The sequence below is a fragment of the Malania oleifera genome, chromosome 3, assembly GCF_029873635.1.
Source record: "Malania oleifera isolate guangnan ecotype guangnan chromosome 3, ASM2987363v1, whole genome shotgun sequence".
Lineage (NCBI taxonomy): Eukaryota > Viridiplantae > Streptophyta > Magnoliopsida > Santalales > Ximeniaceae > Malania > Malania oleifera.
In genome coordinates this window covers 106680000-106966510 of record NC_080419.1, presented here as the reverse complement: position 1 = coordinate 106966510, position 286511 = coordinate 106680000, and the positions used below count along the sequence as shown (strand labels likewise).

Here is a 286511-nt window from a genome sequence, read left to right as displayed (position 1 = left end):
TGCATAGTTTTGAGCTTGTGATAACTCCTTACATACGGTTTCGGAACTCATGTGGGCCCCACACAGTCTGTGGGGCCCACATAGGATACCTATATTATTATTATTTTATCATATATCTCTACAAATTATATCAGTTAAAACATTATTTTATGTACTTATTTACGTATATAAACAGTGTCTTGTGGCTCCGGGACTCATGTGGACCCCACATAGTATTGTGGGCCTCACATATGATACCTATATTATTATTATCTTATTATGTATTTCGACAAATTATGTCTGTCAAAACACTATTTTATGTATATATACTTATTTACGTGTACAAATAGTGTCTATCCTGTTTATCCTATGAAATTCCATTTTGACCAGGCCGACCTCCAGGGAGCGACTGAGCCGCAATGGTCTCTGAGCACTCGCTAAGACAAGGTCTTTCTTAGGCATCAAATATGGAATCAAGGATCCTACAGAAAAATACTTATATATTGATATTAACTAAATGACCATTTTTATTATTTTATTATTATTGTACTTTAATCATATATATATATATATATATTTTGGGTCATCACAATTCTTTCAAGGAATGAATCATACTAGATCAGAGAGCAAGAGAGATTGAACACTTGTGATGATAAACAAAGATGCAAAGTGCCTAGGTTTTATATTCAAAGATATTTTTCCCTATGAACTTGTAAAATCACCAAAATCATGTTTAGTCAAGTCTATGGACTTGTATTTATAGGAAAATGGGGCGAACTCGACGTTATATGGTTGTTGGATGGGTTTCAGTAAAAAAATATTTTGAAAATTAACTAACCATTTTTCGCCCGTTGGTGTTCTGTCACTGTACCAAACCATTGACGATTTTCTGAAACCGTCGACTTTTTTTTCTCTAACAGTCTTCAACATGAAAGTTGTGAGTTTTTTTTTCTTCTTAACTCTCCATAAACACCAAGCTCACCCTTTTTGGAGTTTTCTACCAAAAGTTATGCCCCAAATACCGAAAGATGTTCAAGAAATTTGAGAGGTGCATAACTGAGGTTTTAAACCCAACCAAGACCAAGTTTGTAAAAGATTATAACACTAATATGATTTAAAACTTGTCCTTATGAAATTTATTTTGAATATAAGATATCTTATGTATGAAAACACATTTCAAAATTTATTTTGATATCTTATATGCTAGTATGTCCTCTATAAAAATATACTTGACTTTCTTGAGTTTTTAGGACATAAAACCTATTTTGTCAAAACTGGAACAAAGTATGTAAAAGTTTGAAATACCAAGATGTTGAAAACTTGTCCCTTATGAAAACATATTTTGAGTATAAGATTCTTTTTGTCAACTTCTTTGTTTTTATCATTGAAAACCATGAGAGTTGAATTTATGAATTGTGTGAAATCTTATAAACTCATGTGTTCTAGTATGCATGTGCAATTGCTCAACTCTTGCTCAGAAATAATGCATGAAACAAAAACGCAAGAGTTACAAAATGTTCCTACCTCACACAACCCCTAGTACATATAATTCAACAATTAAGCTTTTTTTGGTTGCGCTTGGGTCTTTCCAAGTGAGTGTTCTTTTGATCTTTCCTACTTGACGTCTACTCAGTTCGATCTTTGCCTTTGATCGAGTACCTTCATGTATATGTTACTTGAACTTGTACTTAACATGATATGCAAAGATGAAATGCACTAGGAACAATAAATATGTTAATATCTTCAAAATATATTAAACATGATTATGTAGCCCCCATGGCTAACAATCTTCTCATTTTTGATGATGTCTAACCTATTACTATTTTACTTAATCTTTGCATTTGTGTTTATACTTACCATACGTAAACATGCAAAGATTTGTTCACCCAGAACTACTAATGGGTTGTTATCATCAAAACATGACAATAAAGCTCATGTAGCCACTAAGGCATTTTCACAATTTATTTCCCAAATCTTCTATTTTTACTTGCTCTTTTTGAGAATTTGAAATAAGCTCCTCATTCTTTCTCAACATTTTTGTTCTTCCTTTTTACTAAAATTAATTCATCAAATAATTTTACACAATTATTTACAACTTCATCGTATAAAGGAGTATAATCATCATCATCATCCGAACTAATGTCCTCTTGTTCATTCGCTACGAAGCAAGAGTGTGCTTCTCCTAATGTGTCTTGGTGAGTAGTGCTAGATGAATCAAACGTGAGGTATATTTATTTCTTAGGCTCTTCATGGGTGCTTTGAAGCATATCCCACATTTCCTTTACGGTTTCACATCCACAAACACGACTATATTCAACATCATTTAAAGCTCAATAAATAAAATGTTTTGCTTTAAAATTCATTTCTACTAACCTCTTTTCGCTTGTTGATAGCTCCATTATTTCTTTCGGTTCCCCTTCTTCATTTTTGAAGATGTAGTCTCCCTTTGTAATGACCCGCCACATATTCAAATTGCACACTTGAATGAATATGACCATACAATTTTTCCATGCCTGGTAGTTGGAACCATTGAACATCGGTGGTTGATATACGAATTGTCCTTGGGAAGAGGTGTCCACCAAATACTCCATTTGATCTTTACGCTCTGAATTTTATTCCAAAAATTCAAGCGCCTCGCTCTAATGCCAATTAAAAGTGCGGTATGCTCAGATACCACTTGTCAGCCCGAGAGTATATAGAGTCAGAGGGGGGTGTGAATGGACTCTTTTCGCGTATTTTGATTTTCTCTACAAAATAAAAGTCTTATTAAGATACAAGCAATTATATCACAATATATCAAATGTAAATCAAGCACAAGACACAAATTAAAGAGTATAGGGAGAGAGAGTTTAACAACAGTATTTTAACATGTTACCAAGCCTACATCCACGCCTTGTGACCAACACAAGGATTCCACAATCCACTAAGGAACTCCTTCACCAGTGGAGAAGCCTTACAACTCGGGAACAAATCCCTACACTCAGGAACAGATCCCTACCTGCTCACCAAGAGCCACAAGGATCACCAAGATGTCTTGCAAGTCGGTTCACCAAGAACCTTCACCAAACGGTTCACAAAGAACCTTACAACTTTGGTTCACCAAAAACCTTTTGCAACAAGAGGATGATTACAATAAAATGCTCTTTATTAAGTTGATATCAAATATAAAGCAAACCTCACACTTTTCTCTCAAGGAATGAATCACACTAGATTAGAGAGCAAGAGAGATTGAGCACTTGTGATGATAAACAAAGATGCAAAGTGCCTAGGTTTTGTATTCAAAGATATTTTTCACTATGAAATTGTAAAATCACCAAAACCATGTATAATCAAATCTATGGACTTGTATTTATAGGCAAAGGGGCAAACTAGCTATCATATGGCCGTTGGGAGGTTTAATTAAAAAACTATTTTCAAAACTAACCATTTTTCGCCCGTTGGTGTTCTATCACCATACCAAACCTTTGATAGTTTTTTGAAACAGTCAACTGGTTTTTTCTAACAATATTCAACATGAAAGTTGTGAATTTTTTTCTTGGCTTTCCATAAACACAAAGCTTGCCCTTTTTGGAGTTTTCTACCAAAAGTTATGCCCCCAAATACCGAAAGGTGTTCAAGAAATTTGAGAAGTACATAACTGAGATTTTAAACCCAACCTGGACCAAGTTTATAAAATGTTATAACACTAATGTGATTTAAAACTTGTCCTTATGAATTTTATTTTAAATATAAGATATTTTATGTATGAAAACACATTTTAAAGCTTATTTTGATATCTTATATGCTGGTATGTCCTTTATAAAAATATACTTGACTTTTTTGAGTCTTTAGAACATAAAACCTCTTTTGTCAAAACTGGGACAAAGTATGTAAAAGTTTGTAATACCAAGATGTTGAAAACTTGTCCCTTATGAAAACATATTTTGAGTATAAGATTCTTTTTGTCAACTTCTTTGTTTTTATCCTTGAAAACCATGAGAGTTGAATTTATGACTTAGTGAAATCTTATAAACTCATGTGTCCTAGTATGCATGTGCAATTGCTCAACTCTTGGTCAGAAATCGCGCATGAAACAAAACTGCAAGAGTTACAAATTGTTCCTACCTCACACAACCCCCATTACATATAATTCAACAATTAAGCTTCCTTTGGTTGTGTTTGGGTCCTTCTGAGTGAGTGTCATTTTGATCTTTCCTACTTGACGTCTACTCGGTGTGATCTTTGCCTTTGATCGAGTACCTTCATGTATATGTTACTTGAAACTATACTAAACATGATCTGCAAAGATGGAATGCACTAGGAACTATAAATAGGTTGATATCGTCAAAACATATTAATTATGATTATGTAACCCCCAAGGCTAACAATCTCCCCTTTTTTGATGATGTCTAACCTATTACTATTTTACTTAATCTTTGCATTTGTGTTTATATATACCATAGGTTAACATGCAAATATTTGTTCACCCAGAACCACTAATGGGTTGTTATCATCAAAACATGATAATAAAACTCATGTAGCCACTAAGGCTAGAAGTGTCAACATAGTCCACATTTTTCTTTTATGTGTAAACTTTAGCTAGTAAGCCTACTTTACATTTATCAATAAACTCATTATGTTCATATTTCTTTTTAAATATTATCCACTTACATTTGCCTATAGGTTTTGTACTTAGAGGCAAGTCCACTAATTCCCAAGTATGATTAGACAAAATTGATTCTATTTCATTAATGGCTTCTATCCAAAATGGAGCATGAGGAGAAAATATCATTTCACTATAAATATGAGGATCATTATCAAGCAAGAAATTATAATATTTATATCTAAATTTATTTATTTTTTCAAGATCTCTTGCTTCTCCTTAATTCTATTTCATAATCTTCAATACCATGTTCTACATTAGGTCTATGGATTAGGTAACGTTCTCTTGATTATCTTCTAGGGAGAAAAGTTAAAAAAAAAAAAATTAATATCATTAATTTTTATTATTGTGTTATGATCCAATACATTACTTTCAAGAACCAAATCACACAAGCTTAGTGACTTTCTTTTATTTTGTATTATTTTAATATTTTTGATCAATTTTATTTTTCACATTTTTCACTATTGTCAATAAATAGGCTTGCAAGTATTTCACATGCTCTCCAATAGTTTTGTGTGACACTATCAAACAAATCTTCATCACTCTTATCAACACTAGCATCATAAAATGATTTATCCAATGGACTGTGTGCCCACCATCTAATGGGACTTAATCCAGATTAATGAGCCTATGGGATATGGTCACATTCAACTACCCAGCTATGAGCCTCTAGGCCCATGCCCCAAATCCACCCATATAACTAAGTTTAACAATGATGTACAATGTGCCACCAGCCAGCCTTGAAAATTAAAAGGAAGAACTGCTTAGTGGAAAACAAGTGAGTTAAGCTTAGATTTTTAACCATAAGCTTTCACATTATGAGCACAAGTTAAAATTAATAATTATGTTGTTCACCTAGTGGGAATTAATCCCTTAACCAAATCCATTGAATAAAAAAAAAAACACGAACATGACTACTACTTCAACCTAATTTTAATAGAGTTAGAAATGTAGTATGCGTGCTTTCACCTTAATCAAATTAATGGTACCAACCTATTTGACTACTTTGAGTTTTATTTTTTGAAGATTGATAGGGAATTAGAGACATTTCTTTTCTTAGTCGATCATAAGCCTATAGTGGGTCCTAATTTTATATTCTTGTTCATCCCCTTACAAGAATCAAATTCGAGACATCCAACATGTATATGTTGTGAAAAATAAGGGCGGCCTCTCCCAACAATGTGCAGCGGAATGAACATTGTATAAAGGATCACATATATCTACTTGTAACAAACAAAATGGTCATAAACAGAAAACATTCCACAACCATAGCAATATAAAGAGAGTAATAATAAAGGTAACGACACCAGGAATTACGTGGTTCGGCAAAGGTTACATCCATGGGAGCAATCGGCAAGAGATTTCACTATGAAAATCAAAGTCTCACAATACAATGATCTTCTCTCCTTCTCTCACCCTCTCTTACTCTCTTACATGTTGAAATATGCCCAGAATGACTATATAACAACCCTCGGAGGTTTCCCTCTGAACACCCAACCACTCCAACGTTCAAATTCAAAATTTAAATTCTTTCTCATAGCCTAGCGACCACTCGTCAATGAGAATAGGGCACTCATCGACGAGCCGGAGAAGGCCACTCGTCGACGATTCTTTGCTGCTACCCTACACTAACCACATCCATATATTTTTCCCTTTGTTTATGAACTCTCGAAGTATAAGAGCCACACCATAAACAACAATCTCCACCTTGGCAATTATATGCCCCTTAGGAGAACCCGAAAAACATATCTGACTGCTTTACCTTGAATTCTAAACGTTCGGTTGGGACTGTCTCCCTTCTAGCACTTGGAGACATGCACCAAGTCCAAGCAATGCTGCTTGAACTTGTCGATGACAGCTTCAATTTCTACCATCAATCCCGATACAGTTGTAGATACAACACCGAAAGACTTCACCCTAGGCTTCCAATAAGACCATCTCACAATAGTAAACACAAAAGCTGTTGCAAGCCTTATATTACCAAAGTCCCTCTGCAAAGTCTTCAACAAAACTAACAACTGACGGTCCACTCTGTTACCTACTAAAACACCTCATTGTACAATCATAAAGGACCTTTGACATATCCCATACATCACAACCCGTCCTTGGGTACCGAGTGGTAGAAATTCCATATAGATTCTCCACACAACTCCCCTGAGATAGCAAATAAAAGTCTCCCTACAATTCCATCTATAAAGCCACCCTGAAATAACACCAATCTCCCTGTAGCCCTGTCTACCAAACCACCCTGAGATAACGTCAATCTCCCTGCAATTTTGTTCAAGCGAATTAGCAAACCAAGACCCATCTTGGTTGTACCCAACACATTCATGTCAAAACTTTCCAACAAAGTATCCAACTAATTAGCCTCAGTCAAAACCTTTCTCGCCAATAACATGTCATTCACACACAACAGATACATCACTCCATGACATCCTATCATTATATTCCACACTAGAAGTCTCACCAACTCACACACCTGAGTAGTGGTCTAATAGTACACATGTGTAACGCCCCGAACCCCTAAACCTGGGTCCGGTGCATTATGCCTAATAATATCCTGATAAATCATAATTCATAAAATACATACACAGTGAAAAACATAAACATAATCTCCATACAACGTAAACCATAATATCGTTATACCAGAGTTTTCTATTTTCTACCTATAAATCCATAAAAACCAAGCATCACTTGCATTTCCATAGATACATACTCCATAACATTCTAGTATGTTCACAAACATTCTTGTCTCCATAAACTTAAAACATAAAGATATAAAACATAAACATTTATATATTTACATCTAGTATCTACATATACCCTTTCTTTTATAGTCCTAAAAAATGCTAAATACCCTTGAGCTCCCTAAGCCCGATCTCGAGGATGTCTTGAAAAAGAAACATTCATATTCGGGTGAGACACATCTCAGTAAGGGAAGAAGTATACATATTAAAACAAAGTGTGGCTAACATGAGGTACATAGACAACATTTTAAAATACATTTGCAAATCATTAACATAACTCTGAAATCATTTTCTGAACCTAAACAACCACATACAGAAATTTAACCCACGAGATTACTTAAGGATAGGGGTGATTACCCGCCCATATAAGTAGCACCCCTCTGTTCTGATACATAGGTAACCCTAAGGTTACAACTAAAGCATACCAGGACACTTACCTAACTCAGTAAGCCCTCAATTGTTAGATTAATCTCGTACTCACGCATTCAACAATAGTTTATCGGCAAAGGCCCTAAGGATAGGGAAATCTACCTGCTCATACAAATAGGTTCCCTCTGCCCTAGTACGTTATGTAGCTACTGCCACATCTGAAGCTATTAGTGCACTCGCCTTTGTCGGCAAACCCTCAGGCGAAGAGTTCTCCTTACCCAATCATAACATGTTCTACGTACATACATACATACTTTTAATATCATAATACATCATTCTTTTTTGTCATTATACATTCATACACATTCATTCCTATTCATAACTTAACTTTGCATTGCGTTTCACTTTAAGTGACTCTTTCCCATTCGTATCGTTCATGTTTCACATTTCATTTCATTGCATTGTCATTCCATTGTCATTTCGTTGCATAACATTTTCATTTCATTCCTTCGTACTATAGTTGGTCTTTAGCCATCATCAGTTAGTCTACAGCTCCTTTTAACTATCATCAGTTAGTCCACACAGAAGTGTTCTAGATCTGCTAACATGACTGTCTTTCAACTGTCTTACATTTACATGGTTGCATTTAACATACACAAGCATCATTGTCCATATCATATTTTATTCATAAGCTTTACTTACTTAACCTGCATCTCATATATCTAACATATATTTGCACAAAATCTCATGCTACACAATTTTACTCTTACAAAATAAGCCAACTCATAATTAACATTTATATACCAAAGATACATTTCATTCCTTAATTCCTTAGAAAAATACCTTTCACTTTCATTCATTTATTTTCACATATACATAACTATATAAACAATCCTAAGTTCAGAAAACATAAATTTCATGGCTAGCATTTTAAACCCACATATAAACATATATACTTAAATAACATATAATCCATTTTAAATTCATGAAAAACCTGATTTAATATATAAATTTCCCCCTTACCTGACTTTCAACTACGCCTCTAGGATCCTCGAACTGATACCCACACGACGATCACCTGGATCCTGAATCCAAAAATCATAACTTAATTAAAATAAATTCCAATTAACTTAAATCTTAAAGAAAGTACTTATTTACTACTTCCTAGGCTCCAAATAACAACATTCCTTAAGAAAATCCCAAAATAAATTACTTACCCTAAATTTGGGATGTTTCCCAAACCTCACAACCCAACGATCAGCTCTTACAGCCTTGAAGAGAATGATCCCACGAACCTCTTGGCGGTTCCGGATTGTCAAACTGGGTCAAATCTGGCCCAAAATCGAAGAGAGAAGGCTGGGAGGTCATTTTTAGAGAGAGAGAGAGAGAGGAGAAATTGCCGAGTTTTCATGTTGAAAAATGAAGAACAACCTATTTATAGACAGGACTTCATCAACGAGACATGTCGATTCGTCGACGAGGCGCTATAGAGACTTTGTCGACGAGAAGATACCTTTGTCAATGAAATTCAAGGTTCCAAATATACTCTCTCGGGATTCCTTCGTCGACGAGCTTAGAAGGACACTCATTGACGAATACAGGACATTCGTCAACGAGGCCTGCTTTTCCTTCTAATTTCTTTCCTTTTTCCCTCATTATCCATTAATCCATTTCATTTATCATATTTTCTACTTATTTAAATTCCCAGGTCATTACAACATGAGCCCACCATGATCCTACTGGTCTCCTGAAATGAAAAATCCCTGCAATATGAACAACGTCATCTTTGCCCTGAGTTTGTTGCTCCACCTGCATCATATGCCCATTCAAACCGTGACACTGTTGACCCGAGATAGAACTCCCCGCATTTCTGCCCTGAGTTCCTAACTCCACCTAAATAACATGATTGCTGCTACTGTAGTTTTCTGGCATTTGTTTCTTTTCCTTTACCTGAGTACGTTGCACCATGACTTCATCAACAAAAGTCATGTCCTCGATCACCCCTTTGTTTGCCATAGGACCACCTAGCTTGCACCCACCTTTCTTATAATCCAAAAAGATATACTGTCCGGACACAACACCAAGCCTAGATCCTCCATCACTAGAATAGTGCACCAGTGGACATCTACTCACAATCGAGTAGTCTACTGCAAAACCTGCCCACCATCCACTTGCAACTTTCCTATCTAGCGAAACCTTTGGCGATCGATTACATGAGAAATGCGTCATACTCACTGACTTCACGAAGAAGTACCCTACAAGCCTTGCATATAACTTGTCCTGCACAAAACTTCTTGAACAAAACCATCATACTCAGTCCCAATGTTTGACTTGAGAATCTCTCTCCCAGTCTGATTCTCCACCTCAGCCACTACATGAAGTACACCAAGACCTTTCGTGATAATCCCACGAAAAACATCATTGGTTCCCAAACATCTAAATACATGTAGTAAGCTATATGCTCTAACCGTATATACAACAAGAAACTCGACTCAGACTCAACAGTTGCAACTCCACCTACAACTATAACATCTCGTAGTGCAAAGATGTTTCCCACTACTTTATCCCCTTTCATCACTATCAAGTTACCACACATTTTCATTTCTTTGCATTCAGACTCGTAACAATATCCATTACAGTCTAAAATTTGCAATGAAAATACCATTCTTCCTTAGACCTGATTCATGCTTTACATCACATATGACTTTACAACACCATCATACGCTTTGATTTTGACATTTCTAATAACAAGTATTTTACATGAAATATCATTTTCCATCAAAATACAATTAGTATAAACTGATCTGTCGGTGTCAAACCATTTTCTAGGATAAAAGTATCCGATGACTAAGACTCAAGAATCACCCATGAGGCACTCCAAACCCGATGAAACACGTAGCATATCTCCAACACTACATTTTGAGTCTTTCTCCACTACACTTGCAGATTTTGACGAATCCTTAGACATATATTGACATTCCCATTTTCACCAAACTAATGTCGGAGAATTCTTATCTATGATGTGATACAACACGTCATTAGCCAAACAAAGACGAATGATTGCTCCCAATTCATTCCAAGTCTTTGCATCCATGCTATCCGGTTGAAATTCTGTATAAACCTTGACCATGCCTTGTTACAACACGAGATCCTTAAATTCAGAGGCCATACAACACGCTCTGATACCAATTGTTGTGAAAAATAAGGGTGGCCTCTCCCAACAATGCGCAGTGGAATGAACATTGTATAAATGATCACACATAGATACTTGCAACAAATAAAATGGTCATAAATAGAAAACATTTGGTCACACCCAGTTTTGATTACGACAAATACTCTTGGTACTGATGGTTATACTAAGACTTGCATGCAGGTTCACTGTGCATGTGTATTTGGACTAAAAGACATACTATAATGGCGTGTAGTGTTCGTACCAATGAATGAAGAATTTTGTGCCGTATTTGTATTTATTATTCAGTTTCTTCATTCTGGGATGTAATTTTATTATAGACTGTACACTCATATGACTTGTAATAATTTGCATCATGCAAGATAGGTAGGTATGCTCAAATCAACCTTAGTTGGACTTTAGGTACCTACACAGACCATTGAAAGACCTTAGGGAACATCCTTCGGTCGACTGACACCAGATTTTTTCGGTGCACTCAAAAAGGCTTAGAAATGACCCTAGGACACTCACCATTGCATTTATATGTGTTAGGCACTTGAATAGGGTGATTGTGAATTAAAATAGGACCAAAGTGCACATTTTATGTACTTTCAGTTGACCAGCACATGCAGTTCATTCTGCTGCGGGTCGACCGAATCCGGTCTGGGTCAACCAGTTGACCACAGTTCGATCGACCGAGCCATGACAGTTCATTTGACTCTGGTTGACTGAAACACCTTGAAGTCAACAGTTTGACTTCCTAATCAATCGAGACCTTTTTGAACTATACCAACTTGGTCGATCGAGTTTCCACGTGTGGGAACCCAACAATCTAGTCGACTGACCAGATAGTTCATTTTCACCTGGGTCAACCGAATCGCGCCATTATGGAAAAATTGCCCTTCTTGGTCGACCGACCTTGAAGTTCAAAATTGGTCCAGTTGACCGAGCCATATGAACTTCGGTCGACCGAAAGTCTTCTGATCAACCGGTGCTCTCGGGTTGCCCTGCATTTTTACCGTGGTTAACTTATTTTTAACAGGGTTAAAAATTACTAAATGTTATTAAAACTTTTCTAATAATCCCGGCTCTCTCCCCAACAGTTATATTTCATGGGGTGTCTATAAATACCCCTTCTTTTGGGAAAATTAGCAAGCATTAGTATCTTGATTAAGGCAAAAATTCTCTCAACTTCCAAAACCTTATTTTAGCCTATACTACTCACATACACTCAAAAGCTTCATTCTCCTTGATTATCCAAGAGTTGTGAGTGTATTTAGATTGCTTGTGCTTCATTCTCTATTTGCTTAAATACTCTCATTTGCTTGATTGTTGATTGATTTTAACATCGAGAGTAAAGCTTAAGTTCTCCCACTGATTTTATTTAATAGATCTCTTGTGGGAAAACTTAGAGGCCAGAGGTTCTTGCATTGTCATTGCAAGTTACCTTAACCCTTATTTTTTGGTGTGCAAAAATCCTTTTCAAAGAACTTGTTTTCAAACAACTCCTTTGTGCTTTGTATATTAAAATATCCTACTGAATTTGTTTGATTTAACTTGCTTAGCATATTTTGAAACCCTGATATGATTTTGTGTTATTCACATAGTGTGTTTCATATATTGCTTGGATATACACTCTAGATCTAGACTGGAAATCTGTACTTGATTGAGTGTTTAACACACATTAGAGCACTAAGCATATTTACATATCATTCGTGCTTGCAATATTGATTGAGTTATATTGGTGCACACATTTGCTTATCTAGAAGCGTATTTCCATGTAAACGTTTTATACACATTGGTTGTATTCCAGACGCGGGCCTGAAGAGGGACACTAACCCTTTGGAATAGTCTCAGATTGGCTTAGACCCGATTAGGAAAGTTAAGTGCACCATCCTGTTAAGGCGTGTCGGTTGAGGTTAGCCCCTTGAATTGACCTGGTTTGTATAGGTGCCGCTTCACCCATTTAAGTGAGCATTATAGTGGTAATCCTTATTCTGGTGTGGCCAAGGCGGAGACGTAGGCACAGTTGGTCGAACCCCAATAACATATAATGCGTGTTCTTTACATTTCCGCACTTTACCTTTACTGCACGTATATGTTTATTTGTTGATTGCGTAGACTGACCCTAGGCTGTATTACACTGTTGATAAAACTAGTTAACCTAGGCGATAAATTTTAAATACCCAATTCACCCCCAATCTTGGGGTTGCACCAAAGCTAACACATTCAACAACCATAGCAATATAAAGAGAGTAATAATAAAGGCAATGACATCAGGGATTAAGTGGTTTGGCAAAGCCTACATCCACAGGAGCAATCAACAAGAGATTCACTATGAAAATCAAAGCCTCACAATACAATGATCTTCTCTCCTTCTCTTACCCTCTCTTACTCTCTTACATGTTGAAATATGGCTAGAGTGACATATATAACAACCCCTCAGAGATTTCCTTCTGAATACCCAACCACTCCAACGTTCAAATTCAAAATTTAAATTCTTTCTCACAGCCCAACGACCACTCGTTGACGAGAACAGGACACTCGTCAACGAGCCAAAGAAGGCCACTTGTCGACGATTCTGTCCACTCGTCGATGAGTCTTTGCTACTACCTTGCACCAAGACCACATCCATATGTTTTTCCCTTTGTTTATAAACTCCCAAAGTAAAAGAGCTATGCCATAAACAACAGTCCGAAACTTTAACCATTGGTATGTCCTCAACATGGGCTTCAAACAACATATTACTCAATTCTTTATAATTTAATAATAAAACAAACTAATATGCACCTGATATGAAATGAAATGGGAGTTGAATAGAGTGAAAAATAATACGATATGATGAATATGTAAAATTATAAAGATCAAATTTATTTTATTTTATTTCATTTCATTTTTTATTTTTCTTATGTATCAAATAAATCATTAGTGTTTAATTTAGGAATGAAGAACAATCACTTTGCTTAATATCCATAGCACCAAAGAGAACTCAAATGCAAAGAGTGTATGAAGAAGACCACGATCAAGTGCAAATCCAAAAAGTGTAATTCCACCATTGTTGTGTTGCAAGTATGTCACTGCAATGAACCGCAAAACAAAAACAATATCATTATTGTAATGCTCATTTCAAATATCACAACAAAAATGAAACTATTAGCATAAAAATTGGGAATGAATTGTCGTACAATATGTGAAAATGGGAAAAAAAAAATGTAGATTAAGTTGTATATCAGTTGAAATTTCAACGAAAAAATTTGAACTACTGGATAGAGACCATTTAATTAGGTAGTACATATATCCATATGATAATTAGTTCAACTTTTATCTATGTGCTTTTCAGTAAATAGTTGAATACTTGATTAATTATGGCATGTACATGTTAAAATTTTTAAATTTAAACATAAAAAAGGAGTTAGTCCTACATTTTAAACCATATAATGTGCAATAATTGATCACTCTATAACTTAATTATGGGGTATCCATATATATATATTGAAAGTCATCCTAGTTTTAAACATCGGGAACATTGAGGAGATGATGGAACCCATACTCAATGGATGACCTAACAATTGTTGTGGTTGAGTAGTAATGTAAATTAAAGATCAATAACAATAGAACATGCACATGCAAGACAATAATTTTATGTGATTTGGAAAATACACTTATATGATATCCAATATTCAAGCCTATGTTAGAATTTTATGAACATGAATTGTCCTTTTATATAAATCCCAACTTAAAAGTCCCATTGTAGTAATTGTTAGATGTGCTAAGCAGTGCATCTTGGGATTTGCATGTCTTGAACAAACACAAGAGCATGTATTTGTTCAAGCATGACACATCTCGAAACAAACACATACAATATTTATCATTAGTATGTATAATAATATGAAATTTGAACTAACATAACCTAAAAGAGACATTGACATTAAACTCGACATTAATTTATGCAAGACTAAAAAATGAAGACAAAAAAATCAAGGGATTAATGGAAAAGAGGTAACGTTGATTAATTAAAATAGGGAGTCAACACACCAATCTTTACTCCCTAGTAACATATCCAAAATGTAACCCCTGCAATACATTAGTAGGGAAATCAATAAGGAGGTATCCTAAATACATATATATAAAAAGGACCCTCTAAAGAAGATAAGACATCTCATTTCATTCTCACTCACTCCTTTACTATTGTGATCATATAAATTCCTTCCAAATTCCCCAACTTAGACATTAGAGTGATCCCCTGGATTATACGATGGGTCCTCCAAGCTATTTTTCTCTCATACATAGCAGGTGATCGAAGTCATAATTGATGCAAATTCTCCTAGACAAATTTTGACTGCAATAGTTGACGTTGCCTATGGGGAAACTTGGAAAGATTTCTTTCTCTCAATCATGGTTGCATTACGCATTTTTGAATCCAAACTCATTGCTTGGGATCAATTGCCTCAGTCAATTCACCCCACAACGAGACAATTCGCCACAAATTGTGACTTTAGATCAATTTCTAGCCTACCAAAGAAGGGTGGAAGACATGTTTAGCATGATTTCACCAAAAAAAAAAAAAAAAAAGATCCTGTAGGACATATCCCAGGGTTTGTTTAAGTCGAAAAAACACTTAAGGATAAGGTAGTGGTACCACATGAAGCTGCCTTGAAAATTTCAGATTCGACAAAGAAAGTAGAAGGAGCCAATAGTTTGGGCATTAACGAGCAACGGTACTAGAAATTGGAAGAAAATACTCAAAAATAAAAAATAAAAAATGAGCAACTAGAAAGGTTGGTAAAATAAGTTCGCAGCCAACCTTCAATAGGGGAAACGTCAGTTAGATCTTCTGATCCCCTCTTTACTAAGGAAATAATGGAGATCCCTCTACCCAATAAATTCAAGACGCCTAGCATAGAAGGATATGATGAGTTTTCAGATACCCTAGACCACCTCGACACCTTTAGAATGTTGATGCAATTGTAAGGTGGACCTGATGTCATTATGTGCCGAGCACTTGTGACAACCTTGAAGGAAAATGCCAAACCATGGTACATGATACCGAACATTGATGCCCAACTCAGTTGGGTCTTTCTCTAAGATGGACCACAGAGTAACAGTAGTTGCCTTGACAACAACTCTTCAACCCTACGACTTCCTAGATTCCATAGGGAAGAAACCCCCAACTGATATAGGAGAGCTAATGACGCAAGTCCAGAAATATATTTACCTAGTGGAGGTTATCACAACGAAAGAAGTAGATCAAATTTGAAGAAAAAACATACTAGAGACGCTGATGAAATCATCGAGCAAGGAGCTAGGAAACATACCTCTAGTAAAGCTTTCCTTCCAGGTTTGGTGAATAAGAAAAGGGGATAGGGACTATTTATAGGCGAAAAAAGTGGTGGCATGAACTACGAGACTTCGTGAGATGCAAATCATGATAGGGAAATCTGCTTAGAAAATGGGCACTGCTTGGCAAAAAAAAATTGACCCATCTGATGAGTACCACTCATGAGACCCAAAAATATCCATATTATGAACACTACTCATAATGCAATAGGAGACGAATATTGCTCAGCAAAAAAAAAAAATTGGTCGATTTGATGAGTGCCACTTATAAGAACCAAAAATGCCCATATGATAAGTATTGCTCATGAGGCAATAAGATGTGCATTGATTGGCCAAAAATTGCCCCGTTTGATAAGCATTGCTCATGAGGTTAAAAAATGTCCATTTGATAAACACTACTCATGCATGAGATAACAAGAAACATACACTATTCAACAAAGTATTGACCCCTTTGATAAGCACCATTCATGAGACCCAAATATGTCCATTTGATGATTTAATCTAAATCCCATCATAATAAAAAGACTTGTAGTAAATGCAATATACTCTCCAGCCAAAAAAGTAACTCTAAGACTCGAGGGTAGAGTGGACAACTAATACAACTTAAAAGAGACTTTGACATTAAACTTGATATTAATTTATGTAAGATCAACAAATGAAAAGACACTGAGGGATTAATGGAAAAGAGATAATGTTTGTTAATTAAAGTAGGGGGTTAGCACACCAATCTTTACTCTTTAATAACATATCCTAAATGTATCCCCTGCAATCCATTAGTAGTGAAATCAATATGGAGGTATCTCGAATGCCCATAGAAAGGATTCCGTGAAGAAGGAAAAATTATTAGATGGATTGGCTCTACCACATCATCTATAGACTAATCCAATAAAATGGTGACAACACATGAATTTTTTTGATTAGTTTTAAAAAAGAAAATAAGTTATGATTTACTCATTGATATAGTGTGCGGGTTGTCACTCCTTTATTAGGCTAGTTTATGAATGATGTGGCAGACCTGATCTACTTAACAATTTCTCTTAAGGAAGGTCAGACATCTTATTTCATTCTCACATGCTCTTTTACTGTTGCGATTATATAATCCTTTCAAATTCTCTGACTTAGGCATTTAAATGATCCCTAGAGTACACCTTGGGGCCTCCAAGTGGTTTTTCTCTCATTATTGACAGGTAATTGAAGTCATGATATATATAAATTTTTTCAGAACAAATTTTGGTTGCAGCATGAATATTAAATTTGAATTAATTAGTTTATCTATATTGGTTTGGATAAAATATATGGTATAAAACTATATTAATTTTCTTCAGATTCACATATATCCAAATCAAAATCTAGGAATTAATTTTAATTACTACCAAACCATATCATAATATTATTTTCCCCATTAGATTGTCCCCTGAATATTGTATGAATGGGAGAGGATATATATGATATTATCATTCAAGGTGCAGAAAGGAAATTTTTTTGAGCTTACCTAAAGCTTGCCTGGCTTGGAAAGAGGAAGGGTCTTCTGATGATAAAGCAGTAGTGATGAAAGTTTCCGGAGAGTGGGAGCGGGAGTCGCCGCCGCATATGGGAGCCGGAGGTTTACTTGCAGCGGCGGCACAGATGATGTGCAGATGCCATTTGGCTGCAACTGAGACGATACCTTGAGCTCTGTGAGTGATTCTTGCAGCCCCCATTAAACACAAGAAGAACCCGCTTAGTTGTACTACTGAACATATCTGCATATGCATGCATGCATTTATTAATCTCCCAACTTCAATTATTATTATTATTATTACAAGAAAAAAGACAGCATATTAATGCTAATGCGATCTTAGAATAAGCACTCGATTACAAATTAAATCATAATCAACCTCATTAGTGAAAAAATAGGGATGGATTATAGAGCTTTTTCTATTTAATTTTATCATCAGGATTCAGGAAAAGCTTAAGATTATTATTCCCTTGTGAAAGATTATTTTATATTTTATTTTTAATTCTTAAGATAATTTTATAAGTTTATATTGCTTTTAATTGCAAAGGTTTTTAGGATTAATTTTTATCTAAAGTTTATAAAATATATATTTTTATTTTTGGAATTCTCTATACAAATGTCAGAAAAGAAGGTAGCATTTTATAATTTATAAAAAGCTAAAACTAAAAAATAAAGTGTTTTTTCCACTAGGCCTTAGGCCTGGTTCCCATATGAAAAGTAATTTTATTTTATTTTTTAATTTTTAAAATCAATACAATAATATTACATTATTTTTGAGTTTTTTTATATTAACAGGAGAAAATTAAAAAAAAAATTATTATTATTATTATTGATCACCCAAAATCTAGCTTAAACAAGGTCTTTGAATGTCCTTAAGCGGCATAGAAATTAGGTAACAACCACTTTACATCTCTCTCTTGATTAATTAAGAATTGATGCAAAATCCATTCGAATATATTTTATTATTAGAAAACTTTGAACCCACCTATATCTACTTGAGCCAATTTTGAGAGTATCATCATTTTTTAATGACTCAGGGCTCCTATCTAAATAGACCCTTCAAACCTATTTAGGCTACACAAAATGGGTGGATGAAATCATTGTGCTCCACCATTGATTTGCTCTTGGCAATTCACTAAAAAAACCATAATTAGAGAATTGAGCCTATGACTTTCCGATTTTCAAGGCCTAATTTCATCCTTACTACTTTGAGCAAACCTAGTTAAGAAGATGATGATGATGATGATTATTATTATTATTATTATTTCTAGATTTTTTATAAATAATTTTTAAAAAATTTGGAAAAGAAGATGATACTTTTATAAAATCTTTTTTAAAAAAATTTTAAAAAATAAAAGCTATTCTCTACAAACCAAAAATTGCATGAATTCAATTTTCTACAAAAAGAAAAGTTAAAAAAAAAAAAAAAAAGATATCTTACCACAAGATCACCAGAGTTGAAGAAATTCTTGTGGGATTTGGAAGCCAAAACCAGTAACAGAGCACCCAGCTGACTCACAGTCATGGTTACCAAGCACCCAATAATGAAGAACCTGTACCCGTGGCTTGTCTCCCCCAACTCCTCCCTTATCCTCTTGTGCTCCTCAAACACCTCCGCCACCGCCACCGCCGCCCCCTCCCTCAGCTTCCTCCCTAACCCTTCCAACCTCTGCAACTCTGCCTCGCACCTCAGCCGGAAAACCACGCACACCAGCAAGAACACCCCCGTCCTGTACACCCACGACCCCAACACCAACCCAAACACCACCCATTTCCCCGGGAAAAAATTCACAGTCACGGCGGAGAAGACGGCCACCTTGTGCACCACCTGCACAACGAACGACGGCAGCAGAATGCAGCCCAGGTACTGGAAAGCCTTGTCCAGCTCCTTCGTGTAGCCACCGCGGACGGCGGAAATGTCGCCATTGTGATTGCTGTTAATGACGATTTGTTTTTTAATATGAATTTTAATTTCTAAAGACACTGATTTCCTTTACAAGACCTGCTGATGTTTCAAAAATCTGACTTCTTTTGTCTTGATATTTAATTGTGGGATACTTATAAGCTAAAAAATTTATTCATTTTGTATAAAATATAAAGAAAATTTACGCTTTTTTTTTTTTTTAATAAACTTCAATTTATGAAAATTTTAAAGTTTGAGAAGAGACCCTCATATTTTTTAAATCTGAAAAAAAATCGTATTTTTTTTTATCAATTAAGTCAATGCCTTTTACCGAATTTGAAATAAGTGGAAGAAGTAATGTAATATTCATTTTGTATAAAGTATAAAGAAAATTTACGCTTTTTATTTTTATTTTTAATAAACTTCAATTTATGAAAATTTTAAAGTTTGAGAAGAGACCCTCATATTTTTTAAATCTTAAAAAAAAAATCGTATTTTTTTTATCAATTAAGTCAATGCCTTTTACTGAATTTGAAATAAGTGGAAGAAGTAATGTAAGCTGATGTGGCCCGAGGCCGTACCGCTCGAAGAACCGGGACAGGGTGAGGAAGGCGATCGCGGCCAGGGTGGATTCCGGGAGCTGTACAAGTTTGTTGAAGGAGGTGGGATCGCCGGAGGGAGCAGTGGCGGGGACGCCGACGGAGAGGGACGCGGCGGCGGGGATGAGGAGGGCGAAGAACAGGAAGACGACGTAAGAGATGATCTTGGCGGCGGGGGAGGAGTGGTCGAGGGCGCACCATTTGAGGCTCGGCTGGAGGCTGCGGAAGTCGTCGGAGACGGAGGGTTTAGGCGAGGGGAGGAGAGGTGTGGTTGATTGGTCGCGATGATCGAGGTGGATGGTGCGATGAGTGGGGATGCCGGAGAAATGAACGACGATACGGGTGTCGTCGGAGGTGGTGGAGGGTATATTCATGGTTTGATATGTACTGGGGAGATGATGAATCGATGCAAAGCATTTTGAAGCGGGAGCCCTTCTAGCTTTATTCACTCACCTCCCTCCCACAAAGCGATCCAACAGCATGGGAATTGCCAATTGGCAATTTAATTTGCCCCTTCAAATTTCATATTGCAATAAATAAAAATATTTTATTTTACTTTAAAAATAATTTTATTTAACTTATTTTAACTTTTTAGGGGCTACTATTTATTAAATTTTTTTATTTAATTTTAATAAATTTAATATTTAACCGGTATTTATACAAAGGACTATGTAGAAATAATGTATCATAATTATTACTAACTAATATTAATTTGGGCTCACCTACTTGAATCTTTTAATACTTGATAGTGATTCCAATGGAAATAAGATGTCCATATTTAAGGGTTTTTTCTTTTTTTTTTTTAGACAGTGAAAATAAGGCATGAGGTGCAGAAAGTTGATTTTTTCTTTTTTCTTTTTGATAACCCAAAAACTTCAGCTACCATCGCGCTACTTTGGATGTTATGATACGACACCAAATCCGAAGGAATGAAAGATGTCTGTCCATTAACATATTTTTGATAATTTATCAGAATAAACTTTCAAGAAGAAATCAAACTCGTGACTTTCTGATCACCAAATCGCAAGTTGCCGAAAGTATGTGGTATATATCAATGTACGTTGAAGAAAGTTCAAAAGCAGTGTAGGAAAACAATGCAAAGAGAGGAGCATGCTTGTCTCGTGAGTTCGCACTAGAGGTTTCAAGAAGCAAAGAATAATTAAAGAGCAGCAGTACATCATTGGCTTTTCCTTTTGCCCAAACAACATCAAATTCGTTTCTTGAGGTGCTAACAAAGAAGAAAAAACACTAAAATACGAGTAAATAAAGAAATAAATAAAATAAAAGGTCTGCACTGCAACATTTTGCAGAGGAGTGGGAGAATTTTGAAGATTGAGATTCCATTTACAACTTAAAAAATATTCATCTATGTTTGGAAAGACTTTGGATTTATAGTTGTAATAGATTTGGATAAAATGTAATATAAAATTATATTAAAATTTATTCAAATCTAACTAAATCCAAATCCGAGTTCTGAAATTCATATTCTGATTCAAAAAGAAGAAGTAAGAAATTTATTTTTTTACATTTGATTATTAAGAAAAGTGAGAAAAAAAATAGAAAAAATATATACCCAGTTCATAAACAAAATCTTAATTCTTCACATTAATATTTTATTTATTTATTTCTAATTTTAATCATATTAAAACAAACTTTTATTTTTAATATTATTTAATATAGAAAAAATACAATAAAAAATAAATTTCCTCCTTATTTCTTTTTTTCCTCCAAACAAAATTCTTGTCCCAAATGGACTTAAATTACATACATATAAAGAAATAAATAGAATAAAATGTTAGAGATGTAGCATTTTGTTATTAGCAATCTACCTACTATATATATACCCTTTCAATTTACAAAATATTTACAAAACTAGTTTCTCCGTATAAAATCTGAAATATAACAATACAAAAAGTTATATTAATGTTTGCACTGATTAAAATGATGCGAGATCCACATTATTGAGATTTAGACTTAAATACCTTTCAATTTTGTGAGTCGAAAGCTTACTTGGTATATATCCTATAATTAATAAGTTCGAAATCTTAAATGGAAAAATCGTCCCTTGTTTGTCACCATTAGTGATTTTAAGATAGAGTCATATATATGCTACCAAAATTCACATAGGAAAGAATGTTATCCTGCAAGTTTCTCATGTGATATGTGGATAGAGATTAGCTATCTCCCGCTATGTAGTCAATCCTAACATGAGCTTCTAATCGATTTTTAAAAAAATAAAAAAAATTAAAAAGATGACTGGTAACTTATGCACACCTATGTTACAAACTTATCAGGCCAAGATGTGTTGTACACTATTCTTAGGTAAGTTTTGTCCCTCATTTGTGTAGAAGATTGATAACCAACTATCCTAGCATACAGTAAGCTTTTTCATTATATGTACATATTGAACTTAGAGACAAGGAAATAGGAACAACTTTAAAATTGATCAATCTAGAGTCGAAGAACTCACACAATTTTTTTGAGAAATTAGAGTTACAACATATTTTTTATCCAAAAAAGTAACAGTTTATGGTATAATTATAAAAGATAAAATAAAAAATGAACTAGTATAGCACTTTGTAGAAGGTAGAGAGAAGCGAGGTTGAAATGGTTTTGACACCTGCAATGTAGGCAAAAAAAAATGTAACAATAACGAGTGAATCAGTTCACGTTAACGGCAGTCGAAATAGCAAGGTTAAACCTAGAATAACTTGAAATGAGATAGTGGATAGGGATTGACAGCTTTCCTTTTGTTAGATCATATTGCCTAAGATCATGCACTTGACTGAAAAGGACTCCTGTAGCTCACCCCTCATAGTTGGTGTTGCTATTGTTGTCATAGCATCAACATATCTATAGAGTGGAACTAAAAAACAATTGTGAACCATAAAATTGTATTGAAACTTGTAGGAAGATGTGGAAATTGAAATGAGAAGGCTAAAGCTGGAGCTGGAGCAGAAGCAGACAATGGGCATGTACAGCAGAGACTGCAAAGAAGCACTCTAGGCAAAACTAAAGGTATGGAAAATTGCAACTGCTTCTACTCCCATTGGGCAGTAAAATTAGGAATAGCTTCCCAAGAGGAAGGTGAATTAGATTCTTTTTTATTCTAATAATTTTTGACCTTTTGCTTATGACACCAAGAAAAATACAATAAATAACTGATAATTACACTTGAAAATTCTGAAATTTAAATTCACAAGCCAATTGATGAAACCAAAGCAATTCAACCACTCAACCAAAAATATTAGTACTTTTGTCAATTTCCCTGTGAATGTTTACCACCTTCTTTGAGTAACCTCTTCGTATGCACTTCTCTTGATCAAGATTTCCACAGATTAACCAACATACTCCCTTTTGATTTCTGCAAACGGTTAATCAAAACGTTCTTTCTAATTATCAAGAGTCTTTGTTTATGTCTAATTTTAAAACCTGCAACCTGCACTTTAAATCACACAATAACTAGTACAGAAAATAAAAAGTAAAGAAGAGAGAAGACACAAGGTTTTTACGAGGTTCGGCTTCAACACAGCCTACGTCCTCGCCCTTGGCAAAAACACCAAAGGGTTCCACTATAGCAGTCCCGTTACCAGGTGGAACAACGCCTGTTTACAATCACTCATTGGCCAAGGCTAGAGCCCGCCTTCTCCAAACAATATACCCTAGTTTGGTCAACGATCCAACAGCCTGGAATCGTCCAAAATCTACAAAAGAAATATCAAAAAGCTAGTGTACAAGAGATGCTCACACAAAGAGTAGATTAGTACAAATTGAAACTATGTACTTCAAAAGATAAATATCAAGAAAGAAATACACTTTTGAAACTTAACAAAGATTTCACCAAATTCCTTTTCTTCAGATGAGAAATCAGTAATCTTTCTTCAGGAATTGATGAGCAAGAATATCAGAACCACAATACTTTCAGCTTGCAAGAGATTGATCAAGGTGAGAGTTTGAGAGATTTTCAATGCTTGGTGTGTTTTTGATTTACAAAAACCATGTATTTATAGACTTCTAAACAAGTTTCCTTGTTGCAAGAGTTTCCTTAGAGAGTTTCCCAAGTTGTTAGAAAATTTGGGGCTCAAACGGCTATAGTTTAAAAAATTTTACCGTTGAACAGTGTTCAGATGTCTGAGGATTCGAGTTCATACGTCTAAAGTTCCTGAAACCCTTTAAAAATTGAACTGGACACAGGGTCAAATGTCAGAAGAGAGGGTTCTAACGTCTGAGGTGCCAGGTTCAGATGTCTAAAGTCTCGAGTTCAGACGCCTGAACTGCTACTGTCAGTTTATGTTTTGATTCATAAAATCTTCAGACATCTACACTTAATCTTCAAACGTCTGAAGTAATTCTTCAGATGTCTGAACATGAAGTTCAGCTATCTGAAGTTGCCACTTCAGACATCTGAACTGAAAAGTTCAGTCATCTGATCTGTCAAGAACCTGTTTTAGAAAATATTTTTCTTTAAAAACTGATTTGCTCTCTTATAATTTTTACAAGACTTATTTCAGAAATCTCAAATATGTCTTTAAGTCCTCATAATCTCTTGGAAAAGTTTCAAAACATATTTCAAACGATATTTTAGCTTTTGAAATACTTACAAATTGTTTCCTAAGCCTTTATATGCCATGCTTGAATTCTTTCTCATTCACTGCTCTTGAAGTTCTTTGAAAATTTGCTTGAGCTAGCTTTATCTGCAAATGCCTTAGTTTCTCCTTGGATCATTGATTAGTTGACCCACACTTGATTCATACTTGATCTTTACTTGAATCTCACTTGATCTTTACTTGAACTATACTTGATCTTTACTTGAACCATACTTGATCCATATTTCCTGAAACACAAAAACTCAACCTTTCCAAGTTACATAGTCCTTTGTTTGTTATCACAAAAACCGATTGAAAAACCTTGTTACGCCAACAGGCAGCTTCTGAATTAATTATTTACTACTGGCAACGGGGCTTCAGGGATGGAAAATTGACGAAGAACAGAGGATACAAGAGGCATGGCTGGCATCGTAAGCTGCATTAGCAATCCCAAAGAGGAAGAAAGCCAAGTCCAGGACTGGGAAGCAGCTAAGCAGACTGCAGAAGTAGAATCACAAAGGAGAATACTGCAGAAATGAAAGCACTCCAAGAGCAGAAAAGAAGAAATCCTGGATGCTCTGGCATTTATAGTCATCACATTCTCAGTCAAGTATTACTTTCTCCCACAAATGATTAGACGCTTCTAAGCTTAAAAGTTCATCATTTCTTTCATAGTTATGTTTTTCTTTTCTGCAATAAATTAAATTCATGTGAGCAAGGAAGTGTAATTTCATACATGTTGTTCCTTCTTTTTTGCTTTGTTTTTTTTTTTTTCGAATGGACTGTGGCATCCTACAAATGGGCTCCCATAGGGACCACCACAGAATCTACCCAAGACCCCCCCCCCCCTCGCAAAACCCCCCAACCCGCCCCTCCAAAACTCGGGGAAAACCCTCCCATTGGGAGGAATCGAACCCTGGTCTCACCAGTGGGGAGCCAGGAGGTGAACCACACGACCCCAAAACCACACGACCTCAAGGCCAGGTTCATTTTCACATATTTTATTTAGAGATACATATTCTTACTCTCTTCCTCTATTAGATCTAAGTTCTTTAATTAATTTTTTTAGTTGGTTCTCAACTTTCATTTTTATATTTCATGGAACATTTCAAGTTCCTCATGTTTGTTTCTCAAAAGAGCATATACGGGATTGTCGTCAATAAATGTTACACAATATCACTTTCCTCCTCAAGTTGTTGTTTGTTCTATCCCACCTAAATCTGTATTAGATTCAACAATTTAAATCTATTGATTTACTACATGCCAGCAAAAATTTCACATTTATGCACATTGGAACCAAAAAAAAAATCAAATAAATTTACTTCATTTTCTTGACATTTGATAAGCTAAACATGCCCTGATCTGCTACACAATAAATCAATATAATCATTCCAATAAAAAGAAAAGAAGATACATTTTTATTCATAATTTCAAGTGCACTCAAAATGAAAGGACTTTGACTGCAACTATCGCTTTTCCTATTGTCTAGATTATTTAAAGCTCCCCAAGTATTTTCAAATACCTACAAGAGAAATGTACCTTTCACCACCAATGACATATAATAAGCACACGTCTTCTAAAAAACTATAGTTTGATTACACAAGCAATTTGAACTCCAAACGTTTCGGATTTGTCACGCATGTAGTCAATACTTTGTAATCAATACTCTTTCCATCTTCCAAAATATAAGCAAGCTGCAAAACACAAAAATATCAATTCAGTTGCAATTTCTACCATGAGCTTTGGCTTCACATCAACTATACTTGTTAGTATGCTGTGACATTTAGATGGCACAAAAGGATCATGATCTAAGATATGCTTGACGTGGTTAGCATGCATCCTCGAGGGAGGATGCATTCTTACTTGGATAATACAAACCACTGGAGAAAAAGCAACATCTTCAATTAGGAATAAAAAACAAAAATGGAAAAACACAAACAAAATACAAAAAAATTAAGAAAAGAACATAAACATAAATTATATACACAGAAAAATATTTCAAGGAACAAGCTTGGAATTAGTTCAATTTAAGTAACTCTTATTGTATTCTCATTACGAGATTGAATGATGATGCAAGTCAATCAGAGAATAAAATATGTTACAAGAACTCCAGGAAAAAGTTGTCCTGCACCCTTTGATCAGTGGAATTTGCTAGGTCGCACTATTGACCACCGTGGCAAATGGCAACATAATGACGTGTGTAGTTTGCGCAGAGTAACTAGACATGTGAGATGCCTGCTTGAATGTATTCATTGTTTCTTCAGTTTTCTGTTCTCAATCATTCACTCACCTTCTGCACAACCAGCAAAATTGCCTTAGAAATACACGTCACAATCTAATTGAAACCCTAATCCAACCATATGAATAATTTGACAATGGCATGATCCAACTCACCTCCATTAACACCACTCTTCATGATAAATCCGTCTCCCATTTCATTTGCTCTCCACACCTAAACGCAACACAAAGGGGAAGCTTCAATTGAATTTCTCTCTCAATTCTATACTGAGATATCATCCTATTCAAGATAGATTCTCAAAATAGAATGTCATGGCTTCATTTTGGACACACCGCATTATTCAAGATAGATTCTCAAAATAGAATGTCATGGTTTCATTTTGGATACACCGCATTTATTCATTGTCATTTGGGAGAACTCTCATATATGTGTTACTTTGCAATGACTAGGATCTCAGTCTTGAGTGAAAAGAAACCCAGGTTCAACAACAGGAATTTGGATTTAAATATAAAAAGATTTCTGTTTGTTTATTGGAATTCTAGGACCGTGATCACATATCAAAGAGCTGCAATGCAGGTATGTGTTCCACAAGGATAGACTGGACAGACAGATGTTAAAGAATAATTTGGCAATATGTTAGCTTGAGATGAATTTGGTTTTGCACAATGAGACCATTGAACACCAATAGGTTAAAACCAAAAATAATATTGCAGCAGTAAAAGAAAGTTCCATCATTATTAGGACATATCGTCATTTGAATTTTTTTTTTTAATGACTTTGAGTTCCTGTAAAGAGAAGCTTCTAGTCTAAACAACACATTGTTTCCTTTTTTTTTTTTTTTTTTTTCAACCAAAGAAAAACTGTAGTGGAAAATCTTGAAATCCCATCAATCTGTAAGCTGAAGATTAAAAATAGTGACCAAAGAGAATAAAAGCACAACAATTTAACTTTTCCATCGTGCTGGTGTAAAGTCAAAAGACTGCATTATAGTGGCTAGCAATAATTGTGATTCAGGGAGCATATGTTACCATAACTAAGGAGCACCAAAATAGAGCAAAAATTTGTCAAGTCATCCAAAGCAGTAGAACTGGCTGATGTTTGACATAGCATCCATCTGAAGGCAAGGAAAATCTGTAGAGAATAAAAGCACATGATTTAGCAATAAGTTAGGAAGTGATATATCATTATTAAGAATAAATTATAGTCCCTTAGACAACAGCCCAGTGGTTGGTTATGGGATATCCAAGCTGGAATATTATGTTCAAACCTTGGGAAGAGGTGGAGAGGGCTTTGGGATGGGGAATAGGCTACCCTCAACTGAGTAGCCTATACCCAATGAGCCTCACAAAAAAAAACTAAAATAAACTAAAATAGAGAATGAAGCTGCAAGAGAAATGACCACCTCTTTAGTAGATGACTTTTTCATTTTTGCAGATGATACACTGGAATGGTAGATTAGTCACAATATTCCCATGTTCCTCAAGTCATTCATGGTGTTTAGAATTCTCCAAAGCTTGTAACCTCCACAATCACCAAAATAGATGAGGCATCTACCTTGATTAATAAGGTGGGCTAAGCTGAACCATTTTATTTTTTTCTTCTATCTCTTGAGAAGAAGAGAGACTCAAGGCACTCAGATTCTCATAACCTTTCATCTTTGAACGCCGTTGTCCTAAATATTTGTACTGTACTAATGCAATCGGTGATTTACAGCTTTGCTTTAGCAGCCATCCACACTTTCATTTACGGTTTCAGATTTCAAACTCCAAACATAAATTCTGATTGTGCACGAGGTCAACAAGAAGGCAAGCAATGATAGGATGATAAATCCATCGTCGTACTGACGTCTCCACATGCAGCAAGAACTGTTGAAAGGATGTAATCCTCCACCTTGAAACCTTCTGCCTGCATTTGATAAATGAGTCTTAAAGCCTCCTGAAAGAGCCCATTCCTTATATAACCAGAAATCATAGCATTCCACGTTACCACATCTCGCTCTAGCATGTGGTCAAAAACTTGTATTGCCTCTGAAACATATCCACATTTTCCATACATGCTTATGAGGGCACTGCCAACAAAAACATTAGATGAGGCAGCAGTCTTGTTCACAGAGGAATGTATCGATTTCCCTTGCAGAATATCTTCTAGCTTAGCACATGCTTTCAAAGATGATGAGTAAGTAAAATCATTTGGCTCCACACCTTCATCCAACATTTCCCTTAAGAACTCAAGAGCCTCAGCCTCATGCCCAAGATGAGTACATCCAGAAATTATAGCAGTCCATGAGACAACATCTCTGAGAGGCATTGTTTGGAGGACTTTGGAGGCAACATGACGTTCCTCACACTTGCAATAGAACCATACAAGAGTGGTACCTATGTATATGTTGCTTTGGTTAGACTTTTTAACAATCTGTGCATGAATTTCCTTTCCCATCAGTAAGGCTCCAGTCAAGCCACATGCCTTGAGAATGCTTACAATTGTTAAGCTGTTAGCACATATTTTTTGTCTTTTCATTACACGAAAAAGACTTATGGCCTCCTCACCAAGCCCATTGCGAGCATATCCTGCAATAATGGAGGTCCATGTCACCATGTTTCTCCATTTCATTGCATCAAATACTACCCTAGAATCTATGATTTCCCCACATTTAGCATACATGTCCACGAGGGACGACCCTACAAAGACATCATCCTGAAGTATCTTCTTAAATATTACAGCATGTAACTGTCTCCCAAAGTTTAGTGCCTTCTCCTCTCCACAGGACTTCAGAACACTACAAACAGTAAATTCGTTAGGAAAAAATCCGTCAGAGAGCATCTGCAAAAACATTGAAAAAGCACCTTCTCCATCTCCTTGTTGGGAGCAAGCAGCAATCAGGGTGGTCCAAGTAACAAGATCCCGCTGTGGCATCTGATGAAATACGCGAAATGCATCCAACAGCTCACCACATTCTGCATAAAAGTAAACAGTGGCACTATCTACAATCAAGTTTCTCCAATTACCTTTAATAACACACGCATGAACTTGCTTCCCAAGCTCCAAATCCAACCTCTTACTACATAAATTCAGGACGCATACAAATGTCTTAAAATTTGCTCGATAACCCTTCTCAATAAAATTACGAAACAACTTTACAGCTTCATCATCGTACCCGAAATTCAAATACCCATTAAGAATGGCAGTCCAGCTCACAACATTTGATTTCGGCATTTGATCAAACACCTTACGAGCCTCATGTAACTGGCCCAATCTCAAATAAGCAGAAATCAAATTATTGCAAACAAACACCAGAGAAACCCCCAAACACTTCATAACAACTGCGTGTATTCTTCTAACGTCCTGGATACAATAACATGATTGAAGCCAAAATGCAAGCTCGTTCGGATGATCCAACAGGTTCGTTGAAAGAGAATTGATGCTTTTGGCATCTGGGTTTCTTTCGGGTATAGAAAAATTGCAAAAATTCGAGAACCTCGTTTTGAAAAATAGATTCTTGCTAGAGAAAGAAGGGAACTTTTTGGGGTTTGGGCTGTAATTATGGCTTCTTTTTTTCAAGCGGTTCATGGGTTTACATGACAGAGCAGGTTGCGTGGAGAAGAGGAAAGCTGGGCGAGAGAGCATGGTGTGGGGTGAGGGGGGTGCTCGGGAGAGCATGGCAGCCAAAGCTTCGGATTTCCCGCCAAATTTCAGCTTGGGAAGCTCAGGGTTCCTTGCTCCCTCTACCTGGGCAGAAGATATGCTTTCCCGTAATCCTGTCGAAGGTTCAAACTCTTCTAACTACGACGCCGTTTTCAAGCTCAGCCACCTCTTTTTTTGATTTTTTATTTTTTTCCCAGTTGTGAAAAAAGAAAAAAAATAAAAATAAAGAGGGGACTGGAGAAGGGGCAAGCCAGTCACATGGAAGGCTACCCTTTCAAAAAAGAATAAAAAGAAAAAAAAAAGAAATTGTATTCATCGGTCTAAATATCATGAGTCGAGTTTAAGTCAAGTAATCATGGTCTTTAATTTTCACAAAATTATCAAAATTTTTGATTTTCGTCACTCTCAAAATCAAAATGGCAATGGATTTCTGTATTGCATAATTTTCGTCAAAATCTTAACGAATCATCCAAAAATTATTGAAATCTCAAAATTTTAGTAAAACTTGTTGAATTTTTAACTATACAATGAAATTTCGTAAGAATTCAAATGAGAGATTTAAGAGTGAAGTAAAATTTCTCTCTTAATTAATTTATCAAAACAGAAGATTATTACAAGTGCTTTTAAAATTATATAAAAAAATAAACTTACAGACATTTTATTTAACCGTTCATGTCTAAATTATCATTATTTGTATAATAAATAATATTTAAATGATTTATGAATTTCATTTGTATTAACTTAATATGTTTAATGTACATTATCTTATAAATATGTTTGATAAACATACTACTATTTTTCAACTTTTCCATCTTATACAAAACATAGATGTATTTAATTTATAATATATTAGGTTTAAAACTTATATTATTATGTTTGTTAACCATTTCTAAAGTTTCAGAAAGAATTTCATATTTTACTACTAATTTATGTTATTTTTTCAAATTGAAATTGAAATTTACATCGAAATCAAAATTTGTGTTCTTTTGGAGCGTTGAAATTTGAGTCGAAATCGAAAATTAAGACCTTGCATGTAATTACTTATTTTATAGATAAAATGGGATGAATGGATAATCGTTGTGTAAGTAAATAATGTAATTTTTTTTTCGAATAAGAATCTAATGCAAAATGGGAATATAACATGATAGTTTGATGTTTCTTTGCATTGAACTAAAATAATGCAAAAAGCTCTTTAAGGAAGGACGATAGTTCATTAATCTTTTTAAAATTCATTACTTTTTGCAAACATATTTGATTTATTTATCTGCTTTACTAAGAATATCTTGTCAGCAGAGGTATTAACAATTAATTACATTACTTTGTAATTTACTGTTGTAGACACCCCATTGTGTTTGGGGTTTATATAACACAAATTTTACCAATTTATTAATTTCATAAATTGAGAAAATTTAGAAAAACTTATAAAATACAGGGAAAATGAATTTTTACAATGAAAATTAAAAAAATAGAAAAGGAAAAATGAAATAAAAATGGTGGGCCAAATTCTTCATGCTTGCACCGACACACAGACACAGAAGAATATCGGTTAGGAAATTAGAATAAAAGCTAATTGATTTTTTTAAATGTGATTGAACAATTTAAAATTGATTAATCAATTTGATTAACCAATTAGTTTTAAGTTTGATTGATCAATTTAAAATTGATTGATTAACAAATAGAGGATTTTAGAAAAGAAGAAGGACACATACAGATAGACACTGAGATTGGAATACAAAGATTGAAATTGAGACACAGAGAGAATTAGAAATGGGTTTTGTAAAACCCCCAAATATGCACAACGGAATATGTAATTGTATGTCAAAAATCAAACACACAATGCAACACTTTAATGGTGAAAATACATAACAATCCACAACCACTGTGAGTAAATAAAAGTAAGAACGATCACAATGACACAAGGAATTACGTGGTTCGACAATACCTACATCCACGGGTGCAAAGAGTAAGGATTCACTATCTTCTTGTGTAAATTACAAGATCAATACAAGAACCCTTTCAATTCTCTTAGCAACTATCAACCAACACACTAAATATATCAGATATGACATATATATATATATATATATATATAGAAAGAGAGAGAGAGAGAGAGAGAGAGAGAGAGAGAGAGAGAGAGAGGTTTACCCTCCAAACCCCAACCAAATTAACGTTTGTGATGCCCCGATTTTTCCTACCATTTTTTTCTTATATAAATAATAAACAAACATATTAATCAACATCGGTTACATCAACACCTCTGATACCATTTATACATAACCCGACCCAAAGTGGGTATCGGGTACACAGCCATTCTCATTTACACAAACCTAACAGCGGTAGTCATTATATTTATATATACCATAGTGAATACACATACTAGAATGCTAAACCATCCATACATACATGTCTAACAGATTTCCAAAAAGAAATACAAAATACTCTAGGGGAATCCTCCATCCCTAGCTCAAAATACTCACCCTGTCTACTCAAGGTATCAGCTCTCCTCTATCTCGGAGCTCTTTCACCTAGTTTATCTCTGTTTCCTAAAATATTTAGAAGTTTGGGTGAGACACATCTCAGTAAGATGGAATAAATTATCTAGAGTGTGTGGCAGTATGAGTTTCATTATATCATAACGTATATTCATTTTAGTAATAATATCTTCCGAGAAAATATATCATTTCTACTCATAAACATATAAATATAAAACACAAGCTTTCATAAGCTTTTAATTCCATTTCCAAATTCATTCCCATGCTACCCATCTTTACCAGTGAAGTTTCCAAGAATAGGGGAGAATACGCGCCCATACATATAGCTCCCCTATGCTCTGATATCGTTTGTATCCTTGCCCAAATAACTTGGGTTCGGCTACAACTGTTACTCATCAGGGCACTCACCTTACTCAGTATGCCCTCAGGCGGAGTGTTTTATTTCGCTTTAATTATTTATATGATTAACTCATGCTATATTATTTCTCATTTCCATTTCCATTTCATTTCCATTTCACATCTATCTTATGATTGTCCTCAGTAACCAATACATCCGCGTTTGTAACTCATGGCTGCGTTGAGGTTATTTTCCACGCCATGCTTCACCTTATGGTCGAGGTCACTCTCCATATTCCACGCCATGCTTTCCCCCATGATTAGGGTTGTACGACCTAAAGGCTAGACCTAACCGCGGTTGGCCTACTCGGTTAGATCAAAATAATCATATCATATGCTCATTTGTAGTACAAATGGCCAGCCATATACCCTAATCCGGACTCAAAGGGCAAAACTATTCTTCTCACTGGCTCATGTGAACTCTCATGCCACACGCTCCACGAGTTCATGTGGTTGCACTTAATCACCACTAACAACGATACTGTGCTCATTACAATAATACATCCATCCATTATGGTTCCCATTTTCACATTTAAATATTTCACAATTGCAGTATTTCACAATGCAATTTTTCACATTTCCAATATTCTCATTTCACATTCATATTATAGTATTCACGTTGCAATATTCACATTCTCATATTCACATTTCAATATCCATATTGCAGTATTCACATTGCAATATTCACATTCTCATATTCACATATCAGTATTCACAACTCATTTCATCATTTCAATGATATTTTTATCAGTTCAGTACACACTTTATTCTCATAATAACGTATACATATCTCATTTTACATTATTCAACATTTCTTAATAAAACATTTTTCATATTTCATATTTTATCATTTCTTAGAAGCTACTTTTCAGTACATATCACTTTTCATCATTTTCCACATTTCAAATCTTATATTTCAATTCACATTTCATAGCCTCATTATTCTCAATGTAAACCACTAAACTCAATTTCAAATACATTTCAGTATAAATCATATGCCACAATTTTCATTTGATACTCATATCATAATAATTTCAGGAAAAATATCATATTTCCATTTCTCATATGTCTCAACCAATAATTTTCAGAAAATACTCTTATAATTTATTCCCCTTACCTGACTTACTAAGAGGTCCACTAACACCCCAAAATATACGCTCCTCGGCGTTCATAGCTCAAAACCCTAAAAATCACAATTTTCCTAGGTTAAACAAACTCATTTCCCAAAATAACTTTCATTTAATACTTCCTAGGTTTCAAATACTCCAAACAACCTATTAAACCTAAAATATCTTACTTACCCTGATTTTGGGATGATGCCCCAAAACCCCAAACTGAAAATCTATTCTACCTAAGTTGCATAAAATCTTCCTAGGAACCTCGTGATGGTTCCTGATCGTCAATCCAGGCTTTAACGAAGCCAGAATCGAAGAGAGAGGGAGAGAGAGAGAGAAAGTCGTAGGTTTAAAGAGAGAGAGAGAGAGAGAGAATCACACACTGAAAATAAGGGTTTCAATATTTATTGTCCGGCATTCGTCGACTAGTTCAAGTGATTCGTCGACGAACCCATGAAGGCACTTTGTAGACAAGAAGGCTAGTTCGCCGACGAACTTGAAATTTCTTGAAATTTCTCAATGAACTATAGGGACATTCGTCGACGAAGACTTAGGGTTCGTCGACGAACCCCTACCGATGCTCTCTTTCCCTTTTTCATTCTCTTTCATTTCATTTCTTTTCCTCTCTTTTTTCTTTTATTACTTGTATTAATTTAATTTTTCGGGTCTCTACAACGTTACCCTTTCAAAATTTGAAATCTGTGCTGGGTGTCCTGAGCCAAACCATCAACGGTTTCAGACAGAATACAATTTGTCTGAAATTCTGCTCCAAACCGTCAACGGTTAGAGCCTTAACGTCGACAATTTCCCCTGTTCCTACTTGATTCCCTTCATGTTTTCCCTTTGTGTATGCTATCTACTCATTATGTGAGCCACAATTCACAGTAATCTCCACCTTGGCGAACATACGCCCTATAAGAGAAACCGAAAATATGAACCTGTTGCACCACCTTGAAATTGGGACCTTAGGTTGCGACCGTCTCCCATTTAGCAATTGGAAACAAACACCAAGTCCAAGCAATGTTGCTTGAACTTGCCAATGGTAGCTTCGGCTTCTACCATCAATCCCGATTAAGTTGTAGACGCAACAACTTGAGACTGCGCCCTCAGCTTCCAACAAGGCCTTCCTCATAATAGTAAACACAAAAGCTATTGAAAGTCTTATATCACCAAAGCCCCCTACATAGTCTTCAACAAATCTCACAACCAATGGTCCACTCTGGTGCCTGTCGAAACACCCCATTGCACCATCATAGGGGACCTTTGACATATCCCAGACATCATAGCCCGTCCTTGGATACCGAGCGGTAGACATTTCACATCGATTCTCCATTGAACCCCCCCTGAGACGGCAAACAAAGTTTCCCTGCAATTTCATTTACAAAGCCACCCTGAGATAACACCAATCTCCGTGCAACCCTATCCATACAAATCTTCAAACCAAGACCCTTCTTAGTCATATCTAACACATTTATGTCAAAACCTTTCAACAGAGTTTCTAACTAATTAACATCAGTCAAAGCCTTCCCAGCCAATAACATGTCATTCCCAAAAATCAGATATATCACTCCCTTGCATCATATCACCCTCTTCCCCACAAAAAGCCTCACCAACCCCCACATCTGGTACAATGACTTCATTTCCTCCACTATAGCACTTATCCATCTATTTTTCCCTTTGTCGTGCACTACAACTTGAAAAGTAGTAGGAACCTTGCTGTTGGTAGTAATGAATGCATAAAACACTAGAATGCCAAATTTATACCTGAGTGGTGGTCTGATAGTGCACTTGGGCTTACCATGATTCTACTGGTCTCTTGAGGTGAAACTCCTTGCAATATGAACAATGTCATATCTACCCCGAGTTTATAGCTCCACTTGCATCACATGCCCATTTAAACTATGATACTATTGACCTTAGATAGAACTCCTCACATTTCTTCCCTGAGGTTTTTATCCGTACTGCCGTAGTTTTCTAGCATTTGTTTCCCTTCCTTTACCTGAGTACACTGCCCCATGGATTTCTCACTAGAAGCCATGTCCTCGATCACCCCTTTGTTTGTCATAGGATCACCCAATTTGCACCCACCTTTCTTATACCCCAGAAAGATGTACTATTTAGACATAACACCAAGCTTAGGTCCTCCATCACTAGAATAGTGCACCAATGGACATCCACTCATGCCCGAGTAGTTTACCGCAAAACCTGCCCACAATTCACTTCAACTCTCCCATCTAGTGATACCTTTGGTGATCGGTCAAACGAAAAATGCGCCATACTCACTGACTTCACAAAGAAGTTCCCTAGAAGCCCTGCATATAACATGCTCTGCTCACAAAACTCCTTGAACGAAACCAATGTACTCAGTCCTAATGTATGACCTGAGGATCTCTTTCCTGATATGGTTCTCCACCTCAACCACAAGTTAAACCTAGGAAACACATCAGGTTTGTGTCACATGAGATAAACCAAGACCTTTTGTGATACACCCATGAAAAACATACATGTCTACCCCGTGATGCTATCTACACTGGTCCCCAAACATATAAATACATGTAGTCACCCATATGCCCTAACCGCATATGCCACAGAACATTTAACTTGGATTCTAGAGCTGTAGGTCCACCTACAAAAAGTGGCTAATGAAATTACATTCTTCCTTAGACTCGGTACATGCCTTATATCACATATGGTTCTTATAACACCATTATAAATTTTAAATTTGACATTTCCAATACTAAATATTTTGCATGAAATATCATTTCGCATCAAAACACAACCAATATTAATTGACCTGTAGGTGTCGAACCATTTTCTATTTATTGTCGTGTGATAAGAGCATTCGGTATCTAGAATCCAAGAATCATCCACGAGGCACTCCGAACCTGATGAACCACATAGCATATCACCATCACTGTTCCATGAGTCTCCTTCCACTACATTTATAGATTTTGACGGAACCTGCAGATTTTCAACATTCCCTTTCTTTCATTCTAGACATTCCAGTTTTAAGTGCCCAATTTTTTCGCACCTAAAACACTTCACGTCCTTCCTCTTCCCAGACTGCAACCGAGATCCGCTCCTGAACTTACCTCTTCCATGTTCTTGGTTACTTTTCACCACAAGCCTTTCACCATGTGAAACTTAATCGCTGGCCATTTTTCTTCGATGAAAATAGAGCAATGCACTTGTCACCTCTTCCAAATTCAGACTTTCTTTGCCCAGTGTAAGAGTGGTTACCAAGTTCTTATAAGTGTGAGATGCGGGTAGAGAATTTAATAGCATCGGCGCCTTGTCTTCCTCCTCTAACTTTACATCAACACGCATCAAATCAGTCACAATTTGATTGAATGTGTTGATATGCTGGTTCAAATCTAAACCATCCACCATCTTAAGCCAATATAGACTTTGCATAAGAAAGAGTTTGTTCGATAAAGACTTAGACATACATTGGCTTTCTAGTTTACTCCAAATTGCTGCCAGAGAATCCACATCTATGATGTGATACAACACTTCATCAGCCGAACACAGACGGATGGTTGATACTGTAGTAACCCAGATAATTATAGAAATTAATAAAAAGGAAGTAGAGAAAAATAAATTTTCAAAAGGATGCAGCAGGGTCTCTGCATTCATCAACGAATTTCCTACTTGGGCATGTCGACGAGGATATGTGTCTTGCCGACGAAAAGAAACCAAGAGGCGTGATTTCAAGGCCTGGAATTCATCGATGAGGGTATTAGTTTGTCGAAGAACTCCCTTCTTGCCTTCGTCGACGAGATGATGTGGCTCGTCGATGAGACCATGTGGCCAAAGGTCTATAAATAGTAGAAAATCAGGATTCAACGAGAAAAATTTATTTTTTCTCTGTTTTTCTCTCTCCTGCTCGATTTCTCTCCCCTTCTCTCTAGATTTATCGCCCTGTTTCTCTCTGTTTCGATGATCAGAAGCCGCCAAGTTGATCCTGAAGAGATTCTCTATAAGTATTGTAACGACCTGCTTAATTTACTATATAATCAACCATATTAATTATCATTAACTTAAGGTATAACAAAGTCAACCCGAACTCGTGGGTAACAGGGACACACCTATCATACATAGCGGAAACCTAAGCAACAGTAAACATAGATTTCATTCATCCAACCGTAGAATACAATATACCAGAGTTACCCACATTCAACCATATACTATAAATATATATACAATCCTCAAAATATCAAAAGATAAAACTAGAATCTAACACCAAAAACCAGCCGATCCTAACTCAAAACTCACCCTCCTAGCGGGATAGTAAAAACTGTAGCACCCCAGAAAATGGTAGGCTTGGGAATAATAATAATAATAATAATAATAATAATAATAATAATAATAATAATAATAATAATAAAAATAAAAATTTAATTAATTATTAATTAAATAATTATTATCATTAATTAAATAATAATACTATAATATACATTAGATATATATGTATATGTATATATATGTAAAAGTTATAATATTAATATATATATATATATATGTATATAAAAAACAAAATAAAACAAAATAAAACAAAAGAACACAACCAAAGCTTCTTGAAGCTTTTAAGCTTCAGGAAGCATCTCAAATATCTAGAGACGCCCCCTATAACGACCCGAAGAATAATATTATTTAAATAATAAAAAGAAAGGGGAATGGAAACCGGAAACAGAAGGAGGGTATAGGGTTAAACGACGTTGCATTTTGGAAAGGATAATCCCGAGGAATTTTTTAGCTCCTTGTCGATGAATACAGGGGACTCGTCGACGAGGGTATAAGAGGAGCTCGTCGACGAGGACAGGATTTGTCGACGAGAAGATACCGAGAGAAGATTTTAGGAATCCTGAAATTCGTTGACGAGGGTTCAAGTTCGTCGACGAACTTTCTACAGGACTCGTCGATGAGGTAACGTGGCTCGTCGACGAATCTCGCAGGATAAATATGGTTAAACGTGATTTTTTAGTCATTTTCCTGTGCAGAACTTCTCTCTCTCTGACCCTTCGATTCCTCCTCCTTCTCTCTTCGATTTCGGGCCGAATTTCCGTCTGTTCGAGGATCTGAAGCCACCACGACGCTCCTAGGAAAGTTCTCTGCAAATCTACCCGAGCGGATCGTCGGTGGGGTTGAAGTGGAAACCATTTCAAATTCAGGGTAAGCCTTTCTACTCAATATTTGAATTCTCGATAGTTGTAGAAAGTGTAGTACACGTAAAAATACTGAACTTTGGTTCTGGGGAATGTTTTTTTCAGGATATTGAGTAGGGACCCCTGCGGGTGCAGGACAGATTTTCTTAGGAGTTTTTTAAGAATTAGGTAAGGGGATAAACTAAGCTAATTTTTATGAAAAATATGTATATTGTTATAACATTTGATTTCAGGAAAATAAATATATTTATATATGATTTATATTCTGGAAAATGCTGTTGAAAGTAATGATATGTTAAATATATGAAAAACCTGTTTAGTGTGGCATGAGTATAAATTAATATGAAATACTGTTTCTGGGAATGTGTTAATGATATGAATTTTTATAATGGAAAATTGGCGTATGGGCCGAGATTTTTATATGATTTGCCAGCGTACGGGATGTGCTATGTGTATGATTTGTCAGCGTACGGGCTGAGCTATGGATATATTTTACTGGCGTACAAGCCGAACTATGGATGTGATTTGCCAGCATACGGGCTGTGCTATGATTTGTCGGTGTACGGGCCGAGCTATGAATGTGATTTGCCAGCGTACGGGTCGAGCTATGATAAAATGTAAAATACCGGTGTATGGGCCAATGATTTTCTTGATATTAATATATGTATATGCAAAATGATATGATTGATTTGATAAATAATGATATGAAATATTCATGTATCACAGTTTTAGTATATGTTATATGGTATCAAAACCTAGTTGACTTGGTCTAAGCTAGCACTTGCACGATACCGTTGCTATGTGTCCATGGTCATCATGATCATGATATTTGTGTTGACGCCGCTGTACGGAGTGGTGTGAGATTAGATGGTCGATGTGGTTTTTAAGAAGTGTGTGTGCCCCTAGTGTACGGACCAAGTTAGGCAGACCCATTAGACTGACAGACTGTACTTTTGACTTGACAGTGGTCGGCCAACCATTGTCAAGTCCCGTCTTCCAGCCACACAACCCAGTCATGTGGGGGTAGTACATGACAACAGCCAACTAACCTACGAGGAATGTTTTTGTATTATTATTATATAAGATGATATATGTTTATGAAAATGCAGTATGTTCTGCCATGTTTTGATGATATATATGTTTTCCAAGATTTGACATAACAGTTTACTGAATATGTTTTGTATGGTATATGTATAACACGAAATACTCATGTTACCATACACTAGTATTAGCTTATTTCCCTTACTGAGAGGTGTCTCATCCCGAATTTCATAAATATTTCAACAGCCCCTAATAGGAGAGCGGGTAAAGCCCCGCTGATCTAGTACGGTAGATCTGCCCTTCCAGAAGGGTAAGTATTTTGATAGGGTCAGATGTATTTTGTGGAAATGACCCTAAGACATTTTTTTGGGTTGAGTGTTGTGTACATGTATACAGTGATTGTAGTAACTCCGGTATTGTGATGTATGGTATAATGAGATGTATATGATTGTATGTTTCCTACTGCTTAGGCTTCTGCTATATGTTCTAATATATCCCTAGTACCCGCGGGTCCAGGTGGGCTATGATCCGTAGAGCTTTGTGATATTGTATTTATTTAAAAAAAATGTGGAAATTAAGTAGGTCGACACACCCCCTTTTTCCTTGTTCTTCTTTTCTTCTTCTTTTTTTCTTCTACGCAAGACACAATCTCTCTCTCTTCTTGTTCTCTCTCCCTCTCTCCTTAGTTCCGTGACGGATTCTCGCCCGATCAAAAATCAGAAGATACCGTTGGACTCTATTCTTCACTGCCATCATTTTTACCGGAGCATATCGGTGGTAGGAGCGGCGTATGCGTATCTCCTGGGGTAAACCAAATTCTGCTTTTTTTTTTTTTCTCAATTTCTTACAAATTATAAGCCCGATTGACAATCAGATCGCACCACGAGAATCTAGGGATGATTCTCTACAAGTCTAACGGGACAAATTTCTCGTGAGGTTGTCGTGGGCAAAACCCCAAATTTGGGATATGGGGGTTATTAAAGGGTTTATTTTTAATAAATTAGTATTAATTTAGAAATGCTAAAATATTGAGCATTTGGGGTTGAGGTAGGATTTCTGAAATTTAGGGACCGGGTGAGTGTCACAGGTATAATTTTGGGACCCGCAAGCATAATTCAGAAAATTAAGTGGGGGTGTTAAATGTTAGTTTAAATGTTAATTTGGGGTATATGGAGCCTAGGAAAGGTTAGATGGGTATAATTTTAGGGAAATAAGTTAATTAATTTGAGGAAAATGCAAATTGCAGGAGTTGAGTTTCGAGCGCCAATGGCATAGGATATGGGTGTTAACGAGACTCTCAGTAAGTCAGGTAAGGGGAATAAATTATAACAGCATTTTTAGAATTACTGTTTAAATTAATATGTGAAAATGAGCATTTGGTATTTTGTCTGAAAATTATTATGATATAAATATTAGATAAACTGTGTGGCATTTGAGTAATTTTAAATGATGATATTTTGGAGTGTGAAATTAATATTTTATGAATAATAGATGAAAATTGTGTGGCATACGATGTATGTTGAAAAATGTGAAATATAATGATGAGTACTTTCTGAGAAAATGTTGAAATGAGAATTATTTATGTGATTAGTGAAAAATAATGATATATGATATTTATATGTGAGTAGAAATGTTTTGTCTGAAAAATGATATTTTGTGAATTACTGATATGAGTATTTTGAGAAATGTTGAAATACGTTAAACACGATATATATTATTACGAGATGATGAAATGTGCACAAAAAGTGATGAGAACATTTATGTTGAAATGAATTGAGATATATTGATATGAGATTAATGATGTATATTGATATGGAAATATTGAAATATGAAAATGAGAACGTGAATTCTGAAACGTATATACTGATATATGATTGATGATATGCTAATACCGCACAATAATTGCGGGTGGGTGGTATTTCTTTTCCTACTGATGCCGTTGGGGAGGTATGCTCAGTATGGAGATTGTGTGTGTGTGAAGTTCCTACTGATACCGTTGGGGAGGTATACTCAGTAGGGAGATTGTGTGTATAAAGTTCCTATTAATGCCATTGGGGAGGTATGCTCAGTATTGAAATTGTGTGGTGAAGTACCTACTGATGCCGTTGGGGAGGTATGCTCAATATGGAAATTGTGTTATGAGGTTCCTACTGATGCCGTTAGGGGAGGTATGCTCAGTATGGAAATTGTGAATGTGTTGAGAATCGGAATTATGTGATCTATTGTATTATGTAAAGTACATACATGTAAATTTATGTATACATAGATATGTAATGAGTTACAATGGGAAATGATTATAAGAAATGAAAGAGTGTTTGTTTTATAAAATAAATAATTGAGTCGAAGTGAAACTCTCTATCTGAGGGCTTACTGAGTAAGGTGAGTGCCCTAATAGGTATTAGATATAGCAATTCTTGGCAGCATAACGTGTTAGGGCAGAGGAAAGCTACTTGTATGGGCGAGCAATCTTCCATATTCTCAAGAACTTCACAGGTAATTATGTGTGTTGGAAATGAATAAACTTTAGGAATGGTTTTAAATCTTATAAAAGCTTGTGTTGTATATCTATATGATTATGAAAATATGTTTATCAGTGTATTTTTCTCAGATGAAATGTTGATTTGATAAGTGTGTTATGACTGAACTCATATGACCACACACTGTAAATAATTTATTCCTTCTTACTGAGATGTGTCTCACCTAAAATTATCTAAATTTTTTAGGGAACAGGGATAGGCCAGGTGATAGAGCTCCGTGACCATAGGGAGCTGGGACCTTGACATACAGGGTGAGTTTTGGACTAGGAGAGGGGTAATTCTCGTAGAGTTGAGTTGTTTTTGAGTATGGGGTGGTAATGTTTACACATATGTATGTTGATACTCTGGGTATTATATTTTGACTGTTATGTATATACCGTCTTCCGCTGTTAGGTTGTATGAATGAAATAACTCTTTACCCGGTACCCAATGCGGGTCGGGTCAAATGAATGGTAATAGGATTGTTGACGTGGTCTGATGTGACACTGAGTTACAACCGTAGATACAACTGTAGGTCCTGACTTCCAACTCAACACATCAGCCACCACATTTGCCTTCCTTGGGTGATAACTGATCATGCAATCGTAGTCCTTAATCAACTCTAGCCATCATCTCTGCCTCATATTTAACTCCTTCTGCGTTAAGAAATACCTGAGGCTCTTATGGTCAGTGAAGATCTCACACTGCACCCTGTACAAATAGTGTCGCCAGATCTTCAGTGTATAAACAACAGCAGCCAACTCCAGATCATGCATAGGGTAATTCTTCTCATACTCCTTCAGTTGCCGAGAAGCATACGCCACAACTTTATCATACTACATAAGCACATATCCTAAGCCCTTCAGAGATGCGTTGCTATAAATCACAAATCCACCATCCCCCGAAGGAATGGTCAACATTGGAGCAGTAACTAGTCGGTGCTTCAACTCCTGAAAACACTGCTCGCAATAATTGGTCCACTCAAACTGGACTCTCTTCTTGGTCAATCGAGTCAGAGGTCCAGACAGTTTAGAGAAACCCTCTACGAACCGACGATAATATCCCGCCAGTCCTAGAAAACTCCGAACCTTCTACACATTCTTCGGCCTTACCCAGTCGACCACAGCTTCAATCTTGCTAGGGTCAACTGATATTCCATCCCTAGTAACCACATGGCCTAAGAACGCAATCTGACTCAACCAGAATTCACATTTCTTCAACTTAGCATACAACTTCTTCTCTCGTAGAATCTGTAACACTAACCTCAAATGTTCCACGTGTTCTTCCGTACTCCTTGAGTATACCAGAATGTCATCAATGAATACCACTACGAACCGATCTAGTTACTTATGGAAAACCCTGTTCATCAGATCCATAAACACCGCCTGTAAAAATACTATTCATGCCACACAATGCTGAATAAAATCATACATTTCATTCTAAAATCGTAATTCCTATATACAACAGTATTTTTCCAATAAATATTTACTCAATAATATTCAGATATAATACATGTTTTTATAAAAATTAATTTGCTGATAAATAATAGTAATTTACATGAAAATTAACTGCTTTAGTTTATTCCCTTACCTGACTGCTGAGTAAAGCCCCTATAAATCCTGGTCTCACACCCGTAGGTTTTCCTATTCAATTCCCTGAAATCGACAAATCCCAGTACTAAACTTCAGTATTTTCACGTGAATATCATTTCCTATAACTACGGTAAGACCAAATTTAGCATAAAAAGCCTTACCTGAAACTAGAGACGGATTTCAACTCTACCCCACCAACGATCCACTCCAGCAGATTTGGAGAGAACTTCCCTAAGAGCGTCGTGGTAGCCTCAGATCGTCGATCTGGCGAATAATGGAGCTAAAATCAAGGAGAGAGGAGAGAGAAACCGTAAGAGGAGAGAGGAGAGAGAATTTTCTGATTTTTCTACATTTAAACTCGGATTTTACACTATTTATACTAGTGGCCTCGTCGACGAGCCACATCACCTCATCGACGAGGTCAATAGTAATTTCGTCAACGAGCTCTTCCCTACGTCGACGAAATTCAGAGTTGCCCCAAAACCTCTCGGTATTTTCTCGTCGACGAAGACAAGTTTCGTCGACGAGGCCCTCTTGTACCCTCGTCGACGAATCCCCTGTGTTCGTCGATGACAACCTGATAAATTTTCTTGGTTCATTATATCTCAAAATGCAATGTCGTCGACGAAGTCGGCTGCCTCCTTATGTTACTGTTTCCATTTCTCTCCCTCTTTATTATTTAAATACCATACTTTCTCCGGGTCATTACATTCCGTACCTGGTTATGCGTTCCTACCAATCCTGAGGTTAAGAAAGTTATTCTGGAGGAAGCACATCGATCTCTATATACTGTACATTTTCTGGGTAGTACTAAAATGTACAGGGATCTTCGAGAGTCCTTATGGTGGAGCAACATGAAGAGGGAGATAGCCTAGTATGTGGATCAGTGTTTGACGTGTCAGTAAGTGAAGGCTGAGCATTAGAGACAGGCGGGATCATTGCAGTCACTCCACATTCCTGAGTGGAGGTGGGAGCATATATCGATGGATTTCGTCACGGGATTGCCGCCGGAATTGCATGGACAGGATGCTATTTGGGTAATGGTGGATCAACTGACGAAGATTGCCTACTTTTTACCAATCAGAGTTAGCTACTCCATGGACAGATTGACTGATTTATATATCCAGGAGATAGTTAGGCTCCATGGCGTCTTAGTCATAGTTTTAGATAGAGACCCACAGTTCACTTCTCGTTTTTGGAAGAGTCTGCAAGGGGCCATGGGTTCTCAATTGTCGTTTAGCATAGTTTTTCATCCTTAGACATATAGGCAGACAGAGAGGACGATACAGATTCTGGAGGATATGCTGCAAGCATATGTGCTAGAATTTGGAGGTCGTTGGATGCAGTATTTGTCATTGGTCGAGTTTGCGTATAATAACAGCTACCAGGCCAACATTGGGATGGCATCGTATGAGGCGTTGTATGGCAGGAGGTGTCGATCCCTGTTGTACAGGGATGAGATTAGGGAGAGATAGATATTGGGGCTAGAGCTGATACAGCAGACTCACGATAAAGTCAGACTCATCAGGGATAGGATCAGAATAGTGCAGAGTTAGCATAAGAGTTATGCAGATACTCGCCGACGAGAATTGGAGTTTAACACAAGATATCACGTGTTCTTGAAGGTGGCACCGATGAAAGGTGTTATGAGGTTCAAGAGAAAGGGTAAGTTGAGCCTTATGTATATTGGACCATTCGAGATTCTTGAAAGAGTGAGTCCAATTGCCTATCGTTTGGCGTTACCACCAGTCTTGTCTAGGATCCATGACGTATTCCATGTTTCTATGCTAAGGAAATACGTCCCAGACCCCTCCCATGTGATTAGCTATGAAGAACTGGAGTTGGGAGACACTTTAGCTTATAAGGAAGTGCCAGTGTGGATCCTTGACTGGAAGGAACGTGAGCTATGCATGAAGAAGATTCCACTAGTAAAAGTTTTGTAGCGCAATCATGTCATTGAGGAGGCTTCCTGGGAACTCGAGGTTCAGATGCGTCAGGGATATCCACACTTATTTAGTGGAATTTAGAGTTGAGCCAATCAGATTAAAGGGAGTAAGACTGCGTACTTTTATTTGTATAGTGTAACGTAGGATAGATAGAGTTTCTAGTTTTGGAACGTGAATGGTTTTGGGAAAATTTTAAATAGTTGTAATCTCCCGAAACCCTCTTTGTAATCACCGTATTCCTCCGCCATAGGTGAGAGTAATTAATAAAATTGAAAGTGTTTTCTCTAAGGATGAGAAGCAGACAAACAGTAAATTTTGAGGACGAAATTTTTATAAGGATGGGAGAATGTAACACCCAGAAAATGATAGGCTTGAGAATGAAAATAATAATAATAATAATAATAATAATAATAAATAAATAAATAAATAAATAATTAATTAATTAATTAAATTAATTAAATAATTATTATCAGTAATTAAATAATAATACTATAATATACATTAGATATATATATATATATATATATATATATAATATTTTTCAATCTTTTTCTTAATTTCCTATGTTTATTCCTTTAATTCACGAAATGGAACTTCTATTGAACCCCCATATAAATTCACAATAGTAGGCCAAATTAGATATTCATATTGTCCCTTTGTTAGCAGTGTTCCAAAAATATCTGCAATCGAGTAAATAACTCTACGAACGAATGGATCGGTACGAATTGAAAAATGGAAAGATATGTACAAGTTATACGTTTCGTCACCACTTTTGTGGAAAATTATATATATATATATATATATATATATATATATATATATATATATATATATCATATGATCTACGTATACAAAGAAACTTATTACGACAAAGTATGTATTTTATAGATATATAGTTGTGAGTACAGTTTTACATGATTTCTTAAAATAAAGTTAATTATTTAATAGATGTGTTTTTTATACACTAAAACTCATGTTGTCATACACTGATAATAATCTATTCCGTCTTACTGAAAAATATCTCACCCCATCATTATCAAATATTTTTTAAATGTTATGAGGAGCATAACAGTAATTAGAGTAGTGCAGTGGAAACGTGGGTGGAATAGAAGACTTTATTTAGAATAAATATTTAATTAAATCATGTTTTTTATGTATTCAAACCATTCTTCTAGGGATATGTAAATTATGATGTTGGAAATGATATTATTGTTGTATTGAGATAGCTTAGTACTCTGATAATTACTATTTGAGGACTTCCGCTGTCTTTATCAGTAATTATTGTAATATGAAATATTTAGGTTTTTACAAGTGATATCAGAGAAATTTTAGCGAAATTTTTGGGTATGTTGCACCAATAATATATATTTAAAGAAAGGTAAGAGTCAATAATATAGATCATTGACTCTTTATTGTCAATTAAGAAATAAATCAAATGAATAGGGAAAAACATTGTAATCTCAATTCGGTTTTCGTTTGTATTTCCCTTTAAAAACATCCCCACCCTTACCTTTCTTTGTTTCAAACTTCAAAATCAACTATATTTTCAACTAATATTTTCAAATCATTTGATCCTCATTGTGTATAAAGATACAAATGGTTTCTATATGTCGGTTAATAATAATCAGTAGAAGTTTTACATTTAAAGTTTTAACAAACGCATGAGATCATCTTCTGGTGAGAAATTGATATATGTATTAAATTGAACCTTTGATCTTCCATTTTTCTATCCTTTGCAGGCAGAAATTAAATATCAGTCAGCCACAATTCACAGCCGTAGAAGAGGATTTTTCATACAATGAAGGTATTGGCAGTCAAATGGCAGGCTGCCCGAAAATTATGGGGCCTCTCTCATGCAACTTAGAGAGAGAGAGAGAGAGAGAGAGAGAGAGAGAGAGAGAGAGAGAATAGTGTTTGAAAGAATCAAAATGACTAAATTAGGATAGAGCAGGGGGAAGACACGTAAAATTGAAGCCCTTCTTGCCCAAGTAGACCAAATAATAGAAAAGAAGAAAAAGAAAAACACAGAACAGGTTGGAAGGGGGAGCTTCTTGTCTCTCCTGGCTCTTGGGTGGCGTGGGGAGAACATATGAACAAAAAGCATTTTTTGATTTGTTAACCCAGTTGTGGTTCTTCTGCACAGACTCATTTGCGAGGAAGGTGGTTCTCATCAAGAACTTCGGGGGATAGGCGAAAATCGAGGTTAAAAATTTGTGGGTTATGTTTAATTTGATCTTTATTTTGGAAAGAAAAGAAGTGGGTGTGTTTCTGCTGTTTGAAATTGTACACACGCAGACATATATAGGAGGAGATTGATTTAGAGGAAGAAGGAAAGAGATGTGGCATCCAAAAGGAAATGTAGAGAAGGAAGGAGCAAATGGGTTGGTAGCGGTGGCCATAGATAAGGACAAAGGCAGCCAAAGTGCTTTGATATGGGCTACTGATAATCTTCTTGGCAGAGGCCAAACTGTCATACTCATCCATGTCAAACCCAAAGGCCTACTTGCTTCATCGCCTTCTCTTTCTGGTCAAAGTAATCTTTCTCTCTCTCTCACATATGCTTGTATATATTCAAATCCTCTACTGCATAATATATATTTTTCGGTGATTTGCTAAGACATTGACTAATTTTATAGGCCTTTTTCTTTGGGTATAACAAATTGTACAATTTGTGTTCTCCATTTTCTGAGCCACTTGAAAATTATGAATGTCAAACTATTCAACTTTTTCTAGAATATTTTCTATCAGTTCATAGGAAAATAAATGAAACTTCAATGGGGGAAAAGATCAATCCAAGAGTGCTATGGTAGGCACGATCTGTTCTCTAGCAGCAGAAATGAGAGTACACATTTTGCATATGGTATTTTGATTATAACAAAAGTTAGGGGCTAAAATCTTAATAAATGAAGAGTATAAGCTGCATCAATCTGTACTAATTAGCCTGTTATATTTAAGAGAGGAGAGATTGAGTGAAGTGAAGATAGTAATAATCAATTACCCTTAGTCGGTCCTTACCACCTTTCAACAGCTGCTAAGTATGTCTCTGTCTTCTGCTTGACAATATCACGTGCATCCAACTATTGTCAAACCTGGCTCCACTTTTCCTTCTTGAAGATGGCTGCAACAACTACTACTTCAATAACAATGTTGATGATGAGGAGGAAAGGACGAGAGATTAAATTGCGAGGGGAAGGAATTATACATATAAATGCAAAGATCTGTGCGGATTACTCCCTCTCATTCCTAGGTTCAGAAAACTAGATATGAGTACTCTGTTTCCCTCATTATACATGCGGCATTCATGCTCAATGCATGTTCTAATTCGGGAAAACAAAGAAAGAAAGTTAATATGTGGAAATATGGGCAAATGAGCTTCTTTTTTTTTTTTTAGCTTGCAAAACAGTATAACAAGGGAAAAAAAGAAAGAGATAAAATGAAAGAACATGCTTGGAGGACTTGTTATAATTTTTTTTAATGAAGAAAATAATGTTTAATTTTCTTGGTGCAGAAATACACCACATCTCTGAAGTCCATGGTGAACTTGATCAAAATACCAAGGAATTGTTCCTTCCATTCCGTTGTTTCTGTACACGAAAAGATGTAAGTGCCAAGAACTAATTTTGTCTATTTTCCTATGGGAATAAGAATGGTAAGGGAAAAGTCGCAAGTGCCATCTGGAAGGCATCAGAACTATGCCATTGATAGACATCTACAAATGCATCAGCTCAAATGCTCAATTCACTTTTTTTTTTTATTTTTATGAAAATCTCAATTTTATTAATAACCCTCACTTATGGCGGAGGAATACCGTGATTACAAGCAAGACACATGAGATTTACAAATAAACTAACAAAATCATCCCAGACATCAAAACCAATACTAAAAAAATCAGAACCATTATCCAACTAAAACAATATAAACATGTCTTTATTTAATCAAAACCAACCAAAAACAAACATAAACAATTTTTTCTGTAAAATGATTTCAATTACCTACAAACATAAACTAGAGGAAAACAAAGGAAAAATCAAATGATAACAATTAAAGACGAAGGTTTGGAATGCTCATCTTATCCATACAAATGAGACCTCTCATTTTACTTGGCAGCACATCGCCTACAAAATATCTCCTTGTGTTGTCTCCCTCTCCTTGACGAGTCAAGAAATTCGCCACCTGATTACCTTCTCTAAATTAGTACTTAATAGATAACTGAAGACCTTATAGCTCATCCTCTAATAATTCTCAAAAGTTCCATAAGTAGAGGAGAAACAAATTCCAGTTGTGAGATATCCCACCACCAAAGTTCCATGCTCAATTCACTTTTGTGTGTATGCATGTGCATTTTAATGTTTCTGATTACATGCAACTTTGACATCAGATACATTGCAAGGATGTTATACTAGAAGATACAGATGTAGCGAGAGCATTAATTGAGTATGTAACTCAAGCAGCAATTGAGAATTTGGTTCTTGGTGCAGCCTCAAAAAATCGCTTTCTCAGGTATGTACAAATTATTGAACTTTAGCCAAATTATTCTTCATTTCATTTTCCTGATATCACAACTACAAGTTGAAGACATGGGTATGATCCTTCATTTCCATTTCAAACAATCAGACAGTGAATGCAGATAAATGTAGTTATACTTGCCAACTCCCACAGTGCCAAAAAGAAAAGAAGGAAGTCCAAATATTGGAAAAATTAGATGCTCATATGCTGCACCATCTGACTACCCTTATCAGCCTGCAACAGTTGGTATATAGTATTGGGAAAATTAAGATGCATACACTTGGAAAAGAGAACATGCGAAGATGGTTTTAAATAATGGCCGCGATCGTTATGTAATGCCATTATGTAACGATTTTTTGAGTTACCAATATCGTTACACACCGCGAAATCGGTGGGAATAAAAATCACGACCGTTACGTAAAGGCCTGCTACAGCTGTTACGTAATTGCTATAGAACTGTTACACCAAAAAATTTATTTTATTTTTAACTTTTTCTTCTCACTTTTTCTCTCTCTTTCATAAATCATATACCATGTGGTGAGAGGGGGAAAAGATTATAACGAGAATGACAATGATACAAAATTTACTATTTCTTTAAATACTCATAATAGATGCATTAATTAACAATTTGAAAGTATGTGTTAGAAAAATATTTTATTTTGATAATATTAGTAATGTGATATTTATATTATAAATTTTTCAACTTCAACTTTATTTCTTTTCTAACTATTTTATATTTGTATTATTCGTATGTCTTATGTGTCTAATAGATTAATGGAGTGTATAATGTATTTTATTTTATTAATTAATTTAGAACACATAAGAATTTATCACAGATAAAAACAATGAGAAGTATAAATACCCACACACACGTAATTTTTCTATCAATGGCAGTTTAAAATAAATGTAAACTTATTATCCTTATCAAATAATTTAGTTAGTCGAACTAAAGGATCCAAAATATACTAAAACTCTTTCTAAAAAGGGCTAAAAGTTTAAAACATGCAAGTATGCTAATATGCACAAGGTTGTGTGTGCTTCAAAAAAATTCACGGCGCTTCCCTTATGTAACATCTGCTACTCCCGCTTCCCGTTACACCCATTATCATTACATTACACTACCCGCTGCCACAATTTAAAACCATGCATGCCAGGATGAAAAACAAATTTGAAGTTTTCCCTGATGCTGCAATAAACATCTATTTATAAATCCCCATTGACTATGATGGAATAACCCTGCAACAAGACCTTCTTGATTGCCCACTTCTCTATATTTTTGTGCCTCATAAAGTTTATTCATAGAAGAAAACATAATCTAAGCAAGCAGAAAAAGATTTGTGAAGAAAGAACCAACTAATGTAACACTAAAATTGAACTATTTGAACTTGAGAACTGATCTGAGAGCAAGAGTCTCTTCTTATAACATATTTTGCTCTACATGAGATTTCAATCCATAAATCCATCCTTACAACTAAGTACATTAAACTTTGGGATACACTTTGCGCTTTTGCAGTAAATGAAATAAATTTCTTGATAGAAATTTCTCGAATTCAAGGGCGGGCCTTGGATCAGTGGTAAGGTTACTCCTTTGTGACTCATGAGTTCGAGTCAAAGGAAACAGCCTATCTGCATAAAAGCAGGGGTAAGGCTGTGTACAGTGTGACGACCCACAACCTATTGCAAAGCAGAGAGCTTTATGGCCCAGGGATGCCCTTAAATTTATTGAATCTCATAAATATGCCATATATGTGATATGGAATGGGTGCTTACTATGAAAGGAGTAAGAAAAGCAATTCATATGATCAATGACCAACTTTAGTATATAAACAGGACTTTAAGAGAGCTGGTAGAATAGAATTCATGTCTCTGTAATGATAAATGCAATCTTGTCCATAATTCGCAACTCCAGAGATTTTAAAAAAAATTTTGACAGAAGATTCAAGACGACGGATATTGTTGGAAATGTATCGAAAGGTGCACCAGATTTTTGCAATGTATATGTAATCTCTAAAGGAAAAGTCGCAATCACACGCTCTGCCTCCCGTCAAGCTCCACAAATCTCCTCATTCCACGACCAAATTCTTAATCAAACTATCAAACCAGATCCATATGAGACATATTCCCACAGTGCTACAATTTCAAAAGGTCAGTTACGTACTTCAATTATAATTCTTTCATTTATTACTTCATTTACCATTTATGTCTACCAGTTCTTATTCTAAAGTAACTTGTATTAATCCTCCACAGTACCAGAAAGGACATCATTTGAGCCTCCACCTAACTTGCATCATGAGATGGATTCTATCAAGTACGTCACAATATACTTTTGTACTGCCCAAAGGATGATATAGATAGTATCATAGGTAATCTATTTGTTTAAGGATATACCTGTTGTTCACTGGAAGGAATGACATGAGCTTGATCATCCTTGGAATCAGGTCACCATTTACAAGAGGAAGAGGCACAAATGGAAAATCATATGGAGAACTCTCAGTGCCAGATACGGACATATCCTTTGTCAGTTCTGGCAGACCCAGCACTGACCGCATGTTTCCTTCATTCTATGACACCATAGAAACAGGGCGGACTCCCCCACGGCTGTCAAGCAGCTCAGAGATGGACAACCCAAGCTTTGAGTCAATACAATGGGGACGGAAGTCATTAGAATTTGGTGGTCCATTTGAATTTTCATCAGCTTCACATGAGAGCGAAAGACTTTCATGGTCATCGCAGACAGTGGTAAGGCCTTGAAGTCATTTTGACTGGGGCAGAAATACAAATGCCATATACAAATACCATCATGCGGGCATGTCTGCATACATTCAGAAATAAATTTATGCATTTGACATTTGAGTTAGATATAACATCACTAGGTACATGCAGATATGCTATCGAAGTTCTTGACATTATTCGTTTTTAATTGGTTGCATCATTTTCTCCATACAGTCGAGATTTGGAAGGCTATCCAAGTATCTACATTCTTAAAAGAAACATTACATCTTTGTGATTTATGCAATTCCACTAGCCAGAGAATAAATTCTTCAAAAACACCCACTTACATTCAAATAATTTTTTTAAATGATCCACTCACACTCAAGATGTTTTTATGTACAAAGCGACATTTATGTTAAGAGTGAAACGAAACAAATAAAAAAAAAAAGTCATGGCAGATACTTATGTATTGAAACTTGCAGGATGATGTGGAGGCTGAAATGAGAAGGCTAAAGCTGGAGCTGAAACAGACAATGGACATGTACAGCACAGCCTGCAAAGAAGCACTCACGGCAAAACAGAAGGTATGGAAAAATTGCATCTGCTTTATGCTCCCAGCACGTGGGCAGCTTCTGAGTTGATTCTTCACTACAGGCAATGGAGCTCCAGCAGTGGAAAATTGAAGAAGAGCAGAGGTTTGAAGAGGCGCGACTGGCAGAGGAAGCTGCATTGGCAATCGCAGAGAGGGAAAAGGCGAAGTCCAGGGCAGCATTAGAGCATGCGGAAGCAGCTAAGCGGATCGCAGAACTAGAATCACAAAAGAGAATTAATGCAGAAATGAAAGCACTTCGAGAAGCGGAAGAGAAGAACAAGGTCCTGAATGCTCTGGCACATTCAGATGTCAGGTACAGGAAATACACGATTGACGAGATCGAAACAGCAACAGAGTTCTTTGCAGAATCTCGTAAAATTGGAGAAGGGGGTTATGGACCTGTATATAAGTGCTATCTTGACCACACACCGGTTGCAATTAAGGTTCTCCGCCCAGATGCAGCTCAAGGAAGATCGCAGTTTCAGCAAGAGGTATGCAATACAATGAGATAAAGATATGCTTCTATATTGGCATCATGGTATTCAAGTAAATTAAAAAAACTATACGGTTTTCTACATTATTCTGCCATTCTCAGGTTGAAGTACTGAGTTGCATTCGGCATCCCAACATGGTTCTCCTGCTTGGAGCCTGCCCAGAGTATGGCTGCTTAGTCTATGAATACATGGCTAATGGGAGCTTAGATGATCGTCTCTTCCAGAGAGGAAACACTCCTCCTCTCTCTTGGCAGCTTCGTTTTAGAATTGCAGCTGAAATTGGCACCGCCCTACTCTTTCTCCACCAGACCAAACCAGAGCCGCTAGTGCACCGTGATCTTAAACCAGGCAACATCTTGCTTGACCGCAACTATGTCAGCAAGATTAGCGATGTTGGTTTGGCCAGGCTAGTCCCTCCATCAGTTGCCGACAGTGTGACACAGTATCGCATGACGTCAACAGCCGGCACTTTCTGCTATATAGATCCGGAGTATCAACAAACTGGCATGCTGGGTATAAAATCTGACATATACTCCCTTGGCATTATGCTTCTTCAGATGGTAACAGCCAAGCCACCAATGGGGTTGACTCACCATGTTGAGCGGGCTATTGAAAAGGGGACTTTTGTTGAGATGTTGGATCCAGCCGTGCCTGATTGGCCAGTTGAAGAAGTGTTGGGCTTTGCCAAGATTGCGCTCAGCTGTGCAGAGTTGAGGCGGAAAGACAGACCGGATCTTGGAAAGGTAGTCTTGCCAGAACTGAACAGATTGAGAGCTCTGGCCGAGGAAAATATGCACCCTTCAATGTTGGGAGGCAGCTGTGGAGGCTACTCGCCCGACCACAGCCAAATCTTTTCCTCGCACCAAGTAAGTTGAGGTAGTAAAAATACGGTGTGTTCTTCCTCCAAAAACTGCAAGTGGATCTATCCCAAAAGGCAATTCAAGTAGGTCGTGACACTGTAAACATCAACCCACATTAAAACTAATTTGGGTGATTCTTTGCAGGATGTATTGAGTGACACACAGCATGCACCACCTTCTTATAACAGCTCCAGAAGCCGCTCAAGCACGTAGCGTGGAATGGTACAGGAAACAAAAGTAGATTAAAAGAATAGTTTGCGTCCGAGGACTGTAAAAACAAAGAGAGGGGAAGGAAGAATGGACTCGACCAGGTTCTTCACAAATCCAGGAGACAGAATTCCATCCCAGACTGTACAGAAAATCATCAAGTAGAGGAAATTCCCAAGGAGACCTGCTTCTTCTTCATTCACATCGATTTTTGGGTATGGTTAGCAAGCAGGCAGCTGGCTTGGATGTTTATCAACAAAGGGCTCCTTATTGTTTTGCACAAATTATCCCCCAAAAAATGTAGCGCAAAAAATAATTTATAAAATAACTAAAACTAATAGCACATAATTTTTATGAATCTTTTAGAGTTGTACCATGATAAATTTTTATGAATGCTAGTAAGCCATTTGAATACAAATTTCTCAGCTTTTTGACAAAAAGAACAGAGGAAAGTAAATGAAAACAAAACATTGAAAGTGGGAGATGCAAGTCCCAATTTCGAAATGTGGGAGCCTTCTGGTCTAGAACAATACTCATAAGATGGAAACTCTCGTACCATTGTTGTGGAGAGGAGTTGTATATATAGATATAGTGGCTTACAGATGTTATAAAAATTACAAAACTTGTGTCTTAAGGTAATTACAGGAATTGGTGAAAATATATGAAAGATTAGCATATAGCTATAATAATAATCTTTACATCAATAAAATAACTATAATTACAATCTTTACAGAAATTGAAAGAAATGAATGAATACAATTCCTCAGATCATTGAATAGAATCGAGCTTGCTGTCATCTATTGACTTAATCTTACTGTCATCTCTTTTGGAAAGTGTTTCCTTAATACGCCCCTGCAAGCTCATCGGGGAAGGCTACATGTTGAGCTTGGACCGAAGATGGGAAAACCTTGTAAACACTAATGCTTTTGTGAGGCCATCGGCTAATTGGTCCTTACTTGATATAAAGTGAACTTCCAATGATTTCTGCTGAACTCTTTCACGAACAAAGTGGTAGTCGCTTTCCACATGTTTTGTACGTGCCTAAAACACTAGGTTTGCTGTGTGATAGGTCGCCCCTATGTTGTCACACTAGAGAACGAGGCGCTGGGAAAGGAAAATACCGAACTCACGTAGTAGAGATTGGAGCCAGATAGAAACAGTCATGGCATAGCAATTGCTTAGTACTCAACCTCGGTGCTTGAGCAAGCCATAGTCAATTGCTTTTTAGAACTCCTTGAGATTAAATTGTCACCAAAAAATATGATAAAGCTTGAGGTTTATTTCTGATGATTTACGTATATATATATATTTGATGATTTATGTATATATACATATATATCAGATGATTTACGTATATATATACATATACATATATATATATATATATAATGATTTACGCAAATATATATTTTGGATATATATATATATATATCTCAGATGATTTACATATATATACATATATATCAGATGATTTACGCATATATATATATATATATATATCGGATGTATATATATATATATATATATACACGTAAATATATATATATATATATATATATATATTTAGTCATTTAATTTGCATGAAAATCGTATAAATAACAAAAAATTTGGAATATTATAATTATCTAATTTTTTCTTTATCAATATTATTTATTTATTTATTTCATATATTTTAATTTAAAAAAAATAATATAATTATATATTAGTATACTATGTCGACTTGAAACACTTGAACTATATACTTGGGTCCGGTTAACTTGAGAACCGATTGAGTTTTTGATTTGCTTAATAGTTTGATTTTAAAATATTATATTTAACTAATTAATTTTCCTAATTCAATTTTTTTTCTTAAGTTATTTTATCACAGCTAAACGAACGAGTTAAAATGATGAAATTCATTTTGTTTTTCATACCTCCTTAACATTTAATTAGCGTCTGTCCATAAATTTTAGTATTTTTCGTTCATATGTTAATAGATATTTTAAAATATATTCTGTAGAAATTCAAGAAATGTAATGTTATATTTAAAACCAATTATGTGGTGTGCAATCATATTTGCATGCATGTTGGTTTGGCACGTGTAGAGTAGTTAGTTTTTCACGCGCTTTGTTAAAACCTAACTGCTCTATGTGCTAATATGCAATTGGACAACACATAATTGGTTTTACTTTCTCTCCTCTCATTCATCTGCTGCACAATTTCTCTATACCTTAATTCATTCATTCACTCATTCCTTCGTCCTCGATTATGAAATGGGTTCTTCATTCACGAATTACCAATCAATAAGCTTACCCCGATCGACAGCGTACCTCTTGAAGATGGATGATCAAACGCTGGGGGTCACCGACGCCGGATCCCCGCTTGAAACCCTAGAAGAGGTTGAGGTCGCGGCCACGGACGCTTCCGCCAAATCCAAACGCTCAAAGCTGCGCGTCGCCTTATGCATCGCCAAATACGCTGTGTGCGGCGTCTGCGCATTCCTCGGCATTCAATTCCTCGTCATGGCTGTCTACATCGCTGTAATCGTGATGTTCTTCCCAATGTCCCCGTCCCTGCGCCTCCACTCCCTCTCCGTCTCCCATTTCAAGATCTCTCGCCAGGACGTCGCCTCCGCTTGGGCCGCCTCCTTCTCCATCCAAAACCCTAACGATTTTCGAGCCTTCAACTTGAACATTGTGGAGGCTCCGATAACTTACAAGAAGGATATGGTATCCGCGGGATCCGCGGTCCAAGTCGACGCGGTTCCGAACAAGGAAGTGAGGTTCGCGGTGACGTTCGGTTTCGCACGGTGGAAAGTGGACGAGGGGGTGCAGGAGGCGATGCAGCGGGATCGGGATCGGGAGCAGGGAAGAATGAAATTCGATCTGTCAATGGCGATGCAGGGAGAGCTGGTGGTGGCTAAGTACTTCAGGAAGCCTATAATCATGAACGCGGTTTGTATGCGCTTGAATGTCACGGTTAACTTTTCCACAGGTGCAGGACTCTGGATTGATTCCGCCCCTAAGGACTGCATTGTTCTCATGTAAATACGTAGAGCAAACACAATATCTTCTTCTTCTTCTCATGTTTTGATGCATAGGGTTATGGTTGAGATCTTAGAAATTAGTATTAGTGTAGATAGATAAGGATGGTGAAATGTGTGAACCCTTTTCAAATGTGGTCACACAATATTTTCAAATTTCATGAAACTAAGATTTGTAAAGTAAACTAAACATGTAAGTATCAAGAAATCGCAATTCACAAAATCTTTAATCAAGCAGGTGGACAAAAATTTTCTTGTTAGCATAGGCGATCTATCTTATATCATTCGGTACACTTAAATAAAATAAATGGAGAATAAAATAAAGCAAAAAATGTATGTAATGATTTTATAAACTTACAAAAATCAATTTCCTTCCATTTCATTTTATTCTTCTGTTCTAAGCAAATTACTAGAGAAACAAGTCTTTCAAATGTTAGGGCACATAGAAACTCTTATCAACTTGACTAGTGAATTTTAATATTTAAAAGCAATAACATTTAGAAGATAGGAGATTTTTTTGTCTAACGTTTAAGTTGATCCATTCATTGACTTGCCATTATTACACAATTATTAGAACATAAGTGCAAAATTTTACTTTCGAAAGTTATCCAACATAAAAAAACCTAAATAGAGGATAAGTAAACTTATATATGCACTTGGATTCAATGCCTAATAACTTTATATATATATATATATATATATATACATAAATCATCTAATGTGTGTATATATATATATATGTATATACATCAAATTATTTACGTATATATACATATATATGAGATGATTTACGTATATATATATATCGGATTATTTACGTGTATATACATATATATCAGATGATTTACATATATCGGATGATTAACGTGTGTATATATATATATATATATATATATATATATATGCATACGTAAATAATCCGATATATATATATTTATATACGTAAATCATCCATATATATATATCAGATGATTTACGTATGTATATAGATATTTACGTATATATACATATATATCAGATGATTTATGTATATATATATATATATATATATATATATATATATATATACATAAGATGATTTACATATATATATATATATATTTATATCGGATGTAAATAACTAATAAGACAATTTGAATAAATAACTAATTAGACAAAAAAGATCCACAAATTCTTGAGGGAAAATAGAAAGAAGACTTGCAAATTGGAATGGTAAAGAAATACCTAATCAAGATTCAAACAAAATTTGGAAAATGTCCAAATTCGAAAGTCAAATTATCAAACAGACGGGGTCAATTGAAAATAATGAAGAATACTTTATCAAAGTTATCAATAAGTCAATCTCTCTAACCACAAATGAAGCAAGACAACAAAAAAGACTTCTAGAAGTCGAAGATCTAGAGTCTTTAGGTTCGAAATATGATCGGATTCATATCGAAATGGTCCAAGTATGACTATTTCCTCTTACTAGAGCAGGATTGAACAAACCAGTTTGCGTCATCCTTCGTGATGCTAGAAATCATGAATTCAATGATTTCCTACTCGGAATGTTAGAATCAAACATTGCTAAAGGTCCAATCTATTTTGAGTGTTACCTAAACATAAGAACAAACCTTCAAGACAAATCCTTATACAAACTTTTAACTCTTGACATTCAAACTAAGGGATATGACATTGACTCAAGAAGTTCAAATTTAGAAATGATCTATAGAGTTTACTACAAAGCAACAACTTCAACAATCCTTCCAAATTCTCTTCAAACTAGTGAAAAGGGAGAAACAATCATGCTTCAAGCCAACTTTAATAACAATCACTTGTATCTCATCCCAAGAAACTTCTATGGCATGAGATTCAAGCCGGGGGAGATTAGGAATTCCACAACTTAAATGAAACTGATCATAAAATTGTTCCAAATATTCAAAAAACAGTTGCCACTAAAATCATCCAAGATGAAAGTGGAAACATGAAAATCAATTTTCAATCATTATTAACAAGAAGTAGAAGCGTTGGTCAATCTTCAAAACAATCAATTGACTCAGGAAGAAAAAGTATTTCAAGCCTTTACACTTATACAGAACCTACAAAGAATCTCAAACTTAAAGGAGTTGATTTTGGTCCAAAAATCCCTCAGTGATACTACCAAGAAGTATCTGAACCAACCTCTCCAACTGAATCTCAAATTCTAACAAAAGATCAAAGAGAAATCCTAAAGGAAGAACATCAAAGGAAAAATCTTATGCTAATAGACAAAGCTTTCGAATCAGATATGGAAAAAATTAGAAAAGATTACAAACACGAACTCAACAAAGATAATAGAGAAATTTTTTTTAAAGATTACAATGAAAAAGAAAGAGAAAAAATCAAAGTTGCATGGTTCAAAGAAATGCATAGATTAAAAAGAGACATTTGATTTTTCAGCTATGTCAAACAAAGGCAAGAAGTAAATGTCATAAATGATAAAATAAAAAATTGGAAACTAATAGATAACAATCATGTAACAACAATTCATCCTCCTGAAAACTCATTCAAAATTCAATATAAAGGATCAGAGGTAATTGCCTCACCTTTCAAAGAAACCAAAGGAAACTCAGAAGTTGATTAGTTAGTTAGTCAAAATAATTATACAAATCAAATACTTAGAACAATAGCAAATCAATCATCAAGAATTGAAAATCATTTAGATTACCTTTCTAAAATCAAAGAAAACAACACTTATGAAGAAGGAGAGTCTAGTAAGACAAAACCTAAATTATAAAATCCAATACCAATTAATACTTTAGATAAGAGTTTAAAGGATTTCAAATTTCAAAAGCAAAATGAATTACTTACTCAAAAAATTGATGAACTGATCAATAAAACTACCAACTTAAAAATCAATATGTTATCAAAGGATGAAGCTATTAATGCTTTAGAATCCAACTTCCAAGATAATGAAGATTTTGAAATCAATAAAATTAAAAGTTGGAAAAATCAAAGTCAAAGAACTTATTACAAAAAAACCAACACCTCCAAGTCTTTTATTTGAAGAATCAAATAACATATTACTACAAAAGATATTTCAAGGAAATGAAATTCATGAATGGTGTTGACCTTATAGGTCATGCTCAGTTTTGATAATGACAAATACTCTTGTATTTGATGAATATCTAGTTCTTATGCAGGTCTATATTAGTAGATACATTGACAGGCACGAAGAGAAAGTGAAGTTGAAGACCAAATCTCCTTTTGTAATGCATTTCATATCTATTTGGTCTGTAATAGTAATTAGGACATTTGGTTTATAATAAGCTCACACACATCACATGTATGATTTATTTTGTAAGCTCAAACCAGATGCAAACTAAAAATGACCTTAGAAAGATCTTAGGGTTTTCCCTTCGATTGACCGAAGGTCGACCGACACCGGACTTTTTTAGTGTCTTCAAATTGGACCCCAAGTGACCCTAGGACACACACATTTATACATATATTTGTTAGGCACTTGAATAGGGTTTGTATATCTCGAAACGGGACCGAAATGCACACTTGGTGCACTTTCGGTCGACTGAACCAGACAATTCATTCTGCCTTGGTCGACGGAACCAGGCCTGGGTTAACAGTTGACCAATGCCCTAGTCGATCGAACCAGGTAGTTCAAAGAGCCCTGGTCAACCGAAACCCCCTAGGGTCAAAAGTTTGACCATCTGGTCGATCGAGACAAAAATGAACTCTAACTACCTAGTCAACCGAGGGTCCTTAAGAAAATTCCCAGTGGTCTAGTTAACCAAACCAGCTAGTTCAAAATGGCCTGGTCGATCGAACCTCAAAAAATTAAGAAATCGCCCTCTCCTGGTCAACCGAACCCTCAATTCAAAAGTCCCCTAGTCGACCGAACCATATGAGACTTGGTCGATCGAACCTATTTTGGTTGATCGGACCTCTTGGGTTGCCCTGATTTTTACCACAGTTAAATATTTTTCAAATAGGGTTAAAATATTTGAAACATCATTAAACTTTCTTAATAATGCCCAATAGGTCCCCAACTGTTATATTTTCTCCTATGCCTATATATATGAGATCATTTGAGAAAATTAGTAATGATTAATTGCTTTAGTTAGGGGAGAATCCTCTGAAAACCTAAAATCCTATACTACTCATTTTTTAGCCTCATTCACTCAAGCTTACCCTCTATTAGTGTCTAAATCATTTGTAAGTGGATTGAGTGTCTGTTTACAAATGTTTGCTCTTCTTTTTCTATTTGATAGATATGATTTTATTTGAGAGCAAAACCTGAGGATTCTTAGGGAACTTTATTGATAAGTCTATCCTAAGAAGACTTTGATAGATCTTCTAAGCTTGCACCTTCATTGCAAGATCTTGAGAAGATTGTATTTGTTTTTTGTTTCAAAATATTTTCAAAATACCTTCAAATATCTAGTCTGCTTTATCTTGATAAATATTTTAAAGAGATATTTGATTGTGTGAGAAAAATCTTTGTTACAATATTCATTGATTCATATCTCTAGTTGAATACAAAGATTACACATCTTTTGCAAACCAAGCATATACTTTATTTGATACTTGCATGCTTGAAACATCCTACTGATTTAAATGCTTGAGACTTGACATCTTTGTGTGAACTTATTGGCTGAATGATACAAAGATTGCCTGTTTGACACTCTCACGTATGTATTACACTGATAGAAAATACTTTTGAGAGTTGAACCATCTAGACCATATTGAGCTTACATATTGAATCATATTGTGGTATATGTTATTGCGCGTATTTGGGTACATATCTGCTTTACACGAAAGTACAATCACTGTACCATTTGATAGTAATACACATCTGTTGTATTTCCAGGAACGGGCCTAAAGAGGGAGACTAGCCCTGGAATAGTCCCGAATTGGCTTAGACCTGGTTAGGAAAGCTAGGTGCGCCATCCTGTTAAGACGTGTAGGTTGAGGTCAGCCCCGCTAATTGACTTGGTTAAGGTCGAGGTCAGCCCTGTGTTAATTTGACTTGGTTGTAAACGGTGCCGCTCCACCCTTAAGTGAGCTATTAGTGGAATCCTCGGGCTTGCGAGCTAGAGGCGGGGATGTAGGCATAGTTGGCCGAACCCTGATAACATATCGTGTGTTTGTGTATATTGTCGCACTTTATATTTACCGCACGTGTATGTTATTATGTGAATGATGCGCTTGATTTAAATTTTCGCATATCATATTTATCGGCGTATTTGGAACTGGATAGAAAGACCCTAGGTTGTTATACTTAACTGACATCTAGTTCAACCTAGGAAAAAAGTTTAAAATTCCAATTCACCCCCCCTCTTGGGAATACACCAATTCTAACAATTGGTATCAGAGACTCGTTGCACTTGACTTAAACCTTTTTGCAAAAAGATCGCAATGACTCACTTTGGCGTATCCCCATTCGATGAGGGACAATCACTTTCCAGTCTTCCAGTATTTTGTAGTGTCGACTACACCATGTGGAAAGTTAGAATGACTACATTTTTGAAATCCATGGACTGGAGGGTCTGGCTTGTGACTTCTAAAGGAAGATGTGCACAAATAAATGAAAATTATTTTAATATGATCAACTCTAATGCCATGGACATGTTATATCTTGCGTTAGATTCTGATGCTTTTGTTGAATTTATGGCATGTCATAGTGCACAGGAAATCTGGGATGAACTAGAAAACAAGCATGGAGAATCCCAGGAGAAGGAGATCATAACTCCTCTGAATGCTCCAAGCTCAAATGATCAGGAGGAGGTAAACCTTGAGCTAGAAATCAACAAGGAGGTATATGATTCTCACTCTAGCTTGTCTGATGGCTCTTGTGATGAACGCTGTGATATGTCATATACTGGATCATCTGTTGATAATGCTGAAAATGGTTCATACGATGTTTACTATGGAAAATCTTGTGATGAATCATCTATATGCTCATGTGATGTATCAAATGCTGGATCATCTATTGAATATCATAATAATTCCAATAATGATGTATGTGATGATTCATATATTAAGTGTTGCAGTATATTATGGAATGAATCATCCTCTGCACTTTATGATAAAACTGTTGAACATGCATGCAATGATTCATATGATAATTCTTGTGTTGAACTGTGTGGTGAATCATGTACTAAATTGAATATTAAATGCATGTTAGCGTATGAAAAGACTTTATTGAAAATGCACAAGCTTTCAGTTAGGGCATCTAAGCATGAAATATTATTGAAGAATGAAAACAAAGAATAGCAAGAGAACTAAAGGGGTTAGAAAATTATCACGCTATTCTTGAAAAGAAAAAGATTGAGAAAATATTGAAAATTGCATGCTTAGATGAAGAATCAGATGATTATTCAAAAGTTGCTCTTAAGTTTAAAAGTGAAAGGAATAAGCATCACAAACCCTTTGGAGTTAAAAGAAGCAAATCGTTTAAAAAGGGTTCTTTTTATAAATCCCATTGTCATCAAAAGTTTCATGCCTCTTTGAGTAAAAACAGAATAAATAAGCATATCCCTTCACGAAAATTCAATACCTGCTTATTGTGCAAAACTATGGGGCACGTATGGCTTAAATTTCTATTTAGAAGCGCCACAGGCTTGAGTAAAGAAATGATATGGGTCATCATGGTATCAAACCCAACTGGAGATGAGGAAGGATGGTTTTAGTAAATATTACTTAAATCATTTAATTTTTTCTTAGTTCCTAGGCTTAGGTTTAGGGGGTTGTGATGTTTACAGGTTTAGGAAGTGGTTGTTGCTTAAAATGAAAACCTTAGTATAATCACTATCTTGTTATACTAAGAACCTTTATCCACTTCCAAATGGACATGGCATGTATGCCTGGTATTTAATTCTAATTGCTTAAACCATACTATCATGAAAATCACAAGTTTAAACACATATTTGTCCAATGTACAGAGTTGAGCTTTAGGGACCTTGTCTTGCATCATATCTTTTTATCCTAATCTAATGAATAAAGACTTGGTCACCACTCTAGGTATTAGCAATGACAATAAATTCCATATCTATCTTATGCTAATAAATAAGACATCCCTCACACAATCAAAATTAGAGGCATCCACTTGGGAATTCCTATTTTATTGTTAAATCAAAATTATTCCTTTTGAGCTTAATATTTAAATCTTCTAATCTTGATTCACCTATCCTCTTCATAGGAAGTCCTCACCAAACTAGGATCATACACGATGAGTTTTTGTAATGACCTCAAAATTCTTATCTTTTTTTAAAAAATATATATATAATAAACATTCCTACGTAGTAGAAACACAAATCATAAAATCATTTATATATAAACTGTACAATACCAGAATCCAGAATATACAGACCCTACAAAAATATCCCTCCAGTGTCATCTACTAAAAAGAAAAGATATACAACTCTGACAAAAACTCACCCTATAATCAGGGTGATCTAACTACTTTCTATCCGCGAGCCTGATCTGCTTGCCTAGCTGGCTCACCTGAAAAATGGTAAAATAATAGGGTGAGTTGACGCTCAGTAAGTGGAAATATGTTATCACTAGTGTGTGACAACTAAGTTAAGGATACTTTTTTATAAATAATAACTGAAGTGCAATGTAATAAATCATCTGTAAAACATATCTTTCTTTCACAATTTAAAACATATTGTATCGTCTTTTTTTCTACTTTTCATACTGGTAATATCATACTATACTCATCATATATTGTAACAGTGTAAACATATATATATATATATATATATATATATATATAATTGTGCTTTTATCCTTGGGACTCTGTACGTCATGATTTGACCCCTCATGACAAGGTTGTGCGGCCCGTAGGCAGGACTCTATCTGGTCGGCCCTCCAGATAAGTCATCATACTCTACACTACCTCAGCCCGGCCAAACTGCATCCTCTCCTAAGCTCAGGACTAGCTACTACCTCATCAAACCGGCCCCCTCAACCTAGTGTACTGGGGAGCTGCATACTCTTCGACCACGGCTGATGGTACCCACATACTATCTGAGGTATGTGGTTGCACTCTATCTGTATCTAGCAACGGTACCGTGCTCTGTAATCTGTATCTGTCTGTGTATCTTTCCTCAGGGATCTGATACTATATACATATATACATATATACTCTTTTACTGTTTTCATCATGTTTCCAAAATTACCGTAACTCCTTCTTTCTGTACTGTAACTGCTGTAATCTCTGTATATATAACATTCTGTATAAAACTGTGATACACATACAGATCTGAATAAATATGCATACATGTATATGTATATATATATATAAATATCTATTCATGAAACTACTTGTATAATAACTGTATATGCATGTAAATTTCTCTGTATATATGTATATCCTTATCTGTATAATCCGTATAATCTCTCACTAAGATTGAGGCATTACGTATCGCCGTCCCTCAATTCAGTATAGTATGATATATTATAATAATTGTATAAATTTCTTCATCTCATAAAAATCTACTCAGGCCACACAAGCATTTAAACCCATATTCTAAAACAAATACTATTTCAAACTCATATTCTGAAATTTCTGTATAGTAAAATGGTGTAAAATCTCTAATATCATTACAAAAACTCCTAGCATAGCATATTTCCCTTACCTCAACTTTGAAAAGCCCCTATAAAAACTCGTAGGATTCCTAACTCAACATCCTGAAAATACAATGTCCCAGAACAAAACATCAGTATTTCTTAGTCTACATCATTTCCTATAACTGCCAGAAAGTCAAAAACTCAATAAAAGACCTTACCCTGAATTTGGGATGAAATCCAATTTCGTTTTCTCGACGATCCGCTCCGGAAAACTTGTAGAGAATTCCACCAGGAGCGTCGTGGTAGCTTCGGATTGTCGATCCGACGACTGGTGGGGCCAAAAACGAAGAAAGAAGGGAGAGAGAGTCATAGGAGAGAGAGAGGCGCGGTGAAAATGAGAAGTATCCCGTCATTCCACTATTTATAGGGCCAGGTTCGTCGACGAGACACGTTACCTCGTCGACGAGCCCTTCACAAAATTCGTCGACGAGACCCTGTGTTCGTCGACAAAATTCAAAATAGCCCAAACTGTCTCTTGGTATTTTCTCATTGACGAAACCCTGTGTTTGTCGACGAAGCTTGGAAATTTTCTAAAATTATGATTATTTAATATTATCTCCAAAATGCAATGTCGTCTACAGCCTCCTTCTGTTTCTGTATCTATTTTCTCTCCCTCTTATTATTAAAATGTTATTATTCTTTAGGTCACTACAGTTTTTCACTCATCTCTTGGTTCGTATCCTTACTTCTCTATGTCATCATCTCTGTAGGATACTCTCTAATCACCACAAAGTATAGGTCTAGGAAAAGTCTCATACTCCTTTGTGCTCGGTGCCAAAATAGGTCAATAAGTCAATCCTTGGTATGCACTTCATTTGAGCAATATCTCCTTACCGAGATCCCCTAAGAATTATATCTATACTGAAATATATCAAATCTGGACCTTAGGGAGAACTTTGGATAAAAAATGAAGCAAAATTCAGAAAATCCACTATGCTTGGTCAACCAAGCATTGCAGTTATATAGCGCCCCGGTCGACCAGAATTGGGTTGACTTTGACCCTTACGATCGACCAAACCCCAGTGAATGTATATCCCACGGTCGACCGAACCCTTCGGTTTTCACTTGGTCGACCGAAAATGGAACAGTATACCCTTTCGGTCAACCGACCATCGTAGTTCATTTTCTCCTTGGTCGACCAAATTGTGTTGGTGCCTGGGGACTTTCAAGCGTCAATTGACCGTATCAGCTTCTAGTCGACCGAGCTGTGGTATATATATTTGATTTCTTTATTTTCAGCTTATTTGCGTGAGAAATCTTGAGAGATCCTTCGCCCTTTCCTAGTAAAACCAATTTCCAAGCCTCATATCTGCACTACCATGGCTCACATTGAAGCCCACGATCTTGCACACGCGGAGGATGAGTATTTTCTCTCAGAGAGGTGTAAATTCTGGTATATATGGGAGTTCAGTCCCAAGGAAGCTATACTAGGTAAGATACTCGATTTAGAATTGATGAATCAACATTTTAGAAACATTTTGGATATGTTTGAGTATGAGGGGTGGAGAGCCTTTATCTCCTACCAGCCTGGGGGTCATTACCTGACTTTTGTTAGGATGTTCTATGCCAACCTGGGCAATGACGAGAACAGGTACTTCTCCCGTGTTCTAAGGACAGATGTGCATTTTGACGCACAATATATCTCTGATGTCCTCGACATTGGCTGTGGAGACTTTGAGTGCCCCGATGTAGTAAACTCCTGGATCTTTGAGCAGGAATTTACAGTAGCCTCATTCGCAAACCTGACTCTGTCTGACCCTGGAACAGCTAGCCAGAACCACCCTCCACAGTACAGACAGTTCACCCTAGAGGCGAAGGTCATGCACCACCTGATCACATACAATATCCTGCCCAAGGCGGGATCTAGAGTGCACGTGTCATTTCTGGATTACTTCATTATGTGGTGTCTTTTCGCTCAGAAGAAGTTGGATCTGCCCAGTCTTGTAATCTGTTGGATGATGGCCAAGACAATTGGCCACCGAGTGATAATGCCATATGGTGGCATTTTGAACAAGCTATTTAGAAACATTGGAGTCACAAGGACAAATGTGGCTTCACAAAAGAGGAGACGACCTGCTGACATCTTCTCCAGCGTGACCCTATGACTGATGGGGTATGAGCTTATTGGGAAAATTTGGGTGCCCTCTAGAGCAGCAGCAGCACAGGTAAAGGCCCCACAGGAGCCACTACAACCTTCGTAGCCATTAAACTTGGATCTTATGGCTGCCATCACTAGCTTGTCTGCCATATTCACATAGTTTCGGGGATCAGTCTAGTCAAACTTACAGGACTTGGCATCGTCATATGCTGCACTTCGGGAGGAGTTCTAGCAGCACTCCATCTCCACTGCCAACCGCTTTATAGATTTGGAGCGGTCTATGACAACTGGCTTCAGTGAGCTGAGTGACCGCATTCAGGAGATGCAGGATGAGAGAGATTAGATGACTATGGACTTCGACTTTGATGCCGCTGACGGTGGTGATGGAGGAGAGGATGGAGGAGATGATGGAGGGGAATTCTAGACTCCAGGATGGTCTACAGATCAGATTATATGACTTTGATTCATTTTATTTTATTTAATCTGGTCTGTACTAAAAACAGGTTTTATGTTATTTCATTTTATTTCTCTTTGTATTCTTTGGATTCTCATGGTACATTACTCTACTTGATTATGACATATATTGATAGTACCTTGATTTGCTTATGCTAGTGTTTGCATGTTTATCTTATTGAAATGCATAAGTTGTATAAAATGCCTACTGCATGATGGATGCAGTTGTTGAGTATTGCCTGCTGGTAGATGATAGGTTCTTGCATGCCTTGCTCCTATGATACTATAAGTTTGAGAACGGTTTTTGTGCAGGTGAAATTTTTGGGAAATGTCATGTTTACAGTTGACATGCTACCAAAATTTCTGCAGATATTTGCCCAAAATATTTGGAACATTTCTGTGTGTGCAATATGTCACAATTGACTGTGAATAGTGCAAATATATATATATATACATACATATATATATATACATACATATATATATGTTTGAAGTGATTGTTTCATAACTTGCATATTGTTAAGGGGAGCTCTCTCATAGAAACTTTCCAAGTCTTAGCAAATAATTCCATTGTTGACTTATCCTCGTGCTTTAGACTTTGTGAAAGTTGATTATTGACTATGTGCACGGTTCATATTTCTATTGTTTGCTTACATTGCCTCTCATTTGAGCTACACAATTTGTTCAATTCATGTTCATATTGATATTTTATTTGATGTAATTGGACCATACTGAACTGTTTGAGTAGTTGTGGATAAATTGCTAGGAAATTTTAAACTCAAACAGGTTATGTTTATACAGGATGTCTTTTGGAAAGTCCGATTTACAAACGGCACTCTGCCAAAATTTTTCAAAAAATCTTTCCAAAATTTATCATGCATAATTATAGTAATCGCCCATTGCTTAGGATTTTAATTCAAATAGCCCTTTTTGCTATTGCCAAAAGGGGGAGATGGAAAGAGGAAAAAATAATGGGTAGAACTTTTATTTAAAAATATATTGGATGCATATTGTGAGGGGGAGACTTTTTGGGCTTAACCCAATATTTTGCCAATCGTATTTGTCATCATCAAAGAGGGGGAGAATGTTGACTTTATAGGTCACGCCCGATTTTGATAATGACAAATACTCTTGTATTTGATGAATATCTAGTTCTTGTGCAGGTCTATATTAGCAGATACATTGACAGGCATGAAGAGAAAGTGAAGTTGAAGACCAAATCTCCTTTTGTAATGCATTTCATATCTATTTGGTCTGTAATAGTAACTAGGACATTTGGTTTGTAATAAGCTCACACACATCACATGTATGATTTATTTTGTAAGTTCAAACCAAATGCGAACTAAAAGTGGCCTTAGAAAGACCTTAGGATTTTCCCTTTGGTTGACCGAAGGTCGACCGACACTGGACTTTTTCAGTGTCTTGAAATTAGACCCTAAGTGATCCTAGGACACACACATTTACACATATATTTGTTAGGCACTTGAATAGGGTTTGTATGTCTCGAAACGGGACCGAAATGCACACTTGGTGCACTTTCGGTCGACCGAACTAGGCAGTTCATTCTACCATGGTCGATCGAACTAGGCGTGGGTTAACAGTTGACTAATGCCCTAGTCGATCGAACCAGGTAGTTCAAAGAGCCCTGGTCTACCAAAACCCCCTAGGGTCAAAAGTTTGACCATCTGGTCGACCGAGACAAAAATGAAGTCCAACTACCTGTCAATCAAGGGTCCTCGAGAAAATTCCCAGCGATCTGGTCGACCGAACCAGCAAGTTCAAAATGGCCTGGTCGACTGAACCTCAAAAAATTGACAAATCGCCCTCTCCTGGTCGACCGAACCATATGAGATTTGGTCGATCGAACCTATTTTGGTTGATCAGACCTCTTAAGTTGCCCTGATTTTTACCACAGTTAAATATTTTTTAAATAGGGTTAAAATATTTGAAACATCATTAAACTTTCTTAATACTGCCCAATAGGTCCCCAACTGTTATATTTTCTCCTATGCCTATATATATGAGATCATTTGAGAAAATTAGTAATGATTAACTGCTTTAGTTAGGGGAGAATCCTCTGAAAACCTAAAATCCTATACTACTCATTTTTTAGCCTCATTCACTCAAGCTTACCCTCTATTAGTGTCTAAATCATTTGTAAGTGGATTGAGTGTCTGTTTGCAAATGTTTGCTCTTCTTTTTCTATTTGATAGATACGATTTTATTTGAGAGCAAAACCTAAGGATTCTTAGGAAACTTTATTGATAAGTCTATCCTAAGAAGACTTTGATAGATCTTCTAAGCTTGCACCTTCATTGCAAGATCTTGAGAAGATTGTATTTGTTTTTGGTTGCAAAATATTTTCAAAATACCTTCAAATATCTAGTCTGCTTTATCTTGATAAATATTTTAAAGAGATATTTGATTGTGTGAGAAAAATCTTTGTTACAATATTCATTGATTCATATCTCTAGTTGAATACAAAGATTACACATCTTTTGCAAACCAAGCATATACTTTATTTGATACTTGCATGCTTGAAACATCCTACTGATTGAAATACTAATAACTTGACATCTTTGTGTGAACTTATTGGCTGAATATCTTGTGATACAAAGATTGCCTGTTTGACACTCTCACGTATGTATTACACTGATAGAAAATACTTTTAAGAGTTGAACCATCTAGACCACATTGAGCTTACATATTGAATCATATTGTGGTGTATGTTATTGCGCGTATTTGGGTACATATCTGCTTTATACGAAAGCACAATCACTGTACCATTTGATAGTAATACACATCTGTTGTATTTCCAAGCACGGGCCTGAAGAGGGAGACTAGCCTTGGAATAGTCCCGAATTGGCTTAGACCCGGTTAGGAAAGTTAGGTGCGCTATCCTGTTAAGACGTGTAGGTTGAGGTCAGCCCCGCTAATTGACCTGGTTAAGGTTGAGGTCAACTCTGTGTTAATTTGACCTGGTTGTAAACGGTGCCACTCCACCCTTAAGTGAATTTAAGATTCAATCTCAAATGAAAAGCGAGTTCAAAAGAAATGAAGGAGAACTTGGTGATTTTTGTGTTCAATGCGGTTATGAAAGAATTAAAGCACCTTCTAAAAAACATCATAAAAAACATGTGCATAAGAAATATAAACCATCAAAAGGATATTATAAAAAATATTATCAGAATTATTACAAAAAGAAAAGAAGGTCTGAAAAACCTTCAAAATCTCAAAATAAATATCAAACTAAAGAAAAAAAAATCAAAAAACCTGTTTCAAATGTGGAAAGAAAGGTCATTATGCAAGAGATTGTAGAGTCAAGCAAGAAATCAGAGAATTAAATATTGGAGAAAAGCTCAAAAAGCAAATGCTGAATCTGATAATAAGTAGTGAATCAGAAAATTTTGAAGAAACTTCATTATCAGAAACAGAAAATGGATTGATCAATGAAATTCAAACCAGCTCAAGTTCTGAAAATCAAAGTACCTCTAAGGAATCCTATTGAGAAGATATTGGATTCTGTTCATGCAATAAATGTTCCAAATCAATAAATGTAATTTCAAAGAAAATGAGACCATCCTTGAAATGATCGAACACATCAATGATCCAGAAGTCAAAAATAAATATTTACATCAATTAAAAAAGAATTTAGAGAAAGACAAAACTTCAAAGATTGATAAAGGATTTGACATTAACGAAATTATTAATAGATACAAGGACAAAGAATTCAAAACAAGTACTGAACCAAACATCCAAGACTTGCAAAAAGAAATAAATCAAACTAAAGTAGAAATTAGATTATTAAAGGAACAAAATGAAAAGTTTGAATATAACATGCATCAATTACAAACAAGAATTGATAAAATTGATACAAAAGGAAAATCAAAAATTGAAGAAATGATTGATCCAAATGGAGAAAAATTTCAATATCAAGTTAAACCAAAAGAGGAAATATTTCTTGGATTTTTACCAAGAATCAATATTCACAAATGGTATTCAAACATAAAAATTATAATCATTAAATCATTTGTTCTTGAAGCTTGTGCCCTTTTAGATATAGGCGTAGATATGAATTGTATTCAATAAGGTCTTATACCTACTTACTACTATGAAAAGACAAAGATGCAATTATACAGTGCAACAAATTTGACTTCAAAAATTCAATACAAAATTTCAGATGTCCATATTTGTAATCAAGACATTTGCCTCAAAACTACATTTGTACTTGTCAAAAATATGCAACAAGAAATCAAATTAGGAACTCCATTTTTTACGATGATTTATCCCTTTAAGGTTGATGAAACCAGAATTCACACTTCAATTGGTGGACAAAATATTTCATTTGAATTCATGGATAGAATGCAAGAAAAGGAGGTCAACATGCTAAAAGACTTGGCCATTAGTAAAATCAATCTTATTCAAAACAAAAGAAAACATATAAAATCCTTAACAAAGAAATTCATAATAAAAGAATAGAGGAACAAATCCAAAATCTAGAAATTAAAGCACAAATTGATTTATTCAAAGAAAAACTTGAAAAAGAAGTTTATTCAAATCTCCCAAATGCTTTTTGGAATAGAAATAAACATTCTGTCAAATTACCTTATACAAAAGACTTCATAGAAGACAAAATACCTACTAAAGCTAGGCCTATTCAAATGAACAAAGAATTACTTGAAATTGTAAAAAAGAAATTCAAGAATTACTTAACAAAAAATTAATTCGAAAAAGCAAATCTCCTTGGAGTTGTGTAGTCTTCTATGTTCAAAATCAAGCTGAAATAGAAAGAGGCGCACTCGGACTTGTCATTCATTACAAACCACTAAATAAAGCCTTACAATGGATTAGGTATCTGATACCTAACAAGAGAGATTTACTCAATAGACTAAATACAACATCAATATACTCAAAATTTGACATGAAATCAGGATTTTGGCAAATACAAATTGCAAAAGAAGACAAATATAAAATAGTATTTACTATACCATTCGGACACTATGAATGGAACGTTATGTCATTTGGTCTTAAAAATGCGCCTTCAGAATTTCAAAATATTATGAATGAAATTTTCAATGATTATACAAAAATTCACTATTGTATATATCGACGATGTCCTTGTCTACTCTGAATCAATAAGCCAACATTTCAAACATCTCAACATTTTTTACAATATTGTAAAAAGAAATGGTTTGGTTGTCTCTCAACCAAAAATCAAATTGTTCCAAACCAATATTAGATTTCTTGGTCATCAATCTATCAAAATAAAATCACTCCAATCCAAAGATTTTTAGAATTCGCAGATAAATTTCCAAATGAAATTAGAAATAAAAATCAACTGCAAAGATTTTTAGGATGTCTCAATTATGTAGCTGATTTTATTCCAAATATTAGAATATTAATCAAACCATTATTCAAAAGACTTAGAAAAAACCCTCCAAACTGGACAGACGAGTGTACTCAAATAGTCATCAAAGTCAAAACCTTAGTCAAGACCCTTCCCTGCCTTAGCCTCCCCTGACCCTAAGGCTTTTATGGTTGTTGAAACAAATGCTTCTGATGTTGGATTTGGAGGTATTCTCAAACAAAGAATAGATTTCACAAAGACCCTAGTCAGATTCCATTTAGGAGCCTGGTCAGGAACCCAAGTCAATTATTGAACCATTAAGAAAGAAATTTTATCAATCGTTTTGTGCATTCAAAAATTTCAAGACGATTTATTCAACAAAGAATTTTTACTCAAAATTGATTGTGCAAGCGCTAAAAATATTATTGAAAAAGATGTCAAAATTTTGGTTTCAAAACAAATATTTGCAAGATGACAAGCCATTTTATCAGTCTTTGATTTCCAAATCGAATTTATCAAAGGAACTTCAAATTCAATCCCAGATTTTTTAACAAGAGATTTTTTAACAGGTCAAAATGCCAAGAATAACAGCTAAAGACCTTTATTCAAAACCTCAAGATTCAAAGGCTCAGGCCCAACCATCCAGTTCAAAAGCCCAAAGAGAAATTCCTATTCATAATAGATTCAACCCTCTTTCAAGGCCACCTCAAAATATTCAAACCCCTTCATTCAAAGAAGTTATGGAAAGCTAGGCCCAGTCTTCCGATGCCCAAACTCAAAAGGTTCCTGTTACTAAAGGTTACTATTCAAAAGACTTCGAAGATCTCTTCCCTATTGAACCCGAATGGGAAGAATCCACTCCCTTCGATGTCATAAAAAATATTTCTTTTCTGGGTGCCATTTTAATACTCCAGACCCATTAAAGAATAGAAAGTTTTATGAATTAATTCTTGTTGAATCTAATTCGGTTGTAATAGATCATAATTACGACCTTCAAGATTCTTCAAAAATTAATTTTTCAAAATTTAAAATTTTCAAAATCATTTCTCCCTCTGAATGGGGAACCCATCCAAGAAATTCAAAAAGATTTAAAGGAAATTTTATTCCTCAAACCTATGACTACAAAGATTACATTGAAGCTTGGTCCAATGTTCTCTTCCTTCGAAATTACTCACATTATTGGTTCATGCGCTTCGACCCTAAGATTTGCAAAACCTTTCCAAATTGGTTTTTAAAATGGTTCAAAATTTTTGGTCCTGAAAAAGAGATTTTTCCAGAAATAATTCAAAATTATCTTGAATTATTTCAAAAGAATTTTATTCTTCCTCAGGATCAATCTTATTCGTCTTTCAAGCTTCTACAATTTTGTTCAAACTTCGGCATTACTTGGATTTTTTGCTGGGACTATCTGGTGGTCTCTCCAGATGAAAGTTCTCTGTGTTATTCAAAAACAATGAGAAGAATTTTTAAAGTTCGTTGGTGGGAAAATTTCACCTTGCCAGAAGGACAAGTCCGTTCATGGCTGGTTCAACAAGTTCTTCCACCTTCAAGTTCTCAAGGATCGCATTTAAATTCAAAAGACAAATTCTATGAAGACGATACTGTTTCAATTTCTTCAAGAAAGTCAAAATCGTCAAAATCAAGAAAGATGAAAGCCCACTTGATCAAGCTCATCAAACAGTTGGAGGAATCAGACAAGTCAGATTCTGCCGACAGCTCTAATTCAAGTAGAACCATTGATCTTGATCTCGATTCAAAATTTTATCAATTTATTCAAGAAGATCCTTTGCCCCCCTCTGCAAAAGACAAGGCAAAGAAAAAGAAGTAATTTCTTGCAAGATTCAAAAATATATATATATATATATATATAATAAACATTCCTACGTAGTAGAAACACAAATCATAAAATCATTTATATATAAACTGTACAATACCAGAATCCAGAATATACAGACCATACAAAAATATCCCTCCAGTGTCATCTACTAAAAAGAAAAGATATACACCTCTGACAAAAACTCACCCTATAACCAGGGTGATCTAACTACTTTCTATCCGCGAGCCTGATCTGCTCGCCTAGCTGGCTCACCTGAAAAATGGTAAAATAATGGGGTGAGTTGACGCTCAGTAAGTGGAAATATGTTATCACTAGTGTGTGACAACTAAGTTAAGGATACTTTTTTATAAATAATAACTGAACTGCAATGTAATAAATCATCTGTAAAACATATCTTTTTTTCACAATTTAAAACATATTGTATCGTCTGTTTTTCTACTTTTCATACTGGTAATATCATACTATACTCATCATATACTGTAACACTGTAAACATATATATATATATATATATATATATAATTATGCTTTTATCCTTGGGACTCTGTACGTCATGATTTGACCCCTCATGACAAGTATATATATATATATATATATATATATATATATATATATATATGCTTTTATCCTTGGGACTCTCTACGACATGATTTGACCCCTCTTGACAAGGTTGTGCGGCCCGTAGACAGGACTCTATCTGGTCGGCCCTCCAGATAAGTCATCATACTCTACACTATCTCAGCCTGGCCAAATTGCATCCTCTCCTAAGCTCAGGACTGGCTACTACCTCATCAAACCGGCCCCCTCAACCCAGTGTACTGGGGAGCTGCATACTCTCCGAGCACGGCTGATGGTACCCACATACTATCTGAGGTATGTGGTTGCACTCTATCTGTATCTAGCAACGGTACCGTGCTCTGTAATCTGTATCTGTCTGTGTATCTTTCCTCAGGGATCTGATACTATATACATACTCTTTTACTGTTTTCATCATGTTTCCAAAATTACCGTAACTCCTTCTTTCTGTACTGTAAGTGCTGTAATCTCTGTATATATAACATTCTGTATAAAACTGTGATACACATACAGATCTGAATAAATATGCATACATGTATATGTATATATATATAAATATCTATTCATGAAACTACTTGTATAATAACTGTATATGCATGTAAATTTCTCTGTATATATGTATATCCTTATCTGTATAATCTGTATAATCTCTCACTGAGATTGAGGCATTACGTATCGCCGTCCCTCAATTCAGTATAGTATGATATATTATAATAACTGTATAAATTTCTTCATCTCATAAAAATCTACTCAGGCCACACAAGCATTTAAACCCATATTCTAAAACAAATACTGTTTCAAACTCATATTCTGAAATTTTTGTATAGTAAAATGGTGTAAAATCTCTAATATCATTACAAAAACTCCTAGCATAGCATATTTCCCTTACCTCAACTTTGAAAAGCCCCTATAAAAACTCGTAGGATTCCTAACTCAACATCCTAAAAACACAATGTCCCAGAACAAAACATTAGTATTTCTTAGTCTACATCATTTCCTATAACTGCCAGAAAGTCAAAAACTCAATAAAAGACCTTACCCTGAATTTGGGATGAAATCCAACTTCGTTTTCTCGACGATCCGCTCCGGCAAACTTGTAGAGAATTCCACCAGGAGCGTCGTGGTAGCTTCGGATCGTCGATCCGGCGACTGGTGGGGCACGTGTCATTTCTGGATTGCTTCATTATGTGGTGTCTTTTCGATCAAAAGAAGTTGGATCTGCCCAGTCTTGTAATCTGTTGGATGATGGCCAAGACAATTGGCCACCGAGTGATAATGCCATATGGTGGCATTTTGAACAAGATGTTCAGAAACATTGGAGTCACAAGGACAAATGTGGCTTCACTAAAGAGGAGACGACCTGCTGACATCTTCTCCGACATGACCCTATGATTGATGGGGTACGAGCTTATTGGGAAAATCTAGGCGCCCTCTAGAGCAGCAGCAGCACAGGTAAAGGCCCCATAGGAGCCACCACAGCCTTCGTAGCCATTAAACTTGGATCTTATGGCTTCCATCACTAGCTTGTCTGCCATATTCACATAGTTTCGGGGATTAGTCCAGTCAGACTTACAGGACTTGGCATCGTCATATGCTACACTTCGGGAGGAGTTCTAGTAGCACTCCATCTCCACTGCCATTCGCTTTATAGATTTGGAGCGGTCTATGACAACTGGCTTCAGTGAGCTGAGTGACCACATTCAGGAGATGCAGGATGAGAGAGATTGGATGACTATGGACTTCGACTTTGATGCCGCCGACGGTGGTGATGGAGGAGAGGATGGAGGAGATGATGGAGGGGAGTTCTAGACTCCAGGATGGTCTGCAGATCAGATTATATGACTTTGATTCATTTTATTTTATTTAATCTGGTCTGTACTAAAACAGGTTTTATGTTATTTCATTTTATTTCTCTTTGTATTCTTTGGATTCTCATGGTACATTACTCTACTTGATTATGACATATATTGACAGTACCTTGATTTGCTTATGCTAGTGTTTGCATGTTTATCTTATTGAAATGCATAAGTAGTATAGAATGCCTACTGCATGACGGATGCAGTTGTTGAGTATTGCCTGCTGGTAGATGATAGGTTCTCGCATGCCTTGCTCCTATGATACTGTATGTTTGAGAACGGTTTTTGTGCAGGTGAAATTTTTGGGAAATGTCATGTTTACAGCCGGCATGCTGCCGAAATTTCTGCAGATATTTGCCCAAAATATTTGGAACATTTCTGTGTGTGCTGTCACAATTGACTCATTTACATTGAAATGTTACATCCCTTGGAGTTAATTGTGCAAATATATATATATATATATATATATATACATACATACATACATACATACATACATATATATATATATACATATATATATATATATATATATATATACATACATATATATATGTTTGAAGTGATTGTTTCATAACTTGCATACTGTTAGGGGGAGCTCTCTCATAGAAACTTTCTAAGTCTTAGCAAATAATTCCATTGTTGACTTATCCTCGTGCTTTAGATTTTGTAAAAGTTGATTATTGACTATGTACACAGTTAATATTTCTATTGTTTGCTTACATTGCCTCTCATTTGAGCTACACAATTTGTCCAATTCATGTTCATATTGATATTTTATTTGCTGTAATTGGACCATACTGAACTGTTTGAGTAGTTGTGGATAAATTGCTAGGAAATTTTAAACTCAAATAGGTTATGTTTATACAGGATGTCTTTTGAAAAGTCCGATTTGCAAACGGCACTCTGCCGAAATTTTTCAAAAAATCTTTCCAAAATTTATCATGCATAAATATATTAATCGCCCATTGCCTAGGATTTTAATTCAAATAGTCCTTTTTACTGTTGCCAAAAGGGGGAGATGGAAAGAGGAAAAAATAATGGGTAGAACTTTATTTAAAAATATATTGGATGCATATTGTGAGGGGGAGCCTTTTTGGGCTTAACCCAATATTTTGCCAATCGTATCTGTCATCATCAAAGAGGGGGAGAATGTTGACTTTATAGGTCACGCCCGGTTTTGATAATGACAAATACTCTTGTATTTGATGAATATCTAGTTCTTGTGCAGGTCTACATTAGCAAATACATTGACAGGCACGAAGAGAAAGTGAAGTTGAAGACCAAATCTCCTTTTGTAATGCATTTTATATCTATTTGGTCTGTAATAGTAATTAGGACATTTGGTTTGTAATAAGCTCACACACATCACATGTATGATTTATTTTGTAAGCTCAAACCAAATGCGAACTAAAAGTGGCCTTAGAAAGACCTTAGGGTTTTCCCTTTGGTTGACCAAAGGTTGACCGACACCGGACTTTTTCAGTGTCTTGAAATTGGACCCTAAGTGACCCTAGGACACACACATTTGCACATATATTTGTTAGGCACTTGAATAGGGTTTGTATGTCTCGAAACGGGACCAAAATGCACACTTGGTGCACTTTCGGTCGACCGAACTAGGTAGTTCATTCTACCATGGTCGACCGAACCAGGCATGGGTTAACAGTTGACCAATGCCCTGGTCGATCGAACCAGATAGTTCAAAGAGCCCTGGTCGACCGAAACCCCCTAGGGTCAAAAGTTTGACCATCTGGTCTACCGAGACAAAAATGAACTCCAACTACCTATCAATCGAGGGTCCTCGAGAAAATTTCCAGCAGTCTAGTCAACCGAAACAGTAAGTTCAAAATGGTCTAATCGACCGAACCTCAAAAAATTAAGAAATCACCCTCTCCTGGTCGACCGAACCATATGAGACTTGGTCGATCGAACCTATTTTGGTTGATCGGACCTCTTGGGTTGCCCTGATTTTTACCACAGTTAAATATTTTTTAAATAGGGTTAAAATATTTGAAACATCATTAAACTTTCTTAATAATGCCTAATAGGTCCCCAACTGTCATATTTTCTCCTATGCCTATATATATGAGATCATTTGAGAAAATTAGTAATGATTAACTGCTTTAGTTAGGGGAGAATCCTCTGAAAACCTAAAATCCTATACTACTCATTTTTTAGCCTCATTCACTCAAGCTTACCCTCTATTAGTGTCTAAATCATTTGTAAGTGGATTGAGTGTCTGTTTGCAAATGTTTGCTCTTATTTTTCTATTTGATAGATACGATTTTATTTGAGAGCAAAACCTAAGGATTCTTAGGGAACTTTATTGATAAGTCTATCCTAAGAAGACTTTGATAGATCTTCTAAGCTTGCACCTTCATTGCAAGATCTTGAGAAGATTGCATTTGTTTTTAGTTGCAAAATATTTTCAAAATACCTTCAAATATCTAGTCTGCTTTATCTTGATAAATATTTTAAAGAGATATTTGATTGTGTGAGAAAAATCTTTGTTGCAATATTCATTGATTCATATCTCTAGTTGAATACAAAGATTACACATCTTTTGCAAACCAAGCATATACTTCATTTGATACTTGCATGCTTGAAACATCCCGCTGATTGAAATACTTGAGACTTGACACCTTTGTGTGAACTTATTGGCTGAATATCTTGTGATACAAAGATTGCTTGTTTGACACTTTCACGTATGTATTACACTGATAGAAAATACTTTTGAGAGTTGAACCATCTAGACCACATTGAGCTTACATATTGAATCATATTGTGGTGTATGTTATTGCGCGTATTTGGGTACATATCTGCTTTACACGAAAGCACAATCACTGTACCATTTGATAGTAATACACATCTGTTGTATTTCCAGGAACGGGCCTGAAGAGGGAGACTAGCCCTGGAATAGTCCCGAATTGGCTTAGACCCGGTTAGAAAAGTTAGGTGCGTCATCCTGTTAAGGCGTGTAGGTTGAGGTCAGTCCCGCTAATTGACCTGGTTAAGGTTGAGGTCAGCTCTGTGTTAATTTGACCTGGTTGTAAAAGGTGCTGCTCCACCCTTAAGTGAGCTATTAGTGGAATCCTCGGGCTAGCGAGCTAGAGGCGATGACGTAGGCACAGTTGGTCGAACCCCGATAACATATCGTGTGTTTGTGTATATTGTCGCACTTTATATTTACCGCACGTGTATGTTATTATGTGAACGATGCGCTTGATTTAAATTTTCACATATCATATTTATCGGCGTATTTGGAACTGGATAGAAAGACCCTGAGTTGTTATACTCAATTGACATCTAGTTCAACCTAGGAGAAAAGTTTAAAATTCCAATTCACCCCCTGTCTTAGGAATGCACCAATTCTAACAAATGGAGAATCGATGGATTAACAAAACATCAAATTCATGCTTTATTACATCAAATGTCAGTCGCAGCAACAGCCTTTAGGCTACATTCTCCAAGAGTTAGTGAAAATCAAATTATTGCTTTAATAACTCATGGTTTTGTTGGAACTCTCAAAGAATGGTGGGATCATTACGTTACTCCTTATGAAAAGGATCAAATAGTGGAAGCAAAAAAGGTTAAAGAAGAAAACGGGGTTCAAACTCAAGAAAGTGATGCTGTCGCAGCACTTATCTGGTCAATCTTTAGACAATTTATAGGGGATTCAACAAGTCAACACGAAAAGAGTAGTGTCATACTTTTAAATCTTACATATCCAAAATTATCAGATTTCAAATGGTACAAAGATATTTTTATTGCAAAGATAATGAGTAGACCAGATGGAAGATCTGGTTTCTGGAAATAAAAATTCATTAATGGATTACCAAAATTATTTGCTCAAAGAGTAAGAACTGTGTAATGAATTTGCGTAATTAATTTGAGAAAATTAAAGGCATTAGTCACTTTGATTAAGAGAAAATTCTCTGAAAATCCAAAAGCCTATATTACTCATTTTTTAGCCTCATTCACTTATGCTTATTGTTTATTAGTGCCTACATCATTTGTAAGTGGATTGAGTGCGTGTTTGGAAAGGTTTGCTCTCCTTATTTTATTTGTTTGACACGATTTTATTTAAGAGCAAAACCTAAGGATTCTTAGGGGACTTTGTTGATAAGTCTATCCTAAGAAAACTTTGTTAGATCTTCTAAGCTTGCACCTTCGTTGCAATATCCAGAGAAGATCGTATAGTATTTTGTTTGCAAAATCTTTTCAAAATCATTTTCAAATATCTATTGTACTTTTATCTTGAAAAACATTTGAAGAAGATATTTGTTTTTGTGATAAAATCTTTGTTGCAATATTCATCAACTCACATATCCTTTGCTGAATACAAAGATTGAATATCTTTTGCAAACCGAACATATATATATTATTGGAGCATCATATGATTGAGAAAACTTGCTCATTGAAATATACATATTGTCTTGCAAGTATCTTTGTGTGAACTATTATATTGAACATATCTTGTGATACAAAGATTGTTTGTTTGACACTCTCACGTACGCATTACACTGATAGAAAATACTTTGAGAGTTGAACCATCTAGACCACATTAAGCTTACATATTGAATCATATTATGGTGTATGTTATTGTGCGTATTTAGGGACATATCGTGTGTTTATTTACATTTTCGCACTCTATATTTACCTCACGCTTATGTTATTGTGTGAATGATGCACTTGATTTAAATTTATACGTATCTTATACACTCGTGCATTTGGAATTGTATAGACCGACCCTAGGTTGTTTTATACGGGTATATTGTTTAACCTAGGCGATAAATTTGAAAATTCCAATTCACCCCCCCCCTCTTGGGAATACACCAAAGCTAACAATTGGTATTGGAGCCTCGTTGCACTAGACTTAAACGTTTTTGCAAAAAGATCGCAATGGCTCAAATTGGTGTATCCCCATTTGGAGAGGGACAATCACCTACTAGTCCTCCATTGTTTTGTGGTGTCGATTACACCACCTGGAAAATTAGAATGAGCATATTTATAAAATCTATGAGTTGGAGGGCTTGGTAGGTGATTGTCAAAGGAATTTGTATGCCTGTAAATGAAAATGATAATATCTTGATGCATGCAAATTCATATGCTATGGAACTATTATATTGTGCTTAGGACTCTAACATCCTTCTTGAGATCATGGCATGTCGTTGTGCACAGGAAATTTGGGATGAACTAGAAAAGAAATATGGAGAATCCCAAGAGATGGAGATCGTAACTCTTCCGAATGCTCCAAGCTCAAATGATCAGGAGGAGGTAAATCATGAGCTAGAAATGAACGAGGAGGTATATGATTCTCACTCTAGCTTGTTTGATGACTCTTGTGATGAATGTTGTGATATTTCAAATGCTGAATCATCTGTTGAATTTTATGATAATTCTGTAAATAATTCATGTGATGATTCTTATGTTGAAGCTTTTGAAATATCATATGTTGAATCATCTATTAAATATTGTGATAATCTTGTTATTGATGCTCGTGATGATTCTTGTGAAAAATATTGCAGTATATTGTATGATGAATCATCTGGTATTCCTTGTAAAAATACCGTTGTTGTTGCATGCAATGATTCATGTGAAAATTATTGTGTTAATTCTTTTGGTGAATCATGTGCTGAATTGATAAATGAAAGCATGCCTTCATGTGAAAAACTGGAAAATGCCTTATAGAAAATGAATAAGTTTCTAGTTTGGGTGAACAAGAAGAAGGTATCTTTTAAAAATGAAAATGAAAGGATAACTCAACAATTAGAAAAATTGAAGGAATATCATACTATCCTTGAGAAGAAAAAGATTAAAAAGGTCTTGAAAATCATCTGCTTAGAGAGAAAAATTGACAATCATTCTGAAATGATTTTCAAATCTAAGAAGTACAGTTCAAATAAACCCTTAGGAGCTGAAAGAAATAAATCTTTTGAAAAGGGTTCATATTATAAATCCCACAATCATGATTCTTCGTGCAAACATAAAATCAGAAAGCATACTCTGTCACGCACATACATAACTTGCTTACACTGCAAAAGAAATGGGCACACTAAACATAATTATTCATCTGGAGATGCCCATGGCTTGGATAAGAAAATTATATGGCTTATCATGAAAGCAAACCCCGTAGTCCCAAGGAAAAATGGATTTAAATTAATACTATTTAATATTTCCTTAGTTCCTAGACTTAAGTTTAGGGGGTTGTGATGACTGTAGGTTTGGGAAGTGATTGTTGCTTAAAATGAAAATCTTAGTATACACACTAACTAAATTATCTTATTATACTAAGATTCTTTATTCACTTCCAAATGGACATAGCATCTATGCCTTGTACTTAATTCAAAATGCTTAACCCATGCTAACATGAAAATCACCAAGTCAAGCAACTATTGTCCATTACACAAAATTGAGTCTTAGGGTTCAATCTTTTATCATATATCACTATACCCTAAACTCACTTTTAAATGTGAAAAGCCTAAATCAAAATCAAGTCATCACTTTGGGCTTAAAGCACTACTGATCTTAAATGGCTAATATATATATATTAAGTGCTTCTCATAGCTATAACCAAATTAAAGGTATCCACTAGGAATTTGGTACCTTTGAGTTTAAATTGCAAGACCTTTAATTTTGGTTTAATCCCTCCATAGGAAATCTGTACCAAACGACAATCATATCAGGTATAGATTCATCCTTTCTCTGGTTTGTATCCTTGTTCCAAATTGTGATAATATCTAAAGGACACTTTCCAATCACCAAAGAGCATTGTTCACAACATTCACAAATCCTATATGCTCTTTGCCCAAGCATGGACATGATTACTAAGCACGAAAATATTTTTGACAAATGTCCTACTTTTGAATACTCTCTTGAACTTAAATAAAATGTTTAATCTTTAAGAGTATTCATTCTTTACTTCTCACACATAAGCTCTCAAAACGTTAAGTCATATTTTTTAGAACTTTATATGCTTAGAAATGAGTTAAATGGAAAAATTATTTGCACTAGGTTTCAGATCTAGATTATGAAATGAAGTTTGAAAGAAACCTATGCATGATCAGTTAAATTTAATAGTCATTCTAACTCATGCCTCTCACACATGCATTAGATTCATAAGAAAAGAGACAGACATAGGCTTAATACACTTAAAGAAATATCTATTGTGACTGTTTGGTCCTCTAAGCTTATTCATCCAAAGCCAAGATATAATAATTGAAAATATTAAAACACTTGGCTAAAGAATTTGAAAAATAGAAAAGGCATGATTTGGTTGTGTATATAACTCAGGGGGAGCATTTCTTTTTTATGACTATTTATATTAAATGCTCTTACGATCATAGCTTATATGCCTTAATGAGTTGCAACACAAAACTCATAACTATCCACTGTTATTTATTGTTTATACTATTTATTGATGGATAGTGATTTGTGATTATCTAGTATTGTGAACTGTTATTGAATATGTTGTTTGACAATACTGGATTGCATAGAACGCCAACTACATGGCTGATGCAGTATGTTGTGTATTGCATGCTGGTAGCATATATAGGTTATCGCATTATTAAACTAAGATATTTTGAATTGATTGCTTGAATCTATCAGGTTTTGGTACTTGAAAATTTGGGAAATGTCCGATTTACATACGGCATGCTACCGAAATTTTGACAGGATTTTTCCCAAACCAAAACCTTGTGTTAAGGATGATTATGATAATAAAAATGTTAAAATGTTTTTGAAAGGATGAGTGAAAACTTAAATAGAAATATCACATTTTCATCCTTGCATAATCATCACATACTTAGGGGAGCTCAGCTCCATCCCTATATGAAGCACATAAATGACTTATATGTGTCACTTTCGTCTATTGAAATATTAAGGCTCTTCTAAAATCCCTGAACATTATATCTTGTGCTTAAAGACTTATATTTTGATATGGAATGTTCGTGGGTCTTTAACTATATTGCATGCCTTAATATATATTCTTTGATGCATCTATGGTCTATAGGGACAACTATACTAATCAAGTGAAAAATGCAATTGACAAATACTCAGTATAGTTGATTTTAAAGATGTGGATTGATGGCTTATACTACTGAGCATAATGAAATTAAACTTTGGTTAGTATAAGTAGTTAAAGAATCTAAACACATATTCAAATTGATAGGGGGAGCATCTAGAATTAAATTACTATCCTGTTTTTCTTACCCATATGTTTAGCTTAGATCTTGAATGAACTCATTGTGGCATGCACTTGAATGAAACGATTTTATTGAAAATCATAATTTGAAGCATGTTTTTATTGCCACAACTGTTTGCACTTGCCATATGATCTTGCATGTGATTGTTGAACTCTTAGGATCATTATGGTTTTGGTTTTCTAGTTATCTTTAGTATGTGCTTTATTGACAAACCAGAAAATTTGTTACTTGCTTGCATGATCTTTAAATTTGTTTTTGGCAAGCACCCCTAGTACCTTTTGCAAATATCAAGGGGGGATATATGTTTATAGTTAAATACATATGTATTTATTTTAGTACTTATGGCAAGAACCCTTCTCAAAACTCAAATTTTTATCTTTTGCCTCATTATTATTATATACATACATGTATTTCAAAATCGCATAACCTTGAGTATAGTCTTAATTGACTATCATGCTTTTAAAATAAAATACAATATGTCATGCAAATGCTTTGAATGATCAATATTTGTTGTATGCTGAATTTATTTGATAGGATGAGTATATAAGAAATGCACTTAAGAGAACATCATCCTTGAGCTTAATTCAAGTAAGCATGCATGCAAATATACATGGGAATTTAGGTCCTAATCTTAGAATAAATCAGTAAGAACTTAATGCCTAAAATCTCTTGCATGCTAAGTAATACTAAGAAGAATGAACATATAATGGATGTACTTAAATGAAATTCATTCTTGAGCATAAACGTGCTTATGTATGCCTGAGACTATATTTGGGAGTTTAAGCCCCATCCTTGAGAAGAGAATTATGACTCACCAAGCTCATTGGGCTCACACTATTAATTGGCTTTAACTTTTTGAGTCTGATTTGTTTCATTACTTATACTGTATTAGAAACTTAATGAACTCTCATAATTAATGTCAATATAAGTAGATGCTTCCTAGATATTTCATAGTGTACATAAATTTAGGGGGAGCTCTCAAGTAAAATTTACAAGTCTAAGAAACAAATTTTACAGTTGATATGTTTTATTACCTTAGAGTTGTGTATATTGATTGTTGCTTGTGTGCATAATTCGTATGTCTACTCCATGATGGCCTTGGACTTTACATTTTATTGCATAATCATATTGGGCTTAATGAGTATTGATTATGACTTGTAGTGGCCACTTCCTTTGTCCACTTTATGATGATATTGAAATTTATATTTGATTGATGGACCATACTGAACCGTTTGAGTAGTTGTGGATAACTTGCTAGGTTTATAAAGCTCAAACAGGTTCCATCTTATACAGGATTTATTTTGGAAAGTTCGATTTACAAACAGCACTCTGCCGAAATTTTCAAAAAATCTTTCCAAAATTTCTTCTTATATAAAATGTAATAATCACCAATTGCCTAGAATTTTTAAATTCAAATGGCCCTTTTTGCTGTTGCCAAAAGGGGGAGAAGTAGGTAAGTATTTGTCATCATCAAAAAGGGGGAGATTGTTGACCCTATAGGTCATACCCTTTTTGATTATGACAAATACTCTGATATTTAATGATTGCCGAGTTGATGTGCAAGTTTATCTTGGTAGTATCATATGATGGCACTCGGAGACCCTTTGAGGAAAATGAAGACCTTAGTTATAATTTAATTGTTGTATTTCTTTGATGTAAATGGTTTTTAATAGTAATTAGGGCTTATGGCTTGTAATAATTGCATGCATCAACTGCATGATTTAATAGGTAAGCTCAAAATGAAAATGACCTTAGAAAGGCCTTAGGGATTCCCTTCGGCCGACCGACACCAGACTTTTTCGGTGTCTTCAAATTGGACCTCAAGTGACCCTAAGACACACATTTTCACACATATTTGTTAGGCACTTCATTAGGGTTTGTATGCTTCAATATTGGACCGAAATGCACACATGGTACACTTTCGGTCAACCAACACAGCCAGTTCATTTTGGCCTGATCGACAGAAACCGGCCTGGGTCAACAGTTGACCAAGGGCTTGGTCGATCGAACCATATAGTTCATTTAAGCCCGGTTGACCGAACCCCAGGACCAAGTCAACGTTTGATCACGTCCCGGTCGAACGAACCAGGTAGTTCAAAAAGGCGTGGTCGACCGAAACCCTTTCTAGTCAACATTTTGACCATCTGGTCGACCGAGTACTTTTGTTCTCCAACTACCTGGTCGACCGGAGGGTCCTCAGGAGAATTCCCAACGGTCTGGTCGACCGAACCAGCCAGTTCAAAATGGCCTGGTCGATCGAACCTCGGAAAACTGAGAAATCGCCCTCTCCTGGTCGACCAAGCCCTTAGTTCAATATTCCCCTGGTCGACCGAACCATATGAGACTTGGTCGACCGAAACATTTCTGGTCGACCGGACCTCTCGGGTTGCCCTGATTTTTTACCGCAGTTAATATATTTTAAATAGGGTTAAAATGTTCCAAATGTCATTAAACTTTCTTAATAATACCCAATAGGTCCCCAACGATCATATTTTCTCTCATGTCTATATATATATGAGTTCATTTGAGAAAATTAAAGGCATTAGCCACTTTGATTAAGGGAAAATTCTCTAAAAATCCAAAAGCCTATATTACTCATTTTTTAGCCTCATTCACTCATGCTTATTGTTTATTAGTGCCTACATCATTTGTAAGTGGATTGAGTGTGTGTTTGGAAAGGTTTGCTCTCCTTGTTTTATTTGTTTGACACAATTTTATTTGAGAGCAAAACCTAAGGATTCTTAGGGGACTTTGTTGATAAGTCTATCCTAAGAAGACTTTGTTAGATCTTCTAAGCTTGCACCTTCGTTGCAATATCCAGAGAAGATCGTATAGTATTTTGTTTGTAAAATATTTTCAAAATCATTTTCAAATATCTATTGTGCTTTTATCTTGAAAAACATTTGAAGGAGATATTTGTTTGTGTGATAAAATCTTTGTTGCAATATTCATCAACTCACATATCCTTTACTGAATACAAAGATTGAATATCTTTTGCAAACCGAACATATATATATTACTAGAGCATCATATGATTGAGAAAACTTGCTCATTGAAATATACATATTGTCTGGCTAGTATCTTTTTGTGAACTATTATATTGAACATATCTTGTGATACAAAGATTGTTTGTTTGACACTCTCACGTACACATTACACTGATAGAAAATACTTTGAGAGTTGAACCATCTAGACGACATTGAGCTTACATATTGAATCATATTGTGGTGTATGTTATTGTGCGTATTTGGGTACATATCTACTTTACATGAAAGCACAATCATTGTACCATTTGATTGTAATACATATCTGTTGTATTTCCAGGCATGGGCCTAAAGAGGGAGACTAGCCCTGGAATAGTCCCGGATTGGCTTAGACCCAGTTAGGAAAGTTAGGTGCGTCGTCTTGTTAAGGCGTGTAAGTTGAGGTCAGCCCTGCTAATTGACCTGGTTAAGGTTGAGGTCAGCCCTGTTTTAATTTGACCTGGTTGTAAACGATGCCGCTCCACCCTTAAGTGAGCTATTAGTGGAATCCTCAGACTTTCGAGCTAGAGGCGGGGACATAGGCACAGTTGGCCGAACATCGACAACATATCATGTGTTTATTTAAATTTTCGCACTCTATATTTACCTCACGCTTATGTTATTGTGTGAATGATGCACTTGATTTAAATTTATACATATCTTATACACTCGTGCATTTGGAATTATATAGACCAACCCTAGGTTGTTTTATACGGGTATATTGTTTAACCTAGGCGATAAACTTGAAAATTCCAATTCACCCCCACCTCTTGGGAATACACCAAAGCTAACACCCTCTATTTGCGAGTCTGATCTGCTCTTCTACCTAGATCACCTGAAAAATGTTTCAACACTGGGGTGAGCCAACGCTCAGTAAAAAGAAATATGTTATTACTAGTGTGTGGCAAATGAGCTACTATATATCATGAAATCTGTTTTCATATAAACATGAATAACAGAGTACAAAAGTACAGTACAAATAATAAAGTACACCACCCCTTTTCCCTATTGCTTAACATAACAATATTATGGTTATAATTCAAAGTACTTCTAGTGTACATAAGTATGATTTCTGTTTCTGTAAATCCGTACGTATGTAATAGTAACTGAAACTGTTCCCTGTGGTTATCTGTGTGTCATGACTTACCCCCTCATGACAAGGTTGTGCGGCCTGTAGGCTGGATTTACCATGGCTGGCCAACCAGGAATAAATCACTGAACTCCATCAGTCGACCTACCCACCTCAACCCATATCTGGATGGGGAGCCTAACCTCTTCAAGAGCCTAGGTGGTCAACCTTATCACGTATTATCTGAATAGGTGGTTGCACTCATAAAGTAACATAATATCTGTAACAACGTAGCTGCAAGTCCAACAGGGTCTGATATCATATAATATATATTTTTATACATATCTAACTGATATACATGATTCTGAAGTAATCGTAATAACCATGATGCTGCATAACTATACTGTAATTCATATGTCGTAATACTGAGAATTGCATAATCATAACACTGAACTGCATAATCATAATACTGGAATTCATATAATCATGGTATTGAGATCCGTATAATTATGGTACTAAAATCCATAAAATCATGGTACTGAAATTCGCATAATCATAATACTGAAATTCGTAAAAATCATGAAACTAGCATTCGTAAAACACATATCCGCACCATAATCATAATCACAAGCCACACCATACATAAATACATAATTTTCATAATTAAATAAGTTGTATAGTATTTTAAGAAATACCTAGCATAGCATATTTCCCTTACCTTAACTTTGAAAAGCCCCTATGAGATACTAGCCTAACACCCACAGGGTCTCCGATAAAACACCCTGAAACCAACATATGCCAAAACATAATATCAGTATTTTTCTGCCTACATTATTTCCTATAACTGCCATAAGGCCAAAAAATAGGTTAAAATGTCTTACCCTGAATTTAGGATGAATTCCAACTCTGTTTTCCCGACGATCTGCTTCGACAAATTTGTAGAGATCTCTGCCAGGAGCGTCGTGGTAGCTTTGGATCGTCGATCTGGGGACTGGTGGGGTCGGAATCGAAGAGAGAAGGGAGAGGAAGACATAGAGAGAGAGAGGTGTGGTGAAAATGATAAAAATCCCGATTTTCCACTATTTATAGGGCCAGGTTCGTCGACGAGACACGTCACTTCATCGACGAATCCTTCAGTAAATTCATCGATGAAGCTCTGTATTCGTCGACTAAATTCAGAGAAGCCTGAACCGTCTCTCGGTATTTTCTTGTCGACGAAGCCCTGTGTTCGTCGATGAAATCCTTTATACCTTCGTCGACGAAGCCCTGGAAATTTTTGAAATTTTTATTTCCTCAAAATACAATGTCGTCGACGAAGTCTACGACCTCCTTCTGCTTCTGTATCTATTTTCTCTCCCTCTTATTATTATTAAAATGTTATTATTTTTCGAGTCACTACATATATATATATTTACGTATATATACATATATATCAGATGATTTACGTATATATATATATATATATATCAGATGTATATATATATATATATATATATATATCAAATGATTTACATATATATTAGGCCTGACAAAACGGGTCATAACCCGTCGGGTCATCCGAACCCACCCATTTAAAACGGGTTCGGATTTAAAGAAGTCGATCCGTTTAATAATTGGGCGGGTGACGGGTTGACCCGTTTATAAATGGGTTCAACCGGGTTCGAGCGGGTCACCCGCCGAGTGACCCGTTAATTTTAATCCTTTATATTATATGTATCCGTTGTCACTCACCCTGTCCACCCTAACCAAAAAATCATAATCTCTTCTCGCCTTCAGGCTTCGCTCGCTTTCCTCTGGCTCTTCTTGGCCTTTGGCACTTCACTCTCCTCTGACTTTCAACCTTCGGTGCTTCACTCTCCTCTGGCTCTCAGCCTCTCGAATCTCAGTCTCTCACTCTCTCAGCCTCTTATCTCGATTCTAGTAGCCCAGCCGCACGTCATCGCCCACATCGCATGCCATCGCCGTCACCTACGCCACACGCCGTTGCCGTTGCACACACCGCACGACGTCACTGTCACCTACGCCGCACGTCGTCGCCCACGCTGCACGTTTTCTACCTGTCCAGCCCGTCCCCCTCCCTCTCACTCTCAATCTTCCTGGTTCCTAAGTCCCTCTCAGCTAAGTGAGCTCATGATCTTGACTGTCCCTCTCACTCTCAGTTTGGCGTGACGGCATCAACGGTCAAACTCCCTCTCTCGATTCTCTTAGGCAATCAAACCCCAACGATCTGCGATTCTACATCTTTCTTTTCACATTCCACATTTCTTTTTAGATTCAATAAAAAAATTAAGTATTTTTAAAAATAAAAAATAAATTTAAAAATTAAAATATATAATTATTTATTAAACGATTGACGTGTGACCCGCCCGTTTCTTAAACGGGCGGGTTAGGGTTTGCATGTGTTTGACCCATTTAACATTAACCCATTTATGACCTAGCCCATTTATGACCCGGCCCGTTGACGACCCGCCCAAACCCAGCCTGCCCGCCGGTTTTGCCACCCCTAGTATATATACATATATATCCAAATGATTTACGTATATATATATATATATATATATATATATATATATCAGTATATATAATTTTTTGATTTTTTTCTTAATTTGCTCTGTTTATTCCTTTAATTCACGAAATGGAAGGACTTCTATTGAACTCCCCACATAAATTCACTGTAGTAGGCCAAATTAGATATTCATATTGTCCCTCCGTTAGTGGTGTTCTAGAAATGTCTGCAATCGAGTAAATAACTCTATAAACGAATGGATCGGTATGAATTGAAAAATGGAAAGATATGTACAAGTTATACATTTCGTCACCACTTTGCGGAAAATTATATATATATCAGATGATTTACGTATACAAAGAAACTTATTACGACAAAGTATGTATTTTATAGATATATAGTTATGAGTACAGTTTTACATGATTTCTCAAGTTAAAGTTAATTATTTAATGGATGTGTGTTTGATACACTAAAACTCATGTTGTCATACACTGATAATAATTTATTTCATTTTACTGAGAGGTATCTCACCTTATCATTATCAAATATTTTTTAGATGTCATGAGGAGCATAACAGTAATCAGAGTAGTGCAGTGGAAGCGTGGGTGGGATAGAAGACTTTATTTAGAATAAATATTTAATTAAATCATGTTTTTTATGTATTCAAACTATTCTTCTAGGGATATGTAAACTATGATGTTGGAAATGATATTGTTGTTGTATTGAGATGGTTTTGTACTCTGATAATTAGTATTTGAGGACTTCCGTGGTCTTTATCAGTAATTATTATAATATGAAATATTTAGGTTATTACAAGTGATATCAGAGAAATTTTAGCGAATTTTTTCGGATATGTTGCATCAATAATATATATTTAAAAGATTCATTATTGTTGTTGTTGTTATGATTTTTTTTGGGGGGGGGGGGGGGGGGGGCTCTAAAATATAGAAAACCCTAGATCATTGACTCTTAATTGTCAATTAAGAAATAAATCAAATGAATAGGGAAAAACATTGTAATCTCAATTCGGTTTTCGTTTGTATTTCCCTTTAAAAACATCCCCACCCATACCTTTCTTTATTTCAAACTTCAAAATCAACTATATTTTCAAATCATTTTATCCTCATTGTGTATAAACATACAAATGGTTTCTATATGTTGGTTAATAATAATCAGTAAAATTTTTACCTTTAAAGTTTTAACAAACGCATGAGATCATCTTCTAGTGAGAAATTGATATATGTATTAAATTGAACCTTTGCTCTTCCATTTTTCTATCCTTTGCAGGAAGAAATTAAATATCAGTCAGTCACAATTCACAGCCGTAGAAGAGGATTTTTCATACAATGAAGGTATTGGCAGTCAAATGGCAGGCTGCCCAAAAATTATAGGGCCTCTCTCATGCAACTTAGAGAGAGAGAGAGAGAGAGAGAGAGAGAGAGAGAGAGAGAGAGAGAGAGAGAGAGAGGAGAGAGAGAGAGAGAGAGATAATAGTGCTTGAAAGAATCAAAATGACTAAATTAGGATAGAGCAGGGGGAAGGCACGTAAAATTGAAGCCCTTCTTGCCCAAGTTGACCAAATAATAGAAAAGAAGAAAAAGGAAAACGCAGAACGGGTTGGAAAGGGGAGCTTCTTGTCTCTCCTAACTCTTGGGGTGGCGTGGGGAGAACATTGTTGAATCAGGTGTAATCCCAAGAAGGGGGGGGGGGGTGTGTGAATTGGGTATTTAAAAAATTCTTTGACACTTATTTACCGCTTAAACCCTTCTTATTTATTTACCAATGAATTCTTGTTACTCAATTACTTATGTGTAAGGCTATCCAACCAATACATGCAATATACACAATTTAAATGCAGTTCTGAAAATAAAGAGTAAAGGGAAGAGAGAAGACAAACACGGTTTTTACGAGGTTCAGTCGACTTGGCCTACGTCCTCACCTTGAGCAACCACTCAAGGATCACTAAATCCCTGCTCCTTAAATTGAGACGGAGCTTCCCTTACAATCCGCTGCTTACAAGAGGCACAACTCCCTCCTACTCCGCCGCTTATAACAGATACAGCTCTCTCCTCACACACCGGTCCACACACCGAACTGTGTATACAATAGAATTTGAAAAATAACACTCAAAAATGCTTCTAACAAAAGCGTGTGAGTACAAATCAAATTTCTAACACATTAACATATGATTAAACTTGAAGCTCATGAATGTATGAAAACGATACAATCGTTTTATGCATGATATGCTTCAACACACAAACCCTCTTTAACCAGAACTCCCACGTAATGATATATTTAAAATGCTTTGGAGTATATTAGGGTTCTAGTTCACTTTGTTAAGAAGCACAAATATGTCTAATGTGAACTTGTTAAAAAAAAAAACTTATCTTGAATATTTTATCAATATATATCAAAAGGCTTTCTTTCAAAATATTTAATCACAACCCGATCTTTGTAATATGTTAATATATATATGATATGTAATTCAAAAATCAAAATACTGAGTATAAGATTTTCCAAACAAGATATCCCATAATAAAATAGATATTTATGAATACAAAGGATATATTCTCAAGTGTTTTAATATATATAAAATATGAATCCTATAACTAAATGCACACTTGAATCAAACCATTAAATCAATAACACAACCTTAATCAAGTAACGATCTTGTTTAAAATAAATATGTATATGTATAAGCAATTTCAAGATCCACCTTTTAATACCTAATCAAAAATAGATTTTTCAATAATATGCTCTATGAAAACTATATATATATACTCTTGAATAAAAAACAATCAATTAATAGCTAAACAACTTTTTCAAGTAATGATCTTTTCAAAAACAATTTTTATATGTATGAACACACACAAGATCAAACTTTGTTAAAGATAATCAAGAACAAGTAATGAGATGAGAAGTTCTTGAAGATAATAACTAAATGATCAAACCTCAATACTAGAATGAGAATTCAGATGAGTAAACAAGTTCCCTTTGAGATTCTGAATTGATTTGCCCAAGCTTGATGGTTAGAGATTGAAGTATAGGCAAACGTATAGCAATAGGAGCAAATTTTCAATATTCTTTCAACAAGATTTGTTCTTCTCTTTCTTGAGTGCATTAGCTTGGTTCTAGGGTTTAGAATTTAGTATTTATAGTGTCTTGCCCTTAGGATTGATCCGAACCATTGGATCAAACAAATAGCTCGCGAGTTCGTTTAATAAAAATCCGATTTTTAAACTTTATTGCGACTTTAGGCTACTAATGTTGAAGTTCAGGATCCTAAAGTGACTTCAGGCGACTGAAGTTCTAGGATCAGGCAACCGAAGTACTCGGCCTTCTTGCTGTGTTTTCCCATTAATTCTTCAGGCTACCGAACTTAATCTTCAGGCTCTTGAAGAAATTCTTCGGGCTATTGAGGGTGAGTTCAGTGTACTGAAGTCCCTTTTTTCTAAATTTTCCTTTTTTTTTTTTAATTTAAAAATCTATTTTACTTTCTTTCTTGACTCTTTTATAAAGGTACTTTCCAAGGTTTTAAGAATATTTCTAAGTCCATGAAAGTCCCCTAATGATATACATGAAATGCATGAATCCTAAAATCATTCTAAGTTATGTTGAGCCTCAAATTAAATCATATGAAAATGTAAGTATATGAGTTCTAAATACCCATTCCCAAGATGTTCTTAAACTTTACCGCTTGCATCTTAATTCTCGTACTCTTTGAGTTCCATGGATCTTGCCAAGATGTGTCAGCTTTACTTTATGGCTTCCATGACTCGTTATCTTTCCGTGCATGCTTAATATGGTTCTTGTTCACAAACTCAATGCACAGATCAAATACCAAGTGATTTGTCATTAGCAAAATAGGTTTGGACTCATAGAGTCAACAATCTTCCTCCTTTTGATGATAACAAATGCACGAGCAAAAAAATATATAATGGGTTACGCCTAACAAGGCTCCCCCTCAATTAATGAATTAAATATTCAATGAATAACAATATGCTCATGTTCATACACAAATTTCCTGAATATGATCATAATGAATATGCTCATTATGTTTCAATCCATGACATCAACAACTGTTTCTCCCCCTTTGCATATCTCCCTCTTTGCCTAATTCCATTCTATTATTTTTGCTTCCAATTTTCTCCCACTTTTGACATCAACAAAAAGGTGTAAACTATTAAAACATGAGTAGACGTACCCTTATGTTCTTCTCCCCTTAGACATCTTAAGGTTTTAAACGTGTCCAATTGTTGATTAATGCAATACCAAGTGATTATATCGTAAGTGATGTTGCTCCCCCTGAATTATATCATCTAACATAATTCTAAGCAACCTCTCGACTATGCATGAGACCTAATTCACGCCTAATTTAAATAAACCTATCCTCCGCAAGTGGTTTCGTGAATATATCTGCCCATTGTTCATTCGTGCATACAAACTCTAGTGTTACATCCCCTTTTTGTACATGATCACAAAGAAAGTGATGTCGTATGTCTATGTGCTTAGTTCGTACGTGAATGTAATATGGGATTCTTTGAGATATTTATTGCACTCGTATTATTGCATCTTATAGGGATTGTTTCATAACTTAATCCAAAATCTTTCAGTTGTTGCTTCATGTAAAGCATTTGAGCACAACAACTACCTGCCGCTATGTATTCAGCCTCAGTTGTGGAAAGAGCAAATGAATTTTGTTTCTTGGAAAACCAAGAGACCAAGGAGTGTCCTAAAAAATGACAAATACCACTAGTGCTCTTCCTATCCACTTTACTACCCGCAAAACCAGCATCTGAATAACTAAGAATCTCAAAGGATATGTACTTAGGATACCATAACCCAATGTCCACGGTTCCTATTAGATATCTAAATATCCGTTTAACAGCTAGAAAATGAGACTCTTTTAGTGCAGACTGAAATTTTGCGCACAAACATACGCTAAACATTATATCTGGTCTACTGGCAGTCAGTTATAACAAGCTACCTATCATTCCACGATATAGCTTGACGTCTACTGGTATACCTTGTTCATCTTTGTCTAATTTCAATAAACCGCTCATAGGTGTACTTAGTATTTTTCCGTCTTCCATATTAAACTTTTTGAGTAAGTCTCTAATATACTTTGATTGATTTATGAATATTCCATGATTTTCTTGTTTGATATGAAGTCTTAGGAAGAAATTTAGTTCACCCATCATGCTCATTTCAAATTCATTTTGCATGGTATTGGCAAATTCATTATACAATTCTTTATCTATAGCGCCAAATATGATGTCATCTACATATACTTGTACTAGGAGAATATCATCTTTCTTAGACTCTATGAACAGGGTAGTATCTATCTTTCCTCTTAGAAATCCATTTTGTAATAGAAAACCGCTTAGCCTTTCATACCAAGCTCTAGGAGCTTGTTTTAAATCGTACAAGACTTTCGTCAGTCAATACACGTGATCTAGATTCTTATGGTTTTCAAAGCCTGGGGGTTGTTCTACATACACTTCTTCATTTATGTAGCCATTTAAAAATGCGCTTTTGATGTCCATTTGATATAGTTTGAAATCCTTAAAAGCCGCATATGCTAAAAGCATTTGTATGGCTTCCATCCTAGCTACAGTGGCAAATGTTTCTTCAAAATCTATACCTTCTTCTTGATTATATCCCTGAGTTACTAATCTAGCCTTATTTCCCACAACTACTCCATGTTAATCTTTCTTATTCTTATATATCCATTTGGTCCCTATGATTGACTTATCCTCAGGTCTGGGAACTAATGTCCATACTTTGTTTCTCTTAAATTGATTTAATTCTTCTTGCATGGACAGCACCCAAGATTCATCCTTTATAGCTTCACTCACATTCTTAGGTTCTTCTTAAGATAGAAATGCAAAATGACTAACCATGTTCCTAAGAGAGGAGCGAGTGGCTACTCCACGTAATGGTTCACCTATTATTTGATCTATGGGATGATTATTTATGTAATTCCATTCTCTAGGTGGTTCATTAAACTCATTTGTAGTTTGATCAATTTCAATGGATGGTTTTTTAAGTTCATTTTTCTTTTCTGAATTATTCTCAATTGATAGTTCTTCTAGTTCCTTGTTTAATTCAATTTCATCTTCATCAGTTCTTTTGGAGAAGGGATTTGACTCATCGAACACTACATGAATAGATTCTATGACCGTCAGTGTTCGTTTGTTATATACTCTGTAGGCTTTACTATCTAAGGCATACCCTAGGAAGATACCTTCATCTAATTTCACATCAAACTTTCCTAAATTCTCATTGTCTCTAAGCACAAAACACTTATAACCAAAGACATGAAAATATGATATGTTTGGTCTATGATCATTCCATAATTCGTAAGGATTCTTATTAAGTGATGGTCTAATCAAAACTCTATTTAGCACATAGCAGGCGGTATTCACTACCTCGGCCCAGAAGTATTTAGGTAATTTATGTTCTTTAAGCATAGTTCTGGCCATTTCCTGTATAGACCTATTCTTCCTTTCAACTACACCATTCTGTTGCCATGTTCTAGGTGCTAAAAAATTATGGGCAATTCTTAATGAATTACAATAGTCTTTCATGCCTTGATTTTTAAATTCTCTACCCCTATCACTTCGAATTTTAGTAATTGTATATCCTTTTTCATTTTGGACTTTCTTACACAGATTTATAAATTGTTCACATGCTTCATCTTTGTGACCTAAGAATAGTACCCATGTGTATCTTGAAAATCATCAACAATGACAAAGGCGTATGATTTCCTCCTAAACTCTGAATTGGGTCTAGTCCAAATAAGTCTAAGTGTAGCATTTGGAGTGGCCTAGTAGTGGAGATCTCTTTCTTCTTCTTAAAGCTTGTTTTTGCTTGTTTTCCTAGTTGACATGCATCATAGATATTATCTCTCACAAATTTAGTCTTAGGCAGTCCCTTAACTAGTTTTAAGATTAAATCCATGTTTGGGTGTCCTAGTCTCCTATGCCAAATCCAGCTTATTTCATTCATAGCAGATAAGCATGTCACACTCTATGAAGTTAAGTTATCAAAGCTTGTGGTATATACGTTTTCATGACGCTTAGCAATGAACAGTATCTTATTATCAGATTTGTGTTCAACTATGCACTTGTCATGTTCAAATGATACTTTGCAACCTTTATTACATAGCTGACTTATGCTCAATAAATTGTGCTTTAAACCTTCAACTAATAAAACATCATCTATAATGAGTGAGGAATCATTACTGACTTTACCGACACCTGTGATCCTTCCCTTAGCATTATTTCCAAAAGTAACAAACCCTTCATCCTTGGGTATGATGAATGTGAACTTTGCTTTATCCCCGGTCATGTGACGTGAGCATTCGCTATCCATATACCATATATCTTTTGAGGATGCTGATCTTAAGTAAATCTGCAAGACACAATCAAACAACTAGCTTTCATACCCAAATTGTCTTGGGTCCAGGGGGGTTAGTGCTAGATTGATCTTTGACCTTCCATACTTTCTTTATTTTTATATTTTTATTTTTGCAAGGACAGTTGAATTGTATGTGACCCAACCTTCTACATTTAAAGCATGTAGTATTTCTATATATTTCTTAGTTGGAACATATGACTTTGATTCTTTTGTAAAATAACTCATGTAAAGATGTCTTTTCTTTAGATTTTCCTTACCATTAAAACCGAGTCCTTCCTTTTCTAGGGAATTTCTTTGAGATCCTAGGAGCTTTTCAAAATTGTTTTGTCCTTTATTAAATCTATAAATAATTTCATATTTATCTTTCAAATCCTTTTCTAACTCCTCAATTTTCAAATCTTTATTTCTTATGAAAGATGCATGAGATTCATTTTGACGTTCAAGTAAGCTTGAAAGTTCTTTGACTTTACTTCTCAACTCAGAAATTTTCTTTGTTTTCTTCTCAGGCATTTTAATAGTGTACAAGTATTCTTGTTTCAGTTCATCATATGAAATCATATCATTTTCATTTTCAGAATCACTAGAATAATATGAAGATGATGAAAATGATGATTGTACCTCAAGGTCATCATGTGCCATTAGACACAGATTGGTCACCTAGTCGTTACTGGATTCAGATTCTGAATCGCTAGTGTTGTGTGTATCCCAGCCGACTTTTAGCGCCTTCTTCTTTTTCTTTGAAGCTTTTACGAGCTTGGGGCACTCAGGCTTGGTGTCCAACTTCTCGGCAGTTGTAGCATGTTGGTGGATTCTCCTTCTTTTTCTTTATTCTTTGCTTTCTTCTTTCCGATTTAAAGTTTCGCAATTTTCTGTTGAACTTCTTGTTCTTCTTCAAAAACTTCTGGAAATTCTTTGTTAGCAAGGCCATGTCATCATCCGTTTCAGAATCACTTCCTTCACTTGAATAGGTTGATGATGCCTTAAGTGCAGTGACCTTTTTTGCTTTGCTTTGCTCATTTTTCCTCTCGTTTATTGCCAGCTCATAGGTGATGAGCGATCCAATGAGTTCGTCCACCGACATCTCCTTGAGATTTCTCCCTTCTGCTATTGCCGTAGCTTTCACTTCCCACACCGGAGGTAATCCCCTGAGTATTTTCCTGATCAACTCATAAGTAGGGTAAGTTTTTCCAAGAGCATTTAAAGAGTTAATGATGTGTGTGAATCTAGTGTACATGGATTGTATGGATTCATCAGTCGTCATTTTAAATGCTTTATATTCACTAGTGAGCATGTCTATCCTACTATCCTTGACTTCCTTAGTACCTTCTTATGTAACTTCTAATTTTTCCCAAATTTATTTAGTTGAGTTACATGTCATTACCCTATTAAATTCATTGACATCTAATGCACAGAAAAGTAAGTTCATGGCACTGGCATTGATTTGTATTGACTTCCAATCCTCTTCAGTATACTCATCTTCTGTTTTAGGTACGTTAATCTTATCAATTACTTTCACGGGAATGTGTTTTCCCTTAGTCACTATCTTCCAAACCTTCCAATCTATGTTCAGTAAATATATGTTCATCCTACATTTCCAATAGGTGTAATTTACACCACAGAAGATGGGTAGTCTAGTGGATGAGTGTCCCTCACCGAATGGAGTTACACCAATGTGTGCCATGTGATCGTTTTACAAATTAACTACCAAGTCTATGTAAACCCGCTTTTATACCAAATGTTGAATCAGGTGCAATCCCAAAAGGGGGGGGGGGTGAATTGGGTATTTAAAAAATTCTTTGACACTTATTTACCGCTTAAACCCTTCTTATATATTTACCAATTAATTCTTGTTACTCAATTACTTATGTGTAAAGTTATCCAACCTATACATGCAATATACACAATTTAAATACAGTGTTAAAAATAAAGAGTAAAGGGAAGAGAGAAGACAAACACGGTTTTTATGAGATTCAGCCAACTTGGTCTACGTCCTCGCCTTGAGCAACCACTCAAGGATTTCACTAAATCCCTGCTCCTTAAATTGGGACAGAGCTTCCCTTACAATCCGCTGCTTACAAGAGGCACAGCTCCCTCCTACTCCGTTGCTTATAAGAGATACAACTCTCTCCCCACACACCTGTTCACACACCGAACCGTGTGCACAATAGAATATGAAAAATAACATTCAAAAATGCTTCTAAAAAAAGTGTGTGAATACAAATCAAATTCCTAACACATTAACATATGATTAAACTTGAAGCTCATGAATGTATGAAAACGATACAATCGTTTTATGCATGATATGCTTCAACACACAAACCCTTTTTAACCAAAACTCCCACGTAATGATATATTTAAAATGCTTTGGAGTATATTAGGGTTCTAGTTCACTTTGTAAAGAAGCACAAATATGTCTAATGTGAACTTGTTAAAAAAAAAACTTATCTTGAATATTTTATCAATATATATCAAAAGGCTTTCTTTCAAAATATTTAATCACAACCCGATCTTTGTAATATGTTAATATATATATATGATATGTAATTCAAAGATCAAAATACTGAGTATATGATTTTTAAAACAAGATATCCCTTAATAAAATAGATATTTATGAATACAAAGGATATATTCTCAAGTGTTTTAATATATATAAAATATGAATCCTATAACTGAATGCACACTTGAATCAAACCATTAAATCAATAACACAACCTTAATCAAGTAACAATCTTGTTTGAAATAAATATGTATATGTATAAGCAATTTCAAGATCCACCTTTTAATACCTAATCAAAAATAGATTTTTCAATAATATGCTCTATGAAAACTATATATATGTACTCTTGAATAAAAAATAATCAATTAATAGCTAAACAACTTTCTCAAGTAATGATCTTTTCAAAAACAATTTTTATATGTATGAACACACACAAAATCAAACTTTTCTAAAGATAATTAAGAACAAGTAATGAGATGAGAAGTTCTTGAAGATAATAACTTGAATGATCAAACCTCAATACTAGAATGAGAATTCAGACGAGTAAACAAGTTCCCTTTGAGATTCTGAATTGATTTGCTCAAGCTTGATGGTTAGAGATTGAAGTGTAGGCAAACATAAAGCAATAGGAGCAAATTTTCAATATTCTTTCAACAAGATGTGTTCTTCTCTTTCTTGAGTGTCTTAACTTAGTTCTAGGGTTTAGATATTTAGTATTTATAGTGTCTTGCCCTTAGGATTGATCCGAACCATTGGATCAAACAAATAACTCGCGAGTTCGTTTAATAAAAATCTGATTTTTAAACTTTATTGCGACTTCAGGCTACTAATGTTGAAGTTCAGGATCCTAAAGTGACTTCAGGCGACTGAAGTTCCAGGATCAGGCAACCGAAGTACTCGGCCTTCCTGCTGTGTTTTCCCATTAATTCTTTAGGCTACCGAACTTAATCTTCAGGCTCTTGAAGAAATTCTTCGGGCTATTGAGGGTGAGTTCAGTGTACTGAAGTCCCTTTTTTCTAAATTTTCCTTTTTTTTTTTAATTTAAAAATCTATTTTACTTTCTTTCTTGATTCTTTTATAAAGGTACTTTCCAAGGTTTTAAGAATATTTCTAAGTCCATGAAAGTCCCCTAATGATATACATGAAATGCATGAATCCTAAAATCATTCTAAGTTATGTTGAGCCTCAAATTAAATCATATGAAAATGTAAGTATATGAGTTCTAAATACCCATTCCCAAGATGTTCTTAAACTTTGCCGCTTGTATCTTAATTCTCGTACTCTTTGAGTTCCATGGATCTTGCCAAGATGTGTCAGCTTTACTTTATGGCTTCCATGACTCGTTATCTTTCCGTGCATGCTTAATATGGTTCCTGTTCACAAACTCAATGCACAGATCAAATACCAAGTGATTTGTCATTATCAAAACAGGATTGGACTCGTAGAGTCAACACACATGAACAGAAAGCATTTTTTGATTTGTTATTCCAGTTGTGGTTCTTCTGCATAGACTCATTTGCGAGGAAGGTGGTTCTCATCAAGAACTTCCGGGGGATAGACGAAAATCGAGGTTAAAAGTTTGTGGGTTATGTTTAATTTGATCTGATTTTGGAAAGAAAAGAAGTGGGTGTGTTTCTTCTGTTTGAAATTGTACACACGCAGACATATATAGGAGGAGATTGATTTAGAGGAAGAAGGAAAGAGAAGTGGCATCCAAAAGGAAATGTAGAGAAGGAAGGAGCAAATGGGTTGGTAGCGGTGGCCATAGATAAGGACAAAGGCAGCCAAAGTGCTTTGATATGGGCGATTGATAATCTTCTTAGCAGAGGCCAAACTGTCATACTCATCCATGTCAAACCCAAAGGCCTACTTGCTTCATCGCCTTCTCTTTTTGGTCAAAGTAATCTCTCTCTCTCTCTCTCATATGCTTGTATATATTCAAATCCGCTACTACATAATATATAGTTTTCGGTGATTTTCTAAGACATTGACTGATTTTATAGGCCTTTTTCTTTGGGTATAACAAATTGTACAATTTGTGTTCTCCATTTTCTGAGCCACTTGAAAATTATGAATGTCAAACTATTCAACTTTTTCTAGAATATTTTCTATCAGTTCATAGGAAAATAAATGAAACTTCAATGGGGAAAAGATCAATCCAAGAAACCTATGGTAGGCACGATCTGTTCTCTAGCAGCAGAAATGAGAGTAGACATTTTGCATATGGTATTTTGATTATAACAAAAGTTAGGGGCTAAAATCTTGATAAATGAAGAGTATAAGCTGCATCAATCTGTACTAATTAGCCTGTTATATTTAAGGGAGGAGAGATTGAGTGAAGTGAAGATAGTGATAATCAATTGCCCTTAGTCGGTCCTTACCACCTTTCAACAGCTACTAAGTATGTCTCTGTCTTCTACTTGACCATATCACGTGCATCCAACTATTGTCAAACCTGGCTCCACTTTTCCTTCTTGAAGATGGTTGCAGCAACTACTACTTCAATAACAATGATGATGAGGACTAGGAAAGGAGGAGAGATTAAATTGCGAGGGGAAGGAATTATACATATAAATGCAAAGATCTGTGCGGATTACTCCCTCTCATTCCTAGGTTCAGAAAACTAGATATAAGTACTCTGTTTCCCTCATTATACATGCAACATTCATGCTCAATGCATATGCTAATTCGGAAAAAAAAAAAGTTAATATGTGGAAATATGGGCAAATGTGTAACGACCTGACCCTTTATGCGGGCCTCGGTGGCTACTAATCATACAAATATATTTGTACCTGTTCAAGGTACATAAACAAACCGCCCTAAATAGGGACATACAGGTGTAAATCATACATAATTACGATGTAAATGTTCGAAAAAACATAAACATCCATTGGGATTTCTACTAGACTTATACCAGAGTTTACTATTATATCCTCAATATACAATCATCCAGATTCAAAACGAAAACTGCTTATCCAACCCCCAAAAGAAAAATGTTCCGATTACATTTAATCCACATATTCTACTTACGTATACAATAATCCAAACACGATCTTCCAAGTCCCTCTAGCTACTAGGATCGACGTTCTGATGGACCTGAAAATAAGGGTTATATAACGGGGTAAGACACATCTCAATACGGAAGAAAGTGTTACAACAGTGTGTGACTGCATATATGCACATGTTAATAGCAACTCATACGTTTGAAACATTTGTTTATAATACTGTAAGGTATAACATTTATCTACAAAAAAATTATTTAAATCATGCATATGATTATTAGAACACCCCCAGCTTGATATGACAAAATGCCTATTTTACCCCGTGGCACGGGTTGTGTACTGATTGCCTCCGACAGTGCCCTGTTCGTGCAGACAAAGTGGGGCATCTTATGGTCCGAACGCCCCCTGGTTTATTTTTATTAGCAACTTACTAACTCCTCGCAGGACGACCATCTAATGTACCCATCTCATGTATGGTTGCACTTGTACTATCCATACCGATTTTCTTGTGCATGGTTGCACCGTAGTGCCGACATCGGTACTTAACCCTAGGAGTTTATTTCAACCCCCGTACTGGAGTATTTTCAACCCCTTTTTCAACTGAAGTTTCTTTCAACTTCTTTTTGGTCACAAGTTGTGGTTCCAGGATCATATATACAATTTATAGTAAAATATAGTAACCTGTGCAATTCCAGTATTTTCACAATTTCAGATAATCATATTGGGTTCAAACCGGTGCCTATCCACTCAGTTTACCCCTCTTTACTGATTCTGCTCGGTGTAACACCGGCCTCTATTTTTCACATAATCATTATATCAATGTTGGAACTCCGTTCTCATAATCTATATCAATAGTATAAAAAATTCATACATTTCCATTTCAACATATATCACACGAGTTTAATCCAAAAATCCGCTAAATGATATAAATCCAGTAAACATCATTTAAAAGGAAAAGTGAAGAATTCAAGCATCTCCTATTACAATATAACTGCAAATAAGTGTTTTTCGTAAAATTTGGAGATCATAAGCCAAAATCCTCATTTTTACCAAAAACCAAAAAATTATAAAATCAGCATTTCTACTCAGTAGAATTTAGTAAATAAATAGTTGAATCATACATATAAGTATAAACTAGCTTTTTAACGGTTCAGTTTTCCAAATATACTATTGCAATCAAATCCCTCGTACCTCAAACCCGAAAGTAGAAACACGAATGGTTTGGTCCAAAACTACGGCCTTGTATCCTTGAAACCTAACAATCACAGTACGCAACCTTGTTAAAATTACGATCACTATCTAACTGTATAATCAGAAGCGAGATCAGATCCTTACCTCGGTTTTTGGGAAAAAAACCCGAAAATCCTCGAAGTAACGATCCAATCCTCTATAATTGTAGAACTCCTCCTTCTGATTCACGCAGGCACCTCCGATCGTTGAATCGGATGACGAATGGCGAAGAATCTTAGAGAGAGAGAGAGAGAGAGAGAAATTTTACGAATTCTTAACCTCTAAGCAACCTCAAGAACACCTTTAAAGCATCGTTGACTGAGTCAACTTCGTCGACGAGGCTGCCGACATCCTCGTCGACGAGGTTCTAAATTTTGTCAACAAGGATTTCCCGATAACCTCCCAAAAGCCTCGGTATTCCCTCATCTATGAGGCTTTGAATTTCGTTGACGAGGAACTATAGGGATCTCGTCGACGAAGGTGACCTTCGTCAACAAACCCTGCTTATTTGAAGGTTCGAGTTTCTACAAAATGAGCTTCTTCTTTTTTTCTTTTTTTTTTTCTGGAGCTTGCAAAACAGTATAACAAGGGAAAAAAATAAAGAGAAAAAATGAAAGAACATGCTTGGAGGACTTGTTATAATTTTTTTTAATGATGAAAATAATGTTTTATTTTCTTGGTGCAGAAATACACCACTTCTTTGAAGTCCATGGTGAACTTGATCAAAATACCAAGGAATTGTTCATTCCATTCCGTTGTTTCTGTACACGAAAAGATGTAAGTGCCAAGAACTAATTTTGTCTATTTTCCTATGGGAATAAGAATGGTAAGGGAAAAGTCGCAAGTGCCATCTGGAAGGCATCAGAACTATGCCATTGATAGACATCTACAAATGCATCAGCTCAAATGCTCAATTCACTTTTTCTTTTTCTTTTTTTTATGAAAATCTTAATTTTATTAATAGCCCTCACTTATGGTGGAAAAATACCGTAGTTACAAGCAAGATACATGAGATTTACAAATAAACTAACAAAATCATCCCAGACATCAAAACAAATACTAAAAAAATCAAAACCATTATCCAACTAAAACAATATAAACATGTCTTTATTTAATCAAAACCAACCAAAAACAAACATAAACAATTTTTTCTATAAAATGATTTCAATTACCTACAAACATAAACTAGAGGAAAACAAAGGAAAAATCAAATGATAACAATTAAAGACGAAAACTTGGAATACTCATCTTATCCATACGAATGAAACCTCTCATTTTACTTGATAGCACATCACCTATAAAATATCTCCTTGTGTTGCCTCTCTCTCTTTGACGAGTCAAGAAATTCGCCACCTGATTACCTTCTCTAAATTAGTACTTTATAGATAATTGAAGACCTTGTAATTCATCCTCTAATAATCCTCAAAAGTTCCATAAGTAGAGGAGAAACAAATTCCAGTTGTGAGATATCCCACCACCAAAGTTCCATGCTCAATTCACTTTTGTGTGTATGTATGTGCATTTTAATGTTTCCGATTACATGCAACTTTGACATCAGATACATTGCAAGGATGTTATACTAGAAGATGCAGATGTAGCGTGAGCATTAATTGAGTATGTAACTCAAGCAGCAAATGAGAATTTGGTTCTTGGTGCAGCCTCAAAAAATCGCTTTCTTAGGAATGTAGTTATACTTGCCAACTCCCATAGTGCCAAAAAAAATAAAGAAGTCAGTCCAAATATTGGAAAAATTAGATGCTCATATGCTGCACCATCTGACTACCCTTATCAGCCTGCGATAGTTGGTATATGGTATTGGGAAAATCAAGATGCATGAGAGAACATGTGAAGATGGTTTTAAATAACGGCCGCGATCGTTATGTAATGCCGTTATGTAACGATTTTTTGAGTTACCAATACCGTTACACACCGCGAAATCAGTGGGAATAAAAATTACGGCTATAGCGGCCATTACAGACTACCACCGTTACGTAAAGGCCACTGCGGCCGTTATGTAGTCATACCAAAAAATTTATTTTATTTTTTACTTTTTATTCTCACTTTTTCTCTCTCTTTCATAAATCATATACCATATGGCTAGTGGGAGAAAAGATTATAATGAGAATGACAATGATACAAAATTTACTATTTTTTTAAATACTCATAATAGATGCATTAATTAACAATTTGAAAGTACCAACGTGTTAGAAAAATATTTTATATTATTTTGATAATTACAAAATTTACTATTTCTTGACATCATTCGTTTTTAATTGGTTGCATCATTTTGATAATTTGCAAAATGAGAAGGCTAAAGCTGGAGCTGAAGCAGACAATGGACATGTACAGCACAGCCTGCAAAGAAGCACTCACGGCAAAACAGAAGGTATGGAAAAATTGCTTTTATGCTCCCAGCACTTGGGCAGCTTCTGAGTTGATTCTTCACTAGAGGCAATGGAGCTCCAGCAGTGGAAAATTGAAGAAGAGCAGAGGTTTGAAGAGGCGCGACTGGCAGAGGAAGCTGCATTAGCAATCGCAGAGAGGGAAAAGGCGAAGTCCAGTGCAGCATTAGAGCATGCGGAAGCAGCTAAGCGGATCGCAGAACTAGAATCACAAAAGAGAATTAATGCAGAAATGAAAGCACTTCGAGAAGCAGAAGAGAAGAACAAGGTCCAGGATGCTTTGGCATATTCAGATGTCAGGTATAGGAAATACACGATTGACGAGATCGAAACAGCAACGGAGTTCTTTGCAGAATCTTGTAAAATTGGAGAAGGGGGTTATGGACCTGTATATAAGTGCTATCTTGACCACACACCGGTTGCAATTAAGGTTCTCCGCCCAGATGCAGCTCAAGGAAGATCGCGGTTTCAGCAAGAGGTATGCAATGCAATGAGATAAAGATATGCTTCTATATTAGCATCATGGTATTCAAGTAAATTAAAAATACTATACGGTTATCTACATTATTCTGCCATTCTCAGGTTGAAGTACTGAGTTGCATTCGGCATCCCAACATGGTTCTCCTTCTTGGAGCCTGCCCAGAGTATGGCTGCTTAGTCTATGAATACATGGCTAATGGGAGCTTAGATGATCGTCTCTTCCAGAGAGGAAACACTCCTCCTCTCTCTTGGCAGCTTCGTTTTAGAATTGCAGCTGAAATTGGCACCGCCCTACTGTTTCTCCACCAGACCAAACCAGAGCCGCTAGCGCACCGTGATCTTAAACCAGGCAACATCTTGCTCGACCACAACTATGTCAGCAAGATTAGCGATGTTGGTTTGGCCAGGCTAGTCCCTCCATCAGTTGCCGACACTGTGACACAGTATCGCATGACGTCAACAGCCGGCACTTTCTGCTATATAGATCCGGAGTATCAACAAACTGGCATGCTGGGTATAAAATCTGACATATACTCCCTTGGCATGATGCTTCTACAGATGGTAACAGCCAAGCCACCAATGGGGTTGACTCACCATGTTGAGCGGGCTATTGAAAAGGGGACTTTTGTTGAGATGTTGGATCCAGCCGTGCCTGATTGGCCAGTTGAAGAAGCGTTGGGCTTTGCCAAGATTGAGCTCAGTTGTGCAGAGTTGAGGCGAAAAGACAGACCGGATCTTGGAAAGGTAGTCTTGCCAGAACTGAACAGATTGAGAGCTCTGGCCGAGGAAAATATGCACCCTTCAATGTTGGGAGGCAGCTGTGGAGGCTACTCGCCCGACCACAGCCAAATCTTTTCCTCGCACCAAGTAAGTTGAGGTAGTAAAAACACGGTGTGTTCTTCCTCCAAAAACTGCAAGTGGATCTATCCCAAAAGGCAATTCAAGTATCAAGGTCGTGACACTGTAAACATCAACCCACATTAAAACTAATTTGGGTGATTCTTTGCAGGATGTATTGAGTGACACACAGCATGCACCACCTTCTTATAACAGCTCCAGAAGCCGCTCAAGCACGTAGCGTGGAATGGTACAGGAAACAAAAGTAGATTAAAAGAATAGTTTGCGTCTGAGGACTGTAAACAAAGAAAGGGGAAGGAAGAATGGACCCGACCAGGTTCTTCACAAATCCAGGAGACAGAATTCCATCCCAGACTGTACAGAAAATCATCAAGTAGAGGAAATTCCCAAGGAGACCTGCTTCTTCTTCATTCACATCGATTTTTGGGTATGGTTAGCAAGCAGGCAGCTGGCTTGGATGTTTATCAACAAAGGGCTCCTTATTGTTTTGCACAAATTATCCCCCAAAAAATGTAGCGCAAAAAATAATTTATAAAATAACTAAAACTAATAGCACATAATTTTTATGAATCTTTTAGAGGTGTACCATGATAAATTTTTATGAATGCTAGGAAGCCATTTGAATCCAAATTTCTCAGCTTTTTAAAAAAAAGAACAGAGGAAGGTAAATGAAAACAAAACATTGAAAGTGGAAGATGCAAGTCCCAATTTCGAAACGTTATGAATCTTTTAGAGGTGTACCATGATAAATTTTTATGAATGCTAGTAAGCCATTTGAATCCAAATTTCTCAGCTTTTTGATAAAAAGAACAGAGGAAGGTAAATGAAAACAAAACATTGAAAGTGGAAGATGCAAGTCCCAATTTCGAAATGTGGGAGCCATCTGGTCTAGAACAATACTCATAAGATGGAAACTCTCGTACCATTGTTGTCGATGTGAATGAACAAAACTTGTGTCCTAAAGTAATTACAAGAATTGGCGAAATTATATGAAAGAATAGCGTATAGCTATAATAACAATCTTTACATAAATGGAATAATCATAATTACAATCTTTACATAAATGGAAAGAAATGAATGAATACAATTCCCCAGATCATGGAATAGAATCGCGCTTGCTGTCATCTGTTAACTTAATCTTACTGTCATCTCTTTCGGAAAGCGTTTCCGTAATATAAAGTGAACTTCCAATGATTTCTGCTGAACTCTTTCACGAACAAAGTGGTAGTCGCTTTCCACATGTTTTGTACATGCACGAAACATTGGGTTTGTTGTGAGATAGGTCGCCCCTATGTTGTCACACTAGAGAACGGGGTTCTGGGAAAGGAAAATACCGAACTCACGTAGTAGAGATTGGAGCCAGATAGAATTAGTCATGGCATGGCAATTGCTTGGTACTCAACTTCGGTGCTTGAGCGAGCCATAGTCGGTTGCTTTTTAGAACTCCTTGAGATTAAATTGTCACCAAAAAATATGCAAAAACTTGAGGTTGATTTCCGATCGTCGGGGGTAGCCGGCCTAGTTGGCATCGGAATAAATTGAGAGCTATGTAGAAATGCTAGGCTGAATGAGTAATCCAAAATTAATGGAAAACTTGAGATAACATAGTATCCTTTTCACTGCTGTCCAATGTTCATCAATGGGTTTGTGCATGAATTGGCACACTTTATTTATAGCGAAGGAAATATTGGGCCGTGTCAAAGATAGATACTGCAAGGTTCCAACTATGCTACGGTAGGTAAAGGGATTAGAGTATGGAGCACTCGAAAACAATGATAGCTTCTGTGAAGAAGACATAGGTGAAGATACAGGCTTGGCATCGAGCATTTTCGTGCGACTGAGTAGATTATATATGTACTGACTTTGAGATAAGAATAGCCTCTCTTTCACGTGATGAGCTGCAACGCCCAAAAAGAAACTTAGAACATCCAGGTCTTTGACAGCGAATTCACTAGCGAGAGCAAAGATTAGTTTAGATATAGCTTGCGAGGTGGAGCTAGTGATGATTATATCATCAACGTATACCAACACAAAGAGAGTCACTGAAGCTTGCCTAAATGTGAAGAGAGAAGTATCAGAGCTTGAGTTAACAAAGCCAAGTGATTGAAGGTGCTCATGCAGGCAGTGGTACCAGGCCTATGGGGCTTGTTTCAAGCCATATAGTGCTTTGTGCAGTCAACATACATGATTTGGAAAATTCAGGTTAACATATCCAAGAGGTTGATGCATATATACCTCCTCCGATAGATTCCCGTGAAGAAATGCATTTTGTATGTCAATTTGATGGATTGGCCAGCGTTTGGAGACTACAATGCTTAGAACAAGCTGGATGATTGTGGGCTTGACCACTGGACCGAATGTGTCGTCGAAGTCAATTCCGAGCTATTGGTGGTAGCCCTTGGCTACCAGTCATGCTTTATGGCGTTCGAGAGTGCTATTGGCTTTGTGTTTGGATTTGAAAATCCACTTGGAGCCAACGATGTTTATGTTCAGTTTTGATGGCACTAGAGCCCAGGTGCCATTCTTTATAAAAGCCGTGAATTCCCCATCCATTGCATTGCTCCACTCATTGTATTTGCTTGCTTTTGTATAATTCATGGGGGAGTCAAGAACACCACTTGCAACAAAGAAAGACTATGGAAGTGGGTAGCGGACTGTTGCATCAATGAAGATCTTTGGCTTCACGATGTGGTTTTGGGACCGTGTGGTCATTTGGTGGGAACGTAGTACAGGAGGTTCTACAACAGCGACGAGCTCTAATGACGGTTGGATGGTGGATGTGTTTAAGGGAAGAGCAGGGGAAGGTGGCGACGAACGAGAAGTAGGGAGTCATTTGAGGTGGGCAACGACATGTGATTGGATGGATTGGAGTGGGACAACGTCGTTGCATTAAGATGTGACTATGTTAGGCAATGGGGGACATGTCATTGGCATAAGGAAATGACTCGTGGGAGGATGAGTGGGTGTCGTTGATGTGGGCTTGTGTCATGTGCTAGCAAATGGGAAGATGATCTCATCGAATAGCTATAATTACAATTTTTATATAAATGGAAAAATTATAATTACCATGTTTACATAAATGGAAAGAGGTGAATGAATACAATTCCTCAGATCATGGAATTGAATCGAGTTTGCTGACTTAATCTTACTGTCATCTGTTTTGTAAAGTGTTTCCTTAATATGGTCTTGTTTTTTTTTATTTTTTCAATTTAATTTTTCAAAGTTAATGCAAAGGATAATAAATGAAGAATAAACGCCTTGGCTACGTACACGCGTAGAGTTTTTATTTTTATTTTTTCCCCTACCCCATTGTACATGTTCATCCAAGGGCTTTTCCAAAAAGAACGAGAATAATTGACAAAAGTAGGGGCAGTAAGCGAGCATGTTTCCCTTTACTGATGAGCTAAATAGGTTAGGTGGTCCAAGACCACATTAGTTGTGCTGGTTTAGGGTTGAAATTCAGAATCCAGAGTTGTCTAAATGCACCTGAAAATTATCACTATCAACTCTTCTTGCATCTTTTGATCAATCTTAATTAATCATTTTAAGTCACAAATGGAGGAATAGACTTTTCATAAAGTGTTGAAATTCAATGAATAAGGATATTTTTTATCCTCTTTTTTAAATGTTTTCTTCCCCCCTTTGTAGATGATACCTATATACCTCGCTTGTATATATACAGGTGAAGGGGGGAAAAATATACCTATTGGGCAGTTCATCCACATTTACAAAGCTCCAAAGGCTTCAGCAGCACCGAGACAGCACATTCTCATCCAATTTTTGCCTGTGTTATTTTTTAGCAGTAAATGAAATTTTCATAACTCGGCAAAGATGCATATATTACTACATTTGTTAATACTTTTCTCGTGCAGGGGGAAGAGATAAATACAACATGCCTCATGAGTTGGGAATAAGAGAAAAAAATAGAATAACAAAATGGAAATTTTACAACAAAATTTATCATGGTACACCTCTTCCTGCTGCCTCAAAAAATAAACAAATGTCTATTTTAAATTGAATGCCTTCTTCCCTCAACCGATGATTCATTGAGCTCGAAATGGATCAAGACTTCAGTATTTTCAGGAGTCTGCCACCAAATGCCAAAAGGCTACATGGCTTCAACTACTTCTTCATGCTTGGGTTTATGTTTCTGCTTGGGACGACCAAATCTCCTTACATCTTTACTCAGCAAAAGCTCCAATGCCTTTTCCATAGTGATATCATTTGGCTTCAGATTCTGCACTCATTTACAAAACCCGATATATAAAAGGTAAGCATCACAATAGTTTCTGGGAACGAGAAATCCCGGCTGCATGAGTGAACTTCTATGCAATACTGAAAATAGTCAGAAGTGAATGCAATGTTGCACGGAATAGAAGACGTGCTTGGACAACATTTATACTATATAAGGCATGTGACAGTTAATCCCGTTCTAATTTTTAGCACAATTTGATCCTGCTTCAGTTTTTTTTATTCATTTTATTGAAAAAATCGAGATCTTTTGTTTCCTGACAGGCAAAGGGATGAAAATGCTCAATATTTTTAAAAAGAAAAGAATAAAAAATTAAAACGCGAGTTCATGGTACCATAAGAACAGATTAAAATCTCCCAAAAATTATACCAAGCAGACAAGGGTAAGTTATGCTTACCAATAAGAGGCATGATGCGCAACTGCCTTATATCTAGATATTCAAACCAAATCAGCAGGGGGTTTTTAAAGAAAACAATAAAAAAGCCAATTCAACTGACATTCAATAGCAATCACTTTTATTTTCTTTCTTTTAAATGTCTACGCATGTCATACTTGACTAAAATTTTGAAAATGAAGGTTCATGAAAGACAATAAACTGATCTCCTATAAATCATTTTTACAAAATGTTTGCTTTTCCTAAGTTGAAAAGTTATTGATGGATGCTACAAGTACAAACACACAAAACAACATAAAATCAACCCTAAAAAAAAGCACCAAAACATCTTCTATATAATTGTAGGAAACAGAACTAATTGCTGCAGAAACAGATGAGTAAAAAAAGAGAAATGCAAGATAATCTAAGTAGAAGATTTTGACCAAAATAAATATATAAATAAAGAACAAAAAAATAAAGAGAGGACCCTAATTTAAGTGGTAAGATACAAGTATTCTAGCCTTAAAACCTGCACTGCATAGTAAAATATAAATTTAATATAATTAAATAGCAGAGTACAAAATAATGCTTTATCAAAAAATGGAAGCTAATAATAAAACAAATATGTCATGCCTTAAGTGTTGATTTATAAAATAATAATAATTAAAAAAACAATATATTGATTTGTTAAGATGTAGAGACATGCATTGCAAATTACTTGCGTATGTGCGCATGTGTTTGCACATACAATGAATTCAAATTTTACACAATGATCCAAGTTTATTTCAATTTTTATGGACATTTTCAATACATGTACCCATAAATATTATTACAAATAAATATCATACTCTATTTTCTTAATTATACCTAAAATATTAGTGACACACACATATATATAAATAAAGTTGACATGTATTTATTTATATTCATATATTCATATATGGAATTTTTTATGGTAAATTATTTTTATGAGTTCACCACCCTATTATAGAGTATGATACGCTGATGCCGACATATATAATGCTATTTTTATTTATTTCAGTATTTTTTATTTCACACAAAATGACCTTCAGGTGAAATACTGTTATTTCAAAAATAAAAATGATTGCAAAGATGACTCATGCAATTAAAATATATTCAACAAATCATAATGCATATACTATAAACTCTTAAACCAGTTCTATAATTTTTAGTTTGGAAAGATGTTTTACACAATTAAGCAATGTTAGATGTCTTGCATAATGACACCAACTCACTCAGACCAATAAATAAGATCAGAAGGCAGCACCATATTAGTTTTAAAAATACAAAAAAATTGAAAACCCATTTTAGAAAAAAAGAAAGATGCTTGGCAAAAATTGAATAGCCAAATTCAATTAATTAAAGAAAACACTGAAAAAATAGGGGAAGCCAAGCTGGATTAAAAAAAAAGAGATGCGGTACAAAAGAAGGAAAGAAGACGTATGGTAAAACAATGACTTGCGGGAGTATTTTAGTCCAATCAATTTTTTTGCGCCACTCGCACTTCAATTTATAATATAGACAATTAGAAAGACTATTAAGCTTATAAGTTCTATCCCTTTGTTTCCCGTATGATATCCTAACCAGCATAGCAATTATGATGCTATGAGCTATTTATTGGAGAGCAGTAACCTGCTATATTTCTGTAGAAATGCATGAACCATTTACTGGAGATTGGAGAACATTAACCACAAGGGTTTAAAGCTAAACTTTAGTATGATTTCTGTAGAAATGCTTGTAAAGAGAAAAACAAAAAAATCAGAGTCAATAGAAACACAATATAAAACAGCAACTGTACCTTAGGTACAGGAGCAATTGCATGTCGATGTCTTATGGAAAATCCATTCTTTGCAAGCTTTAACACCACTGGTTGGTTATCCTCAGGATGGTTTCCCTGATAGGAAATCAAGATAAATGAATAAAAGGGCAATATAAAGTACAAAAGATGGACCTAGTTCAAAGACAGAAATACCAATGTCACAGGATAGCGTAGCAGCTCAAGGGCATCTTCAAGGGTAATAGAGTCCACATCCTTCATCTGAAAAGGATAAAAAATATCCATTCAAACTTATATGCATTAGATAGTATAACTCAAAAGCATGGAATATAGCATGCTAGACAGCAGAGAAATAAGCACAATAGAAGTGTCTCCCCACATGTGCACACGCAATGCAACACTGTAGCAGTGTCACTCCACGTGTGCAACACAACACATGCACATGAAGTTTTGAAACTTTCAACCTTCCATTTGCCAAATGTATCCTGTAAATTGACAAATCCCATTGAAGGTTAAACAAATATTGATTATGCAGCTGCAAGAGCAGGTAGCATGACCATGAAAAAAAAAAAAAGCTTATATTGATGTTCAAGTTTTCATGTTCTTGCAAATTAAACTCCCTCAACATACCACCTATCTGGGCTCACTTGAGAAATGGTGGGTGTCCAGTGAATGACAAGGCACTGTTGGACATCAACAGTGGGGCAGAATTACCAACTTCTGACAGATACAGATGCAATGACAGTGACAGTGACAGTGATAAGTGTATCATGTGTCTAACTGGGTTCTCTGGAAGCTTAAGATGGTGAGCAAGGTGATTGGAGTCTCTTTTGATGCTTCGAGGAAAAAGCTATGAGCTTATTTGAGATGAATGGGGCAAAAAGGAGAGAGGAAAGCAAACAAAAGATAAAAAAGAAATGCTACTAAAAGAAAAATAAATAAATAAATATTTTAAAAAAAAAAAAAAACCAGAATCATAAGTGCAAGAAATTGAAGATTGGAATTTTATGTTAATTATGACAGTGATGGGAGTTTTTCAGGTCCTGAGGTAAGTAGCTGGCTCCAGCAGGGATTATTCACTGGACTAATGAATTTAAGGTTTGTGATTAGGGGTCTTAATGATAAAGCTAAAAGGCCTGCAATGAAGTGTTTCTTGAATGACTGGAACCTATCAGCAGGTAAGTTACAAGCCTCATTACCAGTATCTGGGAACACAACAGCAGCAGCTGCATTCACCTTAAGGCTGTGAGCAGTGCTGAGTTCATCTTGGTCATTTGGAAGGAAAACACAATGCTAGAGCACACAATTGGAGCCTTCTAAGTGTCCCATCTCTTCAGGAAGTTGGAAAACAATTTCTCCTGGCTTTTTAAAGCCATGTCAAGACAGGAAGATCCATATAGGGCGTGTGTGGGCTGTAGCCCCCACTCAATTGACAAAAAACCCCTTATAGTGTGTGCGCTTATATATGCACACACACACACTAGGATTACAGCAGCACAGCTTTTTCCATAATTGCACCCAGTCTACTTCTGATTGGGGTCTTACGTTCAAATAAACAAACTTCGGGGGCTATTCCAAAATCCAAAGAGAGAGAGGGGGGGAGAGAGAGGAATCAAGGGAAGCTGAACCTGAATAGTCGCTCTCGCTCATGAATTGCGGCATCACCATCTTCCTCATCATTGCAATTCTGCCTTAGACCCTCCATCTGGCTGTTTAGACATATGGGATCTGGCAATCCTCTATGCAGCCACAATTGATGCAGCATGGCTGCGTCAGGTGGTCATTGGTCAGGCTGCCTTCCTCACAGCCTCATCCCATCCCTCCAGCTCTGTCTGCCTCAATCTGGCCATCCCTCTCCCGCTCTCTTCCCTGCCCAAACCTGATGCTGCATGGCAGCCTCAATCAGTCAGACCATCTGGCTCATCTCCTTCAAGGTCTCACCTGCATGGGCCCATGGCTGGGCTCAGATTTCCCCACTCCCACAAAGCTTAAATCTGATTTCATCATTTCAATCTCTTAAATTTCCGGCTCAGCACCTAGGTACTGCCATTTTTTAAAAATATTTTACGAAAATCATATAAATTTTCAGAGCCTTGAGTAGGTCAGTGATTTTATTAAGAGCTCTAATTTGAGGTGAACCCTAAATTGCTACTTTTGTCACATTAATTTGCTATTAATATCGGTAAATACCTTGTAGTTCTTTCAATTTTCTTTAAACAATATCATAAATTTTTTAGAGTCTTAAGTTATTTTATTTAGAGCCTAAATTTCCAAAGAATCAAAGCTTGATTTGTTGTTTGAGCTACATCCTCAATTTCTTATTAACATCTCGGCAACTTCCCATTTCCAACTCCATTGTAGAACAAATTTGTTTACCAAAGAATAAATGCATTTGGGCTTAGATGAACAACCAGCACATCCCTTTTCTTTTAATGTGCGATTTTTTCGTAGTTTGTTCTTGTTGATATTTTGTTGTTATTGACAATGTTGCTAACATATGAACTATTAGGAACTTAGGATAGTGTGTTATATTTGTTGATGATAATTTTGAACATTTAGCATTATTAGCAAGTGCTAGTGTCATGTTAGTTAAGTGTGAGTTAGTTAGGATATTTTGGTCATTGTAATGCACTTTACATATATTTACAGAGAGACCTATCATTGTGATTACGTCTTCCATTGTACTCAATAGTTCAACACAGCATTAGAGCAAGATCCGACCTAAAGCCTAATTGCATAACTGCTGCTAAACCAAACCCTAAACATCAAAATCCCATGCAAACCTGCTGCAGTAGAAGGATCATCTGCATCACCAAAGTCCAGGAGAAGGTTCAGGAGTTGCAGGAAAAAACTGCAGTCGCTGGAAAAAAACCTGGCAGCTGCTATCCTCTTCCAAAGCGCAAGAAATACATCATCTTCTGCAAAACCAATCACATAGCAAGCCACAGAGCCTTCTGATCTGCTAGCTTGCAAAATTTCACAGCCAGAAGAGCCTTATGCATCACCAAACACCAGCCGAAGCCAACAGTGACAATCCCACGCACCAGCACATAGGAGTGTTTTAAGTGGCCTTTTTGCTCCAATTTCCTCCCGAATGTCTTGAATCCTCCCCTACACCTTAATACCAAGTTGTTTGTCATGTTTTTTGTCCAAAGATATCATCTGTTTTTAGTGGCTCATGTGCAGCATACCGGGAATGATTGTTTGCTAATGCCTGAAGCTGTTGGTAAACGTTTATTGAGTTGACTGAGGCCTGAAACAGTGCTATTGCTATCTATGTGATTTGTTTTCATCGCGTGTTTGTGTTTTGCTCCAATTGTCAAACATTGTGTTGGGATGGAGTCCATGAATTCCTGGAGGATGTTGTTCACTGTGTATTTCTAATTAGCTATTTTATTGAGGCTGTGTGTGTTCTAGGATGGAGTTTCCATATCCCAAAAATATGTTTCCCCCATGAGGCACTTGTTTGAGCAAACAATGTACTACAAGTCTCAAAGGAGGAGTATTCAAGGTTTTTGTAGTATCAAGTATCCCAACAAGCATCTCATCATATTGCATTGTCTACTCAAAAAGGTCATCCTATAGTCTATATGTGATCTTGTATCTCTCCCACTAGTTCTTGGGTCATTGACTCTGCCACCACTGACTACATGACTAGCGTATCCAGATTCTTCTCTGCCCTCCAATATTCTAAAAATCTACCTCATGCTCATGGCTCCACCACTACAGCTAAAGGATAGGATCAGTAAATCCTACTCCCACCATCTCCATTTCTTCTATTTTATACATTCCTAAATCTCCTTTCAATCCCATGTCTGTTAGTGAGCTTACAAAGTCACTAAATTGTTCTGTAACCTTCTTTCTTGATTCTATGGTTATTCATTTTTATTTTTACTTTTTGGATACGCCAGGTATCCTGGGTTTACGCACCAGACTAATCTCATGCCTATGCCAGTCGAGCCCACAGCCAACACGTAGGAGGTAAATCCGGATGTGCGCTGCAAGCGGCAGGGTTTGAACTGTTGTAAGCGGCCTTCTGGGGAACCTCCTTACCACCTGAGCTTATGCCCTGAGGCTTGATTCTATGGTTATTCATGATTGAAGGTGAGGAAGACAACCAGCACAAGACATGAGGCTCGTCAATTTCACTACTTTGAGTCTCTCTATCCTCCTAATTGCCTTCGACCCGCTGCTAAACCAACACAAATCCATCGTCACGTTGGTCATCCGTCCTTGGACAAGTTGAATAGCTAGCTCCTGCTTTGAATTCTATGTCCAATCTTTTGTCTGAGTCTTATCATTTCGGAGAACATCATCATGTTCCCTTAGCTTCCCAAGTCAATAAACGAGCAGTTAGGCCTTTCATGTTAGCCCATTTTGATGTCTAGGGTCTTACTCGTGTCACATCAAAGTTGGGGTTTTGATACTTTGTTACATTTGTTGATTACTACTCCAGGATGACTTGTTAGTATTTAATGAAAGATTATTTTGAGTTTTCTAATATCTTTTGTGCCTTTTGTTCTCAAATAAGGACTTAGTTTGATATGTAAGCTAAAATACTTCATAATGATAATGCTAAGGAGTACTTTAGTACCCAATTCACTACCTATATGACTAACTCTGGTACGATCCATCAGCTATCTTGTGCCTACACTCCACAACAAGATGGAGTTGCCGAGCCAAAAAATAAACATATTTTCAAAGTCTTTGTGTCAAATGGATGTCCCCAAAGTTTTTTGGAGTGATGCTATGCTCACTGCTTGCTCTCTCATCAATAAAATGTCATCCTCTATTCTGGGTGGTAAAATCCCATATTTAGTTATCTACCATAATGCTCCTTTGTTCCCACCTCCTCCTTGTATATTTGGCAATTTGTACATTGTCCATCAACTAAGTTCATAAACGGACAAGTTAGGGATGTCAATGTTATAGACCTATCTTGCATTGATTCTTTGTCTTTGCTGATATCATCTTTTGAGTCTGACCTTACTATTCTAAGTCCTTGAGTTCTATTGACCTTGATAAATCTCTTCCCTTGCCCAACCTTCTAGATCCTAACCTATTAATTATGCCCAACCCTCTTACATCTTCATCTAGTTTTGAGTCCTTCTTGTGCCTTGGATCATCCTAATTTGAAGGTATACACATGGTGACTCAAGGGAGGAGAGCCTCTTCTAGCTTTTACTTTTGCGCCTCAAGTTCCCTCATTACATGATCCTATTGCCCATGACATTAATTCTCCTATAGTTGTTTGGAAAGGTAAATGCACTTGTATCCAACATCCAATCTCCAACTTTGTTTGCTATGATTTGTTGTCGCCCTCGTATTACTATTTTGATATTACTTAGCCTTTTATTGCTCTTCCAAAAACTGTTTCTAAAGCTTATCCCATTCTAGGTGGAGAATTGGAATGGTTGGAGAGATGCATGTGTTACATAATAATATAGTTGGGATAAGGTAGCTCTTCCTCTTGATAAGTCTACGGTTGGTTGGTCACTAAGTGTAAAATGTCAAAGTCAATCCAAACATTTTCATGGATCATTTGAAGCATTGTTGCTAAGGGATATACCCAAATGCACAGTTTGGATTATTCACACACATTCTCTTCGGCCACTAAACCTACCACAATACATTTTTTCATCTCCTTACCTATCACTTGTCACTAGCCTCTACATTAGTTAGATGTGAAGAATGCTTTTTTACATGATGATCTTGAGGAGAAGGCCCATATGGAGTAACTACCTGGGTTTTACACTCAACAGAAGTCAGGCTAAGTATGTTAGCTCAAGAAATCATTATATAATTTAAAATAGTCTCTTAGAGCATGGTTTGGTCACTTTAGTGTTGTAGCACTTGATTGAGAACTCCAACAATGTGCAATATATCACTCTGTGTTCTATCGTCATACTCCATCTAGTAGAATTCTCCTTAATGTGGATGCAAATGATATTGTGATTACCGGTGATGATAACCGAGGTTTCCAGAGCTTAAAGCACTTCCAACAGACCAAGTTTCAAACCAAAGATTTGGGGCCATTGAAGTAGTTGTGTATAGAAGTATCAAGATATCGTATAGGAACAGTCTTGTCACAATGGAAGTATGTTTTTGGTCTTCTACATAAGACAAGGTTGTTGCAATCCAAACCTTTTGATACACCCATGGATCCTAAGTGAACGCCAAATATGGGTGATTCTATTTTTGTGTTACATCCACAATGAATCCTATGGATCCTTTAGGATGTCTTTTTTATATCCCATAGTTGCGGACTATGGATTGAGCCAAAGAACTCTTTCTACCTATCCTAGATAGAGTAAGAGCGGCAATTCCTCCATCAATGGTTACATTAACATCCAATTCTATAATAGCACCAGCAGCAAATCAAGCTATGCCTAACCTAGGACGGTATCGGAGACTTGTTTGAAAGTTGCATTATCTCACAAGCACTCGACCAAATATATCTTTCATAACAAGTGTCGTGAATCAATTTCTTGATTCTCAAAAACCAAGTCATTGGGATGTAGTTATTCGCATCTTGAGATATTTCAAAGGTGCACTTACGAGAGATCTCTTTATTCAAGGTAGAGTTCAAATATTTAGGGATGCACAAATGCAAATTGGACATGCTCACCTTCCAATACAAGATCTACAAGTGGATATTGTATCTTTATTGGAGGTAATTTGGTTACTTGGAAGAGTAAGCAACAAATTGTGGTGGCTAGGTCAAGTCTTGAATTAGAGTATAAGACCTAGGGGTGTACAAAAATTACAGAAAAATTGAAAATTGGATAGAAACCGAACTATTTAACATTTCGGTACGATTTTTCAATTCTGTGTTCGGTTTTGGTTTTCCAATTTTAAAAAACCGATTTTCGGTTTCGGTTTCGGTAATATAGGAAAATCGAACCGAAAAATTGAAAAACCGAAGTATATATTTATCTAAAAAATTTTACAAATTTAATTTTACAATCCTTAATTATTTATTAAATTATAATTTATGATAAGACACACATATTTAACTAAGGAGATTTAAGGATTTTATATATTAGGGTGAGAGCTTTTGTCTCATGTATTACCATCGTGCGACAAGGATGTCCTTCATCTTGGTAAGCATGATGGAAGAAATCTCCTCGGCGGCGAAATTCTTCTCCTTGCCTTTGTAAGAAAACTCACAGAGGTTCCACAGCCTCATCCCCTTGGTCGAGCACGTCCTCGTCCATGTTAACTGCGTCGTATCCAACGGTGTCGCGGCCTCTGCTGCATCTGCCTCGGACAAGAACTGTGTCATCCCTTTTTTGAAAATTTTCGTCTCATTTTAGGAGGCATCATTAAACCCCTATAGGCACTCGACCAATTCTTAGGTCCCAAGTGCTCGGGCTCCTCATCATCGGCACTCGCCGTGGGTGGAGGTGCTCATGGTGGTGACAATGAAGAACTAGATCAAGGCGCGGTGACCCACCATTCACCCACCCAGGTTTTGAAGAACTTCAACAAAATCTGCTTCCTCTGAATTGAGCTTCCGAGCGGTGAATTGGGCATTAACGATGGGGTTTTTTTGAAATGGAGGGCTGAATTTGGATCAACTCTTGTTAATTGTGTGATTCAAGGCGCGTCATCGGTGATCAACACCGCAGCCATGAAGGTATCGAATGTTCAAGAAAATGGGGCTAATGGATTTTGCGGAAATCGTAGTGGGATGATAATGGGAGTGTACCTGAATCATTTTACACGAATAGCGGTCCTAAACTGCAAGTTGTGTGGACTATAAGCTCGCTGATTGCTGCCTCCATGAGGCATTACTTGCTACAGCCTATAACTGCAGCCTATAATTTCCCTGAGATTTGACGCCATTGATGGAGTTTCTGCAAGAAACTTCAAAGAACTTGAAAACAGAGCAGAGAATTGAGTGAAGTTTCTTTTGCCAATGGCTTGATGCCCACGTCCCACATTGGTTGGCATGTACTTTAGGGAAGTCTTCTCCACTTATAAAAGCATGTCTTTCTTGGCTCTTTTTAATAAAAGCCCATTCAATGATTTAAAGTGGGCCTTGAGTAGTAGTATTATTGTGGAGAGATCCAGTTTGGTTAAAAACATACAACCAGATCAAAGAACCGGTTTTTTTTTTTTTTTAACTGAACGATTGGTTTATGGTTCGGCAATGATTTTCAATTTTAAGAACCATTATGTTTCGGTCCAGTGTTCAGTTTTGAGTAAAATCGTACTGAAAAAAACCAATTACACCCCTTATAAGGCCATAGCACACACTACATGTGAACTTGTTTAGTTCGAGAACATGTTGGAAGAACTTGGTTTTCCACATTGTTGCCCAATGGAATTGACGTGTGATAAACAAGCTGCTATTTAAATTACCTCCAACCTGGTCTTCCATGAGTGGACAAAACACATTGAAGTCAGTCTTCCATAATTTCTCCACATAGCTGTCCTTTCATTTGCATGAGCATAAGTGTTTCAGGGTAAGGACATTTTTTCTTCTTTGTTTAGGGGAGAAAGAAGAAAGGGAAGGCTGCCTCAAAACTTGGTCACTAAAGAGACGAAACATCTAGAGATATATATCTAGAGAATTCACTTGAGAAAATTAACAGAAGATCATATGCGGTTCCAAGATGTGTAGAGTTGCATTATGAGATCACAAATATACCTGGGAGACAGATGCTCTTTTGGGCACATATCCTTTCTTGTCTTCACCAAGTTGAACATAGAAGCCATAAGGACCATTCTTCAAAAGAATCTGAGAACAATTCAAAAGATGAATAAAATAAATTGCCAACTTACACTCCAAAACAGGAATGGATTATATGTGGAATAAGACATCATTTTTAATTGGTCAACTGCACCAAAACTGAACATGAAATGCACAGAAAATTAAATGCACACCTTTTCACTGGTACCAGGATGGAGGCCTATCATTTTTGGCTCCTCCACACTGTTATTTTGAGGAGGAACATCTTCATCATCATCACCAAAAAATGTCCTAGCTATATATCTGTACCACAATTGAAATGAATATGTTATGCATGCTCTACTAAGGAGAAGAAAAATTATAACATTAAAAGGAAAAGCTACCTTCCAACAGAAAACGAATAACTACAAAACAGATGCCCTTCAATACCTCTCATCCAAGAAAAAACATGAAAAAAATCCAAAGAGAAGCAAGAAAAACCACCCTACTCCATGAGAAATAAGAAGCCTTAACTTGGTCCTAAAATATTCTAGCACTCGATTACTTCCACAGAATCCAAAGAATAGCAAACTAGGCATACAGCCACAGAAACTTCCCTTTCTCACTGTTGAAGAAGCCCAAAAATTTTACCGTGAAACACTCGCCCATATGACATGGAACACTCACACATTCCCTGTTAGTGGTTGCATCACATGCTGCCACGTATTATTATCTAATTGTTTCAGAATTCAGAGGTATCTCTGTCAACAGGATTTCACATATAAAATATCTGGCCCATCCATGAGAATAGTTCTCTTCATAGATCATCTCTCTTAATTTCTTCTCTCTTTGTTCTCCTTTCTTACCCTAACATAACTAACATGCTCTCTAGATAATCAAATAAAACATCTTGTGTTTAATAAATGGTATCAGAGCAGGCTATAATCCTTCATGCTTGAGCCTCCCTTTTGTTCAATTTTCACAATTACTGTTCATCATCTCCATTCAATCCTTCAGTTCATGGCACTATACATTGCTACTGTTCATGTCAGCATCCACTGTATCTACTTCCTTTTCCTTGTTGACCCTAATTGATTCTAGATAATTTAAATAAAACTTTTTAAAAAAAAAAAAAAAAAACATGAGTCATTTAGGGCCTCCTTGTTGCCTGTTGGGTTCAGTTTTGCGGTCAGCATCTCTTGATGGTAGTGTCTATTCATGAATTGTGAGTGCAGAAGACCCTTCGGCTAGAGTGACATTAAGAAGTGAATTTGACTATTGGTGGTCGGAAAAAAATTAAAAAGTACCTGACATATAATCACTAGCAGCTAACCCTACAAGCCAGAAGGAGAACTCAAGATGGCCAACCAATCAAATATCAACAATGATCACGGATATGATTTTCTAACCCACAATGAGTACACTTATGAGGTGGACCTGTACCACGTCCAGCATGAAGCCTCTGCCACCACCAGATTGCTCAACTCCATCAGATGACTCATTTGAGCAAACTTCTCTACATTAGATAACACAAATGACTGTCTCTTAATGAACTATACCAGGGGGAAGCACAAAACACCTGAAAACAAAATTTTGCGAGCGAGGAAGTTAAGCTCCTAAGATCTGACATTACACTTCATTAGACTTGTGTTATAGACCAGCTAAGAATTACTTGAATACTGCAATACGTTTCCCTTGTTTCTGCATTGCTCAAACACTAGAAGTAACAAGGTTGAAGCAAATTCAATTTCTTATAGACCAGTTACCCCCCAAAAAAGATTCCTTAACTTATTTAGCTTCTTGAAACAACTCATGCAAGTCTAAAGAGAGATCATACATCCTCATTAAATTATTGCTAAATAATTTCAATAATCCCATCTGTCCCTACACAACCAAATGTGTACACAAATCAGCAATATGTGGCTCCATAGATGACACTGATTCCCTTGACCAGTGACATAGATTTTAACAGCCTTCAACCACTGTAAATAATTCCTCTGAAACAGTAAGTGACTTGTCGAGGGAGGAAGGTAACCAAAGTATTTTACATGGGGTTCTTGGAATCCAAAAGAGAGCCTAAATAAGCAGGAGAAATAGGAGAAAATCACACCAAACAAGAGGCTAAGACATCAATATAGCACCAATAATAGACGACTGTCACACAAGCATGGTCTTAAATTTCCACGAAATTGTCGAAATTTCTGTTGAAATTTTTGGTTTCCGTCACCCTTGAAATCAAAATGGTATTCGATTTCCATCTTGCATAATTTCCATCGAAATCTCAACGAACCATCCAAAATTTATTGAAATCTCAAAAATTTTATAGAAACTCGTTGAAATTTTAACTATACAATGAAATTTCCTTGGAATTCAATGAGAGATTTAGGAGTGAAGTGAAATTTCTCTCTCAATTTATTCTTTTTTTTATTGAAACAAAAGATTACTACAAGTTCTTTTGAAATTATATGAAAAAATAAACTTACTTTTACAACATTTTATTCAACCATTCATGTCGAAGACTCTAAATTATCATTATTTGTATTACAAATAATATTCAAACAATTTATAAATTTCACTTGTTACTAAATATGTTAATGCACATTATCTTACAAATACATTTGATACACATACTAAATTACAACTTCTCCATCCTCATACGCAACATAGATGTACTTAACTTGTAATATATTAGTCCTAAAACTTACATTATTATGTATGTTAACCATTTCTAAAGTTTAACAAAGACTTCCATGTTTTACTACTGATTTCTGTTATTTTTTCAAATCTAAATAGAAATCGACATGGAAACTGAAATTTCTATCAAAATTTCCGTACTTTTGGGGCTTCGAAATTTGATTCGAAATAGAAATTTAAGACCTTGCGCACAAGTACTGCTGGAACAAGTTCCAGAACCTGATAAAAATGGAAACAGACAAACCAGTCTGATCAGAGCAAATCAGTTGGCCTAGATTTGCATCTTTGATTGATTTAAGACGAACACTGCTAGGGATTCATACAAAGATTCCACAAAAAGAAATCAGCAAATAGACATCTAACTGCTTCAGATTTGAATTGGGTCAAGAAACCTGACACAAAGCCACAGCCCAGAAAAACTCGAAATTGGCAACCCTAGCTATGTATTGAAAAAAATTGACAAACAAAAACCTTTATGTTGCAACCCAATTCAGTACATGTATATGTATTCATATGTTAAATATAAAATGTGATCTTAATTAGTCAAACTCTTTCCAACAATTGAGCCTGTATCAAACAACAAATCTAAAAAAAAAACATCGCCAAACAAACAACAAAATAGAGAATTGAAACCCACCTACTAGTGGACACTAGGCAAACATTTTTATTTTTTATTTTTTAAAAGCAAGGGCTAACTACAGCGACTTTATATGCCCTACCAAAATAAGTGGATGCTCTTACCAACATACTCACAATATACTACGCTTGGACAAATTTGTAGCTAACTAGGGTATTGCCATTTTCTAGTGATTCAGATCCAAATATATCAACTAACAAATTACAGTTCCTGTCATTTGCACTTTCTTATGAGAGAAGCACACTATAATACCGAGTAAAACCTTAAATAACATGGGTGCAAGCAAACCAGAGTGATGGGGGTGAGATTTTCAAAGGTTTACATCAATATAAAATAATGCAAACTGGCAAAGAAAAAGAACATCTGAAATGTGACCATATCATACTCACTTGCACTTTGGGTGTTGATCACATCCTATAAAATAACCTTCACCAAACCTACTTACTTTGAAAATCAGAGTGCCATCCATACAGCTGCAACAAGTTTACATGATGATTATACAGAGACAGATTAAAGAGTAATAATGATTAAAATATAATAAATAGATCAGCAGAATCAAAATATGCCATTAAAGGGAGCATTTTAGAATCGCTATAACGTACATTAGAAAAACTACTCAGATGGTGAAGTAGAAATAGTAAGACATGACATCTCATTTTTCGCTTTGATATAATAAAATCAAGCAACTAATAAATGGCCATGGAATTGTATATTCTTTCATAAAATTCAACTAAATGAATTACATGAATCTTTAATTTATTACTCCAAAGACTTCAGAATGCTGGCTTACAATATTATATGATTCAATTTCACTTTTTTGAAGGAAAACATATACAGAAAGAAGAAAATGAACCAAACATCAAGATGTCTTTGTTGCATATGTGTGATATATATGTGGATGCATATGTATGTGTGTGTGTGTGTGCACACATATGTATGTCTTCCAAAACTTACTTAAGGACTCCAAAATAATCCGAAAGAAAAATAGATGTTGAGATGGAGCTCTTGTTTCTAAAAATGGAGGTGAGATAAAAAAGAGGAATCAAGTTGAGATAGATTCAATATTACAGAAATGATATGAGCTAGCTGATGCATGGATGGGACATAAAACTTCCAAAGACAACCTAGACAGCTGTATAGGACTATAAAACTCTTTTTGAATTGAATTCCACAAGTATAATGCAAGGAAATCATCAGACTCATCCCAATAAATGAATGAAAACAGAAAATAGCTCGATGTGGCAAAGCCCTTGGAACCAAGCTGTAATTAAGAACGAAAAGTGATGGAAGTGCTTAAAAAATAGAGTTAAAAGCATGAGAAAACACAAGAAAATAGAAGAAATGGAGATACAAGATCAAGAAGAGCAAACAGAAACCACAGACAACAAAAACACCAGCAGAGAGAGAGAGAGAGAGAGAGAGAGAGAGAGAGATCGGGTAGCTCATCAAGCCCTAAGATTTCCAAGGAGAATAACTATAGAGAATGAGAATGAATCAATTGTCTATTCAATTGTATATTCTTTACATACTCGGGTCCCTATTTAACATGTACATAGAATATAAAATATGGACAAACAGAAGAGGACACAACTTGTAGTTGAGATGTATTGTTTAGCTTCGGTGGGCGGTCTTAATTTATAACCTCTGGCTTGTGGCAAGATCTCATGGTAGGTGGCCATCATTCACAAATTGTGGTCGTCGTTCACACTACTGACTGACATTCACCAACCATGGCCGTCATTCACACTACTAGCCGTCATTCCACACTCCCCCTCAAGTTGGATCATAAATATTAATCATGTCCAACTTGCAAATAAACTCTTCAAAGCTAGATCTCTGTAATCCCTTAGTGAAAATATCTGCTAATTGTTCTCTTGTAGGGATATAGGTCATGCAAATTTACCCCTTCTCAATTTTCTCCTTTATAAAATGCCTATCCACTTCTATATGTTGAGTCCTGTCGTGCTGAATAGGATTATGAGAAATACTAATGGCGGCTTTGTTGTCGCAATAAAGTTTGATGGGGAGCTCTATTGTGATGTGTAATTCTTCCAAAAGTTTTTGTAACCATAGCCCTCCACACATCCCTTGTGGAATAGCTCTGAATTCAGCCTCAACATTGCTTCTGGCTACCACACTCTGCTACTTACTCCTCCATGTTACTAGATTTCCCTAAACAAAGGTATAGTAGCCGGTAGTAGGCCTTCTGTCTTCTGCCAATCCTGGCCAATCCGCATCGGTGTAGATCTCTACTTTCTTACTGTCACCTTTCTTGAAGAATAGTCCTCGCCCTAGAGAGCCTTTCAGAAATCTGAGAATCTTATATACTGCTTCTAGGTGACTCTCCTTTGGCGAGTGCATGTGTTGACTGACCACACTTACAGCGAAAGCAATGTCAAGTCTAGTGTAAGAGAGGTAGATCAATCTACCTATTAGTCTATGTTATCTCTCTCTATCCACAGGCTTTCCTACGTCTTCTATTCTTTTTCCTACGTCGATAGGAGTATCGCTTGGTTTACAACCAAGCATGCCAGTCTCGGTCAAAAGGTCAAGTACGAACTTTCTCTAGGAGACAGTAGTTCCCTTCCTTGATCTGCCGACCCCCATTCCTAGGAAATGTCGCATTTGACCAAGGTCTTTTACCTCAAACTCTATGGCTAAGAACTTCTTCAATCTCTCTACCTCTCCTGTGTCATCTCCGGTGAGAATGATATCATCAACGTACACAATCAGGATGGTCCTTCTTCCCTCATTGGACTGTTTAAAGAACACAGTGTGATCTGACTGCCCCTGTCGGTATCCTTGATTCTTTATCACCTTTGCAAATCTATCAAACCACGCCCTCAGTGATGGCTCGAGTCCATAGAAGGACTTCTTCAATTTACACACTCTGGTTTCTTCTCCCTCCTTGCAAAATCCTAGCGATAGCGTCACTAGTGAAAATATTTGCTAATTGTTCTCTTGTAGGGATATAGGTCATGCATGTTGTCCCCTTCTCAATTTTCTCCTTTATAAAATGCATGTCCGCTTCTATATGTTTAGTCCTGTCCTGATGAACAGGATTACGAGAAATACTAATGGCGGCTTTGTTGTCACAATAGAATTTGATGGGGAGCCCTACTGTGATGTGTAGTTCTTCCAAAAGTTTTTGTAGCCATAGCCCTTCACACATCAGTTGCGCAACAGCTCTGAATTCAGCCACGGCACTACTTCTTCCAACCACACTCTACTTCTTACTCCTCCATATTACTAGATTACCCCAAACATAGCTACAGTAGCCGGTAGTAGACTTTCTGTCTTTTGCAGATCCTGCCCAATCCGCATCTGTGTAGATCTCTAACTTCTTACTGTCACCTTTCTTGAAGAATAGTCCTCGCCCTAGAGAGCCTTTCAAATATTTGAGAATCTTATATACTGATTCTACGTAACTCACCTTTGGTGAGTGCATGTGTTGACTGACCACACTTATAGCGAAAGCAATGCCAAGTCTAGTGTGAGAGAGGTAGATCAATCTACCTACTAGTCTCTGATATCTCTCTCTATCCACAGGTTTTCCGACGTCTTCCGTTCTTTTTCCTGCCTCGATAGGAGTATCGCTTGGTTTACAACCAAGCATGCCAGTCTCGGTCAAAAGGTCAAGTACATACTTTCTCTGGGAGACTAATTCCCTACCTTGATCTGGCGAGCTTCATTCCCAAGAAATGTCGCATTTGACCCAAGTCTTTTACCTCAATCTCTGTGGCTAAGATCTTCTTCAATCTCTCCACCTCTCTTTGTGTCATCTCCAGTGAGAATGATGTCATCGACGTAAACAATCAGGATGGTCCTCTTTCCCTCATTGGACTGTTTGAAGAACATAGTGTGATCTGACTGCCCCTGTCGGTATCCTTGATTCTTTATCACCTTTGCAAATCTATCAAACCAAGCCCTCGGTGATTGCTTGAGTCCATATTGAGATTTCTTCAATTTACACACTTTGGTTTCTTCTCCCTTCTTGCAAAATCCTGGTGGTAGCATCACGAACACTTCTTCTTCTAGCTCACCATTCAGAAAAGCATTCTTGATGTCAAACTTATGGAGTGGCCAGTCCAAGTCTGCTGCCAAGGACAAGAGAACTCGTACAGTGTTCAGCTTTGCTACTAGTGCAAAAGTCTCGGTGTAGTCAATACCGTATGTCTGAGTGAACCCCTTTGCCACAAGGCGGGCTTTGTATCGTTCTACTGTGCCATCAGCTTTGTACTTTACTATGAACACCCACTTACAATCCACTGATTTCTTCCCCCTTGGCAAAGTCATCACCTCCCAAGTTCCATTCTTTTCTAGTGCCCTTATCTCTTCCATCACTGCCTCTCTCCACTCTGGAATCTCCAAGGCTTCTCGAATGTTTTTAGGAATCTAGATTATGTCAAGGTTAGAAGTAAAAGCACGACACTTGGCAGAAAGAGCATTGTAGGATACAAATTTTGAGATAGGGTGGAGAGTAAATGAACGACGTTGTTTTCCAAGAGCAATGGGTAAGCCATGTTTTACCTAGTCAGGATTGGAGTCGGACTCATGAGGAGTTGGAACTATCACCGATTCGGACTCTTTTGGTGCTTCGGAAGTGAGTGTCTCATTGGACTTCGATTTTGGCCTCCTTGAGTAGACAAGTGTTTCCCTATTTGTTTGTATTTCCGCATCTCCCCCTGAGCTCAAGTTTCCTTCTGTACTAGGTGGAGGAGCGGATATAAGGTATGGAGTGGTCTCGAAAAAAGCAATACAGAAGTAGCCTGAGTTTGAGGGCCGAGCTTTACTCGAGGACTCCCCCTGAAGCTAGTAGTAGAGGGTATGTTGGAAGAAGGTGACATCCAAGCTAAAATAGAGTTTCTGGGATATCGGGTCATAGCATTTGTAACCCTTCGATAAGGGAGAGTAACCAAGAAAGATACATTTAAGTGCTCTGGGATCCAATTTGTTTCTCTTGGGTGCGTGAATGTGGACAAATACAGTGGACCCAAAGACACGAAGCGGAAGACATGAGCCGAGCCTAGAATTGGGAAAAGTCTCTTGGAGTTTTTGGAGGGGAATTGCAAGGGATAGGACTCTACTAGGCATTCAGTTAATGAGGTATATGGCTGTCAAAATTGAGTCACCCCAAAATTTTGTTGGCATGTGAGAGGTGAACAACAGGGCACGAGCAACTTCAAGGATATGCTGAATTTTCCGTTCAGCAACCCCATTTTGTTGAGGGGTGTCAACGCAAAAGCTTTGATGGATAATACCATTCTCTTGAAGATACGTGCCCAAGTGTCACGATCCGACTATTTTCACACAGTTGTGAAAGGGTCGAGCAACGCTAGCTAAAGCACTCTTGTTTAACTAGCTAGCCTATCGTTTACTAACATTCATCCACGAAACACTTTCATTAGCATTCAATCAAATGGCAGCAGAAACAGTAAGCATTCATGAAAGCAGTGGCAAGCAAGCTGTAAACATGGAATCTACGCAATTCATTAGCAACACCTCCATTGACATCGTGTGTTTAGCAAGGGAGGCAAGTAGGCTAAACACGTTGACAATAGCTAGTGAGTTTTACGATGACTGATGAACACTCATTCTCCCCTAAAGAGGTTTTTATGTAATTATCATCCTGGCACTAAGAAACATCAAAGTGACCGAGGAGTCATACTGCCTTATTTAGCATATAAAGACACTACTAGCAGAAAATAACCCTACACTAGTATTTACGTAATGGAAACTCATCCCAAGCACACGAGACAAGCGGTCACAAGCAAGCATAATGCCCTGAACAAGCTTAACTCGTGACATTCTCCCCCATTTGTGCGGTCAACGTCCTTGTAGACTTTGGCGATAGGTACACTTCAAGTTTGTCCACGAACGGTTGAATATCTTCCGCTGAAATCCAACCGATTTCTCTGTCATCAAGGCATTTTCACTTTACTAGGAACTTCTGCCGCTTCTTCCTTGAGGATATGAACTCTCTGTCTGCAAGGATCTCTTCAACTTTACGTCTGTTAGGTTGCACTGTTTCAACTCTGCTCTGTTGGACTAACTTCTGTTCAGGTCATTGGTGTCGGTGTTGAACGGCTTGAGGCAGCTGACATGAAATTGTGGTCTTCTCCCCTGATCTACCCACTTCTTCATCTGCTTAGAAGCTTTCTCCAAATAGGCTTGGGCAAACTCTCCATTCAGTTTCCATTCTCTGGTGAAGATGTACGCCCTGGGACTCTTGTTGGTTGTTGAGCTCCTTTGGGCATTGCCACAAAAAGGAGCCACATCAAGTAGTTGCACGCCATTTTTCTGGTTGTTGTTGACAAAATGGCACAAATACTCTTCTAGTAGCTCTCTAAATCTCTCCATATGTCCGTCTGTCTGTCTGTGATAACTTAAAGAGATGTCAAGATGTGACTTAATCATCCTAAAAAATTCTATCAAGAAGTTGTCAGTGAACATTAAGTCTCGGTCACAAACAATAACTTGGGGAACACCCCATTGTTTCACAACGGTCAAAAGGAACAATTCTATCATCTCCTTTTCCAAACAGTACTTTGGTGCAGTCATGAAAGTACCATACTTCTTCGGCTCTCCCTTGTCTTGTTGGCAAGTCAGACAAGTTCTGGTATAATCAACCACATCATCCCGCGTGTGCAGCCAACAATACCTTCCCAGTAGTCCTATCATTGGAGTCATTATCCACGAATACCCCTCAACAAACTTCCTGCAATATCTAGTAAGGTTAAAAAAGGAACGCAACTCCTTCACTATCGTGGGGATCTTCTGTTCTTGAATCATCTTTACCTTCTCCATACCCCTCCGGATATGACCTTGTTCAACCACATGACCAAGGAATTTGTTGCTCCACTAAGCGAAAGAGCAATTCTCTTTCTTCACATCCAGATTGTTTCCCCTCAGCCTATTGAACACCTTCCGTAGATGCTCTTCATGTTCCCTCTGAAACAACACCGATGCTCCCAACGGTGCTTTGGAAGGGCAAACACATCCCGCTTTCAATTCATCAAGTTGTTTCCCCAACTCTACTATCTCTAGAGGTGCCATCCGACATGGCCCTTTAGCGGGTGGTTTCACTCCTGATAATAACTCGATCTCAGCTCCACAATCCGTCATGAAGGCAAATTATGAGGCAGCTTATCCGGTAACACCTCCTTGTACTCATCCAACACCGCTTGGATGGTCGTAGGCTCCAACTCTTGGCCTACTTCTTTGTCTACAACCACCTTGGCTAGACGTGTCTGCTCACCCTGACCCAATCCCTCATTGAGTTGTATGGCTGAAAGGGACTTCCCATCGTCTCCTTTCATTGCAACGACTTGCCACATGCATGAGTGATCTCCCATTAGCCACAGAAAACTAGCCGAAGGCATCAGCACTGCCCTCGTCCCCCTTAGGAACTCCATTCCTAGAATGACTGGAAAATCATCCAATGGCACCACTGTGAAATTCGCATGACCTTCCCATTGTCCAAGCTTTATAGCCACTTGCTTGGCTACTCCCAGAGTAGGCTGGGCTGCAGAGTTAACTGCTTTCATGCGTCTTGTATCCTTCTCTAAGGATAAGTTGAATCTCCATGCTTCCAACTACGAAACAAAATTATGAGAAGCCCCCGTATCCACCATAGCGTGGGTACTCTTCCCATTTATCCTCAAGTCCACAAACATTAACCCTTTTTCTAGTGTAACTTTCAGTACTTTTGCTTACCTTTCCAATGCGCTCACCAGCCGCACTGAACCTACCCTCGGGGCATGATCCTCTTCCTCCTCGCTTCCCACCACTTTTCCCGAAGTGGAAGCTTGTAAGGCATTGAGTAATCCCTTGTGTTGACACTCACTCACTCTGTGAGATCCACCACACAAGTAGCACGAAATTTTACGCTTTCCCTTTCCATTGTGTGTGTTGAACCCTTGAGACGACGAAGCTTCCATTAAGGTTGATGATTTAGAGTCGGCTCCCCCACTCTTGGGTTTGCCTTTCTTGAAAAACTTTTCACTGTTTCCCTCTCCGCCAAACCGTTTGGATGAAGCGGTATCATCACCAAAGTAGTCAGTCAAGCGTTCTACAGCAGCTTGTGCAGTTGACAAGTCTTGAACCCTTTGCCTATGAAGTTCTGTTCTTGCCCACGGCTTCATCCCCTCTAGAAAATAGAACAACTTGTCCTTCTCCAACATATCCCGAATATCCAATATCAAAGCAAAAAATTGTTTCACATATTCCCTGATTGACCCTGTATGCTTGAGATCTCTTAGTTTTCTCCTTGCATTATACTCAACATTCTCAGAAAGAATTGGGCCTTAAGCTCTCTCTTCAAATCTGCCCAACTATCGATTACACAGCTTCCATTTTCAATCTCTTGTTACTTGGTACGCCACCACAGTTTGGCATCACCAACCAAGTACATGGTCGCAGTATCCACCTTTGCCTGTTTTGAGGTCATCCTCACAGCGTGAAAGTACTGCTCCACATCAAACAAGAAGTTCTCTAACTTCTTGGCATCTCGGGCAGCCCCATTAGTCCTGGATTCTAGTACCTTGGTCTTGCTAACTCTTGGAGTGTTGGAGTTCCTCATAGCAAGAACCATCAGATTCACATTTGCATCCAGATCAGCCATCCGCGACTGTAAAGTTTCAACTGTATGGTGAAAGTCCTATGACATCTCACCTAGCAAACTTGTTTGATGCTTTTATGATCCCATCACTTCATCAACGGGTTCTCTCATCTGGATCACCTCCGCGGCCACAGTGTTGGTTGTTGCCTCAACCCGTGCATCCAGCATGCTGATCCTCTCAGCATTGTTTGGTGCCATGGTCACTTACTAAAGCTTTCCAAATCCCACAATGAAGGTAACTGAATTCTCGTAGCAAATCAACCTTGGCTCTAATACCAAGTGTCACGGTCCGACTATTTTCACACAATTGTGAAAGGGATATGTGGCGATAGTTAAAGCACTTTTGTTTAACTAGCCAACCTATCGTTCACCAACATTCATCCACGAAACACTTTCATTAGCATTCAATCAAATGGCAGCAGAAACAATAAACATTCATGAAAGCAGTGGCAAGCAAGCAGTAAACATTGAATCTACGCAATTCATTAAAAACACCTCCATTGACATCGTGTGTTTAGTGAGGGAGGCAAGTAGGCTAAACACGTTGACAATAGCTAATGAGTTTTACAATGACTGATGAACACTCACCCTCCCCTAAAGAGGTTTTTATGTAATTATGATCCTGGCACTAGGAAACATCAAAGTGACCAAGGAGTCATACTACCTTATTTGGCATACAAAGACACTACTAGCAGAAAATAACCCTACACTAGTATTTACATGATGGAAACTCATCCCAAACACACGAGACAAGTGGTCACAGGCAAGCATAATGCCCTGAACAAGCTTAGCTCGTGACACCCAAGAAGTGATTGAAATACTCAGTACCATTGTCAATACGAAGGATTTGGAATTTTCTATGAAATTGGGTTTGTATCATAAAGTGAAAATTCATGAAGATTGATCGAACCTCAATTTTATTAGTCAATGAATATACCCAACACAGATGAGTGTAATCATCAATAAAAGTAATAAACCATTTTCTATAGGTCCCATTAGGAGTACGAGAAGGTCCCCATAAATCACTGTGAATCAGACTAAATGGCATGGATGGTTTATACTGAGATCTAGGAAAAGTAGTACAATGGTGTTTGGCAAGTTCACACACTTCACACTAAAAATCCAAGGCATATTTATTCAAACATATTGAAGGAAATAAGTGCTGCAAATATTGAAAACTAGGATGTCCCATCCTTTTGTGCCATAACAAAAGTTCACTTTCCCTAGGACTAGATACAAAATTACAAACAGTAGGAGGACATGGTCCATTCACAGTAGGAGGACATGGTCCATTCACATTAGCTTTGTTGAAGTAGTAGAGCCGGTCACATTCCTTAGCACTGCCAATTGTCTTCCCCGATGATAAGTCCTGAAAGACATAATGAGAGGGTAGGAATTTAGCTGAGCAATTAGATTGTTTGGTTAACTGACTAATAGACAGCAAATTGCACGATAAATTAGGAACATGGAGGACAGATTCAAGAGTAATAGATTCAGAAATACGAATACTCCCTTTTCCAGCGACAGGAGATGGAGTCCCATCTGCAATTTTGACTTTTAAATTACCGGCACAAGGTGAGTATGTTGAAAATAAATGATGAGCATCGGTCATATGGTCAGATGCAACAGAGTAGTAATCTAAGGGGTAAAATGAGTGGTACTAAAGGCTGTCAAAAAAGTACCTTTGTGGGCTAAATAGCCAAATGACATAGTATTAGCGGACTGACCCAAGGCTTGGAAATATAAAAATAGCTCATATATTTTCGCAATTTGGTAGGAAATAAATCCCCCACTAGAAGCTGTCGGGACATAGGCTTCTAGGGGTATTTTTTTTGCCTAGGTTTCGGTGGAGGACTGATGACCATGGGCTTTATTGGGCTGTCTAGGCTTCCAATCCGCAGGCTTGCCATGTAAGGTCCAGCACGTGCCTTTAGTATGGCCCCTTTTTTTGCAATGCTCACAATAGGGCCTTCTTGACTGTTATGGGTTGGATCCAGTATGAGGCCAACGGGTTATAAGAGCTAATGCCTCGGGCCCAAACTTGTTTTGCTCCTTCAACATCACATTCCTACTACTTTCCTCACACCGAACCTCAAAGAAGACTTCTTGGATGGGGGTAGCGGCCGGTAACCTAGAATCTTGCTCCTCACATTGTCAAGCTCTTGGTTCAGCCCTGCCAGAAACTCAAATGCTCTCTCATTCTCCATCTTCTTCTTGAAACGTACACTGTCACCCGAGCATTCCCATTCCTCTTCACAGTTGAGATTGAGTTCTTGCCAAAGTCCAAGCATGTCGGTGTAGTATTCTGTGACTTCCCGATCTCCTTGCTTCGTCTACCATAGCCGCGTCTTCAACTCGAAAATCTGAGAAGCATTTTCAGCATCGGAGCATGTCTCATGCACCGCATCCCGCACGTCCTTTTCCGTCGGGAGAAACAGGTACGTTTTGCCAATGGCTGGTTTCATAGAGATTATCAAGCATGACATTATCAAGGAGTTCTCGAACCACCATTTCTGGGATGCCACTGCATCAGTAGGAGGTGGTCACCGAGTCTCGCCGGTAAGAAATCCGAGCTTTCCTTTACCGTCAATAACAAGCTTGATTGACTGTGCCCATTCTCTGTAATTCTTACCATTGAATTTTTCAACAGTAAGATGGAAGTGGGGAAATCTCGAATACATCAACCGAGCCCATGGAGGAGGTTATCTATGACTCTCCTTCCTCGGTTGCCAACTGGCTGGACTCATGGCTGTCTCCTTTTTGGGCATCCATGGATTGCTTAGGGTTTTAGAGTAACCCGAGCTCTGATACCATGTAGAGAATGAGAATGAATCAATTGTATATTCAATTGTGTATTCTCTACATACTTGGGTCCCTGTTTAACATGTACATAGAGAATAAAATATGGAAAAACAAAAGAGGACACAACTTGCAGTTGAGATGTGTGTTTTAGCTTTGGTGGGGCGTCTCAATTTATAGCCTCTGCTTGCGGCAAGATCTCATGGTAGGTGGCTGTCATCCACCCTCCGTGACCATCGTTCACACTACTGGCCATCATTCCACAATAACTAATAAAATCAATGTTTATTATAACTATATTCACAATCAGACAAAAATAACTACCCAACAAGTATGACCATAAATATAAGTTTCTGTTTTTATGTGTATAAATAGTAATCTAGAACTAAACACAAAAAACAAAGAGACCTAGACTTTTGGACAATATTAATCTCTGTCATCCATTAAAACTTAATTAAAATAATCTCAAAATGAAAACGCACCCTTCCACCTCCCCCAACAGGCCGCACCAACCCAAAAAAATTCCTACATATTCATAGCCACATCAACACAAACAGAAATAATATGTAGAGTACCTTGCTTATGGTATTATTGAACTATACCTCATGTCATGATGCCATAATAGATACTCCCACAAATAAAATTTAAAGATTAGACAACTAAGTATTTTAGGATAATGTAGAGACACTAATTAAAACTAGAAAAATTATTGTGAATTATGAGTAACATAGGTTTGTTTATGGTGTAAGGCATCATCATTGAAAACAAATGTTTTCAAAGGCAAAGGCATAAGGCAAGGCATTTTAACCCTTAAGAAGCAAGGCATAATCCTTAAAGCATTAGGGCGTAAGCCTTCTAAGAATTTTATTTAGATAAAAAAATGTAAATAAATTACAAATATTTTTAAATAAATAAAAACTTTAAAAAATTATAAATATAATGTTAAAAAAAAATCAATTATAATTTGCAAACTACTTGTCAGCCATTCAAAAATTGTGAACCCAAATCCATTAAATAAATCATGACAAGAGATACCTATAATGTTACTTAAAATTAGTTTCAAGATTTAAGATACAACTCTCAATTATTTTGTGAAGATCAATTTCCAAGAGTTTTAGAATAAACTCCAATTGTGACATTTGAGTAAAAATTTTCTAGCAAATCTAACTTGAGAATCACGCACCCAATATGTGTAAGTCTCAATTAAAAATGTGCAAAAGGCGTGCCTTTTGTACAAATGTGTAAGCCTCAGAATGTAATGTAATAGCCTTTTTGAGATTTGGTATTTTAGATTGAGTTTTAATGCGTTTTAGGCAAGCCATGCCTAGAGGCGAGCCTCAATTGAACCTTTTAAAATATTGTTTGAAAAAAATATAAGAGAAGGAGGGGGGATCTACATATACAAGAAAAGGCACAGAAAGCCTCCTCTAGATGCTAATTCTATTTTTTGATAATCTTTTTGTTTAATCCATGTGGCCCAATCAAACATCGTATTTGACTGATACTAGAATTTTCCTTAAAAAAAAAGGATTTTGGCCAGTCATTTATACTTAATTTAATTTGGTAACATTTTTTTAAATAAAAAAGAAAATTTATTTTGATTTAGTAAAAATTTTTCAAAGAAAAAGAAATATATATTATGACTTTATAAAAAATAAAGTCAACAATCCATTTCAAAATATCGATAAACAAAACAAGAATACATTACACATACTATTTGCAAAGAAAAAATTTAGAAAAGAAAAATTAACGAAAGATACCCACAATCTGGGACAGTTTCAAGAACACAAATGTAAACCCTTGAAAAGACAATTTAAGCACAAAATTTGAATCAACATCCCCTAATAAAAACACCCATGTCGAGAAGAAATTCTCTGTTCATTGAAAATGAAACATATATGTAAATTATTGTTCCTGTAAATTTTTACCTACCTTTTGTTTTTTAGCATATATATTGAATGTGATCATGCCTAAAAACCAATTTTGGCACTGGTATTGCCTGATAGACTGGAAAAGGGACTAATCACTCCTATCTTCTCTTCCTACTAAAGTTCTTGGAGAAAGATATTTGGAAGTTTATGTGGCACTAACTTGATTTTTTTTTAACTTTTCACGCCCTAAACTGATGAGCAAACAAAGGTTGTTATAGGAGAAATACAAGGCATGTGTGACTTGGTATTGCCCTCTGTCAAGCTCCCTATGAACAATTCAACAAATGGGTTTGCAAGCAAGAGTCCATTTGAGAGTGCCCAAATTGATCTTGTTCCTTTAGCACTCAATGCATGCACATCTAAGTCGAGTCTTCAACACACAGGCATGTGTATTCTTCAATGACTTCTTGGGATAGTGTTCAATACAAACATAGACCATGACACTATGACCTACATTAAAATCTCTAGCTTTATGATGTTCATTGCAAGCTTATAATCTTAAGACCTGATGTACAACCATCACATAATGAAAAATGTGCATAGATTAGAATTAGTAACCATGGATTTTCTTTTAAAATGTGTATATTAGACAACAACGCCAGTGCTAAGCTTGTAAAAACTATCAAGGATAGCTTCACTATTTCCATGCATCTCTTTAAGAGCAAAGTGAAAAAGCAATATTAATTTAACCAGTAGAAATTTTCTTCTAACTATTTTTACCAATGAAAATTTCAATGTACCTTTAGTGTCAAATATATTGTGAATGGCCGAATGAATTGACCTTGAGTTTTGTATATTATATATAGACTTAACAAGAATGCTATACATGGAAAGTAAATAAGGTCTAGCATGATTCTAGCCCTACACAAGTAAACTGTAATCTGTCAAGCCCTATACATGTAAACTAAATATATGCTAACTGAATAAAATAATGAATTGAAATATAAGGAAATAAATGTGGGCTGAAGTAAGGAAAGAAATCTTTTGCTTTGCTGTTTGTTGTTCTGTTGACAGCTCCCCTCAAATTGATGCGGGTTGATCAACAAGCATCAATTTGCTACTTAGGAAGCAATGTTGATGAGGAGTGAGAGCCTTGGTGAACATATCCGCAATTTGTAATTCAGTGGAAATGTGCGGAAGAGTGATAACATAAGCTTCAAATGCTTCACAAATAGAGTGACAATCGACTTCAATATGCTTCGTGCGCTCATGATAGATAGGATTGGCCGTGATCTGGATAGCACTCGTATTATCGGCATGTAGAGGTGTACAATCAGTCTCAGAAAAATCTAGCTCAACAAGCAAGCCACAAAGCCAAATAATTTCAGAACAAGCAAGAGACATCACTCGGTATTTAGATTCCGTCAATGACTTAGAAACTCTGTCTTGCTGCTTACTCTTCCAAGAGATCAATGCATCACCTAAGAACACATGCCAACCAGTGATGGAGCAACTTGTATCTACACAACCAGCCCAATCTGCATCGGTACAAGCAGCAAGGCGAGTAGAATTGCCTACAGGGAAGAATAAACCACGAGCAAAAGTGCCTTGAACATAGCGTATGATCCTACGGACAGCAGCCAAATGAAGATGATGAGGAGTATGAAGAAACTGGCTGACTTGCCATACAACAAAAGAAATGTCTGGTCAGGTAATGGTGATATAGACAAGACTACCTACCAACTTCCGGTATAAACTGGGATCAGCAAGTAAATCGCTCTCCATTTTGCGAAGCTTGACATTTAATTCCATGGGAGTATCAACAGAAGTACCCTTCTGAAGGCCAGTTGTGGCCACCAAGTCACTAGCATACTTATGTTGATTGAGTGAAATACCTAAGGGACTACGATTCACCTCAAGACCAAGAAAATATGTGAGAGACCTAAGATCTTTCATATGAAAGGACTCTGAGAGATGAGTCTTGAGTTGAGCAAGTAAAGCAGAATCGGAACTAGTAATCACAATATCATCAACATAAACCAAAAGAACAACAATACCCTTGTCTGATTTCCGAAGAAACAATGAAGTGCCATACTTGCTCTACTTGAATGAAAATTTTAATAAAGTGGTGCAGAATTTATCAAACCAGACCCTCAAAGCTTGTTTGAGACCATAAAGAGAACGACGAAGCTTACACACATGTGAAGTCGGAGAGGGAAACAAGCTCGGGGGTGGCTTCATATAAATACACTCTTTAAGATCCCCGTGAAGAAAAGCATTCTTGACATCCATTTGATGTAGTGGCCACTCACTAGAAGCAACAATAGCCAAAATCGTACGAACAATAGTCATATTAGCCACAAGAGCAAAGGTCTCTTCATAATTGACACCATATTCCTGATTATTCCCAAATGCAACAAGGCGAGCTTTGTAACGATCCAGACTTCCATCAGATCGGACCTGGACTAAGTAAACCCATTTACAACCCAGAGGAACAATGGTGGGAGGACAAGGCTCAATGTCCCAAGTGTGATTGGCCTCTAGAGCGGCAATTACTTCCTGTATAGCTTGTCGCCAACAATCATGCTTGGCAGCGTGCGAGTAAGAAGTGGGAATATCTAAATTGGACAATGCAGCAGTAAGAAATGAAATAGAGTTACCAAAACTTGAAGAGGGAAACCCATACCTGTCTAGGGGTACAGACATTCGAGAATAGCGACGTAACAAAGGCTCTAGAGGTGCTGCAACTGACTGAATCTGGAGCATGGTAGGATCAGATATCATATGAGCTACCAGAAAATACTGTGGGCGGGGGCTCCGCGTATACACAATACCTAGTTAAAAACGAGAACTGACTAAATGAGGATTCGAGAACTGCTCTTCAAAGGAGGGGAGAATCATAGTAGGAGAGGAGGGTACAAAGGACATATGAAAGAAATGTTGACTTTCAAAGAAAATAACTTTCCTACAAATGTGTGTACAATGTAATGTAGGATCATAGCAAACAATTCCCTTTTGACACACATTGTATCCCAAGAATGCACATCGAACAGATTGAGTAGATAATTTATGTCGCATATGAGGAGGTAAATGAACAAAACATACATAACCGAAGGTACGAAGGTTATCGTAACTAGTTTGCTTAGCAAATACACGAAAATAAGGAGACTCCATGAGTAGGACTAGAGAAGGTAAACGATTAATCAAGTAGCAATTTCCAGAGCCTCAACCCAGAATAAGGGTGGAACAGAGGATTCTAGCAAGAGAGTACGGACCACATCTAGGAGATGACGATTTTTCCGTTCGGTTACTCCATTCTGTTGGGGAGTAGTAGGACAGGAACGTTGATGAATAATGCCTTTAGAAGCCAAAAATGCCTGAAACTCAGTAGACACATATTCACCACCAAGGTCTGTGCGTAATGTCTTAATAGAAGCAAAAAATACATTGTCAACATATGCCAAAAACTCAGTGAAAGTACGAAAAATCTCAAATTTAGAGTGAAGAAAGTAGACCCAAGTAAATCTTCTATGATCATCAATGAAAGTCGCATAGTATTTAAATTTTTCATGTGAACTAACCGAGGAAGGTCCCCAAACATCACTATGGATAAGCTCAAAACACTAAGAAGCTCTACTAGCATGCAAAGGGAAAGGAAGAGTTTTCCTTTTACCAAGTTTGCAAGAGGCACACTGAATAGATAAAGAACAACGTTCTTTCTTACCAAGTAAACCAGAGTTCAATACATGAGATAAGATCTAAGTATTGGGATGGCCTAAACGACGATGCCATACGATACTAAGATCTGAAACATTATTACAAGCAAAAGACTTAATAGAAGAAACCAGAGAACGTGTTGGAATAGACAAAAGTAGTGGAAATAAGAGCCCCACTTTAGGTCCCTTCGCGATCAACTCCCCCGTTACCTGGTCCTGCACAACACAACCACTACCAAAAAAATTAAGAGCACAATTGTTATCAACTAATTGACCAATAGAAATAAGATTTGTGGAAAGCCGAGCAGCAAGAAACACATTAGTGAACTTAGAAGAGGCATCTCCGACAACAGCTATTGGCAAAGAACTATCATTGGCAATCTGAATAGCAGACTGACCATTGTAGAGCCGAACATGACACAAGGTAGTGGGATTATTCGTTATGTGATTCGAGGCACCTGAGTCCACATACCAAAGATTAGTAGAATTGTTACCTTGGAGCCCCATTGCTGATAATGCCGATATTAGCATCTATTGCACCATTTCGAGTGTGCAGTAATTCGCTGGAGGAGGTGCAAGAATAGAGAAGTCGCCTAAAGAAGAGCCAAGAGCCGCAATGTCACCGTGGGGGGTACACTAAAAGAAGTCTGGAATGCCTAGGCCTAACAATTCTGCGGGCGGATGCGACATTCTTTGATAATGTGACCCTTCTTATTGCAATAAGAGCAGAATTTCTTGGAACAATTAGCAACATTATGTCCAAATTCTTTGTAACAAAAACACTACAAAGAGCTAGAATGGGCAAGCGGTCCTCATCGTAGAGCAGCATAAGCCATAGGGATAGACCCGAAACTACCATAAGATTGTGCCAGAGTAACTTGAGTACTAAGCCGTTGTTCTTCACGAAATAACTAACCAAAACAAACATCTAGAGAAGGAACCGGAGAGCGATTTAGCAAAGACAAGCGAAATGATTCATACTCGCGGCGGAGTTTCATAAGAAACTGATCACGACGACCAGTCTCGTGAAGACGTTGAATAATAGAAAGAGAAGCCACGGGAATATCCGTAGTAACCAGATTAGAATATTCATTCCAAAGAGTCAAAAACCCCGAATAATAGTATTAGATGGAACGATTGTCATGTTGAAACATGGCAATCACATGCTCTAACTGAAAACGACGGGCACCATTATTTTGATGCTATACTGTTTTTAAATAAGTCCACATGGACTGAGTGGTGCGATAAGGATGCAAGTTGGGGACAATATGAGGCTCAACCGAGCCAAGAAGCCAAGACATAATTTGAGCATCAAGCACAGCCCATGAAGGACAAGCTGCGGACTCTTTGGATTTCTCAGGATTGGGTCCACAATCCATTTCATCAATATGACCCCAAAGATCTTTTCCCTTCAGGAAAAGTTCAAACTGAAGAAGCCCACGTAGAATAATTATTACCCATAAATTTGGCACACACAGGTGCGGAGTCCATGCTAAATAATGGAGAAAATCAAGACGCCCCAAACAAACAGACTCTGCCAAAAGAAACAGACCACCAGAAAATCTAGAAGCCCAAAATAAACAATGCAGGTACAAAGAAAAACCAAGAACAACCTCCCTGCACAATAAAATTAAATCTTGAACCAAAAAACTGCACTAAAAATTAAATCTTGAATAAAAAACCTGCTGTGCCAAGAAGATAAGTGTCAGAAACAGCAACAGAAAGCTGTTGCATGCTGCTTGCTGAGAGTCACAAACATCAACAGAAACTGGAGAAATAAGTGGCAAACCAGAAACCTGCTGTGCCTGCTTGCCGAAAGTCACAAGCCTACTTGTTGAGAGTTACAAACAGCAACAGAAACTGGAGAAATAAGTGGCAAACAAGAAACCTACTGTGCCTGCTTGCCGAAAGTCACAAACAGCAACAGAAAACTGTTGCCTGCTTGCCGAGAATCATAAGGGCATAAACTGGAGGAATAAATGGCAACCAAGAAACCTGCTGTGCCGACAGCCATGCAGCCACAGAAGTACTGAAAGAACAGAGAAAAAATTCCAGAAGAGAAACCCCAACAGCCACAAAACCGAGAAGATAAAAAATCGAAGGGGGAAAAAACCTAGTAGTTGGCTGGCTCTAATACCATGTCAAATATTTTGTGAATGGCCGAATGAATTGGCGTTGAGTTCTGTATATTATATATAGACTTTACAAGAATGCTATACATGGAAAGTTAATAAGTTCTAGCATGATTCTAGCCCTATACAAGTAAACTATAATCTGTCAAGCCCTATACATGTAAACTAAATATATGCTAACTGTACAAAATAATGAATTGAAATATAAGGAAATAAATGTGGGCTGAAGTAAGGAAAGAAATCTTTTTCTTTGCTGTTTGCTGTTCTGTTGACATTTAGCAGCATAGACATAACAAAATATAATTACCTTGGGCAAGTCCTACTTCCATTGAGAAGAGAAGAAAACAAAAAATCTCCAAATTTTTTCTCCAACATTTTCTCCACCTACAAACAGAAGTACATGACAACCAAGTATGAAAAATTAAAACTTGTATGAAAGTATAATCTATAATATATTTAGAAGTAAACCTGTTTCAAAGGTGTAAAGCATTGCCTTGACTAAAGTACCCTTCTTTAGTCAAAAATACCCTTATATGGGCCAACCTCAAGTACCACATTGTCCTTAGCAAAGATATCAAAAAATTTTGAGTTTGTAATACTTAAATATACCTACAACTTATTCCAAGTAAAATATTATATTTAACGAAGATATCCTTATTACTGTATACTACAACCTCTCATATAAAATAAATTTATATCCTGCATGATAGTATAGCTTCCTGGAATCAGAAACTATCAAACTAAAAAGTTTCCAATTTTAAAAATGAAGATTTGATAAAATGATGCAAGGGTATAAATTTTTTAAAAAAACAAGTACAAAGAAAGATTTTTCTATCAAATTTTTTTCCAATTCAAAAACATTAATTCAAGCTATTAAAATTGTAATGGAGACAAAGCACCCAGTCCATATGGTTTTACCTTGGCTTTCTTTGAGGCTAGCTAGAGCCCTCTCAAGCATGTCATTATAAATGTGTTCGCAGAGTTTCATATATTAGGACGATTTTTCAATTGCATCAATACTGCCTCTGTCACTCTTGTTCAAAACAAAAGTTGGGCTTATTAACATCAAGAATTTCTGCCCTATTAGCTTGGTGGGGAGCATTTATAAAATCATTGCCAAAGTCCTAACCAAGAGGATTAAAAAATAAATACCGGAAGGTTAGTATCAACATGCCTTTGTGGTAAGAAGATTGATTATGGATGCTTCTCTTACCGCTAATGATGTGGTGAGCGCCTATTTGAATGAGGGAAAAGGGAGTAGTGTGAAAATTGAATATGGAGAAAGCATTTGATCATTTCAACTGGAATTTCCTTCTTTATCTTCTCAAGAAAAAGGCTTTGTGAAGCTTTGGTTTAGTAGAATTGCACAATCCATCAAAACTCCAAGCTTCTCAATGCTTATAAATATCTGTCCTTCTAATTTCTTTTGCACCTTGAGAGGCTTGAGACAAAGGGATCCCTTGTCCCCATTTTCGTTTATTTTGGTGATGGAAATGCCAAGCCTCATGATACAGAAAGTTGTAGAAGGAAGGATCTTTAGGTGTCTCAAGGTGGGCAAAAATGGAAGGCTTACAAAAGTTTCTCATCTTCTTCTCCTAGATGATACAATCATCTTTTGAGAAGACGATCCCCTTCATATCCTCAACTTCTGATGCATTTTGTTAGGGTTTGAGGCTGTCTCAGGCTAGAAAAGAAATTTCTTATCACCCTTATAAGGGAGTACTTGAAAAATATTCTAGTCTATTTCACATCCCTCCATCCCTTAACGGCCTCATGTCCGAGGAGATTTGAGGGAATACAGAGAAGATTTCTTTGGGGAAGCTTAGGGGAGGAGTTTAAATATAACCTAGTCAAATGGGGATTGGTAAATAACCCATATGTTTGGGAACTTTGGGGATGAAATCCATCCTCACTTTTAATAAAGCCCTCGGGAAATTGTTGCGGAGTTTCATGAAGGGGAAAGACCACTTTTGGTGGGAAATCACAGCTTCTAAATATAGGCTTGAGCATAACGGTTGGATATAACACAACAGTAGGGAAAAATATTCCTCAGGAAAGGATTAAATATTTTTTCCAACATTTGAGATTTCAAGGGGGGAATGGGGCCAACATTTACTTCTGGCATGATGTATGGCATGACAACAATAATCTTAGAGCTGTCTTTTCTTCCATCTACAGTTTGTCTTGTGACAAAGATGTCCTCATCAGTCATCATCAACAAATCACTGATTAGGGGATTTATGGAATATTCCTTTTACTAGGACTATGGCAGATTGGGAACTTCATGCACTTCCTAACTTTTACAGCAATCTCTATAATTTTTGTACCAAAAAATCCCCAACAAACCAAAACGGGCTTTGGATAGAAATAGTGTTTTCATTTTTAAATCTTTCCACAAGGAGCTCTCTCTTATGAGAATAAATCACAACAACTCCCCTTAATTCATTATTTGGAGGACAGAAACCCCTTCAAAGGTTTCCTTTTTTTTTTTTTTTTGAGATGGAAATATTGTAACCCTAGATAGAAAAGGGGCTTCTTCTCCATTGCCCCTGAATAAGAAATTTGTGGAAGATGGCTTTGTCCTCGACTGGCTATCAGTGGGTTACAGCTGATGATGGTTGTCTTAGTCATTTAGCATTGTTAGTGTGAGTGTTATGTAAACAAGTGAGAGTTAGTAAGGGCATTATGATCATTAGTATGTGCTTTGACATATATTATAAATAAAGGGAGAGCCTTATCATTGTGATTAGGTCTTGCATTTTACCCAATTATTTGACATGCTATTACAGCAAGCTGAGACCTAAACCCTAATTGTCACAGCCACCATCAAAATCGAAACCCAAAACCCTAAATCCGCTGCATGTCTACCGTCGCAGAAGGATTTCCAGCAACACTATAACACTAAAAAAATAGCCAGCAGCTGCCAGAAGCCAGGCACTTACCGGAAAATTCTTGAGTGACACTGCCAGTTCAGGAACACAGAATCCACAATAGATTTTGCGCCAGGGGGGAGGGGGAGAACACCATATTCATCCACATGCGGCTGATCTGCCCCCCCACTGAAATCTCATCTCCAGCAGCTTCCCATGCACCCATATGCGCGGTCTAAAGCTGCTAGGGCTGACCTCACACGCCAGCACGTGAAGCCAATTTCAGGCATGTTTCTGGCCTGAATTCTTCCAGCAGGGCTCAAATCCCTCAGTAAACATATTATTGAAGTTTGTCACAATGCATTTTATCCAAAGATCTCACTTTTTTTAGTTGCTCATTTATGACATCTGAGAAATGGTTGCTTGATGTTTCTCAAAGCTGTTTGTCAATGAGCATGAAAGTGGTATTTTCTGTGTTTTTTATCTGTACATTGTGGGCCTGTGGTTTGCATTAGTCGTTGAAGGTTGTGTATGTTGGCATTGGGATCGAGTTGGTGAATTCAAAAATATGTTGCCTGCTGTGTATTTTTTATGTGCTACTCTATCAAGGTTGTATTTGTGTCGGGATGGAGTTCGAAATCCCAAAAGTGTCTCCCTTGTCAGTCACTTGTTTGAATGAACAGTGTACCATAGCTATTTCAGAGGAAGAGTATTTTAAGCTCCTGCAGTATCAGGTATCCCAACAAGCATCTCATCACATTGCCTCTTTTGCTCAGAAAAGTTGCTGATGGGTCCACAACTGCTGCTAAGAGAACAGGACAGTGAAACCTACTCCCTCCATCTCTCTTTCTTTTGTTCTCTACATTCCTAAATCCGCTTTAACCTCATGTCAGTAAAATTACAAAATCACTAAACTGCTCTGTAACGTTGTTTCTTGATTCTGTTCTTATTCAGGATCTGAAAATAAGGAAGACGATTGGCACAGGACATGAGGCTAGTGAACTTTACTACTAGAAGTCACTCTCTTTCTCCTATTGCCTGTACTGCTGCTGCCAAACTACATCAAATCCATTGTTGCCTTGGCCATCCATTCTTGGACAAGTTAAAACAGCTAGATCCTACTTTAAGTTCCGTGTCTAACCTCGACTGTGAATCTTGTCGATTAGGAAAGCATCATCATGTTCCCTTTGCCTCCCAAGTCAATAAAAGAGTCGTTAGCATTTTTATGTTAGCCCATTCTGATGTTTGGGGTCCTAGTTGTGTCATGTTGAAGTTTGGGTTTCGATACTTTGTCGCTTTTGTTGATGACTACTCCAAAATAACTTCGTTTTATTTAATGAAAGATCGTTCTGAGTTGTTTAGTGTCTTTTGTGTCTTCTATTCTCATAAAATGACTCAGTTTGATATGCAAATCCAAATACTTCGTCGTAATAATGCTAAAGATTACTTAAGTACTCAATTCATTACCTATATGACAAACTTTGGCATGATCCATCAATCATCTTGTGCCCACACTCCACAACAAAATGAAGTTGCAGAGCAGAAAAATAGGCATATTCTTGAAGTCACTCGAAGCCTTTTGTATCAAATGAATGTCCCCAAAATTTTTTGGTGCTTGCTCTCTCATCAATAAAATGTCATCTTCTGTACTTGGTGGTAAAATCCCATATCAACTATCTTCCCTAAGGCTCCTTTGTTCCCCCTTCCTCCTCATATATTTGGTTGTGTCCTTTCATCAATTAAATCCAAGAAGGGATAAATTGGATCCTTATGCTATCACATTTATTTTTCTAGGTTATTCCTATATTCAAAAAGGATATCGATGTTATAGCCCCACTTTACATCAATTCTTTGTCTCTGCTGATATCACTTTTTTGAGTCTATACCATACTAATCTAATTCCTTGAGTTCTGTTGACCTTGATGAGTCTCTTCCTCTACCTAACCTTCCCAAACCTAACTTATTTCCTTCATCCAATCTTCCTGCATCTTTATCCAATTTGAGTCCTTCTCGTCGCTTGGATCATCCCAATATTCAAGTGTACACGCGATGAATCAAGGGAGGAGAGCCTCCTCCAACTTCCACTTCTACTCCTCCAGTTCCCTCGACAGATGATCCTCTTCCCCAAGTGGTTGATCCTCTTATTGCTATTCGAAAAGGCAAACACACGTGTACCCAACATCCAATCTCTAATTTTGTTTGCTATAATTTCTTGTCACCCTCATACTACTGTTTTGTTAGTAACATGTCGTCTATTGCTCTTCCCAAGTCTATTTCTGAAGTTCTATCCTTTTCTAAGCGAAGGAATGCAATGATAGAAGAAATGCATGCCCTATAGGTTAATGATACTTGGGACTTGGTATGTCTTCCTCTTCATAAGTATGTGGTTAGTTGTTGTTGGGTGTACATTGTGAAAAAAATCCAAATGGTTCTCTAGCTCGATTAAAGGTTTACCTTGTTACGAAGGGATATACTCAAGTGTATGGCTTAGACTATTCAAACACATTATCCCTTGTAGCCGAACTTGCCTCAATACATTTGTTCATCTCCTTAGCCACCACCTATCACTTGCATTTACACTAGTTACACATGAAGAATGCTTTTCCTACATGGTGATTTTAGGAGGAGGTTTATATAGAGCAACCACTTGAGTTTGTTGCTCAGGGGGAGTCGGGCTTAGTGGGTCGGCACAAGAAGTCACTATATGATTTAAAAAGACTCTAAGCGCATGGTTTCGTTACTTCAGTGAAGTAGTACTTGAGTTTGTTCTTCAATGGTGTGAGCAGATCATTCTATATTTTATCATCATACTCCATTCGAACAGATTCTACTTATCGTGTATGTGGATGATATTGTGATTTTTGGTGATGATGAAGGTGTTTAGAGCCTAAAGCGTTTCCTCAAACTAAGTTTCAAGCAAAGGATTTGGAACCATTGAAGTACTTATTGGGCATAGAAGTATAGAGATCGCATACCAAAACCATCTTGCATAGATAAGTATGTTCTTGATCTTTTAGATGAGACTAGACTGTCGGGATCCAAGCCCGTTGACACACCTATGGATCCTAACAATAAGCTAGTGCCAGACATGGGTGACTTGTTGCCGAACCTAATACGAAATCGGAGACTCATTGGAAATCTAATTATCTCACAGTCACTCGGCCAAATATATATTTCCCAACAAGTGTTGTGAGTCAGTTTCTCGATTCTCTGAGAAAAAGTCACTATGATGCAATAATGTTGCATCTTGAGATATCTCACAGGTGCACCTAGGAGAGGTCTCTTATATCAAGATCAACGTCACACTCATATTCAGGGATATACTCAAGGTCTTAAATTTCAATTTCAACTCAAATTTTGAAGCTCCAAAAGTACAGAAATTTCAACAAAAATTTCAATTTTGATGTCAATTTCGATTTAGATTTGAAAAAATAACGGAAATCAATAGTAAAGAATGGAATTCTTAATGAAACATTATAAATGGTTAACAAACATAATAATGTAAGTTTTAGGACTAATATATTATACGTTAAATACATCTATGTTGTGTATGAGGATGGAGAAGTTGTAATATTGTATGTGTAATAAAGATATTTGTAAGATAATGTGCATTAACATATTTAGCTAATACAAATGAAATTCATAAATTGTTTGAATGTTATTTATTATACAAATAATGATAGTTTAGACATGAATGGTTAAATAAAATATTGTTGTAAGTTTATTTTTTCATATAATTTCAAAGGCACTTGTAATCTTTTGTTTCGATAAAAATAAATAAAATAAATTAGGAGAGAAATTTCACTTCACCCCTAAATCTCTCATTTGAATTCTGAGGAAATTTCATTGCATAGTTAAAATTTCGACAAGTTATGCAAGATGGAAATTGAATGCCATTTTGATTTCGAGGGTGACGGAAACCAAAAATTTCGACGGAAATTTAAGACCATGGATATACTGATGCAGATTGGGCTAGTTACCTTCCAATAGAAGATCCACAATCGAGTGCTTTATCCTTGTTGATGGAACTTTGGTTTCTTGGAGGAATAAGAAGCAAACTGTTGTGGCCAAGTCACATGTTGAGTTAAGTATAGGGCCATGACTCACACTACATGTCAACTTGTTTGGCTGAAGAACACATTGGAAGAACTAGGTTTTCCACATTTTCAGTCTATGGAGCTTATGTGTGATAATCAAGCTGCCATTCATATTGCCTCCAACCCGATCTTCCATGAGCCACTTTGTTTGGGAGAAACTTGTGCAGAAGCTCATTACCACCACTAATGTGAAGTCTAATTTGCAGCTTGTTGATTTATTTACAAAAGCCTTAAGGGGTGCTCATGTTAAATTCATTTGCAACAAGCTAGGTATTTAGCATTGTTAATGTACAAGTGTTATGTCACTGTGATTAAGTTTTCCATTTTACCCAATTATTCAACAATTGCAAATTCTGTAGAGGGTAGATTTGGGCTTGGAAAGGCATTAGAGCCACCAAGGAGAAGCAAAAGGCTTTGAATTTCATCCCTCTCCAACTTTTGGTGTGCTTGGAAAGAAAGTAATAAAAAAACCTTCAAATATTCAGTTACTTCGCTTCAGATTTGCAAAGAACAGTGGATTGTTGTTGTTTCCACTAGGCATAGTGGGCAAATTGTGAATGATCGTCATGTTATTCTTGATGTTTGTGACACTCAAATTAGTTGACTTTTTGTACCACACAGTGGCTTCCCCTTGATGCTAAGCTAATAAAAGTTTCTCTTTTTACCCATCAAATATATACATACATATATATATATATTCAACAAAAAATAATATAATATTTTCAATATTACTAAATAAAAAATATTTTTAATTAATATTTATAACTAAAATTTCAATTATTTTCTAACTAAGTTACTTCGTATTTATGTTTATTAAAATTTTTAATTAAATTATTCATTAATTTTAGTTAATAAATGAATATTCAGAAAAGGGAAGAGAAGGAGACATGTGGAGAAGCCTCTACTTGTGCAATTTCTGACCACCACCGCAGGAATACTAGAGATGATGATCTCTACGGAAGAGGAGGAGGCAAAGGCTAGCTTTTGGCGCGAGAGAGAGAGAGAGAGAGAGAGAGAGAGAGAGAGAAATGACCTCTTTACCCATAAGTTCTTAAAATTTTTAAGTTTGTCATCGCTTATGAACAGTGACTACTTATAAGTAGCCAAAAACTAATCTCATGTTATTTTCAAAAAGTACTTATTTTTCTCTTTTTGGAAAAGTACTCCTTCTAATAAGTACTTATTTTGTGGAAGGCAAACGCTGCGTTTTGGACAAGTATTTATTTTAAGTATTTTTTACAACTACTTTTTTTAGTGGTTCCAAACTGAGGTTAATTTTAAATTATTTTCATATTTCAATGTTGAAATAAAACTGTTATGTTTAATGCATTCTTAGACTGACGAATTATATAAACTTAATGTTTCTAACACTGACTACTTTTTAATTAAATAAAAATATGATTTTTCCTTCATGAAAATGGGAGATAATTTTACGAGCCATTGAAATTTTATTCCTAATATATTTAAAAATATATTTTTTTCAATTAATTAAAAATTAATGTATACATGAACTAGAATTAAATTCCAATAGTCAAATGAAAGGAGCATGAAATTAAGAGAAATAACAAGGTATGCACAAAACGGGGTAAAAAAGAAAAAATTCATCTAAAAGAAATGTGTGTGTGTGTGTGTGTGTGAAAGTTACTAGTAATGAAAAGAAGTCATGTTACAGAACAGTCATCGTCTTACTCCAGGAAAAAGAATTACAACATACCTGATGAATATGAACACTACTAGCATGCTCACAATAAAAGCTAAAGCGTGTCCAATAATCCTTGAGTAGACCTTTCCATTCAGTCAAACCAGCAGAAACATTATCAAGCTTGAGGAACAGATAAGGAAAAAGTCAGTGAGAGATAGCAAGGCCAGTGATATGTCGCAGCACACTAGGTATTAGGCCATAGTGAAATTACCTCAGTCTCCATATCAGCAGTGAAACTATAGTTTGTGACCTCAGAAAAATGGTGAGAGAGAAATGCTGAAACCTAAATATCAACCAACCCCCCCCCCCCAAAACAACCCCAAAACCCAACCAAAAAAAAAAATTGTTAGAGGTCACAACAAACCTGCCAAGATAACATGCATCAATAGCAATATGTAAATAAAGTGACATTGATTTCGGATGGCAAGCTGTCTAGAACTTATTCAAGCAGCAGGGTATGGTTTTAGAAGTTGTAGCATTTTAGATTTTTAACTGGTAAAAAATAAGATTCAGTAGTTATAGCTCAGATTGGGCTCAAAAAGGTTAAACTTTGATTGCAAAAAAGTGCTAGAAGTTGAATATTATGTTGCTTTGATTGCAAACAAGTGCTAGGAACATTATGTCGCTGGAATTGCAGGGCAGCAAGTACTTTTAGGATCTGAACTATTACAATGAAGTCTTATGCAGAAGTTAATAAAACAAGTTGGGGTCAAAAGTGAGATGATTGATTAAACAATTTGAGAACAAGGGTTCTCAAGGATTTAGAACAAATTAAAATAGTTCTAGGAATTTAACAACATACAAGCAACAAGGGGAAGTAAAAGAAAAAGAAAAAGAAAAGTATTCCAGCCGCTGCACAAAGAATTATCTAAACATCACAGGTGAACATGCGGTTGCATCACAGCCATCCTATATATGAAAAGGGAGAGTGCCACTGCACATAGAATTGTCTAAACATCACAGGAGGACATGGAGTTGCATCCAATCCTCAATATGAAAAAGAGAGTTTCTACCACAATTTTCATACAATTTTTTGGACAATTGATTAGCTAATTTAGGTGACTTCTTTTTTTCAAGGTAGAACGGATGAGCTAACGAGCCTGATCATACAAGATCTAGATGGCCCTTGAAGTTGAAGGTATGGTCACGTTAAATGCATATGATCTGATTTCTGTTTATATTTTTACAACAGTAGTTTTTTTTTTTTTCATTTTAAATTTGTGTTCCATGCTGTTTTTTATGAACATACTTAGACAAATATAAACATCTTGCGGCATTAATGGCGCTTTATATGAAATTTGATTGATTACTGAATTTAATTACTCAAAAATTTCCCACAGTAAGCATGGGAATATTGCCCTTTGACTATGCTCCCCACAAGGTTTTGGTCGTTAGTCCATGTGCTGCTTAGTAGCATGGTTTTAAAAAAGCAGCTACAACCATTTGATAAGTTACATAAGAGACTTTTGGGGTCCTGACTCCATCACACACTGCTATAGCAATGGGAATAAAAAATGCAGCATGATACCAGTGCGCTCACTCTTCCTCACTTGCATAACAGTGAGCACATTAGAAAAACACCGCATCATCATATAAAATTAAAATAAACTCATTAGCAAACTGTAAATGAGACACAACATCCTCATATCCCACTCTAACACACATATCTAGACCATGACTAATCATCCTACTCAAAATGCCCACCACCATCGTGACAAAGAGACAAGGGATCACCTTTGCAAACACCTCTCAACACTTTAAACCAAGAGCTTAGGCTCACGATTGAGCACAACTGCAAAAATGGCCAAGGATGGACAGCCCCTTATCCAGTCTCACTAGCAACACCCTAAACCCTTCATTTCCAACACCATATCAAGAAACTGCCAGCTAACCCAATCATAGGCCTTGCAAAAATCCAGTTTAAGAAGAAATACTTTTCTATAAGTTCTATCAACATCATCCACAACCTCATGCACTAAAGAAAGAATTAAAAAATTTGAAGCCCCAATAAAACCACTATGAGAATACGCAATAGTTTCATCTAAGACTCCACTTAATATGGTATCCAACACTTTATCTTAGGTTCTTATGAGCACTGGTCACCAAACTAATGGGTCTGAAATCTCTCACCTTGATAGATAAAAGTAATAAACATAGAATTCACACTATTGCCAACTGCATCTAGTCAAATCATCCTTAATAGTATCCTAACAATTAAACAAAAAAATAAAAATAAAAATAAAAAAATAAAAGAGGACGGGTGCTTTCCCCTTATCCAACTCAAAAGACAATCTTCCTCGCCTCTTCCTCCTCAAAAGGTCTCTCTAGCCACTTAGTCTTCCCCAAGAAATAGAAGACCAATCCAACTGTCATAGCATAGCATGTCAATAGAAGGCCATAAATTATGCCTTGTTAATAGCTATTAATCTAGGTTGTATATATTTTCATAAATAGGAGAGGAGATTTAGCTTACCATGTATAGCTTCCTAAAATCACTCTTATGTAAATTAGCTAGCTTACCATATATAGCTTCCTAAGATCACCCAGTGTAATTAGTATGTACAGAGTTAAGTTTCCCTGTATAACTGGAAGTCTTGCCCATATAATGGAAGACCTTCTCAAAAGAGAGGACAATTCGAACCATTCTGTTATGGTATCAGAGCCATTCTCTAAGAAATCTCAGTCCTAGTTTTTTTCTCAGTCATAGCCTCAGTATTTATGGAGAAGTCAGATAATGTTTGTGTCGGATTCACTAGCAAAAATTATGCCGCTTGGGAGTTTCAATTGGAGACCTTTCTCAAGGATAAAAAACTGTGGGGACATATAGAAGGCAGCAGCAAAGGGGGATCTACTACGGAAAGGTATGTGGCTGACAAGGCAGCTTGGGATGCCAAAGATAATGAAATCATGTCCAGGATTCTTGGTTCTATGGAGCCACTCTAATTCTGATCGATTCGTAATCTCACCACTGTTCAAGACTCTTGCAGCCATCACAGTCGTCGTCTTCGTCTTCTTCAACAGATCTTCATCTTCTTCTACAGTTCTTCTTCTGGTTCTCTCTAATTCTGATCAAGTCATAACCTTCATTTACAATGAAGCCTCTCACACGACAACGGCATAATTTTTTTACAAACAAATTGATGCTTAGGGATAACCCGCATCAATTTGAGGGGGGATGTCAATAGAAGGCCATAAATTATGCCTTGTTAATAGTTATTAACCTAGGTTGTATATATTTTCATAAATAGGAGAGGAGATTTAGCTTACCATGTATAACTTCGTAAAATCACTCTATGTAAATTAGCTGGCTTACCATTTATAGCTTCCTAAGATCACTCTATGTAATTAGTATGTACAGATTTAAGTTTCCTTGTATATCTGGCAGTCTTGAAGACCTTCTCAAAAGAGAGGACAATTCGAACCATTTTGTTACGACTGTCATCCTCTCTGCATACAACTACACAAAAAACCAAGTAACCCCTTAAAAATCACTCTTATGTAAATAAGTTGGCTTACCATATATGCTTCATTTACCAGTGTAGAAAACAAACTTGCATTAAATTCCATTTTTGCACCCCCCCTTTCAACCTTGAGTTTTTCCTCCAACTAGTTTCCTCCTTTAACAAAATACGTCATCAAATTTATTCAACAACAACACTGTCTTAAGAGCCTGTTCCGACAAAGGCCCCTCTTCCTACAACCTAACAAGAATCCCAAACTCCTAGAAAAAAGAATTTTTCCTAGGACTTGCATCTTTCAAAACCTCATCATTCCTCACTTTTAACTTGCCTTCGAAAAACATATACGTTTTCATTAAACATACTCCCAACCCACCACCACACAATCTCACCACAACTCCCTCACCAAAGTTAAAAAATCAAGGTGACTCGACTACACATTCTCAAAAATAAAAGTGATGGACCCACATTTCATTGAACAAGACTCAAGAACATAGGACAATGATCAGAATGACCCTAAGTAACACCTCTAGAAGTAAGCTAGGAAAAATATCCTCTCAAAGATTTGTAAACAGAAACTTATTTATGTGCATAACAAAAGACTAGTCACCTGGAGTAAACCAAGTAAATGAAGCACTATTTAAAGCAATATCATGCAAAGAACACCTAACAAACCATCTAAGCCCATCATGCAATAAGTAATCCTGGACACTCATAGCTTCTAGGAAAATATATTAAGATCAAAATCCCTTCAATCAACCCCCAAAAAGAATATAACATTAATAAAGTCTTTCCTACATCACCAAGACCCGTAAGATTACAACTTAGCATCCTCGTTCTAAAAATTGATTACCCCCAGCTCTACTCCCCTTTCTTCCCCCATAATTAATAAAGCTAGCCAAATTCAGCAATCCCATCCCCACCTTCTTCTTCTTATACTCTTTCAACTCGGAGTACCCAACGACACTCACATCTTGCCCAAAATAGGACTCATCAATCTTAAACTGAACCTATCTAGAAAAACTGGATTCCTGGGATGATACCTCGCACTACCCAATGGGTCAATGCTCAGGAAACACTCTTTAAAGTCTCCATCTGCAAGGCAAGAAATGGATCTGCTTCCTTATGAGGACCCACATGAGCAAAAAGAATACCAACATTAGGATCAATATGGTCCAATAAAGCACCTGCAATTTTTTCTACAAAGTTCTTACAGAACGAGAAAAGGATCCGACCAAGATCAATATTAGCTAGACTAGCACCATAGTTCTAAAAGTCAGTACATAACAGACCTTAGAGACATTGCATAACGGTATTGGTGGCATTAAAGACCATTACAGGGCAATATCTCAGAGGTACTTCGGTTCACAATGAGGAAGGGGGAAGCTTCGCTTCTGGTAGCTTGCTGTAACATCCATTACGGGCTGTTACAGTTAGCCGTGAATGACTAAAACAGGTTTTTGAGTCCTTTTTTTGCATTTTCCCCTTCATTCAAGCTTAAAAACCCAATTTTAAGTCACTTTAACTAGTTAGATTTTTTTAATAAAAAAATTGCATTTCAGGTTTATTTCCCTTGAAATTTATTATGCATTTTTTAAATAATTACCATTCAAATAAATCCAACTTTTCCTCATTAAATTAAATATGCCTGTATTCTATGTTCTTTCAATTTTATTTGTTTTTTTCTTAGTTTCCTTACAACTAGTTTGGAGACTAAAATATGTTCTAATGTATGCATTTTTGTCCTTTTAACATACGAACTTCCTATATTTTATTTTTTGGATATCGAAAATTCCATTGAAGGGTATAGGAGTATGGAATACAGCATTCTATATTTTATATTTTAATATATTTATGATTTTCGCATAAATTGGCGGAAAAGGATTCATATAGCTAACCCCACCTAGTGGGACTAAAGCTTGGTTTTGTTGTTGTTGTAATATATTTATGATTTCTTAGTTTGAATTTCAATAAAGTAGTGAAAAGTAGCAAATCCATGGTTCTTCTCTGCCAGTAGCAACTAAAGCAACCAAGATGACATCCAATACTACCAGTATATGTCATATGTAAAAATATTAAAATTTACTAAAAATCATTTAAAGCATTAGTGTATAGGATTTTAAGATCAAAACATGTGAATCTATATGTTTTTAAGAAGTTTACTAATGCGAAAAGTGAATTCACAGACAGAGTCTGTTACCCACTCCATAATGTCCGCGACGGCTGTGACTGTTATGCGGACCGTCACAGTTTATAAAATCATGACTAGCACTGGCTTTGACCACCTGATCTGCAATTTTCAACCAAGACCATGAGATTAAGAAGACCCATTTAAATACTTGACTCATCCAAAAGATAATTACCACCATCATCAGAAAAAAAAAATGTCAAATCTTGACAGCAGCAAAGCATCCTAACATTCCAAACTTTATTCTGAATAATCCATCAAGCTACAAAGAGTGTTTTGACATCTAGTCATGCCCAAAGCCTTTCTTGGATCTGCAAAAAATGTTCTTCACTGCAACTTCTCATCCAGACAGTACAACCTTTCCCACAGTCCCAATTTTCAATGCCTCTTCTTGAATCATTCCTGATTGATAAAAACACAAAAACTGTCTAAAGCAAGTAGACAATCCCCTTCATCTGCTTGTCAAGCTTCAGATATGAGGATGCCACTAATTAGCCTTCTGTTTTTCAATAGATGAGTTGAATCATTGACCACAGTAGTTGCTTCTCGAACAACAAGCCCTGTTTGCAGATCAGAACCCTTTTTTTATAGAAAGATCAGAACCTTGCTAGGCTCAATAGTTAAGACATTAACCCATGTCACCCAAAAGATGTTAAAACACGGTTTCCCCAAAACGATTAGTATTATTAAAAACAAGCCGATCCTCCTCTAAGCCGACCAACTAATATTTCCCATATTTATCTCAACAAATCATCTTCTTTACATTTGAAATTAGACTGTAAGCCTGATTCAAGCCAAAAACTACAGCCAGAGTATTTCCCTTTACCCCGAATGAAACTGATATCTAACCCATGGTGACGACTGGCCATTGAAAAAGCTCGCCATTGATTAGGACTGCCTTCATTTTTTCTTTCTTTCTTTTTTTTTTTTTTTTTTGAAAATGCCTTGCTTGAGATGAAGATAACCTCTGGAATATTTAAACCACTCCCTTTACCAACTCCACATAATTACCTTGTTTAACTTAACTATCTCAGTGGTACCACAGTCAATCCCAGAAGCAGCATCATCCTCGTAACCCTGTGCTATTCTCTTCAAAGTAACACCCTCATCACCATTCACCAAAGAAACGAATATAAAGACTGATTCCTCCCTGTTCCATAAAATTTATCCCCCGAAATAAATTTTCCCAGACCATTCATGACAAATTTTAGAAGAATGAAATAACCAAAAAGAATAAGGTAATCGCCCAAGGGTACTCCCTTTTAGCAGATCAAGTCACCCTTGAATGCTCAACAAACCAGCAATAATCGCTATCAACAGAATGAAATAAGCTTTTTAGTGGGCATATTCTGTGATATCAATCAATAAATTTACAATACTAAAATCTCAAACTCGAAAACTTGTCTATTAGCCTGAACCCTCCAATAAAAAGAATTTATTGCTATTGGTCTCTACAACCATTAGGTGAAACACAAATCCAGATTGCATTCATTGGTCAGACAATCAAGAGAGGATATAGTCCTGCCATTGTCTGTTCCATAATTTAAATTTTTAGCATAGTTTATCTGACATTCTGGTGATTCTAATCCATGTAGCAGAGTCTTAACTCTGGTCCATTTATCCGTCCAAAACAATGCACCCAAAGCACTTCTCCACTTTACCTAACCAGCTCTAATTATATTTATTACATTTTAATTTCTCCTTCACGTTGGATAAGAGAACAAGATACTTAATATTATTTATGTACATATATGTATATACACACACACATACATACAAATATATATATATATATATATATATATATTTCTCCATTACTCCTACAATGACTGAAATTGCATTTCATGTAATCTGTCTTGCTTCTAATTTTCTTGAAACCTCTAGATTCTAAAACTTCTCTCATGATTCCAACTTAGATTCTACTCCACCTCTAGTATCATTAATTAAAAATAATATAAGTTGCAAGCAACATACACCATGGAACCTCACTTTGGATATTTATAGTAAGTTTATCCATAACTAAACAAAAAAAATGTAAAACCACAATAACAAATCCATACAGGGAAAAATTTTCTTCGTTAGTGTATGGACAAGATTTTTTCATTTGGTATCCATAAGAAGAAAGTTTAGGACACAGAAACTATCAACCTCATACATATATCTTAACAAAAGCAAGCTAACATACTGCCAAGCTAATATACTGCCAACAAACTATGAAACCAAGGGCAGAACAAAAGCAAATCAGTGATAAAACAGGAACATACCATGCGACCGCGAAATTCTGGATGCAACACCCGATTTTTCTCTATCACATAGTTTCTATCCTGATAGTGCAAGTAAGTCAGGTGTCAAAATTCACTATATCAGTATAAATACAAAATACAAATAAGACAACTTTTCTAAAATTGAAGACTGTAGGTACATTTATCAAAATTAATGCATCCATCCTCACCTTATTTCTCTAATTCCAAATAAATTATGAATGTAAGCACAGTTCTCTCACATAGCCTATCAATTTTTTAAAATAAAAAAAAAACGAAAAAGTACAAAAAAAAAAACAAAACAAAATCAAAAACACAAAAAGAAATTTACTACACATACATCTTTCAAATAAAAAACATCCATCCTCACAATCATTCATATACGTTTTGAAATAAATGAATTACTAGGGAAGCATGGTTGTCTTAGTGGCCTACTAATCTGAGGCATCGCAGAGAAGTAGAACTAACTGCCCAGCAACTGAATAAAAGATTCCCAGCAGCAACTAGAAACAAAACAGCTAAAGAACACTAAGTTATTGAAGAGGGAATGAGGATTATTGAGTTTTTGGGCTTTGCAAGCTTAATAAAACTCAAATATGAAATTTTATTGAAATAAATATGAGAAAAATGAAACTATAGCCTCCACTAGAGGGTTCTATACCAAGTTCAAGACAACCCTAGAATCAATCTCCATTAAGAGAATTTAAATTTAGCCCTCAATTTATTTAAAGATCACGTGCCAATCATGTGATTACTCAAAGAGCAGGACTAAATCAATCAAATAAAAGACCTGCTAAGGCCTGATACACATTGTTGGCTCACAACCTAGAGCTTGAGCTTTTGTATAAAGTGGTATCTAACATGGTATATTCAATTGTGCATTATTTACATACTCGGGTCCCTATTTAACATGTACATAGACAATAAAATATGGAAAAAACGAAGGGGACACTACTTGCAGTGGAGATGTACTGTTTAGCTTCAGTGGGAGGTCTCAATCTATAGCCTCTGGCTTGTGGCAAGATCTCAGGGTAGGTGGTGGTGGCTCACCCACCATGGTAGGTGGCGTGGCTCACCTACAATGGTAGGTGGCCGTCATTCACCAACCGTGACCATCGTTCACACAACTAGCCGTCATTCACAAATTGTGGCCGTCGTTCACAATGCTGGCGGTCATTCCACACACCCCCTCAAGCTGGATCATAGATATTGATCATGTCCAACTTGCGAATAAAATCTTCCAAGCTAGACTTCGGTAATCCCTTAGTGAAAATATCTGCTAATTGTTCTCTTGTAGGGATATAGGTCATGCAAATTGTCCCCTTCCCAATTTTCTCCTTCATAAAACGCATGTCCGCTTCTAAATGTTTCGTCTTGTCGTGATGAACAAGATTATGAGAAATACTAATGGCGGCTTTGTCGTCGCAATAAAGTTTGATGGGGAGCCCTACTGTGATGTGTAGTTCTTCCAAAAGTTTTTGTAACCATAGCCCTTCACACATCACTTGCGCAACAGCTCTGAATTCAGCCACAGCACTACTTCTTCCAACCACACTCTACTTCTTACTCCTCCATATTACTAGATTACCCCAAACATAGCTACAGTAGCTGGTAGTAGACCTTCTGTCTTTTGCAGATCCTACCCAATCCGCATTTGTGTAGATCTCTACCTTCTTACCGTCACCTTTCTTTAAAAATAGTCCTCGCCCTGGAGAGCCTTTCAGATATCTAAGAATCTTATAGACTGCTTCTAGGTGACTCTCCCTTGGTGAGTGCATGTGTTGACTAACCACATTTATTGCGAAAGCAATGTCAGGTCTAGTGTGAGAGAGGTAGATCAATCTGCTAACTAGTCTCTGGTATCTCTCTCTATCCACAAGCCTTCCTACATCTTCCGTTCTTTTTCCTGCCTCGATAGGAGTATCGATTGCTTTACAACCAAGCATGCCAATCTCGGTCAAAAGGTCAAGTACATACTTTCTCTGGGAGACACTAATTTCGTACCTTGATCTGGCGAGCTTCATTCCCAGGAAATGTCGCATTTGACCCAGGCCTTTTACCTCAATCTCTGTGGCTAAGATCTTCTTCAATCTCTCCACCTCTCTTTGTGTCATCTCTAGTGCAAATGATGTCATTGACGTAAACAATCAGGATGGTCCTCTTTCCCTCATTGGACTGTTTGAAGAACATAGTGTGATCTGACTGCCCCTGTCGGTATCCTTGATTCTTTATCACCTTTGCAAATCTATCAAACCAAGCCCTCGGTGATTGCTTGAGTCCATATCCGGATTTCTTCAATTTACACACTCTGGTTTCTTCTCCCTCCTTGCAAAATCCTAGTGGTAGTGTCACGAACACTTCTTCTTCTAGCTCACCATTCAAAAAAGCATTCTTGATGTCAAACTTATGGAGTGGCCAGTCCAGGTCTGCTGCCAAGGACAAGAGAACCTGTACAGTGTTCAGCTTTGCTACTAGTGCAAAAGTCTCGGTGTAGTCAATACCGTATGTATGAGTGAACCCCTTTGCCACAAGGCGGGCTTTGTATCGTTCTACTGCACCATTAGCCTTGTACTTTACTGTGAACACCCACTTATAGCCAACTGGTTTCTTCCCCCTTGGCAAAGTCATCACCTGCCAAGTTCCATTCTTTTCTAGTGCTCTTATCTCTTCCATCACTGCCTCTCTCCACTCTGGAATCTCCAAGGCTTCTTGAATGCTTTTAGAAATCTGGATTCTGTCAAGGTTAGAAGCAAAAGCACGACACTCGGCAAAAAGAGCATTGTAGGATACAAATTTTGAGATAGGGCGGAGAGCAAACGAACGACGTTGCTTTCAAAGAGCAATGTGTAAGTCATGATTTACCTGGCCGGGCTTGGAGTTAGACTCATGAGGAGTTGGAACTATCACCGATTCTGACTCTTTTCGTGCTTCGGAAGTGAGTGTCTCATTGGACTTCGATTTTGGCCTCCTTGAGTAGACAAGTGTTTCCCTATTTATTTGTATTTCCGCATCTCTCCCTGAGCTCAAGTTTCCTTCTATGCTAGGTGGAGGAGCGGATATAGGGTATGGAGTGGTCTCGAAAAAAGCAATATAGAAGTAGCCTGAGTTTGAGGGCCGAACTTTACTCGAGGACTCCCCTTGAAGCTAGTAGTAGGGGGTATGTTTGAAGAAGGTGACATCCAGGCTAACATAGAGTTTCTGGGAGATTGGGTCATAGCATTTATAACCCTTCTATAAGGGAGAGTAACCAAGAAAGATACATTTAAGTGCTTTAGTGCTTTAAGATCCAATTTGTTTCTCTTGGGCGCGTGAATGTGGACAAATACAATGGACCCAAAGACACGAAGCGGAAGACATGAGCCGAGCCTAGAATTGGGAAAAGTCTCTTGGAGTTTTTGGAGGGGAGTTGCAAGGTATAGGACTCTACTAGGCATTCAGTTAATGAGGTATGTGGCTGTCAAAATTGAGTCACCTCAAAATTTTGTTGGCATGTGAGAGGTGAACAACAGGGCACGAGCAACTTCAAGGATATGCCGAATTTTCCGTTCAGCAACCCCATTTTGTTAAGAGGTGTCAACGCAAGAACTTTGATGGATAATACCATTCTCTTGAAGATACGTGCCCAAGGAGTGACTGAAATACTCAGTACCATTGTCAGTACGAAAAAATATGGAATTTTGTGTGAAACTGGGTTTGTATCATAGTGTGAAAATTCATGAAGACTGATCAAACCTCAGTTTTATCAGTCAATAAATATACCCAACACAGATGAGTGTGATCATCAATAAAAGTAATAAATCATTTTGTATGGGTCCGGTTAGGAGTACTAGAAGTCCTCATAGATCACTGTGAATCAGAGTAAATGGCGTGGATGGTTTATACTGAGATCTAGGAAAAGTAGTACGATGGTGTTTGGCAAGTTCACACTTCACACTGAAAATCCAAGGCAATTTTATTCAAACATATTTAAGGAAATAAGTGCTGCAAATACTAAAAACTAGGATGTCCCATCCTTTTGTGCCATAACAAAAGTTTACTTTCCCTAGGACTAGATGCAGAATTTCAAACAGTAGGAGGACACAGTCCATTCACAATAGCTTTGTCGAAGTAGTAGAGCCTGTCACATTCCTTAGCACTGCCAATCGTCTTCCCCGATGATAGGTCCTGAAGGACACAATGAGAGGGTAGGAATTTAGATGAGCAATTAGATTGTTTGGTTAACTAACTAATAGACAGCAAATTGCACGATAAATTAGGAACATGGAGGACAGATTCAAGAGTAATAGATTCAAAAATATGAATACTCCCTTCGCCAGCGACAGAGGATAGGGTCCCATCTGCAATTTTGACTTTTAAATTACTGGCACAAGGTGAGTATGTTGAAAATAAATGATGAGCATCGGTCATATGGTCAGATGCACCAAATCAATAATCCGAGGGGTAAAATGAGGAGGGTACTAAGGGCTGTCAAAAATGTACCGTTTTGTGCTAAATAGCCAAATGACATAGTATTAGTGGACTGACCCGAGGCTCGGAAATAGGAAAATAGCTCATCTATTTTCGCAATTTGGTCTGAAATAAATCCCCCACTAGAAGTTGTCGAACCATGGGCTTTTGTGGGTATTTTTTTTGCCTGGATTTCGGTGGAGGACTGATGACCATGGGCTTTATTGGGCTGTCTAGGCTTCCAATCCGCGGGCTTGCCATGTAAGGTCCAGCACGTGTCTTTAGTAAGGCAGTTTTTTTTGCAATGCTCACAATAGGGCCTTCTTGACTATTTTGGGTGGTTGGATCCAGTAATGAGGCTCACGGGTTATAAGAGCTGATGCCTCAGGCCCAGACTTGTCTTGCTCCTTCAACATCACATTCCTCCTACTTTCCTCACGCCGAACCTCAAAGAAGACTTCTCAGATGGAGGGCAGCGGCCGGCGACCTAGAATCATGCTCGTTACGTCGTCAAGCTCTTGGTTCAGCCCTCCCAGAAACTCGAATACTCTCCCATTCTCCATCTTCTTCTTGAAACCTACACTGTCACCCATGCATTCCCATTCCTCTTTGAAGTTTAGATCGAGTTCTTGCCAAAGTCCGAGCATCTCAATGTAGTATTTCCATGACTTCCCGATCTCCTTGCTTCGTCTGCCATAGCCGCGTCTTCAAATCGAAAATCTGGGTCGCCGACTGGCTAGACTCATGACTGTCTCCTTTTTGGGCAGCCATGAATTGCTTAGGGTTTTAGAGTAACCCGAGCTCTAATACCATGTAGAGAATGAGAATGAATCAATTGTATATTCAATTGTATATTCTTTACATACTCGAGTCCCTATTTAACATGTACACAAAGAATAAAATATGAAAAAACAGAAGAGGACACAACTTGCAATTGAGATGTATTATTTAGCTTCCATGGGGGTTCTCAATTTATAACCTCTAGCTTGTGGCAAGATCTCATGGTAGGTGGTGGTGGCTCACCCACCATGGTAGGTGGCCGTCATTCACCAACCGTGGTCGTCGTTCACACTGTTGGACATCATTCACCAACCGTGGCCGTCATTCACGCAGCCGGCCGTCATTCCACAACATTGTTGGCTCACAACCTAGCAGCTAGAGCTTTTGAATAAACTAGTATCTAACATGGTATCAAAGCCAGGTCGCCAGCAGGTCCTAGGTTCTAGCCTTGTTGCTCATGTTTATCGTTTGTTAATAACTATCTATTCCCTATAATGGGTGTTGTTTATCATTTGTCAGGCTTCTCTCCACGTGCTGTCAGGCTGCACGTGTGAGCGGGGAGGGGGTGTTAAGGCCTGTTATGCATTGTTGGTTCACAACCAAACAGCTTAAGCTTTTCGGTAAAGTGGTATCCTAACAAGACAAAACATAAAAGCCCCTAAATAAATAACAGCTATGGTAGCATGACCAGTACTCCCCCTACAGTAACATCAACAATAAATAGTGTGCTATTTGGCCTTTATTTAGACCTCCTGCACTACTATCATAAATGTGGAAATACCTGATCCCTTATTTTCAGGGATACCGCTGCAGCAATTCTGATTTTATTCTTAGTTGACTGTGTTAATTTAGTAATAAAGAGATTCTGGAAAATTCCTGATATCTCTATTAGTTTGTTTCCTATTTTAGTTTACTATATTTGGCTAGTTTCCTGATTTTGTGGTAATTAGTATCTTGTTACCGATAGTGAAAGGAACTTTTCTTCCTTCCATTATATACGGGTTGTACATTTATCACTAGAATAGTAAGATAATTATTTTCTTCTCTAAAAACAACATGGTATCAGAGCCTCCTCTGAACCGTAGATAGATGACAAAATACGGGATGACAATGGCTCAGTAAAGTCAATCCTTCTCCGAAGTCACCTCCCATCTTAAAACCACAGCCACAGGCAGCAATGGAGGATCAAATGGAAATCTTCTGCCCATTACAGGGCACAAACTCAATGGACAGAATTATCTTCAATGGTCCCAATCAGCAATGATGTTCATTTGCGGAAAGGGAAGAGACAACTACCTCACCGAAGTAGCAGCCCCACCAAGCAAACAAGAATCGAGGTACAGAACATGGAAGTCAGATAACAACATGTTGAGGTCCTGGCTTATCAACTCAATGACAAATGAAATAGGATAAATTTTCCTATTGTATGTGACCACAAAGGACATCTGCGACGCAGCCAAAGAAACATTTCTAGCTTTGATAACTCATCTGAACTGTTCGTTGTTGAAAGTATTCTTCACGGTCTACGCCAAAGAGATCACATGGTCACTCAATACTTCAACACTCTCACATGGAATTGGCAGCAACTAAAATTTCTTTTTCTGTTTCTCGTTTCAATAATGATAGTGCAGTTATGTTATGGCACTATAGACTAACTAGGTCATCCAAATTTCATGTACCTTCAAAAACTTGTTCCCTCATTATTCAGCGATAAAAATCCGAAAGATTTTCACTGTGAAGTTTGTCAATTCGCTCAACAAGCCTATAACCCTTATTCAATTCAACAATATTAAAAATCCCGTCCATTCTCAATGATCCATAGTGACATCTCTGGGACCTTTATGTATCAAAACTATTACTGGGACTCCCTCGTTTATTTTATTCGTAGATGAACACACTAGGATCACTTGGGTGTTTCTCATGAAAGAAAAATCAGAGGTTGGGCAAATCTTCAAAAACTTCAACACTATGATTCAAACCCAATTCCACACCAAAATACAAATCCTTAGGACTAATAATGCAAAGGAATACTTCAAACACATTCTCGAAGATTACCTACAAAGTCAAAGCATTATACACCAAAGTTCATGCGTCGATACTACTAAAAAACAATGTAGCGAAAAGGAAAAATAGACACTTTCTAGAGGTTGCTAGATCAGTTATGTTTTCCACTCATGTACCAAAACACTTCTGGGTGGGAAGCCATACTCACAACAACTTATCTCATAAACTGAATGCCTTCTCGTGTCTTAAACTTCCAAACACCTTGTCAACTCCACCTTCACTCTTATCCCAACACCCGAATTGTTTCAACAATACCACTCAAAGTATTTGGGTGCTCCGGGTTTGTCCATGTCCACCAACAACACAGAAGTAAACTCGACCCCAAAGCACTCAAGTGTATATTCCTTGGTTACTCTCCAAACCAAAAAGGGTACAAATGCTATTCCCTGGTAACAAAAAGAGTAGACACTTCCATGGATGTTTCTTTCTTTGAACATCAACCTTACTACCCCAAATCTAATATTCAGGGGGAGAATCTCATACAAGAATACCAGCTTTGGGATATTGATGCCACAACAGCCAACAACCACCCAAGTCCACAAGTCACCATCCCTCCTATCTCAAGTACTCCTACTCCTACTCCAAACCACAGACACCAAACAAAAACAAAACATGAAAATCTTCCACATCCTTCAACTCCTGTCCAACGTCCGAAACCTGCAACCAATGGTGAGTTCATCGTATATTCTCAGAAGGAGAAGATTCAAGAAGATTTAGAGCAACAAGCACCTCCTGAGCAAAGTCAAGAATCAGACCCGAATGCAAGAACACATGAAACTTCACCAAGTAACACTAGCTCTGAATTAATCACTAATGAGTCTACTGTGCTAATGACCTTGATTGTCCCATTGCTTTAAGGAAAGGTAGGAGGTCATGAACAAGTCATCCAATCCACAACTTTATCTCTTATAAAGGGTTGTCACCAAGCTTCCAAACATTTGTGGCAAATTTGAACAAAGTGCAGGTTCCTAACTCCATTCAAGAAGCCATTTCAATTTTGGAATGGAAGACTACAGTATGGGAAGAAATGCAAGCACTAAAGAAAACTGGAACTTGGGATATTTCAGACCCACCGAGTGGGAAACATCCAACAGCACGTAAATGGATATTCACCATCAAATACAAGGATGATGGAAGCGAGGACAAATTTAAAGTGCGACTAGTTGCAAAAGGGATCACTAAATCCTATGGCATCGACTACCAAGAGACGTTTGCTCCAGTAGCCAAATTAAACACTATTTGGGTATTACTATCATTGGCTGCCAATCTTGACTGGCCTCTTCACAAACTTGATGTTATGAATGCCCTTCTCAATGGAGACCTTACAAAAGAAGTCTACATGGACATTCCTCCTAGCTTTGAAACACAGGAAACTATAACTAAGGTATGTAAGCTCGAGAAATCCCTTTATAGACGGAAGCAATCATCAAGAGCTTGGTTTGACAGGTTCAACAAAACAGTGAAGAAGTATGAGTATTCTCAGTGTCAAGCAGATCACACTTTGTTTATCAAACACTAAACGGAAGAAAAATTGGTGATTCTGATTGTGTATGTAGACGACATCATCCTAACAAGTGATTATGAATACAAACTAATCAAGCTCAAAACCTTACTCGCCAAAGAATTCAAAACCAAGGATCTTGGGAGCCTAAAATACTTCCTTGGAATGGAAGTAACTCGGTCAAGAAAGGGAATTTCAGTGTCACAGCGGAAGTATGTACTAGATCTTAAAGAGATAGGAATTCCTCAGTGCAAATTGGTTGAAACACCCATCGATTCAAGTACTAAACTTGGAGCTAATAAGGACAGTGTTCCAGTGGACAAAGACAAATATCAAAGACTTGTTGGGAAGCTGATTTATCTCTCGCACACGAGACCTGATATTGGGTTCTCAGTTAGTGTAGTCAGTCAATTCATGAATGATCCAACTGAAGAACATATGGAAGCTATCAACCAGATACGGTGGTACCTTAAAATGACACCAAGTAAAGGCTTGTACATTAGAAAAAACACAAGGAAAGATATTGAAGTGTTCGCTGATGCTGACTGGGCCAGATCAATAACTGACTGAAGGTCAACATCTGGTTATTGTAAGTATGTGTGGGGAAACCTAGTAACATGGCGAAGTAAGAAACAAGCAGTAGTTTCTCGTAGTAGTGCAGAAGCAGAGTTCAGAGCTATGGCACTCAGAATTTGTGAGGGAATATGGCTGGAAAGACTGTGAGGGAACTAGGAATCATCACTTCTAAACCAATGAATGTATTTTGTGACAATCAGTTAGCTATTAACATTGCAAAGAATCTGGTGCATCACGACAAGATAAAACATGTGGAGATAGATCGCCACTTCATAAAGGAGAAGATAGAAAATGGGATAGTTAGTCTACTATACATGCCGACAAGTCAGCAAATAGCATATATCCTCACTAAAGCTCTAGCAAGGAAGAATTTTGAAGATTTAAGTACCAAGCTTGGCTTGATTAACATCTATACCTAGCTTGAGGGGGAGTGTGGAAATACCCGATCCCTGATTTTCAGGGATACCGCTGCAGCAATTCTGATTTTATTATTAGTTGACTACGTTAATTTAGGAATAAAGAGATTCTGGAAAATTCCTGATATCTCTATTAGTTTGTTTCCTATTATGTAGTTTCCTATATTTGGGTATTTTCCTGATTTTGTGGTAATTAATATCTTGTTACCAAATATAGTGAAAGGATTTTTTCTTCCTTCCATTACATACAGGCTGAACATTTATCATTAAAATAATAAGAGAATTATTTTATTCTATAAAAACAACAATAAATAAATAAACAAATGAACAAATTAAGAAATAAAGAAATTAGGGAACTATTCTGCAGTTTGCCCTGAATTAAGAGAACGGGGCAATTTGTATTCTGCATTATTCATTGTGCCACAGCCATCAACCCACAGTGGATCTGTAATGAGATTGTACCCAGAAAGTGGAATGCAAGAAACAAGAGTGAATCAATAAAAGCAACCCTTCGCTAAGAACATGAATCACACAAAACTCAACTTTTTTACTCAGGAAGCGTCATTACTTGAGTGTTCAAAAACTGCTTGTTGGGATTGGAATTTGATGTGTGATAAAACTGAAATAATGAGCTGTGAGAATATTGTAATTGTTCTTAAGTCACAAAGCAAATTTGAATATATGAGAATGCAATGCACGAAGCATTGTTGTTCGTATACAGATGCTACAGGTGTATATACAGAGGCATATACAAATGCAATCACGGAAATAGACTGAAGCATTACTGATGCAGACAGATGCATAAACAGATGCATGTACAGATGCAAATACAAATGCAGTAACAGAAATGGATATTCAGGCACTCTTAGCTAATCAGCTATATCTGAATTTAGTTTCTTTAAGAAGCCATTAATCTCAATGAAAATTGGGATTACATTTCATATTAAACTAAGGTTGTTGAAAATTCAATCATTCAAAAATGCCAGATCATGGTCAAATCAAAATTTTGAATTCTCTTGGACGCATTTGAAACGTCTTAAAAATCAGCTAATTCCACTTTTCATAGCCCGAGCTTTTCTTGTCAAGTCATCCAGTTTGTACCACTCCACCAGCAAATACAACCCTTGATCATTTAATGGTTATCTATACGCCATTGGGCGCTCAGAAAGAGGTCTATATATATATTGAGAGAGAGAGTTTCATTTGAAGAATGAAGGCAATCGAAATACATACATTTTGAAGAGAACAAACTCTACTAGCTTATCAATCTTCATTTGTCAACATTGTATTTATGATTCGTGAGCTTATATTGTTTTATCTTCAGTAAAATTTCCTCTAGCTTGTCTTATTCAAACTAATGTTCTATGAGGGCTAGAGGTTATCTTTCTCTTTTTCTTCTATAGACGGGAGATTATCTCCAAAGTGGACTCCAGTAAAAGGTGTAGTTGCACAAAGCCTTGGCTTGGTGTCAATAGAGTACGTCTGGTCGGCTTGTGAAAGACAGTTGTCCTAAGAGGTGTACCTTGACAAGGTTGCCAACAGGGTGAGCTTGGTCGGCTAGAGCGGGACAGTTATCCTGACGAGTGATTCTCTTGTGTAAAGAAAGTCAGAACATAGTGGAAAGCTCAAGTTAATTGGCTTGAAGAGTATATGTAATTCAAGAGACCAAACCACTATAAATTAGGTGTCACACTTCTCTCTCTATCTATCTTTATTTATGCTTTATTGGTTTGTGAGAGATAACAAAGCAAGTGTGCGGGTGACTTGCAAAAATTTAAATAGTAGTTGTGAGTGATTGGACTGAGTTTTCTACCAACAGGATAATTGTTAGCTTTATATCGTCTGTATCAAAATCTTGGCAAAACAACTAGGATTTTTTTAATCACACAATTCACCTCCCCCCCCCCCCCCTTTTTCCTTGGATGCCTACCAAGACCAACGCTACTACCTAGCACCTACTGACTACCACCTTCTCAAGTTAAACTTCGAACAATTTGCCTAATCAAAATAGTCTATTTAACTCCATTTACCTTGTCTTTGGATTTAATCATCAGATTAATGATTTTCTTGATGTTAAGAGAACAGATTGTAAGCACCATTAAGCCAATCAACATATAGACACTTGATGAGCCATCTTTGACTATACATAGCCAAAGATACCGATAACATTAGTAATATCAATTAAATAGCAACAACAAGAGACATAAAAACAAAAGTTGGACACATGGAAGTTATCATGTTACTCTCATAGAGTTCTAGAGATTCAATAATTAATAAACTATGAAAATGATTTAGATCAAGATAACACCATAACAATGTTAGTACCCGTAAAACTTTCAATGTGGATGCATATGTAGAAGGTCTTCCAATTCCAAGCTCCTCAAGCTTCTTAACCTAACATACAACATCTCAAACTAAGAAACACAATAAAAAGTTCAATAATAATAAACATACACCATTAATATAAAATTGCATGAGCTCTCACATACACCACTTTCACTTACTCATGCGCGCATACAACCATGCATGCCTCAAAATGCATATGTTAGCCATGCCTATCACCAAGCACATTACCAAGGGTAGCGTTGAAATAAGAGTGAGAAAGAAATATGTACAAAACTATTCACTTTTTTTCTTTTTCTTTTTTATCACATCAATCCTTAAAAATAAGTAAGATTATCTAATAGGGCACAATATAGGTTAACACTTCATTTCAATACAGAACATTGGAAAATTCAAGGAAAGAAAATAAAATATTTACATACTTGGCAATCCATTCATGCCAATATTAACATATTACATTAGAAGTTAGACAAATCTGACACATGGAGACATACTCATGCCAGACAATTATGTTCTAGAGTGACATGTACTCGTTGGTTCTTTAACCCATTTCCCAAGTCAACTAAAGTAGGAAAGAATCTTAGTTCAATAGATACGAAGATCATTGTTTTTAGGCAACTGGATGAACTCAGGGAGCTTTTATGGAGCAATCCATTTGCTTGGGTTTCATAGCCAGATGAACAATGAAGAGGTTTAAGGATAATGCCACATGTGAGACACTTCACTCTGTATGAAGGGCATGTGGCAGTTGTTGTAATATGCAAGCTTAACTAGTCAACTGAAAATTGCAGATTTGCCACATGAACAAGTTCCCAAGCACATTACGTGAAACCAATAATCATGCATGAAAGTAAATACAGGTCAAGCATTAAAATATAAAGCAAGGCAATTCATATTATTACACCTCCACAAGCAACATGTGTTTAGAGAAAGAGCAATAGTTTAAACATGTTTGCTTAGTGGGTTATAAAACATTGATGAACACCCGCTTTCTATCAAGAGCTTTCTATGCAATTCCTACTCTAGCATAAGAGGCTATCAATATGACTAAGGGATCATACACCCATTTTCCTCTAAGGCATTACTCTACCCAAATAATAACCTTAAACCGATATTCACATCATGGTTACCCACCCAACGTGCACAAGACAAGTGATCCCAGGCAAGCATAATGCTCAAACAAGCTTGGCTCATGAAACTTTCCCTCATTTATGTGGCCAACGTCCTCATAAACTTTGACGTTGAGTACTCTTCAACTTTGTCCATGAACGATTGTCATCTCTGAAGCCCTTCCACTTCACTAAGAATTTATGTTGTTGTTTCCTTGATGATGTGAATTCTCTATCCACAAGGATCTCTTCAACTTTTCGTCTACCATGTTGCACGGTCTTTAGTGATGTTATGTTTGACTTCGGTTGACTAGCTTCTAGCTAGATCTTTGTTCTCAGTGTTGCATGGATAAGGATAGCTAGCATAAAACATAGTGTGCACCTTCATCCAAGTCAAAGATCAACCTTGTAACAAGCATAGTAGTTAGAGGCGCAAGGCAAACCGAGGCGCAAAGGACATTTGAAGTCGGTGCGAGGAACGAGGCGAAGGCGCATGCCTCACGAAAGTGAGGCACACAATTATTAAAATGGTTTAAAATGCCTATTTGGGGTAATTGAAATATGAACATATGAATATCTAGTAATATTAAAATTTAAAATGCCAAAACATTCAATACCAAAATTGGAAATTTAATGAAATTTCCAGGACGAAGACCAAAAGCATCAACAATTCAACATAGTTCAACATCAAAAGAAAAAGAATACAATAAAAGATTTCAAAGTACAAAATCTAAAAATCTTCGTCAATCGTCAATCATCACTCATCATCAACTAAGTCTACGAAAACATCATCATCTTCCTCTTCAACATCAGAAATTTTTTCTCCAACATCTTTTTCCTCTTCTGTCTCCTCCGCACCATCCACTTGGATCTCATCCTCATCTACAAGTTCCAAAATTGTGGTATGGCCCCTAGCACAGCTAGATGAACCTCTTCCTCTAGAAGATGATGACATATTTGCATTATTCTTAATCTAGTGTGATGCAAGGGCTTATTTACTCCAGCCGCTCTAGCAACAGAACACCAAGCCAAAAGATCATCTTTGAACACAAGTTCATCATCCTCATCAGAATCGCCATGCATCCTACAATCAACCACTCATTACTATCATCAATGTCCCTTAGAAGGATGGGATTAATGGTGTCACGCTTGTTGTATCGACGCCTTAAAGGTCAGTTATATTTCACAAATACCAAATCATTCAAGCATTGCTGGGATAGCCTATTTCTCCTTTTGCTATGAAGCTGCAAAAAGTTTAAGTAATATAGTAAATAATGATTCTAAAAGTAGTAGACTGGTAGTTCATGTTCTTTAATCCACGATATACTAATGACTTACTTGTTGGAATATGCTCCAATTTCTTTCACAACTGGTAGCATTACACGTGAGGCTAAGGATTTTCACAACAAATTTTTGCAAGTTTAGAGTCAATGATCCAAATAACATCCACCATTGCATTGTTATAAAATAAATTTTAAATGAATACCTACTAGCTAAATAGAAAAAATAATTTTAAAAAGAAAGAGGCAGTAAAAATGCCACTTTACCTGGTGCTTTTATCTTCCTTTGTCTCACTACCAAACTATTTCCAAAGAGGCCACTAGTTCTAGTGTAATTTCCCACATCAGTTATAACTTTATCTTGCATTTCAAAGGTTGGCACTAACCTTGCAATACATTCGTACAAACCCATCATAATTTCTTCATCTTGGAAAATGTGGCGGTTTGAATAGAAAATTTTCGTGTTCAAGTAGTTTGCAGCTGCATAAAAAGGTTGATGGAGCTGGCATCCCCACCTCGTATCAATGATTTCAAACGCCTCCTTGAATTTATCCTCTCTCTCACCGAAAGCCTTAGCTATGGTTTCCTTAGCCCTATCCATTGCTTCATAAATGTATCCCATTGCAGGTTTCTTTTCCCCATCAAACAAACAGAGTACACGGACAAGTGGGTCTGTCAACTTAAGAGCATAGACGATGGTAGTCCAAAAGGTAGGCATCAAAACAATACTAGCTGCCCTTTTGCTAGCTATCTCCTTTGCCCATTTTGTAGTATTCCAATCTTCAAAAGTAAACATCTTCCTCAAGTTGTTCGTTTGAAGGTAGATTGAACGAAGAGTGATGAAAGCAGTTGCAAATAATGTAGCTACAGGCCTTAGTAAGTCCTTTCCTCTAGTGAACTGTCTCATCAAGTTCACCACACCAACACGGTTATAAATATAACCATTCAAAAATATTGCACTTTTCAAAGGTATATGAATTGAAGGCATCTTCCCAATATCCTCTAATATTAAATCGAGGCAATGGGCAGCACATGGTGTCCAATATAAATGTGACCTCTTTGCTTCCAACAATCTCCCTGTTCAAAAATCGAGTCAAACCCTTAAAATATTAAACTAAACAATATAAACAGTAAACACTATAGAATGTAGTTCTAGAAATACATCCTTACCTGCTGCAACATAGTTTGAAGCATGATCAATTACTACTTGAATCACATTTGATTCTCCAATTTGCTCCACCATCTCATCAAGTAATTTGTACATTCTATCTACAATCTTGACAATATTAGAAGCATCAATAGACTTAATGAACAGTTTGGAGGACTCGGGGCGTACTCCGATGGAATCACTCCGACGAATAAGTAAGGGATTTACTTGAGAGGTTTTATGCAACAGTTAATAATAGGTTGGAATGAGATGCCCCTACCTCCTCTCCGCATCCACTTTAATAGCGATGGAGTTTGACCCAAGGGTGATGTGCCATTTATGAGCGTATTATGGTGCAAGCGTAGATCGCTTTAATCATTATGGACATTATAGTGCAGGTGTAAACCGCTCTGTCCTTTAAGAGCATTGACCCGGGATAAATGCCCCATCAATGGACATCTTGGTCTTCTCGCATATTTATAGGAACCGTTATAATGAGTGAGTCAACTCAGGGTCTCTCTATTAATGAGGATATTTTTCTAGGGTATATCAGTTGCCCCCCCAAATTTTAGAATTTTGAAATTGGTTTTCAAAGCTCAAAGTCTTGGCGTTTGAAAAATATCTACCTTTTGCTTTGGCTTTGTCTACGTTTTTTTGGAAGGCTGACAAGCCATTTTTGCTTCATCTGAGCTATTTAGGGCTGGTCCATGGCTCCACTCATCTATCCGAGCCAATCGTAAAGCTGACGAGCCGTTTTGCTTCATCTAAGTCGTTTAAGACTGGTCCACAGCTCCACTGATCTATCCGAGCCGATCGCATTGTTGACGAATCGATTTTCTTCATCCGAGCCGTTTAGGGCTGGTCCGCAGCTCCACTGATCTATCCGAGCCGAGAAGCCCTTTTAGGCACTTTTTGTGCCGAGCAGCTTTCTTTGAAATGCTCTTTTTGAGACGCTCTTCATGCCGACCAGCTCTCTTTGTGATGCTCTTCATGCCGACCAGCTCCTCATGCCGATCAGCTCTTCATGCTAACCAGCTCTTTGAGCCAGCCAGCTCTTCGTGCTGACAAGCTCTTCGTGTCGTTCAGTCTTCATGCTGACTAGGTCTTTGTGCCAACCAGGTCTTCGTGCCAACTAGCTCTTCGTGGCAACCAGCTCTTCATGGCAACCAGCACTTCGTGTCGACCAGCTCTCTTTGAGATGCTCTTCGAGCTGACCAACTTTTCGTGTCGACCAGCTCTTCATGCCGACCAGCTCTCTTTGAGATTCTCTTCGTGCCAACCAGCTCTTCATGCCTACTAGCTCTTCGTGAAGATCAGCTTTGTGTGTCAAGCAGCAATTTGAGATCCTCTTTGTGTCGATCTAAGATGCTTTTTGTGCCGAGCAACTCTTTAAAATGTGTTGACTTTATAGGGGCCAGCAGTCAACCCTGTCGCATTCTAGCAGGGGCCCAAGGATCGCATTGGCTTGGCGGACCAAGCTTGTGGCACCCCTGCGTGGATTGGTGCAGCATGTCCACCTGACACTTAGTGTGGGGCTCTGTGCTGCCGTTTAAGGAAATAAGTCGCACCCCTTCTAGCACCAATTGGTTTTAGAAGAATTGGTAGCGCTTGATCCTGACAATATGCTCTTTATGCTGACTAGCTCTTCGTGCCAACCAGCTCTTTGAGCCGACTAGTTTTTCCTGCTGACCAGCTCTTCGTGCCAACCAACCCTTTATGCTGACCAGCTCTTCGTGCCGATCAACTCTCCGTGCCGACCAGCTCTTCGAGATGTTCTTTGTGTCGAGCAGCTCTTTGAGATGCTCTTTGTGCCGACCAACTCTATGAGAAGCTCTTTGTGCCGACCAGCTCTTTGTGACGATTTTATTTTGCCTCATGAGTTGTGCTCATCAATTGGGCTATCTTCAGGCCTCATGAGCTTTGCTCATCAGCTAGGCCGGTTTTCTTTCGCCTCATGAGTTGTGCTCATCATTTGAGTTGTCTTCAGGCCTCATGAGCTTTGCTCATCAGTTGGACCGGTTTTCTTTCGCCTCATGAGTTGCGCTCATCAATTGGGTTGTCTTCTTTCGCCTCATGAGCTGTGCTCATTAGTTGGGCCGATTTTCTTTTGTCTCATGAGTCGTGCTTATCAGTTGGGCCGTCTTCTTTCGCCTTATGAGTCGTGTTCATCAGTTGGGTTGTCTTCAAGCCTCATGAACTCTACTCATCATTTGGGTCGTATTTCCAGGGTTCCAAGATATTCCTCGGGGCTTGTAGTTGTTTAAGGGGTAGGCGCCTATTTTGGATGCACATCTATTTGGCTTATATGTCTGTTTAGGAAGCGTGCTTGTTCGAGATACATACCTTTCTTAGGATGTGTGGCTGCTCGGGAAGCGTGTCCGTAGGCGCCTGTCCGATATCTGAACTTGTTTGGGAAGTGTGTCCACTGACACCTGTTTGATATTCGTACCTGTCTGGGATGCACATCCTTCCTAGAATGCATGCTTGTACAGGACTTGTATATTGTGTTTCAGGATTCAAGCCTTTTTGTGATTCCCGCCTTCTTGTGATGTGTGCTTTTTGAGATTCATGCCAACTTTGTTATATAAAAGGCGTTTGCTGGTTCATTCTTTCCTTGTCTCCAACGAAAGTGTCTCTTGCGCCTACTAGGTACGCCCTCCTCTTTTAATGTTTCTTTTTTGTTTGTTCTTCTCGGTTTCAAGGGAGCTGAATTTTCATGGGCCTCACGTCTAGTCAACCCCTCTTGATGGTCATGTCTATCATCATATCCTCCCCCTAATAGAATGTAGTTCTAGAAATACGTCCTTACCTGCTGCAACATAGTTTGAATCATGATCAATTACTACTTGAATCACATTTGATTCTCCAATTTCCTCCACCATCTCATCAAGTAATTTGCACATTCTATCTGCAATCTTGACAATATTAGAAGCATCAATAGACTTGATGAACACTGATCCCCTTAGAGAGTTCACTACGAAGTTTATTATGTCCTTATTAGCAACCAAATCTCTCCAACCATCAGACATAATCGAGCATCCATATTTTGCCCATTCCTCCTTATGGACCTTCATCAACTCTTTCATTTGACTAACTTCCTACTTTAGGAAAGGAACTCTCACTTCATGATACCTAAGTGGCTTTATTCCAGGACCATATTGCCCAATCGATTCAAGTGCCACTACAAAGCTGTCTAAACCTGCAACATTAAATGGTATTACAACATCATACATCCGCTTAGCAAAATCTGTCATTGCCTTTTGTCTTAATTCTTTCTTGCATGCCTCATTTATTGATGTTTGTTTCATCTTCCCTTCATTCCTAGCTTGAATCGCTTTCTTTGGATTAGGAATAGAAAACAAATCTATCAGCCCCTTCTGTTTTGGTTTCTTCAAAGTGGATTGGTATGAACTTTGACTTCGCCTTCCACTTCCGCTTCCACCACTAAGCACTCTCTTGCCACGAGTGTCAATTTCCTGAACTTCATCCTCTTCATCTTCACCATAACAATCTACATCATCAAAGTCGGGCAATAACTCATTTTCCTCGTTCTTCGTATCTGTATTCAACATATACTCCCTAATCTCCTCACATACATGAGCAGGGCACTTAGAGCATTCTTTTACATTTCAAAATCCTCCAACAATATGTTGTTTTGCCCGAAAAATTCCTCCCTTTGTGACTTTGCCACAAAAATTGCAAGTCAAATAATTTCTATTTTTCTAATCATCCAAATGTGCATACTTCCATCCAGGATCTTTCTTTGCAGAGGCAGAGTTTCCACTTCCAGAATCTTTTCAAGATTTAAGACCTAGTATCCTAAATGCCAAAGTAATGTATAATATATTTCAAAAAAATGTATAGTTTCATTAGTTTGTATACTGCATTTCCAACAAATTACAAAAGCAGTAGCTAAATTCAGAAAAAAAAAAATGTCATATATAAGTTATAAACTTGCATTAAACTACATAATTAATTACATGTACTATTATAAGAAGAAGCAGCCGCAACAGAACCGCTGAAGAACTGAAAAAGAAGAAGAAAATCTGAGCTTATTGCATGTTGTTTTTAAGAAAAAGATATTTGAGAATATAAAACAAATTGAGCAATGTTGTAGAACAATGCAAATGATAATGATATGCTCCCAGCTTACATGATATGCTGATATGCTTCTATGCCGAAATGCTAAAAATATCAAAACATGTGTATGATCATGACTTGACTTATATTGATGATTTGTGGCTCACTATATATTGAAAAATTGAGCATGAAATAATTAAGCATGATTTTGAAGCATGAAATTTTGATATGATATCCATGAGCTATACATGATACAATATTAGCTTTGGTATTTATAAAGTATATTTGTATCCATGAATACTTTAATTGGTATCACAATTTAAAAGCTCAATTGATTTCACATTTTAAAAAGTTAAATTGGAATTTGAGCATGACTAGCATAGTTGTATTCATGAGTATGTAGATATTGATGATATTGACATGGTAATTGATATTAGTTACCATGACTACATACATGATATAAATCAATATTTGAAGCATAAGATGATAAACTTAAAAGCATAATTAATATCAAATCTGAATGTGTTAAATTCAGGGGGAGTGTTATGACTTATTGCTTATATTATAATTGTTTCCCTATTTTCAAATTGATATCATGAATTAATAAAATTTTAAATTGGTAACATAATTTTCAAATTTCAATTGGTATTATTCTTTAATGTCTTACTTGGTATCACAATTCAAAAGTTCAATTGGTATCATGAAATCAACAATTAGTATCTTGAATAATGTCAAAAGGGAAAATGTTGTTAGTAAAGATGTTACAACACATATGCATGACTATTAAAACACACTATACATGCTATATTGAAAAATAATAAATTGAGTGTGTACATATGTTTGATATGCATGTTTGATGATATGCTCAAAATGTGATTTTATTTGAACTTAATCATTTTTTTTTACTCTTTTTGATTGATGCCAAAAGGGGGAGTATGTGTATAAGCAAAAGATAGTTATGGTACGTATGTTTTGGAATATATTGGAATATGTTTATGTCAAAAGGGGGTATATGCATGATGATTATGAAATGATGAATTTATAAGAATGATGACCTCTGAAGATTAAAATTGTGCTTTAATGTTATATTAACTTTGAAGATTTATGCTTATTGTAAGGGGGAGACTTTTAATGTTCACCTATATTTTCTCCTTATTTATCATCATCAAAAAAGGGGGAGATTGTTGGCCTAAACAAGGCTTACAACTCTTGATTTTAATGATAACAAAGTAAGGTTATTTAATGTTCTTCAAAGTTGTGATATTTTAGATATTGAAACAAAAGCATACTTCATGAGGACAAGTGATCAATTCTGAAAGCTCAAAAGACCAACATGGAAAGACTCAAAGATCACAAGAACATTGAAAGCTCATATCAACTCAAGTGCTCACAAAGCTTGTATTCCAAAGAAAGAAAATCAAATGAAGCTTAGCACATGGATTACTTAAAGTATGAATTCAAAGATAAAGCTTGAAGATCATAAGAGCATTGATATTAAAGAAAAAGCTTCAAGAATGAAAGCTCAAAGGATCATTGAAGCTCAACAACAAAGAGAAATCAAAGAGAAATGAAGAGAGTGAATAGGAGATGTTTTGTAAGTACTTCGAGTATTTTCAAATTATGAAATTTCATTTTGAAGCTCATTAGGAATGACGAGACCTAAAGACTCTAATTTTTAAAATCTTGGAACATATTTTTCAAAGAAAACAAATTAATACTCCATGAATAGATAAGAAGAGAGAGAGAGAGAGAGAGAGAGAGAGAGAGAGAGAATAACAATATTTGAAAAGCCAAAATTTTCACTTGACAGGCACCTGACTGAACATGGTCAGTAGGCTGCCACTTTAAAATTTTTAAAATATACAGCAGAAGGTCATCAGGCTACTGTCTAGGTCTTGACAGGCGCCTGACGGTGCAAAATGAGAAGCCTGACGAGGTTTCATCAGGCTACTGTCACCCTTCTACCTCTTTTTTAAGACTGAGTTATTCAGTGACAGGCACCTAACCCCAAGTTGACAGGCGACTGCCACCCTACTGCCTGTGTATTTTAGCTATGTAATTCATTGACAGACGACTAACAAGAACCCCTCAGGCTATTGCCAGGCGGCAGAATTTAAAATTTATAATGGACATATTTTTGAAAAGTCAATTACTTGGGGCTCAAACTTGTTCAAAACTTGGATCCTCCTTCAAGTAAACTTGGGGATCAAGTTAAATGTTTTTCTAACTCTATAAATACACCCAAGATCAATTAATTCATATACCAAAAATCAAATTCAGCATTCAAACTCTCCCAATTGCTCTCAACACTCAAAGGCTCTCTCACTCTCATCTTGTGCACGAAATTTACTGAGATTTTGCCGATTCTAAATCACCAATCTTGTGCTACAATTTTGAATTCTTTCATTCATTGAAAGAATCATTCGGTAATATACTCTTTGAGCTTCAATCTAATTTTCATATTTGAATTGCTTTGAAGTATATAGTTCTGAATTTGTACTAATCTACTCTTTAAGAGAGTGTTCTTGTATGCAGCTATCATTTTGCATTCTTGTAGTGTTTTTGACGATTCGAGGATTGTTGGGGGATCGCTTAGAGAGGTGCTCCTCTAGCCTAATTGAAGGAGTGACCGAGTGAGGGGATATCACTTGGAGAGGTGGGCTCTAGCCTACTAAAGGAGTGTGTAACGGTGTTGTTCCGCTCGGAAAGGAACTGATATAGTGGAATCCTTTGGTAGTTTGCCAAAGGCGAGGACGTAAGCTGAGGATAAGCCGAACCTCGTAAAAATCCCGATGTTACTCTCTTTCCCTTACTCTCTTTATTTTCAGCACATATAAACTGTGTGGATGTTTTAAATTCATTAATCTTAAAAACTTCATGGATTGGATTTCAAATAAAGTTGAAGTATAATTTGTTTTTGGGCTTGCGAAAACTGAAAGGAAGTACGTTGGTTAATCAATATTTTGCGGAAACCGTAAGGGAGTACGTCGATTGGTTAAACACCCCAAGACCTATTAACTAAAGGTTTATTTGAATTCTGAATTTTGGGAAGAGTGTGGATGTTTTGTTGAATATCAAATTGAGAAACAAATTTCATAAATACAAGGCTTGATACAAAATTTCATTCACTACAAGGCTGCAAACAAACGAAACATCTTGATTGAATATTGTGTAGTTAATTGATTGGTTACTTACTTTGTGATTAATTGGTTTGAGTGGTTGATTGAATGTTTATTTGTGTTGTGGTTGTGGATTGAATAAAAGACTTAAGCTATTGTTGAACAAATCAATCAAATGTTAAGAATTCATTAAAAATAAAAAGAATTTAAAAGAAATTTTAAAACCGAATTCACCCCCCCTCTTGGGACTACACCTAAGTTTTCAGAAGAGCTAAAGAAGAAGAAGAAGAAGAAGAAGAAGACTTACTGCATTTCCAACAAATTACAAAAAAGTAGCTAAATTCGGAAGAGCTGATGAAGAACTAAAAAAGAAGAAGAAGCAGTTTCAACTTCGAAGCAGATGAAATGACAACTCACGAAGGCTTGAAGACGAGCTCGCGAAGGGCTCTTGGTGGTTCAAAGGCTGAAGAAAGAGTTGGCAAAGGGCTCCTACGGGTTCACAGGCTCGAAGATGAGCTCGTGAAGAGCTCCTGCTGGTTCAAAATGTTGAAGACGAACTCACGAAGCTCCTTCTGGTTCAAAGGCTCGCAAACGAACTCGCAAGGGCTCCTGCTGGTTCGAAGTGTGGAATACAAACTCACGAAGGGCTCATGGACGAGAAGAAGATTTACTAGTTTCAACTTCGAAGCAAATGAGTTGACAACTCACGAAGGCTCGAAGACAAGCTCGCAAAGGGTTCCTACGGGTTCAAAGGCTCAAGGACGAGCTAGCAAAGGGCTCCTGCGGGTTCACAGGCTCAAAGACGAGTTTGTGAAGAGCTCCTACTGGTTCAAAATGTTGAAGACGAACTCATGAAGCTCCTTCTAGTTCGAAGGCTCGTATACGAACTCACAAAGGGCTCCTGCTGGTTCGAAGTGTTGAAGACAAACTCACGAAGGGCTCACGGACGAACTCGCGAAGAGCTCCTACTGGCTCGTGGGGCTTCGAAGGGTTGAAGAAGAAGGGTTTTGTGCTGGCTTCTATTGGTTCGAGTCGAATAAGGGCGAGGGCTCGTTCTGCTCTGGCTTTTTTTTTATTTAACAAGTTCAAAAAGTTCAAGGCGCGACTCACGTTGCCTGGCGCATCAGTGCACCTCAAAGCACCTCCCTACGACTTTTACAGGTCACCTCGCCTCGCCTGCAATGAGGCACTAGACTCCTCACCTCTCTGCGCCTCACGCCTAGGAGGCGTGCTTTTAACTACTATGGTAACAAGCCTTCCTAGCATTATCCAAGATGGGATGTCATTTATATTTGCAAAATAGTCTCCTATCTTGACCTCATAGCAACCTAATCTATTTTGGATGGAGCTTAACAATCACCATGTCTTCCACATTCACGGGCAACAATTTTTTCCCTTGATCCACCTACTTCTCCATTCACTTGTTAGTTTTCTCTAAGCAGGCTTGGGCAATCTCCGCATTTTGTTTCTATTCTTTGGTGAAGATGTACGCTCTTGGATCTTTTAATTTTTAAGCTCTTGTAAGCATTGCTCAAAATAAAAAAGGACAAGTAAGCCACATCAAGTAGTTGTAAGCAATTTTTCTAGCTAGCGATGACAAAATGGTGCAAGAATACTCCTCTACTAAAGCATTAAACTCTATCTTGCCAAGGTGATAGTGATGTCAAAATGAGAAGTCAAGACTATAAAAAGTTGTAAAGCAAAGTTTCATGTGTCCTAATCTCTAATGAAATTATGAAAGCACTATGCTTCAAAAACATGTTTGCAATCACAAGTATAAACCCCATGTCCCTAACTCTATGCAATCTGGTAATGAAGTGCAATGTTCTAACATGGTCTTATAGGGTACTTGAAGAAGCTCTAAGTGCCTTGTACTCTTATGACCTTATACTCAATCACCTGGTCTCATATGCATAACCAATAGCACCTTTGCTTCAACAGCGTCCAATGCAATCCTAATGCCCTACCCAAATGGTGTCATAACACTCCTACAACAACCTTTTCCTTAAGTCATCATCTCAAGGAACAAAGAGTTAGTTACATGTGTCAATGTCAATGTCAATGTCAATGTCAACATCAAGCCATTTTTAACTAAAATTGGCAAGCTTCCCCCCTTCCACCAACTTAAGGAGGTTTTGGACAATTGGGACATTGACAAGGTTCTCTTTAATGCATCCTCGCATTGTCATGGAAACTTTATTTACGGTCAAGTGTGTTACTAGTTAGGGGCTGCAAGCTCGGTCTTCCTCCTTATTGCATCTAATGACTTGATTCATTTGCCCCACCTTTTGCTCGAAAAAGGCAAACTCTACAACAAGACTCCTTGGGGGATAACTTAGGGTTACTTTTAGCATTTGAATTCCTTTGGCCAATGCTATGTTCACTTGGTTGAATGTTTTGGGGTCCGCGAGTCGTTTTAGGGCTAGTTATTCAGACAGATCTCTACGTTGTAGCGAGTAGAAGTATGCTTTTTTCAATATTTTCGAGGTGATTATATTTTACCCAAAATCTAATCTTTTCCTCTTATTCTGGGATCTTCAAAAATTAAGTGGGGTCCACTACATTTCGAATTTAAAATATCCAGCTTACACATCCCTTTTTTTTAGACACACACACACACAAAGAGTCCAAGCACTGGTTGAGAGGCTTAAGGCTTATGAAGAAGCATCAATATCTTAAGGTAGGTTGGAAGAATTAGAAAGTGGATATGTTAGGATCACGAAGGCTAATATTTGAAGTGAGATTGAGGACATTGATCATCTAGAGAATCGAGGTCAGCTTTTGGCAAACTTGGGGACGAGGTGATTGCCCTTGAGAATGATTTGGAGGACTCGGGGCTAAAGAATGACATTAGATAGTAGCCGAGAAAGAGAGTGATTACAGAGTTGGAAACTGGTGGTGGATTGGTTGTTACAAATCCCAAGTGTTATTGAACAAGAGATCATTAGTTTCTTAAGGAACCTTTATTTGGAGGATGTCAGTTGTAGGCCTATGATTGAGGAGTTGGATTGAAGTCCTACGTTTAGGGACAACGGAATGTCCTTGGAGAGGCTTTTTGAGGAGGAGGAGATTAGGGAGGCAATCTTCAATATGTGGCTGCAGGCCTTGATGTCTTTAATATGGCTTTTTCTTTTCCAGAAGTGTTGGGATGTGGTCAAACATAATTCGTTGAAAGTTTTGCAGGAATTTCTTGGCAGTGCAATAATTCCTAAAAACAAGAATACCATTTTTATCACATTAATTCCCAAAAAAGGATCGCTCTTCCATGAAGTCTATCATTTTGTTTGAAATGTCTTAAAAAATAAGTACTTATTATGAGAAGTATTCAAATTAAGTACTCGTGTCAATAAAAGTAGTGCTTGGCTTACACTTAAATAAGTATTTATTTCAAAACGTACTTTTCCTAACTACTTTATTCTTAAGAAAATAAGCATTTTTTGAAGAGGTATTTTTTTTGGAAATTAATATCTAAAAAAGTACTTATAATAAGTAATCCAAGAATACTTTTAGATAATTACTTTTCCAGATAAGTACTCTACTTTTTCAGGAAAAACTACTTTTCCATAAATGGTTCCAAACAATCTCTTAGACCTATCAATTTTACCAGGACTGTTCATAAGATTATTGCGGTCTAGCTGGTAGATTGAAGGAGGTTTTGGAAATAACTATTAGTATTTCTCAGTCAGCACTTTAGGCAAGAGACAAATTTCAGATATCATTCTCATTAGGCATGCTAATGAGGCTGTTGAAGATGTTAAGAGGAGCAAGAAGAGAGGTCTAGTTTTTAAGTTGGATTTTGAGAAGGCAATAGGGGAATTGGCCTTTTTTGCATAGAGTTTTAGAAACTAAGGATTTCAGGTCGAGATGGAGAGATCGACAAACATTGTCATTCATCTGCCTTTTCAGTGCTTGTTAATGGATCCACAGCCACTAGGAGTTAGCTTTCAGCTTCTAGGGAAGGAAGCAAGAGGATCTGCTGTCCCCTTCTCTCTTGTTCTTGTGGCTGATGTTTTGAGCAGGATAAGGGTGGTAGGTCTTTCTATGGAGAATGATGGAGAGACTGTTTCTGATGATACCTTCTTTTTTTGTGTCAGATAAAGGGTCTTCTTTTTGTAACATTCTTACCATTTTCAGGTTTTTTAGCTCTGGATGCTACTCAAGTCTCAACATGGTTTCTGCTTTTGCTTCTCTTGTGAGCTATAGTATTTTGCAGTGGGCTTTGATGTACTTGGAGTTCCTTCGGGTGGGAAATCCTTGTTCAATTTGGTTTCAAAATCCAAATTGAGGGAGGAAGGGGGTTTGAAGGGTGATTTTTTCTCTTTGAGGGGGACGGGGCTATTACTTTAATCCAGGCTTGTCTGTTCTATTCCTCCTAATTCTTTGTCTGTGTTTTAAGGACACTGTAGGCATAGCAGCTAGGTTGGAATGGATTTTGAGGGATTTCCTTTCACATGCGGGTTGGTTTTTTGATTACGTATTAATCAATATTTGATTGATTGGTCCGCGGTTATCAACGAAAAAGATCTGTCGAAGTCACTTCATTTCTTGTTTGTAGGAGTAGGATTGTCTTGGGAATTTGGTGTCTAAAAGCATTTCCCTTGTGATAAGGAAATTATTCTCTTTAGCATGGATTAATTAAAAGTAAATTTGGTTTGCCTGCAAATGGTAGGGATACTAATATTGGAAATGGAATTCTCCACACAAGTCTTTGGAATTTTATCACGCAGATTTTACCTTTTCTCTCCCTTTATTTGATAAAAAATAGAGGATTTTCAATTCTGTTTTTGGGAGGATCTTTGGGTCCAAGATCATTGCTTTTCTGTTGTATTTCCTTTTCTGTTTCATATTACTTTTTGACTCCACAAGCTCCAATTTTTCATTTCATGATCACGATTTTCACTTTTGTAGGAACATTTTACTCTTGTTTGGTTCATTCCTCAGATTCATTTCCTCCTGCTAATATTTGGAGGAAAGCTGAAGTCCCTCTTAAGGATAAAGCTTTTATGTGGATGGATGGCCATTCTTAATAGAGTTAACAACGACAATCTGTTGCAAACAAGAAGGTCCTCACAAAGCGTTGTCTCCTCATATGTCAATTTAATATGCTTTCCTATAAGTGTTAATCATGTTCATATATTTCTTCACAGGGCTGATGCTTGGAATCTATGAAACAAGCTTTTTGGTTTATGTGGTTAAGTGTGTTGGGTTTGTCCTAACTGAAGGCTTTTCTGATGACTGCTTTGAGAAGTTCTGGAGGAAAAGGAAGCAAGGAGATTGTGGAGATGTACAGTTTTGGCTACCCAGTGGGTGACTTGGCTTGAGATATATGCTCGTATTTTCAATGATCATTTTATATACGTATCGATTTGACGAGGGATAGGATTCCTTTTTGCATCTTTATGGGTCTTCTCATGTGGATGATTTGGGTGCTTTGGTTTCTCCAATCTTCAGCAATTGGATGGCGATGTTAGATTGATATCTTGTATTTGTTTTGCTTTCATCTGCTTTGTTTATTTGTAATTTTTAAGAGGATTTTTTATCCTCCTACTCTAAACCTAAACCCCTCTCCTCTATTAATAAAGTTCTCTTTCTATCAAAAAAACCACTAAGCTTAACAAGAACATGACTTTGTTCAACAAAATAAATTTCAAAAAGGCATTAGATTGGGAAAGGCTTTTTAACACAGAATATTATATTAAAACAAGAATTGATTCATTCTATTTATTATACAAACTTTTGGAAGCACATAATAATAATGCTAAATAGTTGAAAATGAAAAATAATAAATGTATTCAATGTTATGCATATTCATTGAGAATTTATTCTGCTTTAAATACTGATATTAAAATGACAAAGGAGGTACCAGTGATGCTTCAGAGTAGCGTGCAGGGGGCTGAGTGTGGTGCTGCTTGAGTTCCACTTTGGCAAGATACAATGGATCCCCCGTCTACCACATTCAACAGCACGCATGAGCAATTAAGAACAATCAACTCCCAAAGCAAGGTAAATATAAGAATCCATATAAAAATCAAAGTAGAATATACTGTTTTAAAGCTAGCAACAAAAATAATTCATTACTATCACATTAGAAAGCAAATTTAAGGCCATGTTTTTCAATCAGTCCCCCCCACCCCCAAAAAAAAACCCCCAAAAAAATCCAGAAAAAGAACCAAACTAACTAACAAAACCACAAAAGGTCACAGAAATAAATTAACAAAATTAAATAGCAATAGCCTAGATTATGCCTATAAAACAGCGACAGTAGGAAAAAGTGGTGTAGCTCAAACCAAAATAAAAATCACTATTCATCTTAGTCATCATTTGCACTCTAGCCCAGTGCTGACCACATTAACAGAACTACATTTTCAGCAGTGATTATGTATTAAATGAGATTAGACATGGGGACTGCAGCCAGGCCAAAGGCTAAGCCAAGGAAAATATTAAAAAAAAAATGTTAAAAAGAGAAAATACATAACTAAATTAGATGAGCCATAATTTATGAAAAAGCATGCTTCTGAGAAAATAAACATTCACAAAAAAGAGAAGGCATACACATAATATCACCTTAAACGATTGAAGAACCTCAAAAGCGGCATCACCATCATTCCCTTCCTTTTCCTTGGGCCTGATCACTCCAGATTCCACATCCTATAAAATCGAAAAATATCTAAATTGACAACCAGCATTGGTAGATTGTAAATAAGTATTGCACAATTGACGTGCAAACGAGTTGATCATAAATGCTTAAACTATTCCCCTTTCCATATCAGAAAGATCACAGATTTTCTTATAAGGAAAACATCATAATTATGTAAAGTTGGTAACAAGGTCTGAAAGGTCAACTGAAAAATAGGCAATATAAATACGAAGTTTGACTTTTGCCTATGTGCGTGCTCGCACAGCACAACATCAAATGTCAGGCAAGCAGTTAAACCCTCTGCTATACCAAAATCACAAAACTAGTGTAGACATTACGTATAATTAATTAATTAAGTAGATTAGGAAAAATGATCACCTCAATTTTTAATCAGTAACACATATTGGATATGAGAATACATATGATTAAATAACTGTCATAATTAGGTCTTCGAATTTTTATAGATTGACTGAACAAATTGCATCAAAAATTCAACATGTGTTTATTGCACTACATTAATAAGCAAGCAAAGAATGCATGATCATTCCAGAGAAAAGCTGGATCCAATGTAAAACTTCCACTAAATTTTTCTTGCTTCTAGGTTTTAAACATTCAATAAGACTGAAAGCATCAATGAAGAACCAGAAACCAAGAAATGACTTTCTAAAAATACAAGCACAAAACGCCAACACACGCATACAACCATGATCTGACTTGTCAATAAATTGTCAAAATCTCCATTAAAATTCCCACCTTCCACTACCATCGAAATTGAAATCATAAGTCAATTTCAATCTTATTTCTGTTGAAATCTCCAAGAATTAAAAAAAAATTACATAAATCTCAAATTTTCAATGATTTTTTTTGAAAATTTGACTGCAGAGCAAAATTTCCTTGAAAATGAAATTTCACATTCAAAACTCAGAACAAAATTTTTGTCTCAACAAATCTTATTTTTATTAATGAAAGCAAGGATTATTACATGAAGGATGCGAATGATAGCTTTCAGATTTTGGAATTTTACGCAAATTTGAACTTAGTTATTAGCTACAACATTTAGGATGCGAATGATAGCTCTCATATTTTGGAATTTTACGTAAATTTGAACTTAGTTATTAGCTACAACATTTTATTCAAGTTTTTATGTATACATTAGATGTATTTCCATAATAACTAATATTAACTGATTCATGAATTTCATTTATATTAGTTAATTATGAATATGTTTAATGTGCTTTTTTTAAATTTATAGACCAATAAATTTATTAGAGAGAGAAAAAAATAGAATAAAAGAAAAAAGGAAGAAAAGAGGAGGATAGGATATCCTCCAAGGAAAAAAAAATACGAAATAAAATAAATAATTAATTACAAAACAGCTCTAAATCTTCCAAACCATGTGTAAAGCAACCCAATTGCATCATAAATCTGCCAAAGGTAAATGCCAATAGAATACATTTGCCTAAACCCACAAAGATGAAAGGAACACCACTCCATTCCAAAGACAATAGACGTATCCATATCCATGAATATTCTGGCACTTCTTTCCATCCATATACACCAAAAGAAATCCACAAACAAACACCACCATAAAGCCTTTCTCTCTTTCTCCTTCCCAAACCCCCTAAACAACATAGCACAAAGCGCCCCCAAAAAGCAAGAGCACACCTAATTCTCTCTGAAAATACCAAATAACTTACTCCAAAGAGTAAAATGCAAGTGCAACCAAGTCTCCCCACTCTTGAACCAAACAACACATTAGGTGACAAAAACTTATTAGGTCTTCATTTCTGAAGCAAGTCATTTGTATCAAACTTTTTCAAGATCTTTATCCACATAATGACGTTAATCTTATAAGGAGCAGTAGCTTTCCAAATCAAAGAGTAGGGGACAAAATGAGTGGCATTAGAAACATGAATTAAGTGAGAAAATAAAGATTTACAATAAAACACCCCAAATGAATCTAAACCCTAAACTCTTTTTTCACTCCTCAAATGGAACTAAAGAGAACGAAGCATATTTCAAAGGGGTAAGCTCGCCGGTCTCTCTTTTTTTATTTTTTTGAAAATAAAAGAAGAATTCATTAAAAGAATAAAGAAAATACAGCTAGGAGAATAAGAATGGAGTAGGCATTATAAGTCAGGACTTATACTTTGGTACACTAGAAAAGAAAAATATAACAATGGAGTAGGCATTATTATAGACAAAAATTTAAAAGGTAGCGTTGTGGATGTAAATAGAGTATGGGATAGAATTATAAAAATCAAGATGGTATTAGGATAAGAGATAATAAATATCATTGGTGCTTGTGCTCCTCAAGTCGGCTTAGCAGAAAATTTTAAGAGACAATTTTGGGAAGATATGGATAGTATTATACAAGGCACACCAGGGATTGAGAAAATATTTATAAGAGGAGATCTAAATGGACACGTTGGAAGGGATAATAAAAATTATGAGAGGATACATAGAGGATATGAATATGGAGACAAAAATGAGCCCAGAAGATGATCTTAGACTTCGCTATGTCATATGATTTTAGTATAATGAATACTTGCTTTAAGAGGAGAGAAAAACACTTAATAACCTTTAAAAGTGGACAAAATAGAAGTCAAATAGAATTTTTTTTAACTAGGAGGGTAGATCGTTTATCATGCAAGGATTGTAAAGTTATTCCAAGTGAAAGTCTAAACACAAAACTTAAGAGTCCTAGTGTTAGATATATGTATTAAAAAATGGAAGAAAAAAGATAAAATAAACCAGCATAAGAGAGCTAGATGGTAGAACCTAAAATGAGAAAATATAATAAAATTTAAAGATAAAATGTTCAAAGATGGGGATTGGACTATAGAGGATGGAATAGATACAAATACTCTTTGAAGTAGATTAGCTAGCTCTATTAAAAAGAAGATAGCAAAATAGATTTTGGGTGAATCAAGGGGAAGATTCTCGAATAGCAAAGAAAGTTGATGGTGGGATAAAGATGTACAAAAAACCATAAAAACAAAAAGAATTTGGTATAAAACTTGGCAAAAATGTAGAAATAGGGATAACTTTGATAAGTATAAGGAGGCAAGAAAAGATGCAAACAAGGTCGTTAGTGAAGCTAAATATAGATCATTTAATAGTTTGTATGACAGATTAGATACAAAAGAAGGGGAAAGAGATATTTTTAAACTTGCTAAAGCAAGAAAAAGGAGGAGTAAAGACTTAAGAAATGTAAAATGTATAAAAAATGCGGATGATATTGTCTTGGTTAAGGACGAAGACATTAAAGAAAGATGGTGAAGTTACTTTAGTAAGTTGTTTAATGAAAACCAAATAGAAGGCTTAAACTTAGAATTGTCAAATGAGAAAAAAAAACTAAAAATATGAGATTTATTCGCAAAATTAGAGTTAACGAAGTTAAGTTTGCACTAAAAAAATGAAAAATGGGAAAGCTATGGGACCAAATAACATCCCAATAGAAGTTTGGAAATGTTTAGGTGATAACAAAATTATATAGTTAACTAATTTATTTAATACAATTATAAAAACTAAGAAAATACCAGATGAATGGAGGAAAAGCACTTTAATACCTATATACAAAAATAAAGGAGATATTTAAAATTGTAATAACTATCGTGGAATTAAACTTATGAGTCATACAATGAAACTATGGGAAAGGGTAGTTGAACAAAGATTAAGGTTAGAAACAAAGGTCACAGAAAATCAATTTGGTTTTATGCCTAGGAGATCTACCATTGAAGCTATTTATCTTTTCAGAAGATTAAGGGAAAAGTTTAGGGAAAAGAAGAGGGACTTGCATATGATATTTATTGACCTTGAGAAAGCATATGATAGGATACCTAGGGAAGTTCTATGGTGGATTTTAGAAAAAAAAGGTGTACGTAGTAGGTATAATGATGTCATTAAGGATATGTACGATGGAGTAATGACTAGTGTAAGGACTATAAATCGCGAATCTAGAGAATTTCCAATCACCATAGGTGTACATCAAGGATCTACTTTGAGTCCATATATTTTTGCTTTAGTAATGGACCAATTGACTAAGAGTATTCAAAAGGAGGTTCCATGGTGTATGTTGTTTGCAGATGATATTGTATTAATTGACAAAATTAGAGACTGAGTAGAGGCTAAATTAGAATTATGGAGAGAAGCTTTGGAATCTAGAGGCCTTAAGATAAGTAGAAATAAGACAAAATATATGAAATATAATTTTTAGTAATGATAGGAGGAATATTGGAGACAAAGTTAAACTTGATGATGAAGAAATAAATAGCACTTGTAGATTTCGATACCTTGGATCTATTATGCAAGTTGAAGGAGAAATTGAAGATGATGTAATGCATAGAGTTAAAGCAAGTTAGGTAAAATGGAGAAGTACTTCAAGTGTGCTCTATGATCGTAGAATACGCTTAAAATTGAAAGTAAAGTTTTATAGGATAGCTATAAGACCATCTATGCTATATGGATCAGAATGTTGGGCGATGAAGAACCATAATATCCAAAAAGTAAAAGTTTCCGAGATGAGAATGCTTACATGGATGAGTGGTATAAGATTGAAAGATATATTAAGGAATGAACATATTCGCCGTAAGTTAGGTATAGCTCTTATAGAAGATCAAGGACGGTCAACTCAAATGGTATGGACACTTGCAACGTATGCACCAATGAGGAAGAGTGAGTTAGTTACTGTGTGGGACAATAGAAGGGGTAGGGGTGGAACTAAAATAACTTGGAGGAGATAGTGAGTAAGGAGTTAATATCCCTAAATCTATCAAAAGAAATGGTCCATGATCACATAAATTGGCGGAAAAATATTCACATAGCCGACCCCACCCAGTGGGACTAAGGCTTGGTTTTGTTGTTATTGTTGTAGAATAAGGCATCTCCTTAACTAACACTCCGAATCCAACAGATAATGCCAATCAAGATGAATATCAGAAAAGCACATCCCCTTAAAATTCCCTTGTCCCACACACCAAAAAGAAGCCAAATAATGTATCTTCTCCCAAACCAGTAACTAAGCCGACTTCTTCCATAGGAAAATGCACGCATTACGCTCAATACACAGCCCTAGAAACTGCACCCAAAAAAAAAAAACACACACACACACATATCCAAAGTGCTGCCATTTCCTTTTTCCTGCCGAATCCAGCAATGCCAAAAATCCTCCACTATCTTTGAGCTCACCCAACATTCTCCTAAAATACCAAATAACTTATTACAAACACTCCAAGCATAGTCACAATGAATGAACAAAAGCGATAATGATATTGAATGATTAAAGCAGAGAACATAAATGTCTGGAGATATAGCCTTCAAAGGTTTCCTAACCTGCAGCAAGTGATTGGTGTTGATTCTATCAAGCGCAACCAAGCAGATAAAAGCCTTAATTTCAAAGGACACTTTGGCCTTCCAAATGGAACTATAGAGAGGAAAAGAAAAATTCGACCTATTCAAAAAATACTAAAAAAATTTGCACAAAATGAAAATCCAAGAATACCCACACTTTTTTGAGAGGAATTAAACAGAAATAGGTATCATGAAGAGATGATAAGTGAAAGAGGTGAGAATACGTGATAGCTAAATGAACATCCCCGATCCAATGATCCTCCTAAAAACGGATTCTCTCCCCATTATCAACACTAAACCAAATGTGAGGGGAAAAGGATTAATAAATCTGAAAAATACAAATTACCAAGGGCTCAAAATAAGTGATATCAGCTCCAACTATAGCATCCCAACCATCTTGAAGAAGAGAAACGGAAGAAAGGGTGGAAGTGAGAAAGAAACAGATGTAGAAATAGAACCAATTTATGAAACTAAGGAGACTAAAGATTCCAAATTTACAAGGGTTAACTTGAGCTGAAGGGAGTTAGGTTCTATAGAAAGCACCACAACCACTAGGAAATGTTTTTGGCCACCAAATTACCAAGACCCAATCCTCCCTCGCTTTTGGACCTACGCATAGTCACCAAAGATGATATCTATCACACTCACCTACTCCTAACCAAAAGAAATCCCACATCAATTTTACTAATCTTCAAGCCACTCTCGCAAGAATTTTGAGAAGGGGACGCATGTTACAAGGAATAAAAGACAGGCATGCATGAATAAGAGTAATAGGAGGCCCCAAGAGTGAAAAAGCACAGACCTCCCCTAAGGCATCAAAAAATCCACAAACCTCGCCAGAGGTGCAGCAAAAAGATATTCAGAAATCTCATGAACTTCCATTGCGGTTTGGCAAAATGGCAAAGACCTCTCCTGATATTTGGCAAAAAGCCAAGCCAAGGGAGGAGTACATGTGCCCCAAAAATCAAATGTCAAGGAGGTCTATGGGATTTTCGAAACCTTAGTGGAGATGTATATCTTTTTGTGGGAGGTCATGGGATTTTTGAAATATCATATCCTTGACTATTAACTCCCATGATTTCAAAATTCAAAACTGAAATCAAATTCAACATTGAAATTTTCATGAATCTTTTTTTACTTTGAAGCCTCAATTTTTCAAAATCGAAAATTAAAACTTTGCATACAAAGGAAAGTGCATGTAATTATGCATATCCACTATCCCAACTTCTGCAGAGACAATCTACTTTTATGAAGTCTCCATTTTTGGTAAGTGTATCCAAGGTCATAAATTTCGATTTCGATTCCAATTTCGAAGCTCCAAAAGTACTGAAATTTCGACGAAAATTCTGATTTCGATGTCAATTTCGATTTCAATTTGAAAAATAACGAAAATTAGTAGTAAAGCATGGAATTCTTTGTGAAACTTTAGAAATGGTTAACAAACATAATAATATAAGTTTTAGGACTAATATAATTCAAATTAAATACATCTATGTTTTGTATGAGGTAGAAAAGTTGTAAAATATTATGTGTATCAAACATATTTGTAAGATAAGGTACATTAAACATATTCAATTAATACAAATGAATTTCATAATTCATTTAAATATTATTTTTTATACAAATAATGATAATTTAGACATGAATGGTTAAATAAAATGTTACTGTATGTTTATTTTTTCATATAATTTCAAAAGCACTTGTAATAATCTTTTTTTTCGATAAAATAAATTAAAAGTGAAATTTCACTTCACTCCTAAATCTCTCATTTGAATTCCGACGAAATTTCATTGTATAGTTAAAATTTCGACAAGTTTTGCTAAAATTTCTAAATTTCAATAAACTTCGGATGATTCGTTGAGATTTCGATGGAAATTATGCAAGACGGAAATTGATTGCCATTTCGATTTCGAGGGTGATAGAAATTTCGACAATTTCGTGGAAATTTAAGACCATGAGTGTATCATCAATTACAGTGGAAAAAGAGTGCACAACACCACATAGAGAAAGTATGAAAAAGAAAATAATAATTAACAAAAAGCAAAACAAAAATCCATCCAGTAAATTAATACGACCCATCACCTTCATGGTATAAAATAAAAAATAATTATCAACTACCAAAAATATGAACTATACAAACTACAGAAAATCACACAAATATTGGCGTACGCCACAAATATGCATTTTGAAAAGGTATATTCCCCAGGAAAAAAATGCAAGTTAAAAAGGGAGACGAAAAAGGGAGACGAACAATCACCCCAACTCCACATGCGAGAAAACACGCACACACTCACGAACACATTTATGCACACATCACACAAAGAAATCCTAAAATACACATTAGCAAATAAGGATGCAAACTTGCTGGTTGATTGAAGTCATTCAACCACCATTTTGTTAGGGACAACTTGGGGTATTATGCTCTCCTCATGATATCACTGACATAATATGTACTCTCATTGTATAGCACCTTCTTTTACTTCAAATGCTCTTACAATTTGTACCATTTTTAGATTTGTTTCCCCTTGTAAGGAAATCTCAACTAACACATACATTCTAATTCTTCACCTCTACAAAGCTCCTTTTCTTTCACAAAAAAAAAAAAAGGAAATAAAAAAGGAAAGGCTTAAAGGGTGCAATGTTTAATAAATAAACAACTAAACCAAATAGATTGTCCAAAAAGGAGCACACATAACATCACAAAATGCCTGTGCAAATAAAAAACTTTTAAAAATTGAGATAGCATGACACGAGATATTATGAGCAGTGGAAACCACAAAATACCTTAAAAGGATCAATTAACATTTGCTTGTGCTTAAATTTTAATATCTATAGAAGTGTAAATTGACACTACTTGATTGGACAACAGAATTCTGCAAATAGAATATACCTCATAGACTGCCTGATAACCACGAAATTCAACTCTTGAGCAGGCAGATCGAAAAGTAATGGACTCATCAGCAGTCCCAATATTAAGTTGAACCTAATTGATCAAGAAAAAGTCAGGCAAAACAGGAATGCATTTGTACTACAATAAAAGAATTTATATATATGTCAGGCATCTCAAGCAAAAAAGAAACAGAAAAGAGAAATTTGGGCTATAAAAGAAATTCTTAGCAAAGAAAATTTTGCACATGTCAATGTGAACTGTCAGGCACACCATACTGATAATGTACAATAATATCCTACCTGATCAATGGAAGCAGGTTTCATTTGACATGACATCATTCGAGACCAAATAAGGGTATATAACTTCAAGGCATCTTCATCAAGTATTCCTATCAGCATTGCTAAAAACCAACCAGGTAAATACTGCTACAATTAGTTTACTAAAGGTGTCCATTGGAAGGTGAATGCAAATGTCAAAATTGCACTTTGAACTTGATTTTAAATGTATCATAAAGAATGTCACTCAGCCAGTGAAATTGGCATTACAAGGCAAACATCGAATATCTGTGGGCCTAATTGCTTCATGGGCCTCTTGGGCATTCTTCACCTTCTTAAAATATTTGCGAACATCCTCAGATGTAAAATCCTGTCCATACCTACATAAATGGAGTTTGTGTCTCGTGAGCAACAAATAATATATATTAGAGAACAATAACAAAAACATGCTAAATGAATTACAGATTACAAGTATGAGTCGTATGACGTAAAGAACTAATTTCAAATATATAAATGTACTGCAATCAAGAAAATAGATGTGATTAAAGCCTTTCCCTCTGTTATTTTTCTTGGTTACCCTATAAACTAGCTGAATGTGAAAAATCAGTTTCTAAGACCATTTTTACATTTTAGCACTATTTTTTTCACGTTAAAACTTAACTTTAGTTTACTTCAGATTTCAGTGCATACATTCTCTTGCATATGAAGAATGTCTTAACAGCTATCTAAACGGGTACAACAGGAAGAAGACAAAAAACCCTCCAAAGTACAAGAGTAGACAAAGAAAATAAAAACAAGAACAAAGAATTACATTAATGCTGCCTTCCAATCCCTAACCAAGTCAGGCAGCAGTACTCCCAAAGAAATTCAAAGGAATGGGCCCAGAACGAGGCCATACACAGCTCTATTCCAAAAAATCAAGGAGAAGTATTTCAATCGTTGAAAATTCCCACATCCCTCCCTAGCCACAAGGTCTACATAAGAGAAAAACTGTGTTACGCAGCTCATGCCAAAGAACTCGTCCCTTCCTACACTTGCCTGAACCCCAATATCTCACCAAAGGCAAATGGCTCACCCCAAGTTGAAACCCCCAAGCTTCACCAGAAACAGAAAACCAAAGCATTCAAGAGATGAGATGCCACCTTGCAATGAAGAATGATGAGAGCATTCATTTCACCAGATGACACATCACACACATGTCAAGGTTGAGGGCCTTGAAGCGCCTTCTGGCCTGTAAACAAATCATGTTGTGTTAATCTCATTCAGCATCATTGTCCATTAAAGTTCGAACCTTGAGAGGAACATTAGCCTGCCAAATGAAGTGGCTCCCAGGAAAAAGGCTAGGAGAAAGAGATTTTAAAAGAAAGGTTTAGGGGAAAAGAGCCCTGAAGAATCAACCTTCAAAACCCTCTAAATTTCCCCTATTGATCAGAACAAAGTGATCTGAAGAGGTAAGCAAGATGGAAAGCTCATTTACATCTTTTCCATTGAGATGCCTGAAAAAATATAAGTCCTTGGAAAGAGAACCCCCTTGGGAAGAGAAAAAAAGCGCTGAATAGATGCATTATGATGTGTGGAAAGTCTGAACAAATAAGGCTCCTCCAATGAACTCTCACCCACCCACACATCCTTCCAGAATCAAACCCTGCTGCTATTTCCCAACTATAAAACAAGTAAGAGGAAGAAAAAAAGACAAGCAACTTGGGACACAAACTTCCATGCGCTTGAATGAGAAACATTACCACTTCCTTAAGAGTCCCAACCATTCCAATGAGCCCCATACTTACTTTTGATCACTTCATGCGATAAGGAGTTAACCTCTAAGGGGAACCTCCAAAACCGTCTTCAAAATTCGAATCAGAGAGATGTTCTTGGAAAGCACATTACCAAACCCTATCCTCCTTACGATTTCCGCCTACTCACGATCTCCCAACTAACAAGATGATCTTTCTTATCTCCTGGAAGCCAGATGCATCATCCACTCTAGGGTCCTCGGGCCTCCTAGCAACATACATGAGCACTCTAAAGAGGGATAGAAAGAAAAAAGGAACATTAGAAAGGGCTGCACTAATGAGGGCAGTACGACCACTTAAAGGTACCCACTCAATCACAGCATCCCAAATGTTACCATATTAGGGTTGCCATCAAGCGGAAGACCAAGATAGGAGAGTAGCAATACCAAAGTAGCACAACCTACCAGCGAGTAAACCTCTCTGAAACCCTGTCATCCACATAAATATCTGCCACCCCACTCTTGGTCAAGTTTATCTTAATCCCAAAATCTTTCCAAAAAATTTCAGCATAATAATTGCCTTTCAGAATTTCACAATGTTATCCCCTAGGAACAGCATATCATCATCTGTGAACTGGAGATGTCAGAGGAAGAGGCCTCCACCTCGTCCTTGTCAATAGAATGAGCCTTTATCACCCCTAATTCCTAAACATGCAAACACATCCTCCTCAGAATATCAGCTACCAAGGCAAACAAGAATGGAGAAAAAGGATCCCCTTGGTTAAGACCCCTAGAGGCCCTAAACCACTCCCTTGACTGAAAATTGACAATAACCAAAATATTGGTTGAAATCATGAATCCTCTAATCTACTTTCACCACACAGCCCCCAAGCGTTTTCTACTCATCACTATATCCAAAAAAACCCCCCAACTCACCCTGTCATAAGCCTTCTCAAAATACAGCTTGAAGACAAGCCCCTTCCTGCCCCTCCTCAAATCCTATACCACCTCATTGGCCACTTTAATGAAAGCAGATTGAACCATGGTCACTGTGTCAGTGTGTCCCCACAACCTCCCTCAACCTTTTAGATAAGACCTTAGAAAGGATCTTGTACAGGGTAGTAACAAGGCTATGGGCCTGAAATCCCTTACCCTCATAGATCTCTCTTTCTTGCTGGTAAGGGTGAAGAAGGTAGAGTCACACTGTTACCCAACACCCCATCTCTATGGAATTCTTCAAAAACCTCACAATGTCCTCATACAAGATCTCCCAATTCTCCAAACAAAAGGTCATCATGAAACCATCAGGCCAGTGGCTTTCTCCTACATATCTCTATCACTATTTTGCTAACTTATTCAAAAGGCCTCTATAAGCAGACTCGCCTCAATGGGAATCCAATTGGGGCCCCCCAACATTTAAACAAATGCTTATATAACTTCCTAATCTCCACTCCAACATGAGTATGATTCCTAATCCTAATTCCTGAATGTAATTTCAACTCCTTAATGACATTTTCCCTCCTACTATACCAATGATAACTAGACTTTAGAGAAACTCAATTTTTTTTTTTCTCATTAAAATAACATAGCTATTTATAATTGTGATTTCTATTTTTCCAGCCAATGTAGGTTACTAGACTCACTTATTCCTTGTGTTTATGTGCTTGCACGCAAGTATTAGGGCCCATTTAGTTGTGGAAAATGTTTTCCATTTTCCAAATTTTAGTTTTCCAAAGAATTATAAAAATTTTAGCTTACTTTTAAAATTTTCAAAATTTGTATTAAAAAGGTAGAAAATAAAGAGTTTGTTTAAATCTGCAAAACAATTTTTCATTTTTTATTTCTAGATTTCAAAATAATAACAAAAAATTTCAATTCTCCAAAATTTATATAAGGTAATATTTAGAATCATGGATTTTGGAACTTGAATTTGGATTTGTGTGGATTTAGAAGAAACTCTACACAAAATCCACACAAATTAAAGCCCAAAATCTGAATTCCATGCTCCCATACGCAAAGCAAGAGTTGGAAATTTAAAAAACAATGAAAGATGTTTAACAACTTTTCTATATAAATTCATAATATTGGAAAACAAGGTGGCATTTTTGTATTTATTTGAAAAATTAGAAATGAAAAATAAAACTATTTTCTCAAGCAAATAGTGTTAAAACTGTTTATTGTTATTCATTTATTTCATACAAATGTCATAAATGAAAAATTAGATAACTCTTTTTATAAATTTATGAAAAATTAAAATGGAAAATAAAAATTGCTTTCCAAAACTAAATGGACCCTTTATATTTTGTCAAAATAAATTTCCTAGTTTAAAATTACACCAAGATGTTCTCCATGGGAAAGTAAAAAAATACATGAAAGCCTCCTCCATTTTCTTTGCAAATCCTTCAAAGAAATACTCACCTAAAAATACAAGGCTAAAGCCTAAAGAAGATACAAAAACCACGACAATATCCCAAAAAACAGTAACTAACTTGGTACTTCAAAATTCTACATTCCTTTCCCTCGACAGAACCCAAAGATACCAAATCAATTATGCTACCACAGAACCTTCCATTGCTTACTCTCAAAAAAACGAACCTTCAAAACTTCAAACCCGTAAAATCACCCCAAAAATTATAGGCTCACGCATATCTTCAATTCATAAGATTCATATCAATTCCACACCAAATTGATTCGAATCTTACTAGCAAATCTAAAACAATTGAATCATTGCCGAATCTATCAATTCACCTCATGAATCTAACAAGTCGATTTGGATCCATTGATTCACACAATTCTAGACAGATTGTAACCTAACAAATCGTTTGGTTTAAAATCTACTTTCTTTTTTTTTATTGCTTTTTCTACACAATTACCTTCCATCCCTTGTCTATGTCAATTTTGCGTTAAAAAAGAGATCTTATGTTGCCTACACAAAATCATTCTTCACTCTTAGAGGAGTACAGTGTTTTGTCATTAAGAAGAAAGGGCAAAACAATCATGGACCAAGGTGGTACCCATGTCTCATTATGTTGTTGAGACTCAAAAGTTGGTTTTTTACTCGTTTCTTCAATTATTATCATTTTTTAAAAATTAATTGTTTTTTTATTTTTAATTTGAAAAAGAATATGCATGAATTTTTTTTTTAACTGTTTACAAACACCAAAAGTTCATTTTTTTTTCATTATTTTTTCTTGATTTCTTCCCTTAAACAGCATAAAATTATTTTTTTTTATTAATATTTCTTGATTCATTCCCTTACATTTCATTTGTTTAAGGAAAGCATACACATGAAATATGGTCTTCTTATTTTCAAAGTTTAAATGTATCATACTTGTTCTTCATATATCAATATATGCATGTCATTTAGAATTGATTCTAGAAACTTGTATTGAATCTTATGATTCAATATGATTATTGATTCCCGAAATTGAAACTTCGATTAACGATTCGAATCTCGATTTGACAACTGAGTGCAACTTTAAACAAAGAAGGGGGCATCAAAGAAGATATTTTTTTATCACAAAAATATACATTGTAAGAAAGAGATATGTTAAAATTTGATTAAAAATGAATGAACTAACTTGAAGATACTATAATACAAATTTAAATGCATTCTAATGAAAATAATACCCTAACTAACTCTCACCAATTAACACACTAACCCACTAAATAATAATAATACTGTAAGACATGTATAACCTCTAACACTCCCTCTTAAGCCGGAACATAAATGTCATGAGCTCCTAACTTGTTACACCCCCCAACGCTTTAGTAAACAAATCAGCAAGCTACATGTCCGACTTCACATAAGTGATTGTAATAAGCTTCTACACAAGTTTCTCCCAAACAAAGTTGCAATCAACTTCAATGTGCTTCGTCGACTCATGAAATACTGAGTTGGAGGCAATATGAAGAGCAGCTTGATTATCACACACCAACTTCATAGGCTGAGAATGCAAAAAACCCAATTCTTCCAACATAATCTTCAATCAGACAAGTTCACAGGTAGTGTGAGCCATAGCTTTATATTCTGATTCAGCACTTGACCTAGCCACCATAGCTTGTTCCTTACTTTTCCAAGAAATCAAATTACCACCAACCAAGATACAATACCCGGTGGTGGATCACCGATCGGAAGGCGATCGAGCCCAATCTGCATCTGTATATCCATGGATATAAGTCTAACCCTGATCATCATATGAAAGACCTCTCTCAAGTGCACCTTTGAGATATCTCAAGATACGAATTACGTCCCAATGACTTTTCCTCAGAGAATCTAGAAATTGACTGACAACACTTACTGGAAAAGAAATATCCGACCGAGTAACAATGAGATAATTCAACTTTCCAACAAGTCTCTGATATTGTCTAGGATTACGTAGCAAATCACCTATATCCGGCATTAACTTGTTGTTAGGATCCATGGGTATATCAACAGGTTTAGATCCCAACAAGCCAGTTTCATCTAATAGATCAAGAACATACTTCCTCGATGACACAACAGTTCCGATACGAGATCTCAATACTTCTATACCCACGAAGTATTTCAACGTTCCCAAATATTTGGTCTGAAACTTAATTTATAGAAAAAGTTTGAGACTCTAACTACCTTTATCATCATCACCTGTAATAACAATATCATCCAAATAAACTACAAGAAGGATCCTACCCAATGAAGCATGACGATAAAACATGGAATGATCCACAGCACACCATCCAAGACCAAACTCAAGTACTACAGCACTGAAACGACCAAAGTATGCTCTGGTGGCTGTTTTAAACCATATAAAGCCTTCTTGAGCCGAGACTCTAAGCATGACTCCCCCTAAGCAACAAACCCAAGTGGTTGGTCACCATGCAAGAATGCATTTTTCACATCTAACCGATGCAAAGGCCAGTGACAAGTAGTAGCCAAGGAGATGAACAGGCGTACTGATGGAAGTTTGGTAACCGGAAAAAAAACTATCAAAATAATCCAGACCATACACCTGAGTGTATCCCTTAGCAACAAGATGGGCCTTTAGACAAGCCACATAACCATCAGGGTTAACTTTCACAGTGTGAGCCTAACGACAACCAACCATAAACTTGTCAGGAGGAAGAAGTACCAAGTACCATTGTCATGTAAAGCATTTATCTTTTCAACCATAGCATACCTCCATCCTGAATAGAAAAAAGGATTTTGAAATAGATTTAGGAAGGGTAGTAGATGATAAAGCAGTGACAAAAAAGTAATAAGAGGATGATAAGGAGTCATAAGAAACATAGTTGGAAATGGGGTGTCGAGTACACGTACATTTACCTTTCCGAACAGCAATAGGAGGATCAACATCATGGGAAGTATGATCATCAGACGAGGAAACAAAAGGCATAGTAGTAGAAGCTAGAGGGGACTCTCTTCCTTAGAGCCGCCGTCATGAATACACTTGCAAATTAGGATGAGCAAGGCAATTAGAATGGCTTGAACTACATGAAGACTCAAATGGTTGGTTGGGCAAGGGCAGCAACATAGAATTTGGAAGGTTAGGCAAAGGAAGAGACTCATTAAGCTCAGAGTCACTTAGTGAATGGGTGTAATAAGGTGCGGATTCAAAGAAGGTAACATCCGCAAAAACAAAAAAGCGATGCAGCACAAGACTATAACAGCGATATTCCTTTTAAGTATATGAGTAGCCCAAAAAGACACATTTAATAGCACGAGGATCCAACTTATCCACCCTAGGAGTTAGTTGATGAACAAAGGACACACAAAAATATAAGAGGAAAAGAAAATAAAGGTGAATTAGGAAAGAAAATGGAGTAGGGAATTTCACCACTAACAATAGAGGATGGCATTCTATTAATCAGATAAAAAGTAGTAAGTACAACATCACCTCAAAACACTTTAGGTCCATGCATTTGATAAAGTAAAGTGCGAGTGATTTCAAGAAGATGTCTATTTTTCCGCTTTACAACTCCATTTTGTTGAAGAGGGTGGGCACAAAGTGATTGGTGAACAATACCAAACTGAGTCATATAAGTAGTGAATTATGCACTGAAAAACTCTTTAGCATCATCACTTCGAATTATTCGAACTAGCAAACGAAATTGAGTCTTTATTTTAAAACAAAAGGCACAAAATACATGAAATAACTCAAAACAATCTTTTATTAAATAGAACCAAGTCATTCTTCAATAATCATCCACAAATGTTACAAAGTATCGGAACCCAAGTCGGACACGATCCTACTAGGGACCCAAACATCTGAATTGAAAACAAAATAAAATTATTGTATTTCTTGAATTTTGAATTATGTACATCCTAATCTTACAATATATAATACAATCAAATGTTCTAAACAAGGAAACAATCTCCCTACAAAATAATATACAATCTTCTTCATTTCCCACTTTCCTAATTTACTCCATATTCCCATGGATACTCGGGATTTCAACACTCCCCCTCAAGTTAGATCATAAATATTAATCATCTCCAACTTTCTAATGAAATCGTCAAAGTTTTGTCGTGCTAACCCTTTAGTAAAGATATTTGCAGTTTGTTCCTTGGTAGGTACATAAGTCATACAGATGATTCCTTCTTCAACCTTCTCTTTGATAAAATGTCGGTCCACTTCCACATGTTTAGTCCTATCATGTTGAACTGGATTGAGAGAGATACTGATGGCTGCTTTGTTGTCACAATAGAGTTTGATAAGAAATTTCACCGGAATCTATGCTCTTCCAAGAGTTTCCGTAACCACAGTCATTCACATATTCATTGTGCAACTGCCCTGAATTCAGCTTCAACACTACTTCGAGCCACTACATTATGTTTTTTGCTTCTCCAGGTTACCAAATTTCCTCATATGAAGGTGCAATATCCGGCAGTAGGCCTTCTATCTTCCACTAATCCTGCCCAATCTGCATCTGTAAAAATTTCTACATCCTTGCTTTCACATTTCTTGAAGAAGAGTCCTTTGCCCGAAGAGCCCTTAAGGTACCTGAGGATCTTGTACACAACATCTAGGTGAGGCTTTTTTGGTGAATGCATGTGTTGGCTTACCACACTTACCGCAAATGCAATATCGGGTCTGGTATGTGATTGTTAGATTAGCTTACCAACCAATCTTTGATACCTCTCCTTTTCAACTGGTATTCCGCAGTCTTCGACCCTCTTTGCCGTTTCAATCAGGGATTCACTAGGTTTGCATCCAAGCATGCCAGTTTCGGTTAGGAGATCAGTGATATACTTTCGCTGAGAGACACTGATGCCCTTTTTTGATCTAGCAACTTTCATTCCCAAGAAATACCGCATTTGTCCCAAGTTTTAACTTCAAACTCACTAGCTAGGACTTTCTTTAATCTTTCCATCTCTACCATATCATCCCCAGTTAGGATTATATCAACATACACTATCAAAATTGTTCTCTTACCACTTTCAGACTGTTGGAAGAACATAGTGTGATCTAATTGCCCTTGTCAATATCCTTGGTTCTTTATTACTCTTGCAAATTTGTCGAACCATGCTCTAGGAGATTGCTTGAGTCCATACAAGGACTTCTTGAGTTTACATACTCTGTTTTCTTCACCTTTCTTACTGAAACCCGGTGGTATCGTCATGTAGACTTCTTCTTCTAACTCGCCATTTAGAAATGCATTCTTAATGTCGAATTGTTGTAGTAGCTAATCTAAGTTAGCTGCCAAGGACAAGAGGACCCGAACTGTATTCAAGTTTGCCACTGGTGCAAATGTCTCCGTGCAGTCAATGCCATAAGTCTATGAAAACCCTTTTGCGACGAGTCTGACTTTATATCGTTCAACTGTCCCATCAACTTTATATTTCACTATGAAGACCCATTTACAACCAACTGGCTTCTTCCCTCTCGGTAAATTCATAACGTCTCAAACTCCATTTTTCTCTAGGGCCCACATTTCCTCCATGACAGCCTCCCTCCATTCAGGAATTTCCAGGGCTTCCTGAATATTCTTTGGAATTTTCATCCTGTCAAGGTTAGAGGTAAAAGCACAATATCCTATAGACAAGCTTTTATAAGACATGTATTCAGACTAGGGATATTAAGTACATGACTTGGTTTGTTTTCTGACTGCAATAGGTAAATTGATGTCATCGAGTACAGGATTATCAGAAGGGAGCTCATGACCATCTATTACCTGATCGGAATTGGGCGTGGAATCATGGTTGCTCGGAGCTATCACCGGTGCCAACACTCTTGGTGCCTTAGGTATGAGATTCTCCCTGTTCTTTGTGTTCGGCTTTCTTGAGTAAACAAGTATTTTTGTGTTGTTTTGCTTTTCTGCATCTCCCCCCGAGGTTAAGTGATCTTTTGTGCATGACAGGTCAGAAAATGATGCAATGGTAGACTCGGGAAATGATGCAATGGTAGACTCAGTGTATGGCATAGATTCATCAACAGAGAAATCAAAGAACCGATCTTCACTCCATTTCTCCCCCTGAAGAGAGGGCTTTGGGAAGTAAGGAGTAGTTTCAAAGAACATGACATCAAGGCTAAGATACAATTTTTTCGTGACAGGATCATAACATTTGTAGCCTTTCTGAGTAGGAGAGTAACCAATAAAAATGCACTTAATGGCACAAGGTTCCAATTTATCCCGATTGTGAGCATGAACATGAACAAATGCAATACATCTAAAGATTTTCAAAGAGAGATTGGAGTGGAGCCGAGTGTTGGGAAACCATTCCTGGAGTTTCTAGAGAGGAGTTGCAAAAGAAAGGACTCGACTAGGCATTCGATTAATGAAAGATGTGTAGCTGTTAAAATGGCATCACCCCAAAAATATTTTTTCATGTTTGTAGTGAACATCAACGCTTCATGTTTGTAGTGAACATCAATGCTCGAGCTACTTCAAGAATATGCCTATTTTTACATTCAGCAACCCCATTTTGTTGAGGGGTATCCACACAAGAACTTTGATGAACAATTCCATTTTCTTGAAAATAATGTCCCAAGATATCATTGAAATATTCTGTACCATTATTAGTACGTAGAATTTGAATGTGAGTTTCGAATTTTGTTTGAATCATGGACTGGAAACTAGCAAAAATGGAACGAACTTCAGTTTTATCTTTCAACAAGTAAACCCAACAAATACGAGTATGATCATCAATAAAAGTAACAAACCATCTTGTGTGAGTGCAATTAAGAGAACGTGAGGGCCCCCATAAATCACTGTGAATCACAGTAAAGGGTCTGGATGGTTTGTATGTGGATTTAGGAAAGGAATTACGCTGACGTTTTGCAAGCTCACAAAACTCACACAAAAATTTTGAAGATGTTTGATTTGAAAAAATGGAAGGAAATAAACGTCTTCGATAATGAAAATTTGGATGACCCATCCTATAATGCCATAACAAAATTTCACTATCACTAGAAACAGATGTAGAATGCAGTTTTACATTGTTCACTCACATTAGCCTCTTCAAAGCAGTAGAGTCCCTCATACTCCTTAGCATAGCCAATCATCTTCCCCAATGATAGGTCTTGAAAAACACAATGAGAGAGAAGAAATTTAGCAAAGCAATTGGAGTTTTTAGTCAACTGGCTAATGGATAGTAAGTTGCAGGATAAATTAGGAACATGAAGAACAGACTTTAGTGTGATGGAGACAAAGAGTCGGATATTCCCTTTGCCTGCGATAGACAAGAGTGACCCATCTGCAATTTTAACTTTAAAATTTCCAGCACATGGTGAATATGATGAAAAAAGATGATAGGCATCGGTCATGTGGTCAGAAGCACCAGAATCAATAATCCAAGGAGTTTTGGATTTAGAGGTTATATTCAAAGCTTGCAAAAAATTACAACTTTGGGCTAAAAAATCCAGACAAGTATTTGAAGAAGAAGCTCCGTAATAACAAGTTTCGGTCTGCCTCAACATGTTCTTATCAATCCCAATCTCTCTGTCAAAGTCTTGCTCCAGTCTTCTTCTTCTTCTTCTTCTTCTTCTTCTTACCCTTCTCATCCTACTCGCGCTCCGTCATCGCCGACGACCGCAAACAAGACGTGTAGGCAACATTGACTGGTTGAAGAAATCACTCCATGGTCTTTTTGAGCACATTTTCGATTGGTTCGTGAACTGAGACATCTCTGCAAGGTTCAAGGGGGATCTGATCCGTGCGACGGTTGATGCTCCTACCAGATCCACCGACCCAACAGCCGAACGGAGTAGTCGGCACCAACGCAGCCACCGACTCGTCCTCCCTAACTCCGGGAAGATCCATCATGCTGAGCGCGGCGAGCATGTCGATCGTCTCCTTGCCTACTTTAATCTCATCGGTCTTAATGGCGGAGACGTCGGGTACAAAGTCCATGCGCCTCTCGCACTCTTCCTCTTGCAGCTTCAGAGAAATACCCCGAACAGGACCCTTCTGGATCCGCTTCAAGAGGTGGCTAGAGAAGCCGGCGATCTTGTTGCGAAGGCGCTTGGATGGCGTAGATCTGGGAGATGTGGCCTTCGCCCTTGACTCATCGTCAGGCAATGCGGCCAGGATGCCAGATTTCTCCACCTGTGGGATCCCGCAATGACATCGATAGTGCGCCTGATTCATGCCAACGTCACCAGTCCAGAAGATGTCGTCTACGTCAAGTTCATCGCCACCGCCACCATCGACTGCGATTTTCGGTTGGGATAGAGAGCAGACATCGAGGAATCGATTGGACGACGGAGTTGTGCTATTGACAGCGCCGTATGCCATTGCTAACTAAGGTTTATAAACCCTAGCTCTGATACCATGAAAACAAAATGGAATTGTTGTATTTCTTAAATTCTGAATTATGTATCCTAATCTTACAATATATAATACAATCAAATATTCTAAACAAGGAAACAATCTCCCTATAGAATAATATACAATCTTCTACATTTAGCCACTTTACTAATTTACTCCATATTCCCACGGATACTCGGGATTTCAACATAAATGAACTAACATAAAAGGGCTTGCAGCTTGTTTATTAACCCGGGAAGTGAAAGAAACACGATGGTGCTTTTCCAACTAACAAGACTCACGATCGAGACTAGAAACAAAACTCAAAATAGGAAAAAGAAATTTTAATTTTTCCAATGAAGGATGACCCGGGCGATAATGAATTTGGAAAAATGTGGCAACAGTAGTGCTGGCAGTAGAAGGAGATAGTGGCTCAAAGTGATAGAGTCCACTAGCTTCACGCCCTACGCCAATCGTCTTCCTCATTTTCAAACCCTGAATAACCACAAAATCAGTGAAGAATGTCACTGAACAATTCATGGATTTAGTAATTTTGCTAAAGAACATAAGATTGAAAGGAAATTTGGGAATATATAAAACCGAGGGAAGCGAAATAGAAGAAGTGGGATTTACAATCCCAATTCCCTTGATTGCAATAGTGGATCCATTAGAAAAAGTAACACAAAGTAAATTTGCAGGATATTGAATAGTGAAGAAAAAGTTAGGCAAACTTGTGATATGATTAGTGGCAGCGAAGTCTATGAGCCAAGGACTAGGACGAGAAATACTAGATGATAGGCATACCATGTGATTACCTATTTGGGCAAGAGATTAAGTGGGAGGAGAATCTTGTTGTCACACTTGATACTGCTGGAACTTGGAATACTCTTCCTCTGACATAGAGACAGATAGACAGTTCATTGCCCCCCACTCGACCCCAAAGGTGAGGATTTAGTGGTGGCTGCATTGGCTACCCCCAAAGGTGTGAAGTCAGTGGTGGTTGCATTGCCAACACATGAAGGTCTATCATAAAGATCCCAACACTACTCAATACTATGATTATTCCGTCCACAATAAGTGCACTTGCGAGGAGTACCTCTGCCTTGCCCGTCTCTACCACAACGACTACTCGAACCACCACGATAACTTTCACAGTTGTTTGGTAGAGAACTAGAACAACTCTATGTAGCAAAGGTTGTCCTCTCAGAGTCAGATGCAAGAGCAAAAGAATGCATGCTAAAGGAAGCATGAAGGACATGAGAATAAACATCAACAAATGATGGCAGCTTGGCACTACTGAGTATCTAGGACCGAACTGCCTCAAACTTAGGTCTCAAGCCTACTACAACATGAAGAACTATCATCTGCTCCCTCTGCTTCTGCATCTCATGAACATCGGCGGTTGTAGGTTTGCACGACATTAAGCTCCTCATGAATACGCCTCATTTCTCCAAAATAATTTGCAATGCTCATATCTCCTTGTTGTAACTAAAAGTAATCCTAGGATAAATCATACATACATGTAATGTTACTAAAGTATAGAAGTTTGACATAATCCCAAATCTCCTTGCACGTATCTCAATGCATATACATCCATGCAATCTGTGGCTCCATCAAATTCTATAAAAAGGAAACAATCAAGGCATCTTCTTGAACCCAGACATTTTTCTCTTCTCATCAGAAGAATCAGATTGGAGCAAGTGGTCAAATTTCCCTAATCCTGTTAACTAAATCCAAACAACTATAGACCTTTGAACATAGTTCTTTCCATCCAACTTTTGAGTCGTTTTTTTGCGACAGAGATGTAGGAAACAAATTTTTGGGAATCATAGATTCCATCCCAACACTCACAACTCAACAATCACACCAAAAACAACAAGAACAATCAAAACTAATCGGGACAATCACAAACTATATGAAGCACCGACACAATGACGTACGAGGTGAACAACTTACCTATGGATATAGTGCTGCCACAGTACTCACAAATCAGCTACCACACAAAAAACAAGCAGAACAATCAATAATCGGAACAATCACAATCCATGTGAAGCACCGATGAAACCATGGACAAGGAAAACAACTCACTGACGGATACTGCCACAGCCTCACAACTGAACATACGAATGCTACCACAGCTCCAAAAAACTCACAAGAAAGCCTTCACAAACCTGAACGGAAATTAACAGAATACCACGAGTGCATGGTCAAAAAAGGTTGAATTTTATAGCAAAAAACTGGCCTAACAGCTTGATAATATTGTCTAAAGAAGGAATCAGAGCATGGCAGAACAAAAAAAACAGAAAAAAAATTGCCAAAACTTCACTCACGCGCCAGCATGTGGGATCGGCCCTGCCGGCATTTGGCCAGCGCGTAGGGGCATGTGGAGTGCCCTCTAGTGATGGGGTTTTGCAGGGTGGCTCATCAGGGGGGCTGATTATGGGTATATGGTTGGTTTTGTGATTTAGTATGGGATGGAGGTGCATTAGGGAAGAACAGTTGCATGGTGTTTTCCGGCGTGGCTGAGAGAAATAGGGTTTAGACAGGATCATGCTTTGATACCATGTTGAAATTTGATTGAAAATGAATGACCTAACTTGAAGATAGGTCACTCCCTTTATTTATAGAACAAATTTAAATACATTCTAATGACAATAATACCCTTAATAACTCTCACTAATTAACATACTAACTCACTCAATAATAATAATAATACTAAAAGACATTTATAACCTCTAACAAGATAAGAGAAAATTACAATCTAGGAGACATCAAAGAAGGTATTTGCAAGTTATATAAAGCCCTTTACTATGAGCCTTCTTCTTGGAGATCACAGGCTGTGGGATTAAGTTTAAATAGAATCCGTTACTCCACAGCTGGGTGGCTGGAACATCATTTTAGTGAAGAAGAAATGTTTTGTGCTCTAAAAAATTGTAATGCTGGTCTGAATGCCTTTTCCATCAGGTTTGCTTGCATTATATAGAAGAGATTTACATAGTTGTTGCCTGATTTTGAGCACTTAAATGCTGCCAGCCTAATCAGCATTATTTACAGCCTAATTGCCTGAATTATCTCCATTAACATACCCCCCACCCACCTTCAAATTGATGCTGGTAAATCAAGAAGCATCAATTTGTCAACCAAGAGCTGATGCCGGTGCCGAGAAAGAGCTTTAGTGAATATGCCTGCAGTTTGACGTTTGGTGGAAATGTGAGGAAGAGAAATCATTTGTTTGTCGAAGGATTCACGTAGGGAATGGCAATCGACTTCGATATGTTTCATACGCTCATGGAAGACAGGATTAGCGGCGATTTGAATAGCACTGGTATTATCAGCATGAAAAGGAGTGGAATGAAGCTGAGAAAAAGCCAAGTTCACCCAATAACCACGAAGCCATGTGATCTCAGAGCATGCAGAAGACATAGCACGATACTCAAGCTCAATGGAGGACTTGGAAACTCTGCCTTGCTTCTTACTCTTCTAAGAAATGAGTGCATTGCCTAAGAACATGCACCAACCAGTACCAGAGTGACGAGTATCTGCACATCCAGCCCAATCAACATCACTATACCCCACCAATTGTAAGGACGATTCCTTAGGAAAGAACAACATGTGTGTAGAGGTGCCCTTCAGATATTGGATAATGCGGCAGACAGCGGCTAAATGAAGATGTCGGGGAGCCTGCATAAATTGACTGAGTCAGCCTGACTTGCTGCACAGCAAAATAAATATCAGGGCGAGCAATTGTTAAGTAGTTCAAACCCCCAACAAGGTGCCAATACAAGGATGGATCTAATAGAAACTCGCCTTCCTCTTGATGAAGCTTAAGATTTACCTCTAAGGGCGTAAGAATAGAATTACCCAATTGGATACCATCCAATGAAATCACTTCCTGTGTGTATTTGTGCTGGTGTAACAACATACCAATCAGAGTAAGCTGCACCTCAAAAGAGGCCTTGAGATGCTGTTGTAATTGCTTAATTAACTCAGTATTAGAGCCAGTAATTACAATGTCAACAACATATACCAGAAGCAATACAATTCCTCTAGAAGTCTTGTGAAGAAAAAGAGAGGAATCAAACTGACTCTTGAGTAAAATGAAAAGCAAGCAGAGTAGAGCAAAATTTATTAAACCATGCACACAGAGCCTGTTTCAGTCCATACAAGGATCTGTGTAGCCAACAAACCTATGAGGAAGGTGTAGCAAACATGCCGGGAGGTGGAGACATATAGATTTCTTCCTTCAAATCCCCAAGTAGAAAAGCATTCTACACATCAATCTGCCGGAGAGACCACCCCCTGCGACGCAGCAAGTGCCAAGATAATCCGCACAGTAGTCATTTTCGCAGCAGGTGCAAAGGTCTCTTCATAATCAATACCATACTCCTGCCGGTTCCCAAGAGCCACGAGACGGGCCTTATATCTGTCCAGTGACCCATCAGACCAAAACTTAACTGAGTACACCCATTTACAACCAATAGGTTTAACACCAGAGGGACAAGTCACAAGATCCCAAGGGTGATTATCTTGAAGAGCTTGGATTTCTTCTCGCATGGCTGCTGGGTGGCTGCCTAGGCATATGAGTGAGGAATAGAAACAATGTCGAGAGGGGCAATAAGCGAGGTATGAGGAAAACCGTACCTATCCGGTGGATGTGTAACCCTAGTGGAGTGCCAGACCGCAGAATCAAATGACGAATCAGTTTCTGGAAGGAGCGTTGTAGGAGGAGGATGTCAATGATATACCACACCTGGTTTGAATCACTCAATAGAAGAAGACACATCATCAAAAGCGGGAAGAATAGTAATAGGAGTATCAGAATTAACCTGAGACTGAAAGAAATATTGATTTTCAAAGAAAATCACGTTTCGAGAGATCTGGAAATTGTTTGCATGAGCATCATTACAAAAAAATCCTTTCTGAGTAGGACTATATCCCATAAAGGCCCACGTGACAGACTGGACAGCAAGCTTGTGATGCTCAACAGGTGGTAGATGAACAAAACAAACACACCCAAAAGTATGAAAGGATTGATACTCAGGAGACATGCCAAACAATCGAAAAAAAGGAGAATCATAATTTAAAGTTGCAGTAGGCAAACGATTGATCAAATAGACAGCAGTAGACAAAGCTTTTACCCAGAACTTAGAAGGAACAGAAGAATCAATCAAAAAAGTATGAACGACATCTAAGAGATGACAATTCTTATGCTCAGCGACTCCATTTTATTGAGGGGTATACGGACAAGAATGCTGGGAAATGATTCCCTTTTGTTGAAGAAAAGTCTGAAAAGAATGAGACATGTACTCCCCCACTAAGTCGGTGCATAAAGTTTTGATACAAGTATTGAACTATGTCTCAACAAACGCAACAAATTTTTAAAAGACAGAAAACATGTCAGCTTTAAAGCAGAGAAAATATATCCAAGTGAATCAACTATAAACTATAATCATCAATAACGTGACAAAATAATGATACTGACCATGAGAAATAACAGGACATGCCCCAAACATCAATATGCACAATCTCAAAGCAATGAGAAGCACAACTACCATGCGCGGGAAAAGGTAAAGTTTTACTTTTACCAAGACGACAAGTAGCACAATGAAAAGATACAGGAGAAGAAGAAATGGAATCTTTATTGCCCAAAAAACCATGTTTCATAAGATGAGCCAAGACAACAGAATTAGGATGACCCAATTTCTTATGCCAAACTTCATTATTATTGGCAATAGTCGTACAAGCAAGAGAAACAATATTAGGAATAGAAAACTGTAAAGGAAATAAATGTCCCACTTTAGGCCATCAAAGTCTTCAATGAGCACAAATCCACCTTTATTGCATTGATCCCTAAGAAATTGAGGGCTGTCAACACCAAAGATTTCTGACCAATTAGTTTGGTGGGCAGTGTCTATAAACTTCTGTCAAAAGTTCTCGCCACAATACTGGAAAAAGCAATCCCACTGGTCATAGGCAGCACCAACATGCCTTTGTTGAAGGGAGGCAAATCATGGATACTGCCCTTATTGTTACAGAAATTGTGGATTGTCATTCTAGGGCTGGAAAAGGAGGAGTTGTGTGCAAACTTAATATAAGAAAAGCCTTTGACCGTGTTTGTTGGGACTTTCTTCTGTATGTTCTCAAGAAAAGGGTTTTCGGGGTTTACGGTGCAAATTGATTGAGCAGTATATCGCCGCACTCTCCTCCACAAGTCTAGTTAATGACTGCCTTTCGTGGCCCTTTCATTCCTCTAAGGTACTCCAAAAAAGAGATCCCCTTTCTCCTTTGCTTTTGTCATGGAGGTTTTCACCGAGTCTCCAGCTGCAAAATGCCACTGAGAGCAACTCATAAAAGGGATGACGGTGAAGGAAAATGGTAGGAGATGGAAGTTTCCCACCTCTTTGTGGACGATACAATGATCTTCTACAAGGTGGAAATTAATTAAATTCTTTATCTCAAATGCTTACTTCTTTGCTTCAAAGCAATTTCTAGTTTGAAAGTCAATTTGGAAAAAGCGAGCTCATCCCCATTGACAATGTGAAGGGCAGCAATTCCTTTAGCTGATATTATGGGTTGCAAGCAAGGAAATTTTCCTCTAAACAACCTTGGTCTCCCTGTTGGTGCATAGTTCAAGGAAAAAAGGATTTGGGAACCTATTATTGAAAATTTTGAAATACAATTGGCTGGTTGGAAGCATAAGTACCTCTTTAAAGGTGGTAGACTCACCCTCATTAAAATCATCCTTTTCAACCTCCCATTTTGCTTCGGATCCCTCTTCCCTAGTCCTTGTTCTATGACCAAAAGATAGGAAGACATTCAAGAAGACATTTTCTTTGGCAAAATACAGGGGAAGTCTTTAAGTTCCATTTTGTTAAATACTTGAATGGGATGTCGTCGGACAACCAATCCCGACAAGTGGACTGGGTCTCAAATCTCTCACGCTCATCAAAAAGGCATTCATGGGTAAATGTATGTGGAGATTCATGAATGAGGAGTTACTTCAGAAAAAGGTTATCGCTTTAAATTACGGTTTTAAACACAATGGATGGACATCCAATGATCCCGGGCAGTCGTATGGGGTAAGCATTTGGAAGTCGATCAAGAAAGGGTGGTAGGATTATTTTTCACACTCATTCACTTCCACATTGGAAATGGAAAAACTTTTTTTCTGGCACGAAAGTGCGGTTCATCTCCTCTGAGCTCCCAATTTCCAGTAATTTTTAATCTTGCTTGCAATAAAGATGCTCTGGTATGTAAGCATGTGGATCACTCCATTAATGCGGCAGCCTAGAACATCCCCTTTGTTAGAAATGCCCATGATTGCGAGGTGGAATCTTTTGCTGATTTTTGCAGCTGTCTTTGTAGAAATGCCCCCAACTCAACCAATCCTTCTGTGCTTCTTTGGAAGCTTAATAAAAATGGATACTTTATGGCCAGCTCCTTCTACAAACAGCTTGACAGCCCCTCTAAGGTCAGACTTGATTTCCCTAGGAAAGCTATTAGGAAAACTCGTACACCAACCAAAGTTGCTTCTTTTGCTTGGGAAGCAACTTTGGGGAGGATTCTGACTCTCAATAACCTTTTCACCTTGGTCAATTGATGCTTTCTTTGCAAAGAAGATGCCAAGCCTGTGAACCACTTACTGCTCCATTACCCCTGGACCAGAATTTATTTATTTTTTAGTTATTAATCTGACAACTGCTCTTTTAAGACAGCACTGGGTCAGTGCTGAACTAGTGGGTAAGGAAATCTAGGCTTGGAAGGGTATTTCTATGAATAGAGAAAGGAAAAAGCCTTCTCTTTGATTCCTCTTACCATTTTCTGGATAGCAAGGAGAGAAAGAAATGCCAGAGATTTTGAAAGATCATCTGCTTCTCCCACAATCCTCAAGGATAGATGGCTTACTATTCTTTCAAGTTGGTTCAATGGGCAGAACATGCTGGACACATTTAACTTTTTTTCTATTGGATACACTGTAACACTGTTGATCCATCTCCTTGCTCTCTCTTTTCTAGTTTGTCCACAGGTGACACCTCTTTGGGGCCCATGGAACTTCTCTTCACTGATCAAAAATAAAATAAAATGAGGCACAAAGAATTAAGAGCGTCCATCAAATTAACAAATTCATCATCTTCCATTGCAGAAAAAAATGAAGTCCCCATAAGAAAGAATTTTCCTCCACAAAACAAAAAGAGGATTCAATTATGAAGATTCAAAACCCAATAAAGACAAAGAAAAGATGTAGAGAAAAAATCATCTCCAACCCAAATATTACCAAAACCAACCAGAAGAGATATATTCCAAATTTATGCCGAGTAAGTAAAAGAATGAACGGTGTCAACATGAGAGAGAAAATTCAAAGGACTCATATGAGTTGAATAACCCCCTGAGCGTCCCATGCATCATGCTGGAAACCATACTCATAAGTCATAACCGTATGCCACATGGGAATTGTTTCCACAGGAAAACGACATAACCATTTCCCTACTAATGAGATATTCTTAGAAACCAAGTTCCTAAGACTCAAACCTTTAAAAATTCCCATATCTTTTCCAACCTCTTCCCTAGCCCAGCTGGAATACTAAAAAGAGATACAAAATAAAGAGATGTACTCAAAAGAGGAATGTTAATTAAGAATGATAAAATCCCCCAAAGAGAACTCTCTGCTTGGTCTGCGAAGTAGAGTTGGAGCAGGAAATGAATTGAACGAGGAATGAATGGAACCGCTTTTGGAATTTAATAGTACGAGCATTTGGTTGTTATATTTAATTCCATGGTTCAAATGACACTTAAAAGTAAATAAAGTTGTGAAGAGTAATAATACAAGCATTTCCTCACCAATAATGACAAAAAACCAATATAAAGATTCAACAGTTGTCAAATAAGAACATAGATTAACTAAAATTTACTTTTAGAAAATTGAAATAAGATATAAAGTTTGGAGATCAAAAGACGCAGATATATATGTCTTTTACAAGTTCATTGACGTAAAAATGAATTTGCAGACGCACTCTCCATTACCAATTTGGTAATGTCATGACCATACTTCTACGCATACCACCATGGTTTCCCTAAATAATAATATCCACTTGCCTGCGATATTCCACATAATCAAATTCTCCAGGAAATTTTCAATTCTTAAAGGAGCAAAATTAGTGCAACAACTATTAAACAAGATTCAGAACAAAGACATCAACTAACAGATTTGTTTATAAGATAACTGGCACATTTGACTTTCTTAAGCTCAACACATTTAATTCTGCATCCACAGAGACCAAGAACCTCAATCAAAGGTTTAAGTTTAACCATAGCTAAACTAAGCATAGAATTTAATGCAGCTGTTGTCCATAATGACCATCAAGATTGCAGGCAGTGGTTCACAACCTTGGGCAGATTTAAAAATAAATAACTAAACAAATAAATAAAGCATTGAAAATAATCAAATTAACCAGCGCATTTTCTAGTACTGCAAAAAATACAGAAACTTATACAGCATCTGTTTTAAAACAAAGAAGGAATGCATCATGGCCAAAATTTTGATTAGTTAAAAAAATAAAAAGGTAAATGGATGTCTCTCTGTGTGTCACCTTTCTATGACCAAGGAGCATACTTCTTTAGCAGCTTCATTTGAAACCTTTAAAAAAACCGAAAGACGAAGCCTCAGAAAATTCATAACAAGATTGTGATCTCAGAAAGAGTTCATAAAAAAATAAATACATAAATAAACCATGCAGCTATTGGCTATTACAAAATAAAACAAAAACAAGGTGGCAGCAATGAAGATATCAAATCGTAATGGCATCATAAGAACAAAATTTTATTTGTCATCAACTTCAAACAATGAACAACATAATGCAAAGCAAAAACACCTAGCATGGAAGAATCAATAACAACCATTTGCTTCAAAGGAAAAGGCCAAATAAAGTCATATCTGCTAATGAGCATCTGCTTTGCTATCGGAGTGGAGGGATTTGCTTATATTTATCTTTGCAGTATTTTTACTGTTGGGCCATTTTCTTCAGTAGTTTTGGGGAGTTATGTCCTCATTTGGAGAATTTATCTCCCATGCAATTCAGGAAAGAAGAGGATGAAAAGGCTCTTTGAAAATGTGCAGTTTCTGCAGCACTTTGGTGTACGTAACTGTAATACAGTGCTAATTATAGGGCTTAAGTCTTGTCTGAATCAGGGTGACCATTCTTCCTTCACTTTGATGCTCTTAAATGGTTCCTTGAAGAAACTCCTTAAGTGAAGTGCAGACGGATTTGAAAGCCTTGCTTCATTAATCTTGTGATATTGTTTTTTCTTTTCCCGTTTCTATCTATGTTTCCATGGAGGATGCATTATCTCCTATTTGAATCATCTCTCATTCTTCTCTCATTAACTTTTTCATTTGTGAAAAAAATAAATAAAAAGGATTTAGACTTCCACTCTAAACTAAGCATGTACAATTCGTGCTCCCAAGAATCCAACCAACTTCCAGCTTTAAACACTGAATAATGCATTACCTCCCCCCCCCCCCCCCCCCATCCTACACAACTTCTCCCATGTCAAATGAAGCTCTCCATCCCTATGTTAAAATGATTCAAAATAATAAATACATCTTCCTTTCGAAGTTCTGCATTACACAAAGACTTCCTCATTTCTCAATCAAGATATGTAACATCTCTGAGTGCCTTCAATTTTAAAAGGAAGGTGGCCCAACCATGAATGTAGAGGATCAATATCATCTCTACCAAATTATTATTAGAGCTTGCATCTTCCAAGAAGATTCAGCACCAAAGGCAAATAGCCTTCCTTATAGCATTCTTTAAGGTAAAAAAAAAACAAACAAACAAACAAAAAGAACAACTAAGCCCTTGTCCCAACTATTTGGAGCTCATTACTTGGATCCTTTTCCTTGAAGACCCATGCATAAAACATGGAGATTTGAAAAAGGCTCATGCAAACCTACCTTCCACACCCCACACATTTAACCAAACTTGGGAACAGATAAGCTAAAGATAAACAAGTTAAAGACATGATAGAGTTAAATAATTAAATAGAGAGGATTAGAGGATGTAATGTAATGGTTGAAAACCACTCACCAAGGCTGTACACAGGCCATTGCTCTTAAAATAAGCAAGATTTATATGCAATCAAACCAAGAGATTTCGGACAGCATGACAAGCTAAAGTCCTGCACAAACCTCTTAAATACAAAACCTGAGAGCTCACCATGACCATCTGGTGATACCAACTTGTGACACATCACCAAGAAACACTTTGACCCTCAAAGGTTAAAATCTAGTTGCAACAAAATACGCACGCACACACATGTGCACAACTGACAGAAATTAACTAAATAGGTACTAGAGTAGCATATGCATAATATGTTCCAAGAGTTCTAATTCTGCCTTAGCTTGTTCTGAAAAGAATTGAGTACCTTGTTTTTCAACCACTCAAACTGCCAACGTGCCTTTTACATGGTTCGGCCAGGCAACCATTTTGTCTTACAGATTGCAGTTAGAATTTTTAAATTGCCCCCAAACTCAATTATCCTAATTGATAGTAAATTTAATGATCAAATGTAAGCAGAATTCTATATGAATAATTCTTCAATTCACATATGTACATCCCAATCTTTTATAATACAATCAACTAATCTAAATGAGGAAATAATCTCCCCACAAAATAAAATACAATAAAATAAAATCTCCTACGTTTATCCACCATCCAAATTTATTCATTATTCACAAAGATACTTGGGATTTTAACGCTCCCCCACAAGTTGGATCATAGATATTAATCATCTCCAGCTTGCTAATGAAATGATCAAAGTTCTGTCGTCCCAACCCTTTAGTGAAGATATCTGCAGTTTGTTCCTTGGTAGGTACATAAGTCATACAGATAGTTCCTTCTTGAATTTTTTCTTTGATAAAGTGTCTGTCCACTTCCACATGTTTAGTTTTGTCATGTTGAACTGGATTGAGAGAGATACTGATGCTTGCCTTGTTGTCACAATAAAGTTTGATAGGAAATTCCACCAGCACCTATAGTTCCTCCAAGAGTTTTTGAAACCACAGTCCTTCACATATTCCTTGAGCAACTGCCCTAAACTCCGCTTCAGCACTACTACAAGCCACTACATTCCATTTTTTGCTTCTCCAAGTTACCAGATTTCCCCAGACGAATGTGCAATAACCTGTGGTGGACCTTTTATCTTCCACTAATCCTGCCCAATCTGCATCTGTAAAGATCTCTACTTTCTTGTTTTCACATTTCTTGAAGAAGAGTCCTTTGCCCGGGGAGCCCTTGAGATATTGAAGGATTTTGTACACAGCATCTAAGTGGGCTTCTTTTGGTGAATTCATATGTTGGCTTACTACACTGACTGCAAATGCAATATCTAGTCTAGTATGTGATAGGTAGATTAGCTTACCAACCAATCTCCGATACCTCTCCTTTTCAACTGGTATTACACAGTCTTCAACCCTCTTTATTGCTTCAATCGGGGTTTCACTGGGTTTGAATCCAAGCATGCCGGTTTCAATTAGGAGATCAATAACATACTTTCGCTGAGAAACACTAATTCCCTTTTTCGTTCTAGCAACTTCCATGCCCAAGAAGTACCGCATTTGTCCCAAGTCTTTAACTTCAAATTCAATAGCTAGAACCCTCTTCAATCTTTCCATCTCTACCGTATCATCCCCAGTTAGGATTATATCATCAACATATACTATTAGAATTGTTCTCTTGCCCTTTTCAGACTATTGGAAGAATAGGGTGTGATCTGATTGCCCTTGTCGATATCCTTGGTTCTTTATTACTTTTGCAAATCTGTCGAACCATGCTGTGGGAGATTGTTTAAGTCCATACAGGGACTTCTTGAGTATACACACTCTGTTTTCTTCACCTTTCCTGTTGAGTCTTGGTGGTATAGTCATGTAAACTTCTTCTTCTAACACACCATTTAGAAATGCATTCTTAATGTCAAGTTGTTGTAGTGGCCAATCTAAGTTGGCTGCTAAGGACAGGAGGACCCGAACTGTATTCAAGTTTGTCACTGGTGCAAATGTCTCTGTATAGTCAATGCCATAAGTCTGTGTAAAACCTTTTGTAACAAGTCTGGCTTTATATCGTTCAACTGTCCCATCATATTTATGTTTCACTGTGAAGACTCATTTACAACCAACTGGCTTCTTCCCTTTCGGAAATTCATTAACTCCCAAGTTCCATTTTTTCCTAGAGCCCACATTTCCTCCATGACCACCCCCCTCCATTTAGGTATTTCTAGGGCTTCTTGAATGTTCTTTGGAATTCTTGTCCTATCAAGGTTAGAGACAAAAGCACAATATCCTGTAGACAAACTTTTATAAGACATGTATTTAGACCGGGGATATTGAGTACATGACTTGGTTTGTTTTCTGATTGCAATAGGTAAATTGATGTCTTCAGGTACAGGATTATCAGACGGGAGCTCTATTACCGGATCAAGATTGGGTTTGGACTCATGGTTATTCAGAGCCATCACCGGTTCCAACGCTCTTGGTGCCTTAGGTATGAGATTCTCCCTATTCTTTGTGTTCAGCTTTCTTGAGTAAACAAGTATATCTGCGTTGTTTTGTTTTCCTGTATCTCCCCTTGAGATTAAGTGTTCTTTTGTGTTCGGCAAGTCAGAAAGTGAAGCAATGGAAGTCTCAATAGATAGGTCAGGGAATGAAGTAATGGGAGGCTCAATAGATGGTACGGGTTCAGATGGTACATATTTAGTAGTAAAGAAGTCAACGAACCGATCTTCACTCCATTTCTCCTCCTAAAGAGAGGTCTTGGGGAAATAAGGAGTGGTTTCAAAGAATGTGACATTCAAGCTAACAAACGTCCTTTTTGAGACAAGATCATAGCATTTGTATCCTTACTGGGTAGGGGAGTAACCGATGAAGACACATTTGACAACACGAGGATCCAATTTATCTTGATGGTGAGCATGAACATGAATAAATGCAGTGCAACCAAAGATTTTTAGCGGAAAACTGGAGGGAAGGTGAGAGGTAGGAAAAAATTCCTGGAATTTCTGGAGAGGAGTGGCAAAGGAAAGTACTCGACTCAGCATTCAATTAATGAGATGGGTAGCTGTTAAGATGGCATCTCCCCAAAAATAGTTTTCATGTTTGTAGTGAACATCAAAAGCCGAGCTACTTCAAGTATATGTCTGTTTTTTCATTCAGCAACCAAATTTGTTAAGGGGTGTCTACACAAGAACTCTGATGAATAATCCCATTTTCTTGAAGATAAGTTCCCAGAATTTCATTAAAATATTCCGTACCATTATCCGTATGTAAAATTTGAATTTGAGTCTGGAATTGTGTTTGAACCATGGAATAAAAATTGACAAAAATGGAGCGGACTTCTGTTTTATCTTTCAACAAGTAAATCCAACAAAAACAAGTATGGTCATCAATAAAAATAACAAACCATTTTGTATAGGTGCGATTGGGGGGATCTTGAGGGTCCCCACAAATCACTGTGAATCATAGTAAACGGGCGGGATGGTTTGTATATGGATGATGGGAAGAAGGCACGCCGGTGTCTTGCAAGCTCACACACTTCACATTGAAACTCAAAACACTTTTTATTTGAGCATATAGATGGAAACAAACGTTTTAAATATTGAAAATTTGGGTGACCCATCCTAGAATGCCATAACAAAAGTTCATTCTCTCTAGAGATAGATACAGAAACACAAATTGCAGTATTATATTGTTTACTCAAGCTTGCCTCCTCAAAGTAGTAGAGTCCTTCATACGCCTTAGCAGTGCCAATCGTATTCCCCAATGACAGGTCTTGAAAAACACAATGAGATGAAAAAAATTTGTCTTGACTTTCAACAATGTTCGCACCAAATTTTTCCTTTTTGTGGCCTTTGTCCAGAACCGAAGCTCGAGCCCGCAGGATGTTTTGACATTAGGGCCGAAACTTCAGGCCCCATGTCTTTTCGGGTTAGGGCTGAAATTTCAAGTGCGTTGTGCATCTTCAACATCACATTGCGGTGACTCTCCTCACGCCGCACCTCCGCAAAGACCTCCCGAGTCGAAGGTAGGGAACACCGGCCAAGGATCCTCCATCGTACATCATCCAGGTCATGATCGAGACCTGCCATAAACTCGAACACCCTCTCATTCTCGAGGCGTTGCTTGTACCATGTGCTATCGCCGGAGCACTCCCACTCTTCATCGACGCAAAGGTCAAGCTCCTGCTAGAGGGTGGTCATCTCCATGAAGTACTCAGTGACCTCCCTTTCTCCTTGCCGCAACTGCCACGGTCGGATCTTAATCTCAAAGATTTGGGACTAACTTTCGGCATCAGAGTATGTCTCACGAACTGCATCCTAGACATCCTTCGCCGTTGGAAGGAACAAGTATATCTTGCTGATTGAGGGCTTCATCGAATTTATGAGCGACGCCGTCACCATGGAATTCTCGACTTTCCATTTTTGCAAAGCTGCGATGTCGGTTGTGGCGGGCTTCTTCTGTTCGCCGATAAGGTATCCTAACCTCCCATTTCTTTCAATCACTAGTTTAATGGATTGAGCCCATTCACGAAATTTTTTTCCGTTCAATTTCTCCACTGAGAGTGGAAAGGCAAAGTTGTCTAGCCCCTACGAACTCACGGTTGAGATGATGTCAGAGTTGCCATCGAGAGTTTCAAAGGAACTTGACCCTCTGCTGTCGACGGCGTCGTCTGCCATAGTTAGCTAAGGTTTAGAAACCCTAGCTCTGATACCATGTAAGCACAATTCTATATGAATAACTCTTCAATTCACATATGTACATCCCAATCTTTTATAATACAATCAACTAATCTAAATAAGGAATCTCCCTACAAAACAAAATACAATAAAATAAAATCTCCTATGTTTATCCACCTTCCTAATTTATTCATTATTCACAAAGATACTTGGGATTTAAACATCAAAGATACAAAGTTAACTAAAAGGAAGTCAAATGAGGGCATTAGCTATAACTTGTAAAAATTATATTCAATCATGTAGCTTTCACAGCATGGAAACGGCAACTGTCAGCAACGCCAACAAGTGTCATGCAATAATTATACTTTCTTTAATTTGCATCAACATATAACTACAATTACAGCATATGATTCTGGAATGTAGTCATATTGTTATGGTGACTTTGAACCATTTATCACCCATGCAAAAGGGCAGAAGCCATAGCACACTAAAATCTAAAACATGCTTTAGTCAAGGAACAGACGTTATAAGGAAATACTCCAGCAGCAAAGTGGTACCTACATGTAATCCATCTGTTCGGATGTATGTTATCAACCCAGTTGCCTTACCATCTGACAGTTGAACCCCCTCATACAGTCCCTGTGCTAACTGCATTCACATAGTATAAAAACAATAATATCATCGCAAAGCTAATGGAAATACACTAAACTAGACCTAAACATAAATAATACTGAACAATTAAGAGCTTAAAGTCATGGGTTGTTAACACATAATTCAAAGCCACTAAACTTTAAAGCAAATGTTAGATAGAGAGAGAGAGAGAGAGAGAGAGAGAGAATTATAAATGATCATTGGCACGCATTGCCTATAAGTCAACTTTTTCTTCGCAAGTAACATGGTCAAGCCTTAAACTTTAAAATTAACAAAAGCAGCAATGCAATGCTCATGTTGATTTGTTATGTATGGACCCAAGAAGTGGACAAAAGGGAGGGAGGTTTCATGGAATGTGTTCGTTTCTTTCCTCTTTCTTTTTTTTTTTTTTTTGTTCTTGATAGCAAAAGAAGAGATTTCATTAGACAGAGAAGAATTTACAAAGAGGAGAATGAGACATCTCGCATCAAAATTCTGGAAAAATCCAGAGAAAAGAAACTAAAAGCACAAAAAAAAAAAGAAACGATAAAGATTGAAGTATCAAAGGAAAAAATTTCTCCAATCTTGCTGAATTTCCAAAAAGCTCGCTCCCTTAAAGCATCCAAAACCTACACATCATAAAGAGGCCAGGTAATGAATCTTTTCCCAAATCAGCTGCCTATTCAATTTTTCCCCTGAAAAAATCCGTGCATTGTGCTCCAACCATAAACCCCACAGCACTGCAAATATTCCACATTTCCAAAGAACAGCCCTATCCTCCCTTCCAAAACCCTCAAAAGAAATAGCCAATATTCCTTCACCAACGCTGGACAAACCCAAGCTTCTCCCAAGATGCCAAATAATTCATACCAGATACTCCAAGCAAATCACAAAGTAAGAACAAATGAGATGCCGGCTCAGAATTCAGGTAACAAAGCGCACAAACGTCTAGAGATAAGGCCTTCAAAGGTCTCCCGATTTGCAACAGATTATTAGTATTGATTCTTGTTGATATTTTGATTAAATGAATGACTAACTCAAAGATAGGTCTCTCCCTCTATTTATCATACAAAACAAATACATTCTAATGACCATAATACCCTTACTCACTCTCACTAATCAACATACTAATACACTTAATAATAATACTAAAAGACTAAAATAAACATTAACACTCCCCCTCAAGCTGGAGCATAAATATCATATGCTCCTAGCTTGTTACAAATAAATTTAAGATGAGCACCCCTTAAAGCTTTGGTAAAGAAATCGGCAAGCTGCATATCCAACTACACATAAGTGGTAGTAATGAGCTTTTGCACAAGTTTCTCCTCAACAAAATGGCAATCAACTTATTGTGTTTCGTTCGCTCATGGAAGACTAGGTTGGAGGCAATACGAAGAGCAGTTTGATTATCATGCATCAACTCCATAGACTGAGAATGAATTCACAAGCAGTGTGAGTCATAGCTTTGTACTCTAATTCAACACTTGACCTGGCCACTGCAGTTTGTTTCTTACTTTCCAAGAAACTAAATTACCAACAACCAAGATACAATACCCAGTTTTGGATCTTCGATCAGAAAGCGACCCGACTCAATCTGCATCTATATATCCTTGAATACAAGGGTGACCCTAATCTCGATATAAAATACCTCTCCCAAGTGCACCTTTGAGATATCTCAAGATGCGAATTACTGCGTCCGAATGACTTGTCCACGGAGAATCCACAAATTGCCTCATAACACTTGTTGCAAAATATATGTCTGGCCAAGTGAATGTGAGATAATTCAACTTTCCAACAAGTCTCTGGTACCATCTAGGATTAGGCAACGGATTACCCATATACAGCAATAACATGCTCTTAGGATCCATGCGTGTTATCAACTGGTTTAGATCCCAATAGTCCAGTCTCATCCAACAGATCAAGAACATACTTCCTTTATGACAAAACAATCCCCATACAAGATCTAGATACTTCTATACCCAATAAGTATTTCAACGATCCCAAATTTTTGGTTTGAATCTTAGTTTAAAGAAATTCTTTAAGGCTCTAAATACCTTTATCATCATCACCTATAATAACAATATCATCCGCTTACACAATAAGGATCCTACCTAATGAAGTATGACGATAAAACATAAAGCGATTCATTGCATACAATTGAAGACCAAACTCAAGTACTACAGCACAAAATCAACCAAACCATGCTCTGGGAGAATGTTTTAAACCATATAGCCTTCTTGAGCCAACACACTAAGCCTGACTACCCTACGCAACAACCAAGGTGGTTACTCCATATAGAGCTCCTCCTCAAGATCACCGTGCAAGAAGGCATTCTTCACATTTAACTGATGCGAAGGCTAGTGACAAGCGGTAGCCAAGGAGATGAACAAACATACTGATGTAACTTTGACAATCGGAGAAAAAGTATCAAAATAATCCAAACCATACACCTGAGTATACCCCTTAGCAACAAGATGAGCCTTCAAACGAGCAACAGAACCACCAAGGTTGATTTTCACAATGTATACCCAGCGACAACCAAGTATAGAATTTTCAGGAGGAAGAGATACCAGTCCCAAGTATCATGGTCCTAGAAAGCATTCACCTCTTCAACCATGGCATTCCTCCACCCAGTGTGGGCTAAGGATTCCGAAAGAGATTTAGGAAGTGCAACAAAGGAAAGAGTAGTAACAAAATAATGATAGGAGGGTGATAAGAAGTCATAGCAAACATAGTTGGAAATGGGTGTTGTGTACATATGTGTTTACCTTTCAGACAGCAATGGGAGGATCAATTTCATGGGAAATATGATCATAAGACAAGGAATCAAAGGCATGGTAGTAGAAGGCTAGAAGCTAGAGGAGACTCTCTTCCTTGGAGCCACTATCATGAATACACTTGCAAATTAGGACGATGAGAAGGACTCAAACTACATGGAGACATGGGTGGTTGACTGGCTAAGGGCAGCAACAAGAACCTGGAAGATTAGGCAGAGGAAGAGACTCATTGAGATTAGAAGCACTCAGGGATTGAGTATGGTAAGGTATAGACTCAAAAAAGGTAACATTTACAAAAACAAAGAAGTGATGCGGTGTAGGACTATAACAATGATATCCCTTTTGAGTACATGAATAGCTCAAAAAGACACATTTTATAGCATGAGGATCCAGCATATCCATCTTGGGAGTTAGTTGATGAACAAAGGACACACACCCGAATATATGAGGAGGTAGAGAGAATAGAAGTGAATTAGGAAATAGAAAGGAGTAGGGAATTTTACCACTAAGAACAGAGGATGGCTTCTTATTGATAAGATAGCAAGCAGTAAATACAACCTCCCTCCAAAACACTTTAGGTACATGCATTTGATAAAGTAAGGTGCGAGTGATTTCAAAGATATTTCTATTTTCCACTCTGCAACCCCATTTTGTTGACGAGAGTGGGCACAAGATGATTGATGAACAATATAAAACTGAGTAATATAAGTAGCGAATTAAGTACTTAAATACTATTTAGCATTATCACTCCAAAGTATTCAACTGGCAAACCAAATTAAGTCTTTATTATAGAACAAACGCACAAAATATATGAAATAACTCATAAAAATATTTTATTAGATATAGCCAAGTCATCCATAAATAATCATCCACAAAGGTTACAAAGTACTGGAAATCCAACTTGAACACAACTCTACTAGCACCCCAAACATCTTAATGGACTAACATGAAAGGGCTTGTAGCCTGCTTATTGACTCGAGAAGCAAAAGGGGCATGATGATGTTTTCTCTGCTCAAGACTCACAATCAACACTAGCATAGAACTCAAATCAGAAACTAGACGTTTCAACTTTTCCCAACAAAGGATGACTAAGGCAACAATGAATTTGGGGAGGCGTGGCAGTCGCAGTGTAGGCAACAGAAGGAGATAGCAGCTCAAAGTGATAAAGTCCACCAGCTTCATGCCCTCAGCCAATCATCTTCCTAGTCTTCAAATCCTGAATAACCATAGAATCAAGAAAGAATGTTACTCAACAATTCATAGATTTGGTAATCTTGCTAACTGAAATAAGATTGAAAGGAAACTTAGGAATATACAAAATCAAAGGAATAGAAATAAAAGAAGTGGGATTTATAGTCCCAATTCCCTTAACGGCAGTGATGGATCCATCAGCAAGGGTAACAAACGGTGAATTTTCAAAATACTGAAGAGTAGAGAAGAAATTAGGTATACCTATGATATGATCAGTAGCAAGCTGGCAGCAGAGTCCATAACTCGAGTATTAGGATGAGAAGTACTAGATGGTGGACACATTGTGGGATTTTACCTGTTTGGGCAAAAGATTCAATGGGAAGAGAAGCTTGTTGTGATGTTTGATATTGTTGGAAATTTAAATACTCTTCCTCTGACATAGATACAGTACATTGCCCATTTGCCCCCCATTTGGCCCCAAAGATGTGGAGTCGATGGTGGTTGCATTGGCCGCCCACAAAGGTATGGAGTCAGTCATGGCTGCATTGGCAACACTTGAAGGCCTACCGAGGAGATTCCAACACTATTTAATAACATGAATACCTTGTCCACAATGACCGCATTTGCAAGGAGTGCCTCTACCTCGTCCATCTCTACCATTACGACCACCCAAACCACCTCGATAACTTTTGCAGTTGTTTGGTAGAGAACTAGACTCACCAAGTGTGGCAAAGGTTGTCCTCTCAGAGCTATAGATGCAAGAGCAGGAGAATGCGTGCTAAAGGAATCACGAAGGACATGAAAATAAACATCGGCAAATGATGGCAACTTTGCACCACTGATGGTGGCAGCATTGGCTGCCCACAAAGGTATGGAGTCGGTGCCTCGGTGGTGGCTGCATTGGCAACACACGAAGGTCTACTGTGGAAATCCCAACACTGCTCAATAATATGATTACCTTGTCCACAATGAGCACACTTGCGAGGAGTGCCACTACCTCGTCCATCTCTACCACTACGATCAGTCGGACCACCTCAATAACTTCTGCAGTTGTTTGGTGGTGGAGAAATAGACTCACCAAGTGTGGCAAAGGTTGTACTCTCAGAGCTATAGATGCAAGAGTAGGAGAATGTGTGCAAAAGGAAGCACAAAGGAGGTGAACCACCTACAAACTGATATTACACTGCCACTACCTAACAAATCAACTTATGAACACTGCCACAGCTTCATTGCCACAGCTCTAAGAAACTCACAAAAAGCCTTTAAGGAGCTCACAAGAGTATAATCAAAAGCCTTTGAGTAATTCTCTTTCTACTCAAGAAGATACCTCTAAGGAGCTCACAAGAGTATAATCAAAATATGCTTGGAAAGGAGAATGTGGAAATAAAGCCATAATTTGGACTACAATAAGTCTCTCCCGAATTTCAGATGGGAGGATATTATCAAGGCTACGCTTGTCAAAAAGTAGATAGAGCAGAAATCATGAAAGTAATTTTCTCCTTTTCTTATGACAAGTCCCCAGGACCAAATGGGTTCAATGCAAGACTCTTCAAACACTGCTGGAGCATACTTGGAGATGACAATTTTTTCCTACTTCAATAAAATATTTTTTAAGCAAATGAACGTTACTTTTCTGGTTTTGATCCCTAAAATTAAAAATCCTGCTCAGGCCAGTGACCTCAAACCAATTGCTTGCTGTAATCTTGTATATAAATGCATCACAAAGATTTTAGCAAATAGATTACCAAATTGCCTACCTGCTTTTATCAGCCCAAATTAGACAGCATTCCTGAAAGGCAGAAATATTCAAGTTCTAAGCTCAAGGGCTGCTGTATCTATATCATTTGAACTCTCGTCCTCCTAAATTTGCTATGAAAGTTTATATAAAAATGGCTTTTGATTCTGTTGATTAGGTTTTAGTGTCAGGATTTTTTAAAGCATAGATACTCCCGTTTCCAACCGAATTTATCTGGGGGATAAAGGAATGTGTAAACACTCCTAGTGACTCAATTGTGGTTAATGGATCAGTCCAAGGCTTCTTTTCAGGGAAAAATGGGATTAGCTAAGGTGATTCTATCTCTATATATTTATTATGGTTATGGAGGTTTTAACAAGGTTATTAAATACAGCTGCTACCAAAGGGTATCTGTCTTACCATCATAATTACAGTGAGCTGGGTTCAACCAATCTCGCTTTGCAGATGATCTCTTAATTTTAGCTCATGAAGATATTGGCTCTGCTACGGCTATCAAATATGTTTTGGATATCTTTTATTCAATTTCTGGACTTCAATATAATCCTTCTAAATCAGACCTGTTCTGCTCTGGAATTTCTGAAGATTTAACAGCTGATATCTCAAATACTCTTAGCATAAGAGTTGATTCTCTTCCAGTTAAGTGTCTTGTCTACTTTTAGTTACAAAAAGGCTAAAGTTAGATTGTAAAATCCTGTTGAAAAAATAACAAGAAGAATTTATTCATAAGACTTGTAAGTTCTGACGTTATGCTGGAAGACTGCAATTGATCAAGACCATTCGGCAGAATATACAAGCATACTGGGCAACAGTCTTTTTTCTTCCAAATTCTGTGATTCGGAGCATAGAAAGATCATTTAAGTCTTTCTAATGGAAAGGAAATGATTGGAACATGATGGGCAGTAAAGTGAATTGGGATGATTATTGTAAATCTGAAACTGAAGGAGGGCTTGGTTTAAAATTCCCCCCGACTGGAAAATTGTAACAGCCATTAAACTTCTTTGGTTTATAGTCTCTTCAAAAAACTTTCTGTGTCTGGTATGGATACACACCTATAAGCTAAATGGGCAGAGCATATAGTCTACCAAACCAAGACTGAACAATGCAATTGCATGGAGAAGTATTTTGAAAATTAGACAGTTTACAGTGGGCTAAAAGTAGATATTGGTGATGCACAGAAAACATTTTTCTTCTATGACAATTAGATGCCTCTTTCTCCATTGTTGGATAAGTTTGATGATCATCTTCCAATAAAATTGGGAACTACAAGCAATGCTAAAGTTTCTGATCAATAGATTCTATACAGAAATGAGAATTGGTGCTTCTTTGAATGCTCTTCAGCTGAAAAGGAACAACAACGACGACAAGCCTTTAGTCCCACTAGGTGGGGTCAGCTGCATGAATCCTTTTCCGCTAATTCACCCGATCAAGAGCATTTTCCTCTATTAGATTAAGGGCTACTAAATCCTTCCTCGCTACCTCATTCCAAGTTATTTTAGGCCTACCCCTACCCATTTTCATGCCAGAAACAATAACTAAATCACTCCTCCTCACAGGTGCTCTACTAAGCCTGCATTTCAAATGTCCAAACCATCTAAGCCGCCCCTCCCTTATCTTGTCTTTAATCGGTACTATGCCTAAATTATTGCATATATGCTCATTTTTCACTTTATCTTTTAATTTTATACCACTCATCCACCTTAACATTCGCATTTCAACAACTTTTACTTTTTGTATACTATTTGAATCCTATATAAAATAAACAAAAAAATAAAAGAAGAAGAAGAAGATAGATAGATACTATTGGATTCACACTTCTTCAGGAGATTTACTTTCAAATCTGCCCGGAATCTAATCAGAAAAAAGAAGCCTGAAGTTACTTGGAGCTCTACTATTTGGTGTAAAGGAAATGTTCCTAAGTTTTCTTTCATTACTCGGTTGTCTATTTTGGACGGACTTTCTACTCTGGAAGAGCTACATTCTTGGGGAATAGTGGCAAATCCAAGTTGCAAGATTTCCTATAGAGATCATTTATTCTTCATTTGTGATTACACCAGTCATTTATACAGACGCTTATGCTAGATTCAAACCATCAGAAATTTCAGATCTTGGACTAAAGAATTAATTGGATTTCTTCTATGGGAAATAATAAGAAGCATGATACTATAAGCTGATGTGAGACAGCTATTATAAATCATACTTGGAGGGATTGTAATTCTCTCCTTTATAGCCAAGTCACTTTCAATTCAAAAGGAATAGTGGGTAAAATCTACCAAGATACCTCCCCTCAGAAACTGAAAGCTCTTGAAAGCTTACGAGGGGTTGGTTTGGTTCTAGCTGTTTGATCTGTTTTCTGTTTTGAAAGTTTGAGGTATACCTAATTTTTCATCTTTTGGAGATGCTGTTCTTCACTTGTTTTGCTCCTCGTTTTAGGAGCTTTTTGTAATTTCTATGTATTTCCCCAAGCTAATAATATTCTCTATTACCTTGTGCAAAAAAAATACATATATTTTTTCTTAACAATGAGATGATAAGAACTTTACAATCTTTATATCATCAAAGGATGATAAACGTAACCTATAAACTATAGACAAATCAAATTAAGTAAATACTGCAAATCTTGATATCATATAATATGAAAGGCAATATTTGCAAATATTTTCAGAAGTCAAAAGTAAACCAAAATTGTTCAATAAAAAAAATCAATATTTGATAAATAGAAAATCAACCAAACTGAATCCACAAGAAATGCAAAGAGCTCTAAGGCCAAAATGAGTAATCTCAGGAGGGCAAGATGTACACAAAAGCAAATAAATATAAAAAAATAAATAACAAGTGTATACGTTTAAGGTTTAAAAAAAATGAAAGCTGAGACTACCTCAAACATTCATACAAGAAGATAAATAAATAAATATTTATTTATTTAACAAAGTACAAGGCAAAAAACAATGAATGCAGAGAACACCTCAAACCTTCATCGTGTATGATGCAGTAAAATGTAACTTGTTGGCAGCATCTTGCTGAAGTGTTGATGTTATGTAAGGAGCAGGAGGGTTTTTCCGCATTTTATTTCTTTTAGAATTAAGTACTATTAGATTTGATGATTTAATTTTCTTTTCAATATCCATTGCCTCTGCATGAGAGCTGATGGAGAGTTGATTTAACTTCGTCAAGTCAAAACAATTTAAGAATGCTGGCAATGACAATGTATTCTCTTCTTTCTTCTTAAACTCGGCCTCAACACTCCAGTACTCTTGCGATTTGAATTCATCAATTTCCATTTCTCGATCACATATTATAGATAGAGCTGCAGATTGTACTCGTCCAGCTGATTGGCACCCTGGTAGTTTCCTCCACAATAATGGTGAAATGTTGAATCCAATCAGATAATCAAGGGCACGTCTTACAAGATAAGCATGAACCAAGTTTTGATCAATGTTCCTTGGTGCCTGCAAAGCAGCTTTTACAGATGACTCAGTTATTTCATGAAAGACAACCCTGGCTACATTAACATCTTCATGTAAAGCATCCTGTTGTTGCAACATCTCAATAATGTGCCAAGCAATAGCCTCCCCTTCACGATCAGGATCCGATGCGAGGATTAGATTTTCTGCTCTGAGCATTAAGGCAGAAGAACATGAAAGTTAAGCAGACATACAAATGCAACGGAGCTAAATAAGAAGAATAGAAGCCCATAGCATTGATTGAAATATGGAAATAACCACCAAAAACATCACGAAGTTGATAATTAAAACTTTAATTGGATGACCATCCTTACAAACAGATTTAGAATATTTTCACTGCTTCATGGATAATGCTTCAATAGATCAATCAGAAGTATATAAAAAAGATGGCAGATATTGAAAAAGAAAATTGGGAAAAGAAGTCATACCTGCTTAGAGCAACATTGATGCTCTTTAGATGAGTCCAAGCAGCAGACGGAACCTCCCATACCATACTAAAATCATCATCCGGACGCACAGATCCTGATCTAGCAGCCAAGTCCCTTATATGACCATAGCTTGGTAGAACTTCATACATGTCACCAAGATAGCCCTGAATAACTTTTGCCTTTGTGATAGACTCCACCACCAAAACAGATCTCGCAGTGGGAGGATATAACTGTTTTGGTGTCTTTTGTGCCTCAGGCTGTGTCTTGTCTATAATATGGGATCTTTCTTTCTGTGGTAAGTAGTTACTGGATGAAGGTTGCCTAGCACTTTTGCTAGGCTTTCTTAGACCTTCATTATATTTCTTAACAGAACTCCCTTCTTTTAATGATTTTCCCTTTCTAATAGAGCTCTTAGTTGTCTTCTTGGACTGCTGCATTGTTGAGACAGAGCTATCACCCTCTTCTGTGGGTGCACTCCCAGCTGAATCATTCTGAAAAACTGCAGTGTTAGTTAACGTATTGCAATGAGATGAAGCATTTGTGCCTGATTAATACACAACTGCGGAAAAAAAAAAAATTACTAACCTCTGAGGTCTCTGACAGCTTGACATTTTTGGTCTTATTAGGCCTCTTTGATTGGGAAACTCTTTCCGAACGCTTAGTCTGAACTGCGGAAGAAGAAGTAGCAGCAGAAAGCTTTTCCTTCTTTTTCTTGATTCTTGATTGCTGCCCTTTGTTTCCTTTATTTTTAAAATATTCACTCTTATAATTAACAGTTGACGTTGAAACAGATGGCCCTAGCTTCACATCCTTATGGCTTCCACCAAAATGTTGATCAGCTAAAGTCACTGCATTACCATCTTTTTGACATGATGTTCTAAAATTAGGATCAGTCCCTCCATCAAACCCTTTCCTGTGAGCAGCCAATGGCGCCGCCCAGTTCTGATTTTTAGTGAACAGTTTGGGGCTTGAAGCATTCCCAGCATCTTTTCCACCTCTCAAACCAACATGATTATTTTTATTCACAACTTCCTTGACCTGAGAGAAAAACCTCTTTGTAGAAGATTCATGATAGCGCAAACAACCACCATCCAATATCCCATGACTGAATACATTTGCAGGTATCACTGGATTAAGAAACCCAACTCCTAACTGAGACGAAACAGTAATGGCGTGCTTAAACCCACTGCGAGTTCTAAAACGATGAAACTCTTGTGGGACATTAAGTCTGAGAACATTCAACTGACTGCATGTAATCATACTAAATTCCCTGACTTTGTTAAATCTAAGCTGAGAACATTTTCTATATTTCTCACAACAGCCAAATGGCGAACAAGGGAAACAACTGCCAGTGTAATTCTGAAATGTCTTGTACTGCAACTGTTAAACCAATTGCAGGAAAATTACTATTAAGAGGTCCAAGAATCAATAATAACTTAACAGATTAAAAAATTAAAGAAACGAATAACCACACACTCAAGGGCCATGTGAATGAATAAGTGTGCTAAGTTGTCATGTTGCTTATAAAGATAAGGTGACCATCATCGCTTGGAACACATGCAGTACATGTAAAAATATAAAAAATCCTATAAACAAGTAATCCTTAAGCAAGGTGCATAATCATAAAGAATTATTTTATTCTAATGTATTCCAAGAAGAACTGGAAAAAACAGCAGATTCTCTGATGTACCAAGGAATGAAACCTGAGCGCATGGATTTAACTTAAATCAATGTTTTTTAAGGCTCAATCACTGCCTAAAGATGAGATACGCTTTGAAATGTCTCGAAGCTCAATCTAAAATATCAATCCCAAAAAGCAAGGCATTACACACTGAGACTTACGCATTTGTACAAAAGGCATGCTTGTTGCACCTTTTTAGTTGATGCTTACGCTTGGGTGGGTAAATCTCAATTTAGATCTAGCTAGAAAATTTAACTGCATGTTTGTATGAAAGGAATGTAGTAATATGAGCTGAATTTTAAAACTATTGAATCTCAGGCTTCCCAAAATTATTGGGAGTAGCATCTTAGATCTTGAAAATAATTTGACCTTTGTAATGTAAAATGTTATAACCATCTACATGATTTACTTAATGAAATCAAGTTTGTATCTTTTGAATGGCATTATTATGATTTCTTAAAAAAATTGTTTTAAATTTTCTTAATTTTTTCTTTATTTTTAAAAATATATGCAATTTATATATGTATTTTATATTTCTATCTAAAAATAAAATTCTCAAAGGCTCATGCTTCAATGCCTTAAGCCTTATGTCTCACCTCTTAAGGCTTAAAATGACTCGCCCTACACCTTCACCTTTTAAAAATTAATTTAAACCAATATCTGAGCAACACATCCAGTTTCTTCTAAAGATAAGGAGATTCTTGAATCTGTCTTACCAATTCTACCTATTAAAAATAATGTCAACACAAGGGGAATCACAAAATAGCAGATAAACAATCAGTTATAAGGCAAAGAAGTATGTACCAAGCTGTTACGATTGTAAAGATGTAACAAAAGAACATCAGTTGCTATGATGCACTAAAAAAATAAAACATCAAAATAGCACAACCATATTGATTATAACTGCTTCTAAAGATGATGCATGCATACATATACATAGTGAATTATACTAGTTTCTTGCAATTACAATACAAGGTTTAAAAATAAAAATAAATAAACCAAACAGCTCCGACTTGCCATGGAGCACACTCTTTTCCGTTGCTTTTTTTTGTTTCAGAACAAAAAATTTACAATAAAATATAAGTTGACCAATTTTGGCAATTCCTTAGAGTTTGATCCCTAAATCAATCTCTTTATCAAAACAAACAACAAATGCATTCAACAGCGAGAGAGAGAGAGAGAGAGGGAGAGAGAGAGAGAGAGAGAGAGAGCACTACAATGATCCAGTTTCTCCAGACACACACTTTGTGCTCCCAACAGAATCGCCAACACCAAACCCACCCCACCTCCTCCAAAAATAATTCAAAAATGAACCTACTCTATTTCTAAGTGGACAAGCTTTTCGGATCTAATTTTACAATAATAAGAAAAAAATTAGAAAATTTTAGTTCATTTGATTAGCTTTCAATACAAACACGCCCCTTAGAACGCAACTAAATGCCCAACTTCCATAACACCTATTTTAAGTGCCACTTAAAACAAAACTAAAATGCCCAACTTCCATTTGACACCACCTATTGTCAGTGCTATGCCCAATCCCGTGGAAGCTCTAGCATACTAAACACAGATAAATTTAATATTGTTTATTCCCAAATATTTTCGCGGCAACAGAGCAGGGCAAGAAAACAAAATGGCAAAATAGAAAAGCAAACGAATACCCAAAAACAGAATTTCATAGTAATAACAGCTGGTAAACGATACTGTACCATCACAGGATAACAGCGAGGCGAAGAAGAAGAAGAAGAAGAAGAAGAAAAGAAGATACAACTATTGCTACTGCAAAATAAGCTCTTCTGCGTCTTACATACTATCATCGTTAACTGTTCGCATTAACTTTGAGCGAGAGAGGTGTGCGGGGGGGAGACAAAAGAGTAAGCAAAAAGATAGAATGAGAGAAATAGAGTTGTGTGAACCGTGCAGGGTTTTGCGGGGACTGGGGAGTGGGCTTCGGCTCCTCGACTGCGGGGTTTAAGCACACATACAAGTCTTGCGAGGCGTGGAAACCCAGAGACGGACGCCCGCGATCTTGCCACGTCATTCTATCGTTACACTAAAACGGTGCGTTTTGATTAGCTTCCTCGTACAAACCCCTTGCGGAATGAAATAAGTATTGAAATTTCAAACTCTAGTTCTCAAAAATGACTCTATTGCATAATTATTTATTTTAACAATATTTAATATAAGAAAATTTAGTAGTTTTTTATACTTTAAAAAATATATTAAAAGATAATCAATTATTTATTTTATTATGTAGTATAATATATATACTAATTATTAATGAAACATGATTCAATTCTAAAATGAAGAAGAAAAATCATCTATTAATTTAAACTAATATTGAAATTAAAAATATTAATTTAATTAATAATATTATTTTAACATAAATTAATATGATAATCATATGTTATAAATATAAATTAAGAACAAGATTTTTGTCAATCAAAAAATAATATTATATTATTTTTACTTGATAAAAATATTTGAATTCTAGTTAAAAAATAACAGTTAACATAATTATTAATTAAATGCTAATTAAAAATTAATCATATATTATTTTATTATGCATTGTAACTTGATAATTATTAATAAAATATAATTAAATTCTGCAGTGAATAAAAAAACCATCTATAAATTTAAATCATTAAATAAATTAAAAGTATTGATTTAGTTATTAATATTATTTCTAACATAAATTAATGTGATAATCATATGTTATAAATATTCATTAATAACATGATTATAGTTCATTAATAAATAATATTATATTATTTTAGTTAATAAAAAATATTTATCATAACTTCATAAGATAGTAAAATGTTATAAACATATATTAAAAGCAAGATTATTATTATTATTATTATTAATTAAAAATAATTATCTTATATTTTTTAATAGTAAATATTAACATTTTAATTATAAATAATTAAAATAGTTATTAATGAAAATGTTAATTAAAATATATTAATATTTGTAATTTAAAATATTTTTAAAAAAAAAAGTATTTTGGAATTTGTATAATTGAACAACTTCTTCTGAATCCTTGTATACTCTGAATCAATAAGTCAACATTTTAAACACCTCAATATCTTTTACAATATTGTTAAAAGAAATGGTTTAGTTGTTTCTAAACCAAAGATCAAATTATTTCAAACCAACATTAGATTTCTTGGTCACCAAATTTATCAAAACAAAATAACTCCAATCCAAAGATCTCTGGAATTTGCTGATAAATTTCCAAATGATATTACCAATAAAAATCAATTACAAAGATTTTTAGGATGTTTAAATTATGTTGCCGACTTTATTCCAAATATTAGAATTTTAATTAAACCATTGTTCAAAAGACTTAAGAAAAATTTCTATGGGGTATCAAAAGTTGTAGAGAGACTTGAGGAACTTGAAAAATTCATTCCATGTGTGAAATCCCTGGACAAACGGCCAAGAGAGCTTGAGGCCTTCCAGAAGAGTATCGAGCAATTGGAAGCCTTTGAGAGTAGGCTGGAACATATTGAGGGCATATTGTCATCTCTTTCATCCCAACGAGGAGAGCCAATAGAGCTTGAGGCCTCCTTATGGGAGTTAACGGATAATTTTGATTTCCTTGCAGAAGATGTTAAGGAGTCTATTACTGCTTTGAAGGAAGATTTGAAGGAGATGGGCAATGTCCAAAGTGCAATGGTCCAAGTATAGAGGGATTTACAAGAGATCACTGTGAAAGTAAATGCAGTGACACGGATAGCCCTAAGACCGGTTGCAAATCCCATTGAGAGTTTTCGATTGAAGGTACCGGAACCTAAAAGTTTTTGGGGTACGCGAGATACCAAGGAGCTAGATAATTTCTTCTTTGATATGGAGCACTACTTCACGTGCGCACGAGTGGATCTAGAAACGGAGCGGGTAAATCTGGCAACGATATACCTGGTAGAGGATGCAAAAGTGTGGTGGAGAATTAAATGGAATGATATTTAGCACAATAGATGTGTTATCAACACATGGGAGGGGTTGAAACAGGCGTTAAAGACTCAATTCTATCCCGAAAATGTGGAGTACATAGCAAAGTGCAAAGTGGAATTGCAACAGACCGGCTCAATAAGGAGCTATGTACGAGAATACAAAACCTTGATGTTGGACATTATAGACATGACCGAATTAGACAAACTAATTCATTTTCTTCGGGGTTTGAAGACATGGCCAAGGAATGAATTGCATCGGCAGGGTGCTGGTGATATCTCTTCTGCCCTCGCTGCTACCAAACGGTTGGATGATTTTTTAGATAATTCTGGGAAGCGAAATTTCCCTACGTCCGCCAATAATGATTCCAGGCCTAGCAAAGTGTATAAGCCTACAAATAGGGGAAGGGATAGGGAGACAAATAGTTCTTGGAAAGATAAAAGAGCGCCCATGGTTAAGGAGTGGAGGGGCGGACGAACGGGGGGTGGAAAGCGTCGACCGATCTCTTGTTTTCTTTGCATGGGACCACATCGAGTTGCGGAGTGCCCTGAACGTAAGGCTTTGAATACCATAAAGGCCCTTCAAGGGGAAACTGAAACCTCGACAGCAACCCCAGAAGAACAACCAAATATGGTGGGAGCATTGAGATTTTTGGGGGCATTAGAGCGTCAAGTAATTAACAACAAGTCTCATGAGAAGGGACTAATGTACGTTGATCTACTTTTGAATAGAAAGAAAATCAAGATCATGATTGATATAGGGGCCACCCATAATTTCATTGCTGATTCTGAAGCTCAACGGTTAGAATTGCAAGTGGATAAGGATGTGGGCAAGTTAAAAGCCGTGAATTCTCAAGCGTTAACCACGGTGGGGGTGGCACCTAAAGTGGCATGCCAAATGGAATCATGGTTTGGAACAAATGATCTCACTGTGGCACCCCTTGACGACTTTGATATGGTATTGGGGATGGATTTTCTTAAAGTGACACGCTCAATGCCGATCCCAGCTGCGGATTGTCTTATGATAATGGGAAGTGCACCTTGTGCGGTCCCCGCAGCCTACAACAATTTCGATGAAAGGAAGTTGCTTTCAGCCCTCCAATTCAAAAAGGGAGTAAAAAGGGGAGAATCTTCTTTCGTGGTTCTACCGATAGTCTCAGAAGATGCAGAGGTAAGGAAATATCCACTTAAGATTAAGGAAGTTTTAGAAGAGTTCAAGGAGGTAATCCCGGAACAGCTACCGAGGGTTTTGCCACCTTGATGAAAGATTTACCACGAAATTGAACTTTTTCCAGGAGTAAAGTCGCCAGCACGTGCCCCTTATCGAATGGCGCCACCAGAGTTAGCTAAACTTAGAAGGCAACTGAATGATCTTATTGCAGCAGGGTTCATCTGTCCTTCAAAAGCACCTTTTGGGGCCCCAGTGTTATTTCAAAAGAAACAATATGGTAGTTTGCTCTTGTGTATAGATTATCGAGCTCTTAATAAGGTGACAGTGCGCAACAAGTATCACATTCCACTGATTGCTGATACTTTTTACCAGTTAAGTACAACTAGATATTTCACGAAATTGGACTTGAGGTCAGGATATCATCAAGTGCGCATTGTTGAGGGAGATGAACCGAAGACCACTTGTGTCACTCGGTATGGAGCATTTGAATTCCTTGTCATGCCTTTTGGGCTAACAAATGCACCCGCTACCTTTTGTTCTCTAATGAATCAGGTTTTTCGGGACTACCTTGATCAGTTTGTGGTTGTTTACCTTGATGACATAATGGTTTTCAGCGCATCCTTAGAATAACATAAAGATCATCTTCAGAAGGTTTTTCAAAAACTCAAAGAAAATCAGTTATATGTAAAAGGGAAGAAGTGTGCTTTCGCTCAAAAGCGTATTAAATTATTGGGGCATATCATTAAGGAGGGCCAGATACAGATGGATTCAGCTAAAGTACGAACCATCAATGAGTGGCGAGCACCTTCATCTATTAGAGAACTGTGATCTTTCTTGGGTCTAGCCAACTACTATCGAAAGTTTATAGAGGGTTACTCCAGAAGAGTTGTATCGTTAACAAATTTACTAAAGAAGGGGGTACCATGGGGGTGGACAGAAGAGTGCCAATCAACATTTGTTGAATTAAACAGAAAGATTGTAGGAGATCATATGTTAATCCTTCCTGATGTGACAAAGCCGTTTGAAGTGCAAGCAAATGCCTCAGACTTTGCATTAGGGGGAGTTCTCTTGCAGGAAGGGCATCCAGTTGCTTTTGAAAGTATAAAATTATCGGATGCCGAACGGAACTATACAACACAGGAAAAGGAGCTTCTCGTGGTGGTACACTATCTTCGAGTGTGGAGGCACTATCTTTTGGGGTCCAAATTTGTGGTAAAAACCGATAATATGGCAGTTACTCACTTTTTGTCACAGCTTGTACTAACGTCAAAACAAGCCCGTTGGCAGGAGAAGCTAGCTGAATTTAATTTTGATTTTGAATATAAAGTACGGAAGACGAATGAAGTGGCCGATGCTTTAAGTAGAAAAACCGAATTGGCAGCATTGAAACTCATTAGTCATCTATCAATTAGTAGGCTGGCGTTATCTTTGAAGAATCTTATCAGGGAACATTTAAGTGCAGACCAGCAGGTGTAGTCCCTGAGCACACTAATAGAAGAAGGGAAGACTCGACAATTCTGGGTAGAAGATGGACTGATTATGACTAAAGGCAGGAGAGTCTATGTGCCCAAAGTTGGAAACTTGAGGAAAACCTTACTAAAAGAGTGTCATGATACGTTGTGGGCTGGTCATCCGGGATGGCGAAGAACTCAGGCATTGATTACACAGGGGTACTGTTGGCCGAATATGCAAGATGATGTGATGAGTTATACCAAAACTTGCTTGATCTGTCAACAAGACAAGGTAGAAAGAAAGAAGACCTCAGGTTTAATGGAGCCATTGCTAGTTCTTGCCAAGCCATGGGAGAGTGTCTCTTTGGACTTTATTTCCTCGTTGCCAAAAGTAGAGGAGTATGACACAATTTTGGTGGTGATTGATCAGTTCTCAAAGTATCCTACTTTCATACCAGTCTCGAAGCCATGTTCAGCAGAGAAGACAGCTCAGCTATTCTTCAAGCATGTGGTGAAATATTAGGGTGTTCCAGAAAGCCTAATCAGTGATAGGGATGTTAGATTCATAGGGGGGATTTTGGGGTGAACTCTTTCGCTTGATGGGTTCAAACCTTAATCTGTCCACCAGCTATCACCCACAGATAGATGGTCAGACCGAACGTTTTAATGGGATGTTGGAAGAATACTTGCGACATTTCATTAACTCCAATCAGAAGAATTGGGTTACTTTACTGGACAAGGCACAATTCTGTTTTAACTCCATGAAATCTTCTACGACTAATAAAAGCACTTTTGAGATCGTGACAGGTCAACAATTGACTCTCCCGCACACTCTGGATGGTCCATACAAAGGAAATTAGCCAAAAGCATACCAATTCACGAAAAATTGGTTGCAAAACATCGAAGTCACTTGAGCTCAGTTAGAAAAAACATCAAAGCGCATAAAGAAATGGGCTGACAAAGGGAGACAAACACAACAATTTGAAGCTAGAGATCTGGTTCTTGTAAAAGTGCCGCCAAAGACATTTCTCTTGCTTCGCGGTAAGGATAAAAGGCTGTTACGCAGTTACGAGGGTCCAATTAGAGTGATCGAGAAGGTGGGACATGCATCTTATCGGCTTAAGCAACCCGAGTGGATGAAAAGCCATAGACGTCCTATCCATCCTGTGTTTCATGTAAGCAATTTAAAGTCATTCCACACAGATGAAGCATATCTGCACCGACAAAAGCTAAGGAGATCAACAATTTCTAGAAGGCAGTATGTCAACAAAGAAATCCAGGAGATCATTGCAGACAGAGTCGTCAATGTAGAAGGTCGTCAACAACAGCAATTTTTGGTTCAATGGCTAGGGCTGGGGGAAGAAGAGAATAGTTGGGAAAATGCAGAAAACCTTCAGCATGCCATACAGAAGATTGAAGATTTTAGAAATTTGAAGACAATGACATCAACTTTGACATCAGAAGAGTGAGACGGCCTTCTACAACACATCGACGAGGACGTCGATAAAATGAGTGGGGGAGGATGTTAGGGAGTGACAATGTAATGGGAAAAAAGGGGAGAGAGATACTGCTATAATTGTATTCTCCAGGGATTTGGAATGAATCTATGATTATCTGTGTTATCGTTTGTATGATTATTCTCTTGTAGTTGAATAATACAAGTAGTCCTTTTCATTGTGGTGTTTTGTTGCCTTGGATTGTGATGTCTCTGATTGTTATAGTCTTATTCGGTGTATAAGAATATATTAGTCACGTGATATCCTATTGTTCCTTGGTTTTCTTCAGTGTTGAGACTCACTAGGTGCTCGTGATTGCAGGCTTGAACGTGTGAGACTTGGCTGACTTATCGAGGGAGAGCTCTCAACGAATGCCACACGGCCCTTACTTGAGTCCCGTTTTAGTGTAACGATAGAATGACGTGGCAAGATCGCGGGCGTCCGTCTCTGGGTTTCCATGCCTCGCAAGACTAGTATGTGTGCTTAAACCCCCACAGTCAAGGAGCCGAAGCCCACTCCCCAAGTGCGCCCAGATCACTTTTAGAACAAGGAAAGTTTAAACAATTTGGCAAGCAAAAGACAGAAGCATCATAAATAGTATAAGCAAATTGAAAGTAGTTATTCTCAGATTTAAGGGATGACTAATAGTCCGCTGGAGGGACGTGCTATTATGTCTGAATAACTGGCCAAGTCAGGCTTGACAGAGAACCCTTGAGTAATCTTGAGAAGAATGAATAAATTTACTTAAACGTAAGACAGGTTTTCTGATGCACAAGATCGAATAAAATCGCAAGTGCAGAGTATACTTATGAAGTTCTTAACTTGGAATAAAACAAAACACACAAAACCTTTATTAAAAACTTTTAGTAATAAAAGATGGACTTACAGAAGTGAGGGGGATGAGAGAAGTGAGAAGTTGAGTGGAGCTTTAGGACTCAGGCTTTCTCTAATAGAAATTAAACCCTCAACTTGGTGCGAAAAACAACTGAAACTAAACATCTAATTTATAAACAGAATTGGCTCGGACTTGAAACATTTTGGAGTCCGGGAAAGATAGTGTGGGTGCTCTTTGGGCCTCGTCGACCACTAAGAATTCACAGATTCCTTATAGGACACGCGAGCCGACGCAAAAAAACAAAAGACTTTAATAAAAGGTGACAACACATGGACGACTGCATTTGTGTGGGAACCCACCACCTTTCATTAAAATATAGATACTGACAGAAAAATAATACAACCCTGGCTCCAAATGGTAGACAGGTGTAAAACACTCAAAACTTATATTCTTAAAATAATACAAGCTGGACCAAATGGTTAACAGCTATCAAATATTTTGATAAGATCTTTGAGAAGCCGACAGGATGGCCTGTTGATCTTGACTAAGAAAGCATCTTCTGCTTTAAGTCTCCTTCGAGGAAATTTCCTCAGGATCATGAATAAATTTATACCAGGAGTCAATGTCAGATCCTAGTAAACTAAACTTTGGAGCGGTTGGCAAGTCAGGTTCGGATCCTGAATCATCCGAATTGAGCTGAGCAAATAATTTTGAGTAATTTTGACTTCGTTGATGATTTTGACTTTCTTGATGACACTATGGACATGGCATCATCGTCTTTAAGTAAAATCTTCTTTTCTTTCTGAATAATGGGAACTTCTGGACAATGGGATTTTGCAAGCCATGCACGAACTTTGCCTTCAGGCATGATGAATTTATCCCACCAACGGATTTTGAAGATTCTTCGTAAAGTTTTGGAATGACCAAATGAACTATTGGATGGGGAAAACTAAACATAATCCCAACAGAATATCCATGTGATCATAAAAAATGAACAAAAGAAAAGGAGGCTAGTAGTCTCCTCAAGGCGTCCTTTTGAGTAATCTAAAGAGAGCTTAAAATTTTTTCTAAATAAATCAAAATCATTTTGAATGTCGTTTGGGAAAATTCCTGCTTCAGCAGCAAAGTAAGAAAACCACGTGAGAAACCATTTTGGAAAATTTTTAATAATTTTTTGATCAAAATGAATGAATTAGGAGTGAGTAAAATTTCTTACGTAGAAAACAAAATACCAGGCTTTTTGATAGTCTTGATAATCATAAGTTTGAGGAGTATAAACTCCTTTAAATTCTTTTGAAGTTTGAGAATGTTGTCCCCATTCAGAAGGAGAAATTACCTTAATAATCTTTAATTTTGAAAAATTTATTTTTTAAGGTTCTTGAAGGTCAAACGTATGATCAATGATAACCGAGTTGGTTTCAATAAGGATTAATTCATAAAATCTTCTATCCTTGATAATATCAAGAGTATCAAAATGGCATCCCCTGAAAAAAACATTTTTTGATAACTTCAAAAGGTTGGGATGCTTCCCATTCAAGTTCAATAGGAAATAAATCTTCATAAAGATTTTTGGTAAAATAACCTTTTGGTGAGTTTTTTGAAGGAGAAGGATGTGGGGAAGACACACGTCCTTCCATGATGTCTTTGAAGTTAGGAGTTTGAGGTCTTGAAGATCTCTCAAGGGGAGAAAATCTATTTGATAAAGGAATCTTTTATGGGGCTTTTGAGGAACAGGCTTTGGAATAAAAGTCACTTGCAGTTTGCCTTCTTGCTATAATTTTCCTGTAGGAATTCTCTTGTTAAGAAATCTGGAATTGAATTTGATGTCCTTTTAATAAAATCAATTTGAAAGTCAAAGACTGAAAGAATTGCCTGCCATCTTGCAAAAATTTGTTTTGAAACAAGGTTTTTAACATTCTTTTCAATAATGTTTTTAGCACTAGCACAATCAATTCGAAGTAAAAATTCTTTGTTAATTAAATCATCTTGAAATTTTTGAATACACAAAACGATTGAAAGCATTTCTTTTTTAATAGTTGAGTAATTAATTTGAGGACTTGACCAGACTTCTGAGTGAAATCTTACTAAGGTTTCTTTTGAATCAATTTTCTGTTTAAGGATACCTCTAAATCCTTCATTAGAGGCATCGGTTTCAACAATCCTAAAAGCTTTAGGATCTGGTAGACATAGACAAGGGAGGGTTTTGATTAAAGCTTTGACTTTGATAATAATTTGAGTACATTCTTCATTCAAAACTGGAGGATTTTTCTTAAGTCTTTTAAACAATGGTTTAATTAAAATTTTAATATTTGGAATAAAGTCGGCAACATAATTTAAACATCTTAAAAATCTTTGTAATTGATTTTTATTGGTAATTTCATTTGGAAATTTATCAGCAAATTCCAAAGATCTTTGGATTGGAGTTATTTTGTTTTGATAAATTTGGTGACCAAGAAATCTAATGTTGGTTTGAAATAATTTGATCTTTGGTTTAGAAACAACTAAACCATTTATTTTAACAATATTGTAAAAGATATTGAGGTGTTTAAAATGTTGACTTATTGATTTAGAGTATACAAGGACATCGTCAATGTATACAATAGTAAAATTTATATAATTATTGAAGATTTCATTCATAATATTTTGAAATTTTGAAGGGGCATTTTTGAGTCCAAAATGCATTACATTCCATTCGTAGTGTCTGAATGGTACTGTAAAAGCAGTTTTGTACTTATCCTTTTCAGCAATTTGTATTTGCCAAAATCCTGACTTCATGTCAAATTTTGAATATATTGAAGCACTCTTGAGTCTGTTAAGTAGATCTCTTTTGTTAGGTATCGGATATCTAATCCATTGTAAAGTTTTGTTTAAAGGCTTGTAATTGATAACAAGTCTTGGGGCATCTCTTTCTATTTCAGCTTGATTCTGAACATATAAAGCTGCACAACTCTAAGGAGATTTGCTTTTCCTAATAAATCTTTTATTGAGTAATTCCTGAATTTCTTTTTTACAATACTCGAGTAATTCTTTGTTCATTTGTATTGGTCTTGCTTTTGTAGGTATTTTTTCTTCATCAAAATTTTAACATAAGGTAATTTGACGGAGTGCTTTCTCCTATCCCAAAAGGCATTTGGGAGGTCAGAATAAACTTCTTTTTCAAGTTTTTCTTTAAATAAGTCAATTTGTGTTTTGACTTATGGGTTTTGAATTTGTTCTTCAATTTTTTTATGATAAATTTCTCTTGATAAAGATTTAATATGCTTCTGTTTGTTTTGTATAAGGTTTATTTTACTTATTCCTAAATCTTTAAGAGTATTGATTTCCTTTTGATGCATTTTCTCAACAAATTCAAACGTAACATCTTGGTTACTAATTGAAGTATGAATACCACTTTCATTTACTGTGAAAGGGTAGATCATCGTAAAGAAAGGTGTCCCTAATATAATTTCTTGTTGCATATTTTTAACAAGTACGAAGGTAATTTTGAGACAAATGTTTTCTTTACAAATATGACCATTAGAAATTTTGTATTGTATTTTGAGCGTAGAGTTTGTTGCACTGAATAATTGTACTTTTGTTTTTTCATAATAACAAGAGGATATAAGTCCTTCTTGTATACAATTTAAATCTGCTCCTATGTCAAGAAGGGCACTGGCTTTAAGAACAAAATCTTTATTAATAAAAATTTTAATTTCTGAGTACCATTTATGAATATTAACTTTTGATAAATAATGAAGGAATCCTTGATTAATTTGAAAATCATGTTTATCATCTAAAATGATTTTCTCTTTTCCTTTATAATAAATTTTGTCAATTTTTGAATTTAAACAAAGCATTTCTTGTTTAAATTCTTCGCTTTGATCTTTTAATTTTTTAATCTCTTCTTTAGTTCGATTAACTTCCCTTTGTAAATTTTGAATAGTTAAATCTTCTTTTGGTAAGGTTTCTTTATCTTTAAATCTCTTATAGATTTCTTCAAGATTATAACCTTCATCAATTTTGGGAAGTTTATCTTTTTCTAAATTTCTTTTTAATTTTTGTAAATACTTATTTTTAATTTTTGGTTCTTGAATATATTCAATCATTTCAAAAATAATTTCATTTGTTTTTGAAATAACACTAACAGATTTTGAGCATTTATTGTAAGAACAAAATCCTAAGTCTTCTTGACAAGATTCTTTTGAAGAAGTGGTTTGATTTGAAGATTCAGAGCTTGAATTAATTTCATTGACAAATTCTTTATCAGAAGATGAACTTGAATAAGAGATTTCAGATTCTTCTGATTCACTATTTATAATTAAATTAAGCATTTGTCTTTTTAATTTCTTACCAATATTGAGTTCCTTTATTTCTTGCTTAACTCTGCAATCTCTTGCATAATGTCTTTTCTTACCACATTTGAAACAAGTTTTTTGATTTTTAAACTTTTGAGGTTTATCTTTTCTTTGAGATTTTAAGGTCTCTTCAGATTTTCTCTTCTTCTTCTTGTAGTATTTTTTATCATAATTCTTAATATTTCTTCGATGGTTTGTATTTCTTATGAGTTTTCTTAAGGTACTTTCTTGAGGGTGCTTGAATTTTCTCATACCCATATTGAGCACAGAAATCACCAAGTTCACCTTTATTTCTTTTGAACTCAGTTTTCATTTGAGATTGAATTTTAAGTTCATTACATAATTTAAGTCCTTCATGATTAATTGTACAAACAATTTGACCATAAGTGATTGATTCGTAATTTGTTCCTAAAGTTTCTTTAACACGATCTCTTACTCTTTGAGCAAAGAGTTTTGGTAATCCATTGATGAATTTTTCTTTCCAAAAACCAGATCTTCCATCTGGTCTACTCATAACTTTGGCAATAAAAATATCTTTGTACCATTGAAAGTCTGATAATTTTGGACAAGTAAGGTTAAGAAGAATAACACTATTCTTTTCATGTTGACTACTTTGTTCACCAATGAATTGTCTAAAGATTAACCAAATAAGTGCTGCAACAGCATCACTTTCTTGCGTAGGGATTCCATTTTCTTCCTTAACTTTTTTTGATTCGTAAATTTGTCTTTTTTCAAAGGCAATAAGATAATGATCCCACCATTCTCTAAGAGTTCCTATAAAACTATGAGTAAGAAAAGAAACTATTTGTTCCTCACTGGCTTTATTTGAATGAAGTCTATAGACAGTTGCTGCCATAGCCAGTTTTATTCATTGATCTTTCAAAAGTTTTTCAGCATTTGTATGTTTTGATTTTCGCTAAGCGTTGGTAAGGCAGTGAAAATCCGTTGGTCAGCTCGCCAAAGCCAAGAGAGCGTTTAGGGTGGTCCCGGTGCCGTTCTCGATTAGGAAAAAAGAAACATCCAAATAAAGAAAACTTAGAAAGAAGATGGATAGACTAGTTCAAAATATTAAGAACATTGGAAAATTCTTAAAAGAAGTTAAGAATAAACAAGAAGAAACAAGCAAAAGATCTGATAAAAAAGAGTTACAAATATCTCTTGGCAAAATTGAAAAAAGATTATCAAATTTGAATGGAAAGAATTTACCAAATCAAGACTCAAACAAGATTTGGAAGATGACAAGATCTGAAAGCCAAATAATTAAGCATAAAGGATCATTAGAAAATAATGAAGAGTACTTTATTAAAATTATTAACAAATCAATCTCATTAACAACAACTGAGTCAAGACAATAGAAAAGACTCTTAGGTCTTGAAGACCTAGAATTCCTTAGATCAAAATATGACAGAGTTCATATCGGAATGGTTCAAGTAGGACTATTTCCTTTAACAAGAGTAGGACTTAACAAACCAGTTTGTGTTATTCTCTGTGATGCCAGGCATCATGAATTCAATGATTCCCTATTAGGCATGTTAGAATCAAACATTGCAGAAGGACCAATTTATTTTGAATGTTATCCAAACATTAGAGCAAATCTTAATGATGAATCATTATACAAGCTTTTAACTCTTGATATTCAAACCAAATGTTATAACATGGATTCAAGAAGTTCAAATCTTGAAATGATTTATCAAATTTATTACAAAACAACAACTTCAACAATCTTACCGAATTCACTTCAAACAAGTGAGAAGGAGAAACAATAATGTTACAAGCAAATTACAACAAAAAATCATGTGTCTCTCACCCCAAGAAACTTCTTTGGCATGAGATTCAAGCCGGGGGAGATTGGGAATTTACAAACTTAAATAAAATAGATCATCAAGTCATCCCAGAAACACAAAAATCAATTGCTACAAAAGTTGTTCAAGAAGAAGAAGGAATCGTTAAAATTAACTTTCAACCTTTACTCACAAGAAGCCACAGTTTAGGATAGACTTCAAAACAATCAATTGATTTAGGAAGGAAAAGTATTTCAAGTCTTTATACATACGTTAAACCAAACAGAAATCTTAAGTTAAAAGGAGTTGATTTTGGCCCTGAGATACCTCAAGGTTATTATCAAGAAATCCCTAAATCAAATTCTTCGACTGAATCACAAATCTTAACGGAAGAACAAAGAGAAAATCTTTATGAAAAAAATCAAAGAAGAAATGTTATGGTCATCAATAAAGAATTTGAACCAAACATGGAAATAATTGAAAAAGATTATTATCATGAACTAAACGAGAAAAATAGAAAATTATTCCTCAAAAAATATAATTGTGAAGAAAGAGAACAAATTAAGATAGAATGGTTTAAAAAGATGAAACAATTACTAGAAAATATCCCTTTCTTCAAATTTGTCAAAGACAGACAAACAATTAATGTTATACAAAATCCTATAAAAAATTAGAAGACTACTGACAATTATTTTATCAAATCAATTCACCCTCCAGAAAACTCAATTAGATTTAACTATAAAGGAACAAAAATTTTAGCCTCTCCTTTTAAGGAGTCAAAAGGTAAAACAGAAGTTGTTCAATTGATTAGTCAAAATAATTATACAAATCAGATGTTAAGATCAATGGCCACTCAATCAACAAGAATCGAAGAATAGTTTGAAAATCTTCTTGAAATAAAAATTAATAGTACTTATGAAAAAGGTGAATCAAGTAAATCAAAAGAAAGACTTGAAGAACCAATTAAATTTAACATAGTAGATCATAATCTTAAGAATTTTAATTTTGACAAATAGAATGAATTACTTATCAAGAGAATTGATGAACTAGTAAATCAAACTTCGAATTTTAAAATTAATACAATAACAAAAGAAGCAATTAATGCTCTCGAGTCAAACTTTATGGAAGAAAGCTTTGACATAAACAAAATTAAAGACCGAAAAAGTTAAAGTCAAAGAACTTATTACAAAAAACCTACACTTCCAAGTATTTTATTAGAAGAATCAAATGATCTTCTTCCTCAAAGAAATTTTCAAGGTAATGAAATTCATGAATGGAGAATTGATGGGTTAACAGAACATCAACTTCATTCTTTTTTATATCAACAAAACAAAATATATCAATTTGCTCATACTATTTATGATGCTTCTATCTTTTGCTTGCCAAATTGTTTAAACTTTCCTTGTTCTAAAAGTGATTTGTGCGGGGACTGGGGAGTGGGCTTTGGCTCCTTGACTGCGGGGGTTTAAGCACACATACTAGTCTTGCGAGGCGTGGAAACCTAGAGACGGACGCCCGCGATCTTGCCACGTCATTCTATCGTTACACTAAAACGGTGCGTTTTGATTAGCTTCCTCGTCCAAACCCCTTGCAGAATGAAATAAGTATTGAAATTGCAAACTCTAGTTCTCAAAAATGACTCTCTTGCATAATTATTTATTTTAACAATATTTAATATAAGAAAATTTAGTAGTTTTTTATAATTTAAAAAATATATTAAAAGATAATCATTTATTTATTTTATTATGTAGTATAATATATATACTAATTATTAATGAAACATGATTCAATTCTAAAATGAAGAAGAAAAATCATCTATTAATTTAAACTAATATTGAAATTAAAAATACTAATTTAATTAATAATATTATTTTAACATAAATTAATATGATAATCATATATTATAAATATAAATTAAGAACAAGATTTTTGTCAATCAAAAAATAATATTATATTATTTTTACCTGATAAAAATATTTGAATTCTAGTTAAAAAATAACAGTTAACATAATTATTAATTAAATGCTAATTGAAAATTAATCATATATTATTTCATTATGCATTGTAACTTGCTAATTATTAATAAAATATAATTAAATTCTGCAGTGAATAAAAAAACCATCTATAAATTTAAATCATTAAATAAATTAAAAGTATTGATTTAGTTATTAATATTATTTCTAACATAAATTAATGTGATAATCATATGTTATAAATATTCATTAATAACAGGATTATAGTTAATCAATAAATAATATTATATTATATTATTTTAGTTAATAAAAAATATTTACCAAAACTTCATATGATAGTAAAATGTTAAAAACATACATTAAAAGTAAGATAATTATTAATGAAAAACAATAAACTTATATTTTTTAATAGAAAATATTAAAATTAAAATTATAAATAATTAAAATAGTTATTAATGAAAATTTTAATTAAAAAATATTAATATTTGTAATTTAAAATATTTTTAAAAATAAGTATCCTATAATAAAATTAAGTATCCAAACAACCAAATATTACCGATAACTTTGAGCACTTTTCCAGCTTAACACTTGCTATTAGTACTTAATAAATTTGACACTTTTTCTAAAATGTTAAGTGTTCCAAATGATCTCTTAATGAGTTGTTTTTAAGATAATGGAGTTTTAAAATCTTCAAGATCAAACAATGGCCTCTTTGCCCAACTAGTTTATGTAGTTAGTAGATTTACCTTAAAGAGAGAGAGAGAGGGGCTTGGAGCAGTAGTGGGAGGTCCTCTTCCAGAAAAGATGTGGCTGCAACTTGGTTCTTTCAAGAGCTAGGGAGAGAGAGTGGCTGCTTGTAAGGCTAGGGCTTTTTTATTTGGATAATCTAGTTTATGGTTATTTATGGGATTAGATAATTTGTCGATGGTTATAATGGTCTTCTAAAAAGTAAAAGCATGATATGGTGATTTCAATAAGTGCAAAGGCTAGTTTGATTTATAAGAATAATAATTTTAATACTAAACTATTTTAATAGAAGTATAAAACTAATATAGCATAAAAAAAATAACAATAAACTTCACATTAATCCTAACAATAACGAGATCAATGGGGTATACTAACTAGAGGTAAAGATTATTACAATAATTCAATCCTTCCATATTCTTTAACTTGAGCATTGGAATGATCATCTACAGTACATTTTGAGTCTTCCAAACCTCTTCCTTATTGATTCTTAGCAAGTGGTCAAGGTTGTGGTCAATCCAATTGACCCAGTTAATTTAGTAGCAACAGTTGGCGTTATCTATGGGAAAATTAGAAGGGTTAAACTAGTAACGATCATGGCTGTCTTTAATAATTTCAGCTCCTATCCTCTTTTCAGAGATTACTTATCTTTATCAATTCAATCAATGCAACATGATGTCTCGTCACGGGGACAACTCGTACCAATGAAGCAATTTCTAATCTTATAAAAAATGATGGAAGAAATATGTGGAGTGCTTATACAATAAAGGATTATCCAAACCAAAATCCAAGAATACTTCCTTTGGATATGTCATCAAAAGGCAAATCACCAATGTATCAAAAATCAACCTTGAAGATTTTAGATTTGGTGAGGAAAAATCATGGTCTTGAGGATGCCAATAGTGTTCTCATCGATGAAAAACGCTTGCTGACATTTGAGGATAAATTTTTAAAAAGTGGTTAGCTTGAAAAAATGATGGAGGTTTGTAATTAATCTATATTAGATGAACTCAATGTAATTTTGTTATAATATTACAAGATATTCTTTTCCTTTGATATTTAATGTAGGCAAGTAATAGCTTATAAACACTGCAAGACTTGTTCAACAAGCCATATAAGCTCACTTGCTGGGGGGAAAGAAAAACCCAATTAATGAGCACTACTCATGAGGCCCAAAAGCATCCACTTGATAAGCATCACTTAGTTTATAACGCAACAAGAAAGGAGCATAGCTAACCAAAATATGACACATCTAATGAACACTGCTCATGATACCCAAAAATGCTCATCTAATGACACAACTCATGAAGCATCAAGAGGTGAGTACAACTCACAAAATTATGGTTTATTTGATGAGCACAACTCATGAGATAACAAGAGGTGAACACAAACTCATTGAAATATGGTCCATCTAATGAGCATCTCTTGTAAGGCCTTATAATACTCAAATGACAAGCACTGCTCATAAGGCACAAAAAGCCCAAATGATGAATATTACTCGTGAGACACGAAAAACCCAAATGATGAACTCTACTCATGAGACACGAAATGCCCAAATGATAAGCACTACTTATAAGACGAGAAAAGTCCAAATGATGAGCACTGCTTATGAGGCATAAAAAGACCAAAATGATGTGCATTGTTTATAAGGTACGAAAATACTCAAGTGATGAGCACTGCTCATAAGGCATGAAAAAACCCAAATGATTAGTTCTACTAATGAGGCATTGAAAAAACACATATGTTGAGCTCTGCTTATAAGACACAAATAAAGCAAAAGTTTGCTTAACCAATAACAAAATAGAGAACCTTACTCGACTTGGATGAACTTTACTTGTCTCAAATCAAGTCTACTTAGCTTATATAATATTTGTTCGGCTCATATCTTACTTAGCTAGAGGTATGTTTGGTCAAAGGTAAAGGAGATATATTCAACTTCAAATACATGCATATATACATATTCTTATAACTACTCATAAGCTAAGAAAAGTAATTTATAAGCTCATGAGTGGGGGGGCAACTGATATAGCATAAATGTAATGACCCGAAGTATAATGGTATTTAAATAATAATTAAGAGAGTGGAAAATGGAAATAGGAAAAAGGGGACACTACAGGCTTCGTCGACGAGATTGCATTATGAACTCGTCAACGAAGGTATGTCTCGTCAACTAGAAGATACTGAGTGGATGTTTGGGTGACCCTGAATTCCGTCGATGAAGGGGAGAGTTCGTTGACAAATTGCCTATTAACCTCATCGACGAGGTGGCGTGGCTTGTCAACGAAGCCCCTTGTATAAATAGTGCAAAAACTCGATTTTACGCAAAAAAATCAGAACTTCTCACTCTCTCTCTCTCCTCCCTACGATTTCTCTCTCCTCTCTCTTCGATTTCGGCTCCGTTGTTCGCCTGATCGATGAACTGAGGCCACCACGACGCTCTTGGGGAAGTTCTCTCCAAATCTACGGGAGCGGATCGTTGGTGGAAGCAAGTTGAAATTCTTCCCTGAGTTGAGGCAATACTTTATTGACCTTAGCTATGCATGGGAAAAATGCCATCTAGGTTATAGTGGATCGGCTGACGAAGACGACACACTTCATTCCTTTCAGAGCCGGCTCTTCCATGAATAGGCTGACAGAGTAATATGTGCAGGAGATAATACAACTTCGTGGCGTCCTTGTTTCTATAGTTTCAGAATGAGACCCATGATTTACCTCTCAGTTCTGGAAGGGTTTCCAGGATGCCTTGGGATCGCAGCTCACTTTCAGCACCTCGTTTCACCCACAGACGGATGGATAATTAGAGAGGACCATTCAGACCTTAGAAGATATGTTGCGGGCATGTGTGCTAGACTTTGGGGACAGTTGGATTTGGTATCTACCGCTCATGGAGTTTGCATATAATAACAACTACCAGACTAGTATAGAGATGGTACCATATGAGGCATTGTATGGTCGCCAATGTCGATCTTCATTATACTGGGATGAGGTAGGAGAGTGGTAGGTGTTGGGACCAGAACTGATCTAGCAGGCCTCTACAAAGGTCGAGCTTATCAGAGAGAGGGTTAGAGTAGAACAGAGTCGGCAGAAGAGTTATGCGGATACTCGCTAATGGGAGTTAGAGTTTAAGATCGAGGATAAAATATTCCTAAAGATTGCCTCGATGAAAGGGGTGATGAGGTTTGGGAAGAAAAGGAAGTTGAGCCCTCAATACATTGGGTTATTTGAGATCCTAGAGAGGATAGGTCCAGTTGCTTACCAGGTGGCGTTGTCCCCAGCACTATCCAGAGTTCATGATGTGTTTCACGTATCCGTGCTGGGGAAGCACGTGTCAAACCCTTCGCATGTGCTCAATTATGAACCTCTGGAGATCAAGGACGCATTAGATTCTGAACCAGAAGGTACAACAATTGCGTACTAAGGAGATACCTTTAGTGAAAGTACTATGGTGTAACCACGCAATAAAGGAGGCTTCTTGGGAGTCAGAGGTTGAGATACGCCAGAAGTACCCACAACTCTTCGAAGAGGGTTAGCTCGAGACAGGTAAGGTAGGTTGTGTGGTTACTAGTTACTTTCATGTATGTGAGAGAGAGGTTAGTATGAGAGCGTGATTTAACGAGACTTTATGTTGTATCCACGGTATTCCTCCGCCATAAGCGAGGGTATGTAATAAACTTGGGCCAGAGTCACTATGTGGGTGGCTGCCAACTTTTCTATAGAGTTGAGTTGTAAGTTAGAGAACGTTCGGTATCAGTTAGCAAATTTCAAGGACGAAATTCTTATAAGGAGAGGAGATTGTAGAGACCCGAACCCGTAAAATAAGAAAAGGGTAAAAAGGAGATTTTGCAAGCTTTGTCGACGAAGTCAATGCTCTTGTCGACGAAGGCCATTCAATGCTTCATCGCCGAAATTTAGAGTCTCGTCAACAAAGAGATCCCGACCGATAAGGAAAATATCAGGTTTGGGTTCGTCGATGAAGGAGGAGGTTTGTCAATGAAGGACCAATTTGTCGGCGAATTTGGCCAGGTCAAAAGGCCTATAAATAGGATTTTTCATTGCTTAAGGGTTAAGAAACCCAAAATCTCTCTCTCTCTCTCTCTCTCTCTCTCTCTCTATCTATCTACAGTTCTTCGTCGTTCGTCGCCCATTTCAACGATTGGAAGTTGCTGCGAGGATTAGGGAGCTAAGATCTATAGTACTAGTGGAGCAGATTCTTGTTTTCGTGAAAAGTTGGGATTTGGATTTTCGAGCGTTCAACTTATTTTAGGAAATAGGTAAGGGGATTATGTTTAATGCAGTGTTTTAATGATTTTAAACCGATAGAAATGTTTGTGGAGTGAGTATGTTATGTTTTCGGTTATTCTTTAGAAAACCAACCGTTTAAAAGACTCATTTTTGAACTTAGGATATACGATATGATATTTTGAGTAGAAATGAATGGTGGAAAGTTCGGTTTGATTCTACAAACCATTTATACAATGGCTTTATGGTTGCCTACTGGCTTTGTTTTTAATATGGAAAATTATGTGGCAAGTGAATAGTATTTTGAGAATTATAGGAAATACCAGAATGGGTATGTTGGTGTAATACTGAACTGTTTACGAAACCTACTGGAACTCTTTTGAGAAATGCAGGGATTTTGTGAGAGGGCCAAGGCCCGAGTTTGTAACAAAAGGGGTCAAGGACTGAGGTTGTATTAAACGGAGTGAGGCTGAGATTTATGAAATATCAGAGTTTTATTCTGAGTTGTAATAGAGGAGCCAAGGCCAGAGTTTGTAGTTTATGAGAGGGCCGAGGCCCGAGTTTGTATTAGGCGGCCGAGACCGGAGTTCATTATATGAAATGATTTTAAAGTATAGTTTTAATTGCTTAAATTGCATGATATGTTTTAGGAACCTTGAGAACCCAGTGTTGAGCACGGTACCATTGTTATATAGAGTTTCACCATTTGACCGTGTGCGCCCACATTTACGAGAGAGTGGTGTTGGGTGGTCCTAGCTAATTGACCGAGACGCAGTCAGACCCGTAAGCAAGCTTGTGGAAGCCTGCTAAAGTATAAGCAGGGAGTTGACTTGACTTGGGTTGATCCCCCGGGTTTTAGTCCAGCCTTCGGGCCGCACAACCTTGACCCCGGGGGTTTATACATGGCGAGTAGTTCTAGGGAGTGTCTTCCATGCATATCTATATATTTATGTAATGATATAATTGTTTTCCAGTATTGTTTTACATTGTGAAAATGAGAAATGAGTATTTATATACTATGTTCAGTAAAAGAGAGTTGTATGATGATTTTTAAATACACTAAGACGCACGCTGGCAACACACTATCATTAACTTAATTTTCCTTACTAAAAGGTGTCTCACCCCGTTATACAACATATCTTTTCAAGGAATCCCAGAGATCGAGTTTAGCGGGATCCAGGGGGTGGAGACTAGTTTGGTTACTTTTTGTGAGTGTCTTCAAGAACTTAGATATGAGTAGTTATTGTAGTATGCCTTTGGGCTTGTATTTATGGTCATATGGACCGAGTTTGTTGACTTATTAGATTGAGATGTAATATGAGTATGGAAAGACCTGGATGTATGTTGAAATTTAGACTCTAGTAATAGATCGTGGAGAATGTTTTATTTATTCCGCTACATATCTTATATGTTGATATGGTATCAGGTACACAGAGGTCACTAAAGTAACACCCGGGTCCACGTGACGAGTTGAGGCGCTATATATCCCCTAGTTTAATATGCCTCAAAATCTCCCTAATAGTGTTCTTTTATAAACTTTCCAAGGAGGGAGAGTCTACAAAAAATAATTGCGAGTGATCCCTATTTTGATACTGACAAAGCACAAGTTACTTATGTGAGTATTTAGTGATTGAACATGTTATAATTCAACACACACATAAGGGAATTGGAAATAGAAGCCATGAAGGACGTAAAGGCTATACATTTGGCGTATTCCATAGAAGGATGAAGAGCAAAAGAAAAAAAGACATTTGATTTAATTTTTAAGAGCATTTTGTTTTTTATCTCTAGGTTGTAATAATGCATGCATCTAAATGATATGGATTGAATGCTTAGACGACCATAGATTGACCTTAGGAGACCTAACTTTCACACAAAACCTTTTTCAAATGTGTCTATAACTTACAAAGGTTTTAAAATAACTTTAGAGTAAAAAACAAGGCTAAACCTAGGATCCTTACTATCCTCGGTCGACCAACCCATGCACGTTCAAAGTGCCTCAATCGACTGACTAGCCAAAAGTCAAATGTTTGACTAGGCTCGGTCGACCGACCATTTTTGAACACTGCTTCCACAGTCAATCGACTTTAAAACTTGGTCTTTCTACATACCCTAGCTGACTAATCTCTTAGGTAAAAATACCATCAGCCGACCGAACCTCAAGAACCGCCAAACTAGACATAAGCTCAGCCGATCGAACCTACGAAGGTTCGAAAAATCACCTTGGTCGGCTAACCGATCGCCTCCCATGGCAAATCGAACCCAAAACCAAATTCAAAATCTCTGTGTGTGTTCGATCGACTAACGCTGAAGATTAGCTAACCGAACCTCTCAGGTTGGGTTAATTTTTCAATGCTAATCACGTTTTAATTTTAATTAAATATTTTTTAAATGACGAGTGTGTCCCCAATGGTCATATTTTTCAGAAAAACTATAAATACCCCATCCATTTGTTTAATTAGTAACTTTGATTAGCAAATTTTTTCTCTCAAATTTTTACTTATTCAAAGTTCCCCCACATACACTTTTATTTTAAAAATCATTTTGAGGTTAAATTTTTCATACTCTCCAACTCTCTTTGTTACTTTCTTTGAAATATTTTTTAAGAGAGTATTTTATTTGGGCATTCATTTTCATTCAAAGCATAACACTCTCATCCATTCCTTATCTTGAAAATCATTTTTCAGAGTTGTTTATAGTTTTTCTCATACATTTTTTCTTGATAAATATTTTTGGGAAAAACCATGCTCTTGTTTTGTGAATCTTTTGCATTTCCATTGGAAGATTCATAAGCCTATTTTGTTTTATTGCACAAACCCATTTTGGGCCAAAACTCTAAAATCTCCTGTACTTTAGTTTGAAAATATTTGTTTGGAGATTTCATTTGAGCATTTGAATATCTTTGAGATATTCATTGCATATTTCATTTTTATCAAAGATCATTTGTTTTATTTTGTGCAAAGATTATTTGAAAGAAAAACCCTAGGTTCTCGTACTTCATATTGAAAATATCATTTGGAGAAACATTTTATTAGAGTTTAAATCTTTTAGGTATTTATCATATATATATATATATATATATATATCATATATAATATTCAAAGATTGCAAAAATTATATTGAAAAACACTCTTACTCTACTAAACTTATATTTTATATCATTTGAGAGTGCATTTTTAGAGCTTAGACGTGTACATATTTGCTTGTATTTTCAGAAGCATTTTATATGTACAAAGTATTTTTTTGTAACGGTTAGGTTCAGTCGTAAATTGAATTAGGGAATCTCTGTCCTGTAAGAGAGACTAGTTGGGTTCGGCCCATAATTGAACTAGGGAGTCTTTGCCCCGTAAGGGAGACCAATTGTGTAACGCCCCGAACCCTTAAACTCGGTCTGATGCGTTATACCTGATAATCCATGAATAAATACATACATACGCAGCGGAAAACATAACTATGATCCTCAATCATTATAATAAATAATACCAGAGTTTACTATTTCTATCTATAATCCATAAATAACCATTCATCACTTGTATTTCCATATATACACATATCTTTAGAAATATTCAGTATTCTCATCACTAGTATGTTCCACAAGTATCCATAAATTTCAGAAAACTTAAAACATAAAACATAACTTATATACATCTCAAGTATCATAAAAAATATTTATACCCTTTTCTTTATTTAGAACCTCAAAAATGCTATCAACCTCGAGCTTTTCTAAGCTTATTTACGTGGTAGTCCTGAAAAGATAAATTCGTAATCGGGTGAGACACATCTCAGTAAGGGAAATAAATAATATATATTAAAACAGCGTGTGGTCAATATGAGAATATAATCAACATTTTAATATCATTTGCAAATCCATTATCATATATTATGAAGTCATTTTCTAAACCCTATCAGACACATGCAAAACATTCACCCACGAGACTACCCAAGGATAGGGGTGATTATCCGCCCATACAAGTAGCACCCCTCTGTTTTGATACAATAGGCAACCCAAAGGTCACAACTGAAACATACCAGAACACTCACCTTACTCAGTAAGCTCTCAGGTGTCAAATTAATCTCGTACTCACATAGTTCATACAAAAGTTCACTAGTGAAGGCTCCCAAGAATAGGGAAATCTACCTACCCATACAAGTAGTTTCCTTCTGCCCTAGTGCATTATGCAGCCTACTGCTACATCTGATACTACTAGTGCACTCGCCTTTCTCAACAAGCCCTCAGGCGAAGAGTTTGCCCCACCCTAACGTGACATGTTCTATTAGCATAAATACTTGATGATACCATAATACATTATTCTGTCTGTTATTTTAGTAATTTACATCCGTTCATGTTCTTAGCTTTAACATTGCATAACATTTCACTTTACGTAACCTTTCACATTTCACATTTCATATTCATTTCATTCATTCGTACTACAACTCCTTTTAGTTGTACATCAGTTAGTCCACATAGATATGTGCTAGAATCTGTTAACACTACTCCTTTTAGCTGTCATCAATTAGTCTACAACTCATTTTAACTGTCATTGTATTCATGGTTTCATTATCAAATACAAGCAACAAGGTCGTTATAACATTTCATTAACAGTGCATTTCTTACATAATCTACATCTCATGCAAATAACATATGTTCAAACAACATTACTATCCGCTCATGCCACACATTTTAGCATAAAAAGTTCATACATTGCCTATAAAATAAGCCAACCATCATTTAACATTTATTTACTGAAAATATACCTTCATTTCTTATATAATTATCCTGAAATACTTTCCACTTCCATCAGTTCATTTTCACATATACGTAATTAAATAAATAGTCCTAATGTAAAGACCCAAAAATTTAAAAGGATTAAAATAATTTGAAAAAAAAAAGATAAATAAAATAACAGATAAATAAATAAAAGGAATGACGTGGGAAAAGAAAAAAAAATTAAAATTAAAGAAATTAAATTAAATTAAGATAAATAAAATAATTAAATAATTAGTTATTAAATTAAATATTTTTACATTGGATAAAAAAAAAAACTAATTGAAATAAGAGAACTATATATATGGTTAATATAATATATAAAAATATATGTATATATATATATATATATATATATATATAAAGTACTGACAGAAGAAAAGTAAAAGAAGAAGAAAGAAGAAAGAAGAAGGAAGAAGAAAGAGAAAGTGTCAAGCACGCCCCCCCTGCAAACTTTCCTGCGTTCAGTACGCGCAGCCACTCCTCCGTCTCCGCTTCTCTCATTCTCTCAATTATTCGGCGAGTTTGCGATGGATCGGGAAACGGAAGGTGCCGTTAGAATTCTGGTTCCGCTACCGACATTTCTACTGGAGCAGATTTTTCATGGGAACGACTTAGGCACTGCTCCTGGGGAAAGGTAATTTTTTCCTATTTTCTAAATTTCGCCGTTAATATGTGGCTAAATCGACCAACGGACACCACCACGGGGTCCTAGTCGTCATCATCGTCATTTTAGCGTATGTAATTTTTCAATTGGGGTTTTCTAGGCCCTACTCTAAAGCGAGAGTGGGATTTGGGAAATTTGACAATTTGGCTAAATTTAAGGGTATATTTATTTATTTAGGAATTATGACCCTAGGAAATATTTAAATAATATTTTATTCAAGAATAATTTATTAGAATTAGGAATTTAATTTCAGGGTCCGGGTGAGCGCCGTCGGTATTTTTCGGAGTCCCTGTTAGCGTAGTTCAAGAAACCAGGTAAGGGAAAAATTATATATTAAATCAGAATTTTTATGAATTTAATGGAAAAATAAATTGTGTTATATGTACGTGTATATGTTTCAGTATAGGTAAAATGCCAACTGTTTAAATTATATTTTTTTCGAGTTTAGGGCTATTTATTAGATATGTATATACAAAAATGAACTGATGAAAGTGGGAAATATTTTCAGGATAATTAAGTAAGAAATGAAAGGTATTTTCAGTATATAAACATTAAATGTTGGTTGGCTTATTTTACAGGCAGTGTATGAATTTTATTACTAAATTATGTGGCATGAGAATCTGTGCAAATATATGTTAAATGTATGAGATGTAGGCTAAGTAAGTAAAGCAATGAAAATAAAATATGATATGGATAATGTTGCTTGTGTATGTTAAATGCAACCATGTAAATGTAAGACAGCTGAAAGATAGCCATGTTAGCAGATTTAGCACACTTCTATGTAGACTAACTGATGATAGCTAAAAGGTGCTGTGTTAGCAGATCTAGCACGTTTCTACGTTAACTAACTGATGATGGCTAAAGACTAGCTGTAGTACGAAGTAATGAAATGAAATGTTATGCAATGAAATGACGAGGAAATGACAATGAAATGAAATAACAAAGGTAAATGATGTAAATGGGAAAGAGTCACTTAAAGTGAAACGAAATGCAACGTTAAGTTATAAACAGGAATGAATGTGCATGAATGTATAATGACAGAAAAGAATGATGTATTATGATATTAGAAGTATGTATGTACATAGAACATGTTACGATTGGGCGAAGCATACCTTTCTCCTGAGGGCTTGTTGAGTAAGACGAGTGCACTAGTAGCTTCAGATGTGGCAATAGCTGCATAACGTACTAGGGCAGAGGGAACCTACTTGTATGGGCGGGTAGATTTCTCTATCCTTAGGGCCTTTGCCGATAAATTATTGTTGAATGCGTGAGTACGTGATCAATCTACCACTTGAGGGCTTACTGAGTAAGGTGAGTGCTCTGATATGTTTTAATTGTGACCTTAGGGTTACCTAAGTATTAGAGCAGAGGGGTGCTACTTGTATGGGAGGGTAATCACCCCTATCCTTGGGAAATCTCGTGGGTTAAACATTTGCATGTGTTTGATTAGGATCAGGGAATGATTTTGGAATTTATGTTAAGGATTTTCAAATGTTAAATATTATGATATATATAAACTCATGTTGGCCACACACTGCTTTAATATATGGTTTCTTTCCTTACTGAGATGTGTCTCACCTGAATATGAATGTATCTTTTTTTTTTTTCAGAATTTCATCGAGATCGAGCTTAGAGAGCTCGAGGTTCTATAACATTATTGGGAAATAGTAAAAGAAAATGGTATATTTCTATATTAATTATAAGATGCAAATATTTATATTTTACGTCCTTATATTTTAAGTCTGTGGAGAAAAGAAAGTTGTGAACATACTGAAATATTTTGGAGATATATGTAATTATGGAAATGCAGGTGTTGGATAATTTATTATAGATTATAGTTAGACTTAGTAAACTCTGGTATTATGTTATATGGAGATTATGATTATGTTTTTCCGCTACGTATGTTTTGGAATATGATTTATGAGGATATGATCAAACATAACGCACCGGACCCGGGTTTAAGGGTTCGGGGCGTTTCACTTAAGCTCATAAAACATAATTTACATGGTTGACATTTTATTCCCACATGAAAATATATATACATAAATAAAACATAATACATTTTAATTCATGAAAACCTGATTTAAAATATAAATTTCCCCCTTACCTAAATCCTTGATTTACACCAACAAGTATCCCAGACCGATGCCTGTGATGCTCATCCGGTCCCTAGATTAAAAACCTTAGTTTAATTAAATAAACCCTAAATAACTCAAATCTTAGAAAAATACTTATTTAATACTTTATAGGCTCCAAATAACAATATTCGTTAAAAAAATTCCAAAATAACTCACTTACCCTAATTTTGGGAGGTTTCCCAAACCTCTCAAATCAACGATCAACTCCCGTAGCCTTGCAGAGAACAATCCTATGAACCTCGTGGTGGTTCCGGATCGTCAAACAGGATCAAATCCAGCCTAAAATCAAAGAGAGAAGGTTGAGGATCCGTTTTTAGAGAGAGAGAGAGAGAGAGAGAGAGAGAGAGAGAGAGAGTAAAATTTCGAAATTTCTCGCTGAAAATGAAAAAAACTCTAGTTATAGGCAGGGTCTCATCGATGAGACATGTGGACTCGTCGACGATCCTATAAAGAACACTCGTCAACAAGGCCGTGAGCTCGTCAACAAGTTTCGGAGCATCTCAAACCCTCTTGGTTAATCCTCGTCGATGAGACATACATACTCGGTGACGAGTTTCTGTAGATATCTCGTCGACGAGAAAATCCTGCTCGTTGACGAGAACCTATTTAATATCCTTTTACAATTCCTTTTCCCTTTTTTCTATTTCCCCATTTTCCTTTTATTTTCTTTCTTATTATTTTAAATAATTAAAAATTCTCCGGGTCGTTACAAGTTGAACTCAACCTGGTAATTGAGTCGGGTTTTGGCTCCGCCCGAAAGTGTAGCTGGGGTATTCTTCACCCTGTAAGGAGAGGTGTGTAGGTTGGGGTCAGCCTTGTAATGTGACCTGGGGTATTCCTCGCACAGTGAGGAGAGGACATTGTAAACAGCTTCTGCTTTGCCTGTTTAAGTGAGCGGGGATAGTGGAACCCTCGGGAGGTTATGCCCAAGGCGAGGACATAAGCTGGTTTGGCCGAACCTCGATAACAAATCCTGTGTGTGTGTCTCTCTCTTTATCTCATTTAATTACTGTACTTTAAATTCAGTATGTGTATACTTGTTCATTCATGGATATAGTTATTCGCATGCACACATTTATTTTAAATGAGATATACTCTACATGTGTATGTCTGCACACATAACTTAATTACTTTACATATACGACTATATTTGAATGGGATATGATTTGTGGTGAATCGGCGAAATGTTTAAATTAACTAAAAAGTTTTAAAAATCCAATTCACCCCCCTCTTGGGATCACACCAATCACATCAATTGCTAATAACTGTCAACATTAACTGCCAATGTCGTCTTTTGTCAATGAAGCTACTGAAGGTGACGACATTTGGTTTGTCGACACTAACGAAGATTTTTTAGCAATGTTTTTTGAGTCCAAACCTTTCAACGGGTCTTTAGATTGCAAAAAATTTTGCTTCAAAAGAATGTTGTTAAAACCAAAGCCTCAATTGTGGATATGATGGCAAAAAAAAAAATCTTAGGGAGACAACAAAAGTAGGTATGCATAAAGTCAAGCTCAACAATAGTTACATACACTGTGGTCATTTTGAAGTGGCAATTCATAGTAGATAAACATGTGTAAGGCTTTGTTATCTTCCCACACCCTTAATAGGAATATCATCATGAACAAAATTTGATAATCAAAAGTAAAGGGATGTAAAGAAACAAAAATACAATACAAAGTCAATAAATGAGGTTGACATGTAGCATTAATGGGATACATGGTTGGCCCAAAATCTTTAACCAATTGCGCGAGGACATGTCAAAAAATTCAAATTTATTGTAGACTAGTCGACCTCCTTAAGAGGCCAGTTGACCACTACAAGTTCTAGCCAATGACTAGTTTTAGAGAGGTCCAATCAACTGCCAAATGAATTTTTTTTTGGATTTTCTATTTATTTTTCCTTAATTTTTGCATCTTATTTAGGTCAAATTTGTTTAGTCATAAATTGACTATTGACATATACAATATAAAATGTTATAAGCTTGAGAAAGCTCCAAATTCCTAATGTTCACTTCTTACATTTTTGTAAAATTAAATTTTAAATGAATTTCTTATTACCTTCATTTTTTAACTTGATTGCTATTGGCTATTTATTATTAATGGATTTTGTTTAAAAATGAATAATTAAAACACAAACATTATGTCATTGTGTCTCTCCCTTAATGACTCAACTTTTTCTATATCGCCCCTTGCTTGGAGAAAGCACCACAATCCTCTATAGAATTGGGAAACTAAAGAAGATGAAGGGGAAATTTGTTGACGAAACATAACTACAAGTTTTTCCAAAGCGAGATCATGCTAAAAATGCTACTCAGATTGCCAACAATTTCTACTTTGTGATTCAAACCATTTGCAAGAAATTGTGTTCTTCCATCTCCGATCACCTAAAAGGTACACTTCAATTTCAGTCTCTTGTTTGTTCTCCGATCTTTCTACTCTTTCTTTAACATATCTAATTCTTTCGAGATGTTTTATAATTCTTGGCACTTTGGATCGTTTAATCGTGAATACGTACTCCAGTGTTTTCGCATAAGCATGAATATAGATGGTTTAGAAAGCCAGAATATCGAAACCATTATCTATGGAAACTCCAATACCCCATGTGCTTAAATTTTTGAAAATTTTAAATTAAAAATTAGTTTCTTATTAGCTGCATTTTTTTTAAAAACTTGATTACTATTGACTATCTATTATAAAACACGTTTTATTAAAAAAAAAACAAAAAACAAAACACAATTCCTTTCTATTTATCCAAATCTCTCTCTCTTTCTCTCTCTCTCTCTCTCACACACACACATCCTAAATCTCACCCAAAATTGGTAATCAATTGACCTTTTTTTTTCTCCCTTTGCATTTGATTTTTTGGATTTTATCATTCATTTCATTAATAATGCACTTGGGTTTTTACATTTACAAGTGCATCCATGTTTTTGCTTTTTCGTATGTTTGTATTTTGTTATGTTAAATACCAATTTAGGTTTTATTTGCTTATTTTGTTGCGTAACTCACTAAGGGATCATTTGGTATCACCGTCAAAAATTAAAGAAACAAAAATTAAAAACTAAAAATAGAAACTAATAAACTAGAAACCAACAATCTGTTTGGTTAATATTTATAAAACTAGTATAAATTAAAAAATTAATTTAAAAATGCTCATTTTCTTATTTAAATCAAATAATATTATAGAAACATAATTAAAATAATATAATTATAAATAATAACATTGAAAATATTTCTATAATAAAAAAATTATTATAATTATTTCACTTAATTGTTCGAGTTTCAAATTTTACTTATAATAAAAATTTTATTGGACATGACAATTCAAAAAAATAGTGAAAGTATTTTGTAATTGACTTCATTATTATTTTTTGAAATTTATATATATTTTTATTTTAATTATATTTAAATTCATATGATCGTTTAATTTTGATTTTAAATTAAAAGTGTATAAAATGAGTAATTTAATCCAAAAAAACTATTTTCATATATTAAATTTTTTGACAACATGTTGCAAAAATAATTGAAAATCATGAAATCTGATTTTCAGTTTTTCGGCAAATAACTAAAGACTGACAACTCAAACAGAAAATTGGCAATATAAACAAATACATTTTTATAATATATTTCTTCACTATGGAGAAAAAGAAACATAAAACAACAAACAACAATGATACCGTTTAGTTGGCTATACTTTCCCCAACCTACCATATTGGAGTACCATTTAAAACTCTCTTACCACCCCATACACGCCATTTATGTTTGACGCAAGTATAGATATTGAGGACATGGATGCACCAGTCCTTCCACCTCATTCCCGACCTACATCATTGCATCTGTAATCTCCCCATCCACTTTATATGGGTGATGATGTAGTACCTCAGGGTGGAGATGGTAGAGGTATAGGATGACGACGTGTCAGTAGACCCGATAGGGATGACCAGCGAGGAGAGGGTGGACGTAGACGACAACCTGCACGATAGAGGAGACGACCTGTGCGTGTGGCACTTGAGCAGCGACATAGTTGTATATGTAGTTATGTGAATATTGTTTTGTACATTAGTTTCATTCGTATGTATTATCGTTCTCGTCTCCTTGCATTACTTTTATATAGTTAGGAATGTTTATTTCTTATTCCTTGAGATGTATATGTAATTGTCGATCAATGTTTACTAATATTATAAATGTCATGATTGGGAAACATTGTTGGAAAAAACTTTGTGATTGTTGCTGATGAAAGTTGCTGTTTTTTTTTTTATAACAGGTGTGGTTAGAAATGGGTATACTTGATTTTAAGAGGAGATTCTACTTAAATTTTTATAAAAGTTGTACATAGTATGAATATATAAATTTTGTGTATGAATGTTGTGAAAAAACTTTGTGATTATATGCTGATGAAGGTTGTTTTTTTTTTTTTTTTTAACAGGTGGCGATCAGAAATGGGTATACTCGATTTTAAAAGGAGACTTTGCAGAATTTTTTTTAAAATTCGACATAGTATGACTGTATAAATTTATGTATGAATGTTGTGAAAAAACTTTGTGATTATTTGCCGATGAAAGTTATTTCTTTTTAGCAGGTGTGGTAAGAAATGAGTATACTCGATTTTAAGAGGAGACTCTATCAAAAGTTTTACAAAAGTTCTACATACTATCAATGTATAACGTTTTGTGTATGAATGTTGTGAAAAAAATTTTGTGATTCTTTGTAGGTGAAAGTTGTTGTTGTTTTTTTTTTGCCTGTGTGGTTAGAAATAGGTATACTCGATTTTAAAAGGAAACTCTGCCGAAATTTTTACAAAATGTTTGACATATATATTGTATAGACAATTACAACTTTAGGCTTTGCATTGAATAGAACATTTTTACAACATGGAGTCATAAAATGCATTGCCATTATGAACCTTCATACAATTCATTGTATAGGTAATTTGCAGACTAAAGATTTGCATTCAATAAAATTTTTTAGAGCACGAAGTCACAAAATACAAAGCTAACCACCTTTCTTTCCGTATTAGATCATTTTGTTAATTCTTATAGCGAGGATGAGAGAGTTGGGAGGTTGATTTCTTCGGGTTCTCCTCTAAACCTTTCTTCTCACATCTCTTGAAAGCACTCTCACCTCCTCCACCCTCAATCCTTTCCCTTGGAGACATTCAAAGGCTAACATTTCCTTTAAGGACCCGTTGCCACCCTTAAATGTCCTGCAAAACAAAATCTTTTAATAATGACATGTTTGCTAGGACCACTAAGCTGATTCGTCTTTTTCAATCGGCTAATTACTAAGATCTTGCCATATCATCACTAATAGGAAGAGCAAAATTAGTTCCAAGAACTAGTTCAACAACATTACTTGCTCAATCAATTATTTATATTTCGTAAATTTATACAAAATATTTAGCATAGAAAAATGCCAAACATAATTTAAGTTTCATTTTCATCCTTTAAAATCTATTACATAAGAATGAATTAATTATGATATCATTAAAGCATGAACATTAATTGTAGCACTTATGGACAAACTACATGAATTGATTTGTGAGATTTTTTAAGTTTGTTTGTGTGTTTTTAAATTCACTAAAAAATAAAAAAAAATGTATCTTGTTTTCAACTATTAAATATCCTTAAAAAATGTAATAGATATTATGGTAGCATGCAATATTTGTAGGCATAGTGAAAACTATAACACGTACCTAAGAGAAGAGGGACCAAACTCATTAAACATGCCTTTGTAATGACCACAAGTTTATTAGGATCTACAAATGTGACTCCCTTCTTAGCGCATAATAGCATTAAATTCATTAAGAGCTAACTCGACAATCATCTTCCAATTGGAAAATAAAAATTCACTCCATATTGAATTATAATAAATCCCACACACGTAGAAAAATATGCTAGTAAAGTCGCCATAAAACATACATCAACAATTCAAATACATCAACTATTTCCATACTTATATAGAGTTTTAGAGTAACTTATGCTCGTAGTTTACATGACCTATGTTGAAGTAAATTGCTAATGAAAGTTCATTATTGAAGTCTAAATTAATTATGACGGTTTACTTATATCGTACCTCTAATGATATCTTACCTTATAATTTGAATAAAATAGGAAAACCTTATTTCATTAGAATGATAAAATATTATTAACAAAAAAGAACAAAAAAGCCTAAATAAAATATTGTTAACAAAAAGAATAGAAAGGCCACATCACCCATGTCTCTTGCATGGAGCATGCAAAACAAGCTACTTCAATCAACTTTTTTAGCTCAAAATGCTACTTGGTGTAGTATTTTTTAATGATCATGTGTCATTTGTACTAACCGAGATTAGAAAATATTGGATGGTTTTAGAAAACTTTATACTATCTATCAATTTTTTCGAATGCATTAATTTGGAAAATAAAGTTTTATCAGAATTGTTTTTAAATAATTTTAATTAAAATAAAATTAGAATCGGAAAAAAACTCGAACATGGGGTGGGGAGCACAAACAGAAACTAGCCGGTGAGCCCAAGCACGCGCTCACGAGTTTACTAAAAAACTCCGGCTCCCTAACAGCCTCCGTCGCCGGACATCACAGCCCAGAAGGAGAAGACGACGGCATCTGAGTTCTGAACCAGTGAAAGAGTGAACGCTAGCTTTGTGAGTCGCGACCTTTGAACCTCCCTCCCAGCCTCCATCGCCCGACATTGCAGCCTTCGAACCCTAGCCATCGCCGGACATTGCAGCGGTGCAGCCTCCATTGCCGTACGTCGCTTCGTGGAAGGCTTGAATCCTCTTCAAGCCGTGAGTCCCTCTCTTTCTTCTTTTTGGTCTTCTGGGTTTTGTTGCGGGTTTTGTTGCAGATTAATTGTTTTTTTTTTTTAGTTTTTTGTTTTTCGTTTTTTTTTTTTTCGCTTTCTGGGTTTGTTGAGTTCTTTTTGTCACTATGTAACTTGTGTTGAAGTTGAATTATCGGGAATCGGGATTTCTATCTTTTAAATGGGGTCAAACTGATTTGAATATAAATGTCTGACTCTTCCAGTTTCAGTGTTTCATTTGGGTAGTGGTGCACTAGTGTTTGAAATTTCAGTGTTTGATGGTCACATGCTCAAATACATAATTAATGTTAAAAAATTTGGTGGATGATGAACAAAATTGAAGCATGTTAAGAAGTTGGCTATGAACTCACATAATAGTTTACTCTCTCTCTCTCTCTCTCTAATTCCTTATTTGTGTGTGATTAGAGTGTGTACTGAATTAGTGAATATTCTGTGACAATAATGGCTTCGAAGAGTTCTTCATCCTCTACTTCCATCACCAGTAAATTTGTGATGGGTGTATCGATTGATAATGCCCCTATTTGGGCTTACAAACCTAAAACCAATGTATCCCAGCCGAATCTTAGCCTTATTTTTACGAAATTGCAGTATCATCATATCATTGTATCTGTATCTGTATCCCATATCAGTATTCATGCTCCCTAGTATATAATATATGTATGCACAAACATTTGGAAAATATCGAACAAAGAAAAATAAAATATAAAAACAGTTTACATTCTATGCCTTCCATTATCTCATTGCCTGCAATCATAAAATAATAAATTTAAGCTGAAAGGCAGTGTAGTAGCAGGTTAGATTCAGAATTTCTACTCAAATATGGAGAGAGAGAGAGAGAGAGACGGTACGCCCATAAGAAACTTAGAATATTCATTTCCTACGCTCTGCATTTCCCCTGTTATATACTATTATATTTTTTCCCGAGTCCTCTGATTCTTGGCATAATAGCCCAGAAGATAGAGTGAGATTTTTGTTTAAATTATTAGGTAAATTACAGAATATTCCTTGATTTTTTAATATTATATTAACATTTATCAATCTTGTAACAGGTTTGATTTCCTTAACTGTTATATTTTTAGGTAAATTGCAGAATATTCCGAAGGAATTCTGATATGTACTTGGAATCCATGGTCATAGTCAGTTGTACAATATTCATGTTTCTGATTGGCTTGCAGCTGGAGTGCTGGACATTTTCTACTTTAAACTGTGCTAAAAGTAGAAAATTTTACCAAAGACGGAATAAAAAGCTAACCAAAAAAAAAAAAAGGTACTGATTGCTAAGAAATTGCTGTTGTAAGTGGTAGCCTTGTGCTTTGAGCTGAAATTTCTGGTACACAGGTTTAGACTTAATTTATGGCACAGGGACAGGATATTATAGACGAATCATTGATGGACAATTAAGGTGATAGGTGAGAAAAGCCATGGCTATGCTCATTTATTAAGTTAGATGAAAATACTGACCCTAGTTGTTTGATTTTTTAAGGATTAAGCCTTTTTCTTTTTTGGGCTTCATTTAAGCATTAAACATATGATAGGGTACCTAGGGAAGTTCTATGGTGGGTTTTAGAAAAAAAAGGTGTATGTAGTAGGTATATTGATGTCATTAAGGATATGTACGATGAAGTAATGACTAGTGTAAAGACTATAGATAGAAAAATTAGAGAACTTCCAATCACCATAGGTGTAGTGAGCCCTTATCTTTTTGCTTTAGTGATGGACCAATTGACTTAGAGTATTCAAAATGAGGTTCTATGGTGTATATTGTTTGCAGATGATATTGTATTGCTTGATGAAAGTAGGGGTGGAGTAGAGGCTGAGTTAGAATAATGGAGAGAAGTTTTGGAATCTATAGACTTTAGGATAAGTAGAAATAACACAGAATATATGAAATGTAATTTTGGTAATGGTAGGAGGAATATTGGAGACAAAGTTAAACTTGATGATGAAGAAATAAATAACACTTGTAGATTTCAATATCTTGGATCTATTATGCAAGTTGAAGGAGAAATTGAAGATGATGTAATGCATGGAGTTAAAGCAGGTTGGGTAAAGTGGAGAAGTGCTTCAAGTGTGCTTTGTGATCGTAGAATACCCTTAAAATTAAAAGGAAAGTTTTATAAGACGAATATAAGACCAGTTATGCTATATGGATCGGAATGTTGGGTGACGAAGAAACAGAATATTCAAAAAGTAAAAGTTGCCGAGATGAGAATGCTTTGATGGATGAGTGGTATAATGCTGAAAGATAAATAAGTTAGGTGTAACTCTTATAGAAGATGAGATAAGGGAGGGATGACTCAGATGGTATAGACACTTGCAACATAGGCCACCTAGTGCGCCTGTGAGGAAGAGTAAGTTAGTTACTGAGGGGGGCAGTAGAAGGAGTAGACCTAAAATAACTTGGAATGAGATAGTGAGGATTTAATAGTCCTGAATTTGTCAAAAGAAATGGTCCATGATCGCATAAATTGGGGGAAAAGGATTCATATAGCTGACCCCACCTAGTGGGACTTAAGGCTTAGTTTTGTTGTTGTTTTTAAGTATTAAGCATTAAACTGGTTGTAGAATTAAGCATTCAGCAACTGTATCAAGGAGGGATGCAGTACTAATGCCCCACTTAAACTCCACAAGATCGGATCTAAACATGAGACCGAACAAGTTCAAGAAGAAGAGAGTATGCAGCTAAGAATTGGCTTCTATAGTTAATTATGGGTTGGGCAACCCGCCATGACTCTAAATTACCACCATTCTTATCTATCAAATGTTGAGATTCTTTTCCTCTGATTTTGGTGAGGTAGCTTATTAATTAGTTTGCCATAATAGGATGCATGGTGCCACCTGCCTTCTTCTTCTTCACATTCATATTCTGCATTTCAGCCTATCTCTTTTTTCAACTTTTTCTAAAACTCATGTTCATCTGATGGTCATGCTTAATTTGCTGATTTCACAGGTCTTTTTGGAAAGATATCTCTGTTTTATTTCAATTACCCATGTCAATCAATTATGATTGACTTATTTCACACCAAGTAGAAAAAATGAGGTAATGGACTAGAACCTATTTATTGAATCATAAATACTGCCCTATAGAATCCAAATCCAAAGTAAATTGTTTCCAACAATGAGCACTTTTTCATGGGTATTTCTTCAAACACTTGGCTCGCTGATCAGATTGTACTTCAGTCGCTGACCATCCTTTGTCTAACCTAATAATTTTCCGTAGGGCTTCAAACAATAGCAATAATCAGTGATTTGCATCATTTTTTCAGAATCGAAGTTGCTGTCTCCAAAATCTATGATCTGAAGAATAGTTTCTAGTGTATTGAATTTTTGTTTTTGATTGCTTAAAGTCCTTCTCGCTTTACCAAGGCGTGGCATTATTCTTGCCATCTATTATATAATTCTTGTGTCTCTCGTCTTATAAATTTGTTTTTCTGCTACAATTATGTTTTGGTGTATATAATCCATGTTTATGAGCAATCTATTTTCGTTTGCTATTCTCTGTTATATAATTTTTTTCTAGTATAACTGTCATCCATTGCAGTATTCTGCTTTTTCTTGTTATATAATTCTATTTTTCTACCATATGTGTATACAACTCCTGTTTATTTGCAATCTGTTTTATTATGCTGTTCCCTGTTATATAATTATTTTTTCTGCTATATAATATGTTATATATATTTCCTGTTTATACCTAACATGATATGTGTGTGTGTTTGTGTGTGTATGTATGTATGTATATGTATGTGCATGAATAGATATAAAAGATGTTAATCTGTTCGATGCAGGTTGCAGCATGTACACTTTGACTATTTTTTTATCTACTACGTTCCTTTGCGGAATGACTTGTGCTTTTGAACACATAGATATATGAACCTTTTCTTGTTGTAGTAGGCTGTCAAGTTATGAGTATTTTAGTACATTCTGATGTTTATTTTATTTAAAATAGTTTTGTTTTGCAATAATGGCTTGTTTAGGCGTGAGCACAAATAACGAGTGGAAAAAGAAGGCATTGGTTGTATTGAGGTAGTGAAGTAGGATTTAATAGCCCTTAATCTAGTAGAGAAAAATGCTCTTGATCGGGTGAATTGGAGAAAAATAATTCATGTAGCCGACCCAACCTAGTAGGACATAAGGCTTGTTGTTGTTGTTGGTTGTATTGGAAGTTGGTTGCACATGTGTACAATAGAGAGTTGGTTATTAAGTATGATGTTTGTTGTGTTAGCACTATATAGTCATAGGCCTCAAATTAGATATTATGTGTTTGTTTTTTTATGCAAAACAAGAATATACTGTGAAACTTGTGCAAGATAGTGATGTCATGTGCATCAACCAATTAAGAATGAACAGATAAATGTTTTTTTAGTTGTGTGAGATGTTGGAAAATATTGGGCACGTAAGGGTAACAAATAATATGATTGTGGATGAGCAAGTTGGGTTGTTCTTGAACATTCTTGCCCATCATAACAAAATTGAGCTATTATACACAATTTTGGACATTCGGGGAAAATAGTTAGTCGATGTTTCCACTAGGTTTTGAATGCAGTAATGCAATTACAAGCTCATTTGCTTAAAAAGCAGGAACACATATTTGTGTACTTCACAAATAATCGATGGAAGTGGTTTAATGTAGCTCGGTAGATTACATATTTGTTAGTTTAGTTTTTTGGTTTAGGTTTAAATATATTTGTTAGGGGTTGTGGTAGCAAGGATCAAACTCAAATGGATGAAGAGAATGAAAATGAAGGTAATGGTGATGACGATTGCGCCTCGAAATATGAAGCACCGGCTAACAAAAGGGATGAATCCACTTCATCAAGTAGAAGAAAAGAAAGAAGTTTTAAGAAGATGCACACACAACTGAATCTATGATGAATGTATCCATGTTGTTGTGTAATGACACAAAAGTGGTTGGTAGAAGTTGAGCCAGAGTATTGGGATTGAAATGATGGAATGTTGAGTGAGATTGATGGATTAACAAGTGGTGAGAGAGATATTGCTTTGAGTAAGATTCTTGACTATTTGAGTCAACTGCTTGTGTTT

General features: G+C 36.3%; 6 protein-coding genes and 2 pseudogenes across 11 annotated transcripts in view; 5 read left to right on the top strand and 3 right to left on the bottom strand.

Moving 5' to 3' along the window:
• Positions 1 to 13764: 13764 nt before the first annotated feature.
• Positions 13765 to 20739, bottom strand: LOC131151639 (uncharacterized). Its single transcript, XM_058102918.1, has 4 exons — positions 20226 to 20739; positions 19183 to 19675; positions 17736 to 17985; positions 13765 to 13983 (listed from the first exon to the last, which is right to left on the bottom strand). The coding sequence occupies exons 1-4, from the start codon at positions 20615 to 20617 to the stop codon at positions 13844 to 13846; spliced, it is 1275 nt and encodes a 424-aa protein (XP_057958901.1). The 5' UTR covers positions 20618 to 20739; the 3' UTR covers positions 13765 to 13843.
• Positions 20740 to 26203: 5464 nt separating this feature from the next.
• Positions 26204 to 30830, bottom strand: LOC131151638 (pentatricopeptide repeat-containing protein At4g18520, chloroplastic). 3 transcript variants are annotated; one of them, XM_058102917.1, is made up of 5 exons: positions 28471 to 30830; positions 28097 to 28199; positions 27224 to 27281; positions 26961 to 27122; positions 26204 to 26523 (listed from the first exon to the last, which is right to left on the bottom strand). In XM_058102917.1, exon 1 carries the CDS (start codon positions 30723 to 30725, stop codon positions 28863 to 28865), a length of 1863 nt encoding a protein of 620 aa, XP_057958900.1. In that variant the 5' UTR covers positions 30726 to 30830; the 3' UTR covers positions 26204 to 26523; positions 26961 to 27122; positions 27224 to 27281; positions 28097 to 28199; positions 28471 to 28862. The 3 variants fall into 3 exon arrangements, with proteins under 3 accessions (XP_057958900.1, XP_057958898.1, XP_057958899.1); XM_058102915.1 differs by having other exon boundaries at positions 26204 to 27122; XM_058102916.1 differs by lacking the exons at positions 26961 to 27122; positions 27224 to 27281 and having other exon boundaries at positions 28471 to 30817.
• An 18105-nt stretch (positions 30831 to 48935) lies between these two features.
• On the top strand, positions 48936 to 56762 carry LOC131151637 (U-box domain-containing protein 52-like). Of its 3 annotated transcripts, none has more exons than XM_058102911.1 (11): positions 48936 to 49175; positions 49269 to 49506; positions 50482 to 50573; positions 51352 to 51473; positions 53413 to 53624; positions 53727 to 53787; positions 53918 to 54218; positions 54674 to 54775; positions 54846 to 55274; positions 55379 to 56143; positions 56282 to 56762. In XM_058102911.1, the coding sequence occupies exons 2-11, from the start codon at positions 49311 to 49313 to the stop codon at positions 56348 to 56350; spliced, it is 2349 nt and encodes a 782-aa protein (XP_057958894.1). In that variant the 5' UTR covers positions 48936 to 49175; positions 49269 to 49310; the 3' UTR covers positions 56351 to 56762. The 3 variants fall into 3 exon arrangements, with proteins under 3 accessions (XP_057958894.1, XP_057958896.1, XP_057958895.1); XM_058102913.1 differs by having other exon boundaries at positions 48965 to 49175; positions 53416 to 53624; XM_058102912.1 differs by having other exon boundaries at positions 49000 to 49506.
• Positions 56763 to 58662: 1900 nt separating this feature from the next.
• LOC131151466 (uncharacterized) lies at positions 58663 to 59370 on the top strand. Its single transcript, XM_058102710.1, has one exon. It carries the CDS (start codon positions 58663 to 58665, stop codon positions 59368 to 59370), a length of 708 nt encoding a protein of 235 aa, XP_057958693.1.
• A 10714-nt stretch (positions 59371 to 70084) lies between these two features.
• LOC131151465 (U-box domain-containing protein 34-like) lies at positions 70085 to 113076 on the top strand (annotated as a pseudogene).
• Positions 113077 to 116607: 3531 nt separating this feature from the next.
• On the bottom strand, positions 116608 to 247127 carry LOC131151636 (uncharacterized). Its single transcript, XM_058102910.1, has 22 exons — positions 246812 to 247127; positions 244010 to 244804; positions 243425 to 243915; positions 242505 to 243147; positions 233740 to 233826; positions 227043 to 227089; positions 205269 to 205378; positions 205023 to 205123; positions 204724 to 204816; positions 196409 to 196492; positions 195708 to 195791; positions 179092 to 179160; positions 166987 to 167046; positions 159288 to 159359; positions 159089 to 159196; positions 150715 to 150791; positions 131659 to 131742; positions 128154 to 128262; positions 127918 to 128007; positions 119457 to 119522; positions 119283 to 119378; positions 116608 to 117075 (listed from the first exon to the last, which is right to left on the bottom strand). Exons 1-22 carry the CDS (start codon positions 246917 to 246919, stop codon positions 116947 to 116949), a joined length of 3603 nt encoding a protein of 1200 aa, XP_057958893.1. The 5' UTR covers positions 246920 to 247127; the 3' UTR covers positions 116608 to 116946.
• LOC131150289 (F-box protein At5g46170-like) lies at positions 119846 to 127103 on the top strand (annotated as a pseudogene).
• Positions 247128 to 281075: 33948 nt separating the features above from the next.
• The window catches only part of LOC131151634 (large ribosomal subunit protein uL11m), a 27157-nt gene continuing 21721 nt past the window's right edge, over positions 281076 to 286511 (top strand). Inside the window, exon 1 of one of the 2 annotated variants that reach the window (XM_058102908.1) lies at positions 281076 to 281436. The gene's annotated coding sequence lies outside the window, so the exon portion shown is untranslated. The remainder of the gene's footprint in view (positions 281437 to 286511) is intronic. The other variant, XM_058102909.1, reaches the window with a different exon arrangement.

What these genes read in the sequence shown, in the direction of transcription:
- LOC131151636 (XM_058102910.1), bottom strand. Translation starts at nt 246,919, where the DNA reads ATGATAGTATGTAAGACGCAGAAGAGCTTATTTTGCAGTAGCAATAGT. An exon ending in AGATATTCGATGTTTGCCTT is followed by an intron (nt 205,124 to 205,268) that starts GTAATGCCAATT and finishes GTTGGTTTTTAG; the next exon opens with CAATGCTGATAGGAATACTT. An exon ending in GATCAACACCCAAAGTGCAA is followed by an intron (nt 128,263 to 131,658) that starts GTGAGTATGATA and finishes ATTGTGGTACAG; the next exon opens with ATATATAGCTAGGACATTTT.
- LOC131151466 (XM_058102710.1), top strand. Translation starts at nt 58,663, where the DNA reads ATGGATGATCAAACGCTGGGGGTCACCGACGCCGGATCCCCGCTTGAA.
- LOC131151639 (XM_058102918.1), bottom strand. Translation starts at nt 20,617, where the DNA reads ATGAATATACCCTCCACCACCTCCGACGACACCCGTATCGTCGTTCAT. An exon ending in CTGTCCCGGTTCTTCGAGCG is followed by an intron (nt 19,676 to 20,225) that starts GTACGGCCTCGG and finishes CGTCATTAACAG; the next exon opens with CAATCACAATGGCGACATTT. An exon ending in CCAAGCCAGGCAAGCTTTAG is followed by an intron (nt 13,984 to 17,735) that starts GTAAGCTCAAAA and finishes GGTTCATTGCAG; the next exon opens with TGACATACTTGCAACACAAC.
- LOC131151637 (XM_058102911.1), top strand. Translation starts at nt 49,311, where the DNA reads ATGTGGCATCCAAAAGGAAATGTAGAGAAGGAAGGAGCAAATGGGTTG. An exon ending in GTTTCTGTACACGAAAAGAT is followed by an intron (nt 50,574 to 51,351) that starts GTAAGTGCCAAG and finishes CTTTGACATCAG; the next exon opens with ATACATTGCAAGGATGTTAT. An exon ending in TCAAAAAATCGCTTTCTCAG is followed by an intron (nt 51,474 to 53,412) that starts GTATGTACAAAT and finishes AAATTTTGACAG; the next exon opens with AAGATTCAAGACGACGGATA.
- LOC131151638 (XM_058102915.1), bottom strand. Translation starts at nt 30,725, where the DNA reads ATGCTCTCCCGAGCACCCCCCTCACCCCACACCATGCTCTCTCGCCCA.